Genomic DNA, 279,117 nt, shown 5'->3' on the forward strand with positions numbered 1-279,117 from the left:
ATTTACTACCGTACACCTTTCATGAATATTCAACTGTCTCACAGTCAAGAGAGATTTAATGTTACGTGGAATATAGGGGCTGAGGATAATATGGAAATTTTAGAATTACAATGACCAAGGCTACTGGCAAAAACATGTTTTGTTTCCACTATTAATTGTTTTGTTACATCAATATTTTTTATCTTTACTGCCCAGAGGGTTTATTTTTGGTACAAGATTTAGAATGTGTGTTTTCCACAAAACATTTATATATATATATATATATGTATGTATGTATATATGTATATGCAGGTATGTATGTATGTTTTTGTTTTGGTTTTTTTTGCCAATGAGGGTCTCTAATAAGTCTCAATATTTTTATTGTTTGAGGTCAGAAGTGTAAGTTTATTGAAGTTTACTGTTCTCTTTCTTATCAAATCCTGCATTTTTGGTATTGTGGAATATGCCAACTACACAGATGTTATCAGCCATTGCATCGATAAACAGCCATTAGCAGGGCGCTCATTTTATGGACGGGAAACAGCAAATGACATTATAAAGGTAGTGCTGTTGTATATTATCACTGCCGGGCTTGATTCCCAAGATACTAAAGTTTAATAAGTCACTAACCTCCAACCAAGGTGAACCTTTAAATCCTGCCTCTTCCACTATCTCGGCCTCAGGGCCCATCACTAACAAGGATGAGCCTCCTGTGCCAAATGTTCAAACTACCAAGAATCCTTCCGTTTCCAGAAAAGCTGATAATGGGTTTGAGCTCCAACAAATAGGAACGCGAGAAGATGAGCGAAGAAGTTTGCTCATGGACACTTAAGGATAGACTCGGGCATTATCACCTCCGCTGTTATTTGGAAAATGAGCCCTCCTTCCTTAGGAGGTTGAAGACTGGACCTAAGATAACTACAGAAATAAAGCTCAGGATAGACTGAGCTTCAACCATATGTACACATATTACAACAAAAGCAGCTTCGGCCGACTGCCAACAAACCTAGCTTAGGTTTACTACACTGCTACTGGGAGTAATTTGAAAGTTATAAATTAGTCACAATGAAGATTTGTGATTGCTAAAAACAAGTCAGCTATTCAGAAAATGTAATTGGTGTAACTTGAGCCAACTGCAAGCTACTTACGCCAAGAACTTGGTAGGCTATATAAGTAACAATAAAGTTGTAAGTTATACACTGAATAAGTAACGGCATTTTTTACAGCGAAAGCCAACGGAACAAAAAGTCACCCCCAGAACTTTACTTTATCCTCTATATTACTTTTTATTATGAAGGTCGGATACAACACGCGCTATCATTGGTTAAAAGAGCGTGTTTTATTAGAGTACGAAACACGGAGCTGAGTTAAAGCTGTCACGCCATCTGCCAAATTGTACTATGTCCGACCATTTTCCAAACTTCTCTCTAGCTTTTTTTCATTAATTGAAAATGACATTTTCGGAACAAGCGAGCCAGGAAGTAGCAACAGAAAAACCAAACCAGGTTTTCTAAACATGCCAAACGCCGTAATTTACGTTACTATAACGTGAACAGAGACGAGAATCCTAAAAGAGAAAACGAAATGGACTGTCCGAGTTTAGAAGGTTTTCACGCTCTGTTAGATTGGAAATTTAGGAACGGTTACAAAATTAAACACAGCTAACCACCGTATGGCATATAAAGTTTCGCGTTCAAAATAATAATAGGAATGATGAAACTGTAACCAAACTAGCATAAATGTTAAAATTCACACTTAAAAATTCATACATAATTGAAATTTGTTTTGAAAGTGGTAAGTAATGCGTGGGGAGTTTGACGGATTATTTATTATAGAACAAGTGAAAAAGCCTTGACTGTTCTCTGTTCTGTTGTAAAATCCGCAGGAAGCGGTTAGAGCACTCAAGGAGAAGGGGGAAAAACTTTCGACTACGTCTCGTGTGTTCCCATACACTTTTTTCGTGCTCTAGCTTCTTCCTCCATGCGTTGCAACAGAAAAGAGTACAGTCAGGGCCTTATTTGCTTTATTTTTGTAGAGTCAAGTGATAGTGGCATTAAAAAGCTGACCACAAATGCTGCTCCAGGATATACAAAAAAGTCAAAAAAACTTTTTGTCAACGCTCGATACGAAAATGAACGGGAGGGTTATAAAAAAAGTTAAACCCCCTTCTGGCTAGCTGGTATGTCGGTTGATAATATCCTTAGCTTAGAGCATGCCCTAAAATTTTCACATTTGCCCTCAAAGCTTTGCTTCTCGGACATGCATTCACTTCTCGGACAATGTCTCACCGCGGACACCACCTGACATACCAGCCGCCTGAAGGGTTTATTTACTAAATAAGATGAAAAAAGGAAAGGAATGATCAAGAATGCTTATCTTAAAGGTCCAAGAAAGGCAAGGTTGTGCTTGTAGTTAGTTTTTCCTTGCCTATTGTGTTCACAAACTCAGAAAAAGTTTTATTGAATACGATCAATTTTCTGTGGCAGGGGGAGAGCTAATTGTTATATTTTGCCTTTAGAGCTTCATGGAGGGGGTCAAGTGCATCCTTGGACCCACCCTCAGCTCTGCTCTCCCAGTTGGTTCTAATGAACCGAACTTTAAGATGTATTAAGTAGCAGTTAATAACTACTCAGTTAGATCTGAGGATACAGAACATGAATGTTCTTCGGAAGGAAAGAAGTCAAATTAACCCTTTGACATAAACATTGAATATCCTTTTAATGCTTGCCATTTGACAGCGAAGTTCTTTGAACAAAACTTTTCCCATTGGTCCTGCTAAATTTACAGAAATGTGCTTCAAAGCTTCTTTTGAGAGAAAAATCCCTTGTGAATCAAACTTCTTCAATTGAAAGAACTTAAGTACAACGAAGGGAAGAAATAGTCATACCTTGGAGTCAAGACAGAATAAATATACAGTTATACTTGCACGACGGTCGCTCTTCAGATAGTTAAACTCATACAGGTTTTTATCGGACGTGTTCATTTTGTGATTCAAGTGGCGTACTTGGTGAGTATGTCCTCGTTTACTTTCCTTTTTTTTTTTAGTTTTTATTTTGGTAAGTCGTAATAAGGCTACACTTTCTAACCGATAACTTCCTGTATTTTGTTCCTTGCATACCGTGCGGCGGAATCACCGCACTTCCTTGACATCATGTGGTTCTGGAAAGTTGACGTTAACTTAAACTTTGGAAGGTTCTTTGTATAACCCTTGTCCATCAATAATCTTCCACCGGAACTCAAACCTGGAAACTGAGACCAGACAGTATACTAGGTTCAGGGTTATCCCTTATTGCTCGAGGCGATCCAGAAAAGCACGTAACCTCTCGTTACCTCTCTACAAGGACGTCATCGAAGAGGAATTTCACATCATACAGGCAGGCCCTCGATACTTGCATCATCTGCTTCCTTCCGATAGCCGATTGAAAATAAATTTACAAAAGGGGGTGATAAGTGTTGACAGCCTTCGGCTGTGTGGATCTAGGCGTACTTGATGGAATCCAGAGTAAGTATATTGCGCTTACCTCCGTAGTTCAAGCGTGCTTTCCATGGTTGATATTTGATGCAGCTCTCTTTCAATAGCTTGGTTCAACTTTGTCAAATCTACACTCATTCAAATGTCTCCGTTTGGTTTGGCAACAACACAAATTGGTGATAACTGTTCAGTTGGTTCCTCAACATGCTCTTTGGCAACAAGGAGTGCCAAACATGTGATCTCCTTCTCTACCATCCCGAGAAAAGGCTAATGAAATTGTCGAGACGATGTGAGGCAAAAATCGTTTCAGCTCTTATGGTGTATGTTCTAGGAAATTAATGAATGAGGCCTAAACTGTGGATGTCAGGAATACCATGGAGTAGTTCAGGGGTCCCTCTGACAACATGCATTTTTCCTTTGACGTGGGTGTGCCTATGACTTGAGGTCTTATCAACACAGCCAACTACGTAAAGTTTTGTATCTCCAGCCCCAAGTAGTTCTGTATCAGGAACTGATAGCTTGTGCGATGTATATATCGTCGAAGACTCTATTGCATCCAACTCTTGCACACCGCGTGTGTGCACTCTGTCTGTATTTGCATAATGTGCCTGCTTACTCAAATATGCGTACACAAGGTATAACTTACAATAGGTGCTAATTATAACCCGCTAATATGTTACATCCCCTTCTCTTAAAATTATGTTAATTAAAACGGAAACAAGCAAAAACAAAAACACATATATTCGAGCCAATGTCTAAGGTATAAATATCTTGTATACATGAGGATTGTTAGGTTATACTTCCTTATACTTCATTGAGGAATGCAACTCGACAAGTTGTTTGCTAGGTTGTTGGAAGTATTGTTTGGTCTAAGATGGATCTTATTTCTTCGTAACTGCGTACCAGTTTCAGTTTCTATAATATATGAGCGGGGCGTATCTCCCTGATCTACGACTCTACCAGGATTCCACGGCTTTCTCTCGGGATCTTGTACATAGATGGCTTGGTTCCCGTGTAGTTCAGGGAGTTCCTTAGTGTACCTGTCGTAATTGTAGCACTAGTTATCTTGTCTCGCTTTGAGCCAATTTCTAACTTCTTGGTTCTGTTTCTTCTTTGAAGTCTTCCATTTTAGCTGGGGTGATTCTAATTAGGTGGTGAATTTTCACATCCATGTCTGGTACTTCAAATTCATCCAACGGTGAAAGGCGTGACAGGGTGTCAGCTGTGACCATTTCTCTTCCTGGAAGATATTTAGTATCGTAGTCATAGGGTTGTAGACGCCACATCATTCTTTGAAGACGTGGAGGTGCTTGCAGAGGGTAAGTGCTTTCGATGCAAAGGCTATTGGCTTTTTGTTTTGGAACAGAGCTGCGCCCAAGCCCTTAATTGATGCGTCAACGTGAAGGGCAACTGGTTCGTTTCTGTCATTGTACGTCAGGATCGTTGTGATACATATCAATGACTTCACTTTCTCTTTGATGGTTGTCATCCCTAAAAAAGTGTGAAGCTCCTTCTTGTCTTTGGGTGGTTCTAGATTTTCTATGGCTCTGACTTTGTCTGGGCTGGGCTTGACACCGACTGGTGTGTAAAGCATATCAAAGAAATTACACTCCTTTGTTTTGATAACGCACTTCTTGTCATTGAGCTTGATGCCAGCTATTCTGGTACGTTCCATGGTATAATGTGGGTGTATGTCGTGCTCTTTGTCATTCTATCCGTAGACTGTAACGTCATCTGCAATGCCAATGGCTCCCTGGCAATCACGATATATCTCGTCAATCTTTAATTGAAAGATATCTTGGCTCATTCGTAAGCCAAACGACATCCTAAGGAAACGGTATCAACCAAATGGTGTATTAAAACTTGTTAGGTATGAAGACTCCTTATCTAATTTGACACTCTAATAGCCATTGCGAGCATCGAGCTTGCTAAAGAGCCTCGCTCCTGCTAATTTGGGTGTAATTTCCTTTAAAGTGGGTATAGGATGATGTTCTCTTTTGATCACCTTATTCAGGTCTTTAAGGTGAGACATAAACAAAGTCGCCCGTTTTTTTTTCTTCTAATAACCAGGGAGTTAACGTTTACATTGATAAGACACGCGATAGTAAGTTTCGCTGCAAGACGAGAGTCACGTTTCGTGCGAAACAAATGTTGTGTAACTGTTTACTTGCACATGTCATGCATTTGCTTATCGTTCTGCATACGTCCTTTTGCTCGCGGAAAATCCGTTCTCTTTCAGTGAGCCCTAATTGCCTTTAAGATTGATGTATTGAGAAACAGCGACGAGAATGGTTATGTTAAAAAACAAATTAACTTCGACAACAAGAAACTACATTAGGAAACCACAATGCTCTCCACCCCAAGCTAAAGTAACTTAGGTGAAATTCACATATCACGGCCAACGCCCCAATTTTCCCCTTCTGTCCCATTAATTTCTCTTGATGCAACTTTGATGGAATGCAGGCAAAATGTTTTCTCCACGGAAAACTTTTTCGCTCTCAGGACCCTTCCATCGCTTGATACGCAAAAGATTTGCAAATATTTGCGAACAAACTTTATAGCTGAAGATCTTGAGAAGGCAAATATTATATATGCTAGAGGCAAAATGAGTAATTTCGAATTTCGTGTCCTGAAACCAAAAGAAATTTAATCACAGTGGGATATCAGAACGGGGGAAAACGACTCCAGGGGGGAGCAACGGAAACTAGCAAAGAGCTCAGTCACAGTAATCAAGTCGGTTTCAGTTCTAAAGGACTAGATTAAAAATAACATAACCAGACATTGACAAATAAAAACAAAAAGGATTTTAATATCTATTTTAACGTAATGTAAAACACTATTAAATGAACATAGCTTTTTCTTTGAGAAAAACAAAAACCCCTAAGCAAAAATAATAAAAATTGTCAATACCTCAAGTATTTGAAATCTATTTTTTCAACCAGTCTTCAAGAATGGTTGCAACATCATCTCTATCCATATCATCCTCTCTAAGAAACTCTATGAGCTTCTCTACAGTTGCCTCACGTTTAACAGACCACTGGTCAAGAAGATCATGGGTAGGATTTGCTGACCGTTTTAAATTTTTTATGACATCTTGATCAATTCCCATTTTCTCTCCAAGTAAGCGATAATCTTTAAAATTATAATTATCTTCTACATTAAGTTTAAGGCAGATTTTACTCTTCACTTTAATTGGAATGTCTGCGACTTTAAAAGATCGCCCAGTGGCAGTCACTTTAGCCTGATCTGCATTTGAATCATTATCGTTGGCACTTTTTAGGTCTGCTGCGGCATTATCCATCTGATTCATTCCACTGCTCTCTTTGTTGATCTTCTTGTTAGCCTCAACGCCTGGCCTCTTATCCTCCACTATGCTACATTCATCTATAAACAGGAAAGAAATGAAGCTTGTCAGAACAGGTTGCCCTCTTTGTTGTTAATGGGGAAAAAAACATTCGTAACCACCACTAATGAACACAACCTTTTTTTTAGACTTGCTTAGGGGGGATATATAAACTTTAATTTAATATATACAGGCTCACACGAATACACACACAGACAACACCCACAAATTGTAATAACAATGAGTTAAACCTACATAGCTAGGGATATATTATTTAAACAATCAAACAATGGCCATTGAAAAGTGATTAGTATTAATTATAAAATTTGCACTTCGCGGAAAAAAAGCAAAATTGACATCGTAATTTACAGACTCGACACCTTACATTAAAAAGTTTAGTCTTCTTGCATCGCCGCTCGAAGACCATGTCTCATGTTACTAGCAGCAGAGGTAAGGAGGACATTACATTGAGCGGCATACTTTGGGCAATACAAGGAACAATGTTTCACTGATTCAGAGTCAACACCGCAGTCGCAAATAGGCGACGCAAAACTATGAATTTTGAGGACATTTTCCCCAAGACTAGAAAACCCAAGTCAAAGGTTGTTTTGATCAACAGATACACGCCTTGAAAAATAACAATCATGTGACCTACTGTAAGTATTTCTCCTGACCAAGTACAATTCTCCCATTTGATGTTGAAAACTAGATATGATACATAAATGTATTCAACTTAAGCATTTAGGATAGTGCTGCATAGGCCATATTGCTCTTGCAGCATTAGGAGAGGTAAACTTTAATTAATCATTCCTTCCTTTTCTCCAAAGTTGACATGATGTTTTTTGACACTTTCAGTAGGGAGGTATCCAAAGTTTTACGATATAAAGTCACGTAAAGAGCAGGTGTTGTTAGACGGTAATTCATTGGTTGACAACCTTGAGCTAATACATCATTAGATAGTGGTGGGTGTATTTTTCAAACATTTTACCTGGTTCACTTTTACTTAATAAAGAATTGCTGCCATTTGGAGGCATATCATCTTCTGATCCTCTTGCGCTTGTGCTTGTGCTGGGGAGACCATCCTGGACAGATCTCCCAGTCTTGTGGGTTGGACCACAAGCTGTCAAAACAGTCACATAAGAAAATGTATTTTTTTTCTCTACATCTAAAAAATTCCTCTTCATATCCTTTAGATTTGCTTTAAAACTAACTCAATCTTGAACCTCTCAAGCTGCTTTTCTATTTGTGGGGGTCGAAAAAGTAAGCAAGGAATTGTCTGATGTGGAAACAAAAACAAGCATAAAGACATCATCAGTGAGGAAGTTAAAATTTTTTTCTGGCTGCTGGGTTGATCAGTTCAAAGTTTAAGCTTATGGTGACAACACTGGGCTTAGCTGCAAAACATGGGCTGAATTTACTAGAAAACAGGGGAAACATGAGATCACATGGGCAGAAAGAAAGGGGAAGGAGTACTGAAAAAGACTTGTCTCATGAATGAAAATAAGCATTAAATTTCAGAGTTATTTTTCATCAGTTTGAGATCAGTTATGTCCATGTTTCTAGCAAATATGTGTTTGAATGTTGAAATCTCTTAAGTTGAATGTCACATTAACAGACTCAAGGTTTTTCCAAATAGTACTTGTGTAATATTTCATAAATAAGCAACAATCTTTTTTCAGGTTTAAAATCACCAGCCATTGGTGAGTGACTTTAGACCTGACTGGAATTTTACTGAAGGTCTTTCCGTTCCTGGAAAAGTGTGTCTAAACAGAACTCAAAACATTGATGATTTTTGAAATCAGCATACAAAAAAATGTTTCAAATTGTAAGGGACTGATATATTATGGTAGGCCTGAAGTTAAAACAAGTGAGATAGATTGTTAAGCTCAAGCCTGTTTTTCTTTTTCTTCTTTTTCACTTCTTTTATAATTTACCTAAGTTAAAAAAAAAAATCCCCACAGTCCCAGGAGTATATTAATCTTTTCAGTCTATTAGCCCTCTGGAAAAAATCAAGGTTTAGCTAAATGCCTGGGAGTAGAAGTCATAATTATAGTCATTATACTGACAGACTAAATACTTTTTCTTTTCCTAGGATAAAATAACACTTTAACTAATGGCCACAGTTTTCCTTCAAATAATATGCAACTTCCCTGATCTGAGACTGCATTACATTTATTTCACTCACACTCTTTACCTGAGTAGTGTGTTTGCGGTGAGTCACTCTTGTCAGGTCCAGTTGTATTACCTTGATACAAACAAATCAATTTCATCAGCACATGTGACCCACTACTCACATTGTTGGTTAAATGTTCAGAAAAGTTAAATAATAAATATACATTCATCAAAGAAGACTGAACACTGAATGAAGCTATAAAATCACTGTGAGACTTTAGGAGAAGGGCACACTTAACTCAAAATTGGACATTCTTCCCTTCCTACAAGGCTCCTAACATGTCACTAAACAAAACTTTTTCTCTGCATATACCCTTTGTCCAATACAATGTCAACATTTCCTGGAAACTAGCTATAAAAACCTCGCATCACCCTCAGTGAGTAATCTCAAGCCCAAAGCCATTTTGGATCTTAGCTAGAGGAGTTGTAACCAAGTTAAGTCTTAATCTTCTACAACACTTGTGAAGAGGAATACAATTTCAGAGCCAATATTAAGCTAAGTTGCCAAGTGGAACATACAAGTCAAAAATTAAAAAAAGTTTACATGTACATCTACATATAATAATATAATTATATACGTTGCAATTTGAAAACATATATGAAATATGTAAAATATATGTATACCTTTTCTTTTTTCATCATAGCATAGATAATGAATCACTGATCTTTAATCATTTCTTGTTAGAAATAACTAGACGAGTGAATGACATGGTGAACAATAAAGTAACTTTCTAGGCTTTGTCACATATTTAAATTAAAATAATGATAAATAGGTTGGTGATTGTTGGTGGATCAGTGGATTTGGTCTTACAAATCTTTTGCTTCAGGGATTTTGGCAAAGATTCTGACAAATTTGAAGTTACACAAAATAACTTGGATCATGCATCATCCTCCTCTAATTTTTGGAAGGCTTGTAAGTCTAGATCAATTGCTGTCCTGGGTAAGCTAGTATGGCATATCAGTTTTATGGTGGCATGGTTCAGTTCCTGTTTTGATCAATCCAGTTTATGGCTTACTTTCCCAAACCCCAGCAAAGAGAGAGGACTTGGTTTAAATCTTAACACTGTAGAGCATAAGAAAAACATGAATATACACTCATAACCAGTAACCTTACACCATGGAAAGTCTAGAAGTAGAGAGGATTTGGATTATATTCGAACAATGACAAAATTGGGTAATTTGACAATTCAGGAAGAGAAGCCGCTCGAGACAACTGACTGGTGTATCACAATTCATTCTACACAAACAGCCAATTAAACAGAACACTGATATCATGACAGAGCTCTTAAGGACTTGTGTCTGTGTTGTTCAAATAAAAATTAAGAGAAAAGTAGCCCCACACGGGATCAATTAGCAAACTAAGAGGAAAATGCAAAGAATTGTTCCCTTGTTGCACAGCTCAACCAAATGTTTGGCATGCAAGTACAATTTTTGGGGGTTAGTCACCTGTATGTTTACCTTACTTGCAGTTATTCACTGATCCGTACTTATCTCAGTGAAAGATTTGAAAATCATGTCTGTCAAATTGGACCAATCCTTAATACTTTAATCAGGACCTTAACACTGGACTTCCACCACATATCGATATCTGACTGAATTCAACTATGTAACCTTGCATTATTTGGTGTTTTCAGTGTCAAATGAGTGTTAGCTACAAATGATGTCTTGCTAAATTCTCTAAAAATTTTATAGTGTGACTTCAGAGGCAGTGTTGAAGTAAGCTGCCAACTGATCTAATGAATGAGATTGTAGAATATCCACTGGCAGTCAAAATGATTTGTTCATAACACTAGTTTATTGCTCAATAGTGATGAAGCATAGACTGTGGGGAATGTTCTAGAGGTAGAATTATGTATGCGATTGGCATAACTTACTTAAGTCCACAGCACTCTCCTCAGCATATAAATGTCTTCTATGACGTTAATTCAATAATAATAATATCACATTTTCGTCAGATTCTCTGGTTTCACATCAACCATATTAAATTCCTTCCTGTTACAAGCGAAGGTATCTGGGTGCCAGCAATCTTTAAAGTGCAAATTAGAATTGTTTTCAGATTTATATGTTTTATTTTGCCTTAAACCACCTTTATTAACCATAAATCTTTCATGAACATTCAAATGTCTGACAGCCAGGAGAGATCTAATGTTACAGGGAAAGGAGGGGCTGCATGGGGAATGGAATATATGAAAATTTTAGAATTACAAATGTAACTATTTAATAATAAGTTAAGACAAGTTTGAGTGAATAGCAAGAATTATCAACATAGTTTTAGAAAATCAAGGGCTAGGCCAGGATCACTGTTGATGACCGAGGCTGATAGTAAAAAACTTATTTTGTTCAATGTTCTTGAGGAATATTTTTATATTGTTGTTATTTATCTTTTAACTTTAAATTTCTTTGTTAAATCAATACTGACTGTACATTGACTATTCAGAGGGTTCGTTTTTGGTACAAGATTTAGCATTTATGGTCTCCACATATATAAATATTTTTTCTACAAATGACCATCTGATAATTCTTGATCAGTTCATTCTTTGAGGAGAGGTGCTACTACAAAGGAAAGCAGTGACGACCAGAGTGGTACAAATGGCCTGTCCATTAAATTTACCCATCTCTTTGTTATTAAAGTCTGCATTTTTTGTTATTGTGGAATGTGCCAACAACACAGAAGTTATCATTGCATATGAGGGTCTGATAACTGACCAAGCTAACTAACACATAGTCCTATTTAAGCAATTCCTTCTGTTATCACTGCAATTTCTAATAAAAATATATAGTCATCAAAAGAGAAGCTTGCAAATTATTCCAATACTTTGACACTTAACCAATCTTTGACATGAACACACTTAGATGGTCTTCTATAACTATGGTTAGTGCACTAAACTCTGTGACTGGTAAATTCATTTGTCAGTATACTTAATGCCAAAAACTGATGTAACATTACAACCAACTGTCTGATTACACGGGGTAATTTAGTATCATCAACTGAGTTGATAACGTAAATTAGCCACCGTAAAGAGTTTAAAAGCTGATGTTTCGAGTGTTAGCCCCTCGCCATTCGCTCTGACTACCTACATCTACCGATTGTAATAACCTCACGTGAAAACGCTGTTCGATTTTGGTAGCATAACGAACTCAAATGAAATTTGCTGAAAGTTATAGATTATCTCAACCGAATTCTAAGTACCATACAAATAGCCTCACCTCCTTTGGGATACGATGGTTGCTTCTTCTTTTTACCCAACTTTCTGAGGCTTTCCATAGGATTGCTCAATATTCTCCCAAAATTACCACAGATTCCTTTTGTTCCGAACTTCCTGAAAAAAGGGTCTCAGTCAAGCAGAGATCGAGCATGTGAATTTTACCGGAAGGTCTTTCCTAAGCGTAATATTTCCAACTGGAGGGAAACACAATGGCGCCAGTTCTAACGAGAATTTACATTGGATTAAATTCTTCCTTTTTGGCCAATAAGATCAATCGTTAATTCTTGCTTCACTTCCTTGTGAATGTTGATTTGAGGCCCATTTCCAACCTTGATGCAACGCGCGTCGTGACCCAATTTCCTATAACACGAAATTCCCAGATCACTGAAAACCTTCAAAAATCATCTTTCTTAAGAGCCGTCCTGGACATATAGTCAACTGTTTTACGGTAAATACATTCGCCGTTCGTCATTTTACAGTTTCCTAACAGTATTTTGAATTTTGTCTGGAAGAATCCGAAGAAAATTTTGTTAAAGTGTCACGCTTGGATCTCTTCGTACTCTGTGAACAGAGTCGGCGAAAAGGACAACGTTCAATTTTTTTCACTTTCTGGAAGCGCTTGAGGATTCTAAATGAATATAAAATATTTCCAATAGAAATTGGTATTTTTCAAAAAAAAATATGGAAAAATATCACACTGCCGGACGTTTAGTTATTCGAAGACCGTGTCGGGTAGTGTCCGGTGAAAATTTTCTTAGTGTCATGCTAGGATCTCTCGCACTCTATGTACAAGGTCAGCGAAACGTTATTGTTAAAACTGTCTTTGTTTTGATGTTACTTTTCGACGTAAGAAAAGTATGTCGGACAAAAATATGTACCAAAAAATATTTTTTGCTAGCTCTAGCAATGACAAGGCATTGAGTTTAGATGATAAAACAAAGGATTATGTTGACAGAAGTTTATTCGTTACATGAGGTCACACAACTCGGGTATCATTTACGATGAAAATTTGCATATTTGAGCGGTCGAACGAAAAAAATCATTTCTCGAAAACTAAAATATATTTTCACAAAAAAACTACACCAAAATTATCAGGACATATTGGGCTACAAAATGTGAAAGTAAGACTGAAATCGAATTTTGGGCGACTTGCTACAAATTTGTGCGATGGATGCTGGCATCCTCTCTCGAGTATCAAGCGTTTGAATGGCTTCGTTCTCTGTATACAGGGTTAGCGAAAAACATCAAGTTCGAAATTTTAGGCTGCCTGGAAGCGCTTGAGGATTGTGAATAAAGGTAGAACATTTCAGTATAAACATTTTTTGGATTTCGAAGAGAAATAAGGAAAAATACCAGACTGCCGGACGTTTAATGATTTTAAGTTTAGTCACTTCATTGCAGGAACGTCAGCGACACTGACAGTTTGCGTTACAATTCTTATTTGCTGCTTTGCATGGACAACAACCTCGACCACTCTTTCGAGCGCAAGCTCCTCTCCACGGGCAGGAAACTTCAACTGACCCTTGGTCCTATTTAACAAGGATGGCAAACTTCAACTAAAAAAAATTGATAAGATAAAAAGATAAGTGCACTTAGCACGTGTTATAAAATGTGTTAAGTACAGAGGGCGTTCGACTGTTTGTGCCAAACATTCGCTGTTGGGTTCAGGTCTTAGTGTTCTACTTTAGTTAACCCTGAAAATCTCTTCAAAAATGGACGCTCTAGACGACTTGCAGGTTTGGAACCTGAGATTATTACGAGATTAAATGTACTTCAGAGGCCCAAACGGGTTCCATCTCTTTTTATTGTGTTTCATTCCAGTAGCACTGTTGTTCCCTTATCAGTTTTTAAACGAGGAAACACAGACTGCCAACCAAATCTGCCAATTCCTTTTCTTTTCAATTCCTTACGATGAGTACATTCATTCTTAAATTACATCAAATGAAGCTTTTGACTATGAAGATCATTGGAGTTCACTTTATTTACTTTTTTCAGTTCATAGGTCCTTATGAAATAGATGTGCTAGTAAAAGATTTCATCAATTTAACTGTAGCGCTTCCGGCGACCAAAAATCTAATCCATAAGATTTCAAGCGGTATCACTCCAAGAAGCGGTTAACGAGGTGTTTGGGGCTATTTACAGATCGAGATTGAAATGTAACAGACCAAAGTTGACCGTTTTACGCGAATCTTTAATCTTGCAAGCAATCCACAAACCACAAATCACGATCAATCTCACAACCAGTCAATCAATCGAACGATCGGTCGATCGTAAACTGAAACAATAATGCAACCAAGTTCTATCAATCTAAAGAAATGTTACGAAATACATAATCAAAATCGCGTGTAAAAGGCCGGGCCTTGACGCCGATAACGAGATTAAAATGATAATAACTAATACAAATAATCCAAAAAACTACGTTAAAGTACAAAAATTACAAGAATTTGGTGGCTGGTTAACAGCCTATCGTTTTCATCTAAATGGTGGGCGTTCACTTGTATCTGAAACAATTTTAGCCTTTAAATCTCGAATCAATTGAGAATACGTCATTACAACAAGATATCTGTTTGTATACTTTTGGCTAAAGCTGGGAAACTAAAATTAGAAAAAACAAAGTTACAAAGGTACTCACATATCGGTCCCGCTTTTGCCAAAGGTTTACAACAAAAAGGCGAAAGTTCATTAGGACTAATCAAAAGCTTGCTTACAAAGGTACTCACATATCGGTCCCACTTTTGCCAAAGGTTTACAACAAAAAGGCGAAAGTTCATTAGGACTAATCAAAAGCTTGCTTACAAAGGTACTCACATATCGGTCCCGCTTTTGCCAAAGGTTTACAACAAAAAGGCGAAAGTTCATTTGGACTAATCAAAAGCTTGCTTACAAAGGTACTCACATATCGGTCCCGCTTTTGCCAAAGGTTTACAACAAAAAGGCGAAAGTTCATTAGGACTAATCAAAAGCTTGCGAAGAACTGATTACAGGGACGCTAAACTCGCTTTTATATGCATGTGGTGACGCTGAAAGGTCCGATTACAAAGCAAATTGAAATATAAACAAACAGATAAACATTGTAACTATGATTGTATCTAGGATAATAGAAATAATTAAACTAATCAATTATCAATTAAATAAAAATGAGCCTTCTGGCTAGTGTCCTTAACATTAATCGACGACATCCTTGACCAGAGTCAAAAGAGAGGCTCTTAGTAGACATAAAAAACTTGAAAATTCTCCTCCAGGTCTACAAATTTCTTGCCATGCTGTACAAAACTTTTACTAATAAAACTAGATCAGCTTGCTCTTCCACAACAAGTACATTCAAATCTGACTAGAGGAGGAGCCGTATTCTACATGTTTACTAACAAGTATCATTTACCCAGTCTTCAAGCACCTTTGCCACATCCATTCTCTCCAGGTCCTCACCTGTCAACAGGTCAATCAAGTTTCCAACAGTAACTTCTCTCTTTGATGACCAGGTCTGCAGAACTGCATCAGCAGGATTTTCACCTTGAGCAATAATTCGTATCTCATCCCCGCTGAATCCAACTTTCTCAGCAAGCACCCTGAAGTCATTAAATTTCAGATCTCGCTCGGTGTTGAGCATTAGGCAAACTTTGCTGTACTCTTTAAGGGGTAGATTACCGACTCCAATGTTTCTACGTGATATGTCTCCACGTTTGTATGTACAAGGGAACTGGCTTGTCTCCGAAATACTCATCTTCTCAGTCTCATACTGATGATACTGACCTCCATCCACATCATCACGATTCAAATCCAGTGACTGCAGATCTCTTGTGGTCTCAGCAACATCAAACTGCCACTCAACAGCTTCCTTTCTGTGTTCTAAGAAATATGAAAAAGGTGATAATTTTACCTATTCATATTTACGCTATAATTATAAAAAGATTTGAATTAAAGAACTTCCGTTTAGCATCACTCAGCAGCTATCATGCAGTGAAGGAGTCTAATGAATGAACAGGAGTCAGCTTTCTAAGGTTGCAATCATTCACTGAATGGTCATTAGTTTCCTTTCTCTCTGCGACTTTACTCTGCTTTGAAAGTCAAGGATAACTATCATTCATTCTAACCAAAAAAAAAAATAAAATAAAATAAAGAGCCAAGTCATCCAACATGTGCCTGAACAGAAGGCCAAACTTCAGCTTACATGCATTTCAAAAATATTTTTCGTGGTAATTCAAATTTTTCTTGAATTCCCTACAAGAAAACCAAATGCAAATGCACCTCAGTGTGCCCTAAGGACATCTAAGGACATTTGCTGTTACCATCACCAGCAACTCTTTGTTCACAATTGTGACACTGCCTTCAGACTAACTCACGGTACTTGTCTTGGGATGTGTTAACCCTAAGCCCCTAAGAGTGATAAGCATCTTATTTCTCCCAACAGTATCACCCCTGAATCAAATATTAAGGTGATAAGAATAAAGGAAATAATTACAAGGTCAAGAAGCTCTTGATTATTAAGCAAATTCTCCTTGTTAGTGCTATAAGAAACATAGAAACAATTTTATAGAGACCTTAAAAACTGATGTTAGGGTGTAAAGAGTGAACGACAGGATACACTCATATTTAAACTTAAACTGTTCCTAATTAAATCAAAATTACAATAAACAAACTCACCAGATTTGTGTGGATTCATTGAAAACATTTTCTTAACAATTTCATCGCATTGCATCTTCCAGTTGAATTGCTGCATGTAATCCTTCCTTAGTTGTTCTGATTCCTCTCTTCGCACTTGCATTGCCTTTGCCCTGACGTTCTTTATTGCATCAGCCCAGGCCTGAGGGTCGTCGGAATTAATTACATGCTGTGCACCAGAGGGTAATTTCATCAACACCATGCCAAGACCACAGTTTCCGCTCACAAGAACAGGGAGGTCTGCTGAAATGGCACGCAAACCACTTATGCCAAAACCCTCTGTTCTTGATGGCTTGATGACCAGATCCACTTCACAAAGCAACCTTTTCCAAAAGTCTATGCTCCTTGAACTTTCCTTAAAGGTCAGTTGATGTTGATTGATTTCTAACCCAAGAAATTTCTTCTTCAGCTCATCTTCATTGTCCTTTGGCTGTCTGACAAATATAAGACGGTAGGATGAATCTTGTAACAGATTGATAGCTTTAGTGGCAATATCACATCCTTTGACCAAGAAATACTTGGATGAGGCACTGAGCAGCACACGGAAAATTTTACCTGAGCCTTTAATTTTACGGCGCTCAACAAGGAATTCTTCAAAAATTCCAGGATTCAAAGTAATCACACTTTCGTCTTTACCACTGAACAGCAGAGCAGATCTGTAAGCTTCTGTAACTTTTGGTCCAATTGCAATAACGAGGTCTGATTTCTCGCACAAGATTGTCTGAAGCTCATGTTCAGTTATTTGATCATTTGCAGCTGGGTCTGCAGATTTCTTGTCTAAAAATTTCTCTAGATCTTCACTGACAGTATGGACAACATTAACCCACTGGCACTTTTTGGTGTCCTTAATGATCTGTGCTTGTCGCCCTAGGTCACGCCCATAGGAGTGTATGATGAGAATGTCAATGTCAAGAGAGTCAGGTGGATAAGCTAGAAGCTCAACTGCTGAATAACCTGTGATATCTTTGGCATCAACCAACTCAATGTTTAATTTCCTGGCATGGTCTTTCTGCTTCGGGGTGTGCTTTGGTACAAACCCAGTGACTCTCACTTGAGGATTCTGAGCAAGTTCAAGAAGAAATTGTTCATTGACAGACTTGTCCCAACCCTCTGCATCTGTTGCAAGTGTAACGTTCAGTTTTGTGGGATCTTGTACTAGCGATCCTGAAAATGCAATTGAAAAGGCGAGTAAGTAAATCACATATGGCCCTGTCATACTTGTAATGGCAGTTATAGTTTCAGTGAAGCGTACACGATGTAAATAAAACGATTTTCTTAAACTTTATGGATTTGCACGTTGATAATTACGACACTCCCAAATCAGGTTTGACTATTTTCGGAGATCCTTGCATGTCAATCCTTCACAACAAAACGATTTTTCTCAAAGAAGAATTCAAAACAAACCTGAAATCAGTGTCAATGTAAGTGTGTAGACTCTCAAATAAGTTTAATTCGGTTCGCTGTACTTCCACAATAGTGGTGAAACGAAGATTCAATCGGATGATGGATCGGAACTTATCAAAGAACATGATTAACACTACGAATTAGGCAGTACTGCAAATTTTCATTTTGTCACTTTCACCATAAGAAAGCTATTCAAAGCAGATGGGTGTAAAAATCCTCAAATACGCTGTGGTAGGCATGTTCCATGTGAATTCACTTTGTAAATATGGAAATCAAGGACGGGTATAGCGGTACCCTCACTTCAGGGCAGTCCTCTTAAAAAATGGTGAGTAAGGATTTTGCTAAATTGCTTAGAATCCGTACCTAATGATGAACTCTAAAATATTGATATATGGCTAAAATGTAAGAAGCTTTCAGTTAATATAAAGAAAACTAACTACATCATTTTCAACCCCAGACAGAAGAAATTTAACTCCAGCATTTGTCTGTCCTTTAGAGGTAAACTCCTGCAACAGTCCAACGTAAATAAATTCCTTGCGGGAATTATTTGACGATCATCTCACCTGGAAACACCACAACAGCTATCTACATAAACAAATTGGAAAATCAATGGTGATTGTATTTCGGTCTTGCTTTTTCCTATCCTCAACAACCAAACTCACTGACTACACTTTAATTTATCATTATATCGTCTGCTGTAACTCCGCCTGGTCGTCCACATATGTATCTAACTAAAACAGAATTTCATTTTTTGCAAAAGCAAGCTGTGCGAACTATCACCAACTCAGATTATCGAGCCCATTCAACTCCTTTATTCCCAAAACTAGAAGTTTTTTAGATATTTTCTGATTCAGTAATTTGAAATCACCAAATTCATGTTTTGTTATAAAAATAAGCTATTGCCCCCATCGCTACTCAGTCTTTTTGTTACAAATAGCCAAATTCACCACTATGGTACAAGAACAGACTGTAATTATCGAACGCATTTGTGTTGTTAGTACAAATCTCAATTTGCAATTTTCTACCAAGGTCCTAAAATCTGGAACTCTCTTCCTGTTTCAGTCACTCGTTCGTCAAATCTTTTTAGCTTTAAGACGAAAATGCAAGAATTTTTTACTTGCTAGCACTTATTCTACGCGGGCCTCTTCGCCTTCTATAAATTATAAAACAAATTTTTGTACTGTTTAAAAGGCAAATACACGATAATGATGGTAATGAGGTAGGGTCACAAAAAAAAAGAAAAAAGAACATAAATTTACCCAAGTTAACAAAAAAACAATCTAATGGAAAAAATGATCAAAAAATCTGAAAATCACTGCCAAACAAAAGCTTTTTTCTTGAATAAACATTACATAAACTGTAGAAAAAATTTCTCTAGTTTTGAACTTAACTTTCCCTAAAGAACAAACCTCGCTAGCAGGAACTAGAGGAACAAAATGATTTAGCACCTTTTCATCTGAAGGCTCAGTTGATGTCCACATGATTACCAGTGGTTCCAACACAGCACAACGATCCCGAGGACGAATATCATTAAAAAACTCGTCAAGCCCTCTGATGCCTTCTGGAAAAATAATCTTTACTGGACGCCGAAAGACAGTTGGCAGCACCTGAAGATGCCAGTCTGATGCCCAGGCGGAATATTTACAAGTGTCACGTACCTCTTCTTCAAACTCCACTTCAAGAACCGATTTGTTCAATTCTCCTGAGCACTTGTCTCTTCCCTCGCGACTTGATTTACGTTGTATATATCGTTCTATAGCACGAATTCTTTCTTCAATATTGGGGACATTTAAATAATGTGATTTGTTACACGCAAGCTCCACTACTGTTCTCACTCGCATTTCTAGATGTTTACTTTCATCTCCAAAGGCTAATATTGATGCTGCTCGATACAAACAATTTCCATCCCCTTTGGTGCGAAGGGCAACATATTTACCATTCAATTTGCCAGTTGGTATAAGTTTCTGAGACTTTTCATCAATATCTGGGACAAAATTCCCTTTTTCCTTCAAAGTCAAAGAAGGAATTTCACGTTTTAACTGGTTTGCCCTGATACATAGGTCATCAAATCCAGCTCGAGATGCTTCCTGGAGATCCTTTAGATAAGCTTCATAATCTAAAAATAAAAGAATTTAAAAAACATACGATGATAACTTTGTTAAAAATTGGGGTAGAGGTGGAGGGAGACAGATCACATGTACTTATATCATTAGTTGGCCAAGTATTGACCAATATTATCCGTTGACATGTCTATTGAGGGTTGGTTGATGCCAAGTCCACATGTCAACCGATAGTTGGCTGACTTCCAGTCGCTATGTTATTCAAGTTGGTAGACTATCAGTCGCCACTATCAGTCGATACTTGATCAATATGTTGGTCAACTCTCGGCTGACACCTCAACCATTACATTGCAATTGACAGTTGGCAGCCTACTGGTGGACTTTCAGTGGTATATATGTATAGATTGTTTTGCTGGAATGGCAGCCATCTCCTGGTTCCTTCACCTTATCCACAGGATAAGGTGAAGGAAGGCAGTTATTCACTGATCCAATACTTATCTGAGTGAAAGATCTGAACATTGTGTCCTTTAAATTGGACTAATCCTTTATGCTTTTACCTGGGCCTTAAACCCTTTACACCCTAAGGTCAGTATGCATATTCTTCGTACTGTTCTCTGAAAAATTTTTCAAGGTGCTGACAAGGAGAATTTGTTTAACAATCAAGAGCTTCCTTGGTTGGTGATCATTTCTTTTATTCTCATAACCTTTGTGTGTGATTCAAGGGTGATATTGTAAGAAGAAATTAGATGATAGTCACTCTTAGGGGTTAAAGGGCTAATTCTGGACTTCCACCATTCCCAAATAACTGATAAAATTAAACTAAAGCATGTAACTTCGTGTCATTTGGTGTTTTCAGCACCAAATGAGTGCTAGCTACAAATGGCATTTTTGTAATCCTCTACGAATTTTATGGATTGACTTCTAAGGCAGTGTTGAGTTAAGCTGCCAACTGATCTAATGAACAAGATTGGGGAATTCCACCAGCAATCAAAATGATATGTTCATAACACTAGTTTATGACTCAGTAGCAATGAAGCATTGAATAACTTGAATTTTCCAGAGGCAGAAGTATGCGATTGTCATGACTAACTTGCGTCTAAAGTACTCCCTTCAGCATATTAATGTAGTTTCAAGTCAACCAAGTTCAATTCCTTCCTGTTGCGAGCAAAGGTGTCTGGGTGCCAGTAATCTTAAAAGTGCAAATTTTTAATTGTTTAATGATTCATATCTTTTATTTTGCCTTAAACCACCTTTATTAACCATTAATCTCTCATGAACGTTCAACTGTCTGACAGTCAGGAGAAATCTAATGTTACAGGGAAAGAAGGGGCTGCATGGGGAATGGAATATACAGAAATTTTAGAAGTACAATGAAATTATTTAATTATTAGTTAAGATAAGTTTGAGCTAGCTGAATAACAAGGATTATTAAGTTAGTTTTAGTTAATCAAGGGCTAGGTCCAAGATAACTGTTGATGACCAAAGCTGATAGCAAAAACTTGTTTTGTTTAATGTTTGTAAGGAATATTTTCATATTTTTACATCTCAATTTCTTTGTTCGATACTTTTTGTACCTTGACTACCAAGAGGGTTTGTTTTTGGGACAAGATTTAGCATTTATGTTCTCAACACTTTGTTTTGCAAATGATTGTCTCTGATAATTTTTGATCAGTTTATTCTTTGAGGAGAAGTGCAACTTCAAAGGAAAGCATTGATGATCAGAGTGGTACAAATGGCATGTCCACTAAGTTTATCATTCTCTTTGTTATTAACTTTTGCATTTTTTGTTATAGCGGAATGTGCCAACAACACAGAAGTTATCAGCCATTGCACTGATAAACAGCCATATTGGGACTTATATATAGCTTGTAGCTTAAGAGGAGAACAGCTTTACGATTTGATCAGCCATACATCCAGTAAAGAGACCTTCGTCCTTGCATGCGTTTGTGCATAGGGACCTACTGGGACACACAGACCTACACCAAATGCAGTCAAATACACTTGGAGTATAAATTACACATTTCTTACCTTATCTACAGTGGACCCTCCCAGACAGAATCTAAATTAAGTGATGCCACCCTTTTGCTCTATTATTTCCAGGAATGAAAGAGAAAAGGAAGCCAATGGAGGAAAGTTTTCTTTCTGTAGTTAATATTTTAGATCTTCAGGTTTCTTAATTCATCCATAGCAAATCAGAGTCTTCCAGTCATCTCATAGACAAATTTGTAAATTAACAAAAAAAAAAAGCTTAGTGTAAAGGAAGACACATGTTCGAACAAAATTTTTACAATGGAGCTTTAGTCAAGCCTTAAAATTGACCTGCATATGTTTTTTCTTCATCCGTCCCATCGCTGAATTTTAATCACTTCAAATCAGTACAAATAGTTGTGATACAACATAGTGGGATGCCCTCGCATTGCTGTAAGAATTTTTTAATTTGAAAGACAATAAAGTTAAATAGAAGAAACTTAATGCTGCTGATCTTAGAAGAGAGAGATGTGCTGATAATCATGTGATTTGTATGATGCAGAGTAAAGCAATAGACAGAGCATGGGAATATTTACAACATTAGACAATTGAAAATTTTGCTTACTGCCTTTTAAGTCAGCTGCTTTATTTTCTCTTTTTGCATAATTGGGAATTTTTGAGAATTCCTAGGAATTCCTAGGAATTCCCAGAAAACTGGGAATTCAGTTTGCAAGGGATATGAAGTGTCAGGTTTGAAACTCTATACAATGTCCAATTTACATTCAACTCAGTTGACAAAACCAAAATTATCTTGTTATATCCCCACATACATTTTGCCTCATTTTGTAGTTGGGTTATTTTTTTATAAAAAGAAATTATTAATCTCAATGCCACTGTACAGAGTGGTTTGTCTGACATTTATCCAAACTGATGCCATTACAAGATGATTACAGGTAGAAGTTTCCAGTTGATTATAAATGAATCATTTTCATTTAAAAAACTATTAGGCATGAATATGGTAAATAATTTGTAGTTTAAATGGCCATTTCAAGATTCCATCAGGTTTTAAAAACTTTACTCACTTATGGGGTTTTAACAGCAAAGAAAGTTAGTGACTTTTACATTCAGTTTTTATGAAGGTAAACTGTGACACACACTTGCACTGGCTTTCTTGTTCATTGTCATAAACTTAGTGTCACTGCTATCATGCAATACTTTCTCAATTATTTATCATCAAAGTTTTGGTGCATTAGCCACCTTTCAGTTCCCCTTCTTGTTTAGCCAAGGTTATATCAATAACCCCAAGAAAATCCAGCAGTGTGACACTTACCAGATTTAAAGTTGGGCTTCATCTAACTGTATTTATTTGAACTGACTTTAGTTGATTAAACTTTTGTTAATAGTCAATTGAGAGTCTGATAGCTGACCAAACTAACTAACATGTAGTCCTGTTTAAGCAGCTCCTTCTGTTACCATTACAATTTCTAAGAAGAGATATGTATTCATCAAAAGAAAAGCTTTTAATTCCAATCCATCTAGACACTAAATCATTTCAATCTTTGACATGAACACACTAAGAAGTTCTAGAAACAACTTCTTACATTTTGGAAAATACCTACCTTGGAATGCTATGCTATTACTACCGGTTATTGCACTAAACTCTGTGATTTGTAAGTTCATTTGAGTATACTCAATGCCAATACTGATGTAATTTTCTAATAACAGATGTCCCATTACAACCTTCTGATTACACGGGGTAATTTAGTATTGTCAACTGAGTTGATAACGTAAATTGGCCACCATAAAGAGTTTTAAAGCTGATGTTTCGAGTGCTAGCCCCTCGCCATTCGCTCTGACTGCCTACATCTACTGATCGTAACAACCTCACGTGAAAACGCTGTTCGATATTGGTACTTACTCAACTCAAATGAAATTTTTACCTCAACCGGATTCTTAGTACCATACTATAACCTCACCTCCTGTAGCATTCGATGGTTGCTTGTTCTTAGTTTTACCTAAATTTCTCAAGCTTCCCAAAGCATTTGCCATTATTCTACCAGAATTACTATGGACTTTCGTTCTGAACTTCCTGTAAAAAGGGTTCCAGTCGAGCAGACATTGGGTATGTTAATTTGATTAACAACTGTGGAGTTCTTAATCTCGAGCCCAGGGTCATTTCTGGGCATAATATTTTCCGTTAGACGGAAACATAACGAGTTCTAACAAGAATTCTTATAGGATGAAATTCTTGCTTTTTGGCCAACAAGATCAATCGTTATTCTTGCTTCACTTCCTTAAGAATTTTGATTAGTTTTAAGAGAATTCGGGTACCAAATTGTAGTTATCACAACTGACTGGAGCTGGCTGGAACCGAGTACCGATTTGTAAGTAATCAACGAAGTAACTAATGACTGGGTGTTAAGTCACGAGAGAAATCGTTGAGAATTTGGACACGTTATAAGGAATAGAATGGGGAACGAAATATGGTCGATTTGCAACGATAAATATTTCGAAATATGAATATTTTACACGTAAAATCAATAGAATTTGCTCACATCTTGTGTTTCCGTTGTGGTTTCCCGCGTTCTCTTCCGTTTTAAGCTTTTAAGCTAGTTTTGCCATCGCTAGTACTGTCATTCCTGTTTGAGTGTTTCCATGTTTTAGTGCTTAGTATAGGTAATCACATGATTTCGAGTGCAATTTGGAATAAATAAGCACGAGTGATTTTTTTCAAAGACTAACAAAATTGCACGAGCCCGTAATTATGTGATTACCTGTTAATAATATACATGGAAAAATACGAGATGGTGTATCATAATTAAACATAAGCAAAGCGCGCGCATCAAGTGCAAAAAATTATTTATTGAAACCGTGTGTTCGGTCAAAACAACTGCGTACGATCAAAACAATAATATGCAATGATATCTTCGCATCTTTAAGGTGCAAAAAAGTTCAAAGTCCGGCTAAACAGTTCAAGGAATTGTTCAGTCTGTGTCCGAATCACTTTTGATGAAATGGAATCGTCGTGCATGTTTGTTTTTAATTTCGGCGTTGGATCGCTCGAGCAAAGCGTTAAGCCGGGTCGGCTCGTAATTTTCGATTTCCTCGGCAATTCCCTTTTCTAAACACCACTTTTTCCAAACCGACAACCAAAAAGCAGTGTCTTTTACAATGTTCTCATTGTTTAAGCTGTTTTTCAGCTGCGGTGGCGAAACAAAACCTACTTAAAACGCCGGCCATTGTTTCGCTCGCAAATTTTCAAATTTTGTTGCGACATCCAAGGCTCACATTTGATTGGCTATCTGTGAGTTTCTTTGATTATTGACCAATCAGAATGTCTGATTTGTTTCTTTCTTTGCACTGAATTAACCCTCTTCTGCACTCAATTAACTCTCTTCTGCACTGAATTACCTGAAAACTGCATTTATCTTGACCAATCAGAAATGAGTAATTTTTCCATGTATATTATTAAGGCACTAAAACATGGAACCACCTACAACCACTTCAAAAATTTCAACAACCACCTACAACTACCTCAAAAACATCTACAGCCACTCGCAAACTATCTAAATCCATCTAAAAAGAGGCATAAATGTCCAAAATAAGGCGAGACGACATGTCACGTACATGAAATACGAGAATCGAACGAAACCTCCACCTCCCCCAGAAATCTTTTAGGTGGTTTTAAGTCGTTCCATGTTTTAGTACTTACGGTTCAAATTCTGAACGGAATCCTCTCTCGTAATTCTCGTATTCCTCTCGTAATAACACGGAGTCACCCAACGCGTGATGCTTTCATGAATTAATTGTTTGCTTTCTTGAGACGTGAGCTTGGGACACTTGTGCTAATATTTTGTCCAGTCGGGTGTTGGACTAACAAATTTTAGACTCAATGATATTAGTTTCCATATATACTACATAAACTCAAGTGTGTATACTCAGTATACAAAAAAAGCCTCCAGGGTTAATTTATTACAGTGCATTGCATTTTCATTTAACTTTGCTGCTTACTTGGCCCAAAATGTTTTTGTTTTTTATACTGACTCAACTTCCGCCCAGTTTGATTAAAATTTTCACTTTATGAAGAGAAATCGGAGAAGAGTTTTTGGATTTATTTCTGATCATTTGTTCTCTCGAACTTCTGACAACTCAAGCTTGAAATTTTATGGACTAGTCAGTATTTATCCCCTGAGGGGGAGGGAGAGGAGGATTTTGGTTGGGTCACGATTAAGTTTACTTCCCCCTATTAGGCTGCGTAGTATTCTGATAATTTATCATCGGCAATAATGCTCTTCATGGTTGATCTGTTTCTACAACTTTCCAAAAAGGTTTTAACCTTATTTCATTTTAACTCCTCTGGTACAGGAAAACTCTGAAATCAATCGTGGGGCGTCAGTGGTCCAGTGGTTAGTGCGCTGGACTCTGGGTCGAAGGGCCCGGGTTCAAGTCCTACCAGGGGCATGTCGCTGTATCCTTAAGCAAGATGCTTTACCCACTTTGCTTCGTCTCTCGGATAAGACGTAAAGCCGGAGGTCCCGTCTCACAACCGTTCTATGTTACAAATAAATTGTGGGACGTAAAAGAACGCACGCACTGTTCGCAAAGAGTAGGGCACGTAGTGCCCGGTGTTGTGGTCTATCTCGATTTGTGCCGTCGTAGGTCTGGGTGGGTGAGGTGTGATCACAATGGACTGAAGCGGCTGCCAGAGGCGCCTTTAATATGCTGACGTCCGATCTCACCTCTCTGGTTCCTCCGCAATTCAGCCCTTGGCTGCAAGGGAGGAAATTGGCACCATCTATCTATCTATCTATCTATCTATCTATCTATCAATAATCAGAGAGAAAATGGCGTGTGTGACACAACGGACGTCCAGAATTGTCTACGTTCTATTTCATTTGATCGGCAGTCTTGTTATTTGCGCCAATGCAGACGTAATAACTAATTGCTCCAACGCCGCTACTTGTATTAGAACCAATACTGACATCTACAATTCCTTAGCATCAGATGAGAACAGTTTTAACATTTCATCCGCCTTGTATCCAGCAAATGAGCCTTCCTCAGTTCTTGTCTTCGTCAATATATCTGTTCAGATTGGACCTGATAAAACAGGCGACAATGGTGTAAGGGAATACACATGGAGTTTGAGAAGCCTTTATGCTGCTTTTCCTGCTGTTTTCCTTGAGATCTCATCCCTTTCCTCAATACTGGTGACCGCACGCACGCGAAACCTAACCATCACAATTCCATACTTTTGCTGCAATGTTTCAGAGGAAGACAGGAATAAAAGGATTAAAGATGTACTGGCTGCCGTAAGTATTTTAGCTATTTCTAGCTATTTTATAAAAGTGCACATTCGCGAATTTAAGATGTTAGCACAATGCGCAACAAGTTTGCTCAAACGTTCCGAAAGGTATCTGATGAGTACTTTAGCCATGACGAAATGCAGCGTATTACCAGCCACGAAGTATTTTTCCACAAGCATTTCACAATATTTTATGGCAGAAATGAAATGTCCGTAATACTAAAGGCAATCATTCAACTAAATTGAAATCTCACTGTACCTTAATCGTCAATCGTTTACATTTTTCTTCTGTACAAAAATATTTCGGAATCTTACTCACTGATACATTTTGAGTGGTTTATGTATCAGTATCCTTTTCTAAGTACTTTGAAAATGAAAAGTTTATACCCTTCTTAACTAACAGGTATCTTTTTACAACCCTAGCTCTACAGGGGCTATTTCTGTAAAAAAGATACTGTCCCATGTGTGGAGAGGTTCAATTATATTAAGTCGCTAAAACGAACATTTTACAGGTTAGGTTAGTTTTTGTGCTTTTCCAGTTGTCTGTGTTCATGAATTGAGTGTTCCAGATATCGGGGCTTGGCGGTCAGAAAACTTGATCTTGTAAACCACTCCTTGTCTTTTGTTAGCTATGCCCTTTTCTTACGCCATTCATTTAGCAATGGTTACAGCGTAGCTATCAGTCCATAGGCTGCCGGCAAGAATAGTTAGGTTATGTTAGGGTTGTAAGATTCTATCATTTTGTTCTAAGAGAGCACAGTAACGAGGCCGGCGACCCGATTGGTTCTTAGGGCTGGCAAAATTTTCCTATCTCTGCCCACAGGTAGTGCTAACGCTTCGTTAAATTGTCTTGCTATATTTTCGTGAATGAATTAGCCAGTAATTGTCATTTGTTTTACTCATTTCACCGCGTCGGATTGCATAAGCGCTCATTTTTAGGCGTCTAAGTTGAAAACACTACAAGAAATTCCATCAAATTTCCATTAAGGAAAACCTTTGCTGACCTTCATGGGTGGAAATGCTTATTTTTCGACTTCTTGAATCAGTTTGTGCGAGTAATATAGTTGGCTAATTATATACAATATCCATGACTTCAAGCCTCAAGTCAACGTATCAGACAAGAAAAGGGCGAGCTTGGATGTACCGTTGGAGCATCAGACCAAGGAACATCCGAGCCCGCAAATAACATATACATAACATTTCTGCTTTCGGAAAATCAAGGAACATGTTACAAAGTCTAATTTACGGTTTGCTAAAGGCCGTTAAATTCGAAAATGATGACATGCTTCCGCTCAGGTTGTCGAAACCGCTGTCAATGATCACTATCTCCGGAACTGCTTGAATAAAATACTTCCGCTATCACCAAAAACGGTTCTTCACTCTCACATGCTCTACTCTTATAGTCACTTCTGCTGTCTAATTCTTTTTCAGCTTCAAGACCTTGCTGTTATTCCTGGCTTGCGAGATCCACGTTTGAATTTTGCAGAATCTGTCATAGAAGGGCACACCCCAGGCATGAACACTACTGGACGTTCTTACTTAAGGGTAGTTTTGTGGTTTTCTTTCCTGTCTCCCATGATTTTGGGTCCATTTTTATATTTTTGGGTGTTACAATATTTAAAAGATGATATTCAAGGTAGCTCACTCTTGGAGGATTGCGATGGAAAACGTTATAAGTGTAAATATATTTGTTGTGGTAAAGAAAAACCACTGATACGTTCAGTAACTATATTTTGTTGCGTCCTGTTGCTGATAGAGGTTATATTTGTTTCTGTAAGTGTGAGTGAATCTACCGAAATTTCAAGAAGAGGAAATTTGTCGAGTGTTTTTTATGCACTCACTGTGCTTATACCAGAGTGGTTAATTATATGCTGTTCTAACTGCCTTTGTTGTGCAGATTTGGATATCAGTTCATTTTTCAGCAGATTACTGCTTATCATGTGCACTAGCTTTGTTAGTTACCATTTTAGCTGGGTTGCAGTGGGTATCATGGTTAATCCAGCTTGGGGCGTGTCTATTTTGCTGATACTTTCCTTTTTTTTCATTACCTTATTTTTTGTAATCAATGAAACAACCCACTCAGATGACTCCTGCCTTTCCACCTTTTTCGCATATACACCTGGCTTCCTTGGTCTTTGCGTTGTTGTTGTTGTTCCTCCATTATTAGTTGGGCAGTCATTTTATGGCAGGGAAACTGCAGATGATATTGTAAAGGTAGTATTATTGCCTGTTATCGGTGCTGTGTCATGGCTGTCCTTCAAATCCCGCAGAACTTCCTCAGATACTTCACAGTTTATTAAGGCTGCAAAGGAAGTAGCAGCAGCAGCGAAGGCTCTGGCCGAAAAAATAACTGTAGCTCAGCCTGATGGGACTGGGGTTGATTCTGTAATTGCGAGAGCTGCTACAGCTACATCCTCTGCAGCTGTTGCAACTGCAGCGGCGGCTGAAGCTGTGGCTGTTGCTTTGGCTGCAACTGAGACTGAAAATTCAAACACTAAAGCCGTGCGACGTAGGGACAAATTAAGCAATGAGAGAGTTCCCCTGAACGAAATGAAGTAAAGTGCCTCTGAACGTTAGAAAACCGAGTCCCCATCTTTGAATCGATGTTGGTCTGCTTCCCCACTTCCCCATCCTCTCTCTTGCCTTTCGTGCACGCTATCTAAAAAATTTAATCCTTATCTTCTTGCCTTAGTTTTAATGGTGGTGACCTAACTGTTTATATAAGAGTACCAAGCGTTCGCTCGTCATGCAAAAAATGCTCCTGCTTCATATTAAGGACAAATAATGATAATACAATAGTTTTAGCTAGAGATAAAATTCAGTCCTAGGGGCTTATGTGGACTACTATGTGTTTGACTTCAGTTTGCTTGCTCCTAGAGAACTTTAGTTCTTATTTCTTAGTTTACAACATGATATCGATTTCCTATGGTGTATTTGGTACACACCTTGTTGATTTAGACTTCATAGGAATAAAAGTATGCAAGCAAAGATATTTTATTATCTTGTTCAATCGTACATTCGAACCTCCACTACGGCGTGACTCTCGTTGAATATGACAATCTCATTCATCCTTACTGAAATAATTTCTCATCTCCCTTTGACGGCCAGCTTTCTTCGACATCCAGCAGTTCCCTCTGCCCTTAAAGTGGCCGTAGTGGAAAAGTTCGACCGTATCTACTATCAGTAGCGTTTGAACACATAAGACGGAAAACGTTTTGTAACTATAGATCATACAGCATATCAGATTGATGCATTTTGAATTCATCTCTTAATGGAATTGTTTAAATAACTATTCCTTTTTTTCTTCTTTGTAATTAGTGCTATGATTCACCAAGACTTGGACGTTTATCATTAATAAAATAATCCGTCAACATTGCAATAGTGCCAGTTTTACTAAGTCACAAACATCAATATCTTCATAGTATGATGATGTTACCATAGTCTAAGTATGAAACTCACTTTCACTCTCATCGATTGTCTTTGTATTTTAATTTTTTTTTATATATTTCCTTTGTACTGCAGTTTTTACTCTCGTGTTAGGCAGGCATTTTGTGAAAGGAAAAGTATCGATTAAACTATGAACATGGCGTTTTTATCGGCATCTTACTGTAATGTTATGGATAGTTTTGTAATCTCGAAGGGATAAAACTTGTCACCCGAAACTCGGTTCCTCTGCTCCTCTAATAGGCGGTGGCTTCGAGCTCCAAAAGTAGGTTAAGGAGGAAAAGGTTTGCTCCCGAACTCTTCACTACAGAATGAGTGTTTAAATACACACACTCATAGCCCTGCTATTGATTCCAACGTAACCATGAACTTTTTAAGGCCTGAGAAGGATTTAAATCAACAGGAAAATTTCCGTACCAAGTTCGAACTAGGTGCTTTCCACCTGAACAAAAACTATGATTTACCCAGTAACAAAGAGAGCATCAACTTCTTTCATGTCCCAGCTCAGCTGGGGAATATAAACGATGCCACGTGGTTTTTTTCTAGCACTGCGACCGGTTTTCTCTACTTTAAAATCATTAACAGCCCTTCAGAGTTAGAAGATCATGAAGTATGAAAAGGTAGAAATTTGTTGCTTTTCAGGAGAAACAGTTTCCAACCACAAATGGAAGCATCGTTTTGCTTTTGGTTCCTATCTTTTAGTTTATCTTTCTTGTAAACTTCGAGCCAAAACCAGTTTATATTTTTTCCTTTTAATACCAACTCTCTCCAGAGTAAAGGGGGTAAGTATCTAAAGAAACTGTGGTGTCCAAAGTAAGTGGACTTCAAAAAAGAATCGCGAATATCATGAATAAGAACTGTGCAGTTATCATTAGAGTCTTTGAGGAAATTTAATTTCTGAGAGTCGATTAGGGGTACTCTGAAGAGATCGGTGGCTCTCAAATGACATGCCAGTAAAACGCGACACAATTTTTACCATTCTTCTGTTTAACGACTTATTGAAAGTGGTTTTGGTGAATGCTCGACTGAATTAAAGGCAAATGAATACAGAGATAGGTTTCCCAAAAAAATGTGGTGCCGCGTCGGTGGGAGAGTATAACAGGGTAATTTTGTATTATCAACTGAGTTGATGACATAAATTGGCCAACGTAAAGAGTTTAAAAGCTTTCCTAAAATGCAGTGGTCGTTTCCTCTTTTCTCGTTCCTTTCTCAGACTCTCTAAAGAGACCCTCGCGAGTTGCCCTCGCGCATGTTCTCCTTGTGCCGGGTTACCAAGCTGTATATGGCGTCGTTGATCAACCGCTGATCAAGGTGGCGATAAAAATCGTAGTACTTCGAATTCGCCATGTTTTAGCCTTGTTGTAGTGATTTGTATTGCGGTTTGGGAAACCCCATTCTATGGAATGATGCAAGCAGGACAAAAGCTGGGGATTGTGTACATCGGGAAGGCTGGTGGCAAGGTCTGTGCGGAAACGTTTCGACTGGTTTCATTTACTTACCTGTATTTGATCTGATCAAGAACTACGAGTTGATTTGTAATCCTGCAATTTAATTTGTTGATGTTCTCATGATCAGTTATTTCAGTCGTCTCGTAAGCAGTTCACTTGTTTGATTTTTCATGTGCAGAATGCAACCTATGTTAAAGAATCTTTATATCTAGTAATAAATTCACTCTTAGGAAATGTAGTGCGAATTAATTGATGTATAGTCTAGAGTGTAAGTAAATTATTCCTGACATGCAGGTGAAAGGGGAACCCTTTTCAGCTGAAAAATTTAAGTCTCATTTGTTGGTGAAGTCTCATGTAAGATTTACAGCGCCCAGAAGGCTTAGAGGAGGGATTTACAGTATTCAGTGACATCCTCTGGGGGGAGTTTTCGCTGAGGAATCTCTTTAATTACTCATTGCTATTATTATTATTACTATCAATTTCATGGTTCTCTATTTCGATCTACATGTGTTGAAAATCAGCCTGATAGGAGGAAATAATGGACTCTAACAAAGTGAATAATATATCAATATATTGTAATGTAACCTTGTAAATGGAATTCCATACTTCTTGAGGTTTCGTTACTGTACACATGATGAAAACTACTGTTGGGCTGCAGAGCTTATTATAAATTTTGATGGCCCAAGGCACCAAGGAGGTAAAGATGCAGCATAAAAAATCCACATAGCAGAATAATTCCCCCAGTTTGCTTCTTTGTAGGTTATCTTTGGTGGTTAGTACAGGTCCAATCTCTGGGGCCACTCTGCTAGAAAAGACCATTTTTTATTGCTTAAATCTTTGTCACTCATTTGATGCATTTTCTGAATGTTTTGTTAATAAGTACTATGACAGGATGTGAATTACCTTGTGTTAACTCGTAACAATTTTTTTGTGCTTTAACATCACTCAAATTTGTTTGTCTTACTCCTTGTTTTTCTTCATACCATCCTTTGTAGCACAAATATTCTCTTCTTGACGAAAAAGATGTTCATCTAGTGAAAAAGTTTCGATTTGAGGTGGGTGATTTCAATTTTCTCTTCCCACACTAACTCAGTGAAACCTTACAGTGTTTATCAATTCTTTTTTTGTGTTACCAATGCAAGGTTCATCCAAAATCAAGGGTCTGCGCATTAAGTTATGGACCTCATTTTTTTAGCTGATATTTATAGCAGTAGGGAAAAGCATTCATACTATAAATCCAAGGGGTAAGAAAACAGGGGTCTGTAACTTACAGTGGTGACCAAGGTAACGAGATTGGTACAAAATTTAATCTATCTCTTGATTCAAATAGACAGGAAGAAATCTAATCAAACAAACTTTTGAATTTAGCTGGCCATACAGTGAAATACTGCCTGCAAAATTGACCTACCATGTTGCAAATTTTAACTGAGAGATATAATCTGCTACATTATTGTTTGTTGTTTTGTAACTGGAATGCAAAACATAGTCATTTTAAGCAAAGATGCTTAATATTCAAAGATGCTCATGTGCCTGTACAGGTGTCTCTGAAAAATGACTTATTAATACTTGATTTGCATTTGAAAATTTTACATAGCATCATGCTATTACACTTGTATGCTGTATGGATTCCTTTTCCCTGTTTTTAGTTTGTGGATTTACGGTAAAAGCTTTGTATTGTTTCATCAGGCAAAAGTTGATGTCAATAAAGATGGTAATGGTGCTAACATCTTTGCATATGCATTTGACTTGTCAAGAGAAGGAACAAGTGGATGCTATTTCCATGAATATATTTGGTAAGGAAGTGTTTTGTTGCCTCTCTGACTAGCCCTTAAGAGAGAATGTTTTCCAATCATTAAATAAACAAGAATGTTGTTAAATAGTAGTGAGTCTTGCCTTTTTTGTTTAATAAAGGTAACTCACCCTTGAATAACTTATGAATTCTAAGGCTTGGCATTTGTCTGGCAAAAATTCTGAGAACAGTAGTCTAATTTACTAAGTACATATATAAAGAAACGATAAATAAATAATTAGTCCAGTTAACTGAAAGGGACCTTAAGGCATTTACAACTACACACTTCCAATAGTGAAACATTACCTTAGATGAACATGTGAAATCTGTTGTCTAAAGCAAAGTAGTGTGATGATACATACCTGTAACTTTATTGCACCATATTATTTGTATGTGCAGAACCATGACTGGTCTTCATAGAGATAATCATGACAATATGATAATGGCTGTATATGTTATTTGAAAGTTCATAATTTTGAAAGTATTTTTCTAACAATCAAAACAATGTAGAATGTAATGGAAAGTCATGGAAGAACTTATGATGGATTTTTTTTATGCATTGTCTGATCTAAACAGGATGTAAAGCTTAGGGTGGAGTTTGCATGACCAGAATCATTTCATTTGTTTATCTTCTGCAAACACTTCATTTTTACATTTAATACCTTTGTTCTTGTTTTACCTTAGGGAGAGACATTGTGGTGGCATAGCTCCTGGCTTTAGAGTTTGTCACAAAAATGGTGTAACAGTTGGTAAGTTATCATTAGAAATTTTAAAAAATCATTTCTGAAACAAAACGTAAGGATAAGGAATTGCCTTTGAGTTTTCAGCATCCTGATAAAGTCATTAATTTAAGAGCACATATTAAGTTTAAAAACCCATTTGAGTCAATTCAGAGAGTGGGTATTATCATTAATTGGATTAAAGATGAATGTTATTTATCTTTAGTTATTGTTTTAATTTTACATACAAACAGTTTTTGTGCCTACTGATGTTAGAGATGTTACGGTGTTGTGTAAGTCCGTAATACTTTCTCAAAAAGTGTTTGCCACTTCCAAAGTGGCAAAGTTTTGTATAAAATACATTTGATGCACATTCAATAAATGTATTTATTCTGTCCCCAGCCTGTCAATTAACCAATGCACAAGTCTGTTCCAGTCAATGCCTCCTTTTATCACAATTTTGGCTTTGACAACAGCTGTTCATTAGCCCCTTTGGATTTTACACCACATTACTCTTTTACTGCATTTATACTCTATAGCTGTACAACAGTAGGCACATGCTGTCATAGACTGACTTTTATTTAATTAGTCTTCAGAAACTTCTCTTGAATGATTGTCTGTTATCATATTTTACTGTTGTGCATTGCAACTATTTGAACAGCTTTCAGGAAAATGATATGAACTTTTTCTACCTTCATCATTTTGTTATTTCACAGACAACAGATTAAATAACTTGTGTGTAGTACCATCCCCTCAAAGCAAAGACTCAAAAGTAAAGTCCAGCAGTGCTGATAGGTACAGCAGATATGTCATCATCATCATCATCATAATTATTAAGTTATCGTTGTTGTTATCATTATTTTGACATTAACTAAGATTTTAATGTTATGAAGCAGAAAATTGTCAATGGGAGATGAATCAAGATGTAGGGGGAGGCTTAAGCAAGCCTAATTGTGATCTCTTGGTCTCTCTCTTTCTGCTGTAAGAGTTTGAAGAGAAAATTTTTTTCGAAAGGCAACTAATACTAATAACTTCTAACACTAGAATATTAGGTTCCAAAAACATGGGAATCTTTTAAATTTGTAGGTAATTTAGTGTTAACAACTGGGTTGAATAGTAAATTAGCCACTGCAAAGGGTAAAAAAGCTGACGTTTCGAGCGTTAGCCCTTTGTCAGAGCCCACGGGGTGATATTTGTATTTCGATTCCTGAGTTACCTCAGATGAGTAGTAAGCAACTGGGAAAGTCTTTCTTGCAATCTATTTTGGAGGAATGTCCTTATTTATCCCTTGGTAGAGCATATTTCTGGGTATCTACTTACCACAGTGTAGAACTTAACAATTGTTTGCATTTTATTTTTACTTACTAGTCATGGCAGTATAAGAGTGATTGAATACTGAATTTTACATTTCAGTGCTGGTTATAGTAATAACTGTGGGAGTGAACCTAGGGAAGACCAAAGATTATACTGGATGGCTGTGTGTAGACTGCCTCCATTTGAGGCAGAGCATGAGGTACAAGAGCAAGTCATCTGCAAACTTTTGCTTACTGTTTTTAACCCTGTACACCATAAGATCAGTTTGCCTATTCTCCATACTGTTTTTTTTATACATTTCTTAAGGTAATAACAAGGATAATTTGTTTAACGAACAAGAGCACCTTTAGTTGGTGATCATTTCCTTTATTCTTTTGACCTTAGTGTGTGATTCAGGGGTGATGTTGTGAGGAGAAATTACATGCTGGTCACTCTGAGAGGTCAAATGGTTTATGGTTTAAATCTATAGATGGTAAAACATCAAGTGAAGACAGTCAGCAAAAGAGCTTATTAGTAACAAATTTTTAATTTATTAGTTGTTTTAAGGGGAAGATTAGAACCAATGAAATGACTCATGATGAGAGTTGTTTGCTACAAAGGGTTCTTCCATTGTTAGTCAGCCTTTTGCTATGGTATTGGCTGGCTAGGGTATATTTTAGATTTATTCATATACACATGTCATGTGAAAGACATTATTAACTTGGTGAGAAGTAAAACAAGGATCATAATTCATTGATGATTGCAATAATCCACTACACCAACAGCAGTTACCCAGCATACAACATAATATTAACTATTAACTGAGTGGGAGGGTCAGGTGGGAAAGTATTTGGCTTAAGTTCATAGTGTATGGGCTGAGTGGAGTGAGGTCTGCATGTCATGACCTAAAGCTTGGTTCCTTATATCTTATTAACTTTGGACATGACTTTTATTCTTTTATATTCACAGCATTTTATGAATTTAAACTACAAGTGTTATAACGCAAATGGGGAACAAGTATTAGAAGAAGGTAAGAAAGTTAAATTTGTTCAATCTACAATTTCCTAATGGTCAGTGATGCAAACTTCACTTTTTTTTCAATTATGTCCGTCTGTCTCAACATCTAAGCAGTGTTCTCCATTGTGAGTGCCATACTTTTTATTGTATTTCAATTCAAATAATTGTGTTTTCAATCAATTTTCCCTGGTTGAGGATCATTCAAACAGCTTGAAATAGTAATTGAAGCAATAATAGTGGCAGAGTGGAAATGCTAGGGAGGTTTGGGTCAGGTTAATAAAGAACTCATTGTGACCTGCCCCAAACTCCCTCATAATTCACACCTCAACAACTGCCACACCAGTAACCATCATAACTATGTTTTACTTACCAAAAACCTGGAACAGGCTAGCCAATATTTGCCTTTTATTGATGTGATGAAGTGTTTATATTGTAGTTGGAATATTACGGGTACTTATTGACTACCTCAAGGAGTGAAATATCTGGATTGTGTATCATATCACATTATGTACCATTAATATTTGAAATTTTCCTGAATTTTCTTATCTTTCTTCCAGACGATACCTTATCTTTTTATGAGTGCCACTACCCCCCTTGCTGTAAAATGGAAACTGAGGTCAGTCCTATCTCTTGATTAGTGGATCATCAAACTTAAAGCCCAGTGTCCAGTTACTGAAAATGTTACAACTGGATGTTTCTTCCCTCCTTACTGGCCTTCCTGAGCTTATGATGATTAGTTGATTTAGTAGACAAGTTTATAATTTTTTTTATTTTTTATTTTTACATTACTTTACTTCCTTTGTTTGAGTTAAGTGTACCTCTGAGGCCTTAAAACCTTGAGCCTGTTTAGGAGCAAAATCTTCTTGTTTTGCCACTTTGTTTGACCCTTTACACCTTAACATCAGTATACATATTCTCCATACTGTTCTCTATACATTTTCTAAGTTGCTGACAAGGAGAGTTTGTATGACAATTAAGAGCCTCCTTTATTGGTGATCAATTCCTTTATTCTTGTGACCTTAATATTTGATTTAGGGATGATGTTGTAAGGAGAAATTGGATGCTAGTCACTCTTAGGGGTTAAAACAGAAGATTTGAAAATTTATTATGACTTGTGGCATCTTTACCTCTTTGAGCCAAATTCATGAATTTTAGACAGAATATTTACAACTAGATTTGAAAACTTATAAACTATAAGTAATGTACACATGTATCACATGTTGCCAATTCACACCCTCTGCTGAAGGCCTCCAGTCCAGATAGAAAAATTTTACACCCTATGTTAAACTCAGGACTTTTGCAAACCATACCCTGTTTGGAAGTACATACCCATTTTCTGAGTGCCAAGTAGTTCAGTACCCACCTCCCCCCCCCCCCCTGAAAAAATGTTCTCCCAGCTTAACCCTTTACACCCTAACAATAGCATTCATATTCTCCTCACTGATCTCTCCACATTTACTGTGGTAATGACAAGGAGAATTTGTTTGACAATCAGGAGCTTCTTAAATTGGGATTCATTTACAATATTCTCATGATCTTTACATTTCATTCAAGGGTGATACTGTAAGGAGAAATTAGAAGCCAGATGCACTTAAGGGTGAACTGCAATTATGCAAGTGTGGAAAATTAATTAAACATTTTAATCAAGTGTGAGAGCTGTAGGCTGAGTTCCAATTTGCTCTTTTATTTTTGAACCTCTGTCCTTACAATGTTTATTGCCTTTATTTTGGTGCTGAGAATGTGATTATTTCATTGAAATTCATGTTTATTCTTTGGTTGTAGCTACGGGAGTTCAGTATTTGTGGACAGTGCCAGCAAGTCAGATACTGTGGACCTCTTTGTCAAGAGGTGGGTCAGTGAACAGAAAATAATTAAACAGTTTCAGTTTAAAATTTTAGAATTATGTTTTGTATAGTCCACTGTTTTACAGAATGGAAGTAAAGTAAATAGTGTCTAATAATAATAATTATTATTAGACACTATTTACTTTACTTCCATTCTGTAAAACAGTGGACTATACAAAACATAATTCTAAAATTTTAAACTGAAACTGTTTAATTATTTTCTGTTCACGAAGCGCAAACCAGCGAAAAAAAAACCAAAACAGTGTATATCGAGTAAAACTAAGTCCACATGCCAAAATTCAACTACTTCTGAACACTTTCAAAAATGGCCGAAAAATCAAGGGGTCGTTCTTGCTCTGAGCCTTTCAATTATAGTAACTAAACAAGTAATGAGAATACTCAAAATTATCAGCTAGAAGTTATTATCTTGATGTAACACCAAATTCTCATAACCAATTTACAAGGAAATGTGTAACAGCCAGAGTGGGAAATTAACTAACAAATCTTGGGAGTTAAAGGGTTAATCTGAAGATGATGCCCAAACCTGATTTAAATGTGAAATGAGGCATCGTGAACTTAACCACTGGATGGTAATCCTTGTGTTTGATTTCTACAGAGAGATTGGCCTTCCCACAAGAAGTACTGCAAAGAAAAGGCTAGACAGAGAATTAATTGTGACATGTTCCCTGAGCGTTAGACTGAAGTTTGATGGCTGTTTCATTAGTTACATCAACATGTATGCTTCACATGTCACATTATTATTACTTTCAACTTTTATGATATTAGAGTATCCTTAGTTTATTTTGTTGCTCAATTCTAAAGCACAAATGATTGAAGCGAACTTTAGAGACTGCACTTGTCATTTATTGTGTACTTAAAAAGGATTAACATGCATTCTCTCTAGTTTGGCTTTAGAATTCAAAAAGAGTTTGTGTTTGTAATAGGCTCAATTGGTTAGAAATAACACTATTTACATGACTGTACATGTCACTGTACTGCTCTCTTTCAAATTAGGTTTATTTATATATGCTTGTTATCTTTGAAGTATAAGGCAACCTTCAATTTGACAAGTTGTAGTGTAAATCCCTTGAATTAGATATTGAAGTGAAGCTGATATATCAGGACTAATACCCTGTTCCAGGTGTTCAGTTGATGAAATGGAGCAAAATGTCAAATGGCACAACAGTAGCAGAGGAGTGAAAAAGCAAGAGAGGTCTGGGTCAGGGTCAGGTAAAGTTCATTACATGACCCAACCTATGTCTTTCTTTCACTCCTCTGCTGCTGTAGCACTGTTTCCTATCATGATACATTTTACTAACTGAACATCTGATACAGGCTGCATGACTAAAATCATTTTCAAGACACCTCTCTTGGTTAAAAGTTATTTATTTCCACACTCTTATCTTGAGATAAACTTTCTTAAGAAATTGCCCCTGATAATTTTCAAAACATTTGTTGTTGCACCTTTAGTGTTAAGACTCTACTTTCTTTTGACCAGACTTAATTAACAGGAAGTTTCTTTTCCTATCTTTGGGCATGGTATCCTGTTAATCTAACACAGCTCACGACAAAATGTTAATTTCAAGAGAGAAGGTGTCTTCTTGTAGCTCATGCACTTAACCCTTTCTCTCCTGGGTATGGCCAAAAAGTAGTTGCTCCTTACAATATCATTATGCGATCATTCAGACAGATGAGAATAGAAATAAATGACAACTACAAGATATTATTAGAGTTAGCACCAAATTCCTAGAACTGAAATTGTAGAAAATGTATAGCAGACAAAGCAGATAATTGATATTTAGAACTTGGGAGTGAAAGAGTTAAGTATTTGTTGCTCTGTTTATTGTTTGATCCATGGTGGAACTGTACAGTTATTGAATAATGAATTAAATCACTATTGACATGTTTACATTATTTGTTCCATGTTTTGTTGTGATTTATCATCTGATTTTGGGGTGGGGAGGGAAATGTGAGCTATGCCTTCTATTATAACATAGCCTGTCCTAGGCAATTGGTGTGTTTATATGTTTGAAAAGAGGGGGCAAGCGAGAGAAAAAACAAGGAAAGTTCACACCTCCTTCAGAGGATGTGCCCTAAAGGAGAGAAAGCTAGAGAAAAAACAAGGCAGGTTGACTCCTCCATTGGAAACCCTGCTGAATTTCTCTTGTCTGGGCATTTTCTCACCCCTTTTTACCAGAAGCATTGCTCTGTCCATCACACCTCTAATCATTTCCATGCTAATGACTGTGGAAAAGTGGCAGATCCAGACCTTAAGCCTTAAGTAAAGTGGGCACACCCTGATTGGCTCCTTAAACTCTTAATATCCTTTGCTATCCACCTTCAAGCAACTTGCACAGGATTGGCACCCAAAATATTGTAAAAACTGCAAGAATAAATAAGCCATTGCTAACAATGGGTATTTACCTCTCTACTTTGAGGTTTGCTAAGTCTTCAACACTAGCCACCTCCATTTCAGAGAATAGTTGTTGATTATTCTTTGCAGCATAACCTTATAACCCACAAAGGTAATCTAATATTGCTCAAGAATTCATAATACCAACTCAACAAGCCTTAGGCACCACAACTTGAGAGGAAGTTGGGGAAAACAACATCAACTATGTTTCTGAAAGTCATTTTTATTAACCATATCTACATCTGAAGCTTCCATAATTATTCAGCCTCAACCAAGGCATTTATCTCTTTAGACAGTTCATTTACTTGCTCAATTATTTTAACTCTGTCTTGTGAATCGAGCCTGTTACCACATCTTTGAAGAAATTTATCAGGATGCCATCTCACTTGCTGTTCTTTCAAAAACTTTCTTTTTTCTTCTATCGTTTTAATTTCTGACCAATTTCCCAAAAGGGCAATCATGTCTTTGGTACCACCCTTTGTGGGCCACGGTATATCAACGAACGTGAGGTTTACTGTCGAATTACTGCAGAATACTGCTGTGCAGTTGGATTCATAATCTGCTAATGATTTTGAAAGTTTCAATTTTTGACGTTCTACGGACATCCGCATTACATAAGCTTCGTGTTCCTTCTCAAGTTGTCTAGTTCGTTCTCTCGCTTTCCGTTCGTTTTCATTTCGTTGCCGGCTTGACTTTCTTGTTTCTCTCTTCTGTTGCTTCTTCGCTTCAGTTTTTTGTCTTCTTTCGTACGTAATTCTATCAGCCCACTCATCATATGTTTCTTTCATGTTATCAATGTAATCATCCTGGCAATATTTACTGTAACTTTCTTGACTTTCTTCAAACTGTAGTTTTCTTTCCCACTCAAGATCTTCCTTCAATCTTGACTTCTCCTCGTGCTCTTTATGCCAACCCTCTTTCCTTTCAGCCTCTAGTTCTTCCCTTCTCTGAGCATATGCCCTTTTTAAATCCGTAAGGTACTCTCTGGGCGTTTTTTCCTCATTGTTTCTTTCGTCAAGAACATGGGGATTGTCACAGTAGTTGAGTAACGGTACAATCAGATCATTGTATGTCGAGAATCGAACTGTTTGAACAGCGAATCTCAATGCTAAGTGAATAGGCGTATTGCCATCACTGTCTGTAGCTCTTACATTGGCTCCGTTCTTCAACAAAAGTCTCATTATTGCATCATCTCCAAGAAGACAACAGGCGTGCAAAGCTGTTCGGCCACTACGATCAACTAAGGCAGTTAAATATGAAGCTTCGTGTTTCTTGAAAAGAGATCGCACACGATGAAGTTTCCCCGTCATTATGTAGTAGAAAAGTTTATCTTCCGTTGACTTACCCATTAGGTCAAGTTAGATGGGAATACAACTTGAAAAATAGGTTTTTTAGAATAACAGAGAAAGCTGTTGACAACGTCGCCATGTTAGAGAGCGAACCCAGGCCCTGCACGAGAGACGTCAACGCAACCTCGTTCCTAGGCTCCAAAAACAGGCTAGTGCCAAAAAAGTTACAGGTTGCGCATTTGGAATTAAATAAATACTTTTTGATTGATAGTCTTAATTTATGAAAAAGAAGTTAATAAATTTACCAATCCATTGTTGCCAAGTCTGTTGCAATAGTTGCATGGAGGATGACAGTTGCGAGCCCGCTGTATATCAGCCAGCGTTTGAAGATAACGCATGCTCAGTTCCACTCAATCTTGTTTTGGTCTATTTCATTTCACGAGGTAACTCGTTGGCTAAATATTTCTCGATTTCTACAGGAACACTCGACAGAGTAGAAATGGCAGAATCCGACTGGGACTCAGTAACTTACTTGCGAAAGAAAACACCTAGAGCGGCAGAACTGAAATCTAAACAGGTATCTGATTCCTTAATATTATTATTATGATAATGCAAGATTCAGCAGAAAAGTGAAAGAATGGAAGATTTTGGTAAAGTAAGCTAGCTTACATCAGAAAAAGCAATCACTGTATTTATCTGAGAACTTGCATAGTCGTTCATTTCATATACTTCGTTACAATGATGTGAAATCCATAGCTTAGACAATGAAAACTGGATTGTAAACCGCTGGGACAAGCATGCAACAACTCTCACCAATCCAGAGTGTAGTGGGGTACTGTCCTAAAATTGCCATATGATTTTGGGTTACCCCACGGATTTTTATCTTGGAACTCCTGATCTAGAACTTGCTGTCATATTTGAGTGATTAAATTATATGGGATGTGTTATACAAACATAGATTAAATAATTGTACATGAAAAAATCCATAACCTGTTTACCATGAATTAATTTCAAACACATGTGAGAACTTTCAACTCTTTATTAATTTCCATCTAAAAAAGAAAGTTGGGCTAAAAAATCCCAAAGCAATTACACTCATGCCAGATCCTCTAGGGAAAAAAATCGTTCTTGTAATAAATCTAATCCTACCTGGCTCGTGAACGCAGCACATCTGATATACGCAACTTGTAAAAGACGATTTCTTAATAATAAACAGATATAATCATATACAGCATAAATAAATGAATATTAAAGTTGACACTTATAAAAGCTCTTGAAAAGTTGGAATCTTTGGAACTCTAAATTCTTAAAATTCTGTTGAGATCTTTTCCATTTTGGCTGCAAATGTGTTCTGAGGAGATCCAAGTTTACAGACCAATTTAGCCCCAACCTACTCAAAAGTCACAATACCTGAGATAGTTTCTAGCCAGATTTACCTGTAATTAAATGGTTATGTTCAAACAATGTTTTTTTTGGTGCCTTTAAGGCTGTTGCACAAGCACAAAGACATGGTGGCCAGGTGGAAACATCACAAAAATGTAAGTTGAACAATTGAAAAGTTTTACTTTTAGATAAAAATGGCAACTTCATTTCTTGAATCAGCCTGGAATTACTCTACTCTTTATCCTCATGAATTTCATTTAAAATTGCTCATTTTAGCTTTCAAAGAATATTGAAAACTAGAATGTGACACCATGTTGTTACAGAAGCTGAACCATGGTCTGACAGTAAACTTGTGCAACTCTGGGTCAAGAAGTCTGGGGTCAATAGTTAACTCAACCCCCAGATTTCATTGTTAATTCTCCTTATTGTATGCTATATAATCCTTATGATGTTAGTTTGGAGATTTTGATATTGGATCAACTAATAATCCCCTAATTGAGATTTTTCTTTATTCTCAATACTTGTCTGCTTGATATTGTATTGATATTATAGGGGGAAATTCTGTTTCTGTCACTCCTGGGAGCTAAAGGGTTAACTCTCTTGAGTACTGGCAAACTGTCAAGCAAGCCTTACTGGATACTGGGGGAAAAGCTTTGATGGACTAATGCTGTATCTGGGGGGAAGGGGGGGGGAAGCAATATTCCAAGGAGACCAGGATGAGTTTGGGAACCATATGCACCACTTTTAATTGTGATATTTTAGAACAATGCTCAGTCACCAAAGAATGGGATGGTTTTGGGAAGTCACAGACAATGTTAGTGCACTTTTTTTCAATGGAACAGCTCAGAGCAGCTCTCCTCTGAAGTTTCCATGAAATTATATTTAATTCTAATCTTTAATAGCTCTTAAATCATTTGCTTTCAAACAGTTGGTGCTGCTTCAAACAAGCAGCATTCAGCAAATAAGGATTCTGCTAAACTGGACAGAGAAACAGAGGAGCTACATCGTAAGTTCTTCTTTGGAAATCACATGTACTAGGTAGTCTGGCAAATAGAGTTACATCAAGTATCAGGGTTCATTTTTTAAAAATGAAATAATTTTGTTACAATAAAGCTCTGCAAGTTTAGCAAGGGTAAGTGAGCCAAACCCTGGATCTTGGAGTTGGCATATAGGCTTTGGTGTAGTGTCTGTGTTACACAGTCCTCACCACCCTTGTCTGAGAGTAGCTTCAGCCAATAGCAGTCAGGGAATTCTACAGCAGCACAATTACGATAATTTTTGTATTGCATCCAGGGCAAGTAGCAACACTTGATGTTTCAGAAAACTCTGGTGATGCAAAACACTCTACAGTTTTCTCTTCTTTCCTGCATAGACATTTGAATCCCTCCAACAGCCTGTTGCTGTTGATGGTACCAGTACCTGCATTTAAGAATCCCTTTATATACCTTTGTGTCTGTTTGTGGATGTTCAAGGGAATTGCAAATGATGAGACGCACATTTGCAGTCATTGCACCACCCTAACTACGACAACAGTTTTGGTTTCCTCAGCTTTTGACATGCCAGCAACAAAATCGTTTTGCAGTTATTGTGTGTTTGAGATTGACATGAGAGTCTGATACCCAGATTGTCTTGCAGATGAGAAAGTTTCCCTTGATGTGGGAAAGCTCATTCAACAGTCAAGAATGGGGAAGAAATTAACACAGAAGGACTTAGCAACAGTAAGAGCTTTATGGAAACTGTAAACAATGTTCTACTGTTTTATGTTCTCCCTTAAAAATTTTTTTTTTTCTGTAATAGAAAATCAACGAGAAGCCTCAAGTCATTATGGACTATGAGTCTGGTAAAGCAATTCCTAATAATCAAGTGATGGGTAAAATTGAACGAGCATTGGGTGAGTGTTTCATATCTAACCTTCATGAGTGTACTTTGTTAAAAAAAATTGTTACTGTGCCATTTAAGCATTACCACCATAAACTAAAAATCAATGGAAAAGTTATGAAAGGAATTATTCAGCAAAAGTTTTTTTGTTTTAACTTGATCTAATTGTAAACTGACTTAGGCACAAAACAGACAATGACTCTGGGCAAATCAATCAAGTATCAAATCTAACCCCACAAATTAAACTTCTGCACAATTTCATTTTGAAGTGGTTGGTATTCAAAACCATGTAGGGCTTTTTTAACATTCCTCTTGTTTACCTGCAATCTTTCTGTCAAGTTAAGTTATCAAAATTTTACTGATATGCATTACATCAGAGACCATTGCAGGAGATCAATTTTGAAAAACAGAAAAGCCCTATATGGGTTTTTTGATTGGTATCTTGTGAGCTTCAACACCAAATTTCAAGTCAATCCATAAAGGTTTCATACCCTATTGATATGCTGAAGAAGACACACTCATGTAGAAACAAAGAGGGTTTTTTTTTGCTTCCAAAGTTTTGCCAACATTTCATGCTCTTGAGTGACCACATGTCAAGTTTTGTCAACTCTCTGAAAAACTGGAAATGCCTATTAGAAACACGGAAGCAGAGTCCTAGGAGACTCTTGGAAAAATATGTTTTGCGAGAGACTCTCCTGCCATTGTGCACAACTGAGCTTCAGTCAATTCAGAATGTTGGTAAGAAGAAGAAATTCAAGGCATAGGAAAGTTTTGGTGGCACCATCAAGGTCAACTCCTACTAACCCCAAGGAGGCAGAACTTGTCAATGGTTGCTGAAGGGTGAGCAGCCAAGAATGCTCATACCACAAGCCCTGGTTTTTTTGTTGAGATTTTTTTCTCCATGCCTTATCAAATTCCTTGATTTTCTAGCTCTTATAGCCAGGCTTCTTTATTGCTTTTTTTTCCTTTTTATCCTTACCTACTATTTCATGAACTACTATGATGAACACGTGTAACTGAAATATGAAGGTACATAATACATATTATATAATAAGCTCAGTTATGCACGTATTCTGATTGGTTCTCACTTATGATCTATTGGAGGACAGATGCATAGATGACGTCATCGTTAAAACTTTTTTTAATTCTTTATTATATTAAACGTCAGTGACACACTCAGCTGTGCCCCGTGTGCCACTTTTTTGTTCTTACCACATTTTGACGTCATCTGTGATCTATTACTGAACAGACGCACGGCAACTTGGAATCTATTTGTTAAACAGACGACATCAAAATGTGTTAGTTACAAAAAGAGTGGCACAGGAGGCACAGCTAAATGTGTCACTGATGTTCTTACCACATTTTGAAGTATTCGTTTTTCATATGATGAAGAGCAAAATGTTGTTAATGATGATGTTATATATGCATCTATCCTTCAATAGATCATTAATAAGAATCAATCAAATTGTGTATGTAATTCAGCTTATCATATAATTACTTACTGTGACTTGTGTGACTTGCAGTTCTATGCACATACATGCTACGTCTGTGGACATATAAGTAAATGTACTAATGTGTACCATCATCTGAAAATTAAGGATGTCAAAAGTAAAACTAGACAACTTGGTTATAACAGCTAAGTTGATAATGTAAATTGGCCTTAGTAATGAGGTCCTAAGCTGACATTAGTCCTTTAACAGAGCACTCTGATGAAGGACTAATGTTCAAAATTTCAGTTTAAGAAACTCTCTTAGGTGGCTAATTTAAATTATCAACTCAGTTTATAAAACCAAATTATTTTGTAATACTAATACCCACCACTGAGGCAGCACAAAAGTTTCTTTAGAAATTAACCTCCTTTATTAAAAGTAAAACTATTTTGATAAATTTAAGTCAAGGAAAAAACTGCACCACAGCAAAGTCTTTCAAGGTGACTGCATAGTGAACAAGTCTGTATCACTTGCAAGTTGTTTGAACTTAAGAATGAGGAGTAAATGAAGAGTTGATAAGGTTCAGTGTCATCTAGTGCTAAGTTTTTTTTTCTTCCTTTTTCTCAGGTGTCAAGCTTCGTGGCAAAGATAAAGGAATGCCGTTAGTTTCTGGTGGCAAGGGGAAGAAATGATATCTAATGAAAAGTCAAATTAACCCTTTATGAACTCCTAAATAGGTTACATTTACATTTGGTTCAAGAAACTATTCTCATGAACCAGAGTAAAAGTTTCCATGTGTAGTTCAGTTAGAGAGTTCACATAAAGGGTTATATTGGTATCATTTCTCTCCTTGCCAGTGTTAAAAAAAAAAGAAAAGAAAAAAAACAGGATGTAATACTCAAAGACCATATGGTTGAAAATTTCTGTCAGCTTAAGATTGCTGTTAAATTTATGTTGGGAAATCTCCCTTCCGCTGCATTTTGTGCCTGAGGGCTCTTTATTAAAAGTGATTCACTAACTGTTTATAATGTTGTTGTTATTCTTATTGTGGTGCTCTGTTGGCCTAGAAGAGAAGCAAACAAACAATGGAAATTAGTTAGGCCTGTTTGGTAATCATTTCAAAAGTATGAAGTGAAGGAGCAAAAAGGGGCTGTAGCCCAGGAAAATTGAGGCCAGGAAGGGTTTGGGGATGGAGGAGGGAAGCGGCAACTTGACACCTTAATGTGGATGAGAACAAGCCCTCTTAAAATCATCTAACTGTGGTGTTTTTTGAGAAGGAACCAGATACAGTAGTCAGAAGTGTAGAGGCAGGATAGAACGGCATGGAAAGTAGTTGTGCCTAAATTGTAATGGCAAGAGGTACAACAGAGGATTGCTAGGGACAAGTTTCTGAGTCAGGCGATTTTCGAAAATTGTCAGCTATTCCAACATGGAAGATTATTCCTGTAAATATAATTAACATAATTTGCAAGTTAGTTACAGTCGGCTGACATTATTGAAAAAGACACAGTTTCATTTATGTCTCATTGTTTTAAGACTGTAAAGGGTAAATCAAAGTTCTCGTCTTGTCCCTCTGGGCAGTAGAATCTTGGAAGGTTTAAAGTGTCTGGTCTTGTCCCTCTGGGATGTAGAAAAGTATTCCATAAATCAAACTCTATGTATACATGACAATTGGCCAATTCACCTCATATAAAAGCTGATCAACCGGCTGACAGAATTGAGGTTTTTTTTCTCCTCCCGCGAAACCTTGTGTAATGCCACATTTATTGTGTGGCCTGATAATCCGGGTGGGCGCCGTCCCGAGATGGACCGGTGTCGGGGTACGTAGTATCTTGCTGACGTCGGTTTTGAAAACTAGCTAGCAGAAGTCGCTTTTCTTTCTACCTTGGTCGTGAAAATGTTTCCTATTTTTCTCTTTTCGTTGTCGTTACAATTGTTAACTTATTATTTGTTTGTTTTTCTCGTTCAGTTTTTGTTGGTGAATGAATCAACCAAGAGTGTTGGCCCGTTTATCTAGACTCATGAACGTTATCGGCCATGTCAGCTCCGAAAAAGCTAACTAAGGTAGATACAGGCTACGGAAAGCCTTTGGTAGAGAGAAACAAACAAAAAAATGCTGAAGGTTTCTGAAAATTAATATACGAAAAATCCCTTGCAAAACTCACTAACAAATTTTTTGTCGTTGATTTCTGAAGAACGATTGGAACAAGAACGCGGTAAGTGGATTTTAAAGATTGCACCTGTTTGTATCCTTCACTTAGCTTTTGTTGGCGAACAGTCTGACGAACGAGTTTTTTATTCTCTCCTTTTAAAAATCCCCTTATCATGTCAAACTAGGCCATTCGCCAACTGCTTTGACAGAAACCTCAAGACCAAAGCCGTCCAAAACTATCACATTTAATGTCAAAGAGTGGACTTAAAAAACAAAAGAAAAAATTTTTTTTTAAATTTTTTTTCACGCTTATTGGTGACAAAGTTAGACAGATTGATTTGTTTTATTTTTCCACCTACAGCCAAATTTTGTACACTCCATTATGAATGCCCAACGTATAATTGTTTGCATACATATTTGTTCGCCTTTTCTTGGAGGGTTCTATATCTAACAGCTAGTAGTGCAAGGTCTTTAATGAATTAAATTCCCAACAGTCAAAATTTTTCACACAAGGTTTCATCAAACTTCTTGATAATGTCCAACGATTCCAAAAATACCTTATTTATCTAAGTTGACACAATGATTGAACTTTCTTAAAGTTCGCTTGTAAGCCTTCTACAATGTTAAGAATGTCTCTCTTACAGTTTCGCTCAACAAAGCAAACTCTCTACCTTCAAACACCTTTGTTAAAGCAGGTGTATTACGCTAGGAAGACTTGACACTTACTGTTCAAATGCCCAGCCCCTCCCAGGAAAAGTTGAAGGACGGGGGGAAGTTAAAGCTTGGAATTGATCGGCGAATTAGTTTTCTGTCATGTATCGGCTAGTTCACTAATTTGAGCCACAATTTTAGCGATAAATGCAATGTGCGTTCATGACGTCCTCTTATTGTATTTATTTTCTTTGAAATCTAGTAAGTGACCACTCATTACTCATCACTTGTGGAAGCAGGGAACGGCGGAGGATTTGTTTTTGCAGGGATCACATTGTTTTTAATGGAAAGTGACGGGGGGGGGGGGGGGGAATCAGTCGTCGCCAAAAGAGTACTAAGGGGGTCTATCGAAAAATTTCTACCGATTACCTGCCAATGAGGGGATCATAAGAATATCACTGTGCCTTATGGGGAGATCAAGTAAATTTAATAGTGGCACAAAAAAAATCCTCCAACCCCCCCCCCCCCTCCCCCTTACTCCCGCTAACCAGGCGACAAAGAATGACCGGTCGCTATGTGCGCACAGACCGTCGTTTACGAGAGGCTACCTTAAGTTGGGCTAACGCTCGGAATAGTAGCTTCAGAAAATCTTAACGGTGGCCAATTTTCATCATCAACTCAGTTGATAAAACCAAATGAGCTTGTAATACCCCCCACCGACACAGCAACACATTTCTTTTAAAAACATATGCCAAGTGGTTCTGTCAAGGCCAATGACGTTTAGGGAGGGGTGTGAAAGTGAGAGGAGTAACAACAAATGTTGATCGCAAAAGCCTGGGTAAGAAGGAGGGGCATTATTAAAAATGGCTTCCACGAAGGTGCTCGAACAGTGGGGAAGAATACCAGTGGTTTGTTTACATCTTTAATTGCGTCGTTAATTGCTCTCAAACTTTGCTCGGCTCTCAACAGGTATGAACAAAGCAGAGTTTGCCGTTTGTCGAATCAAAGAAAAGCTTCCTGGGAACCAGGGACTTGTACTAAAGGGAAGCGGTTGTGTTGTGCATTGTGAAAGACTCGCAACTTCGTGGGGTTGGAAATGCAATTACTTTATTGTTACCCCAAGTGTCGTGCTGAGTCGGGAAGACCTGGCGACGGACAAGATGTTTATCGCCGAATTTTTAAATAAGGATAAACGAGGGCTGGAAACCTTTGAGTTGAAGCAAATGGCCGAAGTTTGCAAAGATCTTCCAGGATGCATCTTTGATAATGATCTTGATCGAGGTCACTCTCTTAGTTTTATCTCTGTTGAACCACTAGATAAGCGCGGGTTTCTTAAGAAAATGGTGAAGAAAGGGAGTCTGCAAACATATCGTCCATTAGAATGCGCTGATTTCTTCAGTAAATCTCGACAAGAACTTGTTCTTGACGAAGGCCTGTACTGTCACGTCGTCCGAGATCTATTTAATGAGTCAACAAACTCTCCATTTTCGACCCAAACTTTTAAACTTGTTTGGGAGCCGCAGACGAGACTCTTCAGCATACAGGACTTTGCTGGATCAGCGATAGGATTTAATGAAGGGGCATTTCCAATTGGGGCCGTAATTTTCACTGGGAAGGGTGAATTTGCTGGTGTTTTAGAATTTGCCGACGGTTTCTTGTCTCCCGTATTTTTGCCGGACTCGTCGATGATAGGTAAGTAGAAAGTTTATCATAACATCAATTATTAAGTTGATGTGACCCCACGTATCAATTTATTTTGACAATCCTATGAAACAATAATGATATAATATATTAAAGTTATATTTAAAGTCCCCTGATGAAGGCACTAGACAGTAGTGTCGAAACATTGGGTCTATGAATTGTAACTTCTTCGGTTACATTCATTAATCTGTAAACCAGAGTAGCATCAAACCATGTCTGAATAATTATATAGCCACACGTGCCACGCTAACCTACAAATTCATGGCTGATATTTCACCCTCCAACAATTTGAACTACTAAGTACAGGTATCTCGTGATGTTTCCGGTGGTTTTGTTCTGATGTTGATACTAGTATTAATTTCAAAAATTTGCGTGTTCATTAAACAATTAAACATGCGCCAAATTAGTTGTATTGCTTCATACGCCTGAGATTTGATATTCGAGAATCTACTACGCAGGTTACGCTTCTATTTAATTTTTCCACCACGTTGATATCGATGCGGTGATTTGGCATTGTTATATTACTAATTCTTTTCTATTTGATGAAAATTTAGAAACGCCTCTCACTTTTAAGACTTGATCCCTTCATTAATATTTCATAAAATGTTTAATTCTACCTACTGATTACTCAAAATCTTTATGATTATCTCTAGAGAATATTCAAAATGGTGATCCTGCTGCACCAAGTGAAGAAAAGAATGCTGCAGATGTGGAATTGGAGCATGAAATTGCTGGAAATGAAGTCTTGGTTGGTGAAATCAGTCAGGACTCAGAAGTTTCATCACATGGTTTATCATATGAATCACATGGTAATAACAATGAATCATTACCTTCATTGGAACCATTCAAACCTGGTACTGAATCATCAATTTCTGTCAAGGTGGATGCCCTTGACTCGAATAAGACAGAGGAAGTATTCCAACAAGATCAAGCATGTGCTTCTGTTAGTAAGAAAGCGGAGGAGCTGGAAACTGGAATTATTTCAAATCCTTCAGATCACTCAAATGACAAGGGAGAAGATGAATCAAAATCTCAAGATACTCTTAGGGAAGGGTCCAGTAAAGTGAAAGATCTAAATGAAAGCAAAAATTTTAGTTCAGCAGAGAAACCATTCTCTGGGACTGAAGAAACCAAAAGAGCTGATATAACTGCAGAGGCTGTGGGGATTGTGAATGTGGTATCTTGCCATGGAAATGAGATTATTACAAGTGACAATGACAATTTAGTGACGGTCATTCAAGGTAATTTTTTTTTTAATATAATTGTCTTTAAGATAGCAAAATTCTTCAGGTCTCAAATATTTACTACTAAGAAGTTGGGTCAATCTCAGAGCACTTATTTATCCTCAGTTTTTATACCATATTCATAATATCTGAAGATATTTTTTGAATTGTTGTAGTAATTATAACTGATGGTCCTCTAGTTGATTTATTGGAACCATTGCCTTAAAATGTGAGGAGATATAATTTAGAAAAATAAAAATTACTGTGAAACATAATTCCTTGGGAACCAACACACCAGTGAGAACTTGATTCCTAATGAATCAAGGCAATAACTTGTGTTATTATATGACAATATGATTTTTGTAGAAATTTATTATCTTAAAAATTTTTTTGAAGGATTCTAGTACATATTTGCTCTTTTTTTTTCTTTAATAAGTGGGTGGTGTCATCCCTGTAGAAAAAGGAACCACTCAACAAGAGGATACTTCTGATAAGATCATCACAGAGAGTGAATATTTCTTACCAGAGACCAGCCCTTCAGAAATGTCACCAGCTGAAAGCAAGGGTTTGTGTAATGGAGAGCTATCTGATATTCAAGAACCTATGACTGATTCTTCAGTAGAAAGCAAGGAAAGCTTTATGATAGACCAGGAACACTTTGAAACTTCAGATCCCAATGAACATGTCCATATAGAAAGTGACCATGTTGCTTTGGAAGGCTCAATACCTCTTGATATGAAGGTTAAAACTGAGTCAATTGAGAGGCAAGACTTGGAAATCAGTGATACAGAGGTGGAAACTCTTGATAATGAGGATTCCACTGTTTCATCTGAGAGTAAGAGTGATACACCTGACAGAAGTGAAATTTCCTCTCAGGTCATTGCACCAGTTGATCTTGTCACAAGTGAAACCAGGGGTAGTGGTCATTTGAGAGAGTATGAAGCTGAGAACATCAATCAAGAAAATTCTTCCACTGAACATTCTCTGGTATCAGAAGTAATGGAAGGAACTGATGTCAAAGACATTAAAATGGTGCAGTTAGACACAGGTAGAGGTGATAAACATTCTGAGAATGCATGTACACCCAGTGATCATCTTGATGCCTCTTTGACTCTTCAAGGAACTGATCCAGAGGATAACACAGTTGTTGTTGGCAGTGATCTTGATGAACAATCTGAAATAGAAATAAAAAAATTTTCTCCAGGCTTGGATGAAAATCAGGTAATTATAACACAGCAAGACTTTTTCAGTGTGACTGGTGAAGCAGTTATTGCAGAGGGAAATGAGTATCATTGTCATCAAAACAATAAGCATGAATTACTCTCAGAAACAATGTCAAAAGAGGAGTCTCCAGGGTACATTAGAGAAACAGAGGTTGATCAGCATTCTCAGGAAGAAACTCTGTCTTCAAATGTGGTTGCCATGGAGAAGAAAGCAGATGGACAGGATGTGCAAGCTGTGCCACAACCATCCATCAATTTTGATCAAAGAGAGGGTGAAGATGAATCTATGGAAAACTCTTTAGGAGAAGTTGCTGTTTTGCAAAGAGTTGATGCAGGTGAGAAGTTCTTTTCTTGTATACACCTTGCTTTTACACTGTCCTACAAATCAAAAACTTCTATCTCACACCAGCTGTCCAATTTCACGTTCAAATGATATGTGGATGTTGAAGGTAAATGACTTGAATTAAAAATGACTTCCAACTATTGATCGATTTCTCTATGTAAGGACTCAGTTAAATGAAATGTCACAAGAACAAAATAAAATATTTCAATATGGTGTTTATCAGAAATTCTTTGTGAGTTACAACAGAGCTCTGTATCCAAGGGTTGTCATTGCCTGTTACAGTTGATATGGATGAGCTTATTTCTGTTACAACGATGACTGTCATGTGACTTGTCAAGGTCATTCCTTTAACTTCAAAGGGTGATTGGCATCTTATTTCTCCTTAAAGTATCACTGCTGAATCAAACAGCAAGGTCTTGAGAATAAAGGGAAATGATCACCAACTAGAGAAGTTCATGATAGGTTAACAAATTCTCCCTGTCAGCACCATAGGAAATGTAAAGAGAACAGTATGGAGAATATGGATACCCATGTAAGGTGCAAAGGGTTAAGCTGTAAATTTGTTTTTTTTTTGATGTTGAGTGGTCAAAGAAGACTGGTGCTGTAAAATCTAATGACTGCCCTGTTGCCAAGAAGGCAATCCCAAGCTGGAAAATGGACCCACTTTGTTCCCTTGCAAGCAAATCAGAATAACCATTTTTTGCATCATATTTCCTGCTTAAAGAGGCAGCCAGACTTGTAATCAGAAAGTACTGACAATGCAAAAATAGGCTTTGTGGGTCAATGTTATAGCTGTCAAATTTAAGTGTCACCAAATTGTTACATTATATTGCAATCAATTTTTTATTTTAGATTCTCTCCTTACTGAGACCATCACAAACAATCCTCTTATTCTTGGAGACCTCGGTAAATGTCTGGATACAGAGTACCAATATGGGAAAGTTCCTTGTTGGAGAGACCTGGCTAAATTATTGGGTGTACCTCCAGAAGCCTACGAACACTGTGGTACCTTCTCAGCTACAAGTCCAACTGAGGACTTGTTTGTGTTCCTAACAGCAACGAAACCTCAACTTACTATTGACGATGTTAAGGAGGCTCTGAAAGAAATTGGCAGATGTGATGTGGCTCATTATTTAGACAGAAAAATTGCAGGTTTTTCAAGCAATTCAGTGAATTTGTTTCTTAGAAATGCAAAGAGCAATAGGTACAGAAAATACCTTGAGGTAGAGGGCCAAAATAGAGTCCTGGTCCTGTCTCTTGCATAAATTTTTAAAAAAATTATGTCACATGTACCTTAGACAGTATTTGAAAGGTCACAAATGTTGAAAGGAAAACTTCAAATCTCATTTCACCTTACCTTTCTGTAAAATTCACTCTAGGCTGAATCAGGCATCATGTATAAATGCTTTGCCAGCCTCTTCCAGTAATTTAACATTATTCTCATTTGTAATAATTTTTTCCTTTACCAAAAATGAATACATGACTGATTCTGTTAATAAACTTATTTAGTATGTTTATTTCTCAATCAGCTGGACTCATCAGTCAGGAAAGTGTAGTTGCCAGTCTTGTTGAAAAAGATGACACAGGAATTCTTGGTCATATGGCTCTGAAACTCGACATGAAAAGCAGAAAGGATTGGAAAGGTCTGGCACTACAACTGAATGTACCCCATCGTGTGTTACGAAACCTTGGATCTCACCAGAAGCATAATTCATCTTTAATGTTGTTAAAGTATATTCCCATATTTGATCCTGAGATGACATTAGCACATCTGAAAAACTGCTTGATATCCATTGGTAGACAGGATGTTGGTCTAATCTTTGACAAGGGTGGAATTCCAGGTAGCATAAGTTTGTTCATTATTTCAATTTGTGTTATTACATGGCTGGAAACTTATCTTTGGTAATGTTTGCAGTCAGGGCAGATTACATTCAGTTTGTACTTGTTTTCCAAGGTTGTCCAACTTGTCACATGAAGAAAAATCTCAGCCTTGTCTTTTCATGCTGTTTAAATTCTGCCTTTCTAAGGTTTTCTTTGATAACCTCCTTTTCTTTACAGTCAATTAAAAAACATTCAGTTTATTAATAACAGCAGTATCATGACTATGAGTAGTAGGTACCTCATGTAATTATAGTTACTTGAACAAGAGTCATTTTCTATTTATGGAGAGGGATCTTTAGGTGCAATTTGCACATCACAAGAGCTTTGAGAAATAATTTTTCATTTTTGAGATACTTTGTCTGCAACACTGGGTGCTTTTTATTCACTAAATGATACACCTTTGTCTGTTTCAACATTATGTCACAAGGAAATTTAAAAAAAAACTTATTTGGGGACTGGCTGTTTATATTTCAACAAGGAGATTCTTTCTTTGTCTTTCAGGAGATGAGCTAGTTAAAAATATTCTGGATGACTCAGAGCTGCTTGATCAAATAACAGACCTGCTGAATGAAGACCCTCCTCATCCCCATTGGAGACACCTTGCAAAGGAGCTGAAAATTCCTCAGGAAAAATGTAAAATCTTTGAACCCACAGAAGATGTCAACAGCCCAACTAAATTGCTGTTTAAAAGTATTGAGAGATGCGAGCCAGATTTGACATTTGAGGAGCTTGTTCTAGCACTTGTTGCAATGAAAAGACAGGATGTCTTAGATGTCCTCTTAACATATTTTTCAAGTGAGTTGATATTTTCCCCTACCAGATAGAATGAAGATAGTCAACCTTATTAAGTTATCTTATAATTTTACTTATATTGTTTGGGCCTGATCAGTAATTGATCATAAATTATGTTGAAATCATGGTAAAGGCGAGGCCAATCAGCTCTGGGGTTAGATGTTTGCAGATTAAGACACCAGTTTGGATCTTGGGAAGCATATTCCAATTATTGTAACAGTCAGTTTTCTTTAACCATGAGTCTTTTTTTTTGTAGGTGATGATGTTGACCAGATACTGGAAGAAAACAATCTTCTTGAACCCCTAGAGGATATCCCAGAAGAAATTGAAAGCTAGATAGAGATATCAACTGTTTGTTAAGGAGGAAACAGTGGAGCAATGAAATTATAAAATATTGACTTGATTCTGTTAGTTTTCTCCTAAATCTTCCATTTCGAAATGAACCAAATGGATAAACATCTAAAGGCCCTACTCAAGGGATTAACAGTTGGGGGGGGGGGCTCTATGGTGAGAGGGTGGGTGTGGAGGGGGGAAGAGAAGTCACAAGGTACTGTGCATTCACAGTCAGTTAAGATGTGTAATGCATGTACATGGTTAAGAGTGGGTTGAATCAGGGTTAACCAGTCATGAGTTATCTTTCCAATTTTTGGGTAATCGGGGACTGCACCGACTTTACTGTGCTATCGTCTGTGACAGGTTCACAGTTAAAATTGGTTTGATAATTGCATTATTCACATGTCATTTGATTGGGTTACTAGATTCCTAAGACATAATGTTAATATAAAGGCTCTGGTTACTTAAGGTATCTTTAGTTATAGATACAAATGTAAAACCATTGTTTATACTTAAGACTGTGTATTTTTGTAGGATATGACATATTTTGATTAATATACTATTTATAAAGTTCTAATGTATACTGGTATCATGTCAGTTATCTTGTACATTAGATGGTAGCTTAGTGAGAATAGTTACTTTAAGTTGACTGTGAGGTAAATCCCAGTTTTGCTGGGTGTATAAATATTCAGGTGTAATATTATTTATGTATCCTAAATGTGCAAAAAATACTTGCTTTAAAGTCATTTATACATTGATGACTTATCCATTTGAAGTGGCAGTAATTCACTCCACATTAATTGCATGTTTAGCTGAAAAGTTTAAGAGCAGATTGGCTTTTCATATATAATATTGGAACAAATATATTGTCATAATACTTTAGAGAAAAAAATGTTTTGACTTTTGTTGGGGGAACATATTGTTCAGTTTAAATGAAAAGTTAATTTGAATTATTTCCACCATCCAACTCCAGAGGATGAAAGCAAAAGAGTAGTTGTTGTTATTTTTGCCAACATGGTATGCAGTGAATGTACTTAATTAATTTTTTTTTTCTTTCAAGAACTATGATGTTTAGAATTGAACATTTTGAAAGCAAAGTTTCATTGGATCAAATACATGTGATTACAAGGGTAGCATTGGATGGATGCACCGTGTAATTTGAATGAATTTTCTCTAACTATTCAGTATCTTCTGCTTCTACTGTAAAAGTGCGAATGCTTTTCCTTACAAGGGATCCAGAAATGGTTATGAAAACTTTGTTTCCCTTATAACCAAAGGTCTAGAATATTTTTAGAAACTAGCTTTTCTGCCTCTTACAACAAATACATTTTTTGTGGCGAGCTGTTCATGAGTGTAAATGATTAGTCTTTAATTTTTCTGCTTATAGAAAAGTATATAATTCTTTAAAAATATTTTGTGAGGTAGCAATGTATCTTAGCATATACCGTATATACAACATGAAAGGATTAGTTTTGATAATTAGTTAACGATCAGTTATTCCTGAATCAATAGCAAGCTTTTGTATAATCAGAACAGTGTACCAAGGCTGAAGCATGTCGTTCTTTTCAAAGAATGATCACTTATTAACATCTGCTAATGCAAATTCAGAAGGTGTAGCGTTATTTCTTATTCCTAACTGAAATTTCGTGTTCAAATTTGAAATAGATATAATCGCGCTATCTCAGTCTACGAGATACTTGGCATGTTCTCCATTTTTCACCTTTTTGACGACTCCAAGTGATTACTGCCATAAAGCAGAATCAATCAAAATTCAGCAGAGTCCAAATCGAAGTCATGTATTTAGTAAAGTTTCTTATTTTCTGCATTCTTTATTTTCCTTCGTAAGAGACAGCCAAAGTCCAGGCTTGAGTTGTTAGCGCGGTAATCTCTGTTTCGCAGAGCAGAAATTGGTTTTACGTAAAACAGGGGTTTCATTTACAGAATTAACTTTTCCTCTTAAACTTCAAGGACTTCAGTGTTGAGTTGACATTTGTCAATTGACTTTTCTGTGACATTTTCCACGAAATAACGGCCGAGTTTTCAAACTTAAACTAACTTTTTCTGTGATCGATATTCTTTATTTGGTAGTTAATACCAAACGAATAGATATATTCCATTTACATGTAATATGTTAAGACGTGAAACTTGCTTACTATGCACGTAAATCTCGCTTTCGTGGCTAATGTTACTGTAAAGAACACTTACAATATGTTCCGTAAGGAATACGTACTTGTGTTTGGAAGCATAGTGGAAAACAAAAAATCAAGTTAGCCAGGAGATTTTTCCTTTCAAATAAGTATGATAGTCAAATCTTTTTTCCTTAATAAAATTTTTCCAATTCATTAGTGGATTTCCCCCCCCCCCCCCCCCTTTCCCTCAATAGGGAGCTTAAGCATCAACGTCTTAGAGAGGCGGACAGCGGCTGGAAGTTTAAAGTTCTTAATTCTGGTCCTAATACGCCTTTTTGGTCGGAACAGTTTGGTTTAAAATGTGATAACGAAGACCTCGTGATCGATATATTAGTGTTAAGGTGCATCAGAGTTGGTTTTATTCTTCTCCCGGTTACCGTCCGCGCTTTAAAGCGTCTCTTCATAAGTTCCCTTTTGCCTCACTGTAAGACCGAGATGTTTCATCCTGTGGTCTGATCGTCCGGGTGGGAGCAGTCCGAAAAAAGCATTCTTGTCGACAACGTTTATTAGCCGAAGTGATAATCAGGGTCTGTGCTGTGACCATGACGTGCCTAAGAGTTGTCGAAGCGTCAATCACCATTACCGACCAGGGTGCTTTTTAGGAGTACAATCATCTCGCTGCTGCCTTTAGTTATTCTTTACAGCTTTCGACCCTCGCCCCCTTTCCTCTCTGCCTCCTCCTACAACGATGGGTACTGATTCACCTTTGATCTTGACTGAAATCGTGCTCCACTGGAACCAGCAGATTTAGGTTGAGTATTAATTTCGTTTATTCAGCTCGAAAGAATAACCTTACTACAAATATTTACCACTACAAATATCATCCTCTCTTGATCAGATTCAACAGTTAGCTTGAATTCTGTAATCCTCACCAAAACAAATCGTCGCTTTCTGTTTTTAGAAATTTTTCTTAACGAGACCAACAGTCTCGAAATTGCCTCCTAGGTAGTCATTTTTGCGGTACTGATTGCTCCTAATCAGTTAAGAGTAGGCGAGAGGGACTGCCCTCCCTGGGAATTTTAATTGTGGAACAGAAAGAAAGAGGTGCCAAAAGGAAACGCTCAAACTCTTGTTGCAGACGCCAAGTGGTACAATGAAGACAAACTATGCTTGTCGTTAGTCCAAATGCTTTCCTCCAAATAAATACATATTTCCTTTGCTTGTTGAGATATTTTTGTGTTAGTTGCTAGGTTATTGTTTTGTGTGGTTAGCATCTAAGTTTTGAACTCTTAACAAATCACCAAAGCCGACCTTTTCTAAATACTTTCGAGTTGGTCGTCGCTGGTATCTTCCTGGTAGAGAAGAGGTCTCCATTCAGTCTCAATAAGAAGGTTGTCGAAAGGTAAATTTCATTCAGTTTACCTTTTGTCAGATGGCAGATTTTTCAGGATTCGGCTGGTTCAGTTTGTAATCGTGGTTCAGTTTAAGACCGTTTTTACGTTTCTCCCACTTTAAAATTAGAAAGCGGTGCACAACTAGTTTAACCAACACAACCAGTTTGACGTATTCGTCGTAAAAAGGAAAAACGGGGTTATATTCGATTTATTTGATTTTACTTAATCCGACCATTTCTTCCCACGGCATAAATAAACCGTTAGGGTAATGTCCAAAATCACTCATTCATGAAAGTTCTTTCACATACTGAAGAATAAAACTATACGAGGAACTGGGCAGGAGCCCATCTCTTTTATGATTGGCTATTATATAAACACCCGCGAAAAACCTCGTGGGAGGTGCTTCTAAAAGTCAAAAGATACGGGACAGGGTTGACTCAGAGGGTAAGTATCAAAGATGGAAGCTCTGGATAATGGGCTCCTCTCATGGGTTGAAATCCCGTACAGGCCTGACTCTTTTTCAGGCCTTATTTTCACTACTGCTTAAGAAATGTTCAATACTGCGAAGTTCGCTTTCATGTTCATACAGCACTTTATATGGTGCTCATTACAGGTGAGGGATAGCTCAGAGAAAAATGAAAACTCACAAATTGGCTTGTTGTGCAAGATGATTGGCGTGGAAGAGAATCAGGATTACACGCGAGCGAGGATACACGCGAGATTCACACGCTTCTCGTTGGGGTCTGGGTTCTAAAACAACAGTGGGTAGTCAAGCAGGCAGTCAAGTGTGTGAAGTTTTCCCGTTTCCTCTAAGTTTGATTAATTTTTCCAGAGAGATGGATGAAGCTGACCGCAGGAAAGAAGCTCACTTGGCAAGAAAAATTGAACTTGAAAGACAGCGTGAAGAAATTCTTCGTGAAAGGGAGAGACTTCTTTCTCTGAAGAGTGAAATTGGTGCAAGAGATACGAACTCTTCAAGAAATAGCTCAACGCGTTCGTCTACATTGAGTGTACAGATTAAGAAAACGAAAAACAAAATTCCAGAGTTTGAAAGAAAAGTTCAAACGCTTAGAAAGGAAAACCAAGCTAGAACTGATTTATTGAGAAAACCTTACGATGGAGAAATGGGAATCGGTACGTACGAACCCTGGCAGTTGGAGGATTTCTATTTCGTTCGTGAGTTTGTACGATCATGGGTCGACGAGGTTTTGGATTTTATCGTTCCAGAACGCCCACGTGTAAAACCTGACTATGATACAGCAGGTATTGCTGAAGGGTTTTTCGAAGAACTTGATGTTGAAAGAAAACACGATGAAATTCTTCAGGTGAGCCTCGACATTGAACAGGGCATTTTGACAGATGTCATTTACCAGATTGCCAAGGAAACAGCTGCTGAATTGGTGGCTTTTGAGGTTCAAACTAGGACCATGCTAGATAGAATTATACTGGATTCTTTTGATCCTCGCTCTCAATCAGCTGATCAGAGAAAGATTTCCCTACTGAACAATGCTTTGTCTCAGTTCAAAAAGGAAGCCCTGAAGAAAAGAGAGGTTTGGTCTCACAGTCAATCATTTCACAGAGATGAGAATGTAAATGATACTTCTGTGATAGTTGATGAAGAAGAAGATACTTTTGATGGAACTGTGCTACATTTTCATGACATCACACCTTTCAGTGATGTACCTGATGCTAATCTCCCTCCAGAGCAAGTTGACTTTCAAAATAAAGAATCAGAGTTTTGGATGGGGAACACTGTTGACCTGTGCACACTGCCTTTACCAAGACGTTATAGAGGTGTCTCTTGTACTGCATTGTCTCCTGATAACAGCCTTATTGCTCTGGGAACAGTTCAAGGAGACATTGTGATCTGGGATTTAGCTACCTTTCCACCACGCATATTGAGAAGCAGCCGTGGTAATAACTCTGCTGTTGTTCAACTTCACTGGAGTTTTGACTCTTCACAAGTGGTTAGTCTAAATGATTATGGTGCCATCACACTATGGTCGCTTGGCAACACGATATCCATACCTTACGAAGTGAAATCATTTGAGCCTTTGGAGGTTAATATTGGTTTTAAACCTTCTGCTCTAATTCCATTGTTGACTCTAGAGCGAAGAGACTTTCTGTTCACAAAAGGACCATTTTCAGATTCCAGAGATTTATCAAGTGAAGTAACAGCAGTAGCTTTTCATCCTTCAGCAACACTTCTGGGAAGGCAAGCATTTTTGATGGTGGGGTTCAGTAATGGGAACATTTTGAAGCTTAGATTCAACAAAATGGTGTCAATCATGTCCTTTCCGCAGGTTCAACCAGCCAATGGTATAACACATAAGATTGGTAAAGATGTTGATGCTGAACTATTTAAAGAACATTGTCACAAGATTGTGCTTATAACATTTGTGAACAACATTTCACCTATGGTAACTGTTGATGAAAAAGGATTTATCAACATATGGGAATACTCCAGTGAATGCTTAACTGGATTTGGCTGGTTTGTTCCCAGCACTAAGTACAGGCTGAACATGGTGGAGATGACATACGAGCCTGTTCTTGGAACACAGGAGAAAGTAGAATTCACAGATGAAGTGAAAGGTCCAAAGCATAAACACTATCATTTGAGGTAAAAGTGTTTCCTGTCTCAGGTTGAAGTTCTTACTTTAAGCCTGTTTGTTCAAAGGATGGATAACACTATCCAATGGATGAATTGCTATCCAGCAGATAAATATTAACAAATGATACTGTGCTATCCAACCAGATAGAGAATTACTGGTATCCAGTGGATAGTGTTATTGACCCTCTCTTGATATAGACACATGTCTGGCATGTGTGTGCACCAAAAATGAAAGGTGATTTGTTTGATATACCACTGAATACTTCTATAAAATGTTGTATGTTATCTACAATATAGCAATTGCCTGTAATACAGTCACTATTGGTGATGTGGGCTGAGTGAAAATGAAAAAGTACACCATGTTTTACTGAAAAATGAAGAAATGTTCATTTACTTAGCATGAATTTATTAGGACATTTTGGTTATTATCATTCAAATTTTTGAGCATGCCAAGTTTAAATAATTTTAAAATTTTTTTAGGCAGAAAATGGTTCAAAATCGTATAAAGACACAGAGTTACATCAATTCTCTTCGTCTGGAAAAACCATGGCAGACTCAAGAGAAGGACAACAAGGTTACCAAAATATTTGCACCAAAAAATGTTCCTGAATCAGGATCAACTTTCCACCATGTGACTTACTATCGGAGGTCAGGCCAGTTGGCATCTTATGTCACCAAGGTTTACAAGCCATTGCAAATTCCGTGTTCAAAGTTCATCTTATCCAAACAAAACTTTGCAGGCACCAGACTTGTGTTCATGCTTCTGTTTCCAGTGGCAGAACCAAAGGAAGCCCATGTTTCCCTGGTTATCATCAATCTTGAACCAACAGTGTCTGTTAGTAAGAATTACATGCACATTGCTCTGGACAAAGATGATTATGAAAGATGTCTTTCTGGAAGTACCTGCTCTTTTGGAATCTCTCATGCTATAGATGCCACAGGAAGTGAGTACATTGTGGCAAATGTGAATGGAAATTTATCTGCAGTTTCCATGACAACAGGAAATGAAGTTATGGCAGAAACTCAGGAGGGATGGGTGGGTTGCCATCTCAGTCTCAAGAAAGGTCAAGTACCTCCAACTTCCAAGGTAGAAGTTGCTAGCACATCCAAAGGTCTCCAAGTGTTGTTGTATACCCACACACTAAATTCTGCAGTTTTACTGCAGGTGAGAGATGAGAACACCCAAGAGCAACGTAAACAAACATGGATTGCTTTCCAGCAGTGGATACATGTTGGCACTAAGAATACTGAATGTGTTCCAGTCACTTTGCACACAATGAGGAAACATGATTGGACCTTTGAGGGACACTCAGATGTGCACATTCAGTGTTTCATGGAGTCTTTGGTTCTTGACTTGATTGATGACGCAGTCCAAATAGCTGAGGGTTCATTTACCAGTGAACAACAACAAAGGCTTCATGCTGAAAACTTTCAGATTCCATTCTTGAGAAAGAGTTTTCAGGAAACACCACAAGATGCTGACCAAGGGAACATGTCTTCCTGGCATGACAGGCAGTCAGTGGTGTCAACACTGTGGGAATAGACTCAGTTTTAATAGCTGAAATTTAGATGTAGGAAGTAGTTTTGTAATATTCTTGCCATAATTCGCATATGTATAAATCTTGATTTCCTAAGTTTTGATCTGCATGTACAAGCTGAAGCAATTTGGTTGCATCCAACTTGTCAGAGTGACTCATTTTACGATTTACATGTACATGAAAAATGTATATGAATCTCATTTACTACAAAGACTGCTGTGTGAATGAGTCCAGCAAATAAAACCATACCTGTTTTTTCATAAATGTTTGTCATTTGTCTGTTGATGGCACCAAACAAATTGATGAAGATGACTGTAGATCTAGATTTTTTTAATGAATATTTGGAGAATAAAATTGACTAAGCAATGTGCAAAATTTCAAAAACCTTTTTCGGGACAACACAAACAGGATTCCTGTAAGCGTTCACTTTTAACCAGTTTTAAGTGAACGCTTACAGGACTCCTGTTTGTGTTGTCCTGAAAAAGGTTTTTGAAACTTTGCACATTGCTGAGTCAATTTTATTCTCCAAATATTCAAAGTAAATGGTGGGAAACTTTACAGTTAGGTTATTGGGTCAACAAAGAAACACTCAATACACACTTAAGCAAAATGAAAATGAATTAAAGTGATTAGATCAGTGTACAAATGTTGCTATTACTTGCTGAGATCTTCTGGAACCCAGCCCCCCACCCCCTCCTCCTCAAAAACTTTTCGGTCTTTCCTTCATTCCTTTTTATCTGTCTCTTACTTTATGTTGTCAGTTAGTTTAATCAGATTTTCTTGAAGGAGAAGTGGTGTAACGGAAGGGAGGGGAGGTGAGAATAGAGTGTTCTGCCGTAGGCCGAGGCAAACTCTGGAGAGCCTGGAACCAAAGGTTTCCCCAGTCTTTAAGAATTAGCACAGCTAACATGGCGGAGAGCGGCTCGTTAGGATTATCAAGTGTTCCTGATGTAGAGATTGATGCCAATGGACTTTTTAAATACGTTCTTATCAAAGTTATAGATCCTTCTAATGAGGATACTTACAAGTGCATAGTCAGAGGATTTGATTGGGCAAATTACCATGGTAAGCATGTCGACAGATCTTCACGTGTTTCATATCTTCCCATTCTTTATGAAAGCCGCTTCATGACAGTCGATGAAAGGAAAACTGGTCAAATCGCCCGAAAGTCATCACGTCCGAAGTCGTGTCGCCCGGAACCTGAGTCTTGTCGCCCGAAATTCTAGTCATGTCGCCTGAAATAAAAAGTCAGGTCGCTCGAAGAAACAAATATCAGACTATAAATAGGTTATAAAGTTGAAGGTAAAATTTCCGCACAGCCCCGTCCTACATTATGCATTCAGTTATTGGATAGAAAAAATCAATGACAAAAACAATACATTGCCATTGGGAAAACAGATTTGTTTTACAATAGTATAGGGCTGTGCGGAAATTTTACCCACCATTTGAGTGACTACACAGAAATCGATCTTATGGTCAGAACTGAAATATGTTTGAGCAAATATGTTTGAGCTTGAGGAAATTTATCACTAAAGCAGTGTTGGTTTCATGGTGCATTATGAAGACTTAAACTACACAGAAAATGCAGTTGATCATATGGTCTGAATTGATATATGTTTAACTCAGGATTTTGGACATGAAGTGATGTTTATTTTGCTATTTATTTATTATTTTGTCCCTTTTCCTCCTAATTGTTGTTAGTGATGTGACTGACTGGTGTATAAAAGCCTGTGTTACATCATTGAATATTTTTAATAATTTTGTTCCACATCTTTCTTTCAGCTGATATTTATGATAAAATAGAGGAGGAAATTGGAGAAATGAGAATGAAAACTGAATGTTTAGGTGGAGGCAGGATACAACATGACAGACTTGAAAAAAAAATCCTTGTGTATGGTTATTCAGTGGTAGGTTTCGTCTTCAGGATTAATTAAGATGCTCAGCTATTTTCGAGCTATTATTAGGTCATATTGCAGTGTGAGACCAAACTTGAGGAAAAAATCTAAACTATAAAAATATCTACACAGCAGTGATAAATTAGAAAAATATATTTACAGTAGCTCTGGGACAGCTTCATAATCAGTTTGGAATAACCCACAATTTAATCTGAGGATGTTGTGTAGACTGTTTTAGAGGATAGTTTCATCCAGTACAGTAGCCTGGAGAGCCTCTTTGTTTTGCATATGCATTTATACCTGGGGAAAATTTGATCTCAGATGCCCAAGTGGCAAAACTAAAGCTTAACACATGGGCCTTATTAGTTCTGGACCAGCCATGCATTTTATTATTAGTCGTTTAGTCAATCTCTGTATCTGAAAGATATACTGAAACACATAATTTATTTACTAAGTTAAATGCAGGGGCCTTGAAATTGCCATTCAGCCATGCTGCTAGTGTTCTTATTGTACTTTTTATGTTATAGAGAAAGGTGGATTGGGTCCATGGGGCCCACATAGCTAGAGTTTTTGGTTGTTTAACCCTTTGACCCTCTAAGAGTGACTAACATCTAATTTCTCCAAACAGTATCACCCCTGAATCACACACTAAGGTCATGAGAATAAAGGAAATGATCGAAAACTAAAAAAGCCCTGGATTGTTAGGGAAATTCTTCTTGTCAGCACCTTAGGAAACATATAGCTAACAGTATGGAGAAAATGCATACCAATGTTGTGTGGAAAGAGTTAAGGCATGAAGTTTGTCAGAACCTATTCTTGACATGTAATTTAGTGTTAACAACTGGGTTGAAAACGTAAATTAGCCATCATAAAGGGTAAAAAAGCTCACATTTCGAGCGTTAGCCCTTCGTCAGAGTGATTAGAGGAATTGTGGGTTGTGTGTGGATTTATATGCAGAAAGTGGAGCTACGCCATTGGTGGGAATATAGTGACCAGAAAACAGGAATAAATTAGTTGAATGAAAAGCGCTCGTTGATTCCGTGGGGATTAAGGGTGCAGATTTGAAATATAAATTTTTGTTCTAGTGTTTTACGGCTTTCCGAACTGCCTAGATGTAAGGAAAGGCTGCAAACTGGCATATGCTGTTTAGAATGATTAGGAAGATTAAAGTGTCTAGCCACTGGTTTGGATGCGTCCTTGTCATTTCTTTCCACATCGCGAAGGTGTTCTCGGAATTGGTCACCCAGTCGTCTTCCTGTTTCACCTATGTATAACTTATTGCAATAAGTGCAAGTTATGCAGTAAATAACATTGGCGGAGGTACACGTAAAGTGATCAATGATCTTAATGGATCTTTTGGGTCCCGATATTTTCTCGATGTTATGAATGAAAAAAAAAACTTGTCCTTAATTTACGTTTTCAACCCAGTTGTTAACACTAAATTACCTGCTATATTCTCCCACTGATGCAGCACCACAGTTTCTTTAGAAACTTACCCCTCGATTCTTGACATGTTGTTCCTGGGTGGAGAGAGGACTTGTGAGAGTGAAACAATCTGCTAAGGAACACTATACTATGGCTTGGGCAGGAATTTAACCCAGACCCCTCAATACACTGACCTTTAGGCAAGCATATGTCAGTCTGTTGGTAATAAGTAATTATTAGTGACACATGGTTTTCTCTGTTATGACTGACTTTCTGAAATATTTATGTTTTATTTTCCAGGGGTTTGGTAGAGCTGATCACTCCGTCACAGTCAAGAAACTTAAAAAAGCTTACCCAGATTATGAAAGTATTACCTTCTCCAATGAGGGTTATTAGAAACATGTTGAAAAGTCTGAATGTATTTATAAAGTCAAATTTTGTAGTAATATCATACTGCTACAAGATTAATTATTTGATACATTGTATAGGATAGGGTTCTCAAAAGTGATACAACTTGAGGTCTTTGTATTTGGCAGTGCTTTCAGTAAGACTTGGTGTATGTGAGAGCTCTTGCAAGATCAGTTGTGTAGCAAAATACCTGAAAAAGTCTTAACAGCTTTAATTTGCTAGAGAAAAAATAAAATTGACACAATACTTAAAAGGAGATGTTTTATAAACTGATGGACCCCCCCTAGTATTACCCACTTGTCTTCATTTAGGATCAGGATGTTGAGGCAGAGTTCATCTGTGTTCCGTTGCAGACCAACAGATATGACAAACTTTTTCCATTTTTAAACCAGAATAATTTTAGCTTCTTAAAGGTGCCATGTAGGGACAGCCACCTATGTAACCTCAAATCTGAATGAAAGCACTGTTTACAAGTTGGCCAATTATCCTCTATGCATACATATTACTAACTGTTTTTAATGTAGACTTAAAAAGTTTTCCAAGTAATGAATTTATATAAAATGCATCTAGAACTACAGTGCTACATTGTAGATGTAAATAAATCCAAACTTGTGTATGAGAATAAAAAAATTATAGACTTCGAAAAGCACAAATATTATATACTTTGGTGGTAAACATTTTGCTAGTTAGGGCTTCATCAGTACAAAGTTATGTTAATAGGCTGCTAAGGTTTGTTATTCAAACCTGTTTTAGCACAAGATAATAACTGAGATTATAATTTTAATAAACAGTACTTTACTTCTTCAAATAGTTAGGTGTATAATGATTAGGATCTTACTTAATTATATCATTGCCATGAACTGTTAAACAGCTTGTAAAATTTGTGACTAAGGAATAACTTCACCTTATAATATCATTACATTATCCAGCACTTAGGAAAAAAGGGAAAGATAACTTTAGCCGCAAGACCAGCTGCTATTTTGATACAATACCAAATACTCTTCACTAATTTACCAGAAAATGAGCAATTAATGAAGGGTTAATTATTACTCAGATGCTTAGGGTGAGTCCAGAAAATATTTTTCTATTGGTTTACATTAATACATTACACATTAATATCCAAGTTTACAGTGAAATGATTGGAGCATCTTAAGACACAAGTGTTTGCATTTATGTTACACTTGTTCAGCTGCCTGATGACCCCTTTCACGATCAGCAGATCTAAGCCACCCCTTCCAATAGAGCCATGAGAAGGAGATAGAGATTAAATACATCACTGCTTCTTTCAAAGCTTCATCAGCAGTTTGTCTTCCATTGTATGACTGCCCAGCTAGAACTACAACAGCAATAAGACCACAGACAGCTAGGAACCCAGCAACACTTGAGGACAATAACTGACATTTTGTGTTGCAGCGGTCGTTTTCAGGAGTAATTGAAGACTTGTAGGTATAAAATGCAAAGGATGAGACACCAATAGCAAGGCAAAGTAGGAGCAGAACAACGAGACCCCAGATAGGATTCAGCATTATACCGACTAAGAGCCAACAAAAATGGTAGGTTGCTAAATTAGCACAAATTATGAAAAGGAATGACTTCTTCTCTACAATTTCCTCCCTTTGTCCTTCTTGTTGTCGTTCTTGTTGTCGTTCTTGTTGTCGTTCTTGTTGTCGTTCTTGTTGTCCTTCTTGTTGTCCTTCTTGTTGTCCTTCTTGTTGTCCTACTTGTTTTCCTTTTTGTTGTCCTTCTTGTTGTCCTTCTTGTTGTCCTTCTTGTTGTCCTTCTTGTTGTCCTTCTTGTTGTCCTACTTGTTGTCCTTCTTGTTGTCCTTCTTGTTGTCCTTCTTGTTGTCCTTCTTGTTTTCCCCCATAGAGATAAAATGTCACCCCAAAGACAATAATCCCAACAACCATAATGACTGGTTGTATCGCGTTAACAATACAATTCATGTAATAAGGAACAATTTTCTCATCGCTGCTGCTTGTATGGACTGTTACCATTTTTGCTATGTATAGGCCAACAAGTACTAACAACAAACCCTTACAAAGGAAATCTATCGTATTTTTCTCCTCTTCTTCGAGCTCGCCCCGTTTTTTCGTTGTTGTAAAGGCCAACAATGGCCCAAACACTATTGAACAGAGAAAAGAGAGGACTAAAATGAATATTATTCGCCGACTATGTTCTGTAACAGAAGAAATATTTGGTTGATGTCCCTCTGTGATACATTCAGCAGAATTCAGTTGGGGGTCCCTTATTGCTGGACTGACAGCCAGATCTTGAAGCTATGAAACATAAGACAGAACTAAGTTAAATCAACCAAAAAGATGATTCTAAACGAGTAAGCGAAAAAGAAGTGAAGTTGAGCTATGGGGCATTGGAATGTTTTGAAAAATATTTAAAATAGAACAATGAATCCCTTTTGGTATGACTAGTACCAAGTCATGGATCCTTGGTCATAATAGCAGTGTACATGCCCAGCATACATGCCAACTCTTCTCCCGAATAAGCCGTAGGTGTCTGGGAAAAGACAAGAATCTCCCTGACTCTGGCACAGTTTGCAAAATAACTCGAATGAAGGAAATATGAATCACACGCTCCGCAAAGATGGAAAGGCAAGAAAATTTTATCTTCACTTTAGAGAATCGTTGCGTTTCTGTTCATGGACTTCAAGGACAATTCTTTTTGCCGTTTTTCAATTTTTGATATTTGCGTTCATTTGAGTGACTTCCAGTTTGTAAAAGAGATTGGAACAAAGATGTTAATTAACAAATTTAGATGAGGGCAGTGGAGAGGGGTGGGAATGTGGTCCAAAAGCGTACATTTCCAGATTTTCATTTTCCAAAGGGTACTAACATTTTCGGTTCCACGGATGAAGTTATGGTGACTGAAGTAACAACTCTACTTTCAATTCTTTCCGGAGCAGATGTTTACAAGGTTTAGAGTGCAATGTTTTTTCCTGATTGGTTTTTAATGTTCAATTAGAATATTTTTGCTATTTCGGTACATAATCTAAATTGGTCAGAGTACTTACAGCAGCTAGAGCGTCTTCGATCTGTTTTTTTAGTTTCCCTTTCGTCACATCACAGTAGGAAAGTGAAATTGTTATGTTAAGCTCCTGTGTTCGACTGGTCACCATGATTGACCATAAAGACCAAAATTCAAGAACTTTGGCAGGAAGAGCAGCGTACAGGCAAGAAATACTCCACGTGTACTTAGCAGCAGGAGTTGAATTTTCCGTTTTGTAGGGGCCATAGACATTTACAAATACACGCACTGAGGAAGGTCTCTTGGGTGGATAAAGAGCCGACTCGATGTTGAAACTGTTTTCTGATTTCGCCAAGATGTTGTAAACTTGTTCGTAGGTGATTTTGTTACAGGCGTCAATTGGATTGACAGCACTTGTACAGTTATTGGTGACTGTTGCTTGGGACATGTGTTTTGGAAATAAGTGTATTATCATAACTTGGATGAGGACGAGAATTGTAAGATCGAATTGCAAAAATGCCATCCTTGACAAACAGTGGAGATTCTAATAGCTAATAGAATCCCTAGGCTAGTTGAAAAATTTCCTGCAAGAGAAGCGGTATGAATACAAATCAGCTTTATTTGATCCACGTATACTTTTTGAGGCTGGTTATTCCATGTAAGCTGTCAAAACACAATATTTTACAAGCGAAACTCGCTTAGATTACCGTTAGAGTTTATCACAGTTTCCATATAGCATAAAGTGTCGAGTTAGTATATTGCTACTCCCTGTGGACAGGACTCAAGTCCATCTCAGAAAATCACCCTGCACATAAATAAAGCTAGTCCCTGAGAGTGTTATGGTACCCATTTATATTCCTGGGTGAAACAGGGCTTTAAAACGAATACTGAATGCTTTTCTTTCAAAAGTGAATATATTCAAGAAGAATCTGTAGAGGCTCGCGAATTTATGTAGAGAAACTATAGCTACAATGTGGCTTAAAAGATCGTTTGCGAAAAGGTTGTTGGCAACAGTTTATCTGCAGTAATTTGTGGTAAAAGTCCCTACATTTTGGCTCGGCTAAATACTTAGTATATCGGCTGGATGTAAATAAAAGGACACGTTCACGATACTTCCGGTTTCCGGGAAATAACAATATCTAACTCCAGTAATTCGTGTCTAAGCTTCTATCGTTTGCCATTCTAAATAAAGCCTCTACTAATAAAAATTTCAAATCAATTTCTTTTGATGTAGACATTGAAGGAAAACAATCAGCGACGGAAACAGCTTAACTTCTTACCTAAACCCTCCTGATGTAACGACTAATGGCTTATTGTAAGCTCGACTGTCTTAATTTTATCTCTCGTGGTTATCACAGATGACCACGGAATCACTAATTCTATTAACTAAGACTAAATTTTAGACATCGAAATCTCATATTGCGTCTAATAAATTTGAAATGCAAGGCTCTTTCATGGCTAAACTTGTGTCAGCAAACCTTTCAGGTAATAAACAAACTCTCTTAACCCTGATCGTCTTTGCTTTTTGGTAGGCGGACTACAAGCTTATCACTAAGGAAAAATGTTATGAAACAGGTGGAGAGTACCTTCCCTGTAGAGAAGACTTCCAAACCAAACGATCAAGTGAAACGACACCAAATTGAGATATCCAAAATTTTAAATTAAGCCTGTGACGGCGAGAGTCCAACGACCACAGATCGCTTACTCGGGCATGAATTTAAATAGGTCACGCTAGATTACTCCGAAAGAAAACGGAAATTGTAAACTGTAAACTCATAAACTTATATTTCTTAATTCTTTAACGGTTTAAATTAGTAATATTCCTGATCTTTTATGGCTATCTACTCGATAATTGAGCTCAAGGCTAATGTAGAAAACTGATATCATGAGAAATTTACCTTACCGATAAATAAGCTGAAAGCCTCTTCATGATTTGACTTACAAGTCAAGCGATATTTTTAGTATTCAGTGTTTACAAGTTGATAAGGGTGTTATGACAAGTGTAGCCACAGGTCAGCTATTGTGAATGATTTTAATTACATTCTCGAGCAAATGCAAGCTGATTCATTCTCACTTCGACTTGAAGACTAATACTCAATTTGCTTTGAGTTTTACAAGCTTATTAGAGAGCAATGTATCCAAACGTTATTTAACTAGATTTGCAATGCAATCAGGGTAATACAAAATTAAATCTATCATAACTGATCACATCAGTACAAAATAATTCCTGTCAGTTTAGCTTTTTCAGTCGCGTATTTAGCCCCAAGAACAGTAATATCTAGGAAAACCTAATATAAAAAACTTCCTCAACGAAGAAAATGACTCCTTCTTAGACCCGCAGCTAGACTCAGTCTATATTTGTAAAACAAAAAGTAGCACAACAGTACAGCCATTTCGCTCGTGTTCCTGAACAGATTCATTTTAAACATGAAAACACGAAATCTTTCAGTCAGTTGTTAAATGTACGAGTTTCCAGACACGACTGGTTACTCAACGTATGTCATAAGAGACCGTAGTCGTGAACTTGAGAAAATTTATCACTTGTGCAGTGTTGGTTTCTGACAACACCACAAAGACTTTAACTACAAAGAAATTTCAATAGATCGTATGATCCGATTTGATTAAGTTTAACTCAGGAGTTTGGGCGTGAAGTGATGTTCATTTTGCTTGTTGTTTATTATTTTGTCCATTTTCCTGTTGATTGTCGTCAGTGATGCGACTGACCAGTGTATAAAAGCCTGTGTTGTATTATTGAATATTTTAAATAATTTCATCCCACGTCTTTCTTTCAGCTGATATTTATGACAAAGTAGAGAAGGAAATTGGAGAGATAAAAATGAAAACTGAATGTTTAGTTGAAAGCAGAATACAACATGACAGACTCAGTGACGAGAAAATCTTTGTGTATGGTTATTCTGTGGTAGGTTTCATCCTCAAGATGAATTAGGATGTTCTGTTATTTTCGAACTGTTACGAGGTCATACCGCAGTCAGTGAGACCAAACTTGAGGAATATATCTAAACTACAAATTAAAATATCTAAACAACAGTGATAAATTAGAAAAATGTGTTTCAACAACCCCGGGACAGCTTCATAATGTTTTGAAGAACCCACAGTTTAATCTGAAGATGTTATGTAAACTGTGTTAGAGGGTAGTTTCATCCAGTGCAGCAGCCTGGAGAGCCTCTTTGTTTTGCATCTACATTTATACCTGATAAAAAGTGAATATTAAACTCTATTAATATGAACCTAGACATCGGTAACTCAAGTTAGTACTTTCCCTTTTCTGTAAGATTGGGCAATTCGTTTAGCATATAACTGAGTCATAAGACTTGGGTAAAGCCAATAGCTATTCACCACACTTACGTGTTTTAATTGCAAAATTACTTTCGTATCACCGCTTAGATATACGTGCACGTGTTATTAGTAATCTTGCAAGCAAGCAAGCAGCAAGTTTATTTCTAGCATTAAGAAAGTTTTAGATTCCCTCCCACCCACACCATCGACAGTTTTGATCGTACCTTAATCTCTTTCGTGTTTGTAATTTATTCTTGATTACTGGACCTTTGGTTTAGTACATTCGTCCAATATCTTTGTTATGTAATAGTCCAGTGTGTTATTTATGTAAGATGGATACATTTAATAGTGTCTGGTCCCAAAACAAGCCTCTGTCTGTTGTGGTGTTTAGTTTTGATCTCAGATGCTCGAGTGGCAAAACCAAAGCTAAATTCATGGGCCATATAAATTCTGGACCTGTCATGTATTTTATTATTAGTAATGCATTTAGTCAATCCTTGTATCTGAAAGATATACTGATACACATATTTACTAAGTTGAATGCAGGGCCTTGAAGTTGCCATTGACAGTCATGCTACTAGTGTTCTTATTGTACTTTTTATGTTATAGAGAAAGGTGGATTGATGGGTTAATTTTGATCCTAGTGTGTTCTATATTCCAAAAACTATCTGGGTCTCATGCTGTGAGGGTAAAACAGGGTAGCAATTGCTCTGTAGCCAACTTTTTGGGGCCCACATAGCTAGAGTTTTTGGTTGTTTAACCCTTTGACCCTCCCAGGTAAAAATATAAGGTGGGATCCCGCCAATCCCACCTGGGATCCCATGTGTGTCCCAGGTGGGATCCCGCCTTTTTCAGGTGGGATCCCGGGTGGGATTATGGAACATCCCGCATGGGATCCCACCTGGGATTATGGAACATCCCGCATGGGATCCCGGGTGGGATTATGGAACATCCCGGGTGGGATTATGGAACATCCCGGGTGGGATTATGGAACATCTCAGGTGGGATTATGGAACATCCCGGGTGGGATTATGGAACATCCCGGGTGGGATTATGGAACATCCCGGGTGGGATTATGGAACATCCCAGGTGGGATTATGGAACATCCCGCATGGGATCCCACCTGGGATTATGGAACATCCCACATGGGATCCCACCTGGGATTATGGAACATCCCGCATGGGATCCCACAGGGATCCAGCCAATTGAAGTTGGGATCCCGCCTTAAATTCCTAATAGCATCCCACCTGGGAAAGCACATCCCGGGCAGGATTAAACCTAGAATCCCACCAATCCGTCTTAGGATCCTGCCTCAAATTTCAGATAGTTTCCCACCTGGGAAATCATATCCCAGGCGGGATTGCATCTGGGATCCTGCCAATCCCAGTTTAGACCCTGCATAAAATTACAGATGGCTTCCCACTTTCAGAAAAATCCTTTGAGGGATCCTGTTTATCACTGGAGACCACAGATTTATGAAATGTACTAGATAGGATATCTTAAAATTAAGAGGATAAAATTTTCTAGGTGAGCTATAGACCCCATCAATCCACTGAGGGTCCAAAACTTTCCAACTAGCTATAGAACATACTGACACCTCCAATGGGATCCCATTGTCTTACCAAGCTATTGATCATAAATGATTCAAACAGTACATGAATACACAGACTATATGTGATAAAGATCTCATAATTTATTTGCAATGAACCAGCATGTGTTTGACTTGTTTCATTAACAAATTTCTTAACCGAACATTCTTAAAGAATAACAGCAAAACTCAGCATATTACTTTTTCTTCATCATTTAAGCAGACCATCTACAGTGTAATAAGGCTCAACGTTTAAAAAAATTGGCTGTTGTGTATCAAAGAATAAAAGAAAGACAAAACCTCAATAATTCATGTTATCAAAATTTTGACAAAGGTACTGATTGAAAGTCTGCTCTCTCTTCAGTCGAATTTTTCAAAGCAAAGCAAGGTCAGAATGTTCCCAAATGTGACTAAAGTAATCTTGAAACCTTACTCATAGATTTATTTCATTGTAAAGTCTAAGCTTAGGAAACTGCAGTATGCAAGCGACCAATTCGATTCTCAGAATTATTTGAGTTTCAGTTGCGCTGAGTGTTAGGTAAGATTAATTCAAGCCGTTATTTCTATTCTTTGATAAGATTTTGATCACGTAACGAATATGGCAATTTGTACTCACCACAAACTTCTAAAAATCCTAGCTTTAAATGGCCACTCGATCGTTGTTTGAACCAGTCGATATGTCAACTGTTAATTGTCCCTTCTTTTAAGTTCACGGCGCCAACGACTTTCTTTTCATTTAAAACACTCACGCTGTTCTCGTTTTCCCATTAAACCACAATAAAACCAATCTTTAGAAGTGTTATATTAAGCAAAACAGTTGGGAAAAGAAACAACTTGAAGCAAGAGCGGTTAACCGATGAAAAGTACATTCAAAGATGAGCGCCAAATGGAGTTTTCTTTGTTTCCGATTACGGGCATGATCACGTGGACCTTTTAGCAAAGAGAATCCGCTGGCTTGACCCATTGCAGTCTCAAGAGAAACGCGCAACATTATTCTGTCTCTTCTGACCGGTTCTCCTCTCCTAGATGGTGGATACCTTGGATTCATGTTTTGATGATGACATAAATAATGATGGGAATTCACTCAATGTAGAAATAATCGACAAGAATCGAACAAGAATGCACGATTTGTGGCCGAAAGTTTTCGAGGAAAGAAAGACTCGAAACCCACTTGAGTTATGTTCACAGCGAAGGTGAGAAACAACACAAGCCAATCACATTAGGAAGTATAAGAGATACCTAGATGATCCCAGTGCACCAGTACCCAAATCAACAAGGCTTGACCATAACAAGCGTTCAGCAACACGTTCCAACACAGCTAGCCATCTCGATTCCTCAGTCGGTCTTTCCAGTGAACTAGCAGTGGTGCCAACAGAGTCAAGTGCGTCTCATAACGGAGAAAACATTTGCACAAGAGACAGAAGCAACTACATGTGATTACAGAGGTGCATTGGAATTCTCGTCTGCAAATGGTTATGCACAGTCCGAAGCGTTACCGAACTTGGAAAGGGGTGGAGAGAACGAAGATACAAGTTTGTCATTTTATACTACAAGTAAAATTTTATACCAGACCTACAAGGTATAGAAAAATTTTGTTGATCGCTGACTCAGAGAAGAACAACAAGTAAACTTTAGAGCTGTTATTATTGAACTGTGACTTGTCTTTTCATTTGTATGTAAAGAAGGAATTGTATTTTGCACCAAAAATATAAAGAAGTAATATTTTTTAGGAGGTCCAGTGATTGGGACATTTAAGAAATTAAGTTATGAAAAGAAACTCGGTTTGTACTTCTCACTACTAACAAGTCTTGTTTTAAAAATATTTTCAGATCAGAGTTTCAAATAAAGCAAATTGAAGAAGTCATTTCAAAGGTGTATTTTCTCAAAGGGAACAGTGACCACCTCTGTCTTGTCTGCATGCCAAATATTTGCGGAGTGTTTGGATGATCCATAAGTATTGGAACTCTCACAAAAACGTTTTGTAAGAATAAAAACAGCAAAACAATATTTTTGTAGGTGGGATAAAGAATCCCAGGTGGGATATGTAAATCCCGACCAGGATCCCGGGTAGAATGCATGAGTCCCACCTAAGATCCCGGGTGGGATGCAGGAATCCCGCATTAAATGCGGGATCCCAGGTGGGATCAAATTTTCATCCCAGGTGGGAAAGGTGGGATCCCACCACCTAAGGCGGGATCCCGCCATTCCCACCTGGGATCCTGGGTGGGATTGCCGGGATCCCGCCTGTATCCCGCCTGACATTTTACCTGGGCTCTAAGAGTGACTAACATCTAATTTCTCCCAACAGTATCACCCCTGAATCACACATTAAGGTCATGGGAATAATGGAAATGATCGAAAACTAAAAAAGCCCTGGATTGTTTGGGAAATTCTTCTTGACAGCACCTTAGGAAACATATAGCTAACAGTATGGAGAAAATGCATACCAATGTTGGTGTGTAAAGAGTTAAGGAGTGAAGTTTGTCAGAACCTATTCTTGACATCTTGTTCCTGGGTAGAGAGAGTACGGATCATGTGTACTATAGGTGGCCTCGGTCGACATATCGACCGATACATCGGCCGACTGTCAACCGATAGTCGGTCGATTGCCGACCGATAGTCGACCGATAGTCGACCGATATATCGGTCGATTGTCGGCCTATATGTCGACCGAGGCCACCAATAGTACACATGATCCGAGAGGACTTGTGAGAGTGAAACAATCTGCTAAGGAACACTATACTATGGCTCGGGCAGGAATTTAACCCAGACCCCTCAATATACTGACCTTTAGGCAATCATATGTCAGTCTGTTGGTAATAAATAATTATTGGTGATACATGATTTTCTCCATTTTTATGACTGACTTTCTGAAACAATTATGTTTAATTTTCAGGGGTTTGGAAGAGCAGATCACTCCATCACAGACGAGAAACTTAAAACAGCTTACCCAAATTATGAAAGTATTACCTTCTCCAATGAGGGTTATTAGAAAGTCTAAATGTATTTATTAAGTCATATTTTGTAGTAATCATACTACTAAAAGATTAATTATTTGATACATTGTATAGGATAGGGCACTTAAAAAAAGATACAACTTGAGGTCTTTGTATTTGGCAGTGCTTTCAGTAAGACTTGGTGCCTGTGTCAGAGCTCTTCAAGATCAGTTGTGTAGCAAAATACCTGAAAAAATCTTGACAGCTTTAATTTGGTAAAGAAAAAATAAAATTGATACGATACTTAAAAGGAGATGTGCTATACACTGATAGACCCCCCCCCCCTAGTAATATTCATTTGTCCCCAAACAGGCTGATGGGGTAGAGTTTGTGTTTGTGTTCTGTTCCAGACCACCAGATTTGACAAACATTTTCCATTTTTAAACCAGAACAATTTTAGTTTCTTAAGAATGCCATGTAGGGAAAGTCCTATGTAACCTCAAATCTGAATAAAAGCACTGTTTACAAGTTGGCTAATTATCCTCTATGCATGTACATTACTAACAGTTTTTTACGTGGATTCTAAAGAATCTTTCCAAGTAATGAATTTACATAAATTGCATCTAAAACTACTGTGCTACATTGGAGATGTAAACAAATCCAAACCTGTGTATGAGAAAGAAAAATTATACACTTCAAAAGGTACAAATATTATATACTTTGGTGGTAAAAATTTTTCCCAGTTAGCTAAGGCTTCATTGGTACAAAGTTATGCAAACTAAAGCTAGTTAAATTTATACAATAGGTTTCTAAGGTTCGTTATCCAAAGCTGTTTTAGCACGAGATAAAAACTGAGATTATAATTTTTATAAACAGTGGTGTACTTCTTCAAATAGTTAGGTGTATAATGATTAGGATCTTACCTAATTATACCATTACCTTGAACTGTTAGACAACATGTAAAATTTGTGATTAAGGAATAACTTCACCTTACAATATCATAACATTATCCAGCACTTAGGGAAAAAGGAAAAGATAAGTTTAGCCACAAGACTTGTTGCTATTTTGATACAATACCAACTACTCTTCACTAATTTACCAGAAAATAAACAGTTGACGAAGGGACAATTATTACTCAGATGTTTAGAGTGGAGGAAACATTTTTCCATTTGTTTACATAATTATAAAATGATATCCAAGTTTACACTGTAATGTTTCAAACATCTTGCTGCATAAGTGTTTCCATTTCTGTTCCACTGTGCTCTGGAGCATGACCATTTTCTTGTGATGAGTTAGGAGCCGAAACAGGACCACTTTTGCAATCTGCAGATTTCTTACTTTTATTTCATTTGAAGACATGTAGGTATAAAATGCAAAGGTTGAGATACCAATAAAAAGGCAAAGTACGAGCAGAACAACAAGACCCCAGATAGGATTCAGCATTATACCGACTAAGAGCCAACAAAAATGGTAGGTTGCTAAATTTGCACAAATTATGAAAAGAAGTGACTTCACTTTTACACTATAGTTATTCTGCTCGCTACCCCCACATTTCACCCATGTCACCAAAAAGACGATTACCCCAGCAAGCACAATGACCGGTTGTATCAGTTCAATAATAAGGAACATATAATAAGGAACCATTTTCTTATCGCTGCTACTTGTATGGACTGTTACATATCTTGGTATAATTAAAACAGTGATTATTACAAACAAAAACACACACAGGAAATCTACCGTATTTTTTCTATTGTTGTCCTTTTTTCCGAGCTCGTCCTGTTTTCTCGTTGTTGTAAAGGCCAACAATGGCCCAAACACTATTGAAAAGAGAGAGGAGAGGATTAAAATTAATCTTATTCGCCAACTGTGTTCTGTAACAGAGGAAATATTTGGTTGATGTCCCTCTGTGATACACTCAGCAGAATTCAGTTGGGGGTCTCTCATTGCTGGCCTAACAGCCAGATCTTGGAGCTATGAAACATAAGAAAGAACTAAGTCAAATCAAACAAAAAGATGATTCTAAAAGAGTAAGCGAAAAAGAAGTGAAGATGAGCTATGGGATACTGGAAAGTTCGGAAAAATATTTAAAAACACAGAACAATGAATTCCTGTTGGTATGTCCAGCACCAAGTCATGGGTTCTTGGTCATAATAACAGTGTACATGCCCAGCATACATGCCAACTCTCTCGAATAAGCCTTAAGTCTTAGGGAAAAGACACGAATCTTCCTGACTCTGGCATAGTTTGCCAAACAACTCGAATAAAGGAAATATGAACCACTATCTCCGCAAAGATGGAGAGGCAAGAAAATTTTTTCTCCAGTTTAGAGAATCGTTGCGTTTCTGTTCATGGACTTTAAAGACAATTCTTTTTAACGGATTTGAATTTGATATTTGCTTTCATTTAAGTGACTTCCAGTTTGTAGGAGATATCGGAACAAAGATGCTAATTAACAAATTTAGATGAGGAGAGGGGAGAGGGGTGGGGACGTGTTCCAAAATCGTTCCTATCCGAATTTCTCATTTTCCAAGGGGTACTAACATTTTCAGTTCCATAGATGAAGTTATAATAACTGAAGTAACAACTCTACTTTCAATTCTTTTCGGAGCAGATGTTAACAAGGTTTAAGGTGCAATGTTTTTTCCTGATTGGTTTTTTAATGTTCAATTAGAATATTTTTGCTATTTCGGTACATAATCTAAATTGGTCAAAGTACTTACAGCAGCTAGAGCGTCTTCGATGTGTTTTTTTAGTTTCCCTTTCGTCACATCACAGTAGGAAAGTGAAATTGTTATGTTAAGCTCCTGTGTTCGACTGGTCACCATGATTGACCATAAAGACCAAAATTCAAGAACTTTAGCAGGAAGAGCAGCGTACAGGCAAGATATACTCCACGTGTATTTGGCAGCAGGAGTTGAATTTTTCGTTTTGTTGGGGCCATAGACATTTACAAATACCCGCACTGAGGAAGGCCTCTTGGGTGGATAAAGAGCCGACTCGATGTTGAAACTGTTTTCTGATTTCGCCAAGATGTTGTAAACTTGTTCGTAAGTGATTTTGTTACAGGCATCAGTTCGACTGACTGCACTTGTACAGTTATTGGTAGCTGTTGCTTGGGACATGTGTTTTGGAAATAGGTGCATTATCACAACTTGAATTAAGACGAGAAATTTGAGATCGATTCGCAAAAATGCCATCCTTGAAAAACAGTGGAGATTATAATAGCTTTGAATCCCTTGACCAGTTCCAAAATTTCCTGCAAGAGAAGCGGAATGAATACAAATCAGCTTTGTTTGATGCACATTTACTTTTTGAGGCTGGTTATTTCCTGTTAGCTGTCAAAACACAATATTTTACGAGCGAAAATCGCTTAGATTACGGCTAGAGGTTATCACAGTTTCCATATAGCATGAAGTGTTGAGTTAGTATACTGCTACTCCCTGTGGACAAGAGGCAAGTCCATCGCAGAAAATCACCCAGCACATAAAAACGTTAGTCCTTGAGAGTGTTATGGTACCCATTTATATTCTTAGGTGAAACGAGGCTTTGAAACGAATACTGAGTGCTTTTCTGTCAACTGTGAATATATTCAAGAAGAATCGGTAGAGGATTTCTCGCGAGTTCACGTGGAGAAACTAGCTACAGTGTGGCTTAGATGATCGAAACGCTTGCAGAAAGGTTGTTGGCCACAGTTTATCTGCAGTAATTTGTGGTACAAGTCCCTACATTTTGGCTCGGCCAAATACTTAGTATATTGGCTGGATGTAAATAAAAGAACACTTTCACAATACTTCCGGTTTCCATGAAATAGCGATGTCTAACTCCAATAATCCGTGTCTGTAAGCTTCTATCGTTTGCCATTCTGAATAAAGCCTCTTCTCATCAAAGTTCGAAATCAATTCCTTTTGATATAGACATTTAAGGAAAAAAATTAGCGCCGGAAACAGCTTAACTTCTTACCTAAACCCTCCTAACGACTAATAGCTTATCGTAGGCTCAATCGTCGTAATTTCATCTCTCGTGGTTATCATAGATGACCACGGAATCACTAATTCTAGTCACTAAGACCTCGCAAAAACATTGAGTTTTAGACATCGAAATCTCATATTGTGTCTAATAAATTTGAAAAGTAGGGCTTTTTCATAACTAAACTTGTGTCAGCAAACCTTTCAAGTAATAAACAAACTCTCTTAACCCTGATCGTCTTTGATTTTTTGGTAGGCGGACGACAAGCTTACAACTAAAAGAAAAATGTTATGAAACAGGTGGAGAGTACCTTCCCTGTAAAGAAGACTTCCAAACCAAACGATCAAGTGAAACGACACCAAATTGAGATATTCAAATTTTCATTTAAGCCTGTGACGACGAGAGTCCAATGACCACAGATCGCGTGAATTTAAATAGGTCACGCTAGATTACTCTAAAAGAAAACGGAAGTTGTAAACTGCAAACTCATATACCTATATTTCTTAATTCTTTAACGGTTTAAATTAGTAATAAACCTGATCTTTTATGTCCGTCTACTCGATAATTGAGCTCAAGGCTAATGGAGAAGGCTGATATCATGAGAAATTTACCTTACCGATAAATAGGCTGAATGCCTCCACATGATTTGACTTACAAGTCAAGCGATATTTTTAGTATCTAGTGTTTACAAGTTGATAAGGGTGTTGTGACTACAGGAGCCACAAGTCAGCTATTGTGAATGATTTTAAATACATTTTCCAGCAAATGCAAGCTCATTTATTTTCACGTCGACTTACTCAATTTGTTTTGAGTTTCACAAGTTTATTAGAAAGCAATATACCCAAACGTTATTTGATTAGATTTGCAATGTAATCAGGGTGATACAAAATTAAATCTATAATAACTGATCACATCAGTACGAAATAATTCCTGTCAGTCTAGTTTAGCTAAGTCACCTATCAATAGTAGAGAACTTGTAGCCCCAAGAACAGTAACATCTGGGAAAAACCTCATATGAAATTACTCCTTCTTAGACCCGCAGTTAGGCTCAGTCTATATTTGTACAACAAAAGGTAGCACAACAATACAGCCATTTCGCTCGTGTTCCTGAACAGAGTTTTTTTAAACATGAAAAATCTTGCCTTTTCCCTAGTTGCTAAACACACTCAGGATATGATCTTGTTCATTTTGCTTCTTGTGTATTATTTTGTTCATTTTGCTTCTTGTGTATTATTTTGTCCATTTTCCTGCTGATTGTTGTTAGTGATGCGACTGACCAGTGTATAGAGGCCTGTGTTGTATTATTGGATATTTTTAATAATTTTGTCCCACGTCTTTCTTTCAGTTGATATTTATGACAAAGTAGAGAAGGAAATTAGAGAGATGAGACTGAAAACTGAATGTTTAGGTGAAGACAGAATACAACATTACAGACTCAGTGACAAGAAAATCCTTGTGTATGGTTATTCTGTGATAGGTTTCAGCCTCAGGATTAATTAAGATGTTCTATTATTTTCGATTTGTTACGAGGTCATACCGCAGTGTGAGACAAAACTTGTTTTTTTGAAGAACCTACAGTTTAATCTGAAGATGTTGTGTAAACTGTGTTAGAGGGTAGTTTCATCCAGTGCAGTAGCCTGGAGAACCTCAATTATACCTGATAAAAAGTGAATATTTATCTCTATTAATACGAACCTAAACATCGATAACTGAGAGGTCTGGACTGGGTACAGGCAGAGTGAATGTTAATACTTTCCCTTTTCTGTAAGATTGAGCAATTTGTTTCGCATGTAAGTCATAATACTTGAATGGGTAAAGCCAATGGCTATTCACCACGCTAATGCGTTTTTATTACAAAATTACTTTAGTATTACTGCTTAGATGTATGTGCACGTGTTTTTAGTAATCTTGCAAGTAAGCAAGCAACAAGTTTATTTCTAGCATTAAGAAAGTTTTAGTTTCCCTCCCACCCACACCATCGACAGTTATGATTGTACCTTAATCTTATTCGTGTTTGTAGTTTATTCTTGATTGCTGGACCGTTGGTTTAGTGTATTCGTCCAATATCTTTGTTATGTAATAGTCTAGTGTGTTATTTACGTAAGATATATACATTTAATAGAGTGTTTGGTCCCAAAACAAGCCTCTGTCTGTTGTGGTGTTTATTTTTGATCTCAGATGCTCAAGTGGCAGAACCAAGGCTAAATTCATGGGCCATATAAATTCTGGACCTGTCGTGTATTTTATTATTAGTCATTCAGTCAATCCTTGTATCTGAAAGATATACTGGTACACATATTTACTAAGTTGAGTGCAGAGCCTTAAAATTGTCATTCAGCCATGCTGCTTAAGTGTTCTCATTGTACTTTTTATGTAGAGAAAGGTGGATTGATGGGTTAATTTTGATCCTTTAATTTGTGTGTGTACATGTTTAATTCCCTGTGTTCTTTATTCTGAAAACCATCTGGGTCTCATGCTGTGAGGGTAAAACAGGGTAGCAATTGCTCTGTAGCCAACATTTTGGGGCCCACATAACTAGACTTTTTGGTTGGTTAACCCTTTGACCCTCTAAGAGTGACTAACATCTAATTTCTCCCAACAGTATCACCCCTGAATCACACACTAAGGTCATGAGAATAATGGAAATGATCAAAAACTACAAAAGCCCTGGATTGTTTGGGAAGTTCTTCTTGTCAGCACCTTAGGAAACATATAGCTAACAGAATGGAGAAAATGCATGCTAATGTTGGTGTGTAAAGGGTTCAGGCCCGAATGAAGTGACTATGAGTAGCACCACTTGCCTCCCCTGCATGTGATGTAAGTCTATTGCAGGTTACCACCCAGCATCTTGTTGGGTTTCTCCAGCAGTTTGTCAGAACCTATTCTTGACATCTTGTTCCTGGGTGGAGACAGGACTTGTGAGAGTGAAACAATCTGTTAAGGAACACTTACTATGGCTTGGGCAGGAATTTAACCCAGACCCCTCAATACACTGATCTTTAGGTAAGCATATGTCAGTCTGTTGGTAATAAATAATTATTGGTGATACATGATTTTCTCCACTGTTATGACTGACTTTCTGAAACATTTCTTTTTAATTTCTAGGGGTTTGGTAGAGCTGATTACTCCATCACAGTCAAGAGACTTAAAAAAGCTTACCCAGATTATGAAAGTATTACCATTGTTGCAATATGTACGTGATTACATGCGCCATCAATGTCTAACTAGACTGAGATCGAGTTACATCTATATAGTCTTACAACGCTGTATGCTACTGAATGGTTGATTAAAACGGGTCTTGAAACAACCATCTCCAATGAGGGTTATTAAAAACATATTGAGAAGTCTGAAGGTATTTATTAAGTCATATTTTGTTAATAGTCGTCATCCTACTAAAAGATTAATTATTTGATACATTGGATAGGATAGGGCACTTAAAAATGGTACAACTTGAGGTCTTTGTATTTGGCAGTGCTTTCAGTAAGACTTGGTGAGAGCCTTGTGAGAGACTTGTGAGAGCCTTGCAAGGTCAGTTGTGTAGCAAAATACCTGAAAAAATCTTGACAGCTTTAATTCACTAAAGAAAAAATAAAATTGACACAATACGTAAAAGGAGATGTTTTATAAACTGATGGACCCCCTCCCCACTCAGTGTTCTGTTGCAGACCACCAGATATGACGAACTTTTTCCATTTTTAAACCAGAACAATTTCAGTTTCTTAAAGGTGCCATGTAGGGACAGCCACCTATGTAACCTCAAATCTTAATGAAAGCACTGTTTACCATTGGCTAGTTATCCTCTATGCATACATATTACTAACAGTTTTTTATATAGATTTAGAAATTTTTCCACGTTATGAATTTTTATAAAATGCATCCAGAACTACAATGCTACATTGGAGATGTAAACAAATCCAAACCTGTATATGAGAACAAAAAAATTATAGACTTCGAAAGGCACAAATATTATTTACCTTGGTGGTAAACATTTCACCAGTTAGCTAGTTTGGGCTTCATTGGTACCAAGTTATGCAAACTAAGGCTAGTTAAATTTATACAATTAAGGCTACTAAGGTTTGCTATCCAAACCTGTTTAAGCACGAGATAGTAACTGAGATTATAATTTTAATAAACAGTGCTGTACTTCTTCAAATAGTTAGGTGTGTAATGATTAGGATCTTACTTAATTATATCATTTGCATGAACTGTTATACAGCTTGTAAAATTTGTGACTAAGGAATAACTTCACCTTACAATATCATAACATTATCAAGCACTTAGGGAAAAAGGAAAAGATAAGTTTAGCCATAAGACCAGCTACTATTTTGAAACAATACTAAATACTCTTCATTAATTTACCAGAAAATGAGCAATTAATGAAGGGTTAGTTATTACTCAGATGATTAGGGTGAGTCCAGAAAACATTTTTCCATTGGTTTACATGTACAATAATATCCAAATGAAAGGATTGGAGCATCTTAAGACACAAGTGCTTGCATTTCTTTTACGCTAGTTCATTCAGAAGATGACCTCCTTCATGATCAGCAGATCTAAGCCAGTACCCCTTCCAATAGAGCCATGAAAAGAATATAGAGATTAAATACATCACTGCTTCTTTCAAAGCTTCATCAGCAGTTTGTCTTCCATTATATGACTGCCCAGCTAGAATCACAATAACAATAAGAACACAGATGGCTAGGAACCCAGCAAAACATGAGGAAAATAACAGACATTTTTTTTTTAGGTTGTTCCCTTGAGGGACTGAAGACTTGTAGGTATAAAATGCAAAGGTTGAGACACCAATAAAAAGGCAAAGTACAAGCAGAACAACGAGACCCCAGATAGGATTCAGCATTATTCCAACTAAGAGCCAACAAAAATGGTAGATTGCTAAATTTGCACAAATTATGAAAAAGAATGACTTCTTCTTTACAATGTCCTCCATTGGATGTCCTTGTTGTTGTTGTCTTTCCTCATCTTCCCCACAGCAATATAATGTCATACAAGAGACTATAATCCCAACAAACACAATAATTGGTTGTATTGCTACAAAAACAGCATACATGTTAATTGGAACAATTTTCTCACCGCTGCTATATCCATAAACTATTACCACTTTTGCTATATATATAGCAACAAATATTACTAACAAAAATCCACAAAGGAAATCTATCGAATTTTTCTTATCTTTTGACTCCCTATCCCCCTCATTTTTGAGCTCATCCCGTTTTTTCGTTGTTATAAAGGCCAACAATGGCCCAGACACTATCGAAAAGAGGAAAGAGAGGACTAAAATTACTATTATTCGCCAACTGTGTTCTGTAACAGAAGAAATATTTGGTTGATGTTCCTCTGTGATACACTCAGCATAATTCAGTTGGGGGTCTCTCATTGCAGGCCTAACAGCCAGATCTTGGAGCTATGAAACATAAGACAGAACTAAGTCAAATCAAAGAAAAGGATGATTCTAAAAGAGTAAGCGAAAAAGAAGTGCTAAGCTATGGGGTATTGGAAGGTTTTAAAAAATATTTAAAACACAGAACAATGAATTCCTTTTGGTATGACTAGTACCAAGTCATGGGTTCATGGTCATAATAACAGTGTACATGCCCAACTTACACGCCAACTCTGCCGAATAAGCCATAAGTTTCTGGGAACATACACGAATCTCCCTGACTCTGGCACAATTTGCCAAACAACTCGAATAAAGGAAATATGAATCACTCTCTCCGCAAAGATGGAAATTTTATCTCCACTTTAGAGAATCGTTGCGTTTCTGTTCATGGACTTCAAAGACAATTCTTTTGAACTGTTTTAGCTTTTTGCGTTCATTTAAGTGACCTACAGTTTGTGGGAGAGACTAGAACGAAGATGTTAATTAACAAATTTAGACGAGGAGAGGGGAGAGGGGTGGGGACGTAGTCCAAAATCGTACCTATCCGAATTTCTCATTTTCCAAGGGGTACTAACATTTTCAGTTCCATAGATGAAGTTATAATAACTGAAGTAACAACTCTACTTTCAATTCTTTTCGGAGAAGATGTTTACAAGGTTAAGAGTGCAATGTTTTTTCCTGATCGGTTTTTAATGTTCAATAAGAATTCTTTTGCTACTTTGGCACATAATCTAAATTGGTCAAAGTACTTACAGCAGCTAGAGCGTCTTCGATCTGTTTTTTTAGTTTCCCTTTCGTCACATCACAGCAGGAAAGTGAAATTGTTATGTTAAGCTCCTGTGTTCGACTGGTCACCATGATTGACCATAAGGACCAAAATTCAAGAACTTTAGCAGGAAGAGCAGCGTACAGGCAAGATATACTCCACGTGTATTTGGCAGCAGGAGTTGAACTTTCCGTTTTGTTGGGGCCATAGACATTTACAAACACACGAACTGAGGAAGGCCTCTTGGGTGGATAAAGAGCCGACTCGATGTTGAAACTGTTTTCTGATTTCGCCAAGATGTTGTAAACTTGTTCGTAAGTGATTTTGTTACAGGCATCAGTTGAATTGACCGCAGTTGTACAGTTATTGGTAGCTGTTGCTTGAGACATGTGTTTTGGAAATAAGTGTAATATCATAAGTTGAATTAAGACGAGAAATTTGAGATCCATTCGCAAAAATGCTATCCTTGAAAAACAGTGGAGATTCTAATAGCTTTGAATCCCTTGACCAGTTCCAAAATTTCCTGCAAGAGAAGCGGAATGAATACAAATCAGCTTTGTTTGATCCACTTTTACTTTTTGAGGCTGGTTATTTCATGTTAGCTGTCAAAACAAAATATTTTATGAGCGGAACTCGCTTAGATTATTGCTAGAGGTTATCACAGTTTCCATATAGCATGAAGTGTCGAGTTAGTATATTGCCACTCCATGTGGACAGGACGCAAGTCCATCGCAGAAAATCACCCAGCACATAAAAAAGTTAGTACTTGATAGTGCTATGGTACTCGTTTATATTCTTGGGTGAAACGAGGCTTTGAAACGAATACTGAATGCCTCTCTTTCAACATTGAATATATTCAAGAAGAATCAGTAGAGGATTTCTCGCGAATTAATGTGGAGAAACTAGCTACGATGTGGCTTAAATGATCGTAACGCTTGTGGGAAGGTTGTTGGCAACAGTTTATCTGCAGTAATTTGTGGTACAATTCTTTACATTTTGGCTCGGCCAAATACTTAGTATATCGGCTGGATGTAAATAAAAGAACACGTTCACGATACTTCCGGTTTCCATGAAATAGCAATGTCTAACTCCAATAATCCGTATCTGTAAGCTTCTATCGTTTGCCATTCTGAATAAAGCCTCTACTAATCAAAGTTTGAAATCAATTCCTTTTGATATAAACATTTAAGGAAAAAAATTAGCGCCGGAAACAGCTTAACTTCTTACCTAAACCCTCCTAACGACTAATGGCTTATCGTAGGCTTATGACCACGGAATCACTAATTCTAGTCACTAAGACCTCGCAAAAACATTAAATTTTAGACATCGAAATCTTATATTGCGTCTAATAAATTTGTGGGGCTTTTTCATAACTAAACTTGTGTCAGCAAACCTTTCAGGTAATAAACAAACTCTCTTAACCCTGATCGTCTTTGAATTTTTGGTAGGTGGACGACATGCTTACAACTAAAAGAAAAATTTTATGAAACAGGTGGAGAGTACCTTTCCTGTAAAGAAGACTTACAAACCAAACGATCTGACTTACAAACCAACGACTTGAGGACGAGCACTCAATTTGTTTTTAGTTTTACAAGTTTATTAGGGTGGAGAGAGGACTTGAGAGAGTGAAACAATCTGCTAAGGAACACTAAACTATGGCTCGGGAAGGAATTCAACCCAGACCCCTCAATACACTGACCTTTAGGCAAGCATATGTCAGTCTGTTGGTAATAAGTAATTATTAGTGACACATGGTTTTCTCTGCTATGACTGACTTTCTGAAACATTATTTTTAATTTCCAGGGGTTTGGCTTCTCCAATAAGGGTTATTAGAAACATGTTGAGAAGTCTGAATTTACTTATTAAGTCATATTTTGTAGTAATCATACTGCTACAAGATTAATTAACTGATACATTGTGTAGGATAGGGCACTTAAAAAAAGGTACGATTTGAGGTCTTTGTATTTGGCAGTGCTTTCAGTAAGACTTGGTGCATGTGAAAGCTCTTGCAAGATCAGTTGTGTAGTAAAATACCTGAAAAACCTTGACAGCTTTAATTTGGTAGAGAAAAAATAAAATTGACACAATACTTAAAAGGAGATGTTTTATAGACTGATAGACCCCCCCCCCCTCCTAGTATTACCCACTTGTCTTCAAAGAGGCTGTTGGGGCAAAGTTCATCTGTGTTCGTTCCAGACCACCAGATATGACGAACTTTTTCAATTTTTAAACCAGAACAATTTTAGTTTCTTAAGGGTGCCATGTACTGTAGGAACAGCCACCTATGTAAACTCAAATCTGAACGAAAGCACTATTTAAAAGTTGGCTTGTTATCCTCTTTGCACGCACATTACAGTTTTTTATATAGAGTTGAAAAATCTTTCTAAGTGATGAATTTATATAAAATGCATCCAGAACTACAACGCTACATTGGAGATGTAAATTAAAAAATCCAAACCTGTTTTGGCACAAGATAACTACTGAGATTATAGTTTTTTAATAAACAGTGCTGTACTCAGGTGTATAATGATTAGAATCATACTTAATAATATCGTTAGCTTGAACTGTTATACAGCATGTAAAATTTGTGATTAAGGAATAACTTCACCTTACAACATCATAACATTATCCCGGACTCAGTGAAAAAGGAAAAGATTTGTTTAGCCGCAAGACTGGTTGCTATTTAGATACAATATCAGATACTCTTAACTAATTTACCAGAAAAATGAACAATTGATGAAGGGACAATTATTTCTTAGACATTTAGAGTCGAGGAAACATTTTTCCATTGTTTTACATATATAATAATATCTAATTGAAATTCAGTTCGATTGCGTTCGATTTACTTTACTGGGTCTGTGTTATGTTATCGCTATTTGAACTTTAAGACGAGCTTACTCACTTAAGAAAAATCATGGTATAAATAAATACCTTTTTGTGAGTTACGAAGTAGGATTGATTTTTGACACAGCAATCTGCTCGATGACACTGACAAGAAACGCAGGAACAATATTCCCACTTTGACGGCTGCGACCAGCAGGGTTGAACGGATAGAGTGCATCTGAATAATTAGTCAAGTACTCAGAAACAAAATAGGAGGTTGCCCGCTAACAGGTCTGAACTTGCTCTATTGTTTTTAAAGTGGAATGATGGTCATACGACTGTCTCGTGATTTTTTTCAACCAATCTCAGTTAATGATGTTTGCGGGCGGCCCAAGCTCCAGGTGTTTCTAAGTTTACTACAGGCATTTAGAAATGGATAACTCGCCAAAATGGGTTCTTTTTAATATAGTAAGCGGTCAGATAACAAGCGATGCACTGTGGTATTTTTATTGAGAATTTGACTGTATTTTTTATTCTTAGGAGCGGTCGTAAAAATATTCCCATCCAAACTCTTATAATTTCGCCATGACTCTTATTTAGCAAGATGATCATCACACAGCTGAAGCTTGGGCCGCCTGTGGTATATTTAGAAGGTCATGAATTAATTTTATCTTAAAAATGGCTGGGAGTGAAACTGGTTTAACCGATTTGGTGCATGATTTGGATTTAGAAGATGTGAATGACACTGGCTATAAAAGAGATATCAACGTAAAAATCATCAACGGGTTTTATTACCAAAATGTGGCCTATTTGCTGACTATTGGATGAGGTTGTATTGTTATGACTGCTTTAGGACTGTCGAAAACTATGTTATTCAGAATGCATTCGTATATGAAATGTGCCTCAGTCGAGCCTTTGAAAAGTTTAAAGAGGAAATGAGTATGAAGCGAGTTTCTGGTAGCCTCGAAGATTGGGTTGATTCTAGTGGTAGAGTTAAGAAAACAAGAGCTTGGCAACTTAGAATGTTTTACAAGCTTTTTAGTCCTTATAAAAAGGTGTTAAGATGTAAGTTACCATTTATATGGTTTGTAAGGAATGGTAAAACCGTTGTTGATTATTTTAAAAGTCATCATGAGGCAGCTCTAACATGGACTCATGAACTAGACTGTGCCTGTGAAACTTGCAAGATGTAAGCTGACACAACTGTGGCGTGACGTCACATCGTTCAGTAGAAATATTACATTGAAGCGCTGAATTATTAAGGTGGGCCGGTATAGATGTGCCGTGACGTTGCATCTTCAAATTTGTCCATAAGCGTAAGATGTTATACCATCTTCATAAATGTATCGCTTATCATCAAAGCAGCTGAGTGACACTTTATTTAGTTCATAGCCTCCGAGTTGATACATTTAGTGCGGATGGTTCTTATTTTATGATATATGTGTTGCTTGTTGAATGGTACGTTTTTGTACTCTTCATGTTTGATGTTCTGTTTTATGATATTCTTTTAATGCCTTTTCTGTTTTGCCACCTTCAAGTGAAACGAAACCAAAATGAGATATCCATATTTAAGCCTGTGACTATAGGAGTTGAACGACCACAGATCACTTACTTGGGTGTCAATGGAAATAAGTCACACTAGATTGCTCCGAAAGAAAACGGAAGTTGTAAACTTATAAACTCTTACACTTATATTTCTTAATTCTTTAACGGTTCAAATAAATAATATGCCTGATCTTTTATGGCTATCCGGTCCGGTCGATAATTGAGCTCGAGGCTTATGGGGAAGGCTGATATCGTGAGAAATTTACCTTACCGATTAATAGGCTGAACGTTTCCACATGATTTGACTTACAAGTCGAGCGATGTTTTTAGTATCCATTGTTTACAAGTTGATAATGATGTCGTGACAACTGCAGCCACGGGTCAGCTATTGTTAATGATGTCTAAATATAATTTTGAGAAAATGCAAGCTGATTCATTTGCACGTTGACTTGAGGACGAACACTCAATTTGTTTTTAGTTTTACAAGTTTTTTAGAGAGCAATAGATCCTAACGTTATTTAACTAGATTTCCAATGTAATCAAGGTAATACAAGATTGAATTTATCATAACTGATCACATCAGTAAAAAATAATTCCTGTCAGTTAAATGTAGCTGAGTCACCTATCAACAGTAGAGAACTCGTGTGTTCCATGGTATTTGGCCTCGAGAATATCTTGGAAAAAGCTCTTATGAAAAACTTCCTCAATGAAGAAAATGACTCCTTCTCAGATCCACAGCTAGACTCTATCTATATTTGTACAACAAAAAGTACTAAAACAGTACAGCCATTTCGCTCGTGCTCCTGAGCAGAGTTATCTTAAACATGAAAAAATCTTGCCTCTTCTCTTGTTATTAAAAAACTCCTCGACAGATTGTTCTTCCAGTAACAACCCCACTGTTGGAAAAATATCTAGTTCATACATTTCCTTAATAATGGCATATTCCCAACACACAACCGCCATTGCCACTTATGGCACTGTGCTTAGTTCCTCGTGATGCAATTGATTTCATTGAAGTCGCGAAATCTTTCTACCTTTTGTTAAATGTATGAGTTTCCAGACGAGTGGTTACTCAACGTATGTTATAAGAGAAGTAGGAAATAGTTTTTCCCGCCATTTCATTACTATTTTGACATTTCAAAATCTGCAAACCGATTCAAATACCTTATTTGACCCTACAAATCGTAATTTAAGAAGTCGATTGCAAATAAAAGTGGTATTCCACATGGAGACCGAGTTTTAAGCCGACGAATTCAGATTTTGCTACACTTTGCTCTCTATGTCATTCCTTTGTTTCTCGTTAAATTCGATATTTTCACCACTTCGCACCATTCTGGCACATGCTTGGCTTTTTTCTATAAATGAACCATCGTTTGACTGGCTTTCCGCCGTATCGTGATCGTTTACTGGTGGATGACATAGGCAAGGACATGTATGATATAAAGAATTCTGACTTGAGGTGTAATAAGTTGATGAATCGCTGAATGAAAATTGCCTTGAGTCAGTATCCGTAACGACGTCGGAAGGCGTCCGCCTTGGGTCACTGGATGGGAGTTAGGTTTGTTTCTCTTCTGACTTTTGGCTTTTGTCCAGAAGCCTCTTCCAAGACAACCACGAAATGAAGGAACCAAGAGCAGTCATAAGTATGGTCTTCAATGTTTCATCCGCAGTTTCTCTTCCATTAAATGACTGGCTGGCGAACACAATTACTGGAATTAAGACAAAAACAGCAAGGAAACCCAACAGACCAGGTAATAGAGCATGCAGTTTATCGGGTTTCACTCCATCTTGTTTACAGCTAACTAAAGTCAGATATTCGTAGACAGCATAAGTGAAGGAGGCAAAAGTAAAGCATATTATAAGCGTAACAGTCAAACCCCAAGTCGGGTTAAGCATTATGCCAATTAGCATCCAACAGGAACAGAAACTAGTGGTGGCTGCACATGTATAGGCGACCGGTTTAGAAAAACAGCTCATACCTTCTCCCCTGTCAGCCGAGTCTGTCTTCAGCCATGGAAAATAATTTTCTAATTTCTTACGGATATGTGGTATTAGGCCAATCACTGTATTGAATGCCATTGCAAACCAGATACAGACTAAAATAGGTACAATGTCCTTGTAAAGGAGAACTTCTTCCAGGTAAAAATTTACAAAAAGTAAAAGGAGCACCAATTGTTGACTTAAACCAAGAACTGGCAACAAAACACCTAGATAGAAGATAGCCTTAGCAGTATTTTTTATCCTGATCTTTTGCCTGTCTCGGCCGGTTGTATTCGTGTGTTCCCTCCCCGAGTTTTTCTCTGACCAACCTTCTTTTCTACAATGTTCAATAAATGAAGTTAACAAATAGAAAACTGCCAAAGTGAAAAGAAATGAACACCAATGGATTACTTTGATGTACACACTGCGTCCTGTAGCCTCTATGTCTATTCCGTGGCCTTCGATAACACATTCCGCTGTGTTCATCCTTAGATCCCGTATCCCTGGTGATACGGCAAGATCTTGAAGCTGAAATGTAACAGCAATCCTATATCAAAACTGTATAAACTTCAAAGGATGGTCAATAACTGAGAGACGGTTGTTAGTGAGTTAAGCAATACCTTTTTCCACCGGGGAATATTGATGAGTACAACCCCGAAAATTTTCAGGGAAACTTGACAAGGTGCTAGTTATAAATACATGCGATTAACTCGCAACCAGTCTTCAATATGTGGAAAGTGTGGGTTGCTTGGCTCAAAAGACTTAGCCTTTTTAGCAGTAGACTTCAGCTAAGATAATTACTAACGTTGCATACTCGAAACACCTTTAGAATAATTCAGGACCAAAATCTGTTTAAATTTACAATTCTCGTTTAGGGGAACGTCCGTGTACCTTATTGCCAATCAAATGATAGCGTTTATTTTCTTTTCATTTCTGCATACTTGCTAACTAACGGAGGAATAATAGTACTGAAGGCAGCTCTTTTAATCAGTTTCCTGTTGTTTCCAAATTAAGGGAGAAAACAATACACTTACCGATGCAAGAGCTCTTTTAATCCTTTCTTAAATGATTATCCTTCTTTCATCCTCCTTCTTTGACACATTGCAGCAGAAATATGGAATAGTTATATTCAGTGTTTGAGTCCGAGGCGTCACAAGGATGGATCCGAGGGACAAAACTTCCAACATGAGTGGTGGTACAGCAACATACAAACAGGAAAGGCTCCAAGTGTATGGCACCATGAGGTTTTCTGCCTCGTTAGGACCATGTAAATTTACAAGCACACGGACAGAAGAAGGCCTCCTCGATGGATATATAGCTGACTCAATGTTAAAATTGTTTTCTGACTTTGCTAAGCTGTTATAAAGCTCTTCATACGTGTGGATGCATGAGAGGGAATTAGGTGAGTTGTCGCAGTTATCGCTGAAATCTGCTCCAACTTTATGTCGACCAAAAACCAGCACCAGTTTGATAAGAGTAACCACAGCAAACCTGAACCACTGAGGAGACATGCTTGAATATCTTGATACTTCTTCTTTTCAGTCTGATCAGTTTGTAAAAGCATATGACAATATTTAGCCGATAAATAGAATAACGAGATTATTTCACGTTTCATGCATCATTAAATCTGCGTTCTATCATTGAATTACGCCAGTTTAGCCATTTTTCGCGGAAAATGATCAGCTTTGCTCGATATGACATTTTTTGTTGAATTTTGATACCTTGTTTAAACTTCTTTCTTTCGTAACGGGGAAAACTTCAGTAACACGATAGAAATTTCGATGGTTTATCGACACAAAGTTCACAGTTATCAGTGATGCAAAGGGTGCAATCCACAATAAAGGGGGTAAGTTTCTAAAGAAACTGTGGTGCTGTGTCGGTGGGAGAGTATAGCAGGTAATTTAGTGTTAACAACTGAGTTGAAAACGTAAATTAGCCTCCGTAAAGGGTAAAAAAGCTGACGTTACGAGCGCTAGCCCTTCGTCAGTGTGAATGACAGGCTTTCCCTCTGACGAAGGGCTAACGCTCGAAAAGTCAGCTTACAAACTCTTTACGGTGGCCAATTTCCATTATCAACTCAGTTGATAAAAAAAATGATCTTGTTATATCAAATTTTATTTGGTATTTCCCCTTCCCTCTCACGAAGGCTTGACTTTCGAAATGTCAGCTTTAGAAACTCTTTACGCTGGTCAATTTGCATTATTATTTCAGTTGATAAAATCAAATTTTTTCTTTATGCATGTTTTTAAAGCGTTGTTGTGTTCGTCTTATAAGGCTGCGTGCAGTGGACCTAAGTTAAAACAGTGTTTTAATACCTACATATTCTCGCGGATTATTGAAATGAGATGCCATAGCTGATAATGATTTGTCCTTGAAATTTCTCAAATGCGCACAAAGTGTGCAAAGAACTTTTTCTGTTGATTACTAAAAGAAAATTAAAAGAGCTTATGGCTTCCGATCTTCCCTTTAAGGTTATTACGCAAATTAAAAGAACTTTGATTGTTATTACATCATCATTTTTATCAAGAAAGTTGCTGTCATTCATTAATCGCTTCATTCATTTCTTCTTCCCTCTCGATTTAATTCCCGAGGACTACCCCGTTAATTGGCCACGCTACTTGATTTCAATTGAATACTTTGGGTTATGTACGCATTTAAAAAAAATGCCTACGCAAGCTATTCTTGATCAAAGTGGGTAATGAACTTTCCCTTTCAAAAATAGCTTAAAATAAACTATTTAGAAAAAGAATAACACATAGTTACACTTGCCTGCGCCCTCCTTTACCTAATGAAGCTGCATGAATTGTAAACGGTAATGCCTGATTTGCGCGTCCTTCAGTTTGTGCTTGTCTTAATCGTGACAGACGTTCGCTGTTACGCACTTTGCTGCCCCTGTCATTTAATGAATTTTGACCCCAAGAAATGGCAGAAATCGTTATCTCTATCTAATTTAACATTTCTTATGTTTAGCAATTACTGATTTTAAATCAAACTCGCGCATATATGATTAACAGTGGAAATTCTAATAGAATCCCTAGGCTAGTTGAAAAATTTCCTGCAAGAGAAGTTGTATGAATACAAATCAGCTTTGTTTGATCCACGTATACTTTTTGAGGCTGGTTATTCCATGTTAGCTGTCAAAAGACAATATTTTACGAGTGAAACTCGCTTAGATTACCGCTAGAGTTTATCACAGTTTCCATAGAGCATTAAGTGTCGAGTTAGTATATTGCTACTCCCTGTGGACAGGACGCAAGTCCATCGCAGAAAATCACCCTGCACATAAAAAAGCTAGTCCCTGAGAGTGTTATGGTACCCATTTATATTCCTGGGTGAAACGGGGCTTTAAAACGAATACTGAATGCTTTTCTTTCAACAGTGAATATATTCAAGAAGAATCTGTAGAGGATTTCTCGCGAATTTATGTAGAGAGACTATAGCTACAATGTGGCTTAAAAGATCGTTTGCGAAAAGGTTGTTGGCAACAGTTTATCTGCAGTAATTTGTGGTACAAGTCCCTACATTTTGGCTCGGCTAAATACTTAGTATATCGGCTGGATGTAAATAAAAGGACACGTTCACGATACTTCCGGTTTCCGGGAAATAACAATATCTAACTCCAGTAATTCGTGTCTAAGCTTCTATCGTTTGCCATTCTAAATAAAGCCTCTACTTATAAAAATTTCAAATCCATTCCTTTTGATATAGACATTTAAGGAAAACAATCAGCGCCGGAAACAGCTTAACTTCTTACCTAAACCTTCCTGATGTAACGACTAATGGCTTATTGTAAGTTCGACTGTCTTAATTTTATGTCTCGTGGTTATCACAGATGACCACGGAATCACTAATTCTAGTAACTAAGACCAAATTTTAGACATCAAAATCTCATATTGCGTCTAATAAATTTTAAATGCAAGGCTCTTTCATGGCTAAACTTGTATCAGCAAACCTTTCAGGTAATAAACAAACTCTCTTAACCCTGATCGTCTTTGCTTTTTGGTAGGCGGAAGAAAAGCTTATCACCAATGAAAAATGGTATGAAACAGGTGGAGAGTACCTTCCCTGTAGAGAAGACTTCCAAACCAAACGATCAAGTGAAACGACACCAAATTGAGATATCCAAAATTTTAATTTAAGCCTGTGACGACGGGAGTCCAACGACTACAGATCGCTTACTCGGGCATGAATTTAAATAGGTCACGCTAGATTACTCCGAAAGAAAACGGAAATTGTAAACTGTAAACTCATAAACTTATATTTCTGAATTCTTTAACGGTTTAAATTAGTAATATTCCTGATCTTTTATAGCTATCTACTCGATAATTGAGCTCAAGGCTAATGGAGAAAGCTGATATCATGAGAAATTTACCTCACCGATAAATAGGCTGAATGCCTCCACATGATTTGACTTACAAGTCTAGCGATATTTTTAGTATCCAGTGTTTACAAGTTAATAAGGGTGTTATGACAAGTGTAGTCACAGGTCAGCTATTGTGAATGATTTTAAATACATTTTCGAGCAAATGCAAGCTGATTCATTCTCGCGTCGACTTGAAGACGAATACTCAATTTGTTTTGAGTTTTACAAGCTTATTAGAGAGCAATGTATCCAAACGTTATTTAACTAGATTTGCAATATAATCAGGGTAATACAAAATTAAATCTATCATAACTGATCACATCAGTACAAAATAATTCCTGTCAGTTTAGTTTAGTTTAGTCGCGTATTTAGCCCCAAGAACAGTAATATCTAGGAAAACCTAACATAAAAAACTTCCTCAACGAAGAAAATGACTCCTTCTTAGACCCGCAGCTAGACTCAGTCTATATTTGTAAAACAAAAAGTAGCACAACAGTACAGCCATTTTGCTCGTGTTCCTGAACAGAGTCATTTTAAACATGAAAAAATCTTGCCTTTTCCCTAGTTGGTAAACCAAGATTGAGCAATTTGTTCAGCATGTAAGTCATAATACTTGGGTGAAGCCAATGGCTATTCACCACGCTTAAACGCGTTTTAACTGCAAAATTACTTTCGTATCACCGCTTAGATATATGTGCACGTGTTATTAGTAATCTTGCAAGCAAGCAAGCAGCAAGTTTATTTCTAGCATTAAGAAAGTTTTAGATTCCCTCCCACCCACACCATCGACAGTTTTGATCGTACCTTAATCTCTTTCGTGTTTGTAATTTATTCTTGATTACTGGACCTTTGGTTTAGTACATTCGTCCAATATCTTTGTTATGTAACAGTCCAGTGTGTTATTTATGTAAGATGGATACATTTAATAGTGTCTGGTCCCAAAACAAGCCTCTGTCTGTTGTGGTGTTTAGTTTTGATCTCAGATGCTCGAGTGGCAAAACCAAAGCTAAATTCATGGGCCATATAAATTCTGGACCTGTCATGTATTTTATTATTAGTAATGCATTTAGTCAATCCTTGTATCTGAAAGATATACTGATACACATATTTACTAAGTTGAATGCAGGGCCTTGAAGTTGCCATTCAGCCATGCTACTAGTGTTCTTATTGTACTTTTTATGTTATAGAGAAAGGTGGATTGATGGGTTAATTTTGATCCTAGTGTGTTCTATATTCCAAAAACTATCTGGGTCTCATGCTGTGAGGGTAAAACAGGGTAGCAACTGCTCTGTAGTCAACTTTTTGGGGCCCACATAGCTAGAGTTTTTGGTTGTTTAACCCTTTGACCCTCTAAGAGTGACTAACATCTAATTTCTCCCAACAGTATCACCCCTGAATCACACATTAAGGTCATGAGAATAATGGAAATGATCGAAAACTAAAAAAGCCCTGGATTGTTTGGGAAATTCTTCTTGTCAGCACCTTAGGAAACATATAGCTAACAGTATGGAGAAAATGCATACCAATGTTGTTGTGTAAAGAGTTAAGGCGTGAATGGAGTTTGTCATAACCTATTCTTGACATCTTGTTCCTGGGTGGAGAGAGTACGGATCATGTGTACTATAGGTGGCCTCGGTCGACATATCGACCGATACATCGGCCGACTGTCAACCGATAGTCGGTCGATTGCCGACCGATAGTCCACCGACAATCGACCGATATATCGGTCGATTGTCGGCCTATATGTCGACCGAGGCCACCTATAGTACAAATGATCCGAGAGGACTTGTGAGAGTGAAACAATCTGCTAAGGAACACTATACTATGGCTTGGGCAGGAATTTAACCCAGACCCCTCAATACACGGGCCTTTAGGCAATCATATGTCAGTCTGTTGGTAATAAATAATTATTGGTGATACATGGTTTTCTCCATTTTTATGACTGACTTTCTGAAACAATTATGTTTAATTTTCAGGGGTTTGGAAGAGCAGATCACTCCATCACAGACGAGAAACTTAAAACAGCTTACCCAGATTATGAAAGTATGACCTTCTCCAATGAGGGTTATTAGAAACATGTTGAGAAGTCTAAATGTATTTATTAAGTCATATTTTGTAGTAATCATACTTCTAAAAGATTAATTATTTGATACATTGTATAGGATAGGGCACTTAAAAAAAGGTACAACTTGAGGTCTTTGTATTTGGTAGTGCTTTCAGTAAGACTTGGTGCCTGTGTCAGAGCTCTTCAAGATCAGTTGTGTAGCAAAATACCTGAAAAAATCTTGACAGCTTTAATTTGGTAAAGAAAAAATAAAATCGATACAATACTTAAAAGGAGATGTGTTATAAACTGATAGACCCCCCCTCCCCCAGTAATATTCATTTGTCCCCAAACAGGCTGATGGGGTAGAGTTTGTGTTTGTGTTTTGTTCCAGACCACCAGATTTGACAAACATTTTCCATTTTTAAACCAGAACAATTTTAGTTTCTTAAGAATGCCATGTAGGGAAAGTCCTATGCAACCTCAAATCTGAATAAAATCACTGTTTACAAGTTGGCTAATTATCCTCTATGCATGTACATTACTAACAGTTTTTTACGTGGATTCTAAAGAATCTTTCCAAGTAATGAATTTACATAAATTGCATCTAGAACTACTGTGCTACATTGGAGATGTAAACAAATCCAAACCTGTGAATGATTAGGATCTTACCTAATTATACCATTACCTTGAACTGTTAGACAACATGTAAAATTTGTGATTAAGGAATAACTTCACCTTACAATATCATAACATTATCCAGCACTTAGGGAAAAAGGAAAAGATAAGTTTAGCTGCAAGACTGGTTGCTATTTTGATACAATACCAAATGCTCTTCACTAATTTACCAGAAAATAAACAGTTGACGAAGGGACAATTATTACTCAGATGTTTAGAGTGGAGGAAACATTTTTCCATTTGTTTACATAATTATAAAATGATATCCAAGTTTACACTGTGTAATATATTGCTAGTGAACACGAGGTCAAACCAGTTGGCCACTTCAACACAACTTTTATTACAGCAATGCATTCTGGTACATACTCAGTAACCCTAGAGGGTACTTAATATATTACACTGCTTTCCCCTTACAAATAAGATATCCTTACAAGTAACACAATAGTAGCTATAACATTTACTACAGGTTCAGTCGGTCAACAGGTTTCCTAATTCTCTCTGATCGCCTCAGAACAACCGGCGATGGTATGTTTACAGTCTCTTCACTAATACTAGAATTAGGCTCATTATCTTTATCTGAAAAATTGACTGGTGGCTGCGGCACCCCGGATGAAACTTGGCTAGTATCTACACTTAGAGTAGGTTGCTCACACAGTTCTGGGACAGGTATGTCCAACTCTCTAGTTTCATGTGGCACCTGATCATGTGCTTTAATCAAATGATCAACATGAACATATCTGGTCTTATAGCCAGTCTTAACTAAATATGTTCTGGGTCCACAGACCTTAACTACCCTTCCCAGAATCCACCTCTCAGTATTGCTACGGGCTTGAGTATTTCTCACTCGAACTATGTCATTCTCTGCAAACAGCCTATCTTGATGACCCTTTAAATCCTTATATTCCTTCTGCTTATTTTGTTTACTCTCTACGGTTTTGGCTAGATCAGGTTTCACTAGAGTTAAACGAGTACGCAGTCTACGTCTCATCAACAGTTCTGCTGGCGTAGCACCTGTGGTGCTGTGTGGGGTGGTACGGTATCTCAAGAGGAAGTCTGCTAGTCTATGTTTGATAGACCTTCCCTTGTTTCCCTCTAGAACTTGTTTGACAAGCGCCTCCTTTACCACCCTGACTGATCTCTCAGCAGCACCATTTGATTGTGGGTGATAAGGAGGAGTTAGGGTATGTTTAATGCCATTTTTATACATAAACTCAGCAAACTCACTTGAAACAAATTGTGGCCCATTATCTGATACTAACTCCTCGGGCAAACCATGTTGGGCAAATATAAGACGCAACTCATTCATGGTTTTCTCTGTGGTGATTGAGGTCATGTGCTTAACCTCTATCCATTTTGAAAAACTATCAACCACCACAAAAAAAAAATCAATCCCTTTCTGACAAAAATCAACATGAATACGCTGAAAGGGTCGCGTGGCCCATTTCCAGGGTATCAATGGGGCACAAGGTGGAGAGGTCCGCACATCCTGACACACTGAGCATAGTTTAATCTTTTGTTCAATTTCCTCATCCATCTTGGGCCACCAAACACAGGTGCGTGCTATTGCTTTCATTGCACAAATGCCTGGGTGCTCCCAATGCAACTCCTCCAACATCTTTTCCCTAAATACTGGGGGAATGATCACCCTGGAACCCCAGAGAACGCAATTTTGTTCGCAAGAAAGTTCATGTCGACGGGTGTAATAGGGTTTTAAATCTTCATCATAAACCTCTGGCCACCCCACCATGACCCAATCAAGTACCTTGCTTAACCCTGGATCCATCAATGTAGCTTTCCCAATCTCTTTTGCAGTTATGGGGAAATCTTTGTTAATGGCACTTACATTGTAAATCTCACTCTCACTGCCAATCTTAGACTCTTCATGGGGTAATCTAGAAAGGGCGTCACAGTTGCTGTGCTTCTCGGAGCTCCTGTACTCAATGTTATAGTCATATGCTGAAAGGACAAGTGCCCAGCGCTGCATACGGGCAGCTGCAAGTGTGGGTATAGCAGCTTTTGGGCCCAAAATAGCCAACAATGGCTGGTGGTCAGTTACTAAAGTGAACTTTCGTCCATATAGAAACTGATTAAATTTTTTTACCCCGAAAATAATAGACAAAGCCTCCCGTTCAATTTGAGCATAATTTTCTCACTTGAGCTGAGGGTACGTGACGCATATGCTATTGGCCTTTCTTGACCATCTTCCATTACATGACTAAGCACTGCCCCCAAACCATAACTCGATGCGTCACAAGCTAACTTAAGCTCACGATTTAGATCATAGTGGACCAACAGCGACTCACTGGTGAGGCCCTCCTTGCATGCCTCAAAAGCTTTCTGGCAGTCATCTGTCCATTCCCATTGAATATTTTTCTGCAAAAGCCTATGCAGAGGTGCTAAGGTTGTAGCCAGCCCTGGCAAAAAGGAATGATAATACTGAACCATGCCCAGGAAGGACCTTAATTCACTCACATTCTTTGGGGCTGGGGCTCTTTTCACTGCACTGATCTTCTCCTCCACCGGTTGCAGGCCTTCGGCACTTATTCTCAGACCTAGATAAACCACTTCAGGTTTCAAAAACTCACATTTTACCAGTTTTAAATGCAAATTGTATTGGTGTAGCCTGTCCAACACATCAGCAAGTATCTTGAGATTCTCTTGCCAGTCATTGCCCCCTATCAAGATGTCATCTTGTTTACAAACACATTTTTCAATTCCCTGAAGAATTTGATCCATTTTTGCTTGAAAGATTTTTGGGGATGACTTGACCCCATAGGGCAATTTCTGGTAGGAATAAAGACCTTTATGAGTGGTAATTGTCAAGTACTCTTGACTTTCTTTGTCAACATTCAGCTGGGCATAGGCATGTGATAGATCGAGCTTACTAAATACCTTAGAGCCAACCAGAGCAGCATACAAATCCTGAGTGGTAGGTAAAACATATTGCTCATCTTCAACTGACTGATTGATAGTGGATTTGTAGTCTCCACATATTCTGACAGTGTTATCAGCCTTTGGCACTACCACAATTGGGCTAGCCCAAAGTGACCTGTCAACTTTCCTAATAACACCATGCTTTTCTAGTTTGTCTAACTCTTTTTCGACTTGCTCTTTCAAAGCGTATGGAACCCTACGCGCTTTCACGAATACAGGTTTTGCATCGCCTCTCATAGTAATATGGGCCTCAAGGCCCGTCATCCCTTTGTAACTCTCAGTAAACAATTCGCTATGTTTAGATAGCAACTCATTCAGTTGACTATCAGCACTCCTAGGGTCTCCCTTGGGAACACAAAATATCTCACCCCATTCAAACTTAATGTGCCGCAGCCAGTTTTTACCAAGTAAAGTAGGTTTTGCATCATAATTGGCTACAAGAATGGGTAGAGAGTATGGTTTACCCTTATACACTATGTCACACTGCATTTCCCCTGACACATCTAGTAATTCACCCGTGTATGTCTTAAGTGTTACTTTAGAAGGAGACAGAGGCTTGTCTGCAAACCTCTCTAGATATTCACTTCTACTCATTATTGAGAAATCTGCAGCTGTGTCTAACTCCATCATACACAGTTTACCATTGATTTCCATTTCTACAGTGTACCTATTGCAATTAGGCTTGTTTTGGTCAAGCGAATTTAGAGAATAAATTCCTAATTCCTCATCCTCACACTCATCATTGCCTGATTCTGAAGCCTGTACACTATGAATTTTACCCTTTTTCTTTTCATCCTTACTGCGACAAACAGAAGCTAAATGCCCAATCTTGGAGCACTTGTAGCATTTTGCTGACTTAAATTTACAAGACTGACCTGAATGATTACCCCCACACCTAGGACATGACAATTGTTCAGTGTTCTTCCTTTCAGTGTTTTTACTTCCTTGTTCTGTCAACTTGTTTACTTGAACAGTTTCACTGCGTGAAGGGTGAAATTCTTGGGTGTTCCTGTCTGCCATCTCCATGGTCTTGGCAATACTGCAAGCCTTTTCGAATGTGAGGTCATCTGTGTTCAGTAGTTTGTTTTGTATCTTCGGATTGTTCAGTCCGCATACGAATCGGTCACGTAACGCCCGATTGAGGAATTCACCATAATTACAGTGGACCGCCAATCTCTTCAAAGCCAGCACATAATCGCTATCTGATTCTTCGGATTTTTGATTTCGCGTGCCAAAGTGAAAACTTTGTGCGATTTCCAGGGGCTTCGGGTTGTAGTGTTTCTCCAAGACTTCCACAATGTTAGTGAATGATACGTCCTTCGGTTTAGTGGGCGCCAATAAGTTGCTGAGGGTTGTGTATACCTCCGGCCCCACTTCTGTCAGGAAAATGGCACGTTTCCTGTTCGCTACCACAAGGTTGGTGGCGGCGCTTCCCTCTCCTGTTGTCGTTACAATGTTGTTGGCTGTAAAGAACATTTCCATCCTCTCGACGTAGGCACTAAACGTTTCACGTGCGACGTTGAACTCGCCAACACGTCCAAATAATCCACTCGCACTAGTGCTGGCCATCTTCTATGCCACAACACACACAGCGTTGTCCAAAGACCTTGCACTTTTGAATGAAGTGGGAAAACATCCCATCCTCGTCGCCAAAATGTAATATATTGCTAGTGAACACGAGGTCAAACCAGTTGGCCACTTCAACACAACTTTTATTACAGCAATGCATTCTGGTACATACTCAGTAACCCTAGAGGGTACTTAATATATTACACACTGTAATGTTTCAAACATCTTGATTCAAAAGTGGTTCCATTTCTATTTCACTGTCCTCTGAAGCATGACCATTTTCAGCAGATTTCTTACTTTTATTAACCCACCTCTTCCAATAGAGCCATGAAAAGAATATAGAGATTAAATACATTACTGCTTCTTTCAAAGCCTCATCAGCAGTTTGTCTTCCATTATATGACTGCCCAGCTAGAATTACAATAACAATAAGACCACAGACAGCTAGGAACCCAGCAAAACATGAAGAAAATGACTGACATTTTGAGGCGTCATTTGAAGACATGTAGGTATAAAATGCAAAGGTTGAGATACCAATAAAAAGGCAAAGTACGAGTAGAACAACAAGACCCCAGATAGGATTCAGCATTATACCGACTAAGAGCCAACAAAAATGGTAGGTTGCTAAATTTGCACAAATTATGAAAAGAAGTGACTTCACTTTTACACTATAGTTATTCTGCTCGCTACCCCCACATTTCACCCATGTCACCAAAAAGACTATTACCCCAGCAAGCACAATGACCGGTTGTATCAGTTCAATAATAAGGAACATATAATAAGGAACCATTTTCTTATCGCTGCTACTTGTATGGACTGTTACATATCTTGGTATAATTAAAACAGTGATTATTACAAACAAAAACACACACAGGAAATCTACCGTATTTTTTCTATTGTTGTCCTTTTTTCCGAGCTCGTCCTGTTTTCTCGTTGTTGTAAAGGCCAACAATGGCCCAAACACTATTGAAAAGAGAGAGGAGAGGATTAAAATTAATCTTATTCGCCAACTGTGTTCTGTAACAGAGGAAATACTTGGTTGATGTCCCTCTGTGATACACTCAGCAGAATTCAGTTGGGGGTCTCTCATTGCTGGCCTAACAGCCAGATCTTGGAGCTATGAAACATAAGAAAGAACTAAGTCAAATCAAACAAAAAGATGATTCTAAAAGAGTAAGCGAAAAAGAAGTGAAGATGAGCTATGGGATAATGGAAGGTTTGGAAAAATATTTAAAAACACAGAACAATGAATCCCTGTTGGTATGTCTAGCACCAAGTCATGGGTTCTTGGTCATAATAACAGTGTACATGCCCAGCATACATGCCAACTCTCTCGAATAAGCCGTAAGTCTTAGGGAAAAGACACAAATATCCCTGACTCTGGCATAGTTTGCCAAACAACTCGAATAAAGGAAATATGAACCACTATCTCCGCAAAGATGGAGAGGCAAGAAAATTTTTTCTCCACTTAAGAGAATCGTCGCGTTTCTGTTCATGGACTTTAAAGACAATTCTTTTTAACGGATTTGAATTTGATATTTGCTTTCATTTAAGTGACTTCCAGTTTGTAGGAGATATTGGAACAAAGATGCTAATTAACAAATTTAGACGAGGAGAGGGGAGAGAGGTGGGGACGTGGTCCAAAATCGTACCTATCCGAATTTCTCATTTTCCAAGGGGTACTAACATTTTCAGTTCCATGGATGAAGTTATAATAACTGAAGTAACAACTCTACAATTCTTTTCGGAGAAGATGTTAACAAGGTTTAAGGTGCAATGCTTTTTCCTGATTGGTTTTTTAATGTTCAATTAGAATATTTTTGCTATTTCGGTACATAATCTAAATTGGTCAAAGTACTTACAGCAGCTAGAGCGTCTTCGATCTGTTTTTTTAGTTTCCCTTTCGTCACATCACAGCAGGAAAGTGAAATTGTTATGTTAAGCTCCTGTGTTCGACTGGTCACCATGATTGACCCTAAAGACCAAAATTCAAGAACTTTAGCAGGAAGAGCAGCGTACAAGCAAGAAATACTCCACGTGTATTTGGCAGCAGGAGTTGAACTTTCCGTTTTGTTGGGGCCATAGACATTTACAAATACCCGCACTGAGGAAGGCCTCTTGGGTGGATAAAGAGCCGACTCGATGTTGAAACTGTTTTCTGATTTCGCCAAGATGTTGTAAACTTGTTCGTAAGTGATTTTGTTACAGGCATCAGTTCGACTGACTGCACTTGTACAGTTATTGGTAGCTGTTGCTTGGGACATGTGTTTTGGAAATAGGTGCATTATCACAACTTGAATTAAGACGAGAAATTTGAGATCGATTCGCAAAAATGCCATCCTTGAAAAACAGTGGAGATTCTAATAGCTTTGAATCCCTTAGCCAGTTCCAAAATTTCCTGCAAGAGAAGCGGAATGAATACAAATCAGCTTTTTTTGATGCACATTTACTTTTTGAGGCTGGTTATTTCCTGTTAGCTGTCAAAACACAATATTTTACGAGCGAAAATCGCTTAGATTACTGCTAGAGGTTATCACAGTTTCCATATAGCATGAAGTGTTGAGTTAGTATACTGCTACTCCCTGTGGACAAGAGGCAAGTCCATCGCAGAAAATCACCCAGCACATAAAAACGTTAGTCCTTGAGAGTGTTATGGTACCCATTTATATTCTTAGGTGAAACGAGGCTTTGAAACGAATACTGAATGCTTTTTTGTCAACAGTGAATACATTCAAGAAGAATCGGTAGAGGATTTCTCGCGAGTTCAGTGTGAAACTAGCTACAGTGTGGCTTAAATGATCGAAACGCTTGCAGAAAGGTTGTTGGCCACAGTTTATCTGCATTAATTTGTGGTACAAGTCCCTACATTTTGGCTCGGCCAAATACTTAGTATATTGGCTGGATGTAAATAAAAGAACACGTTCACAATACTTCCGGTTTCCATGAAATAGCAATGTCTAACTCTAATAATCCGTGTCTGTAAGCTTCTATCGTTTGCCGTTCTGAATAAAGCCTCTACTCATCAAAGTTTGAAATCAATTCCTTTTGATATAGACATTTAAGGAAAAAAATCAGCGCCGGAAACAGCTTAACTTCTTACCTAAATCCTCCTAACGACTAATGGCTTATCGTAGGCTCAACCGTCCTAATTTCATCTCTCGTGGTTATCAGAGATGACCACGGAATCACTAATTCTAGTCACTAAGACCTCGCAAAAACATTGAATTTTAGACATCGAAATCTCATATTGCGTCTAATAAATTTGAAAAGTAGGGCATTTTCATAACTAAACTTGTGTCAGCAAACCTTTCAGGTAATAAACAAACTCTCTTGACCCTGATCGTCGTTGATTTTTTGGTAGGCGGACGACAAGCTTACAACTAAAAGAAAAATGTTATGAAACAGGTGGAGAGTACCTTCCCTGTAAAGAAGACTTCCAAACCAAACGATCAAGTGAATCGACACCAAATTGAGATATTCAAATTTTCATTTAAGCCTGTGACGACGAGAGTCCAATGACCACAGATCGCGTGAATTTAAATAGGTCACGCTATACTACTCGAAAGAAAACGGAAGTTGTAAACTACAAACTGATATACTTATATTTCTTAACTCTTTAACGGTTTAAATTAGTAATAAACCTGATCTTTTATGTCCATCTACTCGATAATTGAGCTCAAGGCTAATGGAGAAAGCTGATATCATGAGAAATTTACCTTACCGATAAATAGGCTGAATGCCTCCACATGATTTGACTTACATGTCAAGCGATATTTTTAGTACCTAGTGTTTAGAAGTTGATAAGGGTGTTGTGACTACTGGTGCCACAAGTCAGCTATTGTGAATGATTTTAAATACATTTTTCCAGCAAATGCAAGCTGATTTATTTTCACGTCGACTTACTCAATTTGTTTTGAGTTTCACAAGTTTATTAGAAAGCAATATACCCAAACGTTATTTGATTAGATTTGCAATGTAATCAGGGTGATACAAAATTAAATCTATCATAACTGATCACATCAGTACGAAAAATAATTCCTGTCAGTGTAGTTTAGCTAAGTCACCTATCAATAGTAGAGAACTTGTGTGTTCTTGCGTATTTAGCCCCAAGAACAGTAACATCTGGGAAAAACCTCATATGAAGTGACTCCTTCTTAGACCCGCAGTTAGACTCAGTATATATTTGTACGACAAAAAGTAGCACAACAGTACAGCCATTTCGCTCGTGTTCCTGAACAGAGTTTTTTTAAACATGAACAAATCTTGCCTTTTCCCTCGTTGCTAAACCCCCGGTTTAAGGTCATGAGAATAATGAAAATGATCGAAAACTAAAAAAGCCCTGGATTGTTTGGGAAATTCTTCTTGTCAGCACCTTAGGAGACATATAGCTAACAGTATGGAGAAAATGCATACCAATGTTGGTGTGTAAAGAGTTAAGGCCTGAATGAAGTTTGTCAGAACCTATTCTTGACATGTTGTTCCTGGGTGGAGAGAGGACTTGTGAGAGTGAAACAATCTGCTAAGGAACACTATACTATGGCTTGGGAAGGAATTTAACCCAGACCCATCAATACACTGACCTTTAGGCAAGCATATGTCAGTCTGTTGGTAATAAATAATCATTAGCGATAAAAGGTTCTCTCCACTGTTATGACTGACTTTCTGAAACATTTATGTTTAATTTTCAGGGGTTTGTTAGAGCTGATCACTCCATCACAGTCAAGAAACTTAAAAAACTTAATACCCAGATTATGAAAGAATTACCTTCTCCAATGAGCGTTATTAGAAACATGTTGAGTGAATGTATTTATTGAGTCATACTTTGTAGTAATCATACTGCTAAAAGATTAATTATTTGATACATTGTATAGGATAGGGCTCTTAAAAAAGGTACAACTTGAGGTCTTTGTATTTGGCAGTGCTTTCAGTAACACTTGATGCTTATAAGAGCTCTTCAAGATCAGTTGTGTAGCATAATACCTGAATAAATCTTGACAGCTTTAATTTGGTAACGAAAAATTAAAATTGACACAAAACTTAAAAGAAGATGTTTTAAAAAGAGGCTGTTGGGGAAGAGTTCATCTGTGTTCCATTCCAAAACACCAGATATTATGAACTTTTTCATTTTTAAACAAGAAAAATTTTAGCTTCTTAAGGGTGCCATGTAGGGAAAGCCACCTATGTAACCTCAAATCTGAATGAAAGCACTGTTTACAAGTTGGCTAGTTATCCTCTATGCATGCACATTTACTGACAGTAAAATGTATCTAGAACTATGGTGCTACATTGGAGATGTAAACAAATCTAAACCTGTATATGAGAAAAAAAAATTATAGAGTTCAAAAGGGACAAATATTATATACTTTGGTGGTAAACATTTTGCTGGTTAGGGCTTCATCAGTACAAAGTTATGCAAACTAAGGCTAGTTAAATTTCTATAATAGGCTGCTAAGGTTTGTTATCCAAACCTGTTTTAGCATGAAATTATAACTAAGATTATAATTGTAATAAACAGTGCTGTACTTCTTCTAGTAGTCAGGTGTATAATGATTAAGATCATAACAACATCATTAGCTTGATCAGTTACACTGCATGTAAAATATGTAATTAAGGAATCAACTTCACCTTACAATATCATGACATTATCCAGCACTTAGGGAAAAAGGAAAAGATAAGTTTAGCTGCAAGACTGGTTGCTATTTTGATATAATACCAAATACTCTTCACTAATTTACCAGAAAATGAACAATTGATGAAGGGACAATTATTACTCAGATGTTTAGAGTGGAGGAAACATTTTTCCATTTGTTTACATAATTATAAAATGATATCCAAGTTTACACTGTAATGTTTCAAACATCTTGATTCAAAAGTGGTTCCATTTCTATTTCACTGTCCTCTGAAGCATGACCATTTTCAGCAGATTTCTTACTTTTATTAACCCACCTCTTCCAATAGAGCCATGAAAAGAATATAGAGATTAAATACATTACTGCTTCTTTCAAAGCTTCATCAGCAGTTTGTCTCCCATGATATGACTGCCCAGCTAGAATTACAACAATAATAAGACCACAGATAGCTAGGGACCCAGCAAAACATGAGGAAAATGACTGACATTTTGTGTTGTTGTCATAAGTAATTGAATACATGCAGGTATAAAATGCAAAGGTTAAGACACCGATAACAAGACAAAGTAGGAGCAGAACAACAAGACCCCCGATAGGATTTAGCATTATACCAACTAAGAGCCAACAAAAATGGTAGGTTGCTAAATTTGCACAAATTATGAAAAAGAATGACTTCCACTTTACAGCGTGCTCCCTTTGATGTCCTTGTTGATGTCCTTGTTGATGTCCTTGTTGATGTCCTTGTTGATGTCCTTGTTGATGTCCTTGTTGTTGTCTTCTCTGGCCGCAACTCCCACAGACTATACACGTCACCACGAAGACCATAACCCCAACACCCATAATGAACGGTTGTATCGCTTCAACGTGCCAAGGAACAACTTCTTTATCATTTCTCTTATTTCTATCAATTTCTTTATCGCTGCTAATTTTATGGACTGTTACCTCTTTTGCTATATATAAACCAACGAGTATTACTAATAAAATCAAACAAAGGAAATCTATCGTATTTTTCTTAATTTTTGACTTCCTTCCTTTTTTGTTTTTGAGCTCGTCCCGTTTTATCGTTGTTTTAAAGGCCAACAATGGCCCAAACAGTGTTGAAAAGAGAACAGAGAGGACTAACATTGCTATTATACGCCAACTGTGTTCTGTAACAGAAGAAATATTTGGTTGATGTCCCTCTGTGATACACTCAGCAGAATTCAGTTGGGGGTCTCTTATTGCTGGACTAACAGCCAGATCTTGAAGCTATGAAACATAAGTCAACTGAGTTAAATCAAACAAAAAGATGATTTTAAACGAGTATGCAGAAAAGAAGTGAGCTATGGTGTCTTGGAAGGTTTTGAAAAATATTTAAAAACACAGAACAAACCTGTTAGTATGACCAGTACCAAGTCACGCGTTCTCGGTCATAATAACAGTGTACATGCCCAGCAAACATGCCAACTCTCCCGAATAGGCCACAAGTCTCAAGGAAAAGACATGAATCTCCCTGACTCTGGCACAATTTGCCAAATAACTCTATGAAGGAAATATGAACTACTCCCCCCGCAGAGATGGAAAGGCAGGAACATTTCATCTCCACTATGGAGAATCGTCACGTTTCTGTTCATGGACTTCAAGGACAATTCTTTTAACTGTTTTTCGATTTTTGATATTTGCGTTCATTTAAGTGACTTCCAGTTTGTGGGAGAGATTGGAGCAAAGATGTCAATTAAGCAAATTTAGACGAGGGCGGGGGTGGGGACTTGGGTTAAAATCGTATATTTCCAGATTTCTCATTTTGCAGAGGATACTAACATTTTCAGTTTCTTATTGATTGATCCATGGATGAAGTTACAGTAACCGAAGTAAAAACTCTACTTTCAATTCTTTTCAGTCTAAAAAAAAGTGTTCATGATAACCAGATGTTTTCTATTTTTAAAGTGCAATGTTTTTTCCTGATTGGTTTTTAATGTTCAATTATACCTTTTTTTTTTTCTATGTTGATACATGATCTAAGTTGGTCAAAGTACTTACAGCAGCTAGAGCGTCTTCGATGTGTTTTTTTAGTTTCCCTTTTGTCACATCACAGCAGGAAAGTGAAATTGTTATGTTAAGCTCCTGTGTTCGACTGGTCACCATGATTGACCCTAAAGACCAAAATTCAAGAACTTTAGCAGGAAGAGCAGCGTACAGGCAAGAAATACTCCACGTGTATTTGGCAGCAGGAGTTGAATTTTTAACTTTGCTGTGGCCGTAGACATTAACAAACACACGAACTGAGGAAGGCCTCTTGGGTGGATAAAGAGCCGACTCGATGTTGAAACTGTTTTCTGATTTTGCCAAGATGTTGTAAACTTCTTCGTAGGTGATTTTGTCACAGGCATCAATAGGATTGACAGCACTTGTACAGTTATTGGTAGCTGTTGTTTGAGACATGTGTTTTGGGAATAAGTGTATTATAACTTGGATGAGGACGAGAAATTTAAGCTCGAATCGGAAAAATGCCATCCTTGACAAACAGTGGAGATTCTAATAGCTAATAGAATCCCTAGGTCAGTTGAAAAATTTCCTGCAAGAGAAGCGGAATGAATACAAATCAGCTTTGTTTGATCCACGTATACTTTTTGAGGCTGATTATTCCGTGTTAGCTACCAAAACACAATATTTTACGCGCGAAACTCGCTTTGATTATTGCTAGAGTTCATCACAGTTTCCATATAGCATGAAGTGTCGAGTTAGTGTATTGCTACTCGCAAAATCATCCAGCACATAAAAAGCCTGTCCCTGAGAGTTATATGGTACCCATTTATATTCCTAGGTGAATAGAGGCTTTAAAACGAATACTGAATGCTTTTTTTCCAAAATATATGTGAATATATTCAAGAAGAATCGGTAGAAGATTTATCGCCAATTAATGTGGAGAAACTAGCTATAATGTGGCTTAAGTGATCGTTACGTTTGCGAAAAGGTAGTTAGCAACAGTTTATCTGTAGTAATTTGTGGTACAAGTCCCTAAATTTTGGCTTGGCGGAGAAATACTTAGTAAATCGGCTGGATGTAAATAATAGGACACGTTCATACTTCCGGTTTCCATGAAATAACAATGTCTAACTCCAATAATTCGTGTCTGTAAGCTTCTATCGTTTCCCATTCTGAATAAAGCCTTTGCTCATCAAAATTTGAAATAAATTCATTTTGATATAAATATTTAAGGGAAAAAATCAGCGCCGAAAACAGCTTAACTTCTTACCTAAACCCTCCTAATTAAACGACTTATGGCTTATCGTAAGCTTGACTGTCCTAATTTAATCTCTCGTGGTTATCACCGATGACAATGGAATTACTAGTTCTAGTAACTAAGACCTAGCAAAAACATTAAATTTTAGACATCAAAATCTCATATTGCGTCTGATAAATTTAAAATGTAAGGCTTTTTCATGGCTAAACTTGTGTCAGCAAACTTTTCAGGTAATAAACAAACTCTCTTAACCCTGATCGTCGTTGATTTTTTGGTAGGCGGACGACAAGCTTACAACTAAAAGAAAAATGTTATGAAACAGGTGGAGAGAACCTTCCCTGTGAAGTAGACTTCCAAACCAAACGAACAAGAGACACCAAAATAAGATATCCAAAATTTGAATTTAAGCCTGTGACGACAGAAGTCGAACGACTACAGATCACTTACTAGGGTGTGAATTTTAATAAGTCACGCTAGATAACTCGGAAAAAAAACGGACGTTGTAAACCATAAACTCATATACTTATATTTATTTATAAGGTCTAAATAAGTAATATGCCTGATCTTTTATGGCTATCCAGTCGATAATTGATCTCAAGTTCAACGGAGAAGGCTGATATCATGAGAAATTTACCTTACCGATAAATAGGCTGAATGCCTCCATATGATTTGACTTATTAGTCAAGAGATATTTTTAGAATTCAGTGTTTACAAGTTGATGATGGTGTTATGACAACTGTAGCCACAGATCAGCTATTGTGAATAACTTGAAGTAAATTTTCGAGCAAATGCAAGCTGACTGATTTTCACTTCGAATTAAAGAAGAATACTTAATTTGTTTTGAGTTTTACAAGTTTATTAGAGGGAAATATATCCAAACGTTATTTAATTAGATTTCCAAAGTAACCAATATATCAGATATAAAATTAAATCTACCATAACTGATCAAATCAGAACAAATTAATTCCTGTCAGTGTAGTTTAGCTAAGTCACCTATCAATAGTAGAGAGCTTCTGTGTTCTAGCCTATTTAGCCCAAAGAATAGTAACATCCTGGAAAAAGTTCATATGAAAAACTTCCTCAACAAAGAAAATGACTCCTTAGATCCGCCGCTAGACTCAGTCTATATTTGAACAACAAAAAGTAGCACAACATTACAGCCATCTCGCTCGTGTTCCTGAACAGAGTTATCTTAAACATGAAAAAATCTTGCCTCTTCTCTTGTTACTAAAAATCTCCCCGACAGATTGTTCTTCCAGTAACAACCCCACTGTTGGAAAAATATCTACGTCATACATTTCCTTAATGATGGCATATTTCCTACACACAACCGCCATTGCCACTAATGTCACTGTGCTTAGTTTCACGTGATGCAACTGATTTCACTGAAGTCTCGCGGAAATCTTTCTACCTTTTGTTAAATGTATGAGTTTCCAGACAAGTGGTTACTCAACGTATGTCATAAGAGAGGCAGTAGGAAATAGTTTTTTCTGCCATTTCACAACTATTTTGACATTTCAAACTCTGCAAACCGATTCAAATCTCTTCTTTGAGCCTACAAATCCTAACTTAAGAGGACTATTGCAAATAAAAGTGGTATTCCATATGGAGACCGAGTTTTAAGCCAACAAATTCAGATTTTGCATCTCTGTGTCATTCCTTGGGGTTTGTGTCTCTTCTGACTTTTGTCTTTTTTCCAGAAGCCTCTTCCAAGACAACCACGAAATGAAGGAACCAAGAGCAGTCACAAGTATGGTCTTCAATGTTTCATCCGCAGTTTCTCTTCCATTAAATGACTGGCCGGCGAACACAATTACTGGAATTAAGACAATAACAGCAAGGAAACCCAACACACCAGGTAATAGAGCATCCAGTTTTTTCACGCCACCTTGTATACAGTTAACTAAAGTAAGATATTCGTGGACAGCATAAGCGAATGAGGCAAAAGTAAAGCATATTATAAGCGTAACAGTCAAACCCCAAGTCGGGTTAAGCATTATGCCAATTAGCATCCAACAGGAACAGAAACAAATGTTGGTTGCACATGCTAAGGTGACCGGTTTAGAAAAAAAGCTCATACCTCCTCCCTCGTCAGCCGACCATGGAAAATAATTCCTTAATTTATCACGGATAGGTGGTAGGCCAATCACTATATTGAATACCACTGTAAACCAGAGAGTAAGTATACTAGGTGCAATGTCCGTGTAAAGGAAAACGTCCTTGTGAAAATTTGCAAAAAGGAAAAGGAGTACCAATTGTTGACTTAAACCAAGTATCGACAACAAAAGACCAAGATAGAAGATAGCCTTAGCAGTATTTTCTATCCTGATCTTTTGCCTGTCTTGCCTGTCTTGCTTGTCTTGCCCGCCTGGCCAACCTACTTTTCTACAATGTTGAAGAAATGAAGTTAACATATAGGAAACTACAACAGCGAAAAGAAATGAACACCAATGGATTGTTTTGATATACACACTGCGTCCTGTAGCCCTTGAGTCTATTCCGTGGCCTTCGATAACACATTCCGCTGTGTTCATCCTTGGATCCCGTTTCTCTGGTGATACGGCAAGATCTTGAAGCTGAAATGTACCAGCAATCGTATATCAAAATTGTTTCAAAAACTCATTAATAATTCATAAGCCCATTAACCTATCAAATGGTAGATAATACATCACGTGCAGTGACTTTATATCGATAAACCTCATCCTTATTAGTATGCGGTGTTTTATCAGATATAAAGACACTGCACGTGACTTATGAATATTAATTAATTATCAACACAGAAACTGACACAACAAATGGTGGGAACATATTTAATGTTCTTTCAACAAATTTCACACAGTAAATTGACTTTTGGACCAAATTAATTAATAGTACAGTTGTGAAATACACATCTAGAAAAATTCTCTATTCCATTAGTACAGTAATCTGGTAAACACGTGTGAGATTTGATTTTCTTGCATACTAATTTAATCCCTAATGTTTTTCTCGTATGCTAATTTCTAACGTTCACAAAAGCATAATTGTTATGAACTCTCTTGACACACGCTTTTCCAAGAATGTTTTTGAAGCCGTTCAAAAAACTCGCAGCACGTGTTTTATCGGGTCAAAAACCCGATAAAACACTCCTGCTCGTTTTTTAAACATTACATAAACTTCAAAGGATGGTCAATAGCTGAGAGACGGTTGTTAGTGAGTTAAGCAATGCCTTTTTCCACCAAGGAATATTGAAGAGTACCGGCCCGTAAAAAATTAAAGGGAAACTTGACAAGGTGTTAGTTATAAATACATGCGATTAACTCGCAACCATCCGTCAATATATGGAAAGTGTGGGTTGCTTGGCTCAAAAGACTTAGCCTTTTTAGCATTAGACTTCAGCTAAGATAATTATTAACGTTGCGTACTCGAAACACCTTTAGAATAATTCAGGACCAAAATCTGTTCAAATTTGCAATTCTCGTCTAGGGGAACGTCCGTGTACCTTATTGCCAATCAAATAATAGCGTTTATTACTGGGATACCTGTGGTAGCCCAGTCATAAAATGCCTTTGTTTTTTTGTCGTCTTTTTTTTTTTACTGGGATACCTGTGGTAGCCCAGTCATAAAATGCCTTTGTTACTGGGATACCTGTGGTAGCCCAGTCATAAAATGCCTTTGTTTTTTTGTCGTCTTTTTTTTTTTTTTTTTTACTGGGATACCTGTGGTAGCCCAGTCTTAAAATGCCTTTGTTTTTTTGTCGTTTTTACTGGGATACCTGTGGTAGCCCAGTCATAAAATGCCTTTGTTTTTTTGTCGTCTTTTTACTGGGATACCTGTGGTAGCCCAGTCATAAAATGCCTTTGAATAAAGGGGTAAGTTTCTAAAGAAACTGTGGTGCTGCGTCGGTGGGAGAGTATAGCAGGTAATTTAGTGTTAACAACTGGGTTGAAAACGTAAATTAGCCACCGTAAAGGGTAAAAAAGCTGACGTTTCGAGCGTTAGCCCTTCGTCAGAGCGATTAGAGGAATTGTGGGTTGTGTGTGGATTTATATGTAGGAAGTGGAGCTACGCCATTGGTGGGAATGTGGTGACGAGAAAACAGGAATAAATTAGTTGAATGAAAAGCGCTCGTTGATTCCGTGGGGATTGAGGGTGCCGATTTGGAATATAAATTTTTGTTCTAGTGTTTTACGGCTTTCCGAACTGCCTAGATGTAAGGAAAGGCCGCAAACTGCCATATGCTGCTTAGAATGATAAGGAAGATTAAAGTGTCTAGCGACTGGTTTGGATGCGTCCTTGTCATTTCTTTCCACATCGCGAAGGTGTTCTCGGAATCGGTCACCCAATCGTCTTCCTGTTTCGCCGATGTATGACTTATTGCAATAAGTGCAAGTTATGCAGTAAATAACATTGGCGGAGGTACACGTAAAGTGATCAATGATCTTAATAGATCTTTTGGGTCCCGATATTTTCTCTACGTTATGAATGAAAGGACAAGTTTTGCATCGTGAGCGAGCGCATTTAAAAGTTCCAGATTGGTCACAGGTTTGAAATGAACTCCTGACTAAAAAGTTGCCTATGTTTTTGTCGCGTTTGAATGAAATAAGTGGGGGTTGCGAAAAGATAGTGCCAGTCTCTGAATCGTTTTGGAGTAATTTAAAATTTTTAAGAATGATAGATTTAACTGCGTGGTTGTGAGGGTGAAATGTAAGAGTAAATGGAATGCGGTCAGTGTTCTCCTTCTCAGCCGTTTGTAGTGCTGCCTGTCGATCGATTAGTTGGGCACGGTGGTAGCCCGCTTGAACGACAGAAACAGGATAGCCGCGTTTATCGAAAAACTGGCTCATTGCCTCTGAATTTTCGGAAAAATCAGAGTCGTCACTACATAAACGGCGAAGTCTGAGAAACTGTGAAAAAGGTATGGAGTTCTTGACGTGTGATGGATGTGAGGATGAATACAACAAGTAACTATGTGAATCTGTAGGTTTGTAGTAAACACTAGTACATAAGCCGTTGCCTTCAATTGAAATTTTGATGTCTAGAAAAGCTAAAGAAGTGTCGGAAATTTGCCAGGTATATTTAAGAGCCGGATGAAAAGAATTGACGGCGGTTATAAATTGAGTGAGCTCCTCCTTGGTAGAGGAGGTAGTGCCTTTGTTTTTTTGTCGTCTTTTTTTTTTTTTTTTTTTTTTTTTTTCCTCCGCCACAAAATGGAAAAATTGCGCAATAGTACCCAGAGGTCATTGGGTCCTCAACACCATGACAACTAACTGTGATCCAATGAGGGTGAAGATGTTCACATGCTGATCACGTGTTATCTTGATGATGATTGACGTTGTCATGCACGGACAGGTCCGGGTCACATGACGAGCACGAGATTTTCTTTTGTCGGTCGTTTTGTATTTCAACGTGTTTGGATTACGATCACCTGAAGCGTCATAGCGCAAACGCTCGAAATACTTACAGACGCATACACAAGTCGTATTGTTCGCGGCCAGTCCACACTAAAAGATGTTATTGAGCAGTAATTTTGGACCGGATTGAGTCGCGAACTGTGTATCCGTTGTAGTTTCTGGTGATTTCTGCCGTTTTAAGCTTGCTTTACCATCACTGTTATTCACATCATCTACTTTTATTGCGTTGGTAAAATCACACAAACCAACTCGCGCACAAAATAAGAAGAGTATATTGAAGGCTTGAAATTATATTACGATCGATTTTCATCAAGAAATGGGCCAGGAATTTTCCACAATAGTGCAAATAATCGTGAAGGCTGATCGAGGAAAAGCGATTGCGTGACGCTCGGTAAGCTGTAAGATGACATGTTATTATTTACCAGACGTAAAAACTCTTCAGATTCTCAGTCTGCATTTTGTACCCACTCTGCAGTCTCCAGTCTATATTTTGTATCCGGTCTGCTGTCTGCATTTTGCACTAACAGGTATCTGTGGCACCAATACAGTTTATTTTTGGTTACATTTATTCGCACAACACACATAATCTACCACAAAATACCTGTATAGCGACGCTTGATCGCCGCTAGCTGGACCGTACGAATCTCACTGATCGACACAACAAATATCGCCCCAATTTCTTTCATGGAACGCCTCCTTTATTAAATGTCGTATTTGACCGTGAAGCTAAAAATAATTGATTCACAAAATTAGGGACAAGAAATTAGCTATAGAAACACTCGAGGTAAATTAAACTTACATTGTTGCCGGATCTGGCGAGAGTTGACACAAAAAGGACCTTTCCTTCCTTCGATAAAAACGACAGACAATTTCTTTCTATTAAACCACGAGTGCTTGCGAAATCGATCGAATTATTGAATTGCACAATAGATCCGTTCTGTTTGGAAATGCGATACCACTTACGGAACGCGTGACGAGGCACCTAGTGTGACTTTTACAGATTATTAATTAAACGATTACTAAATCAAAACAAGGGATAAACCCGTGCCTTAGGGGCACTTACAACCTGTGTGTGAGGTAATTCGACATTTTCGTTCTTTTCCACGTTAATACTCTTCTTTCCTTTTGTAAGAATGTAGACCACAAGTAATCCACCCACCCTACAAAAAATAACTCTTGCATGCATAGCATGCCTATGTTTTGAAATAGGTGTATGCACTTAGCCAGACTTGAGCTCACTATTTCAGTATACTAATCCGACACCCGTAGTATCACTACACTTGATTCCAAGGATCCAGTACCATCCAGGTATCCCAGTTACCCTGCTCACAGGGTCTAGTTTTTTTGTTTTTTTGTTTTTTTCCTCCGCCACAAAATGGAAAAATTGCGCAATAGTACCCAGAGGTCATTGGGCCCTCAACACCATGACAACTAACTGTGATCCAATGAGGTGTTCACATGCTGATCACGCGTGCTATCTTGATGATGATTGACGTTGTCATGCACGGACAGGGCCGGGTCACATGACGAACACGAGATTTTTGCCCATAAAACTATTTTGTCAGTCGTTTTGTATTTCAACGTAATTGGATTACGATCATCTGGAGCATTATGGGGCAAACGCTCAAAATACTTATAGACGCATACGCAAGTCGTATTGTTCGCGGCCAATCCACACAAAAAGATGTTATTGAGCGGTAATTTTGGATCGGACAGAATCGCGAACGCTTGAAAGCCATAAAAGCATTGAATGCCTTGTATGTCTTGTATGCCAAGTATGCCAATGTCTCTAGTTTCTGGCGATTTCTGCCGTTTTAATCTTGCTTTACCATCACTGTTATTCACGTCATTTACTTTTATTACATTGGTAAAATCTGTACAGACATCACACCAACCAACTCGCACGCAAAGTGAGAAGACTATGTTGAAGGCTTGAAATTATATTACGATCGATTTTCATCAAGAAATGGGCCAGGAATTTTCCACAATAGTGCAAATAATCGTGAAGGCGGATCGCAGAAAAGCGATTGCGTGACGCTCGGTAAGCTGTAAGATGACATGTTATTATATACCAGACGTATAAAAACTCTTCAGATTCGTAGTCTGCATTTTGTACCCACTCTGCAGTCTATATTTTGTATCCGGTCTGCAGTCTGCTGTCTGCATTTTGTACTAACAGGTATCCGTGGCACCAATACAGTTTATTTTTGGTTACATTTATTCGTAAAACACACATAATCTACCACAAAATACCTGTGAGTGAGGTAATTCGACATTTTTGTTCTTTCCCACATTAATATTCTTCTCTCCTTTTGTAAGAATGTAGACATCACTCACAATGTTTCAAGTAATCCACCCACCCTACAAAAAAGTAACTCTTGCATGCATAGCATGCTTATGTTTTGAAATAGGTGTATGTCCCTGGCCAGACTTGAGCGCACTATTTCAGTAAACTAGTGTGACACCCGTAGTATCACTACACTTGATTCCAAGGATCCGATACCATCCAGGTATCCCAGTTACCCTGCTCACAGGGTCTAGTTTTTTTTTTTTCCTCCGCCACAAAATGGAAAAATTGCGCAATAGTACCCAGAGGTCATTGGGCCCTCAACACCATGACAACTAACTGTGATCCAATGAGGTGTTCACATGCTGATCACGCGTGCTATCTTGATGATGATTGACGTTGTAATGCACGGACAGGGCCGGGTCACATGACGAACACGAGATTTTTGCCCATAAAACTATTTTGTCAGTCGTTTTGTATTTCAATGTAATTGGATTACGATCATCTGGAGCATTATGGGGCAAACGCTCAAAATACTTATAGATGCATACACAAGTCGTATTGTTCGCGGCCAATCCACACAAAAAGATGTTATTGAGCGGTAACCGTGAGACTGAAGAACAAAATTCAAATGGATGCAAACTGCTTGTGAAGAAAGACGCCATGTTGGATTCACTTGATGCCAGGGAACGTAGCTACGATAACAGTGCGAATGGTATTAATTTCACGATCAGAAAGGTGAATCTTATGTTTGTTTTCATTGTAGTTGTATGGATATTCTTTTTTAATAAATACATGATCCAAAATCCCGTGTTTTTTGTGTATAATGTTATTATGTCAAGTATTGTTTACGCAATTGTCTTGTCACAGGCGACCCAAGGTCACGTTTCGAGAAAGAGCCAACGATTAATTCACGAACGCGTCACGCGTTGTGTGACTCAGAGTAAGTTATTCTAGGAACCGTTGAAAATTTGAACACGTTATCAGGAATAGTATAGGGAACGAAATATGGTCGATTTACAACGATAAGCATTTCGAAATATGAAGATTTTTCTCGTAAAATCAATAAAACTTACTCATACCCTGTGTATCCGTTGTAGTTTCTGGCGATTGTTGCCGTTTTAAGCTTGCTTTACCATCACTATTATTCACGTCATCTACTTTTATTACACTGGTAAAATCTGTACAGACATCACACCAACCAACTCGCGCGCAAAGTAAGAAGACTATGTTGAAGGCTTGAAATAATATTACGATCGATTTTCATCAAGAAATGGGCCAGGAATTTTCCACAATTGTGCAAATTATCGTGAAGGCTGATCGCGGAAAAGCGATTGCGTGACGCTCGGTAAGCTGTAAGATGACATGTCATTATATACCAGACGTAAAAACTCTTCAGATTCTCAGTCTACATATTTTACCCACTCTGCAGTCTATATTTTGTATCCGGTCTGCAGTCTGCTGTCTACATTTTGTACTAACAGGTATCCGTGGCACAAATACAGTTTATTTTTGGTTACATTTATTCGTACAACACACATAATCTACCACAAAATACCTGTGTGTGAGGTAATTCGACATTTTCATTCTTTCCCGCGTTAATAATCTTCTTTCCTTTTGTAAGAACGTAGACCACTTACAATGTTTCAAGTAATCCAGCCACCCTAGAAAAAATAACTCTTGCATGCATAGCATGCCTATGTTTTGAGACAGGTGTATGCCCTTGGCCAGACTTGAGCTCACTATTTCAGTATACTAGTCCGACACGCGTAGTATCACTACACTTGATTCCACGGATCCAGTACCATCCAGGTATCCCAGTTACCCTGCTCACAGGGTCTAGTTTTTTTTTCCTCCGCCACAAAATGGAAAAATTGCGCAATAGTACTCAGAGGTCATTGGGCCCTTAACACCATGACAACTAACTGTGATCCAATGGGGTGTTCACATACTGATCACGCGTGTTATCCCTCAACACCATGACAACTAACTGTGATCCAATGATGTGTTCACATGCTGATCACGCGTGTTATCTTGATGATGATTGACGTTGTCATGCACAGATAGGGCCGGGTCACATGACGAACACGAGATTTTGCTTATAAAACTCTTTGGTCAGTTATTTAGTATTTCAACGTATTTGGATTGCGATCTCCTGGAGCATTATAGCGCAAACGCGCAAAATACTTACAGACGCATATACAAGTCGTATTAATCGCGGCTACTCCACACTGAAAGATGTTATTGAGCGGTAATTTTGGAACGGATTAAGTCGCGAACGCTTGAAAGCCATGAAAGCCTTGAATGCTTTGTATACTAAGTATGCCAATGTCTTAGTTGAAAAACGTTCACTTGTTGTAAAAAGCAAAATCTGAAATCTGAAACCAAACTGCATTTACTCTATGCAATCTATTGAACAACGCTACTACCGTGAGACTGAAGAACATAACTATATGGGATGCAAACTGCTTGTGAAGAAAGACGACATGTTGGATTCACTTGATGGCAAGGAACGTAGCTACGATAACAGTACGAATGGTATTAATTTCACGATCAGAAAGGTGAATCTTATGTTTGTTTTCATTGTAGTTGTATGGATATTCTTTTTTAATAAATACGTGATCCAAAACTCTGTGTTTTTTTGTATATAATGTTGTTATGTTAAATATTGTTTACGCAATTGTCTTGTCACAAGCGGCCCAAGCTCACGTCTCGAGAAAAAACAACGATTAATTCATGAACGCGTCACGCGTTGTGTGACTCGGTGTTAAGTTACGAGAGGAACTGCACGTTATAAGGAATAGTACAGGGAACGAAGTACGGTCGATTTACAACGATACATATTTCGATATATGAACATTTTTCTCGTAAAATCAATAAAACGTACTCATACCCTGTGTATACGTTGTATTTTCTGGCGATTTCTGCCGTTTTAAGCTTGCTTTACCATCACTGTTGTTCACATCATCTACTTTTATTACGTTGATAAAATCTGTACAGACATCACACCAACCAACTCGCGCGCAAAGTAAGAAGACTATATTGAAGGCTTGAAGTAATATTGCGATCGATTTTCATCAAGAAATGGGCCAGGAATATTCCACAATAGTGCAAATAATCGTGAAGGCGGATTGCAGAAAAGCGATTGCGTGACGCTCGGTAAGCTGTAAGATGACATGTTATTATATACTAGCAGGTAATTTAGTGTTAACAACTGAGTTGAAAACGTAAATTAGCCACCGTAAAGGGTAAAAAAGCTGACGTTTCGAGCGTCAGCCCTTCGTCAGAGCGATCTTATCTTCGTCAATCGCTCTGACGAAGGGCTAACGCTCGAAACGTCAGCTTTTTTACCCTTTACGGTGGCTAATTTACGTTTTCAACCCAGTTGTTAACACTAAATTACCTGCTATACTCTCCCACCGACGCAGCACCACAGCTTCTTTAGAAACTTACCCCTTTATTATATACTAGACGTTAAAACTCTTCAGATTCTTAGTCTGCATTTTGTACCCACTCTGCAGTCTGCAGTCTATATTTTGTATCCGGTGTGCAGTCTGGCACCAATACAGTTTATTTTTGGTTACATTTATTCGCAAAACACAGTCTACCACAAAATACCTGTGAGTGAGGTAATTCGATATTTTCGTTCTTTCCCACATTAATATTCTTCTCTCCTTTTGTAAGAATGTAGACATCACTCACAATGTTTCAAGTAATCCACCCACCCTACAAAAAAGGAACTCTTGCACGCATAGCATGCCTATGTTTTGAAATGGGTGTATGCCCTTGGCCAGACTTGAGCGCACTATTTCAGTATACTAGTCCGACACCCGTAGTATCACTACACTTGATTCCAAGGATCCAGTACCATCCAGGTATCCCAGTTACCCTGCTCAAAGGGTCTAGTTTATTTGTCGTCTTTTTTTTTTTTTTTCCTCCGCCACAAAATGGAAAAATTGCGCAATAGTACCCAGAGGTCATTGGCCCTCAACACCATGACAACTAACTGTGATCTAATGTGAAGTTTATATATGAAATAATCCATATTTATTGTTTTTTTAGAGGGCACGGTAACGAATCTTGCAATCTGATTGGTTCTTTACCCGGTCAGTATTTTCCTATCTCTGCCCACGGGCCACGGTAACGCTTTCGTGAGTCGCCGAGTACATCCCAACTTTCGTTGTCATTTTTCATAAATATACCTCGTTTTCCGGCTGGGCAGTATTTTTAAGCAAACACGTCGGTCACTACCTCAAGCCGATAAATAACTTGTGAATCCTCTCTTTTCTCTCTATCAAATCACTTTAGTTGACAGAAAAATATTGGTTTCAGGATGAATTTGTATAAACAATAGTGTCATTACGTTGGTTGACAAGCGGCCTAAAAACCGTCTGCAATTAATTTTAATCGTTCACAAAAAGTACCTAGAAAGTTGAAACGTGAGGTATTTGGTTACAGTTCAACTGAACGATGGAACTTTCATTCATTTAATATCTGAATTTTCTCGAGCAATTTGTTCATAGTGAAAGAGCGAGCGAAGTTTTAATTTAAGTTCTACAACAATTATACGCTCCTGGTGAGTCTTTCCAATTCCGTTCAATTTAGACATTTGTACCGTAAATTGCATAACAGAAATTGAAGGAATTTTTTGAGAAAAGGCTGCATTACATTCCCTTGTGTCTCATTGGAGTGTGCCGTTCGAATTTAGTTTTTGTGAAGGAAAGATCAGAGTTAAACACGCCATTACAGCAAACAAACGGGCAAACTCTCACAACTTCAAAATAAAAAAAATTGAATTTACTCACAATTACTTTCCTCGCCGTTTACTTAATGAACAGAGGTAAATCTTCATACATAAATGAATGGTCGATGAGAGTGAATAATACTTTCCGTTAGATCATTGACTGATTTTGAAGAAAACATTGTCTTGACAGCCCTTGCCAAACTAGTTCTGTTGTTTTTCAAATTTTCCTACGCTTTTTTTTTTTTTTCTTGCGCGCTCTCTAATTGATAGGTGTCAGATTGTGACAGATACTTGTAAAAATAATGTTTCAAAGTTTGTTTGGAAGCCTTTTAAATCACCTTTATCGTTACGGAAATGAAAATGTTTCGCTGAGGCATCTCTCTTTAATTTGCATCACCTCTATTTTAACTACCATTTACTCACTCAAAAATTGTTCAGTTTATGGAAGATCTTGCCGTATTTACGGCCCTAAATCATTCGGGTTCTTTCGGAAAGAATTTCGTCAAGTTTAAAAACAATAAATATGTTATTTACCGGCTAAGGGTCGGTCCGTATGGTGAAAAACTGTGACCTCGGTCTTGAAAATGCTGCCCTCGGCCTACGGCCTCGGGCAGAATTTTCAAGACCGAGGTCACAGTTTTTCACCATACGGACCTCCCAGCCGGCAAATAACATATATTTGTACTGCGGTTGTAGATGAAAGTGAAATGTGATCATCGCAGTAAATTTTCCAATTTAAGCAATTGGAAAGAAGAAGCCTGAAAAAAATCAGGAGTTCAACGGGATTCGAACCCGTGACCTCCGCGATACCGGTGCGATGCTCTACCAACTGAGCTATGAAGCCACACATTGGGAGCGAGGTCAATTTATTGAGTTCATATCTTCCCGTGCAGTGAAATGATGTGAAGTTTATATATGAAATAATTCATATTTGTACTGCGGTTGTAGATGAAAGTGAAATGTGATCATCGCAGTAAATTTTCCAATTTAAGCAATTGGAAAACATCATTTCACTGCACGGGAAGATATGAACTCAATAAATTGACCTCGCTCCCAATGTGTGGCTTCATAGCTCAGTTGGTAGAGCATCGCACCGGTATCGCGGAGGTCACGGGTTCGAATCCCGTTGAACTCCTGATTTTTTTCAGGCTTCTTCTTTCCAATTGCTTAAATTGGAAAATTTACTGCGATGATCACATTTCACTTTCTTTTAACTGTGATCTAATGAGGTGTTCACATGCTGATCACGCGTGTCATCCCTCAACACCATGACAACTAACTGTGATCCAATGAAGGTGTTCACATGCTGATCACGCGTGTTATCCCTCAACACCATGACAACTAACTGTGATCCAATGAAGGTGTTCACATGCTGATCACGCGTGCTATCTTGATGATGATTGACGTTGTCATACACGGACAGGGCCGGGTCACATGACAAATACGAGATTTTTGCCCATAAAACTCTTTTGTCAGTCGTTTTGTATTTCAATGTGTTTGGATTACGATCATCTGGAGCATTATGGCGCAAACGCTCAAAATACTTATAGACGCATACACAAGTCGTATTGTTCGCGGTCAATCCACACATAAAGATGTTATTGAGCTGTAATTTTGGAACGGACTGAATCGCGAACGCTTGAAAGCCATGAAAGCATTGAATGCCTTGTATGTCTTGTATGCTAAGTATGCCAATGTCTTAGTTGAAAACGTTAACTCGTTGTAAAAGGCAGAATCTGAAATCTGAAACCAAACTGCATATACTCTATGCAATCTATTGAACAACACTGCTACCGTGAGACTGAAGAACAAAATTCAAATGAATGCAAACTGCTTGTGAAGAAAGAGGCCATGTTGGATTCACTTGATGCCAGGGAACATAGCTACGATAACAGTGCGAATGGTATTAATTTCACGATCAGAAAGGTGAATCTTATGTTTGTTTTCATTGTAGTTGTATGGATATTCTTTTTTAATAAATACATGATCCAAAATCCTGTGTTTTTTGTGTATAATGTTATTATGTTAAGTATTGTTTACGCAATCGTCTTGTCACAGGCGACCCAAGGTCACATCTCGAGAAAGAGCCAACGATTAATTCACGAACGCGTCACGCGTTGTGTGACTCAGAGTAAGTTATGCTAGGAACCATTGAAAATTTGAACACGTTATTAGGAATAGTATAGGGAACGAAATATGGTCGATTTACAACGATAAATATTTCGAAATATGAAGATTTTTCTCTTAAAATCAATAAAACTTACTCATACCCTGTGAATCCGTCGTAGTTTCTGGCGATTGTTGCCGTTTTAAGCTTGCTTTACCATCACTATTATTCACGTCATCTACTTTTATTACATTGGTAAAATCTGTACAGACATCACACCAACCAACTATGTTGAAGGCTTGAAACTATATTACAATCGATTTTCATCAAGAAATGGGCCAGGAATTTTCCACAATAGTGCAAATAATCGTGAAGGCTGATCGCAGGAAAAGCGATTGCGTGACGCTCGGTAAGCTGTAAGATGACATGTTATTATATACCAGACGTAAAAACTCTTCAGATTCTCAGTCTGCATTTTGTACCCACTCTGCAGTCTATATTTTGTATCCGGTCTGCAGTCTGCTGTCTACATTTTGTACCAACAGGTATCCGTGGCACCAATACAGTTTATTTTTGGTTACATTTATTCGCACAACACACATAATCTACCACAAAATACCTGTTTGTGAGGTAATTCGACATTTTCATTCTTTCCCGCGTTAATAATCTTCTTTCCTTTTGTAAGAATGTAGACCACTTACAATGTTTCAAGTAATCCACCCACCCTACAAAAAAATAACTCTTGCATGCATAGCATGCCTATGTTTTGAGACAGGTGTATGCCCTTGGCCAGACTTGAGCTCACTATTTCAGTATACTAGTCCGACACGCGTAGTACCACTACACTTGATTCCACGGATCCAGTACCATCCAGGTATCCCAGTTACCCTGCTCACAGGGTCTAGTTTTATTTTCATTTCTCCATACTTGCTAACTAGCGGAGGAACAAGAGTGCTGAAGGCAGCTCTTTTAATCAGTTTCCTGATGTTTCCAAATTAAGGGAGAAAACAATACACTTACCGATGCAAGAGCTCTTTTAATCCTTTCTTTAATTATTGTCCTTCTTTCATCCTCCTTCTTTGACACATTACAGCAGAAATATGGAATAGTTATATTCAGTGTTTGAGTCCGAGGCGTCACAAGGATGGATCCGAGGGACAAAACTTCCAGCATGAGTGGTGGGACAGCAACATACAAACAGAAAAGGCTCCAAGTGTATGGCACGATGAGGTTTTCTGTCTCGTTAGGACCATGTAAATTTACAAACACACGGACAGAAGAAGGCCTCCTCGATGGATATATAGCTGACTCAATATTAAAACTGTTTTCTGACTTTGCCAAGCTGTTATAAAGCTCTTCATACGTGTGGATGCATGAGTGGGAATTAGGTGAGTTGTCGCAGTTATCGCTGAAATCTGCTCCAACTTTATGTCGACCAAAAACCAGCACCAGTTTGATAAGAGTAACCACAGCAAACCTGAACCACTGAGGAGACATGCTTGAATATCTTGATGCTTCTTCTTTTCTGTCTGATCAGTTTGTGAAAGCATATGACAATATTCCGTTAATTGGCCACGCTACTTGATTTCATTTGAATACTTTGGGTTATGTACGCATTTAAAAAAAATGCCTACGCAAGCTATTCTTGCTCAAAGTGGGTAATGAACTTTCCCTTTCAAAAATAGCTTTAAATAAATTATTGTTTATATTTAAAGAATAACACATAGTTACAGTTGCCTGCGCCCTCCTTGAAGCTGCATGAATTGTAAACGGTAATGCCTGATTTGCGCGTCCTTATTTGTGCTTGTCTTAATCGTGACAGACGTTCGCTATTACGGACTTTGCTGCCCCTGATATCAATTCCATTCTTGAGAGAATTTTGACCCCAAGAAATGGCAGAAATCGTTATCTCTATTTATTTTCACATTTCTTATTGTGACGCTTGCGACTAAAGACGAAACTTGGAGGGGTGTTGCTAGGCATGTTTTCTAAGTGTCGCTGATGTGGGGACTATTTTACCGGTCGTAGTGAAACCACGAAAACCAAGATGACTATTAACGGTGTTTATTTAGAACACGATCACGATCGTAAACTGAAATTACAATAATATTATAACGAATGCATGAATCTACTTGAATTGGTGCGAAAGGCATGAAAGAAACGCTTTACGCGCCTATGTCGATAACGCGATTAAAATAACAACAATTAACGTGAATTAACATAAACAAATCATAAAAGGCTAAATTAAAACTACTCGAGATTCAAAGATCGGCTACACGATGACCATTTGCGGCTGATTAACAGCCCAAAGACTAAAATGTGGGCGTTGCTGTGCGAGCGTCTAGTTATTTCAAATACTCCTTTGATTTCAAGATAATTAGTTGTACTATTGAACAACACAGTACATATGTGCGTTATCGCCCAAGGTGAAAAACTGAACTTAAACATATTGAAATAAAACTAACAAAATCACTTACATATCGGTCCCGCTTGTGCCAAAGGTTTGGAACGAAAGAAAGACGGTACTGCTGTTCAAGGCGAAATCTTGCGAAACTCTGGCTTAAAGGGACGCTAACTTAGCTTTTATATGCGCTTGGTGACGCTAAAAGATCCGATTACAAACCAATAGGAAACAGATAAACATTGTAACTACGATCGTAACTAGGCACACAAAGTAATTGATAATTGATCTAATCAAAAAACTGTTTTTTTGTTCGATATCCTTAACACTTATGTTTAGCAGTTACTGATTTTAAATCAAACTCGCGTATACATGATATCCTGCATCGCTGCGCAAACAAAGAGGTTGCCAATCGTCTATGTTATGTTATGTTATCGTTATTTGAGCTCCAAGGCAAGCATACTTACTTAACAAAAATCATGATATAAGGAGGAAAATACCTTTGTGTGAATTACGCAGTAGGTTTGATTTACGACTCAGCGATGTGCTCGATAAAACTGACAAGAAACGCAGAATACAATATTCCCACTTTGACGGCTGCGACCATCGGAGTTGAACAGATGGAGTGCATTTGAATAATTAGTCACCGTAGATTTCTAGAAAGCGGAAGTCATAGAGTGAACTCCCTGCTTTGGCGTGTGTAAATATGATTAGATTTAAGAGTAACAAAGAGGAGTATAGCTACTCTACTCTCACCATTCCGGAGCTTTGCAGCTTGGGTCTCTTAACTGTACCCGGTAAACTCGTATAAACACTGATTATAGTTCATACTGCCGCCACGGAAGTGCCTTGAGAAGCAACTGAGTTTTATTCCTGCATATCTGTTCTGAACTGCAGCGGAAAAAGTTTAAAAATAAATATTCTCTTCTCTTTGTTTTGTACCTACTTTTTTCCGCCCATGCATTCTTATCCTGAGATCACAATATTTCTAACAGAATTTAAGATGCTTAGATAATCCTCGATTAAATGTGTGTCAGCGCTCATTGCAAACTTTGCCAATGAGTCCAGAGTTTATACGTAACGGAGATAAAATTTTTCTCAAATTTTGAAGATTGATTTCTAATAACCCATTTCTCGAGACCGTGGTGTATTTGGTCAAGATGGCACAAACCTTTCCCATCTCCTAGCCGCAGCCAACAATCGATGGATCCTCGCTGACAATATGAAGTTTTCTTTAAACAATTTCAGGAATTAAATTTGATGATTTAAGCGGCAATATGTCGGTAGCAACCCGATCAGAAGTCGAGGCCTCAATTACATCAGCAAATTTGTGTCGATGTTTATATGACGCCAAAGTTAAAGTTAGAACGGTGTCTGGCGACTGATCCAGAAAATACTGTATGTTCTTTCAACCTCACCCCAACTATAAATTTTGGTTTTAAAAAGGTGAAATAGGCATGTTGAGCTTTCGAGTCTGAGGCGTTGCAAGGATAGAAGGACAAGTCTTCCAGTATGAATGGTGGAAGAGCGACAGGAATAGCACTTAGCGGTGCAATGTATGGGGTTTTATGTTTTTCGGGGCCATGTTAACACACATACGCGGACAGAAGAAGGCTTCGTGCGTGAATAACTGATAATGGGACAGTTTCCACGAAATAAAAATGAAGATATATTACTCGATACTAAACTCTAGGGTCCTCTGGCGTATCGGAATTATTGAATTAAAGCCGGAATAACCAGTTTTCTGGTTTTCTATTTCGCAGGCTATTCGGCTTTGTGAGCTTAGCAACGTCACATGGCACAAGAAACTAAGTTAATTTCTGGTTTTGTGACAAGCAGTGAGCAACCGAAGGCCAATTGTTGCCAGTTCAGTGTATCATCGATACTTGCCCACTGAAAACCTGCACCAAACTGTAAGTATGAAGACTAATTCAGTAAGACTAATTTGCGCTCAAAAATGCTATTGTGAGCTCCGACTTCTCCTTATGCACTTGATGAGAAACAATAAGAGTGGTTTTCAAACATTAAGGCAAATTTATTCGTTAACATATCCAACTGACATTTTATAAGAAAGTAGGAATGCCAAGAGCTATTTATCTAACTAACTAATGAGCTTCTATTAATTTGAGTAATTTCGATTCATTTATTGCAAATTAATCTTTAAAAGTCTTCCGATATATGAAGTTTATTTAATTCCAGGAACATGTCTTTTCTCCACGTGTCAACACTAGTTAACTAACTACATACTAGAAGGTGGGTAGACTCCACGCAAATATCATGCAAAACGAGAAAAATATCTTGCGATACTGAAAGGTTATCGGCTGTAATTTACAACCGATTCAAATGCTGAGGGAGGAGGGGGGGGGGGGTGACAGCCGTTTAGATAGCAAATATTCCATTTGGTATTCTGTCCAGTGTTAAACGAGCGACAAACATCTATTGTTATCTCGGTATCTCTGTCCCTTTTTATCCAGTTTAACGGCGTAAATACTACAAAAAATATCATCGACGGATGCGTTGTCCTTGGTTCCGCACGTATACAATCGACGTTTATGCATGCAGTTATCATTTCAGTTCTTCTAAGCATAAGTTCATTCCTGTCCCTCTTCATCTACTATTTCAAGATCAAAGTACTAAAATTCTTTGTTAGTCGTCGAGAGGGGGTTCAGGTATAGACAAGGGCGACGTTTGACGACCGATTGTAAATTACGCGAGATGGATGATTTCTTCTGCGAGAGATGTTCCGAAGTATGTCCACGATAGCGTGTCGAATGTGTCTCATCTTCCAGCAGTAAATGACAGGGTTCAAAGATGAATTAAGATACATGAGAGTCAGAGAGAATGGATAAAAATCTGTAAAAAGGAAACTCATGTCACTGGTTCTAAAACCAGCAATGCCGATGGTAAAGGGCAAATAACAAACTAAAAACACCAGATATACATAAAATACACCAACTGTGGATTTAACGAGGGCAGCAAAATTTGTCATTTCCCCAGTTTGAGCAACTTCTTTTACTTGCTCGGACTGAATCTGATTCTTGTGCCGTCGAACAATTAAATATATTTTGACGTACACCACAAATGTGAGAATAAAGCCAATAGCTGAAAAAACTACAGTAATGAGCTTCCTCATAAAAAACGATCCCCACAATATTATTAACGAAAAAAATACACTGGACACCCATTGGGAGGCCACAACAATTACAACACGCTTGTGAGTCACAAGCTCCTGGTATCTGAGATGAAGATGAACAGCTAAGAACCTGTCTACACTTACAGCCACAACACCAAGGAACGAAGCAGATGAAAACAAAAGACATGAAATAATCCAAGCTCGGTAAGCGTTGCAGCTTGGATTGTCCAGTTGAAGCCACTTGCTCAGAGAGAAAGTGTAAAATGGTTGAACAAATAAACCGACTCCAACATCAGAAACTGCAAGACTTAGCAGCAAAGTTCAATGTTGAACATAATAGTGGTAAAATTTGAAAAATTATTGAAGACACAGTTAACAATGAAAGTCGTGCGAAGCTCTCTCAAGTCAGAATGAGCGAGGCGAGACTGCAGAAGGCCGGCACAAAACGATTCATTCATCATGATTAACCCATGAAAGATGCCTCACGATCGTTTATCGGCAATTTCCATTTCACTTTTTTTCGTCAGTTCGATGGTTCATTTGTCTCTCTTCTTACTTCACAAAAGTTATACTGTTAATCATATAAACTGGCCTTTCCATATGTTTATGGAGTTGTTTTATGAAGCTTTAAGATATTCTTGTCTCACTGTCCAGCTGTGTCCATCTTGCAAGATGCGGACCCAGCGATCAGGGTTTTGAGATAGTTTTGTTTATTTTCAATCTCCAAGAAAAGATTGCACGATATATCTCAGATAATTAACAGAAGAGGGGTTTTTTCCAAAAGAAAAATAATTAAGAAATTAATTTTAACTGAATACTGGCAGTACTGGCATCGTCTTTCTTTCTTTCTTTTTGTCAAGAGAATAAATGACAAATTGACTATTTTTAGTTGCCTTCTGATGCAGAAACCCTCAGTTATAAGGATTCTAATTTACCAGCAGTGATAAAGAAAATAATATTCTTCCTCACCTGACTGGCAAGAAATTGAAAATTGAAAACCAGAGCGTTTGCGTCATCAGTCATCAATCTGTCTTCTCTAAGTGAAACGAAGATGTATTTATTTCAGTTTATAAATGCTTCTGAAGAAGTGATTAAGAAAAATATTTAACTGTAAAAAATTGCGATGAAACTTTTCTTAAAAACATTGTAAGATTGCTAAAAAATTACGACGTTTCGAAGTTGGCTAAACGTCATTATTAAGTCAAAAAAAATATTTGTAAGTTGCAGTCTATATATACCAAAATAACAACGGGTGATGAAAAGCTATGCCGTAAGAAAAGAACAATAGTTATTTAAAAAAAAAGTTTGGCACGTATGGAGTCCGTCTGGATATCTAAATTAGGCTTGAGATTCTTGATAAACAGCATTTCAAAGACTAAACAATCAAATTTTCTCTGGCACTTTCTTAAAACTCTAAATTGGTTTTCTTTCAAGAGGTGGTTGCTACCGTGAGCTTCCACGAAATTTCGACCGATTGCCGAATATTTGTGCTCAGCAATGCGTTGATGAAGATGTCGGGCTGTGTACCCGACATAATCTGCATCGCACAGATCACAAGAGAAACGATAAACAACACATTGTCGATTCACAATTGACAGCTTGATTTCTTTGGGTTTAAGATCTTTCCCCAATTTCTTGCTCACAAAAACAGGCTGCAATATAGGGAGAATCTTATAACCGAGATCGAGCATCTGCTTCCCAACCGCATTAGGGGCTACTTTGAATGGAAGACTAATTCTTACTGTACTTCTATCATCGGTGTTCCTTTCCGCTGTGCCTGCCGGAGCATTTCTGAAACGAAAATTATTGATAGCGGAATCAATAAGGCCCATGGGGTTGTAGAGACGACTGAAAATAGAGCGCAATTTGACACTTTCTGCATTAAAAGCCTCTGTGGTAGACGGTAGGGCATAGGTCGGTGCATCATTGTCTCTAATAAAGAGTCTCTAGAGCGTTTATCGGTGTGACTGTAGAAGTGTAAGAGCAAACCAGTGTTTGCTTGTTTTCGGTAAACTTGAGTTTCAAGGACTCCATACGTGCCAAAATTTTTTTCAAAATTACTATTGTTCTTTTCTTACGGCATAGCTTTTTATCACCCATTGTTATTTTGGTATAGCCCACTTTGGAAAAGAGCGGTAGCCTGGAACCGAAGTCGCCGTGCAAGCGCTTATGGGACTGTTTGGGGGGACGTAAGTAAAACAAAAACATGGCGGAATTTAGCGCGGAATGTAGTAGTGACAGCAAGGTTTTAACAGAGCAAAATAGCGATAAGGTCGAAGTTATCGAAAGAAACAAATCTGACAGCGTAAAGCTAAGAGAGGAAGATGTACCAGGAGCAATTTTACCTCGGGAAATACCAGAAGAATGCACCGTGAAACAGCTGCAGCGATGGCTTCTTTGCCGTGGAGCTAAAACAACTGGAAAGAAAATGCAACTTGTTCAAAGGTAAGAAAGCTTTGAAATTATTCGAGAACTCTTATTATTGCCCCCTGTGCTTTACATTACGATGCTAGTCGACAATTTTCTGAGAACATCGTTAATACGTTCGTGTTTTGTCTATTGTGTTTCAGGGTAAAAGACTATATTGCTGGTGGCCTAAGCTCGAAGATAAAGGACCCTGATGGTGGAATCCATTTGGCTAAAGCTAAGGCAGACCTGGGACTCATTGAAGAAATTAACGCTAAAAAACTCAAAGAAAACTTTCCAGTGGACGGATTTACAGAGGATTTGAATATTTTACCTGCTATATCATTTGGTACAATATGGAGGTACATGATTGAAGAGAGTGATGCTAAGAAGCAATTATCCACAGCAAAACCTCTTGTCAAGGGATACAATTTTTTTAAATCTGGCCATGTCCTTAGCATTAAATGCAGGGAATCTGACGGAAAGTTTTATGTTAAAAGTCAAGTTCTTCCATCAATGAAAAAGACAGTGTTGTATAATTGCTTGATTGTTTTCAACAAAGATGGCAGTGTAGTAACAGCTTATGATGGTTGCCCAGCTGGAGTTGTAATTTACTTTGTGTGTATGGCTTTTTTTAACAGAAGGAGCTCAAATACACAGATTATAATACATAATAATCAAAGTCTGAGTGAACAATCTTGCATATTATTGAAGATGAGGCAAATCAAGAAAGGTTATTAAATAAGATTCCACTATCTGCTTGGAGAAAAACATTGCTTTATGTACAAGTAGAAAGTGAAAAATTGTTGTATGGTTCCAGAAAGTCCATACTCACCCAATGAAAGGGCTTCAAAAATCTGAGGGGAGGGGGACCCAACAGCCAAAGTTTATTAGGGAAAATATGAAGGCAAACTAGAAATTCCGGGGGGGGGGGCGGCGGGGGTTGGAAGGGTTTAAATGAAAAAACCCTCCTATGGGGAAGTATGGACATTTCTGGAATCATGCATTACACTTTAATCAATGAGAGGTGGTAAAAAGTTTGTAAGTGCCCCTATGATTATAAACATGTCACTAGCAATAGGAGCCAATGTTAAAGGAATTCTGCTGTCAAAAATATGCCAGTTTTTCATCCTTTCAATACATCTCTCAACATGTATTCTCAGGCTAGCAATTTTTTTGTTGTGTGTCATTTCTTCTCTGTGGAACTGAGTTTTTCCTTTAAGAAAAGAAGGTATGTTTACAGTAACCCCTTTTGCAGCAAAGTCATCTTGTATGTCAAAGCCTTTGTCTGCCATGACATCGTCCCCAGGATGCAAGTAGTCAATCACATGAGACATTTTGGTAAGCTCCTTGTCACTTATGCTACCAGTGTAAAGCTCGCTTAAAAATCCCAGGGCTCCAGTGGGCGAAAGACCAACTAGTCCTTTCATAGTTGTTGTTCCTTTATACGAGGAATAACACACTGACTGCATGTCAAGTGATGAGGGGCTCTCTGCTCGAATTTCAACAGCATCAATAATTAGAACTGTCCTTGGATAAAGTTCCTTGAAAATGTTTGGCATGAACTGATGTAGAAGCTCTCTCCTGGGGAGGCAAATTAAAGGCTCCAGTTCAATCCTCATAAACCGAATCCAAGTGTTAAACACAACAGAAACAGTAGTTTAAATTAAATCTGTGTGCAAGATCCTTTTGAAACAAGCCAAGCCTAAGTCTCATTAAAGTCAAAACAAACTCTTCAAATAAAGTCAATGCTCTGGGCCTTCCAAGCTTTTGCTCTGAACCACTGTCTTTCTTTTCGTAACTGCCATAGTTCAGGTTCTGAGCCTTCTGACTAACCAGGTCATAAAGGAGCATAAGTGCATCCCAGTGGGGAAGGCCTGTGTAAAATTCGACATCTTCAGGGCTGTCCTTAAATTTTACAATGTCAAATTTCTGATTTTTCGTTACATGCTGAAGTCTCTTTAACTCCCTTGATAACTCGTCTCTCTCCCTTGCCAACCTTTCCTTTTCCTCTCTCATCTCTTTAAGTTCGGCTTCCATTCGATCCAGCATTTCTACAGTCATTTCAGTTTGTGTCGCTGCATCGCAAAAAGAGGCCGGAATGGACTCCTCGTGATCAATTTCAATAAGAGTCCCTTCGTCAATTTCGGTAGAAGATCCCACGTCCACTTTTCTTTTCTTGCTTGCTGTATTTGCAGTCGCTTCCGTTCTGGACAAAATCCGTCGCTCCTTTTCCTTCTTGCTCCAAGGAAATATCGATGGAAGGTGAGTTCTGCTGAGCTTACTACCTCCAGTCCAATGCGCAGAGCAAACGCGTGTACTGTCGGACTCTATCTTCAAATTATCATTTCTTAGTAAACGGACATATTCTCTGCGAATACTTTCATCTTTTGGAATTCGATAAAACGTCAATCCGAAGGAGTTTCTGAAATTATTGGTGCACAAAGGCACACAACAACTTACGTGCTTGGGCATAATTCAAGATGGCCGACTTGAGCGTCCCCCCAAACAATCCCATAAGCGCTTGCGTGGCGACTTCGGTTCCAGGCTACCGCTCTTTTCCAAAGTGGGCTATATATAGACTACATATGAATGTTGTGCCGCGTAGCACTGGGAACACAAATGGTGAAACAGAGAATTAACTCTGAAGTGTAAATTAAAGTGCTATTTAAACCCATGAATAACCCATTGGGCGTTAGCCCTAATAAAGGGAAACAGGGAACCACACGAGGCAAAGAAAAAATCTTTTGACCTCGGTGGGAATCGAACCCACGACCTCCGGATTAGATCTACCGTTACTCTGCCGACTGAGCTACGAGGTCGCACAGAGAAAGTCGGGGACGATTTAGGATGGTGCGATCTGTGCGACCTCGTAGCTCAGTCGGCAGAGTAACGGTAGATCTAATCCGGAGGTCGTGGGTTCGATTCCCACCGAGGTCAAAAGATTTTTTCTTTGCCTCGTGTGGTTCCCTGTTTCCCTTTATTAGGGCTAACGCCCAATGGGTTATTCATGGGTTTAAATAGCACTTTAATTTACACTTCAGAGTTAATTCTCTGTTTCACCATTTGTGTTCCCAGTGCTACGCGGCACAACATTCATATGTACCCTTACTTTCTCTTCGCCGCGATTCACCATCCTAAATCGTCCCCGACTTTCTCTGTGCGACCTCGTAGCTCAGTCGGCAGAGTAACGGTAGATCTAATCCGGAGGTCGTGGGTTCGATTCCCACCGAGGTCAAAAGATTTTTTCTTTGCCTCGTGTGGTTCCCTGTTTCCCTTTATTAGGGCTAACGCCCAATGGGTTATTCATGGGTTTAAATAGCACTTTAATTTACACTTCAGAGTTAATTCTCTGTTTCACCATTTATATATAGACTACAACTTACAAATATTTTTTGGACTCGATAATGGCGTTTAGCCAACGTCGAAATGTCGTCGTTTTTTAGCAATCTTAAAATGTTTTTAAGTAATGTTTTATCGCAATTTTTTATAGTTAAATATAAATAGTTTATAACCCTTTCCGTGTCGATAAGTGTCAGAGCATGCGTAAGCTGCGAACTAATCTGCAACAATTTGCCGGGAGGGGGAAGTCATAAATGTGTTCATCAATTAACTTCTGTACTCCACAGCCACGCACCCAGACTCTCAACTCTGAAAGAAGGAAGAAGCTTAAAAGGAGCGAGAAAAGGTAATTAAACTCGTTTATTTCTCTTTCCTGGCGTATTTAACCAACTTTATTGTGACGATTAATAATGAATATATTTCCATTTTCTTTAACGCGCCTTGGAAACAGACAAACAATCAAGCTTAAAATTTTTATTATTCGTCCGCGCTTACCCACTGCCGGTGAATTTTTGTCAATTATCAGTCCAACATAATTTCTCTTTGGTTACAAGGCTTATAGCTGACAGCTGAATTTCAGTGGGACTTTTTGATGTTCCTTTCGTCTGAAGAATTATCTCGCTCTTGCCGGTGGATGGGGGTGGAGTCAACCGAATCGTCGAATTATATCGATTTCAAAGGGGGTAATTTTTGATGGCGCAAGACCTACCTGATGGTGCATGACGCATGGCCATGTGTGCACAACATGACGTTTGCAGCACATTATCATTTCATCTGCAAAGTTCCTGACGAGTCTAGCCGCGTGGTTTCAAACTCTTCATGATTGTTTTTCCGGTACGTCCCGATTGAAATGAACCTTTTGCAACTCAAACGAAACAGTAAATATGCTAAAATTAAACTCGAATCAAAAGACAATGAACATGTAGCTCTGTCAAGCGACGCCGGAAACTGATTAGCTTTGGAGCACACGATACTTGTGATACAATCTTGAGTTGCTCTCTGCTGCGCCTTGAGAAACTCTTACGCTTCTCTCGTGCTCTCAAAAATTCCCACTGGCACCCATAACCCATGCTAAACATAAACCAAATCTCAGATAACGGGAAGAGAAATAGACTTCAATAATCGCTCAGAGTGTGTTTTAGAGAAAGAACTGAAATCGTAAATCGATAACGATGTATTACTACTAGGATATTGACTCTGCGTTTTTGTTTTCGGCAAAGCTATGTTTGAATATCGCTAGTGAACACAAATTTCTTTTCTTTTCCCTTTTTAATCACAGACGGTAGAGTTAAATTACCAGTTAACAGTCAAGTTAATTTTCCATAGACATCTGTTAGGTCTCTTTATATTCTAAGGAGGTGTTCCTGTCATCTGTCGTACTTTTAGCTTTCCTCTTTCCCTGCAAATTGGTTCAAAGATGTATTTTTTTAAAAATTTTTTTTTCTATGCAATTTCATAATTCACTTTGTGAAATTACAAGTGAAACTATTGATGAACACACTTTGGAAAAAGATTAAACATAGTTCCTTTACCACCGAACACGTACTTGTCTGTGAAAGACTTTTACTCTTCCTGACAATGCAAGTCTTCGTTTTGTTTCCCTCCGTTTGAGAATCCTCAAAGCCTGCCGAGGGTTGGCGTACACTGGTGTTGAGCATCCGCCCTGTAGTTCTGCTGGGGGCAGCAGAATTTTGCCCCTCGAATCAACAACAGGAAACTGATATAAAAAAAAGCATCTTTACAAAAATAATTGACATTTAGATTCCCATCTTTAAGTGTTTTTTTTTTCTAGGAGGATCCCTCTACGAATGCTCGTTAATAAAGGAGCGCAAATTAGTCCATACAGTGAGCAGAAAAGTGAAACATTAGCCGAACTTAAATAACACCGATTTGAAATATCCCATATGTGGAAGACGTAGACACTTTCGACTCTGAATCACTGAGCAAGCTGGGCTTATTTACGCAGACTCCCATGGAACGTTAATAAGCTTTACTTGTACAGAAAATTGCCGCCATCTTTATGGTGCAAAGTTGGTCAAATATGAGGTACTAAAATTATAACCTACGGTTTTTTAAATGCAATATTTTTAATTTATTAACATTTACCATCGTTGAAATGAAACCGTTTCCCTAAAACAGCACGAGGGTTGAAATTCCCGATATATGGATGGTGACAAATCTCTCTCTTTCTAAAAGGGGTAAGTTTCTAAAGAAACTGTGGTGCTGCGTCGGTGGGAGAGTATAACAGGTAATTCAGTGTTAACAACTAAGTTGAGGACGTAAATTGACCACCTTAAAGAGTTTAAAGGCTGACGTTTCGGGCGTTAGCTCTTCCTCAAAGCGATTCTTTCTAACCTGACTGTGCTCTACTGGTTAACTCTACCTTTGTTTCCAAAGTTTGCACTTGGCTTTCAGTTTTCATCGAATTTGCTCTCGTGACATTAGACTCTGAAAAATACACAAACCGAATTTTATTTTCGGTTCGCATCAACGAATTTCAGATATTTCAAAGCTTTACAAAGGGCAGCTTGAGGTACAGTGCAAATAATACTCTTATGAAAAGAACAATGGTCCGGAGGAAATAACAAATGATTTCACGCATCAGACAAACCTTTGTTTTCCATGCTGATAAGGTGATTAATATATTATACAATCATTGTGTCATAGAGGGTGAGCGCGCGCAAAGTTGAAATCTCAAGCCCCGCGGCTGAAAAAATTGAAAACACAATTTTATTTCCACGGTTTGCCCACCGTTCTCTCTGATCCGGATAAATTGTTTACTTTACCGGAAAACGCTGGTTTGGTGTTTTTGTGCGAACGGAGATACTGAGAACGGAGCTATTTCAAAGCTGGAGTGAAATAAGCGGTAAGATAAGAACTCTTACGCTCTTTGAACAACTTGATATTTCTTTGTAACAGCTCTATAATTTCATAAATGAAGTTCTGCATCGATTTTTGGAATGGCTAGTTTTACCGCGGAATCCACCTCAAACCCTAACAAACATTTCTTAACATAAAAAGACACATCATGTTATTTTCTCGGTAAGCATATTTTATCGTGACTGGTAAATGCTATACGAAAATCTACACGATGGCAACACATGAGAAAGACTTGGAAATCGCCTTTGCACATAGATTGCAGACGTTAAAATTGTCAATCTTCCTGGTTATTACTTTGACAACAACGCAAGAAACACTAATATTCGCAACAAAAGTTAGGAAAAAATCTACCCTCAATCTATCCTTGGGCGGTTTCCCATAAAATCAAACAAAGCCTCTTTCAGTATTACTCAGTTTTATCAATTTGCTCATACATCATCCATTACCATCTGATGCTTAACGTTGCACCAATATATTCCATTTTGCCATGCGTATGTTCAGTTAAAGGTTATGGATGACGGCAAAATGCGACAAGAACATAGTTCGGCTCCTGCACTAATGATGTTCTAACCACTTTAGAGTCTTCCATGTTCTTTTTCTACTACAGTGTATGGGCCACACTCATAGATTAGATAATAATATTCCACTACACAAGTTCCCTTATAAACCTGAACACTTTATAATATTAAACATGTCTTAACAGTTTTTTAAAAAAATAAGTGCATTATTAAGGGCTGCTTGTGGGAGGCACCACTGACACAGGGACAGGAGAATGATGAAGACAATAGTCACTAACACTTCCTAACAGTGTCCGCCGCACGGTGCCCAATCCTCGACTTCCCATCACTATGTGGCTTGCATTTTCTTTATTGGCAGTGTGACAAATAACCTCTCCAGCTTTGCCAATTTCTGAAATCAGCTTGAAGTTATACTACAAACAGAGAGCAAACTATGATTAGGAAACAAACAAATAAAGCTAGGGCATAAGTATAAAAGTATAAATATTTCTTAAAGTATGAGAAAAAGAGTCTATGACTTTAGTTGAAGGATTTGATGAGGAGTTGATCACAGACACATTTAACTGAATGAAAGCCAGGGATACTTCACTGCCCAAAGAGACTTACTCTACCCCCCTCCCTTAAAAGAATCAAATGACATTTAAAAAAAACAATAGTCCTACTCCTTGCCCCATCACTGAGAGTTTCTTTCTAGGACTAAGGGTGTTAATTTTTGCAGCATTTTCAGTTAAATATGAGATTTCTTTCCACAGCAACGTATTTCTGAATATTAAGAACAATCCAGTATATCAGCAAGAATTAGAACCTGTCAAATTTTAAAGCTAAATGAAAAATTCTGTTAATGAAACATTCAGGTTCTGTTGTTACTGCTTGCTTGTAAATCCTTTCTGTACCCTTTTTAAAGGGTAGAGTTTCTTTCTATACCAACAATGAAAAAAAAAATAAATAAATAAAAGGAAAGACATATGAAAATTGAAAACAGCAACTTACAAGTTATTTGGAAACTCAACTATCAAGAAGTACTTGCTGTAGTCAATTTGTAAGGAATTGATGGCAGGCTTATGGATAGCTCTCTCAAAGCTTCTGTAACTGTTATTTGAATACATGTGGAGCAATATCAGCAATCTGAAGTGTTTGTAAAGATTGTTTCATATCACCTTCCTGTTTCTGCATGTATTGGCAAATGATTCCAAAATCTCTGTTGTCTCATTTTGACTTTTCCCAAGCCATGACATGTAATTGTTTTGAAATACCATCCCATCTGCAGTTAAAGGGTGTATATAGTAATCATGAATCACATAAAAAGATATATCTAGGAGACTATGAATATAGAATACATTAGTTTTTTCTATTTGTGCTAAAGTCATCAAGACATTGCCTCACATGTAAAAGAGATGGATTTTAAACTTACGAGGATGCATAACAACAGGTCTTTTCTCCATTTCAATAGCATGTGTAAAAACAAGTTTGTCACCAGGCTTGTGCAAATTGTCACAGTACCCTAAAACAAATTGGGTTGAATTTAGGATTAAATTAATAAATCAATGATAAAATTGTTAAAAAAAGCTATTTTAGTGAGATCACAAAATTCTTAATTAAATCAACTTCATATACATGGTTACATACGTGCTGAAAAAAAATAATAAAAAACATATTTCATGCCACTTTAAGTGCAAAAAAAATGTAGACTTAAGTATTTAAGAGAAAAAAACTAGAAGAGCCTCAACCTTAAATATGTCATCCATATTCTTGTTTGAAGACTACTCTCCTTAAAGAACCCTATTGAGGACCATTTTCTCCACCATATCTTTTGGAATGGAGATTTTTGCCCTTAGGTAAGGAAAACACAGTAATCAAATCCTCTCCACGAAAAAACCAACATATTCTCATCAGAGTGGCCATTGAAAGATCTTCCAAATGCTAAACTTCTCTATTCAACATTAACTGAGAGGGTTAAAACTGTCTCACCTTTTGTTGACATTCATAAACATTTAACGATACCCTCATTTTTTCCGACTCCTACATTTTTTCTGGCGTTTTTCAGAAAGTTATGATGGGAAACATCGTCCCACTAACTAACGAAAGGTCTTCTAAAACTTGTCAAAAAGGCGCGGGCCCAGTATCCCGTGGCCAAGTTGGCCATCTTCAACCTTTGACCACAAAAATTGAAATTCGCGGTAAATTTATAACAAACAAGTACAAATAATTTCTTTTCAACTCACAATCGAAAGCTTTTTTGCAGTGCTCACTTCCGTCCACCGCAATAACTACCGTGTTCTGTTCAGCCTCTGACATGTTTACAAGTAATGCAAAGATGGCGGCAGTCCGGTGAATTAACCGGGTAGTACTGGAACAAAGTTTAGTTCCCAGGTCTCGACTAAATTCGGCTAGTCCGCTTAACATAGGGAGCGCCCAGTACACTTTCAAAGGTTTAAAAAACGTTTATTTCCCGCTAAAAATGCTTGTTCACCTGACTGGGGAGGAAATCCGACCCACACATAAGACCATTTCGAAAACCAGAATCACTTAGGCAGTATTGGGTGCTACGACACCATGCATGCAAGATGAAATGCGACTTATCCTGAAACGTTACCCAGCATGCAGGGGACGGGCTTTAAATGATGCATTTATTTCTGAAAAAGTAAAAAATGCTTATTGTACCATGGTAATGTTTTTGCAAACTTTTCTTCGCTTGGTTTTCCTTTAAAAACCATTCGAACGTTAGATGCTTGAAATTTTTTTATTCGTGATCTTCTTATCATTCACAAGTATATAATTTAGTTTACATATTTACACACCACCAGAAAAATAATTTCCCTAACGTTTTTATACCGTCTTTAAATTGAGAGCCACATAGAAACCTACAGTCCAAGGTCTTTAAATATGACAACAATATCTTTACACCTTATTTGAGATTATTTTCCGTCTACGGACAGCAATTCCTGTGGATTTTGAAACGTGAAGACAACAAGTAGAGAGAAGTGACTGCATTTTGAGCTACCTAAAAGTGAATCCTGAGCGTTTATTGCCCCAAAGATACAAATCGCATCGCGGAATGGAAAAAAATGGAAAATGACGAGGTTAAAAAGTTGACAGCTCGGCAAAAAATCATAAAGAACAAGAAATGAAAAGTAAACTCGAAAGCCGGTGCTTTTTCTAAACGCTTCCCTTGAAGTAACAAAATTTTCATCTCAAGTGAGTGAGGATTCCTTAAACGGGCGGAAATTTACTTCACGCCACCGATTATCAATACGCTTTACAATGAAGTTTACTGAGCAAACCAATCACGGTTTGAGACCAAACAGAAAGAAATATAAAGAACACAAGAGAAATACACTGGGTAATTTCTTTCACCCTGGAAGAGGAAATCTTCACAAAAACTAGAACAGTAAACGATAAAAAAGAGTCAACTTAATTGACTGCATTGGTTAAAAACACCTCCTTAACTTGAAATTACATCGAAATTATTTTATATTTTCTATCATTCATCAATTTTTTCAGATTTATTAAAACTATCCGTTATCCTCTCAATCCCCATTGAGACACTTTTCTTTGGGCCCAGCTCATGGCAATCATAGATGTTCCGTTGGACATAAAACTCCTTATGGAGCCAGGCACGATACCACGATACAGCCCGAAGAATCCACCCTTTTCTTTTATCACCAGTCTCATACGTGCCACAACTGGAAGGTCCCTTCAAATAAAACACACATAGTGAACCTATTACAACTGCAAACAGAAGAAACACCCTATAAAATTCAAATTTATTTGAAAGAAATGAATTGCCCCGAGATAGCGAGCTGGTTTTCGCTGGAGATTCGGTGATACATCACATGACTTAGCGTGCCTTCCGAGTTTTCCATTCATTGTTTTAGTTTGTACTTTACTCTGAGTGATCTCCTTTTTTTTCTTCTTCTTTTTCTTCTCTTTTTTCTTCCAGACCTCCCTAAGTTTTAAATGTCACATCGTTTGTGATTGTGACTGGGCTTTAGAGAGTTTCGGTGACCTTTTTACCTATTATTGTTCGTGAGTTACGTCGACATTGTTAATACCGGCCAAACAAGCAAACAAGAAGTTATGGGAATTAATATCTCCTATTGATCATGGGCACAGAATTAGAAACTTGTCGATTAAACGAAAAAATTCCTTTGTACATACTTGCCGTAGTTTCCTTGTACTTGAGACTTCATGTTCTCCAATGGCCACACAACCCACCAAGCAAAACCACCAAACGTCAAGGTGAAATGAACGGTTGGAACAAAAAACACCCCACGCCCTTTTTCAACATGACTAACTCACTTACAAGCGTTCTCAGAATTGTTTTTTAATTCTTATGAAAAATCAATGTCTACATGTAAAAGCTTTGAAGAAAACATCCCAGTGTAAGAAGTTTTAGTTTCAGTTAACTGTTTTTGTCTTCCATTCATACGGACACAAAAATCACTGAAACTGAAACCTATATGGCAAAGCAACATGGATGCTATAGGAAGATCAACAAAGGATACGTTGCAGCTAAACCTGATGATAGAAATGGTCCTAGGATTGGTCTTTTAAAAAGTTCAGGAAAGTGTCGTCTTCCAGAATCCAAAAGTATAAAGTAAGTACACATCAGTCCCATTGTACGACACCATGTTACACCAAATCCCTAAGGCAAAGATAATTGAATTTAGAGATCCTAAGATCTTAAAGCTAATTCTCCAAACTATAAATGATATATTTCCTGAGAATGTAAAGTTTGTCCCAGCAACATTGTAGGCTTAATCACTTTCTCAATTCTCACTACTATTAGAATCAGCCAAAATTGGAAGGAGATTAACCAATTGATCAAGTGGTTAATATAACAAGGGAGTTAAGTATTATTAACTGAGTTGATAACGTAAATTAGCCACCGTGAAGAGTTTTAAATCTCTAAACTTAAAAAGTTTTCATTAACTTTAAACTCTAATTTTAACTCTAAATTTTAGAAGTTTTAAAACTCATTATGGTGGCCAATTTATGTCATTCACTCAATTGATAATACTTAATCAACCAATTAATTGATCAAACGGAGAGTGAACAAGTCAACCCTTTAAACCCCAAGAGTGACCAGCATCTGATTTCTCCCAACAATATCACCGTGAATCACATGTTAAGGTCATGAGAATAAAGGAAATGATCACGAATGAAAGAAGCTTTTGATTGGTAAACAAATTCTCCTTGATATACAGAAACTTTGGCTTTTGATGGTAGATTTCAGTCCATCATCAAACTTGTTGTCTACTTCATGTTAACATCTACAAGTATAAAAAAAACTAAACCATTCAACCTTACCCTGTAGAGTCCTCTGAACTGCCATGTCTGACCAGTTTGTCTCCGCACCTAAAGTGTTAATTAACATGAATTGTAACTTATTATTCTTGACTGTGAATACTTAAAAAAAATAATGTAACCAAAGAATAACTAATTATTGAATGTTGTAGCTCTGTTGTGGACCGCTCATTACCTTTGCCAGTTCCAGGGGAGTCTCAATTATGGCTCTCGTTGTTGAGGCTGCTGCTCCTGCAATCAACACTCTTCTGCAATATTCAAAGCCAAAAATTTTCTTCTTTTTGTAGTCAGAGTTTATCCCAGTTTCTGTAGCCTTAAGCATTATTTGAAACTCTTCCAGGAAATGATGCTGGTTGACCTCTAGTACTTTCCCAGCAATTTATCAAGTTTCCAAAACAGTCATTTGGCTGGGACTACCCCTATTTAATGTTGTCCTGAGTGTAGAGTGGCAAGTCTAACATAGATCTCCACCACAGCTAGTACTAAAAAATTATCCAACTAAGCTAAAAACCTGGACCACCCAATTTGGAGTGCACCATCCCATCCATTAAATGTAGTTTTAAAGCATGCACATCTCCTAGAAACTAGCAGCCCGTAGCTTACCAAAAAATTGACTCTACTCACATTTGTAATCCACCAGTAAAGGGGATTTCTCTTCTTCCAAATCCATTGAAATATGTGTAGCTTTGAGGAAAAGTGAAAAAGTAACAATTAACTTAGAAGTGAAACCCTAACCCTAACCCTAACCTTAACCCTAAGCATATGAAATGAAAGTTGAAAATAAAGTAACTCAACCTTCAAAAATCATTTAATATGCCATGTTGTACTCACAGGGCTTCAAAAACAGCAAACTGGCTTGATCTATAAATTCCAGATCCCCAAAGAGGTGGAATACATCCTCTGAAAGTTTTTAAAACAACCAGTGGGTTATTACCAGTTTCTCTCTTCAACACATGCTGGACCAATAAGTTAGCAGTTTGAAAAAACTGCTACTTCAAACAACAGAGATTATGCTGGATGTGATACAGGGAAAAAGGACAAGCCAACTATTAGCAACTATTAGAGTAGCACACCATGAATGTAAACTGCATCTCCATCACTGGATACTCAAATAACATACCAATCCCTTTTGAACAAATGACCATTTAATGATTAATAGCTTTAAACTAAATTCTCAAAATAATTGCTGATGGGGTATAGTTTTTGTATCCTGCACAAGAAAAATGGCCATGAATATGGAAGCAATCTTTGTAGTTAATTGGACACTAATTAAGCAGTGGTGAAAATAATGCCTGAAAAAGATTCAGGGATTCCATGCACGCCTGAATTTTTCAGGCATTATTTTCAGTACTGCTTGAGTAGTGTCCACAACTGCAAAGATTGCTTCTATATTCATTTATTTATCTGCAGTTCACATATATGATTTCCAAATATTTACAGTCAAGACATTTTAGCCATGTAGGGGCAACTTTCTTGCTTACAAACCAGGACACTGACATGAGCTATGCTTTTATTGAAGGGAGCTAACTATTTCTGCTTTTGTTTATCTATAACTGGCCATCAAATGATCCATAGTACTCTTTCAATTGATCAATAACAACACAAGAAAGGATTTGTACATAATATACCTATAGAGCCCTCTGATTCCCTGTGTCTTGACTGTCTTTGCAAATGATCTGAACATTCCTTCTGTTTCGAATCCACGTTGTGCTTGCATCTTTGTCTTGATTGTATCAAATGGATGCCCCACTGCCACACTTGTAGTTCCATAGAGGACGCCAACTAATTAAAAAAAATTTTTTTTTCAATACATTTTCCAAAATAATGTACCAATGTCATAATCATCACAGGCAACTTATAAATGTTTAACCATTTTTTTTACATCTATCCATCAAAATGATTGTTTAAACTAAAACTATATAGGTTAATTAGCTGATCAGGACAGCACAATAGTCCTTTTTACAGTTCCCGGCGCCATATTAGATTAGTAGCCGCGCAAACACGATAGCAAGGCTGCCGGTGACCCGCGTATTACAAAAACAGTAAATACAGCTGATCGGAGAAGTCTTTCGTGGTTCAATCGCTTCTAAAATGGTGCTAGTTTGCAAGGATATGCAGATTACAACGCTAGAAGATATCCAGAAGTTAAAAGTGAAGGATTTAAGGGAAATTTTGCGTTCTAATTCGGAAGCGACGGGCGGAATAAAAGCAGATTTGATTTTAAAAGTCTACGCGATACTCATGCGACACGTGCTACGACCGGGTGAGTATCAGCGGCAAAGTAGCGATAATACTGCTCAGGATCACCAGAATACAACGGAAAATAGTGGTGACTTCAAGTACGATGAAACTTTAAGACAAATCTCTGCTCTCGGATGGTCCACTGATTTACGTCAGCTTCCCGAACTAAATTTTATTCAGCTTTACGATTACCTGGTTGTGTCAACGCGCAAGTACCGCCACATTGTGCTCAAGGGAACAAATTACTAGCATGCACTGTGTAAAAATACATGTACAATTTCATTTTTAAATGAAATAAAGTGGGAATTTTTGGTTCCATGATAACTTACTATATGGAATCCCAATAGTTATTAATATGCATTGACATGCAAGTGGTATTATTTGGAATACAAAATTAATGGAACCCAAGGGGCTGATTACAGGAAGCAGGCTTAGACTGATAGCTGGGCTTCTGCCACAATTTTAAAATGCAAAAAAAGTAAACATTTCTACCTAATAATAAATAGACAGCAAAAACTAGAATCAAAGATTGGCCGGTGGTAGTAAAGGGGGTAAAAAGTTTGTCAGAAGGCCACAGACAGTTGAAATTTGTGTTGCATAGGGGCTCAATGTATTAGGTAAGGTACCATCTAAAATGTGGTAGGTCTTAATGCGGCCAATTGCACGCTCCACGTGAATGCGCACTGAAGCAATGCTCATAGTCTCTTCAGTTTCAGCTGCTGTCATTTGATCACGGCCAGCCAAAAATGGTGGCATGTTTACTGTAACGCCAGCAGGTACAATTGCAGAAATGTCAAATCCGCGATCAACCATGACATTATCACCCACTTGCAACAAATCTAATACACCACTCTCTCTTGTTATTTGCTTGTCAGACACACGCCCACCCCAGAGATCTGACAAAAAAGTGACCTGTCCATTTGGGGTTACCCCAACTAGCAACTTCCAAGTATTATGGTGTTTATAATCTGACCATGTCTCTGACTGAGCCAGCATAGCAGATGGTCGCTGAATGAATAGCTCAGTACAGTCTAAAATTATCCTGGTTGTGGCATACTGGGCAAACTCCTTAGGCATGTTTTTGCGAACAAGCTCCTGTGTGGGAAATGGAAACAGGTCCTTGAGCTCATGATAGAGCAAATTTATCCAGGTGATGCAGATCCTGGAAACCAGGCTGGCACTGATGCCAAATCTGTCGGCAAGGTCCTGTACAAATAGACCAGCTTTCAGTCTCATGAGCACCAGTAGGAACTCATCCAGAAAAGTAAGCTTCCTTGATGGTCCAGGTTTACTCTTGTTATCATCAAGTTGATAAGGCTGGCTTTCCTTTACTAGATTTTCACCCTTCCAGTACTGCATTTTGGAAAGCTTTGGCTCAATGTATTTGTAGAAGCTTATTAATGCCTCATAACTTGGGAATCCGGTGTAAAATAAAACAGCAGCATTGTCATCTTTAATTTTGTCAATGGAAAATTGACGTTCCAATAACACAGCATTTTCCTTTTCTGCTTCACTGAGTTTTTCCTGGCAGTCAGCTAGCTGAGTTTCAAGTAATTCAATTCTCCTTTGCAGTTCAAGGACACAATCAGGCTCTGTTTGAGGGGACTCACACTCCACTTCAGCTGCATTTTCATCACACTCTGAAAATGAATGAGCAGCATCAGTTGACGCATCAATAGAAGGAAATACTGAGCAGGATCCAAACTGCAATGCTGATGCTGCTACTCCAACAGTTGACTCATCCATCTTTCTTTCCTTTGGTGCCTTTCTTTGGTTTGATTGCTTTGTCCAGCTAAATATACATGGCTCTGCACCTTGTAAATAAATAAATAAATAAAACTTATTAAATGTGACAGTAATCATTTCAGATTTATTTATTGTGAGTTAATCTGCAATTAAATTGATTGCTTTTGTGAAGTCCAGCAATATTAATAAGCATACATTAAATATTCTATCATTCAGTAACAAAAATCACAAGACATGAAACACTTTAAATCATAAAGTTTACAATAAAACAACAATCGTCGAATAAAACAACCAAAATCTTTGATTTGGGAAAAATTAAACGAATCCTTGTTTCTAAAGACCAAAATATCTTTGAATTTTGAGTTTTTCATAGCTCAAATCATAAACGCACACAACAAAAGCTCGACAATATCACAAACCTGTCTTCAAATTCCAGCGACCAGAAAGTTTTTTCGAGATATCTTCTGCCCGAAAATGCTCATGACAGAGGACAGTGGCGGTGGAAACAACAAAGCCGTCCTGTCCGTGTCGTCGCTTGATAAGTGAACACCACCGATTCCTTCGCTGAGCGTCCTTGGGAAACTCGAAGAAATGATAACTTGTACGAGTACCGTTTACATTATAGGCGCTATTATTGCAGTCAAAGGCTGCACAATACTTTCCTCTTCTCTTTCGAGGGGCGGAGGATGTTTCCCCGACGCTTAAGCTTTCATTCATCCCACCAAAGACTCGACAAACCAACGAAACGCTTGAAAACACCAACAAACTCTTATGCGACGCCCGAATCGGGTCACCGGCAGCCTCGCTATCGTGTTTGCGCGGTTACTAATCCAATATGGCGCCAGGAACTGTAAAAAGGACTATTGTTTTGATCTGGAAAGTCTCTGGTTACTTTATGTATGCTAACATAAGAAGTCGACTTGCAGCAAGTGGGAGCTAAGGCCAAGTACACACGGTATAAGAGGCAACGTAATTTCTCGTGTAATTTAATTATTTGCAGTTAACAAGCCGGAGAAAATTTTCAAAGACAACAAAATGGCACGAGCCCATAAATTGGGCAAGTGCAATTTGTAGCCTTTGAAAAATTTACAAATCCTCATTAACACCAAATTGCAGGAGAAATCATGTTGTTACTTGCACATTTACGTGAAAAACGCATCACTGAAAGTCAAGACGGACGAAATTTTGGCAGCGCGTGCTATTTGTAATTTGCACATGAGCTACAACTTTGGACCCGTATTACATGAATATGCACTCGTTTACGGCCAATCACGCGAGCGTAATTTTTTTTCATGTATACCGTTAAATTCCGGTTATAAGCCCTCCCACTTATAAGCCCCCCTGGTTATAGGCTCATCTACCGGTACTTGGAAACAAAAATATTCATCCGGTTATGGGCCCCCCCCCCCGGATATTAGCCCCCTCTACTTTTCCTTGTTTTCTTAATATAAAGTAGTACTTTTGCAGAACCCTGTACTACTTCGAACACAAAATTTGCACTTGTATACTGAAGGCAAACTGACTGCATCAGACAGGGGAGTTCTTCTGACCAAGTGGGTGGGTAAAGTGTGGCAGGAAGTGACTTAGAACAAAGATGTCAACGTAAGAAGCTTCAAGAAATGCGGAATTTCTTTGGATCTTAATTGATAGGAAAATAATGAAATTAACATCGAAGGGATTTCCGACTACAAGATGCAAGATGCCTTCACTTGATGAAGTCCTTGAAGATGATGTAGAGTTTCATCTCGAGAGTAATGACTCAGACAATGACGTTTATGATGATGATGGCGCCGAGTTCGAAGCATAAAGCCAGATCACTCTCGGTAAACTAAGATGACGTCAAATTAACTGAGAGAATTAAAGGCAGGAAGCCTCGCCGCCGTGAACTGGACATTAGAATTTTTAACTTCCGGTTTGTTGCGTTCCGGTTACGTTCACGTTCTTAAGTTTTGATTTTGTTTCAAAAATTTAAATGCCTTCGATATACCATGAGGCTTGTAAGTTTAGTTAAAAATTAGTATATTAAAAAGGTATTTTCATCAACACTGCCGTGGCTCATTTCGAAACGTTTTTTTTTAATATATAATATATACATACTTAGAGATTTTACGCCGTTAGTTAACGGCCGTGACATTGTAGGGAGAAATAAGATGCTAGTCACTTTTAAGGGTTTAAGGGTTAAGGCCTCATACTTTCGCGCAGGCGAAGAAATGCTTATGTTCTTTGTCCGCAAAGGCAGAAGGAATTCGAAATCCTAAAGTCAGCGTTATATCATGGCGCAAAAGATCTCTTACATCCATTTCAGTGGTACGTCCTGGTATAAAATTAACCGTTTTAGTGGCAGGGGAAGAACAAAGGTTAATTACCTTCGATTTCATTTGAATGTCAGGTAGAACACATTCTTGGATGTGTCGGAGTCTTTGGTACCATGCGTCGACGTGTTTCAGTGTGTAACCTTTGAAAGGGTTTTGCGCAAAGATTTCCGAGTAAATTTTGCGGGCAAATTCATTTTTTTTCTCCTTTAAGCGGTTCTTAGACTCTCCTTATCTAATGCCGTTTAATCCTGCTGAACTCAATATCAAAATTCTACTGCTCGATCTTTTTGAGACTAGAAATCCAAAGTGTTCAGAGATGTGACTCAACTGAGTCTCCAGCAAGTTCATTAATCCTTTCAAAATCCATCACTGGTAAGCACTGTCCATGAGGAAGTTGCACATTAATCATCATGTTGAATGGAACACCGGACTCAAGGCACAATCGATTTAAATCTGTTCCCTTTGCATTTAACTGCGCTAGTGTCTCTGATTGATTAAAAAGTGAAATTTGTCCTGTTGTACTTTTGGTTAATTCTTCCATGACTCTCTTTTTGAAAGATGGATAAAGATCATCATGTGGAAATACAACCTGAAATGGTAAAATAATCCGTTTGAAAGTGATCAAATTTATTTTTATCTAGTTAAATTACTGTGCATCACCAGCGAGAAAGTAAAATTTGGTTCCAGACAGGAATGATGCTCAAAATGTCAGTTTTTTAATCAAACTTATCACCTTAAGTAGTTGATGAACAACGGAAAAGGTAATTCAAATGAACTTTGACTTAGACTGGGGTTTTAGACAATCAACGAACTTTGAAATTTTGGTACAAGTGGGTTGCTTGAAGTTTTTCAGCATTAGCTTCGTGATACTGTTCCCAAAAAACAAACCTGGGATAGTATGCATGAACAAAGTGATGCAGATCCACCTGAACAAACTTTGTTTTGAAACGATGCACATTTTTTTACACATATTCCCAAACGAATCCAACTATACATTTGAGTAGATAGACACATTTAAAAAGTGCAATGCGCAAATCTTCAGGCCATTAAACCTCATACTTGGAGCTGGTTTAATGTAGGTACCACCTGGCACTCAAAAATATGATTTTCTTTAGTTTAATTAAAAAGGAAAACAGATTTCCCTCACCAGAGTGCCGTCAACACACTGCGTCATGATAGGAAGCCATTGTTCACATCCATCTGAAGCACGGTTTTGCTGAAAAGATTGAAAGTCCTCCCACTTTGGAAATCTGCATAAAGTCATTTTGTGTTTGGTTTGAGTTATTTGCTGATGGTCATGAAGTTGATGATGGGGTCAATTTAAAAGGCCACTGAAAGATCAATATTTTTCTGACAAACTATGCTTACCGACAAAACCTTAACAGCTCATAAACTTGAGGGAATCCAATCTTAATCTTGCGTGCCCTAAACTTTGCAGCAGCTTCAGCTGGAATCGTCCACTGTTAAAAAAATATATAATGTTTGCTAAAAACATTAAGAAAAATAACAACATCATGTCAACATTTTATCTTGAGCTTTCAATGGTAATGTAAAGAGATAAGGCACCTTAAACACCACATTTTCAGTGCATCATCTCTGAGCATTTATTTTGCTTGCAGATTTTGACCAACAAACATCCTAGTGGGTGTATCCTATGCAAGACTTAATCATATCATCATCATTGCCTCTTAATTATTATCAGTCTTTTATCTTCATTCAATTTTTTTCTTTGTTCTGCTTTTTTGATCACCCTGAGTCAGAGTAGTTTTGTGGTTTCACAGTTGTATGTGAAGACAACACACTATGATCCTTTTACAAGGTCAAGAGTTCTTATAAAAACAGAAAATTTCAAGACGTTTAAGTAAGGAGACAATTCAATCATATCAATTTGTGTGTGGAAAGGTTGGCAGAAAGGTCTCATGTGTAAATCACCTTTGAGTGAGTCATCTCCTTGTCATCATGGAGTGCTAATGGTTCCTCATCAAGAAAGGCAATATAGAACATTGTGTCATATCGTCGAGGTAAATGAGCAGGTGTCAGCCAGTTTGACCACTCACTCAGGGCCCACACATCAGGAACACATTTAAATTTCCTGATGGGATTAATAGATAAAAGAGTGATAATTTAGGAAAAAAGAGAACCTAAACATTTTAAGGAGAAGAGAGATAGAGATAAGAGAATTTAAAGAAATTAAGCAGAGAGAGAGACAAATGGGAAAATCTTGGAAGGGGAAAAACTTCCAACAGTGGTCCTAAGCATGAAACCAGTTCAAACTTGGAGGAATTTACCCATTTAAATCTCGCCAGAAATTTACAAGAAATTTTAACTTGAAACATTTATGCAGTTTCATTTCTTCACAACCCTCACCTGCACATAGTGAAAAACATGGAGGCATCTGCATGCACTTCTTTCCTCCAATTCCGAACGTTATCTATTTCAAGATTTTCGTATTGTTTATCAGAAGAGAAGCTCTTTAATAAAAGAACGCCAGACTCTTCAAATGTCTCTCGGATGGCACAAATTCTTAACGCGATATCACTTGGTAAACCTTTAGGTCCAGATGTCTTCACCACAGGTGGGCGTGGTCCTTGAATATCAACAAGGGATGTGAAGTTTGTGCCAAACTTAGTGAAGGACTCTTTAAATAGTTCCATCCAGTCATTAGAAAAGTCAGCTTTGTCGATTATACCACCAGGGAAAACATACATACTTGGCTTTAGATGAAGGAGAAGAAAAAATGAGTTTAGAGAAGCATAAATTCAGCTTATAGTAGATACAACTGAGACAAAAATTAGCACGAGTTACAGGGGCTACAGGGGTTATACCCTGTACAAGCTTACCATAAATGCACTTTTAGCGGCTCTTTCCAGTAACAAGACCCTCCAGTCAAAGGCGCTCTTAAGTTGTCTGTTTCTAGCAGCTAAAATTAATGTGGCCGAATTTCGTATTAAAGGTCTAGCTGCACTCATTTTGTTTGTACGTTCCTCTAATCGTCACCCGTTATTACGACCTCTTCGGCGGACATATTGAATTTGTTGACCAGGCTACTAAGCTCTCGATCCAGGTTCGCTCTTCCAAAAACATGGCGGCCTTCTAGAATGAGTATGGCACCCTCGATCGCTCGTTGCAGGAGAATATTTTTACGAGATTTGCCTCTGAATTTTAAATCAATATGAGTGTGAAATACGTAAGAAAAATGGCTCTATTGAGAGCTAGGATTTTTGGTGAATTGACTCGTCAAGTAACTCCAAAGTAAGTTAAGTTTGTCCCAACATACTTTTGCATCGTTTGCATTTGAAAGAGGCTGAAATACAACCGTTGCTTTTTTCTGTTTAGATCCTACAAAATTGTGGAACATTTTGCCCAGAAGCCCTTGGCAGATAGCCTTACTACTTATTATCCCCCTATAAAGAAGTTCCAAAGTCTCCTTTTTAGACTCAGACATTATGGATTTTATAGCGATCAATATCTGGTAAGTTTAAAATCAAGATCTACCCTTCCTTGTGAAGATTATTTACAGCATCATGAATAGTGAACTTCAATGGAAAATGTTCTAAATATTTGTCATTATTGAGGCCGATGGAGGGAGATAGTTGAGGTGGTGCTAAAATCCTACAAGAGAAATTCGCTTTTGTCTGATCAAAAAGCCAGCTAGATTTGAAGATCGTGTTTATTGATATTTTGCTAGAATTTCCAAGAAGAAATGGCAGCAAAACGAAAAGCAAGAGGGAAAGGTCCTCCTAAAAAGGGTGAGTAGTACTTCTAGTGGATTCAAAAAATAAATGCATCAAGTTTCTCTTGACACCTCTCACTTTGTATTTATGTTTGGTGGAATTTTTAAGTAATGACCATTAACTGAAATGCGTTTTGGCTTCAGCTCAATTTTATACATGTTATCATAACCGGCATTTTTTTTTTGTCATTGCTTTTGATGTTTGCAGGTGAAGGCAAAAGGGCAAAAAAGAAGAGATAACGAAACCCCTCAAGTTCTTTTACAAGTGCTGTATGCTAATCTATCAGTGCTTACGACTAAGTGAGATTTGATCTGCCTGGAATGCCATCCATTGTCTGGAAATATCCCTGAAGTCATGATATTTAGTCATCAAACATGATCAGCGCGAAGGATGTTTAACTAAAGTGGTTTTTTCTTTTCTCTTTTAAAAAGCTGTATTGTAATAGGAGAATAAAAACTTGTTACTTTAGAGTGAAATGTCTTATGTTTTATGAGTGTGCTTTCAGTTGCTGTTGTCGGTTTTTTGTTTGTTTATGTGAATGTTGGTTTATGGCAAGCTTGCTACTGTATTTATTAAAAGTGAACATTGACAAGCCTTGAGAAAAAAAAAATAAACCACTGTTTTCCATTCCCTGTTGGGATGATGTATATCAGAAAGGTCCTGAAAAAAAAACTATTCAAAATTTGATCTCTATCGTCCTTTGTTTGATTATTATTAATTATAATTATTTTAATTTCAACTTCGGATGGCGACTTATCTCCCTTCCCCTCCCTAGACAGGATTGTCTCAGTCTACCGCTGCCCATCGACGCTTGTTAGCGATCCCTTAGAGACAAATTGGTCATTTTGAAGGGTAAAATGGATTGATAAGCTGTATTCTGGCATAAAACAGTACTGGATCGTGAAGATCAAGAAATTTGTATTGTAATGATATTTGAAAAACCCGCGCAGCGCATTGGATAGTTGATGCTCACTTGACACTCCGCGGATGAATATTTCATTTTGTTGACAACTACTTGGCGTTGTTTCGCCGCGATCTTCAGCTGTTTAGCTAGAAGATTTTGAAAACAACTTCTCTCTCACACAAGTACATGGCAGCAAATCGATGACTTCTGTGTCGAAAAGAGATAACCAACCGCTTGATTCTTGACAGCCCCTTGGCAACGTGCTCTGTTTCGGCGTCGCTTTCCATGAAAACTCTGGAAAGTATGGATTCTACTCCAAAGTCATCTAAAGGTCTCAAGCTACCATCTCCTAATGGACAAAACCCAAAAATGACCGTGAATAGTGGAAGAAGTTACACCAGGCATGACAAACAAGAGGAAGCGGTGGGTGAGATGGACGTGGTTAGTGCATATGTACCAGGTGAGGGGCTCTTTTATGCACCATGTAGTAAAAGATTTGTATTTACTTTACATCTCAACTTGTGTGTTTTTACTTATTATCCACCCGTTTATAAGTAATCACGAGAAGTGTTCACTATCATACTGTGTATTATTTTGCTATGAAGTCTTCGGCTGCGCATGGAATAAGCACAGCGGCGAACACTATTTTCCTGTGATATAATTGTCCTACATTTGTACTTTGAGTTAAGTTATTATTTAAGTGAAGCTAAGGGATTTTTCTTAGTGAGAATGTCGTAGAAGATAAATCATCAAGAGTCGATCAAACGTGGTTAAGTGGTCGCCTAGATATTGAAAATTCCTTTTTAAAACTACCAGTCCGTTTTTTCTCAGCTTACTAATTACTGCTGTTGATTTTTATAGTGGCTTCTGAGAAAAAATGACACTTAATTACATTGTTACCATGCTCCTCTGGGCATGTATTGAAAGTATAAAAAAATAAATGGCAAAAAATTAGAAAAGTACGTGGGAAATGGGAATGGAAAGAAATAAAACCCACACAAACACAAACAGTGCTTAATACTTTTAAGCAGACATTTCAATAAATGCCGGTTGCTGGCAGTTTATTGTCACTTATGAGACCTCTAATCACTGTTTGTTTTGGCTGTGTTAGGGTTTTTCCCTGCACAGCTGCCCACCATTTCACCAATGGCAGCCCTGTATGAAAAAGTTATTGAAACCCCTGGCTTAAGCAGTATCTCCAGGAGATCCAATCTTTAAGAGGTGTTGTCAAATTTATGCCCCTTCTGAAGAAATAATTGAGCATCTAAAAATCCAATTAGACTTAACTTTTTGAAGCCAGTTGACTTTCCCTACAGATTGTGTAATTAATTTCTTGTATAGGTTTTGGTTGGCTGGTTTAATTGACTGATTGATCATGTGTTTTGCAAACTGATTTTCTAGTTTATATTTTTGTTTATTGTTGGACAGGATAAGGGCAAACAACTGCACTTATCCTTATTTTTAGTGGGTCAGTATGAAGGAAGAAAAATGTATTTTTATCACTTCTATTTCAGATCCTGAGGAGCCTCCAACCAGGGATGTGACAAGCCAATCCAAATCTGGTGTGGCTTATTTAACAGAGAACCTGATCAAGAGATTAACAAAAGAAGAGAATATTTCCCAAGTAACATCTTTACATGTAACATTAGGAAAGGACCTCAACAAGAAAATTAAGGTACATATCTGAAAAAATCATATGTAAAAAAATCAGCATACTAGAGCACTTTCAATCTTCTTTAAAATCCTTTCTTCCTTTTGATATGTTTTAATCCTTTACACCCTAACATCAGTATCTATATTCTCCATACTGTTCTCTATACATTTTCTAAGGTGCTGACAGGGAGAATTTGTCAAGCAATCAAGAGCTTCTTTTGCTGCATGGCGTTAATTTCCTTTGTTTCCATGACCGTAATGTGCATTTTGTAAAGAAAAACTAGATGCCAGTCACCCTTAGAGGTTGAAGGGTTTAGTTATTCTGAGTGTCTCAGTGTACGTGTATGTGTTAACATGTGCTTGTGGTAGTACAGTGTCTCTTGAATTTAAGATCTTCTAAATTAGGTCCTAGCTGATAGAATATTACAAAGATCCCAAAAGACACATGAGTGTTTATGCAGTTTTTTTCCTAGAGGTAACCTAATGCAGAACTTTAATTGAAATAGTGACTTGACAGAATACAACAAAACTAATAAAAAGTATGAAATAATTAGCTGTATACCTTTTTGTTTCTATTCAGTACATTGAAAACTTGGAAAGTCTTAGGAAACTTATTTATTTGAACCTGAACAACCACATGATTGAAAAGATAGAAAAGCTGGATTATTTAACACCACTCAGAGAACTTCACTTGGCCAACAACTGTATTTCAAAGATAGAAGGTGTTGACTGTCTGGTACATCTGACCATTTTGAATCTAAATGGGAACTTGATTGAAACTTTACCAGCTCCTGTTTTCAAGAAGCTTAGAGAACTACAGGCTTTTCATATCGCAAATAACAGACTTGCAAGTGTAAGTAGTATTGGACCCTTTATTAACTTGATGTTGAGACTACATGTATTTCTCCTTATTATTGTCTGCAATTTCCCACAGAATATGATTCTACTAATTGGAAACCAGGCTTCATAAGAAATATTGAAAACTCTGCTCACAGTGGGTGACTAGTCTGCCTGATAACCCAGACCAGGACTGGGGAACCACTAGTGTCTCAATCATTATGCAATGCTGTACCTCAAAATGTGTTTAGTTTATCAAGTTTAGTCACAGGCAGTAACTGTTCACTTCCAAAATAAATGTAGTGTGAGTAAAACTACATTATGACCCTCTCAGGTTATCTCTCCAGTTCTCCATTTCCATCTTAGATAATGTCCAGATATCACCAATTGTCCTAACATAAGACAAAGAGAGTATTCAGGAAAATTTCTTATGAACCTCCATGAAGTAAGAGGATAGCACAAGTCTAGGGTTTGACCAACACCAATATCTCTCTTCCCCCCCCCCCCCCCTTCCCACATAAATTTCTACTGAAAGTAACTGTAGGTATTCACAGTCACTAGGATTTACTTCTAGAGTGCTTGATCCAGAGATACAGTAGGTAGTGCTTACACCCAGCAATTACCCTATTATTTCAACTGACTTTTTTCCCTGTTTTATCCTACTGTATAGCATGTTGAGGTTACCAAACTGAGGCCTCTTCAAGATCTGAACAATTTTTCCATGGAAGGCAATCCAATGGCAGACATGGAACACAGTCATTTGTTTGTGATTTTTCAGCTGAGGTCTCTGAATTATTTAGATGGAAAGAAGGTTTCTGATGAAGACAGACAAATGGCTGACAAACGATATGCTCAAGGTAATTCTGTTTACTTATAAATTGTTTACTTGATTGCAATAAGCAATAAGTGCCCATCTTGGAAAGACATATGAGTTAGAGGATTAAATTGATTTCAAGGGTTCAAAGTGCTGGGACTGACACAAAGTTTCTGTTTGTGGGAGGTTTTGTTTGATTATGGCTAGTCAACTTTTATCATATAATCCTGTACAGTGTATAATTTCATGTGGTGAGTGATGGTCTGACTTCAAGGGTTTGTTTTTAGAACACAACCTGCAAATGTATTCTAAAAAGTTTTATTTTACACATGAAACTAACTTGTCTTGTGCCATGCAACTGAAATAATTGCTCCCCTTTTTAATGGAATATTACTTGTACAGTGTATGAATTTTTTCCATCTTATGCTCAAGTTATGTTTTTTGGGTTCATGTTTATACTCCAGGTGGTGTGAGGCACTGTGTATTGTCTTGTTCAAGGAACTGTACCTTTCTGTTTTGAGTCCAGTCCAATGGTGACTAGGCATCCTCTCTGGCAATACTGTTGATACGTACTTGCCTATACTTTGTATTTGTAAGAGTTTTTCTTTTGTCTTTTTTTATAAATGGATTCTTTGTTTTTTTCGGTACTTTCCTAGAGGAGGTCAGAAGACTGGAGGGTGAAATAAACAGGCACAAAAAAGAATATGAAGTACTCTTGGAAGAAAATTGCCAAGCCCTTGAGGAGTTACAACAGCTGAAGAAGTTGAACTCTGAACAGAAAATTCACAACTTGGATCAATCACAGAAAATTAAAGAGTATCAGAGACAGCTTGAAGCCAAGGAAGAATTGGTTTGTAATTGTCCATTTGTCACTGAGAGACACAATTCAAATAAATCTCACATTCTGAAAGAGTTTACACCAAATATCTAGCATACATAATTTTGATTTAAGGTTTTATTTGGAGAGAACAAGCTTCTTTGGTTTTCTTACCTGTTTTGTCTGTCCTCTTTTGTTTTTAGTTAGCCAGCAAGACCTCTGAACTTTCAAAAGCTTGTGAAAAGCAGTTCAAGTTGGAACAGGAACTTGCATTTTATAAGTTGGATGCCAAGTTTGAACACCTTGGGATGCTGCCACTCCCAGAGGGAGTTGAGGTATGGCAGGCCAGAAAGGTCTTGTGGCCCAAGCACTGTCTTTGTTTACAAAGTTATTCCAAGGTGACAGTTTCTGATTCATTTCTCAATTTTTCCCCTTAAGTTTGGAGATGGTGAAGAAGATGAAAGCCCATACATTGGGAAAGCTCGGTTTAAACCAAACAAATTTGCCAGGAAAACCGATATTATGAGTGGTGAACAGCATGCCCAGATGACAACGCTACACTCAAGACCAAGTGATAAGTATGATGACCAGAATAAGCAGGTTCAGCAAGAAATACATGATGCTTTGGTGCAAGATTTGGAAGACAAAGAGAGAGCAATAAAACAAGGTTTATATTTTAAACCTGACAGACATGTTGACAGTTCAATTAATGCAAACCCAGGGAACTGGATTTGTACTAGATTTATATCCTGAAATTATTATCATATACAGCCACAGTCAGCCCCACCTTCTAGAAACACCTCTATTTGTACTTAAGATGCTGTGGTACTTAAGGGACAGGTGCAAGATATCTCAGTGTAGAAGAATTTTAAGGAAACAAGTATTTCTTGCTAACACAGACACACTCGTACAAAATTTCAGATGCATAGTTTATGTGCCCCCAGAGAAGTACCTGTTGCCTATGAACCAAGTCTATTGGTTGGTTAATGTCGATGAGTTGGTCGCGACATTAGGATTAGGCTCGAATCCCCAGGGCGCACTTCTCTGGCAAATGAGTAAACTCGTCTTGTGATAGTCTTATAAAACTTACTGTATCTACAACAGCTCTTTGAATATCACACCTTTTCACGGATAACAGCTTTATTCACTTTACCAAAAATTGGAACTTATATCAAGAAATGCAAAGAGCAAGGAAATGACACGTGAAATTGGGTGATATTGATTACGCCCCATTAGTTCATCAAATGTTGATTACTTTGACAGCCGAGGATGTTCTTGCGCAGTTGACTGATCAGCTAAACAGGAGAAAAGCTCAGCTAAGGGATGCAGGAGATAAGCTTACAATGCTTCAACAGGCCATCAATGATCAGGTTTGACTCTTAGTAGATAGCTGCTGCTAAGCAGTACAAAGAAAATCAACCAAAAAAGTAAAGTGGACTTTCTATCTCCTCTCTGATCTCTCCAGGCACATTTGTTAGGAGATGAAGAAAGAAAACTTATCGATGCTATTGCAGATAAGAAAAACTATGTAAGTGAACAATTGTTTACTTCAGGCCTTTCTTTGAACTTCTTTACTACGAGAACGTCCTTTGCGAGGTATTCTTACTTTTACAGATACGACAACTTCAAGAAGTCGCGAAAGAGTTGGAGGAGCGCTTGAAAAACATATCAGATGAATTGAAACAGAGAGAGGCTGAGACCGAGAAGCTGAGACAGACCATCAGAAATACGCCCCCCAGTGACCCTGCATACGTACGTACATATGCTTATATGAAAACACTTGTTTGATTTGCCTTACTAGTGTGCATTGGATACGACATGAAGAGCAACATCAAAATGTTTTTATTAAGAGCAGTAAAAAGGCCCGAGGGAGGGACGGGAGGACGTTGGTGAACAATTCACGAGTGACTTTTCACTTGTATCTGATTGGTCAAGAGTATGGTACAAGGTTCTTAGACAAATCGCAGAGCACAGTCTTGCAAAAGTGAACCGGTGAAGTCCATTGAATTGTTCAAGATTTTGTTTTAAAAGATATATAAAGTTCTAAATACACCCGTTTTCTTTTTCTCTCTCTAGTCTCACCTTCAGGCTCGTTTGGCAGCAAAAGAGAAGCAGTTACTTGAGTTGAAAGATGAATACAGCAAACTGAAACAAGACAATGACAGAGCGAGGGAAAGATTACAGGAAGAGATAGCTGCTGTCAAACAGCTAGAAGCACAGTTGGCTGCACTGAGTAAGAGCGTTGTATAGATATGTATTATGTTCATATCCAAGACGTGTTATGATGAGATTTTAAATCATTACAGAAATTGTGGACCATGTTCACGCGTTTGGCAAACAAGAATAATTGATCTTTCCAGCTATTTACCTTACAGATGCTTTATAGATGAAACAAAGCCAGATGAATCAATCGATGTTAGGAAAAATTTATCCATTTTTTTTTTTTTTGCGGAATGTTTGACGCGCGTGGAGATACTGCAGTACGCGTGGGTAGTAGACGTACAGTAGTTCCCAATTATTTCAGCGTGTTAGTTTGTTGGGAAATTCTTCAAAGACACTTGTTCACGGGCAAGTGAAGCTTACATCATTAAACGGAGAAGAAACTCGAAAATGCCTTTCAGGCTCAGTCAGTCGTTTTGATTCCTTGAAAGTGGTGTTGCGTCGGTGGGAGAGTATAGCAGGTAATTTAGTGGTAACAACCGAGTTGAAAACGTAAACTAGCCACCTTAAAGAGTAAAAAAGCTGACGTTTCGAGCGTTAGCCCTTTGATCAATCGCTCTGACGAAGGGCTAACGCTCGAAACGTCAGCTTTTTTACTCTTTAAGGTGGCTAGTTTACGTTTTCAACTCAGTTGTCAACACTAAATTACCTGTTTGACATTGTAACTGGCATTCATATCGTTTCCGTCACATGCTCTCTTTGTTATCACAGGAAGAGAGAATGATGACCAAGATAAGCTAAAAGAAGAACTGAAGAACATCATCGATGATTTGAATGACAACTTAAACTCTATGAAGCAGCAAGTCGCTCAGCAAGCGAAACAGATCAGCCAACTTCAACGTGAGAAGGATGCACTGGGACAGCGATTGAGGGACATGCAAGGACAAGCGGCTAACAACAAACAACTGAAAGATAACCTGGCTAAACTACAGCAACAACTGAAATGTGAGCGTTGAAGCACCGTAAACTCTTTGATCTACGTACTTGTTTCCTTGAGCAATTTTCAACTGGGCATTGAACGTACTTCAGGATTCATTCTGTTTTTGTCTACACGTTCTCTGTTGGCCTACACAGGAAGTTCGCGCCATTCTTTCAGCCAATCAGATGCAAAACTAAAACCTATCGGGACTTGGTCTCTGCAACTTTTCTCCTTTGAATAGTTAATGTTGTCTTAAGTTGAGCCTTACTGACTTCCTGTGTTACAGTTCTGCCTTGTTTGAATTGACTGAAGAGGAATCTCAATTGTAGTGTTGATAAACCTTGAAGGCGGAGCCTGTAAGAAAACGTATTAGAGTTTCTGATTTTCTGAACATTCTCGATATTGGGATACTACTGAAACATTGACATAGTCCGCATATTTCTTGGTAATACATCATACACAGATATCACCATTGTGTTCTTTTCTTTTCTCCCTCAAGTGACTGAGGATGCATTGGAACGAGAGAGAAAGAACTGTGAGGCTTTGCGCCGGCGATTATCCAGTGCTGAATCACAGGCAGCCCAAGGATCTACTCTGGAGCCACTGTTCACTGAAACAAAAAACAGACTGCAGCAAGCAGAAGCGGAAGTCGCCCGGCTACAGAATGCACTAAATAAGCTAAAACAACAACTACAGGTGCAAAAAAATTGCTCATTTTTATTTGAATATCACTTTGTCTTAGCTATCTACTAAATTCAATTGCGTTAGCTCATTTTCATGAAATATGAAGCAGTCGTTTAATGTTTTAATCTTACTATTTTTGCCGAACAAAATTTTTACCGGGTAATCCATTTCTATACCACTGAAATAACATTTTTTAATTTTAAAGTGAACAGAAATGAGCTATGTCACTTTTTTTTGTTTTGCCCCGTGCCAATTAGGGATCGAATAACTTAATGACGCTTATAACACTCATAACACAGGATTGATTGCTTTTGTTGTTCGGTTATTTTGAAGGATGATCGCAGAGCTGCAGACGACAGGTTAAAGAAAGAACAAGAGAAGGTTGACAGAGCTTTACAAGCTGCGAGGAATGCCGGAGATAAGGACAGACAAGTGAAAGATTTGGCTGCACAAATTGAAAATCTATCGGTGTGTATGTGGGAACGATTTTATACTGCGTTAAGTTTTTCCTTGCAATGTATAACACAAGTGCAGCAGATGTGACTTGTCACTTAGACAGCCCGAATTGTGTCAAATTGTCGATCGTGTGCCTGCCTGTGTGCGCGACATGCTTTTAGGGCAAATGATCCTAATTTCTTGTAAGTGGCAGGCGCATGTGTATGACTGTCGAATTCTAGAAAGTCTCAAAATGCAACGGAAGCCACGGAACGGAAACTAAAGCAAATGGAGTAAACCAAAACCTTCGTAAATACTCGTTTTACTTTCGTCAGTGAATTGAAAATTGCTCCATTATATTTATCCAAAGGTTTGTTTCACGGTCGGTGTATATTATTCTTACCAGGCGGACAATGCATCTCTTGCCCAGCGCTTGAGAGACGCAGAAGATGAACTGAGCGGTCTTGACAACTTACTTGACAAAGAAGAAGTATTGGAGAGGCTCGGTGAACTAAGAAATGATATCAACAGGGGACGAAGTGCTGTCCGTGAACCGTTCAGTGATCAGGATGACCTGGGGCGAGCTCTAGCAGAACTCCATCGTAAATACCTGGACCTTAAGAGGGATCTGGAGCGAGAGCGACGAAAACAGGTTTGTACCTGTTAGCATTATCCTAAAATAAAGGGATCAGATAAGGTATATTAGATAAATTCGTGCGTATCTCCCGCACATCACGTTGGAAACCCAATGAGAAATCCACAAGATGCACGGGCGTGCGCGTCTGTATAACCTTTTGTAGAGACGGAAGTCACTTCCTGCTAGAATTTTTCCGTTAAGTGGGAGGAAACTTTGTAGGGAAAGACAAACACTAAAGCCAAAAGGAACAATGATTGTCATAGATAAAGGAGATTAACAATTGCAAACGGAGTCCTTTTAAAAGTCGGGCTGCAATTTTAAAGGTTTACTAACTGTGACCGTGACTCTGATTTGTCCTGATCATGACTGAATTGTTTCTTTCGGTAGCCTGATGGAGAGGTTGAAGGTTTACAGGCTAGACTACAAGATGCCGAAAGAGCTCTGAAGCAAGCAAGGGACAAAGCTTCACAGGTAAACATGAATATGTGCGCTTACTGTTGAGTGATTCTCAACAGTTTGCAGTTCGTTTTTACAATGACGAGAAGTACATGACCACAAACAAGTGATGGAGAATGGCCACAGTTGTTTGAACGTAGCTCAATAGAGTGCGTTGTTCGTTCGGTTTGTACCAGCAGTATCGCTTGTCATGTCGTCACCAATTTTTAAAATACACGGACTGTTTGTAGTCAAAATTGGATCTAGACTATGTTGGGTCTCTCATGTTACGCACTCCTATGGATGAAATGAGGAACAAAACATTTGTTTTGATTGCTCAGCTTGCAGGAGACAAAGAAGATAGAGACAACAAGTTAAGAAGAATGTCAGACGAACTAAAGAAACTGAAAGACAAACTTGCAAGACAAGAGAGAATGGAGGATGAGGTTTGTTTCAATATTCCTAAGACAGGATTATGAATGGAAAATGTGATTAGCATGCCTTTGGCCAGAATTTACTGAATTGTTACAGTAAAAGAGGATCGAACTGAGACATTCAATGTTCTTCCCAGAAAAATTTTCTCGAGGTTTTATTTTTACATGGAGAGCACTCCCACTTTCTGAGTTCTCGAGAGGATCGTAAAACAACCAGTTTCAATACGAAGTTCGCTCACGGAGAGAAATAATTGGTGAGAGGTAATTGAAGAGAGATAATTCAACCAAGCCGCACGCGTTTTGCGTGTAAAATTATTCCCTGAGATCCGATGCTGGAGTCTACAAAGAACTTGACGAGGAGGATTACTTTTGAATCAGGCCCTTAATTCTCCAGGTTGATTTTCTCTTGACCACACTCAAATATTGTTGAGCTGCATGAACAAGACCAGTTTAAACACATGCGCGTCAACTTATGTTGAAAATCACTTTGATTCTGGAAATAAAAATTGAGCAACAACAAATGCTGTACTTTAGTATAGCGAGGCTTCCAATCTTGAATGCTGATGAACATTTGCAAACGATAACCCGTCCTTACCAGAAAGTGGTTTTGTTGGTAGAGGTGCGAAGCTCATATCTTCAAGTCACAGGTTCAGCCCCATTTATTTTTAAGATTTTGCAACTGATTTGGTTACATCTATCTTTTTTTCGGTGCGGAATAATTCTTCGTGCGACCAACATTTAAAGCTACTCAAACCTGATTTAATTAAGAACATTTTTGTATTTATTATCAAGTTGAGAAAGGGTAAAATGTTCTGTAATGCTTATCCAGGTTCTTTTCTTGTACAGATTGAAAGAGAGAAAGCAAAACATGCTAAAGAGATGTCTGGACTGGAGAAACAAATAGCTCAGTTAAAGGATCAGCTTGACAAAGCTAGACACGGCTTGCAGGATCATGTAATCTTCTATTTTCTCTTGGTGCATGAGTTTATGAGGGATCTTCCTATGTTTAAAGCCATTTTTAATTCACGCCAACATTGTTTTGATAATCCTTTATTTCTTTTGATTGCATTGTGGTCAACTCTTCTTCTAAGTGATATCTTAACACGTGAATCTTATCTTCAGTTGGCCAGCGCCAGAGCTCCACTTCAAGCCAAGATAGCAGACATGGAAGACGACATGGAACATCTACAGGACAAATTTAACAAAGTGAAAGCAGAAAATGAGCGGGTATGATGCTTGTCTGATTCAGAGGTTATCAGAGTACCTTTAGTCTCCTGTAAGTCAGTTTTACGGAAATGAAAGAATACGTTTAGGAATGTGTAAAAATTTGCTGTGGATTTTATACCTCTAGCTGAAAGGAGCCATCGCAGAAGCTGAACAAGGTAGAATAGAGCTAGAGGACAGACTGGCAGATATGATGAACAAACTGAGGGAGGCCCGGGCACAAGCTGAGGCAACGGTGAGTGTTCACGTGACTGCTTATGCATAATTCTGTGAATTGCAAGTATGTGATCATTTAGAAGTTAAAGAGTAGTAACTTTCATCAATTGTAAACTATATTATTCAGAGGCACGCATACACAGAGGAGATTTTTAATTAATAGCCAAACTGTTTGTCATTATTTTTGCTGTTTGTTGTTTTGTTTCGGTTTTACACTAAATAAAAGTAAGCGATAATTTACCTCCACTTATGCGAGGTTTTTGATAAAATTAAGTAATACGCTATTTCTCCACAGAATGAGAGATGCGAGCGGCAAAAACAAGCTTTAGAAGCTAAAGTGAAAGCTCTTGAGAACGAACTCGAAAGAGCCCGGAGTCGGTTGAATTCACTGCGAGCTCAAGCGGATGAAAAGGTTGGCGTTTTAATTTTTTCTAAATTCTTCTATTTGGGTAGGTTTGGTCAAAAAAACCCGAGTAACGCGACCAATAAGGCTGAATTATTTCGTTTACCTTTGTTCTGATTTATCGTTGTCGATGATTTGGTTCTTTTGTGACGACACTTGTATGCAAAGAGCTGTAATCCTTGACTTCAAAATTTTGTTAAGGGAACCACGATCATGAGTGATTCATACATTAGCATGATATCATGGCATTAATTCTCATATTTTTATTCTTTTCGTTTATACTACAGCTGCAAGCAGAAAAAAAGAAAGCGGCTGCAAAGATCGGCGGTTTGGAGGACGAAATTGACGATTTAAAGGAGCGACTTAAAAATCTGAAGCACAAGGCTGGACGTGAGGTAATGCTTCTATGGAATTTATTCCAAAGAAAAATCAAGCCATCCATTTTTTAAGTTCGTTATGAAAGTTATGGATGATGAGGAAACAGAAAATAATATTTAATTGTTGACAATTAGACTCAAAAGAGCAGGGTAAGGGTACGTTCTTATCAGGGGATCGATTCATTTCATCTCGCAAACTACATGGAGAAACTATAGTGCCATCATTTTTGCCGGCAGTTGGACGAAATAAGAGATGCTGGAGAAAGAAAGATTCACCATCTGGAAAAAAAGATGGCTGATTTGCGACATCAGCTAGAAGACGATCGGGCTCGAGCTGACGAACAGGTAATGAAGTCTTCAAGTGAAATTTATTGTTTAATTTGATGATCGTACCACTATAACTTTGTAGAAATCCAAGCTGGGACTATTCTGCTCGTCGGGGCAAAAAGAGAAGAGGTTGGCGATCTAGTTTACAGAGAAAGTCGCTTATGAGGCGACTTTTGTCGACCTCACAGATAACGCATAATAAAGAGCGCGCCTGATACAGGCAGATGCTTGTTACCACCTATGTCGCTAATTTCAGATATGAAAGCAGCTTTTTAAAGATAGAATTTGTGTTCTTGGAACCTTGACCATGAATAACATAAATAAAATCGAAAAAAACCTCTGTATTTTATTACCCGCCTTTATTAATTGCGCATGTGAATGCCAGACTAGAGGTAAGTAATGGAGTTGATTACTGTGAAGGAATTTGAGTTCTCGCGAACTTGAACATAAATCACTTTGATTCTGGAAATAAAAATTGAGCAACAACAAATACTGTAACTTAGAATACCGAGGCTTCCGATCTTGAATGCTGATGAACATTTGCAAAATCTTACATGTTCCCTCGTGAAACGCCGGTTTAGAGTGTATTTCAGTAGAAGTAAAGAGTGTGGTGGAAACAGTGAAAAACAAGAATTTTGTGCATGTGTTCATTGCAAAGCACAAATAAGACTGTACTTAGTCGGCTAAATTATAATGGCGTTTCGATTTCTGAAAGCGATATAACACGTGTAGGATGCCGAAAATACTGAGTCTTATCCTTGCATTTTTATTTCGTCTTGAAATTAAGTATTGATTTAAGTATCCTCTATAATGTTTAAAGTAGTTAATGTTTTTGTGCTTTGGTTTTTTAGCTTAGAAGAGCTGAAAGTAAAGAAGCAGGGCTACAAAGCCTGTTGGGAGAAACTGAAGCTAAGTTGAAGGTATTTGGCTGACTAATACAGGGCACCCTAATACGATGTAGCTATGTTTAGTTTAACTCGCAGGCTTGCTGTATTATGATGATAAAAATACGAGAGATCATTTATACTGTTCTATATTGAGAATTTGATCGATCAGCACTGAATTAAATTATGACCCGATGGTGGCCTGTAAGTGGCGGCAAACTGCGGCTCCTTTTCCCCGTGGTCAAATGTAAACACGATAAATTATAATCATCATACTATCATATGATCCATGGCTATGACAGCACCAACCATCACTGGTATAAAATCCCTTAAGTTATAAGTCTGCCTAAATGCCCTTTTCTGGCGTGATCCTCAACTGTTGTTTATTTTTTCGTTGTTTGTTTCTAGAGATCCAATGACCAAAGTCAGGAACAACAAGCCAGGCTTTGGGACTTGGAGAACCAGATTGAGGGTCTGAGAAACACTCTGAAAGATGCCGAAACAAAGGCATTAAAGGTAACAAACGATTGAAACAAAAATCATTATTTTTTACGTCAAAAATTCTGCATTTGTCAAATTTTGACGAAATATTTATATCAACTGGTAAAGGCTCGAAATTAAGCTTTTGCTCCAATTACCAGATAGAACAATTTGGTCGCTAATTCTTAGAACTATTAAACACCTGCCCGTGAAGAAAAAACACAAAGTCTGAAAGATGGTTCTCCGTTAAAAACGCACTCCGGCTCAAGAACGAGCGCTGGTTTACATGGAGATACAGCCGGTGATTAGCGTTAAAATTCTAGTTGGCAACAGTCTACCAACTGTGACGTTGACGACCAGTTCGCAATTTGGGACTCGTCAGAATGCACGTCCATTGTGCAACACGGCTGCGCAGACAGATTGTTATGGCGCTCAGTCAAAGTTTGTTATTCGTAGTTTCAATTCTCTCCTTTTCCCCTCACTAGATTTGTTTTGCTCTGATTTATTTCTCTGCCTCATCTCTGTAATAAATTGTTATTAGCAATTTTATTTATTGGCCCCTCGATGTACATATAACGAAACAAACATGCCTATCTGTATTTTTCTGGTCATTTTTTTTCAGGATAAGTTAGACAAGGAACTTGAAGCTGTTAAAGCGGAGCGAATGAGAGCTGTGATACAAGCAGCGGCTGATAAACAGCTGGCTGATGCACAACAACAGGTTTGCCCGCCAATCAACTTGTTTGTACTTATATTCAAATCATTAAAGTCAAGAAATTGCTGATGTTACTCAGAGAAATTTTCATGCAACGTTTATTTTTCGTGTAGCGACGTTAATGTAAGTTACGCTGATGATTAATAAGTTTGACTTTGTCTCGCAATTTCGAAGACAGCTTAATGGCCGCAAAGACACAAATCGTCTCGTTTGACATCAGTTGCGTCTGAGATGACTTTGTTTTTAGAAGCGATGAAACTTTTGGTTTTATTTTGTCGTGCAATTTTTCACAAATTAAAAAAAAAAAACGTTTAAAAAAAATGAATATTGATAAAAAAACATGGTGGAAATATTGATTATATTTTACTGATATGTCTCTCATAAGCGATTTGGTCTTCCTTCGTCGTTAGTTTTGTCGCAATCTTTGTTTAGAACACAGCATTTCAAGAACAAAGAGAAGATTTCTTCTTGGTTTTTGTAGGTTGCTTCACTTCAATCTATGCTCGATTCGAAAGACAGGCAACTTCAAGAGGAACTGAAACGTGGGACGCAAAATTCAGCCGACATAGGTGAGCATTCGTAGATTCATCTATTTTCTAGAGAGAACACTTAAAGGATGCTAAAATAATGTAAAACCAATCGATACAACTCAGTCGCATTTTGACGCGCTTGAGTCAGATTACTTGCCTTAACTTCGACTTCTGTACGTAGAAGAGACATGTGAAAGTCGTTTCTTAAGCCTCTTTTTTCACTTTTTACTGTGGAACTGTGGAACAAAGTTTCGAACAAAGTAAATTTTTCCTTGTGTAGGGGGTGAAAATTCTTTCTAAATGTTGAACTCTGTTTATTTGTTTTATCATGCTAACAGCTGCTCAGCGAGCAGCGATTAAAAACTTGGCATCAGCTTTGGCCGAACAGAACCAGGAACTAGAACGACTGAAGGATGATTTGCTGGAGATGTCACGTGCCCCAGTCCAACTGCAATACTATCCTCATCCGGGTTAGTTTTTCTCAGAAAATATTCACTTTCCTTCTTTCAAATGAATTCTATGATAGGTGCCATTTAAATTTGTGAACTCGCAAGTGACCGCAAGTCGTGGGGTTTTAAATCGTTTCCAGGCTCGTGTTGTTTCTCAGTGTTGCGTTATTTATTTGAGTCTTCAAACTTTTCTCGACTGATTTTACCAGTTTGCTTCCTATATATTCAGACCTCAGCCTTTCCGCCTTAGCAAACGAAGTCGAGGCTCTGCGAGCAGCTTTGTTACAAAGAGAGCAACAAGTACAGAGCCTCACTCGACCAATACCACTTCCGGCGAGTCCACCCTTCACCACTTCCGGCTTGGTTACCACGCCTGGGCACATGAATCCACCGTTTACCACTTCCGGCTTGATAACCACGTCTGGGTTAGCAACAACGCAGACGTACTTACCAGTGAGCGGGGTGGTCCCAGCTGTTGTTGAGGAACCATCAAATGTAGTAACTATCTCTCGATCAGCACCCGTCATGACTCCCATGGTTACAACCACTAGTGGCCTGGGTACAAACAGCTATGTGACCTATCCCGGACAAGTTCATCACCATCATTATTTTTCACAGTCAACTGGTCGAGGTACAAATGCATTCTGCACTATAAGTGCCCAGTCGGAATATTACATAAAAAAAGCTTCTTTGTCTGGCCTGACATCTTGTCTGTTTTTTTATTGGGGTTTTCTATTACTATAAAATAATTCTAATGAACCTGTTGGGTACAGTTTATTGTAGCTTCCTTTAGTTTGGCAGTATTTTTTTTCGTGTAATTAAGCAATTGTTCACATTGTATCTAGCTGTATCAATCAATGTTGTAATTTCCACTGCTTTAATATGCATCTCTACATTATTCAGCAGGTAGGGTAAAACCATTGACAGTGACAACTTCCTCACACCTCTCCCCTGAGGTGGTAACAGCTAGCGCAGTAGCAGACCCTGTCACATCACCTGTCCACCATCATCATTACAATGACGTCACTGGGGGAAATGGTGACGCGAGGAAGAAAAAGAAAAGGAAAACCAAAAAACCACAAGATGAAGTATTATTTTGTAATTTTCCAAATCACGAAGGCCTGGTGAGTTGTTCACTATTGCACCTACTCCACTAACATAAGTCTGTTTTCACGTACTTAAACACAAACACAACCTGCTATCTTCTCCTTTGCACTTATATTTCTTTTTTTTTTACATTTTATTGGTCGCCATTTTCTTAGCAGAAGTTTCGTTAAATGTGTAGCCAGCGTCAATGTGTAGCACGTTTCTGTATGTTTTTTTAGAACTCACATCACTGTTTTCGTGAAATTATTCGTTCGGTTAGATTTAGAAAAAAAACGAAAAAACGCGAGAGAGGAAATGAAAAAAGTAAGAACGGACATGAGGGGTGAAGATTAACACAAATTGCAAAGGAAGACTTTCAAAATTCTCGCTAAATTGATGAAGATGTGGAAACATTGACATTGCCCCTTCGAGTTAGAATCCCGTTATTAAGAGGAAATGGAAGCTTATACAAGTTGTATTTTTCACTGCGTTTTGCTTACGTGATGTTTTCGGCTTTTCATGCACGAGAATCCTTGTGATCAAATTTAAAAAAAGGATTGTTATTGTACGGAAATCTATACTTACAGTGAGTTACTAGTTGCGTTCGATTGAAGGACTTAAAACTACAACTTTTATATATGTTTTTTTTTGCTTCAGTTGTATACAGAACTTGCTTTTTATTCGTTTGTCATGGTTTTGATCGCTCTTTCATTTTCCCTGTAGGAGTACGAATGTGGGAGATTGGAAGGTCTTTTGACTTCGTCGCAGCAGGCGCAGAAACTTCAGGTATAGTAGTTTGAATTAAGCTCGTTTTTCTCAAATTTTTCGTCTCTTTTTGAGCTTCCATATACGGCGTGTATTACGTTTTGTATTAAGTATTGATTCCTCCCTGTTGAGGGATGGAATTTTTCTACCTTAAATTTCCTCTACAAATATCCCTCATCAATTTCTCGTTTGCTAGCATCCTTTGTAGAGACAATCTACGAATTTAACGTCTTTGTTCTGGCATAAAATATGTGGACAACAGTCATTTTGTGGAGACGATTCAGTATTCTGTTCCCACCTTGTAACAAAGAAAAGACGAAATCTCACCTTCATACTTCAGCCTTGTGCCAAAGAAGAGCTGTAATTATCCTTTCTATTATTAATTCTTGTGGCCAATAGTTTTTCATGTTTTAGAACCTCAAGAACCGTTTAAAGTGTAAGAATCAAGGACCGAAAACAATTAAAATCATATCTATTCTTAATTACCCATTCCCTACAGAAGATTTAACGGCCTATGCGTTTTCATCATTTAAGTGACAAAGGCCCCCAGCTTTCAGTGATAGCTTGGAGAGAATTAGAACAAATATTGATTTAACCCACGTGCTGTGATTGGAACAGAATGATTAATTATATGCAGTGTAAATCAACTCAAATTACCTTTTTTTTTAGCAGTAACTGTCACTTCATTTGTTTCGGTAGTGAGTCCGTGAACTGCTTCCACCATTTATTAGCGATTTAGTGCTGTAGAGTCCAAATCGTTCGCCTTTGGAAAAATGTCGTGACTTTCAGTGAAACCTTTCGTTAGATTTCAATATTTCAAACGTTAGCGGCTTTATAAATGAAGGTATTTCAACCGTAAAAGTTGTTTCAATAGAATGTCAAAGGCAGCTTATGGCGCAGACAATCAATTGAACGTCCGATTTCCAGTGAGAAAAAGAAAGGTATTTTCGCTAGGGAACTGTATTTGTTTAGGGCTTACTTTTGTATAATTAAAGAGAGAGTAATTACAGTATAAATGATTTCTTTTTCAATTCAGGATCAACGGGACTCGCTTCGAATGGATTTGAAAGAATTGGAACACGAGGTGGGTTGATGGTTTCATTGTTTTATTGAACTGCAATTGAACAACGCGGCAATTTGTCCCATAGGATGAAAAATGTGTGTTTAATATGAATCGCGTGTAAATCCTTGCTGCTTCAAACGAAGCCTTAAGTTCTACATTTAACAAACGACCTCCCTGTTCATTGTTTTACTACGTTAAAAAATTCGAAACGACTCTTCAACACGAGAACCCGTAACCGCCATTTGCAGACTTCCACAGATGATTCAAGTTGGACTCACTCGCAGAAATCCACAAAGGTGCTCAAGTCGTCAGTTTTGGTCATTACATCCAACTCTAAAAACACATTTGTTTTCTTGTTGAAAGGTGGAAGATTCCTTAAAACGACGAGCGACTGCTAGACAATCACAACGACATTCATTAGATGCGAACCTAGCGGTAAGTCGATTTTTGTCATAATTTACAATATAAGTGGAATATTTTCTTCAATTATCCTCGAAATTAGTCGCTCAATTTTTGCCACTCTTTAAGAGGACAATTATCGCAGAGTCCTTTATCTTTCTGTTTTATTTAGGAGAAATTTTTTAGGCGGGAAGTGTTCGATGAAAATTCCTGTGTTGTTACCTGTTTTAAATTTGATTCTTTTAAATTTAGGGTTCAATTTCTCTTTGTATTATGTAACCGCTGGCAAGAATTAATGATAATTTTGCTACTTGAACTTAACACCATGATACGGACCATATCTTAATTTTTTACATGATCTGTCCTTGAATATTTTCCAAAGCTTTGCATTTATAAAATAAAAAAATGTGTATCGTAAAGGCCATGGCAGCCATAATTTTCTTGATTACGGTAAAATAGTTCGGTTCTTAATTGAGTTATGTTAAAAATACACTAACTGTTTGTCATTGTGGACGTCTGTGTTTCTCATTTTAGAGACTCCAGGATCATCTTTTGACTGTTGTTGATCACAGATCTCGTTTATCTTCGTCATCTAATGTAAACTAATTTTAAGGACAGTTATCTGTTAAGAAGTACGTCCAGCCGATTTAACAGATTTAATTTTTTTGTTGAAAATTTTTGTTTTATAAATTTCTTTCAATGTCCTGCTCACAATGAAAAAGAGAGTTTTTAAAATTTGCCCAATGATATCAAAAGTTCGTCGATTTTCAAACTGGTAAAATTTCAAAACTACCTCTGTTTACTTTGGGTGACATTGACACATTTCTTAATTATACAAAAGCAAACACGATATGTTTGAAAAGGGATTTTTAGGATGTTCATTGGCGGCCGGGAGCCAAGGCGGCAGTTTAGTTTTCGGAATGTTTATTTAAACTTGTTGCCGTTTGTTGAAACTCAAAGAAAGCATCAAACAACTCAACAGGAGGTATCGTGTTTGCGGTTATCAACACAAGCACAACCTTTAGCGTTATTTATACTTGCTTAATATAATTTTTAGACGCTTTCAAGTCTTTTGCGAGTGTGAAAGTAGATTCCAACGACCCAAAATTTTATGTTCAGACAAAAAAGGCGAAACAAATAGATCCTATGCTATAAATGCTAGTTGTAAACAGTTCTAATGCAAGAAAAGGTTGGCTCTGACATTCATCAATGACACACAGAAATTAGTTGAATAACTTTCCACTAAAGTTTTTTTCATGGCGTGACCACTCGATGTTCTGTCTTTTTTATTCAATTTGTTCTTTTGCAGCTTTTTTCCACGTGACCTTGATAATCTTCGAGGCATATTGAATCATGTTCTTTTTTTGGCATGGATTCTCACTTATCAGTTTGCACATGATAGCAGTTTATTTACGCTTCATTGCAGGGTTGATGACAATGCAGTGTATTGCAAGAAACAAAATCAGAAAGCCAGCCTTTTCTTAGTTGCTTGAACAATTATATTTTGTTTGTATTCAAGTAATTTTGCTTGCGTGTTCTCCTGTGTTGAAAGCAACACAGTAATATTTATATTGTTGTACATATCAGTCGAAAATGTAATTTTTCTAGGATATCCAAATAAATTGCCTTTCGTATGAAAATGTTGTGTCTGACCTTATTTTGGTTTTGACAACAAGCTTCTAAGCTAGGGCTGGCCCTCTGGTATATCTCATAAAGGAGCTTTTTCCTAAATTAGGTCAGGATTTTTACATTAAAAGTTTTGTGTCCTAACAATCAAACCGGTCAGCAATCATAGGGTAGTAAGAGGATATCTGACCCTCGACCATGTCCCCGTGAATCTATCTTTGTGAGTGGGGTATTTCGTCATTTTTTATCCTCATAAAGAGATCACACCTTTCCCAAATGCAAGATGCAACCATAACCACAATGAACTCCTTCCACTGTCAGTGACCGAATGTGACCAAGAAATAGCCTGCGATTTCCACGTTGCTCCCAAAGTGCCATTATTTATGACAAAACACTTCCCAAAATTAAATTGAATGAGGACACTTGCTTTCCCTTGATGCAACTAAAAAAGTATATTCAAGTCAAATATTGCAAAATACACTGACATATAGACAATTAGTTCATAAACTTTACCTTATAAACCGCTGGATGGACAGAATTAAATTGTTTATTGCACTTTGATTTGGGTTCCTTTACATTTCCCGTGATAAATGTCAATGGTAAGCTTCAAATGCGAAAAAGTATACTCTTGCAAATTTAATTTGGATTCCTTTAACTTTCCAGTGATTAATGTCAATTATAAGCTTCAAATACGAAAGTTAAATGTAGCTTTAGAATGAATGAAGAGGGTTTTTCCATGTTCCTAATAATTTATTTCATAAGACTTAAACACTTCTCCCAGGCAGGAACTAGGAGAGTTTACATTATGAGAACTGTGGACGAAGAAGATGAAGAAAACTTCCCACTAAAATATCTTCAGCAAAGGCAAGTGTTATTTAGAGAAAGACGTTTTTTCGTCCTGTCATCTCTCCTATTTCTATCCACAAGTGATTTATTAATTTCGAAGTTGCTGGAAATAAAAGATTGATGGGAGCTTTCTAAAATACACAACATGTCTATGCAGCTCCAGCATCTGTGTCTCTGGTTCAGAAACACGAAATTATTACATTGTCCTCAAGGTAACGCCAGGATTGGAGATGCGTTTTGGCGTAGGGATCCAGAGTAGAGAGTTCAATAGTACGTTGCCTAAAAGTTTCTCCTGATTAATCTCTAACATGGAGGTTCGATTGCCTGTCGTGCAATCGAGAACGCACCTTGTCATGAAATCTGCTTTTCAAGAGTGGAAAATAAACTTGTGACGTTCCCAACTTTCCATGTTATTCTTATCAACCTGATTTGTCAAATATTCGTAATTCAGCTCTGGTGTTGAAATGGAGCCTGTTCAGTTGTCGTCCGTTAATCAAATGGATGATAACACCCAAGAGGCATCCTGGGAAAAGCGGCTGAGTGACCTGGCTCGATTTGAAGGTCTGCTGCAGAAAAGGAAAACAGAACTACAACAGATGGACGCTGTACTGATGGAGCGAAGGCGCGAACTGGACGACGTTGTGCAAAAAGTGTGTCAGTTGTTTTGTATTGCTTTTGCCGTCGTTGTTTGTTTGCCTTTTTTATTGTCTTTGCAAAGTTCGCCAGCCGACCGTCTTCATTTCTCCGTTAGCGTAAGATGGCCGAGGGACGCCTGAGGCGGGCAGAAGAGGATGCTGGTATTATTGAGCAACGCGCAGCGGAGACCTCGGTCGAGTTAATCCGCGCAGGAAATCAGCTGATTAACTTGGAGATTAAAGAAAAGGCTCTGAATGAACATCAAAAACAAATAAACAAAGTGAGATACAGCCACGAATATTTCGTTCAACTTTATCAATGATATACATTATTCTAAGTTTATGCATTCAAGATAAATTCGTTTTAATAGAAGGTTTTATTTCTGTAATCACCATACAAAAGTGGACGATATATAAAGATTTCATTCTTGACGGTCTTTTAGAGTTGTAATACCTCACCGTAACGCGGTCATTTTAACACTGCTATATAAATTTCTATGAGTTGCTGTACGGTACTGTCCAATTAATGATGTTATGTGTATACCATCTTAAAGTTGATTACTAATGTTTCATCTTCTTTTCGAAGGCTATCGAAGCCAAAGAACGAGAGTTAAAGGAAACTGAGAACTCGTGCGCTATCGTTCGACACAATATTGATAAACTGAACAAGGAACTAGCAAGTAAAATGGAAGATCTTGAAAAGAAAGAGAGTGTGTTGAAAGACGTGGAAACAAGAACTCAACTTTCACTCAGGTTTGATCTTAACCTGTCGATAAAACAAATCGCTTGATGAAACATCAGCAGTGTTGAGCGCATGGCTCATTTCACAACCAGCGCGTGCCTTTTTTGAGCCCTTACGTAACTTGATTTTCATTTGGAGTTACAAATTTGAGCGCTTTTCGATTGAGTTTCGTAGAGCTAGAACCAAAGTGAACACAACGGCTATGCAATCGGATGAAAGGAAAATACCTTTAAGAGCCAATGATGACTTAAAGTAAAACCGACCAAACTGCCTAAGGCGCGGGAAAAAGCGAAAGACCAAGTCGTGATTGGTTTTAGTATCTGATTGGTTGAAAGAGTAGTGTGATCGAAGTAATTACAAAAACAAAGCAGTCTCACATTACTATCGACTGTCTATTAAAAATTGCTCTAACAGACAACTAAAATGTTTGAGTAGCTAAAAATTTCGTTACTGAATTTTGATATTCTTCTGAATAATGGAACAAATGTGAATACTACAAAAGTAAGGAATTAATCATCTTTTGTATGTGAATTTATGTTTGATCCCTCTACAGGATGGAGGAACTACAGAAGCTGATAGCGCAAACAGAAACAGAAGAGAGACATCAGTCAGATAAGTACGTCAGAGCGTTAAAGGAGGGTGAAAAAGCTTTGGAAGAAAAAACCACGCAGCTTGCCAGAACAAGGAATGAACTTCAAACTCAAATGATACAATTCCATGAACTGAACAGTAAGATAAACAAACTCAGGACAGAACTAAAAGAAATTGAAGAAAACATCAAGAAAGGAAAACTTGAAGCTGAGAGGCTTTCACAGAGAAAAGAAGAAGAGAGAAGAATCCAGGATCTTAATGTTCAGGTCAGAGCTTGAGTTTGTGCATTCGTGATAAAAAATTACTAATTCCATTTAATGTTTAAAAGATACTAAAATACATTTCAAAAGAATTCCTTTTAAGATTTTCTCTTAAACTTCTCATAAATGCTGTTCTTTTTACTTTTTCACAAATACTGGTAACGTGGAAAGCATTCATATGGTATTCTAAGGTATAGTCGACGACTATTGAAATCAAACCCGCCTTAATTCTGTTACTGTGGTTGGATAAGAATAGATTTATTGTGTTGAGACAAACTTTATTTGCAATAACTGTTTAGGAGAAGTTTCTCTTGAAGACATAATGATGTAAGGGGAGAGTTGCCGGAATGAAGTAACGCTTTAGAAAGATTCGTATGCGTTTTGTTTTAACAGGAAGCCGAGGAAAAACTTGTAGAAGTTAACAACGCAAGAAATGAATCGATGGAAGCTCTTAAAAGCCATCGGGAGGAGTTTGGTCTGTTGAGAAACAAAATTCACCAGAGTATGAGCAAGATCAAAGAATACGAAGAATTGAAGAAACAGAAAGAAGCTGAGTATAAAAAGATTTCATCGACGATCAGTAAAGACAAAGTAAAACTAGAAAATGAGCTAGCTAAGTTGAAAAGGTGATTAGAACTACATGATATTTAACACTTTTACTAACTGATTCATAGTGATCTCCATGTTCCGTGTGCGTTGTAACTTGGTCAGCGGCATTGTATAGCAAACCCATGCGTGATTGTTCAGATAAGGAATTCTACCTATCAGATACTCCGAGATCTCATCGTCTCTGTGTTTGTTTCGTTCGCTGTGATTGGTTGCTGTAATCATTATATTCAAAACTTTTTAAACTACTCTAAACGAATCCCACCTCTTCCAATTTTTAGGCCTCACGACTTGTTTTCATCTGCGCATGCTATTGGGAAAGCGTTAATGGGTCTATCAAGTCTGCCCTGTAAGACGTATCTAATACAAAGTAAAATCCTTTGAATTTTACTTCATCTTTCAGTGAGACGCAAGAAACAGAGGAATGTTTAAGTCATACAAATGCTGCTTTAAAGCAAGTCACGGTTGAACTCCAGTCTGCCAGACAAGAACTGGAGGAGGTGATGAACACGAAAAACTCGGTTATGAAGGAGTTGAGTGAACTCCAGCTCACACTCGCAGGTAAACTAAAATAAGTATATTCCTGAAATAAGGGACAAAACCTTTTTAAGCAATTTTTTTTTCAAAAGAAATGATGCCCGACATCGAAAAACACCCCTTTGTCCCCCTCTATCCCTTAGCTTCGTCACGAAAACATGTTTTTTTAAGAGCTGGATTTGAATTCACTGTAAATTTTAATTTGGCTTATATGACGGAGCGGTTTTGCCAGCGATTTTAGTGTAGGACTTACCTCGAGAACGAGTCTTCTATAACTTCGGAAGTCACTGAAGATTCTGACCGCAAATTTGAATTTGGCTGGGAATCTTATTCTTACGAGGTGTGGGTTGGGGGAAGGGTAAAGATTTGTTTTGTTCCACCCTAATGACAAATGCGTAGCATGTTTCCTTACTATCACATAACTTGCAAGTTTTTCTTCTCGGTCGCTTTCAAAGTGTAGAAATTAAACAGTTATATTATGTAGAGAAACAAAACGTAGACCCACGAGATAAATTATTTGAGGATGTCTGTATCTTTTCGTAAACAGAGAAAGGGAATGAAATTATGAAATTCAATCAGGAAATTCAAGATGGTAGCAAAGAACTGGAAAAAGTTAAAGAGGTAAATATCAAAAGTTTCAGGTCGGTTAATAAGGGTGTAATCTATAACAAAATAGTTGACATATTGTTATTCATTTCAGAGATATTCTTAAACCGCATGCCGATTTTAGCATTCATCAAATGCCTTTCTTTTATCCCCAACTCCTTCCAATCAATGAAGTGCTTTATTTTCTGTAAATGTACAATATATATACTGAATGTGGAATGGTATTTTTATAATATTTAGTAGATTTTAAACTCCAATAAGGCCTTGAAAGTGGTTACATCTGCATGCACTAAATCTTGTTTTATTTTGTCACAGATTACAATCTGAAACACTTATTTACACTGAGGCCAAAACTTTTCCCATTATTGGTCCAAAGCCAAGGTGCTTCCATCAGATATTTGAAATAAACTTTATACGAAGAAAAGGCAAATTTCCAAGAAATTTGAAGAAATCATGATGGCGGGGTAAATTAATTAGCATGAAGTGGACTATCCTTACATACTAAGGTCCCTTGTAAAAACTTGGAAAACATTCGCTATATGTCCCTATTTTACAAAACCCCATAGTCAAAATTTTAAGAATGATATTTTGCTTTGGAGTGCAAAAGGGAACGCTGGATACAGTCATCAATTACTGACTATCTTGAAAACATGGCCGCTTTCTACATTACAGACGATCGCAGATTTCCGAAAAAGGCAGACAGAGTTGATTGAAAACTTAGAGAAAGAAACTGTGAGACGTGACAGTGCTCGAAAGGGCAGTTTGCCTCAGGGGTGTTCAACGCCTAAAGACAACGAGAAAGAAAATGGTAATTTATATTCACGTTTAAACTATTTTTCTCCAGGACGCTCTCGACATTACTGATTTTATCTGTATACACAACGCTTTTCAGGTTCATGACAACTTAGATGTTTCCCATCAATGAGCGCCCTGCAGCTCAGTTTTTAGAGCATACAACCACAACATCGATCGGAATTTGGTGGTGCTCGAATTCTTTCGCTTCTATTAATCTTGAAATTGCTTCACGGACGAGAAATTTTTCTATTCTATTCAAGACCATTCCTTGTGAAAACTGATTCACTTTCCACAGAGCTCCTTGTTACCAGACTGCGCCAAACTATCAACAACCTCTCGGATGAAAACAAGAAGCAACATAGAGCTCTTCAAGAAGAGCGAGGTGAAGTTAAAGAGTTACAAGAACTTCTGAAATCAGTGAGTAATTAAGACCACTATAACTTCTAAGAAGAGTGTGACTATAGGAGTTCGAAGTTTCCCTTTGTGAAACACTGTGCGCGAACCTGCTTCATTTTGGCGGTAAAACGCAGCAGCCTTCAATACAAAAAGACGAATTTTTTTGTTTTGTTTTTAACTTTTATAGTTATCATTATTTTTAATGGCGTTGTGGAAAAAGGCATGTTAGGGGCCCATTAAAATTATTTTTTCTCATAAAGACAGCAATAGAGCTCCATGAAGAGTGTATTTTTTAACTCTTCCTATAATCAACAAATTTAATCAATTCGTTCGTGAAAAAGAAACCTTGTTATCTTAAATGAGTTGGATTAATGTAGCTAAAACTATTCCTTTAATAAATGTTTTAAAACTATATGCAACGGGTCTTCAGGCGAGCAAACCAAAAGCTGGGTAGACTTTGACAATCCTGCATTATAACCCGTGAAGGCCCAAGACTCCACAAAAATACCGTTGTGATAACAAACAAGTGATATACGTGTACAAACATGCGTTCAGACCAGAAGAAGCTAGTTAGTTAAGGCGAAAACTGCTGTCTTTCTCTTAGAGGACTCTTTCCAGCTTCACGATAACAGATATGGGTTTCATTTGTCGAGGTTAAAGTGACCTTTCTTGAGGAGAAGTAATTTTCATTCCTTGTTATGCTGTAATGATCAATTTATGACGCTCAATTTTACAGTCTCCGATTGGCTTGAAAATTGCAACTGACGCCTCAACTTTGAAATGGGTTCAAAGTTTTCTTGCTCATAAATGTTCTAGTAGTTCTTTAGGAATCAATGATCGCCCTTTCCATTTGCATTGTTTCAAATATGTTACTGATTTTTTTTAACCATCCATCTATTTGGATCTTTTCAGGCTATTTAAAAGAAACTTTTTTATTGCAAATTCTTAGTTGCACGCTACGTTTCGAAACGATTACAGCGAATTAAACTTTAACTCGGTGTGCTTCTCAATTCACTGCAGAAAAGAAAAAGATGGAAAGAAAGAAAAAAATGCACTGTGTTGTAGAATGTGAGTCGATTCTCAAACTTAATTTATGTTCGGACGACAAAAACTTCCGTGCCGTGCCAGAAGCGAAATAAACTTTAACTCGGTGTGCTTCCTAATTCACTTGTTAATTTTACCCATGTCTTACTTTACAGAGGAAACTGTTACAATTTTGTCATCATGCTTTAGAAAATAAAAAGATGGAAAGAAAGAAAAAAATACACTGTGTTGTAGAATGTGAGTCGATTCTCAGACTCAATTTAAGTTCGGATGACAACAACTTCCGTGCCGTGCCAGAAGCCGTGCTTTGCATATTTAATTTATGTCTCTTAAAAACTTTAAGCTTTTATCTTTCCTAATTCTTTTTTCTTGATTCATAACAAACGTTCATTAAGAAATTGATACGTCTTTAATTTAAATCTATCAAATTAATAAGCGAACCCTTTTGACAAAAGTGGTTACAAGAAATTTGTTTTTCATTAAAGAAACTATGGAGTTGTGAAATAGCATAAGAAGCAATTTTAAAAAAATACACGGTGTAAATTAACCCTCAGAATGTTTTTATGTAAACATGAATTTTGTTTCCTTGGACGGCACTCAATCGCACTGTTAAAACTACTTTTTCTTCCGTAAAGATTTTTATTAACGCGGGTCACATTAATTCTGGATTTTTCCTCCGCTTGTCACTTTGCAACACAAATGTAGATCGCTGCGAAGCAGATTATGTGCTAATGTTAGAGGCTCAGCCATGTTGAGCAATTTCGTTCTTTCTTCTACAGAAATTCAAAACACGCAAGAATTCTGCTCTGAACGCTCTATTCATAACACCATATATAACAGGGTTAATGGTACAACTTCCAAAGCCAAGATATATGTATAAAATGAAAACCTGTCGTGGAATAGCAAGTTTATGTGCAGAGAAGGAATCAACCATGTCAATAATAGCTATAGGTCCCCAACAGAGAATAAAACCCAGCACAGCTGCGAATAGTGCCTTTGTTACTTTCACTTCCTCCACATTCAATCGAAGATTCGCCTCTTTTCTAGTAATGTTCATCTCCTGATTGTGTTGTTTGATGGTTATAAAAATCTTGTAATACGCGAAGGTGATGATTCCAATAGGAACAGAAATGTAGATAACATCCAAATACGCCATGTAAGCCATGTCCAGGTGCGGTGTCTCAAATTCCATAAAACAAATAACTTTACCGTAATGCACGGTAAATGTGGCCCATTGAGTCATCGATGAAAGTCCTGCACCAAGAGCTGCGAAAAGTGTCAAGGCAACCACAGAAATAAACGTTGATTTTACTTTAAAACGCTGACGATAAAGGGTGGGTTTCACCACGCGAAAATATCGGTTCACCGCCGTTGCAGTCATAAGCAACAAAGAGTTCAGCGCGCAGAAGAAACAAAAGAATCCTTGGAAATGACAAACAGCACTGTTAAATGGCCACTGTCCTGTTGTGAGAAGAACCACAGACATAGGCATGCAGAGGGCTGCCATCAGAGCATCTGATATGGCCAGAGTCACGACGTAGATGTTCGGTATGATGCGAAGTCTTTGATTACGATACACAGCCAAGCAGACCAGCATGTTACCAGTAAAGGCCAGTATGTTAATGAGTATCATAAGAGCACTTTCCAAGACTACCAAACCAACTGCACGTTGCTGCAGCTCTTGGGAAAGATTTGTAAGTCCTTCTATCACCATTTTAAGAGGAATAATAGGAAAACTTTAGAAGCCGTATGAATACATAAAACTTCAGGCTATTGGTAATTTTCTTCGTGACATCTTTTCAATGGGACACCTGTTCTATTTGAATTATGAGGGGGGTGTTAGAGCTGTCCAGATAAAACCGTTCTCACCCAAATGCAACACCAAAGCGACCACTGTTTGGCACTTCTTGGATAAAATATTTGATGCTGTTAATCTTTGGTGCAGCAGGTGTGATTTTGTTCCTTTTGAGTGGTTAATGGATAAAATGAAATGATATGCAAACTTTCATTGTTTATTCAGTAAAGTCTTGTTGAAATTAGGTCTTTTAAAGTCTTGAATTATCATATTAGCCTCAAGTTTGGCGGACAGTGTGTGATTGACACTTCCCAATACGGTCATGCTACGTGCTTCAATGATCGCTTCGTGAATGTGAGTGGATCGGTAGAAGGAAACCCGAAAATAAACCTTTACAAAACCTTACGGATAGTGGTTTACTATTCAATTTAAGACGCGCTACCCTGGAATCAACGGCTTACATGTACTTCATTTGGTTTATTATTTTTGCTTTTCAATTCCCTATTTAATGTCAACCCGAGAGAAAATACAATGACATCGCAGTCTAAATTTACGCCAAAAGTAGGTACAGAGTTATTCTAGAAAGTTTTGTTGTTTATCGTGGTTTTATATAGATAAATGAACGTTTGTCTTACGATGTAAGAGCCAGGACAATCAATTGTGTAATGATGGAGACGTTTCGACCTCTCTACTGCTGGTCTTCGTCAGGCGACCAGGTGGAAAGTTGACTTATAGCACCTTTGTTTAGGAGGAGGAAGTTTTATGTGGATGGCTTCTTTGGACCATACGTGTGTTCCAGTCAGTCGTGATCAATAAACCTCATCTGGTCCCAAACAGGAACGTGCCCCGTTTCATTTGCGTGTTCTGAGATCGCCGACTATTGAGTGCGAGTCGTATACCTCTTTCACGTCTCTTAATTCTCTCTTCTATCGCACTCCCTGTTTCACCGATGGTACTTTGCCACATTCACACGTGATCTTGTAAACAACGCCGTCCCGTTAGGCTAACTCGGTGGGAAGTTGCAGTTGCTGGAAATTAAGTGATAGTAACCTCTTCTTTTCATGTTCAGTTTGGACATAGGAAAGCAGATCTCTTTTTCCCGTACTGTTTTTGTGGTTAAATAAAAAGAAAAAGGGCCTGTAATGGATATTGTTGTTTAAATTTTTGGAAATTTACTTTACTTTGTTCATTTACCTCCTATTTTTAGGAGAAAGATAACTTCCAGAAGCATCTGATGCAAGTTGAGTCCAAATCTGAGGCTTATCAAATACACCTTGAACGGCTTCACGTAGTGAGTTATTCATGAATTCTGCGATTCGCTTACACCCACATTACAGACGTAATCGGCAGAGAAGTCATTGGCTGCGATGTCACACAGTCCTTTCCCTCCCTCAAACCCTCAAACCACCCTCCCCAATCAAATTTCCATTGCCTTTTAAATTTCTTGGGATACAAAGAAACCCTTTAAAATCGATGATGTCAATCATTTCGTTTTAAAACCTAAGGATAACAACTTTTAACTTTCTACTCGAATACGCTTACGTGTTGTCGTTCAATAAACCCCTTTATTTTGTTATCTTCTATCTTATAAAGATATAACTCTACTCTCGTTTTTCGCCGACTTTTTCTTTTCACGTTTTGTTTTGGTTCGATTTTCAGGAGTTCGACGCTGAGAAACAAAAATATTCCAGAGAAAAAGACTTGCTGTTGAATAAAGCAGAAGAACATCGCGTAAAAGCTAAGAAGTTTGCCGAAGAACTGAGCAATCTAAAACAGAACCATATGCAAACAAAACAAGAAGTGGGTGAAGTTTGTGCAGAGATGAGAAGGAGTCGATTTTGTATTCAGGATCACGTTTTTAGATTTATTCATTCATATATCTATTCATTTATTTATTTGATTTTAGCTAAATTTGCTCAGAGAAACTCTCGTAACAGATATTAAAGAGTTAAAGGAACACATCGAAGGAATGACGACTGAGATGAAATCAGTAAGTGAATTATTTTCCCGGGAGATGCTGAGTCGGAAATATGTGAATCCTTAGATCGACTCAGTACGGAGTATCAATTTAGATTATCTCCTTTGGTGTTTTCGGGCCTTTTTTGTGATACAACTGCCTCTCTCTCTTAACTTCTTTACTTAAATGTATTGGATCCAGATTTCTATAAGATATGAGGAATAATTCTGAAAAGACATAAGTTTAGGTTGTTTGCAAAGGAGTAGGTGGCTGACAGACGTTCCTGATATTGCTTTGTTCAAAGTCCTTTTTTAGACGAATTTTTTGGCTTTCTTCGTTTCACATTGGGGAAAGCTTGAGTTTTCTTTCTCGGAACACTACAGAATTAAGCGGATGACAAACACATTTCATTTGCAGGAATTGACTAGAAGCTTGAAGCAGGTTGAAAATTCAAAAGAAGAAGCAACTGATGAATTTGAACGGCTCCGAGACAAAAAAGAAGACATGGAAGCTCAGTTTGCCGCATTACAAAAATTGATCAACTCAGTGAGGACTTTTTAGATTCAGAATGAAAGTTTGATAGCATATGAATATACTCTTAATAAATAGATAATAATGCTTGGGCGCGCGTAGATATGGAATTTCCCCTCGAGTGTTTAACTCGATAGCTCACGAGTGAGCGCGAGTTGAACACGTACTATATCAACAGACGTGAAAAAATACGAAATTTTTTCACGTGTGTTGTTACGGCTTTTTTTCAGGGCCGGAAATCCTTGTATAACAGCGCAGTTTATGTGATAAGATTTAGTTATTACAACCGATGGATCCAGACTTCAGATTTTGCTAGCGGAGGAATTTTTAATGAACTGAAAAATGGGAATCACTTTTTGCGTAGGCTAGTCTAAACTTAAAAATTTTAAATTTTCATATTTCACGAAGATTTATAGGGTTTTTCATACAGGCCACATACATAGAATTTGTGTAAGCGTATCTGATAGTCATGTCATGAGTGATATCACTCTAAAATATTTATTTTGTTTCAGGCCAGGAAATTGGTATTGAAGGAGGAGAAACAAAAATCTGAAAATTCCAAAAGAGAGGTAAGGTGTATAACTGTAGTATTTGAATTGTGTCTACAGTAATCTTTGTCTCTTGTTTCTGTGGTAAGAAATATCAAGTGATGAATATTAACTGACCCGTGCATACGAGACTTATCCAAACAAGGCAAATTCCCCCGCGCTACAACAAACTTGACCTGAGTATAGTAAAAAATATGAATGTGGATTTTAGAAGCTGATGCCGTAATTAGTGTGTTACAGAAGAGACTGGGATTCTTGTAGTTTTCGTATATCCACGTCAATAACTCTTTTTTTGTGTTTTTCAGAAAGAAGACGCACTAATCAAAGAGAAGAGAGCAGTACTTAAGCAGCAACAGAGTTTTCTACGAGTAAGTTTTGATTGATTGTCACATTTTGTAGACCCTTCTAAGTTACAGGACCGAGAAATAAATGGATTGAGAAGTTATTGACTTTCATTCTCAGGCTCAAATTAGAAAACAGATGTCAACTAGGGCGGACATTCTTGACGAGGAAAGAAAAAGGGCAGAAGCTTCCCTTGAAGGACTAAAAAGCAAGTTAAAGAATCTGGAAGAGGTATATTGAATGATACTAGTGAAATCATGGGAAGTATCTCTCTTAGCTAGACTACTCTTTTTTTACCCAGTCTAGTTTTAATCTTTAATCACAGACCGTTAGTTTATGGGATTACTACCACTTTGAGCTCGAGTTGTCCCAAACGTGTAGTAGAGGGCGCGTGCGACCTGCATTATCCGTGCAGGAAAAACTGAAAAACCGCCAACATCACAAGATGAGTTTATTTCTATTGATTTAGGTATTAACATATCAGTAGTTTTATCAATTTTCGTTCAGTGAGATTCATTTATGTTCGATAAAAACAATGGTTCAAACTTTGCTGCTCACAAAGAGTTCAATAAAGCTTTACGAGGCACATGTTTTGTTAGCATTTCGTATAAAACCTGAATGGTAGTTCAACTTGTTCTGAAATTTAAGATCTCTATTGCATTTCTTTCACTCTCTCTGGCAGAGGCATGTATTGAGAGTAACTTTTTACTTTGAGTTGATGGAGAGCATGCCTTTATGTTTTATTTTAATTCTTCAGGTTATATCAAGGAAAGATGTCTGTGTCCAGGACTTCCGTTATAAAGTAAGAACATACCGATATATGAACCTTTCCGTAACTTTCACCGAGTTTCACTGTTTGAAACACTTCTAAAGTGTTTCAAACATAAAACATTTCATGTATATACTCAATAACTGTTGCCACTTCCTCTTTATTTTATGTAGCTCTTGAGAGATAGAGTTGAAGCAGAGAAAGTTGCAGACTCTAACAAACAAATTGACGAACTAAGAAGACGATTACGTCAACTGGAAGACGAAAAGGATTTAATCACAAGTCAAAGGAATCATTTGGTTACGTTGAATGAAGGCGCTAATGTACAAAGTTCTCCACTTAACTTAAAAGAATATGTGACTGAAAGAAATACGAAATTGATTTCTGTCAGACCCAGACGCTCCCTTGACTCTCTCACCGATGATAAATTGTATGCAAGATCTGTGAAACATGACGAGGAAGTTCCATGCCGTGATGTGGTGGGTCAAAACACAAGTTTGCCTCTTCATTTTCATGGCAAAACCTCACTTGATAAACTCGAACCCAACTCTGTGTCACATGACGTAGAGGTTAAAAAAGAAGTTGGCTTGGACTACGGGATGAGAAACACAAGGATCGTGACCAAGCGAAACCTGGGTTTGGAGCCGAACGAAAATCCTCCAGATCATTCATACGAACAAATTGCGATAAACTCGTCCTTACCAATGTTGAGAGAAGATCTTTCAGAAGATTTTGTTGAAAAAGATTTACCTCTCTCTGCAATTTCCAAAGAAAGCGAAACGAATAAGCTTTATCCGACTACCGTTAGTCCAACATCTGACCGTCGGAGACTGGTACAAGGGATGAAGGAACAGCAGTGGAAACCTGACAGGAATGCAGTTTGTTCAAGAAGAGGTGAGGATTAATCTTAGAGACTCTTTGTGCCAAGTACACGAGGTATACGTGTGCTTTAAGAAGAGTTCTTTATTTCACCACAGTCGTCAATTTTAAGATAACGTTTTCTCTTGTTGAATCTTTTAGATATATCTTCATCTACTTTCGCTGATGACAAAAAAAGCGAGGTAAGAAAAAGAGAGAGAATTAATGTCACTCCTTACATAAATGAGTATTTTTGTTTTTGCCATGTTAATTTTCAGTCAAGCGGTGAAGGTGAATCCTATAATGGACCACTTTGATGATATAGGGCTTTAAAACATTTTGTGAAACGCAGCAATCGATGTCGCTGATTGGTAGATAAGATCGAATTTAGCAAATGTGACACTGTAATATCATGAGGGCCCGTCCCTGAAGTGACAAACTTTTGAAAAGCTGGGAATACCAGGAGGTAAAAAGCTATCATACTTTCATAAGTTTGCAACGGATTCCGCCAAAAATTTCCGAATTTTCAAACTTGGCTTGATGAATTGATAATGACTTTTGCATTTCTCAAATGAAAAATTTTTGTTGAAGTCTTCAGTGGTAAGTTATCTTTCTTCGATTGTGACAAGGAAAATAGTGACTTTGAACAGTTTACAGCCACCTATTCTAATACGACACTCACCTTCTTGTATCCTTTAGTTTCTGTCTTCAGTTCATCGTATAAAGAATGAAAAGGTCAAAGAGCTTGAACTCAGTTTGCGGAGGCTCTTCTTTACGTGACTTCAGGAAAGCTTCAAAGACTTAACTTGAAAGGAGTCTTAACGTTTCTACGATGATGAAGAAAACCACTCCTTACAACATCTTCAAGGGACGAAAGGTTTTCATCTTTCATGGTCTTTCAAGTGGCGATGTGTCCTAATAACAGAAGTAAAGGAAAACCAAAGATGCATTTTTTCAGCCTAGAAGGAGGACCAGGAAATGAAGGGGAAAAGTATTATTCACTTCGAAAAAACTGTGGCTCGATTAATGGGACAGTTTACGTGTATATAAATAACAGACTACGAAGCTGAAAGAACGAAATAACAGACTGCGAAGCTGAATGATTTCTTGTAATACTTTGGCTTGGAGTTATTTTTTAGCACAATGACAAATTTAAAGTTGTTTCAAAAGAAATTTAAGAAAAGTGGAATATTTTCAGAGCAGATATATGGTGTTCTTTTGACTTATATTTTTATGTCTTAATTTGCATTTTTCAAAAACTTAATGCAAAATAGCGAGTTAACTTCTGTCTTTTGTAACTGATCGAGTCGTTTAAGGACAAAACCAATGCAGACTACCCCAACCTTTTTTCAAAAATGTGTTTTGAATTTCTCAGCGCTTTCCCCCCTAACTTCAAAAAATCTTTTATCAACAATCACTTGGCATAAACAGTTTATTCTTATTGTGGAATTTTCTGTCAGCAATGAAATGGAACATCCATGATATGTTACTAAGGATTTTTTTAATTTGCCACAAATAATTCAAATAATACTCTTTAAAACGCCTTAGTATAAAAGGTTACCATCGTTGTTGAACTTCTAGATCACTGATAGATCTCAACTGAAAACGCGATAGTAATTTGAACCTTTTCAACGCGTTCATATAATGACCATTACATGAAGTCATTTGTCTCTTTCGTCCTTCGCCTTCACTAACTGTTATCCCTAGCCTACAACCCCTGCCATTTTCCCCGTCTGAGTTTGTGACTGAGTGAAACAAATTCTACTCTACTTCCCGGCGTCAGGCGGGACTATCCAGTTTGATCAAATGATCCGGCGATTAACAAGTTTGTGATCAGTGTCGACAATATTCGGGCACCCAAGGATGTAAGGGATAGCATCAGCTGATTCCGTTAAAGAGGAGAATGATAACCAGAAAAAAAAGCTTTCTTATTTTGCGTTCCTCAGTCGAGCAGAGGCAAACCTGTGGGGTGAGACACACGCTAAAGGTGGAGGGCGAAAAAAAAACACGTTCGCCTCGAGTTAGCCTACGCTCACCAAAATAAGCCTGTTTGCCATGGTAGTCAAATTCAAAATCTGTGCCCCAATAATAAAGTTCAAATTAACCGACGCGTCTTTCTGAGGAAGAAGATAGGTGTTTTCTTCTTCTGAAAGGAGAAGAGGCCGCGGTCATCTGGTTATTTAAGGAACCAGTGTGGCGTTGAGTATGACGGGTAAACGGCACTCAACTCTAACGCACAACGAACAAAAAAAAATTTACGAATCACGAGGCATCTTGAGGGACATAGATTACACGTGTCATTTGATAACAAATTATTCTCCGTTTAGAACAAAAAAAGGAATTCTTACATCAATAGACAAGCACGACTCTATTTTCATTTATAATGACGTAAAACTAACGTATGAATGAATAAAATTAACCGGGACTATTAACTTTTCCAATTCATCTCTTTTTTATTCATTCGTAATATTTTTTTTTGTGAGACCAAAAAGATGGGCGCGCGTGTGGGTGTGTGCACGTGTGTTCATTGACGTCAAAATTCCATATTTCGTCTGATTATCAGCTTTCTGTTGGCAACACATGCTCACAAATAGTAAACAAAAGAAAGGTGTGATCGCCCCCCACGAAGTTCCTTAAGAGTGCCGATACTGCACCGCATGATTTTGAAAAAACTTTATGCCCACCTTGACTTGTAACAAAACCTTGAGGCACTTTTTGGCTTTAGTTACCGCGGCAATAGACATTGGAGAAAGAAAGGACAAACTCCGATCAACATACTTTTCAAACAAAGACGATACAGTGCTGTTGACGGGAGAAAAATCATTTAGCCAATATTTCTATAGCGAACATGAAGCTCTCTTATCGTAGAAATGTCTAAAGAACCAAAGCAAAGAACAAGATTGTTTTAACGAATTGCAATGGGTAAATTTGAATTCAAGACGTGCAGGCGTGCGGCGGTCATTTTAGTATTGTTAGGCAGATTAGATCTAAAAGCAGCTGGAGGTGTTTTTAATCGGACGGGAAGATGCTGGGATTCTTTGGTTCCTAAAATTGCCTTAAGATTCTCCTTAAGATAAAGCTTAGAAGGAACGTGATTAAAGCTTTTAAATCGTTATCTTTCCCACTTAAATCGAACATTATTTGGTAAGCGCATTTAGCAAGTTATGCAGTGTTAACATTTTTGTTAAACAAAGTAGTACAGCCATTCTTTCATCAGACATAGGGAAGTGTTTGTTTCCAACGAAGACCACGAGGATTTTTACATGGAATATTTGCACATAAGCAATTCATTTCTATTTCGTATTGCAGGTACTCGCTTGCGCGAGCTAGACGCTTCCGAAATCAAACAGAGTCAGCAGCTGTGTAAACACGGGTTTTTAATTTGTATATGTGAGAGGTTAAACCTCGTGTTTGTATCAACAGTATCAATCTTTGTTTAACATGAATTACAGGAGGTTGCGAATAATATGATCGACCCACTTGCCCTTGCCTGAATTCCATCAAATCTTTTTGTTATCATGATGTGCTCCTCGTCATTGCACCTGTGATATTCACAATCGAACTGCGCATCAAATGTTTATCTTCACAAACACATGTCATCAATGAAGGAAGACGATCTCAAACTAGCACTAGCCGTGTGGGTGTAATAAGATATAAGAGAGCAGATCTTCATGTCAGTTTACAAGCCTCTCTGTACAAAACATTTGCCTAATTGATTTGTGGTTTGAGCGTTTGAAAGTACGTGGTTGTTCCTATTCTAATTTCTATCAATGGAATAAATCGGCCTTGTTGACGAAAAAGATGCATGGAGCATATATACAGACCGGTTTGACGGTTATTTAAAATATCAATTTTAAATATTTTTTGGTAGTTTCGTGTGGCTTTTAATAAAAAAAAAAAAGGAGTACTCAACAAACGCAGTATACTTGACGCCTTTATTTCCTTTAGCACAAACTTATCTAAAAAGTAATGATGATAACTAACTAGTGCTAAGAATTCTTTTTGTTCATCTCTTGAATGTTAACAGAGAGTAAGCCAAGGATACATTTTTTTGAGAGCTAAAGAAAAGGAAAACAATCCAAGTCTTAAACCAGGAAGAACTTTCAGATTCACTGTCGCATGTCGTGATACCGAGTCACAGAAAATTGGTTGTCGACATACATTTCACATAACCACGTATCTGGCTACGAGTTCTCCGTAGCTTGATGAAAGAGCATCTTACAGCAAAATTATAAGGCCTGTGGTGGAAATCTTTTAGGACTCATATTTTGTCTCTAGATGCAAAGTTCGAGTTCTATTTTCGTTAGAAGATATCCTCAGTCGCACTCAGTCCTCTTTTAATTTCACTCTTCTTTGTGATATGTCAGAAAAGCGGGAATTTGAGGGGCTCGTACTACAAATAATTTTTAATATTTCTCATGTTTCCAAAAAACGAATGAACCACATCTGTAATAAATCACAGATCGTCATTAACTTGGCTTATTATTTGTCATGAAAGACATTAGAAAACAATCCAGCTTTTCTTAAAATAATTAATTGTATGTGATTGAAGGGTTGATTGCGGGCGTTAGGAGAAAGATCTAAATCCGATACTTTAGTCGCTTCAATAATGAGCATAATTACAATTTTCGCAAGGGAAAACAGCTGTACTGACCCTCTGGGTTCGCCCGTGAGACAAATTTTGAGAATAATGATATCCGGTCAGTTCACGACTAAAAACCCATTTCAAAGCACATGGATACCGAGACACCGCCTCTTATTTTTTGAAAAAAATAAGTGCTGATTTATTCTCTTATAAATACGATGGGAAAATATTTGTGGAGGACTGATTTTTGAATCTGGATGTTTCAAGGCAGAACTATTGGGAAGTCGTGTTTGCATGGGGTCACCCACATATTTATGAGGCGTTCAAAATATTGACACTAGAAGGGAAGCATTGTTTGCAAGCAATTATTAGTTTGCTGTTAGCAAGCTGGAATCCTGTTCAAAGAGAACCATCACTTCTGTTTCATTAAATGACATTCAAAACAATATGTTAGACAAAACTCCCTCGTATTCAAAATCAACATGTGACGACGCTGTTAGTGTTCAGTAGCTGCTATATCAGAAGTAGGAAAGGCAAAATAGATCGTGTTGGCTCGATGCAAACGAACACAAATAAATACAATTTAGACTCATTAAGAGATTTTAAGTCCCTTTTTGCAACTTCGTAAGAGTCATTTCATATTGTCTTTTTATTGTCTTCTGTTCAACGTCCAGTACACGACATTGTACCAGCAGGTTACGGTTTTTGAAACGCATTTTATGGTTCTGGCTGTGCAATTGATTTCACTGAATTGCGGCTTGATCTTATACTGAATACACCGTCGGGAAAAGTTTTAAGAATTCACAACGCCTCTTCTCATTTTAAGGCTATTATGAGGTAATAGCCAGAGGGATTTCTTATCAAAACGGCTGTCTTTCTCTCTATTGTTTGAAGGTAAGATTCCAACATTTGTGATCACGAAACTGGGATGTCTTCCTCGCGAAATAATAGCAGGTGGTAGCCCATGTAAATTGCATTCCGCTGGGACGTGTTCTTGTCACTAGGAAACGAGTGTTTTTCAAGGAGTTGTTCTGTTGCAGAATATCACCGTCAGCGGGTACCAGAAGTTTTTTTAGATTTAAGCGAAGTTTTCGGTGAGGATCTCAGTCTTTTGATGATAGTCTAGGTGTTTCTCCTTTATTTGTATTTCAATGTCGCCGCATCTTTATGGGTTGTTTTGTTTAATACATTTGCAAAATAGGGTGTTTAATTTACAAGATTTTTATCTAAACCTAATGCTAACCCTGGCTTCACAGAGTAAGATATATCCTTCTTCTAGAACAGGTATCACGCTATTTTTGGTCTCAAATACTTGTCGCAAGTCAGTAAGAAAAAAAAAAAAAAAAAAACCGAACAAAACAAAACAAAATAATAACCAAAGAACAAAGAAATTCTCAATATAATGTACATGTGACTTGAATACTTTGAATAAACGTCGGCGTACAGCTTTAATTTGTTGACTTTTTTAATAATGCCGTTCTTGGTGGTAAGAAAACCAACGCTATGATGTCTCAGGGTGATAAATATCATGACGGGAAATATAACAAATAAGAATCTGCATTACCGCATTTTTCTATTGGCCTGGGTTAACTCGATTTTACGAACATTTTGCTTCTTTTTAGAAAATTCAAAGCAAGGCATGATTATTCAAAGAGATAAAAACACGTTTGAAAGGGAATTTAATATTAACGCAGGTCGCGTGAAGTGTTTTCAAGTGCCTTTGGTATCGTAGGAACCGCTCTTATTTCTTTACTTTTCAGTCAGTTTAGGAAACAAATATTTCTGCGTGATGAGGGATTTTTGTGTACAGGATCGGCAGGGGACTGTCATCCAAAATTTCTCTCACATTTTGGTATGAAGAACTGATTCACTTTCTCTCTTGTGACAACTTCAAAAATAATTGATACGTAATTGGCATTTTCTAGCCACGATGAATACAATAAATCAATAGATATCTCCATTTTCTAAAAAGGGATTGAAAAGAGCATGGATTTTCTTTGTTTAATCATATTATTCAGGTTATACAGCCGAACATATTCAAGAGAGACAGAACCATGTGAAAAGAAAGGGTACCTGTATCCCAGCTTACAGCATACTGTAAACGATAATTTTGGAATCAAGTTATTTTCGATGTTATGATAGCAAGTTCGAATTTTGCTTTATGTCGAGCGATAGAAGCAACCTCAATTTACCTGGCACTCCAACCCACCTGTTATGTGAACGATACTATCATTTGTCATTATGTTTGTTTACAGAATAGTACTCATCTTCTCTCTGCGGACAAACAACCCTTTTGTAGAATTTTACTGCACGCTACATTTCCTTGAAAAAACTGCCTAGTTACTGCCCGCTTCAAACAAAAGATAATATCTTTTCAAGCCATTATAAAATGTTGTCGTCGGCGGTTTTGTTCAGAAAATATCAATAACTGATCTTAATGCTTATTTCTGGCAAAATTTACATTTAGTCAACGTGTTACCTGCTAGTTATGCTCAAAAGAATAGTTTCAATTCAAATTAATTGTTACTACTGCTTAGAAAAAAAACCAAGGCATAATAAATTTTTATGGTATATTATTTTGCTTTGACCTCACCATTACGTACGATCAAGACTCTTTAGGCGCAGTTAGAGGCTTGGAAGTTCTCCCTAAAGTTCCTGTTTACTCATTGTAAGATAAATAGAAATAAAAAGGGACTGAAATATTTCGTTTCGTGTCGCTTATAAAGATGGATGACAGCGACGCTAGGTACTGTGTGGAAAACGAAACACCCGTCTGGGAGAAGTTGAATACAGTATACCCAAATAAGTTTGATTATTTTTAATTGTTCTTAGTTTCTTGCTAAAACTATTGAGGCTTCTTAAAAATAAGGTTCGGAATAAGTGTTCTATTTTCTATAAAGGTGATAAGTTTCTCAAGGGTTTTTTTTCTCTTTACAATACAATACGAAGATGGTCTAAAATACATATTTAGAAGAGCATATTTGAAATCAAGTTTGATTTTATGGCTTTTCGTTCGTAAAGTTTGTGGCTAGCAAATTGTTTATATGCAGACAATCCCTAGTTTCTAAACAACTCGATGTATTTTCTAGGAGTTTCCTATGGCTTCTTGAAGGAGTTCACTTAGTGTTTCCGTCTTCCAAACTTGATCTATACTCGTGCCTCATAGTGTGCCGACGAACATCAACTTTCCTGTAGAACCTTCTGCCGCAAATTTTACAGGGGAAGGGTTTAATTCCGGTATGCCGCCTCATGTGAGTAAGCATGTTAGAGGATTGACTGAAAACCTTGCCGCACTGCTTACACTGAAATGGTTTCACCCCAGTGTGCATCAACGTGTGCTTTTTCATGTCGGATTTGCGGAGGAAGTTTTTTCCACAGTAACTGCACGAATAAGGCTTGTGATCGGAATGAATAAGTTTGTGTGTTGAGAGACTTGACGGCCTCTTAAATTCTTTCCCACATTCTTGGCATTTATATACCTTTGTTTTCAAGGAGGTTGGCTCTCCTGAGGTGAGATCCTCGCTGTCCACACTTTCTTGACGCCCAAAAAATTCGCCTAAATTCGAAATAGGATCGCGGCACTCTGTTACTCTTGCCGGAGCAAAGAAGGACTCTTGACCAGTGAAGCCTCTTTGAAGGAAGGGCGACTGTTGAGCGAAATGACGATAAGCAAACGGGTCTGGGCTGACGGTGAGACTTGGGCAGCTGTAAGGAAATGATAGTCCACCATAGCGCGGCACAGGCCTCAAAACCAAAGGCGACGGTGGAGCGGGAGGAAACGGAAGCGCTCTTGGAAGAGCAAACGGGAACTTTGAATCAAAGTATTCTACACCATGTCGCCGGGGAAGTGTCGGCAAAGGGATGCGTGGGGTATAAGTTTCCTGAGCGAGGTTTAAAGATGAATTTTTAGCAGAAGAAGTGACACTGGATCCTGTTTCGAATGCTTTGTCTTCAACGGAAGGTCCCTTCTCCGTTTTAACTTCTGTAAGAGAAAGTGATTTGATATGATTATTTTAATAAAAGCTGTGAGCTTTTTGAATAGATGGGTATTTTTCATTAAAGAAGAATTTTGTAAAGTGGTATCAATTCTCATGAAAGCAACACCAAACTCTTCGCACATAGCTGTTGGGGTAATGGGCTACCAAGTAACCGCAGATATGGCGCATTTGAAAGACACCTTTATATTGCATCAAATGTTCTCACGTACGCCCAAGAGTTTTTTTTTCCAGATCAAAGGTACACTGATGAAAAATGTGTTTTTGGCTTTCAAGCGTCGGAGTAAATTCATATTTCCGAAAAAAAAAAAAAAAAAAAAGAATACGAGAATGATAAAGAGGTTCGCTCACGGATTGAGCCTCGAATTAGCCAAAGTTGGCTTTATTAAGGAAATCTCTCCACAGATCGCTAAATCTTGTATTATTTGCACTTTTCCGAATTTCTCGCACTAATGTTCCATACGCTAAGATTCAAACAGGTTTACATTGCCATCATTAATCTTTCAGTCCTTGCTGCAAAATCTTTTACCTCGACCGGTTTTAACCCTGCGGGTTTGGCGGTCAAGGTCGTCAAAATCGGTTGAAAATTAGTCACTTATAGACAACATGTAAAAGATTCGTGAAAAGATTCCCTCCTCACAATCTGTTCAGAACCTACAAAAACTACCTTGGTGACTAAAAATGCGCAGAGCTCTTTGCAATAACGAGTAGTCCTTCATAAGGCGTGTTTATTTTCGTAGATTTTGAAAGTTATTTCACTGGATAGGCGAATTAAATGGATGGGCGAACAGATTAGCGCGCTAAGAAAATAATGGCTGTATTTAACTCACATTAATGGTCTCATTTTTACCAATATTCAAAGAGTAAGCAAACATTATCTCTTCCAAAAAAAGCGCGTTACAGTTTTTATTTGATTGCGTAAGTCTCTTTTCGAAACTCGTGGGTAATAAGATTTGCGGATTAAAGATATCTTAAACAACTTTTCGTGACTTGGAAACATCGACCCTCGCTAAAGGCGTAAACCAGCAAGTAAGACTGTTAAAAGAACTCGAACACTGCAATGCTTAGTACAGTTCTATTTAAAACAGTTGGCGGTTAGAGCTCTCCAACGAGAGATCGTTTTTTGTAAGGATCCTAATCTCGCTTGGAAGAGTAATCCTAGGAGTTGAGAGTTCTTCCTACGTGATTTGCAACTCCTCTTTCCTAGTGGTGAAAGTTTATGCAACTCGGTTCATCCCGCTCAATTTAATATCTCGAGGCTGGTCTTTAAACATCGCAGCCTCTTGCGAACAATCAATCATGTTTAAGTCATATTTTCTCTTCTCTTTGATCATTTCAGGATTAAAAAAAAGCCAAATTGGACAAAAAAGGGCCAATTTTATGCTGGCCGCGTGAAAAACTCGACTCGCTCACCTGGAAGTTTTTGCTGATTTGAATCTGGACATTTCTCCAAGGAAGGAGAGTTAGTTTGCCTTGCTCTGACTAGGAATGACCGCGGCATGCTGCCCCTCTGATCCTGAACACCGACTTGGAAATGACAGACAATTACAGGGGCCGCTTTTAAAAGTCCTCTGCAAATATGTAAATTGGAGTTTAATTAGTTTCTTTTCATTTGGATACCTTTTTATGACGGGTTGCTCTGGATGTCTCGAAGTATTCTGCATTAATTTGTTACGAACCCATTCAGTGGCATATCGAATATTCATTGCCAAAAAATTACTCTTTCTCAAACTTTCTTGCGACATATTTGTTTCTGAGATGGGAAAAAACTTGTTCTTACGTCGCGGAGAATATGCATACATATCCATTTTCTTGCAAATTTTGAAATTAGCCATTTGTTTTGTTTAAGCGATTATCATAACTATCCTGAGACAAACCAGTGGTAAACAGATGGAGAAAGCGAACAATGGCTATTTAAACACAATTTCGTAGGACCATTCTCACCTTGATTCCATAAGCGTTCGATTTTCTCGCAGAAGACTCTACAACAATGTTATTTTGATGCTTAAAAGCTTTCTTTCTCAGTCGAAAATTAGAGACTTGTGAGAAGGTAGTGAGCTGTTGAGATTTTCGCATCTTTTTTACTACTATTATTAGATTCAGATTAGATAAAGCCTTATCGGCATGTAGTTTGTTTCTGTACTTTTAGCACGAGGAATAATTTCTTCCTCTTCATTTTGAAAATGAACATTTTCGTCGCCAATAACTTGAAATAATTTGTTCTTTTGTGTGTGTAAAAAAACTGCGTATCCCATACAGTTTGGTCACATGCATCTTGCTCTGTGATTTGGCAGGTGGAATTGTTTTCGAGTCTGGAAAAAGTAGACCACTTTAAAAGCCTTATCGAGATCATAATAATCTATCTGACCAGAATTTCAGTTTCTTTCTCACATAAATTAAACAACAGCAGCGTTTAATTGCAAAGGCATATTCGCAGGAAGTGAAATCGATCTATTGTTAGCACTGAGCATTTCTGCTTGTAACAAACCAGTGGCAAAGTATTCAATCCATTTTGTCCAAGATCACTTAGTTACCGCATTCTTTTGGTTCCTGCTTGCTGTACAAGTTTTCTCGATCGGTTCTCTTGCTTCTGTGGTGGTCAAAACATATGTTTAGAAGTTTGTTCATGGAATTTTTTTTTCTGAAAAGGCTTAGTGCTTCTTTTAGTGCTAATTTAGAAGCGGCGGTGAGCTTTGCTTTGAAGCTTTCAGCAAGTATACCAGTCTTTGTGTTTTAGCATCGCTAAGTAACCAACAAATGCCCGTGAATCACTCTCTGTAATCAGACACACTTTCAAAGAGTACAGTGTATAGATAAATAACTCTCTAAGTTGCGTGTGTGGGAAATGCAACTTCCCTTTTGTTCAGACAGACTGCTTGTGGCTCATTGTGCCTTCTATCACAAACTCAAGTGTCGCCGAAGAAACTCTGACTCTCCTAAATATTGTCATATAAACAGGCGAATTTTGGAGCCCGGAGTGATGTTCAAAGGTGTTTTTCTATTGCGATCTATGTTTAATGATTCTTATCATCTGGAAATCGGTGGAATTGCGATGCATACTGTGTGCCGCTGATCTTCGCCATAAACAGTGAATCGTGCTTTAGCTCTAAGGGCGGTTTTGGTTTTTTATCTCCATTTTCGTGCTAAAGCTCATTGGAAAAGAGTCCTCTCCAAATTTTTTTCATTTTTTATTGCAAAGTCAAAATGCATGTCTCACTTTCCACCCCGTGCGTGGGTGTACAATTCGTTTCAAGCACAAAAACCATCGCTTGCTGTAATTAAGAAGCTGTTTAACTCAAAGGTTAAATCGCAAATACTAGTTTGTTTTTTTTTTGAAAGGGCGGAATCTGGTACAAAACAAAATTAGCTGATAAATTTTGTCGAAGATAAAGAAAAGCACCGCGGGGAACCATTGTGGTCTAGAAAAATAAAATCATGTCTTGTTATTTTTTTGTTCAAGCTTTAACCACTTCTCACAGACGGTGAAGTTTCCAGTAAGACAATTTGACTAAAAGGAATACAGGTAGCTCTCTAATGAACACAAGGTACAGCCGCCTTAAAAGCACACAACACAGCACTGCGCGTTCTTATTACAGTAAGGAGTATTTCACAATCAGCCTATATAGTTTGCGTCAATTGATGTCTGTATAACGTAACCTCTAACGAATTGTACGTCAGTTTGTAATTCTACACAGTTTTTTTTAAACTTACAAAACAAATATCATAGCGATATATTTTTTTGTTTTGTTTTGTGAGTAGGCATTGAAAGATGTCATTTCAATTAAAGGATGTTTTTACGACTGAATGGGTTTTTTTTCAGCAGTTCAACTCTTGATTAAACAAAGCCATGTTCTCCACGTGTGTTTCTTCTGTGGTCCTCTAATTTAAATGAGAATACGTCGTGAAAATTTGAATGGAATCTCCTTCTCCCCTTTTTTCGAGTGATCTTGCTTCTCACTCAGTAAAAAAACCTGTAAAAAAAACAGTACTGTGACAATGATTAATCGCTTCGGAAAAAAAAGTTTTTCTGAACGAGAAGTGAAATACTACCTGTCCTCCTATAAACGTGAAGGTGGCCTTATAATCAATTGGGTGTTAAATGCTCTATCTGTAGGCTGTGCGAGACAGCCAGAAGTGTTAACATATTGTATATTATATAAGTGAATATGGCCGTCGCATAGAATAAATGCTTAAATTTCGGTGCATTTATTTTCTTTTGAATTTTGATTCTTCCGGAGGTAAGAAATTTTTAAGGAGGTTTTTGTCAGTTCAATAACAACTTCAAGAAAATTTTTACAAGCAATTTTAAGCAAATTTCATTTATAGATTCTTTGACAGAGAATTAGTTTTTTTCAATAATGTTTTTTTATTATTTAACATTTGAGTACTTTGTATTGGAATTAGGAATTTACACATGAAATGGGAACACTTTTGCTCTAACCGCTGGAAAACAAATAATAGATGTGCAGAAAATGGCCTGTTTTTCCTAGCGACAGTACCAGCTTCACCCGAGATTAAGAGACTGTCAATGTTTTAATTAGAACTAATTTTACAAAACGTTTTTAACACACTATTCAGTTTAGTCAATCTCTTGACCCTAAGGATAGATAATTGTTTGAACATAATTTAGATGTACTCTACTTTCCCTTTTTGCGACATGAACTCTTGACAAACATTTCATCTAGTTGCTCTTGTATCTTGCATATCATCTCAGAAGCTTTCCTCAAAAAAAAAAGTGGTTTCTGGGTTTCGTTTCATCGATAAGACTGAAATAAGGCTGGTAAAAAAAATATATATATATATAGATGATAAATGTTAAGTTCCCTTTCATTAGAAAATTTGTGCGAAAAGGGTGTCGGCAGTTGTTCTTAAAACTTGGCCGCACAAATCATTTGTATAATTTTCTATATCCCACCAGTATCGTTTTCTCTTTAAAAAAATAGTTAATATTATTGGTAACGTACGGAAAAAACAGAATGGTTTTCTTTGTTTTACGGTAGTCGATACAGTTGTTATTATCAGATCAAATCATTCAGAAGAACTTTACTCAGCTCTGAATCTCGCTTCGGATCTTCTCGGAAGATATCAAATTCTTTATTGCTTATGTTCAGAAATTGTACAAACAAAATTCACAGATTTTTATCATTTTCAATTCAATAGCAAGTACTCTTTTAGAATTTGAAAGATCTCTCTATTTACATTGAAATGGTACATGAGTTGGGAGAACCTTTCGCTCATGTGTGCAGCGGGTGCAGCGGGTGCAGCGGGTGCAGCGGGTGTAACGGATTCAGCGGGTGGTCTATTCAATTTTCAAATATTCATATATTTACCGGGCACTTTCAGTCAGCACTGATCAGCCCATACGGATGAAAAAAAAATTACGCTTGATGTGTAATTACAAACGATTTTCATTTGGGCTGATTTGCTACAGAAAATTTGTTTCCATAGAGTTGACAAAATCGGAAGTCGGTATGTTCACTAAAGAGTGTTTTGATGACTTCGCTGTAATTGCGTAGCTCCGCTGAGGAAATCCACCACGTTTTAATTCACCATAGAAACGATACCAAAAAGGTGGTTCACCAGATGAAATGAGGTCCGCCCCTAAAACCACTTAAATTATTAGACCTTTTGTTGAACGCTGGAGGTGCGATACAAAAAAAAAAAAAAGATATGGGGAGATAAGCAACGCTTTTGTAGGTATCTGAAGCACGTTTGGTCAATATGTTTTTATGATTGCCGATGTTTTTTTCATCACTCGCGTATGTTTTAGTTCCATATGTATTAGTGTGAGCAGCCATCACTGTTAGCGACACGTGTTATGATATCAAAAGAACGCCCACATTGCAGCCTATCACATTTCATTGTACAGTTCAGTTGCTACAGAATTTCAAACGACTCGCCCACTCAACTCACGCGTCTTTTTATTGGCAGGTATACTGTAGAAAGCATCACTCTTCGAATAACGTTTTAATGGTTTTCTATTGGCAAGTTAATTGTATGGCGAGACTCCATTATATCCACAAAACGAAAAGACCTCTATGTTGGGGATGCTAATGTAACATAATTTGTCGCTTTAATTACCACATGTGCATCAAAAATAACTGTTGTCTTAATTCCAAGAACTATACTTTTCCAGCACCTTTTTTCTTTAATAGTCTAACTTTATTGCTGTCCCAATGAATAAATAGCTTAATGTTTTAATCCAGATTCCTAGCCATGGTAACATATTGAAAGAGCTAGCGGCTTACATGTTTCATTGCCACACTGAGGAGAATGATGGGGAACTGCATATAAACAATTAACAGATAACATATTTCGCTATCAAATGTTAATTAAGTCAACAGCAAATTGTCTGCTCCGGGAAGGAGGGGCTGAATGTGGCTGAACCAACAAAGAAATATAAGTGCCTCGTGTGCGTACTGCTTCATTGTTCTTCCTCTTTTGAGAAATGAGAAACACTCACATACGTGGGTGGTATCGCCAGCGGTCAAACATTGCAAGTTGCTGGTGGAAGCCATTCCATTTGTGTTTGCGTGTAATGTTAGATGAGCCTATGAATACGTTTCTGGTAGAGACTTAAGGCGTATACCCACCATGCGCGATATTTGAGGGATCTGATCGCATTTAATCAAAGGAAGCTTCTGTAAGATTTCATCCAAATATTGCAATCCACGCACTTCAGTACGCCGGTGAGATTTGGGATTTTCGTATACGCACGTAGTTTGAATACTTAAAAGAATGCATAGTGAAAGTTTAACTTATCAAAATATGCAAGAGTAATAGACAAGAAACATTATAACTAATAGTTTTTTAGTTTATTTAGACCCAAGCTTACAGACTGAACTCAAAGAGAACCTCACAGCACCTAACTGGTCTACACCTATGAGAAACGTAAACAACCTCTCGAATGAAGATTGTTCCTTGCAAAGAGTCTTAAGTTAATATTTACAGTGGTCATCCCTTGGAAAATTAATTTCATTAATAAGAGGTTACATCGCGCGTTTCTTTCTTTCAATAGTACTTAACAAGGGTGTTTGAGCATTAAAGTAGCTCGTTTTCAGCGATCAAAAAGATATCCCTGAATAAATCACCGGGAAGCCCTGAATAAATCACCGGGAAGCCCTGAATAAATCACCGGGAAGCCCTAAATAACAGTAGAAATACCACAAGGAAAGTTAGGCTTAAAAAGAAAAATCTTAATTGAGACAAAAAGTTTAACTCTGTTACCGTGTTTTCTTCTCAGTTGTAACGAAAGTTTAAGACAAACTATTGTAAATACACTACTTACATGTAGTTTTAAACTAATCCACTCCTCTTGACGACTAGTGGTTTTAAAAGAAGTCTCAAAACAGGAAAGCAATATATCATTAATTTAAAATTTACGACTTAGAGAAGGGGGAAAAAAACAGTTTAAACGACGATTAACCAAAGTCCGTCTCGTTAACTTTATCTGATAATTGTGGCGGTTATCGGAGAAAGAAAATCCTTTCTATAGAGCATTCATCTTAGCCTTTTCAATGAGTTCTCTTCCAATGATCAATCTTTGAATCTGCGCTGTACCTTCATAAATCTGAAAGAGAAGAGAAGATCTTTTGGGCAAGAGCGACCTTACGGCATCTTCGACATCAAAATTTGAATTCGTCCCAATCAGGCTCAAGTGCGACCTTACGGCATCTTTGACATCTAAATTTTGAATTCGTCCCAATCAGGCTCAAGTGCGACCTTACGGCATCTTTGACATCTAAATTTGAATTCGTCCCAATCAGGCTTGGCGATCTTTGAGATTGTAAAATTTCAGCGCAGTTCTGCCAACCTTGGCTGCAAAGTGCTTGTTTTTTTTTACCACTGTTTAATTAGAGAACTCGTTACTGTAAAGATCGCTTTCATATTCATTTCTTAATCCGCAGTTCACATACACTTGTATATGATTTCCATATATTCACAGTCATCGAAAAGTGCTTTATCCTAAAGGGATCTCTAAAGGGATCTTAGAAACAAGGTGGTCGCAGTTCAGTCAGTTATTTCGTTATTTTTTGTACCCACTTTCAATTCCAGTAGCTTTAGCCGAAACGGACGAGGAATGGAAGATGTTATAAATTAACTGATGTAAAAATTTCAACACCAAAAGCAAAAGGGGAAAAAGCGAAAGAAAAAAACTTACTTGAAAGATTTTAGCATCTCTCATCAGCTTTTCAACAGGGTACTCGGTGTTGAATCCAGCGCCACCAAAAATCTGCGACAAAGAAAATTAAATATGCTGCTTCATTACTGGATGACAGCAAGCTGGGCCATTACGGAAAAAACTAAAACAACTACTCTGATGTTGATGTGAGAAGTTTACGAAACGGGTTTCTTTGGCTCAGTCCGATACCATGTGATAATTCGATTCAAGTATACGTTGATGGCGTTTTCTGTCATAAGATGTTGCGATGTCATTCTTGCGCTTAAATGCGCGCTACAACCTCGGTGTATTCACCCAAAACTATATGACTGAACTTTTTTAATTCGGAAGACAAGCATGGATATGTCGAAAAAGTTTGTATTACTCGCAGTAAAGATCGATATAAACATATTTTTATTAGAAATGTTTCAAATTGTCTTTGTTGTAACGGAAATGGGCAACTTAAAGCGATTTTAGAAGTTAGGTCTTTGACTTTTACCACAAACCCTTCAAACCGTTGAAATTTAGCAAAAAGAACAATTTCACCGAAAATTAACTTTGATTTTGAAATCAAATATTTTGTCATTCCGGAATATTAAAAAATAGGAATTGTCACTTAGTTTATGTGGGTTTCCTGTGCCATAACCTGCACTAAAAAGTAACCTTAGGAAATAATTGCCCTCAATATTACCTGAACGGCATCTGCAGCACATTTGTTGGCAACATCTCCTGCTAAACACTTAGCGACGGAGGCGTAGTAAGTGTTACGGCGGCCCTGACAGACATGAAGGATACATAGTTTTGATGCACAATCACCCATGTGAATCAAACCTTTCTTAAGACACAAACAGGTGATAAAAAGCAAACGTATTCACGAGATGGATTACCTTGATAGAACAACAGATTACCTAACTGTTGTGCAATGCATAAAGAGGGAAAAGCTTCTAATATAAATGTGGTGCTGTGTCGGTGGAGTGTGTTGCAAGATAAGTTGATTTTGTCAACCGAATTAACAATTAACAATTGATGCGTAAGAGTTGCTCGAGGCTACGCCTCGAGTAACTCTTACGCATCTTTCGTGCTCTCCAAACTTCCCGCGTGCTTCATATCTCGATGAACGCACAGCTGACGTATGAACCAATTGTTTTATAACATTTTCAACCCGATGGAAAATCTTTTTCTCGAAGGATTTGTTTGATGACGTCATGAGTGTGCACAATAGGAATATGAAACACGCTCGCGCAATTGAATTTACTAGCCATGTTATTATGTGAATTGGCCACTGCAGAGAGTTTCTACAGCTGATGGTTTAAGCGTTAACCCCATGTCCGAGACTCGCTCTGACGAAGGGCGAAATGCTCGAAACTTCAGCTTAAGAAACTCTACGGTAGCTAATTTACATTTCCAACTCGGTCGATAACATCAAATTTCCTTATTAGTCAATAAAATGTATGTTAGCTTAAATCATCTTTAGGAGATAGGGATTTAAATAAAATGTCAATAACCACATCTCATCAAAATTTAAAACAGAAAAAGTAAAATATTTCTTCATCCTACAAACTTTTGTTAGCGACTTCTTGTTTACTGAGTAGACTCAAATAAGCCGATTTAAAAAAACAAAAAGGTCCAAAGCAGAACACAACATAGGCAGCAAACTTCATAAAGGTTAGGTTTTATCTCTCTTTCCTCCAAAAATACAGCGGATGTTTCAGGGCTCTCTTAAAACTAGCTATGGTAAATGTGATGTCCCTGTTTAAATATTATTTAAATAAATAAATAAATAGACTTTCGTCGAGTATACAGACCGCTGTCCATCAAATACTCCTAACAGAATGAATCTGGTTTAGTAATGCACTGACAGTGAACAAACCTGGTCTACTTCCCAAGCTGCGCGCCGCGTTGCCAGTCGGGCTGTTTCGATACCAATGGCCATGTCAGCTAACATGAAACTTACAGCTTGATGCTAAAGATCAAAATAAAAGAGAACAGTTAAAAAAACTAGGCACTAATTAATCGTTCATAAAGGTAACAAGTAATTGTTTGAGATAAATTTGACTTATTTTCTTTATCTCTTGAAAGGTTTTCATGTTTTCATTTGCTTAAGAAGGCATCATGGATATCCGATGAAAACAAAAAAGCTTGACCAAATGTTTGGGTATTTGTGTTTCGAATTCTGCATATCATCGTCTTTTCACCCCTGTCTCCTTCACACTCATGATAAAGAGGGATCCTGGGAATCAGCATACCTGAGCGATGGGTCTGCCCATAGTTTTCCGTTCCAGTGAGTATTTTAGAGCCTCTTCCATGGCTCGCTGTGCAAGACCAACAGCGCTAGAAGCGACCTTGAAAACGGAAAACAAGCGTAAGTTAATCGTCCTTTTCTTGAGGAGTTGTTGATTATTATGGTAGAGACTAGAGACTTGAGACTTGCTTTGAAACTGTGGATCCAGCTTAAATACTTAATAACACATAGAGAGCTTACCAATTCTTCCAAATGCAATGCATGTAACTCTCAGATTATTTTCAAAGAACCCAAGGCGACTAATCAAATAAGGAAAACCCTATTTTATTTCAATCAACTGTTACACAAAAACCACGCTAGAATGAAAAAAAAAAATACCTCGACTGGTAAGCCAGGAAAACAATCTTACCGGAGGGCGTGTCTTATCAAATGCTCCCATGGCAATCTTGAAACCAATACCTTCTCCACCAAGAACGTTCTAACAAATTAATAAACAAACAGAAATACATTATAATTCAGTAATCAGTGGAACTTGGTTAAAGCACTAGAAGGAAGCAATGGAGAAATATAACATTCATTCTCCCTTTGTGAGTGGTCTACAAAACATGCAAATCTAGGCAATGCCAAACCAAACCAATCGCGACGTCTCATGCACTCATTTTCCCGCGTGCGGTGACATCTGTTTGAGTCCTCAGCGGCTTCTTTTTTAATAAATTTTTTCGTGTTTTGATTGGCCATTGTGATAATTCAGGATTTTCATTTACTTTTGAAGTAGACGGGCACTGCCTTGTGAGAAGGCAGGTACACTGTATAATTGAGGGCCGAGGGCCTGAACCCTAGGGGAGTCTGGGGGCATGCTCCCCCCGGAAACTTTTAAAACTTAAGTCTCCCAGAAACGCATTTTCCTGCAATCTGGCGAAGAAATCTACCTAGAGTGATGCATACTTAATCTGATTACAGTTAAAATAATGGTAATCTGAGAGAATTTGTTTATTTCTCTACACAGCTCTAGCTACATCAAAACACTGCTGTTGTTATCAGAGCTTCCTTTCTTCTTACCATTACAAGTTAACTTTAACTTATAAACTGATGAAGAGTGAAACTGACGACACTTTTTTTTGTAGTTAATGAAAACTCAAAGTCAGAGCCGTAATCATTTACGTTAATTCCTTCTGTCACCATATATCACCCCAACAGTTAAAAATTTAAAACAGATATTGATGGAACATGGGAGTCTGATACAAAATCAGCTCTTGCTGAAAACAATTTTTACAAAACCTCCGATGGGATTTATCTTGAATAAAAATTAAATTGGAACAAAGTTTCTTTCAATTTCTCGGAATATTTGAGCTTTAAAGCCAACTAAATGTTGGCTTACTAAGAAGCCGTAACGACATTCGTCTCCTGTTGTTTATTTTAAATTCTGAATTGTATTTCAGAAAAATAAAAAGTGTCTTATGAACAGTTTAAATAATGGAAAGCATAGAAAGCGTACGTAATTTTTCGAAAAACCTTTTCACCGGCTGTAATCCAATTAAAACCCGAAAACACAAATTTAATTTTTCAGGTCATCGCACTTGACTTTTCATGTGCAAACGAGTGCTTGCGTGAGTTTTACTTTTGTTTGCCATGATGACTCTGCAGAACGCACTTGCTTTAATGACACGTCACGTTTAAGAGTTATGTAATAGCTAATTAGGCACTTTGGAAAGAGACAGTTCTAAGAACTCTATTAGGGACCTTAAGCAGTCAGGAAGGCAACGCCAAGGAAGACTTCGATTAAAAAACGAATTTCTGCCTATAATTAGAATTTCAACAATGGCTGCATGTGTTTACCGTCTCGTCCGGTGCCACTCCTCGACTTCAGCATAACGTATCAAAGAAACGTTGAGTTCCAGTAGAAATTCAAATAATTTGCCGTCGCGGTTTCGGTTCGCAGACGACGCAAATTGTGGTGATTTCACGTTGTTGTTTTGCATAGGACAGCTCAGAAATGTACAAACGCATGAACTGAGCTATTGTTCTGACTATTATATCTTTTGTTTTTCCATGACCCGGCTCCCAACAAAAACCCTGGATAATTTCGTTTTGAATCCGCATGCGCTCTGTAACGTCAAAAAACAAGGCTCACCTCCTTAGGAACAACAACATCTTCAAATGTGATTCCACGAGTATCAGAGGCTTTCTGACCCATGTTCCATTCCTACAGGAAAGTAATGACAAAAAGAACTGTTACACAGACGCATACTGCAATCATAAGGACTACAAGAGTGGTGTTTATTGGACGTGACCAAGGATCATGACTATCATGACTAACGCTCGAACTGTCAGCCTTTAAACTCTTTACGATGGCCAATTTACGTTTTCAACTCAGTTGTCAGCAATAAATGACCTGTTACACTCCCCCACTGACGCACCACCACACTTTCTTTAAAAACTAACATCCTTCATTCATGATTGAGGAAAGCCAGCCACACCAAAAGGAATGTTTAAGAATTAAGGATGGTTAAATTAAGAAAGCTTACAGGGTGCAACAAAGCTTGCAAAAACAAGTTACATTTACAGTCGGCTCTTTGAAAGCTAAGACTATTATTCATACTATACTAGCATATTTGTTAGAACAGTTAAATGTGTCATTTTCCTTGTGGTTATATTTCATACAGCAATACTGATACAAGCATTTGGGTAAAAGGAAATTGTTTGCCAAAGTTGTGCATCAAATTGCACATCCTTTACCAGTTGTACATGAGCTTAACAATAATGAACTAACAATGAGCTATCTGAGAGGACAGTCCATACTAAATGATCTACACAAGTAATGCTGTGGTTACAGCTTCAGTTTGAAGATTCCACCAGTGATGTGGAGTAAAGCTTTCAATTCACCTTCCTTCCTACAGTTACACCAGGAGTGTCCCTTTCCACAATAAAGCCTGTGAATGCTTTACCAGCTCCAGCATTTGGGTCAGTTCGTGCCAGAACAAAATACCTGAAATAGCATGAAGAGTGTGGTCCACCATATAGTTCCTCCATAGCCAATCAGAATAGATTGAAGTATCTTAAAATATATGTACCAAATGTGTGTAATTTTACTTCTAAGTGTTTGAAGGCGAGTAACTGTGACTCGTGTATAGTAATGGCCCATGCAACAGGAGACCTGAAGAGGATTGTTACTAATGGCATTGACTGACTTGGCAACAACCCCAGCAAAGTTGTGTGAGAGAGTTAAGGAGTTGTTTTCAATTGTCATCTGTTGATTTTCTCACAAATTTTTATTAAGGAAAACAATTGTGACACAATAAAACCCAAGGTTCTTAATGATGCACGATCAAATCATCATCCACCTAAGATGTCAAAGTATTGTTTGTTACATTGTTGTATCTGCTACACCATAATAATCAAGGGTTCTAATGAATTTGATAAAGAAATGTTAAGCTGGTGTAGGGTTGAATTACTCCATAGAGACTGAGTTCTTACCAATTGGCAACACCTCCATTGGTAATCCACATCTTCTGACCATTAATTACATACTAAGGAAAAAAAATTTAAAAAGAAGAAGTTATAACAGAATATGAGAATCATAAATCATATGTATACAATAAGTAACACAGCAACACTGTTTAGGCGGTCCTTTACATTGTATCCTGAATACTGTTGTTGATGTACATGTTGGATGTTCCAGACATTAAATCTAAGATAAAAAAAAACCACATATATTGTAAATGCTAAGAGCAGAAGCATTTATTTACTTCATCTCCTTTCTTAACAGCTTTGGTCCCAATTGCAGCCACGTCAGATCCTGCACCAGGCTCAGACACGCAATATGCCTAAAGAGAAGAGTAAATATATAATCACAAGCACCAATTGTGGTTCAGTTACCTTAATTTGGTGCTTTTTGATGAGTGTGAGGCAACACACATCACCAGTAACTTACATTGCTGGCTAAAATCATTACCATAATCATCAACAATTATTCACCAAAGTGGGGGTGAATATTGATAGATATTTACTGGACCGTGATGAAGAAAGTAAATATCCACCACTTTCATGGGCACTGAGGTGAAAAATTGTTTCCAATATACCACACAGATACCAAACCATATTCTTTCACTATACTAAAAAATGGTTGGAAATATAAATCTTGACACGCAATTTTGTCTAATCAGCTGCTCAAATCTGAGTAGTACTTGCTATTCACTTCCAAACTGACCAAACAGTACTATTTACTTGTGTGGTATATAATAAAACTACATATAATTCCACAGTGAGTTTAATTTACATGTGGACTTAACATATTTAAAAGTTATGAATACATGTAAGTGAAAGTTGATATACATACAGCCATCAGAGGTTCTTCCATCATACGGCCAAGGTATTTTGCTTTTTGTTCTTTATTTCCAGCTAGGATGACAGGCATTTCCTGTGTGAGATGGCAGAGAGTAAGGAAAAATCATCACATTGAAGTGCCTGTGATTACCAATAAAATTGGATAATCCCTGATAACATGATTTTATCTCATGCACTCATTTGAAAAATTTTTCACTCCAAACAAAGCACCAGACACTTTATGTTTCTGAGATAAAAGTTACTTCTCGCCTGTGTTGGGACAAGAATAATTTTTTTCTAATACCGTAACATTCCGAAAATAAGCCCCTCCATGTATAAGCCCCCCCAGCAAAAATACCTCCTATAATAAGCCCCTCTGAATATAAGCCCCCGTGGGCTTGGATTTGGAAATTATCCACAATTATACAAACCAAAGCAAACTACACATAATCACCATTATCAGGAAGCCCTTTTTAGTCATAAAATAATGATTCTATGCACTAAAGCAATGTGGTCAACAAGTGTTGAAGTTTATTGTCTTTTATGCAGTTCGCTCTTCACTTGCGCTTTGAATTCCTTCAGTCTGTAGACAAAGTATTTGCAAGGAAGTTTGATCCCACCAGCCTGAACCAAAACTCCCTCTGGTACTCCTCAAGCAGTATGAGCTTTCATAGTTATCATGAACTTTGAGCCTGAACTATGTTACTGTTTTTACTGAATTTCCATCCTAATAAAGTTTATTGCCATTGTGTTTTAACTTGGCATTTTCAGTGTGATTAAATTGTTACACATTTTTTAGCCAAAACCCTAGTATTACCAGTTGCACATTCAAAAATTTTGACACAAATTTCCCTCCAATTATAAGCCCAGCTGATTGTGAAATGCAAATTTCCCTCCTATAATAAGCCCCTCTGAATAAAAAAAATAAGCCCCTCAAAAAGGTCCTTTGAAAAATGTAAGCCCCTGGGCTTATTTTCAGAATTTTACGGTATATAAAAAATATACATTTAGAAAGAATATGAATAAAAATGCTTTAAATAAAATAATTTAAGTCAGGATTATTTTTTCAGTAAAAAGCCACCACTTACTGCCAAAGAGTTTGCTTCAATAGCAGTTTGAATTCCAGTACATCCATATGAGAGCTCCTCTGTAACTACGCAACCATCAAGAACACCAAGTGCAGGACCCCCTTATAAGAATTAAAACATGCATTGTCAGTGAGTCAACAATTCCTGCACACAATGATATTGCAAAGCTATGATAAGAAGTTAAAAGTACAGCTTAAAAAACACAATAAACTAAATTTTGAATCCAACAGGCACTCACCATACTCCTCTGGAATATGACCATTTATGAGTCCCAAAGCATGAGCTTTCTTGATAATCTCCCAGGGATACTGAGGAATACAAAATGAATGTCACGTACCATCCCTAATAGATGTACAGCAGTCATGAAAGTCATGTTATTTGCAATATCTAATGTGCTCAAGCAACAATTAGCGGGGAATTTCGATCTGATGTGTAATAGATTGTACTATTGATGCACAACAAGTACATGTATTCAGCTTTAGTGTATTTTAGCTTTAGCTTACGTATTCAGCTTAAGTGTATTTCTATATGGAGTGTAATATACCAATGTACTATTGACGTATGACAAGTACATGTATTCAGCTTTCGTGAACATCCTTACAAACTGTACTATCCAGATAGTACATGTACAGTTGTATGTGTTTCAAGGTATCTTACCTCACCAGTCTGATCATGATGGGCAGCAACTGGTACGATTTCCTCACGGGAGAACTTCCTTGCCATTTCTTGAAGTTGCTGTAACTCTTCAGAAAGTTCTAATGGAAAAAGAATGATGGATGTGTTAATGACTTTAAGATGAGTTTGCAAACTTTTTTCATAAAATAGTATGGTAAAATAAGAGGGGAAAAACATTAATATTATGTGTCTCTTCACAGATTAAACTTCACTATTATCATAATTGGAGCAGTTTCAAATCAGGGTGACAATAATCTGTCAATGTACTGTTTTTACCTCTATATGCTCTGTGAGAGTTCAAGAAAACTTTTGCCTCCTTTCTACTCTGCTATATAAATCTCAACAACAATTTGGGTGCAGGGTGGGATGCAATTTTTCAATTTTATAATATTTCATTAATTACTTGTAAATCATTGTGTATTATTTTTCTGATAATTTTTCACTAATTGGCCCTCTACCGACAGACCTAAACTGTGAGCACATCTATATACAGAGTTCAACAACCATATTGAAGACATATATGTATCACAATCATTTTCTGTTAGTACTGTGTTTATCCAGTACAAAATGTTCAAAACAAAACAATAATAACTCACCAAATGAAAGGCCAGAATTGAATGTTGATGCCTCCAACTTGATGGCTGGTGCTTCTGTACTAAGCTTTGCTCTCTTTCAAAAAAAAAAAAAAAAGAAATCAGGACATCATTAAGTAGAAGTCCAACTCCAATAAGCTTTAAGGACCAAGGATTGCAACAAATTTTGGCCCTGGACCTAGTTTAGCACAGCTGTTTTCTAAAGCATCTTTAAATTCCCCAAGGATATCAAAATCAGTCTTACTGTTAAAACTAGAAAAATAGATTCAAATAAATTTACATGAACTTTAAAAAACCCATCAACAGCTGTGTTCATTGTATGTCTAAGATATAGCTTAGGTTAGCCTTATTTTAATCAACTCGCTTCAAGGTTCCAACCCACAGTCATGAAAAGTGATCATGCAGTGGACTGGTTTGTTATCGACTTCAATCCTCTTCACGACATGTCCGCTTCCATCTCAAGCAAGAATATTTGCTCTAAAAAAAAATTTAATGTAAAGTCGAAAGCCAAAATTCTTACCAGAGCAGTGACTCCAGCAGAAATAATTCCCCTCTGAAAGATAAAAAACCATGGAACATTGAAACAAAAATTATGACTTCTATCTCAAATGCATGTCAGCCCTAAACTTAACCAAGAAATATGGTAACCCATCAAGCCAAGAGGACTTGGTTGGCTGTTCATTCCTTGTTTGAAGTAGGCTAAAGCTAGGAAAATTTGTCCACTTAAAAGCCAAATTGATTTTTGGAATCTCTTGACATTTCTAAACAAACATCTGATTTTCTTAGGAAGTTTGAGAGAACCTTTTGGTGGAAGTCATGTGAAAATTTCTGACTGACAGGCATTTAGTCACAGCGTTTTGGGAAAATCAAATCAAATGAAGGTAACTGTTAAATTGTTTCCTCAGAAATTTGGGCTTCTACTCCGACGATCTTACCAAAGTCTTTGAAACTGAACCATTCATAACGACTTTCGTAGTTAACTTACGTAATCGATTGATTTCGTAAAGAGATTTCTCTACTTATCTGACGATCGCGGGTCATTTCATCGATAACTACCCACCCTGAGTTAAGTCTGATTTATTCAGTTTATTTTATGCCACTGGATGTCTTACCTGTAGTCCAAAACCACCATTCCGTCGGAGAAAACTCAGGGAAGCCATGTTCACTTGTATTCAAGAAGACAGCGTACAAAGTTCAGTATAGATCGAGGTCATAAAGGAAAAACGATAGAGAGAAGACTGGTACCTAACAGACGGTAAGACCACCACAGGGGACGAGGGGTGGGTGGGGATACTTCCCAATTATTTATTGCGCGCCTTCCTCCGAAGAAAAAAGTCATCGAATAATTTTTGTAGACTTTCATTAAATGCCTAATGTCTGTTTCGAAAAATGCAATAAAAATATAGATCACCGTACTTGACTGAGAGATACGGGCCAAACTTACCCCGTTTATGCCTGAACTTGCACTAATCACGTGCGTCATTTAATCGGTTCACGGTAATATTTTGCGGTAGCGGGAAGCAAGGGTTATGACAGTAAAAGTTAAAATAACTTGATTGGTAGTAAGTCTCGACGTATAGGATAATTTGATGCATAGTTTGTGGAAAAATCACGCAGTTTTAAACAACATTGACTCAAAACGTTCCTCGAGTCATTGCTTTCAAGGCCATAATTTGTGTCTTCAAGTAATGGCCTTCGTGCACGCTTTTAACCATATCTTTCTCTTGCCTTCGATGATTTTTTAAAAATTTTTCCAATTTAAAGGGGGAAATTTGTATACCAAAATTATGCAATAAAAGAATACCGCGCTTGTTCAAGAGCTTAAGACCATGGTACCTCATTACCTCGTCTATTGATTGAAAAACAATCCCATGTTGTCAGAATGCACAAGCGCCTATTCGCCTTTGACCACTTTGCAAATGTGTGACCATCGTTTCTCGGTCCCAGACCTCGTCGCTTCCCCCCCAAAAACGCCAAACGCTCTCGAGAACGCAAAAATTTTTTTTGGGATCACTTTCTGAAGGAGCTTAGAAACCAGGCTCAACTCAGTAGCCAAGCCTACTGAATTTGTGCCCAGGCCTTTGCTTGCTTGCGTGACCTTTTTTGCCACTAGCTTATGTCGTCACATTGGAGTATACAAGAAACATCGGCTTGTAGTAAACACAAACTCAAATTTTTACAGCAGTATAGTGAAAAACGTTTTGAGACCGAAGGTAAGTAAGTATTTTAGTGTTTTTCAACCTAAATTTAGTGTTTTGCTTTGTAATTTTACAACGTACAGTGAATTGTCAAATTAATAACTCGAAAAACCTTCAGCCAAAATTAAACTCTTTATTAATAACCTTATACTTTCTTGATCTGATATCCCAATTAGCGATAACACCAGAAATTATTTGCTTTTGTGATATGAAATATATATATACCTAACTTGTTAAAGTACGTTGTCATAAAATAATGCACCTAGCAGTAATTAATCTGAATACGCAAAACTGTACTTATTTAACGTTTAAATTGTTCCCTGGACAGCCTGGACATCTGAGGCAACTGATAATGCATTTTGGGAGTGGTGGGGATGTTTGCTTCATACTGGCTATGGCTGTACCTTTCCTTGAATCTGCCCTGTTGTTTGTGATAGTTTTTCCATACATTGTATGTTATTTTTTTCAGAAAATTTAAGTCTGCTAGAAGAAAAATTTTTTACAGAAGAATCATTTTCCTATAACGTGTACAACTGTTGCTGAAATTTGCAGTATTACTGATATTTTTATGATAACAGAATTGTCACAAAAATTATTTGACATTAAGGTGGTGTTGAAAACTGCATTGAGGTCTACTGAATATAGTTAAAGTACTGAATTTCACTCTATGACTTACAACTACAGAACATGGGGCTTTTTTATGATCATGTACCTGAAAAAAAAAAAAGCTCTCTTGGCTCATTTGCATCAAGCCACCATATATAATGCAATCAATGTCTTGTTTTTTATATCCTGAGTCAGTGCAGAGTTAGAATCAATATTTGAATGTTAATTATAATCATATAAATCCAGCTGAATGTATTTCTTTCATTACCTTTCCACTGACTGCCAAACCAGCAAGCCTCGAGGCATTAAACATCGAGGACTTTTTAAAAGGCCCTGTATTGTATACATGTAGCTGCTTTGGGGAAGGGAAGTGGTAAAGTTTGAAACACAATAATAATAATGATAATAGTGATAATAATGATAACAATGATAACAATGATAACAATGATAACAATGATAATGATGATAATAATTATTTATAATAATTAATTTTTCCCATCCTTTGCTGCAAAGAATGTTGAAAAATTTGCAATGATTGCTTCAATAATTTTAGACAGCTGTTAGGAAAAATGGTTGTGTCCAATGGGGTATTGCTAAGTTCTTTCCATTTTTATAGCTCTGTAAAAATGGATTCAGAACTCATTCCAATGATTGCTCTATCTTTTAGGCCCAGCATTTGGTATTAGTTCTTTCTAACATTGTGTGAAAGATTCCTTCTTCTTTTCTGATTGTTGAATTTTTTACGAACTTTCATGTTGGCTTCTCTCTGATAATATATGATCCATGCATTACTGGGCACAGAATCATGTCTGCTGCTGAAATGTTCTCATAAAGCAAGTCATACTTATGCTTCAAGAAAATATTCATTAAGAATTGTGCCATGTTGTTATAAACATCGGAGTTGACAGTAAAAACTCTCTTGTTACTGGCTTGAGACTGACTTTCTATCAGTAGAAAAATATAGTCTATCACAAAATTGGAAAGTTTGCCGTCACTTATCTTGTGTTTAGCTGGAAGGAGCTTTTCAACATCAGTTGGCTCCCATGCTTTAATTCTAGGATTCCCTGAGATTTGGACCCCAGCCATGGCAATTCCCTCTGCTTTGCTAATACCGATGCTACATCCAGTGTAGAATATTTCTAGGGTATACTTCCAGTAGCTGTCTTGAAAATGCCAGGTTTTTCAGCCTTTAATGCATAGTAACCAGGTGGAAGACAAAACTTGACAGGAAACTTCTTCCTTTTTAGAGGCATACTGGGCATCTGTGGTAGACAGTTTTGGACCTTAACAGACATAGAAGAAATATGTGTAACCTCTTGCATGTCTTCAACTTCATCTTTTTCATAGAAGAGGAGATATGCTTCCTGGCTTGTAGCTTCAAGATGTGAAGACTGTCGAACTGTGGTATCACTTGAAAAATACCACCTCTCTTCTCTTTTTAGGTAACACACATAATGACCAGAAGAAATGGTGGTACCCTCATGGACAATAACACTTTCTCTTTGTAATCTATTAAGTTGTGAAGTTTTTTTCCATCATTTTGAAATCTTACCATTTGAATGCAAAATGACAGAGGTGCCTGGCATGTGACTAGCCTCTTCCATGCATCAGTACTCTGGGAGCAACTGATGTAGTAAAAATGAAAGAATGCATAATTTAATATTTGTGCAATTCATTATATATAGACAGGAATCAGCAAGGGGAGGGGGGCAGGGGGCTACTAGTTTTTCAAGTAACTAGACAGCATGGAATGAGGCATTACACATACTGTTGCTTCTTCATCTTCTAGTTACTGGAGGTCACCCAGTCAGTCTCCTATACCACTAACCATGATCCTTGACATCACCATCACCATCATTACCATCATCATCCTTGTTGTCATCATTATCTCTTTATTTGTTAAATGATGTTGTATTGAAGGCAGCAAATAAGCTAATGTGGACTTATTGCATTTTGTATTTGTATGAATTTTTATTTCATTATTTGCCTTTTCTCAATTGATTACAGGAATGAATTGTATTCTTCACAACACACAGACACAGAGACCAGACCACAGCAACAGGGACTGCATCTCCTACTCTTTTCAATCCATGCATAAGAACTTGAATTTGTACAATTGTAGTAGCTTTGACATTCCTAATTTCTTGCACTGGAAGAAAATAGTCTGCTTTGTGCATTGTAGTTTATAGTGTTAAGCACTGTAGCAGTTATCAAAAAAATAGTTGTATTTGTGTGTCCTTTTGGTGTTAGGTTTAATGCTATTAAAATTTGTTACCTGCTACAGTAATAAGATGATTCCAGCTCCACTGGGTTAGAATGGTCCTTCAGGAAGCTCTGTATAGTACAACCCTTAAGAATGAATAGACAAACACCACTAATGGAACAGGATAAATGTTTGAATAATACTGACTAATAAAGTGTGTGATTGGGTATAAGAAATACTATGGTAGCTTGTCTTTGTGATGAGTATTTGACTTTTCTTGTAGTTATTGGCTAAACTAAAAATGTAAATGTTGAGTGCAAATAGAACTGTTGTCATTGTTGTCAATGTCAATGTTTATTCTCCCACATGCAAAAGAAAAATGTAAGGGTGGAGGTGATTATTATAGAGATCATTTTGACCACAAAATTCACTTTTTGTAAGAAAGAATGTGTAGTAAAGGTGTAGTTCTAGAAAGAATTGAAAGATCAACACACTCCCACCCCAAGTAGGATCATTGAAAATTCCAGGGGAGAGGGGGTCCAAAAGTGCCAAAATTTTTTAAGGAAATGCTTGACATGAAATGAATTTTGCAAAGGGGAGGGGGGGTTGAACTCTACTCCCCCTCAGAAAAAAAAGAAACCAAAAACAAAAATTTCCATGTGGCAGGGACACCATTCCTGGATTTAATTTTGCTGTCTACAGGTTTGTGATTGTAATTAATTTAATCCACAGGAAATTGGCATAGTCAATTTAGGAGTTACCAAGATTATCAAGTCAATATGGTTCAGAAACTACTCATTTGTCCAGAGGGTGGGGCTGGGGGAGGGGGATGGGGAGGGGTCGAAACTGTTAGGTTTGCGTACCGTTTTCACTCTTTGCACTCCTAGTACTCGTACACGCACATTTTAGATGAACGCGCAACACAACAGTGTCAAAAAATAATCGAGCAAAGAACTACGACTTGCAAAGCTTCCAGGACTAATATAAATTTACCGCCATAAACAGTGAAAAGGCCTTAAACATTTTACTCGTAGCTCCGTACAAGGTACAACTTCCTGTGACGTTCTAACAAGATTATCCAGTTGTCAAATACGTATTTTAATATACGTATTTTAATTGTTTCATAAAGTCGAAATAAGCTTAATGTCAAGAATAACTAAGCGGATTACCACACTGATGACGAATTTTGTGGTTCATCAAAAAAGTACTTGGTTCAATTACACAGTTCACCGATGGGTTGATGTTGTTTGCCTGCTGGGATTTTATGTCTTCCACTCCAATATCAATGTTATTTTGACGTGCTAAAATAATATTGAATACATTTTCAAGACCTGTTTTAGATGAGGTGCACTTCTTGTGATTGTGCTGCAATCCAGTGAGCCCTTCGGAAAAACATGTCACTGAGAGCAGAGCTTGCAAGACACCATTCAGAAAGCAAGTATTTCCAAGGTTTGAAATTCCCTTTGGATCCATTTGACCGTGAGTAATATTTAGAATTAACGAAGAAAGTGTATTATAACCAAAGGCAGAAGATTCGTATATGTACGGAGCGGAGCGAGATAAGGTAATATTATATATTTCCCGCGAAAATTACACAAAAAAAGGTAATAGATAACTTCTCATTTGTTTTTTCTGGAAAATTACAACAACAAAAAAAAGGTAATAGATAACTTCTCATTTGTTTTTTTCCCGCGCAAGTAACAAAAATGTTTCCTTCCCTGTCCCCCTCCAACTACACTTCAACCAGTCGGGGGTGGTGAGTGAAAAATTGTTTACGTCATCAAAAGGCTTGGTTCCCTAGTTGAGCCTGGTGTCTAAGCTCCTTCAGAAAGTGATCCCAAAAAAAATTTTTGCCTCGAGAACTGAGCTTGGGATGTCTGTGCAGACACTGTGTCGCTTAAACAAAGATGGCGGAGAAAGTGGCCGATACGAAGGAAACGAAATCAGCCGTAGGATCAGGTGAAGGCCATCAAGACGCTTTCAGGGAGGGCATTCTGCAAATGTTTCGACCGGCAGTTGAAGAACTGGACAGTAAAGCTCTAAGTGTGAGGTACTAATGGCATTGAGAGGGGTTCAACATCTTTCCTTTCCTTTATCTTTGCAAGCCATACTTACATTTAAAAAAAGGAAAACAGACCCAAAAGCGAAGATAGACTCAGAAAGAGAGAGAGAGGGAGGGGGGGGGGGGGAGATCGATCCTACTATGATTAAAGAATTTTATCTTTTAAATGTTACAGACAATCTGTTCGTACTAAATTATGGTACAATGGCCAAATTAAATAATAGGATTTCTGTAACGTCAAGATTTTAACGTTTCTCGGAAAGAAATACCACACAGTCAAAAATCGTTAAATGTGCTACTCTGAGTGCCTTAACACGAAACTCCGCGTTAGTAATAGGTGAAGGGGCAGAGTTAACAAATAGATTCCAGGTTTTGGTGCATCTGTTCAGTAATACAACACAGATGACATCAAAATGCAGTAAGAAAAAAAAGTGGCACACAAGTTACAGCTTTATTTAGCCCAGGATAGCCATCCAAATGATCAATTTTTGTTTTCAGAAAAAGTCAAGTTGAGTTACGGGAACAAATTGACAAGTTAGCACAAGGTTAGTGTAAGTTTTAAATGTTGTTGAATGAATTATTTTGATCAGATGGTGTAATTGCACCTCATCTTTCATTATTTAAGTTGTGTCTGTTAATCTTTTGTCTAGATCTGCATAGATTGTCTGAGCTTCAAGAGTTCCCAATCGACCTTGAACCATATGTAAAGAAACTGATGAATTCAAGAAGAAGAGTTATGTTGGTAAACAACATACTACAAAATGCTCAGGTACTGGAATCTACACACTCTTGCATGACTTTACACATAAACACAGACTTTGAATTAATTTAGCAAAAGATTGTCTTATGCTTGTGAAATGTAGTTCGTGGCCATTATGACACTGTATCTGATGCCTCATGCAAACTTGTGGCAAGTGGCTCCTTGGTGAATGCAGTAATCAAATTTTAGCAGAGCCACTGAGCTATTGATAACATACTATACTTATTTGACTATAAGCCAAGACCCCAAACTTTGTACATGTAGACTCTGCATAATGAGAACCAAAATTAAATCGAAAACACCTGGCTATAAACCGAGACCCATTCATTATCATTGAAAAAAATCACATTAATTGTCATAAATGAGGCTTAAACAATGGTGATTTAATATGTAAAGGACAAAAAAGCTAACTATTCAATTGAAAAGCAATGAATCAAAACTCAGATGAATTAATGTGATCCAAAATATCAATTTAAAACTAACTGTGTTGAGACACGGATGCGGTTTGAACTACCATCCAGTCGCACTCTTGAATTGGAATTAAAAGTTAATAACCAATGATTGCATATTGTGTTTCTTTAGCTTGGCTTATAAGTAAATACATCCCAATTTAGTAGAGTTTCCATGCACTGGAAAAATTTTTTTCAAAAACTTTCGGCTATAAGCTGAGACCCCCTCTAGAGCCTAAATTTTAATTCACTTCAGTTTTAATCTGTGTAAAAATTGCTTGGCTTATAGTTGAATAATTACAGTACTAAAAAAAGTTGCAAGGTTCATAGTTAACTTGGAGTAACTTCTTTTGTGTAATTATTGCCCATTCTTATTGAAGAGAGAAGATTAAGGTCACAAGAGCTCACTTAAATCTGTTTAAGAATTACATCCTTAGTACTAGTATCCATTTTTATGAATGGAAAGGACTTGGTTGGCTCAATTTCATTTTTGCCTTCAAGTCTAGTCTTCATTCCTCCTTGACAAGAGACATTTTGGCAAGGCTGTCAATAACTTTGAAATTAGAAGGCATAGAAGAAATAGTAGGTGGCTAGGTTGTCATGGAGGCCATATTGTTTTGTCAGTCAACATGCAAGCCTGAGAACTGTTCACACAAAATGTCCTAGGCATTCAGTAAATTTTGTGCATACATTCTAAGAAATCGTGAAGGTGGAATTGATTGAGACAATAATCTTAGCCTGTTATCAGTACATCGTGCATGCTGTTTCACTCAAAACTGGGAAATGGTTACTGTCAGTACAAATATCTTTGTTTTACATATGCTAATGTGAAGTTTACGTAGCTAACACTTGTCACACTTGACCATCACTGATCCTTTCTGATAAAAAGTCACCTATGTGGTGTTTTTATACCATTATGATAGGAAATTATTATTTCAAGATTTAACAGAGAGAGTTATGGGGTTTAGTGGATTTCTTTGGTGCCTCACACTTCAATTGATAACAATTTGAATTTTAACATTTTATTTAGGAAAGACTTGGAAGGCTTCATCAAAGTGTCACAAGAGAGACTGCAAGGAGGAAAGCTCTGCTGGAACCATCTGAGTTTTCATGATAGTGTCAACTAAAATATACAGTACAAGGGTATTAATGGACAAATATTGGATGGTATACTTTTATGAATAGTTGTAGATATGATTATTAAAATTTCTTTAAAAAAAAATAATCATGAATGCACAACACATATTAAAGCGAATTTGAATCATGCTTAATTGCATTATTTGTGAATTTTTTTTTTTTATGTCAGTAGGACCCTGCTAACATGAACTTGCAGAAGATCCAATTTTCCTCTACCCCAATTTTTAAGTCATTTACTCTCAGCCAGGCCAAAACCCCTATGAACTTGAACTTTACTTGTTTCCCTTGGAAGTTCAGGCAGGATTCTACCCCTGAGAATAGAAGAAGTTAAAATATGAAGGGTTTTCAGTTGGACAGTCTCTATATCATGGCCACTTTTAAGATGCATGGTTGAATTAAAGGTACATGTGAATTTTTTCTGTGGCTCTCATTGTGCGAAGCAGTTTGGATATACGTCACAACATGTTTCAGTGTGTACGAATTTTGTAATTGATCGTAAGTTTGTGAATAAGACATAACAGTGAATAAGACATAACAGTGAATATGAAAGCAGTCTTGGTAATGATACTTAATACTTAATTGCAACTTTGTTTACTGATGAAAATTTTTTCTAATGCTCCACATGCATCATGTACACTACCTTTGGACTGTCAGATTTCAAATTTTTGGAAACTTGTAGTACTGTTACCAGTAGAACAGAGATCAGACACATATTAGATAAACATGCCCACACAAAGTATGAAGAAATCCCATTTTGTGGAGTCTGTCACATTCATCCTTTGACCCTTTTTGAAAGTGACTAGCATCTAAAATCTCCTCACAATATCACACATTTAGGTTACAAGAATAAAGGAAATGATTACTAACTAAAGAACCTCTTGATTTACACACAACTTCTCTTGACAGCACTGTAGGAAATTTATATAAAACAGTATGGAAAATATGTACACTGATGTTGAGGGGTTGTGTTGTCCGTTGTAGATTTTCTTTAGTGGCACAATTCACTTGGCAGCTTAAACCATGCTTTGTTTTTGTGAAGTTTAGAACTCTCGGCAGAAAGACGTAACATTATATAATGCGTTTCACTCCATTTATAACTAGGCCTGGTGCTACATGATATAATCAGGAAAGAAGAAAAGTGTTAACCAATAAAACAAGTTGAAGGTAAAGAATACAAACGAAAACAGCTTGAGAGAAAACTCATCGACGCCAACGATAAAAGCTTCGCGATAAATATATTCCTGAACACCGTTCCAACATTTCCCACAATTACTTGGCGTCTCGGTTTGTGGAACATGCATCCCCAGGTTCTCGTCCGAGCAGCATTTTAAACACTTTCCATTTGTGAGGCTAGCAGATTTTGCTCGTCCGTTCCTGAATGCATGGATCACGTTTTCTTCGAGTGTCACCGCTGGCTGCTTGCGTCTTCTACTACCATTACCTTGTCTCGCACTTTCAGCGCACTGCAGAAAAAAGAGCACACCCGTAAGAATTGCATATAACTATGATATATGGTTGAATTGGACTAAGGAAACAGGTTAAAGTACATCAATCGGGAAATAGAAACTGAAATTTCAAGTAATAATGAAAGAGAGAGAGTTAACGTTTTGAAGTGCGTATCTGTTTGATGTATATATGAAGAGAGTTTTACAATTTAAAGTTTTTGTCTCTCGTTTGTGAAATCGTAGGATAGTTGTAGAACATTTGGAGAGGTATTTTTTATGCGCATCCTGTAACCTACGATTGACATTTTTGCTTTAAAGTACTTCTGTCACTTAAAAAAGCGATCGGTTCCACTTCAAAACGGTTTGACCGACAGGAAATTCACGAGACCATACTAACATTCATTTTTCCGACGTATTTTAGAACCAATGTGTGAATTAAGCCTTGTTAGAAACCATTTCTTAAGTTTTCCCAAACTTTCAGGATTCTTTGTTATGTTTCGACTGTGCAATGTTGTTACTCTGATTTGGCCGGTCACGTGACGCGTTTGATTCGTCTGAGTTATGTTCTTTCCTAGGTTTTACCTTGTCTGTGAAGTTCCCGACTTCCTTCTTTCTTAGCTCAAACTTTCGTTTTCCTCGATCAAGAAGAAGCACAATGGCATATTCCACCAGGGAACAGAACACGAACAGGAATGATACAATCAAGTACTTGTCAATAGCTTTCACATAATTTACCTCAGAGGTAACATAAAATGGCTTTGTTAGTAAAGCTGAAAACAATTTGAGCTTCAAATTACTTCCGCTACAATTTCCTCAAATGAGATTGGTGTATTTAGCTGCTTTATTTTTGACTACTTATTCTGTAGAGTTGTAATCGTACACTGGAGTCGATCACACAGTTGGCCGTAAGTGGACACCTGCAATCAGACAGTCAATGCAGCCAATCATACTAAGTTCACTAAGCTAAATCCACCAATCATAGAACTGATTACAATAGCCACAGTAACAACCACTTGCTCACAAAACTGGGGAATTTCCAAAATATAGGAATTTTTCACCTCATATAATAAATATTGAAAGCCCTCTCTAATAAATGTAAGGTATTTGTTATTTTTTTTTCGGAAATTGTAATGGTTATAATTAATTGGAACAGGAATTCGTGCCATTCAATTTAGTCGCTTACTAGCGAAAATGAACAGTTGATATTCTCTTGGTCTGTAATTATACTCGTGATTAACAAATCAGACTTCCGCTTCGCGGTCGTTCGATTTTGTAAACACTCGTATGACTTATACAGACCGAATTAAATTCCACTCGGACCTGTTACCATTACATAACGCTAAAACTGAGATTTAGTGAATTTTGCGGGAATTTTCAGCCAGTTTTCGATAGAGCTGAACAAGCTGTGACAAGGCTTTATAGTTGCATCTATGGGTGTCCACATGGATTTTATTCTATTCTTGTCATCACTTACTGGTCAACCTTCTCAGAAAACCCTCCCCCAATCCTTCACTTCTTTAGCTGCTACACTATTGCTGTTTTTGTTGTTGTTGTTGTTTTTGTTATATTTCAAAGCCATACCTTGGGCATGGCGTTGTTTGACATTGTAAGAATGGTTACTATAGTGAGCACTGACGTCACTCCCAGGGTGACTCGGGCAGGAGACTGGTTCCGAGGCAGTAAAAAGGTAAGCCAAGAGAGTGTGACAATAAGGGCACTGGGTCCGTACAGGTGAATCACTTGGTAACTGTACAGACGCTGTAAGGTGAATGAAGCTTTCACTCCCGACCAGTTACCTTGAAAAAATATCAACAGCTCAAGCTTTGTAGTGGCAAATATTAGGGAGAAAATATGTCCAGAGGGGTTCAGGGTAATTTAGAGACAAGTGTCTACCGTAAACCTACCCACACCGACAAATACCTCGCTTTCGATTCTCACCACCCTATTTGCCATAAAAAGTCTGTAGCCAAAACTTTACTTAGGAGGGCTGAATGTCTACCATCTTCACTCGATTCGAAGGCTGAGGAGAGGAAATATGTTTCCAATGTCCTAAAGGCAAACGGCTATACAAAAACTTTTCTCCGTAACTGCCAAAAACCAGTTACAAATAGTAACGCTCTCGATGAAAGGGAACCAGCGACTGTTTTTGCTGTTATTCCTTACATACAGGGTGTTACGGAACCCATCAAGAGAATTTTGAATAGCCACAACGTTAAAGTTGCTCAAAAACCTTTTCAGACTTTGGGGCATATTTTCGCCAAACCTAAGGATCCTGTCACGAAAGGACAATGAACCGACGCCATTTATTCTATTCCTTGTAATGACTGTGACAACGAATACATCGGACAGACCAAACGTCAGATTGGTACACGGTTAAAAGAGCACCAAAAAGCGGTTTTTCTTTGCAAAAAGGAAAATTCAGCTTTATCGGAGCGTACATGCCTAACTAACCATACAATTGGGTGGGATAATTCTAAAATTGTCACCACTAATCGGTGTTACCACCAGCGCCTTTGTTTGGAGGCTTGGTATATTAACTCCGCCCACACTCCTTTAAATCGTGACGATGGCGGTTTGCTTCCTGACGCCTATTTACACCTCGTCAGAAAAAAAGGCCGCTAATTAGTAATCATATAAAAGGACCTCTTGTTGCAGCGTTTAGATCACCCCTGATGAAGGCACTAGACAGGAGTGTCGAAACGTTGGGTCTATGAATTGTAACTTCTTCAGTTACATTCATTAAATCTGCAAACCAGAGTAGCATCAAACTATGTCTGAGAAAAAGTTTGCTAACTTAAGGTGGGTTGAAATGATATTTCTTGGCGGTGTAGCACTGGTTGTGAAAACTTTTTAAACATTATTAGCAACATCATGAAAAAGAACAGTTAGCATTAGCAGTTGCACAACGAGAAATACTTCATTTATTATTGAAACGTTACAGCTGATGATATCATAAATACTCACCAATAACATAGGTGGTGTATAATGAGGACAACTGCAACTTGGTGAGTTTGAACTGAGGTAACATCTTCATGTCACTCGGTACAAAAGACATGCCATCCTCGCTGTCGATTTCCCACTTGTAAGCAATATTGTTCATATCATAACCATCTTCCGAGATAAAACACAGGGAAATGGTATCTTTTGCTTTAATTAGTAAGTGACCAGTGTAAAACGGTATGTTCAACCTTTGAAATATTTATCAGGGCACTCACTGTTTAAAATTTGATTTTCAAAAGAGGAGAAGGGTAACTCAGGGGGTGAGTTTCTAAAGAAACTGTGGTGCTGCGTCGGTGGGAGAGTATAGCGGGTAATTTAGTGTTAACAACTGAGTTGAAAACGTAAATTGGCCACCGTAAAGGGCAAAAAAGCTGACGTTTCAGGCGTTAGCCCTTCGTCAGAGCGTCAGAATTACCAAGCAATTCACTTATCAAAGGGTAACTCAGCTTGTTATAAACTTCTTCCTCTGTGCCGTGTTTTAATTAACTCAGTTGCATAAAGTTTGCTCAAGTCATAGTCGCCTGAACAGTACTCGCGAAGGACACTTGGTAAAAATTAATATCGGTCAACCTTTTGGAAAAATTGACGACTTTCGTAGTTGGAACTTTAAGTGGAACAGCGTCCCATCAGGACTCAAATGTTCTCAGATACTAATAAATGATATTCTAAATAGCAACAGATTATTAGCGTAGGAGATAAACAAATACAAAGAATTAATCTTACAGCTTTCGATTATCAGAGGACAGTGCTGAACATCCATGGGGTAAAGTCTGAGATCCATTGGACAAGAAGCTTTTAAGGTCACTCTGAAAGAATGTAATGATAACAAGCAAAAGAAATGCTTTCCTTCTTCTCTTTGTCCTTTAATTCCGGATGATTTGTTCAGTTTCTCTCGTACAGTTCCCTAAAGAGGCCACTACTAACTATTAATTTCCTTCATTACTTTAGTAAAGTGATGCACAATAGCGGATCCTACGTCACTTGAAAGGAATCGCTCAAAAATGCCATTTTTAAAATTGTAAGGATGTGAAACCGTTTTAACAAAATATTCCCACATCCTGACGATTTTGATGTGCTTTCATTCAGAAGCGCTTCTCTCCAGCTCTGGCTCTTTTGTAATTTTACAAGGCTAAGCTTATTTGAAGGGAATGAAATCTTATCGGATTTAACAGCTATCTTCATCTTAGAGCGAAGAGATATCAAGTTCGTAGCCACGGACACTGGTCACTCATTACCTGGCGTTATAATCCACCAACCCACCCGGGCCAATGGTGATCATCATGTTTTGAGTGGTGACGTCATGAAAGCTTGCATCCTTAGCATTTTTAAAGTAGCTATCAGGCAGCCATATGTGGGAGATAACAGTGTTGCTAAGAGACAATGTATCACGGAGACCATGGTCAAGCCTCGGATCTGTCCACCTTTGACGGAGAAAAATGTCTAAACCAAAATCCTGAGGAAATTCAAGAAAAGAACAATTGGATCATTGTGGTCAATCATGCATCCCGAGTTGATTGATGTAATCTTTTTAAAGAAATCTTAGAATTTAGTTCACACGCAGTATTCCCTCTACCAGAATGTTACTGATTACAGTTGTTCTTCAGGCCATCCAACTGTTCTGGCTACAAACAAGGCAAATAAAAATGGCAAGTTGCCCTACTTACCATGTCCATTACGTTAATTGCGTCAATTGCTACTACCCAGAATCCCACTTTAACAGTCACTGGCTTTTCTACAAACAAGATATTTATCAATAATTATCAGTTAAAGCTGAGTAATAAAAAGTTCCAAGTGCATTAAGCCTCTGCACAATGGCCCACTCTCACTTACCTACCACCTCCCCCTCCACCTCCCCTCTCCGTCCGCCTCTTAATCCTCAGTGTAATAGTGAATGAGAGTCCTTAACCATCGTAAAAACTTGGTAACACCGTGTGCTTATTAAAACATATACCAAAACACAATTAATCAGCATTTATTATGCATTTTGGGAGTAAACCGTCTGTCTCGCAAAGTCCTTGGTGTGAAACACAGGTTGTGTAAACATAGTGTTGCAAAATGAAACAAATAAAAAAATAAGCAAACAAATACAGTCGAACCTCCCTTTGCGACCACCTCTCGTTAGAGACCACTTTTTCAGAATACTTAAAGTTTCCGAGTCAAATCATTAGAAGTAGAACCCAAAGTGAACGACCACCTCTCGTAAGCGGCCACCTCTCATAAGCGACCAATTGAGATGGTTGTCACTGTTTTCAATTGTTTTAAACCTCATTCGATCATTTGGCTGACCATCGCCTTTATCTCTCACGAGCGGAAACTGAAAATTGTTTCGACAGATGTCGTAAAAAAGGAGCCATCGGAAGTGTTCCTGAAATAGCTTTACGTCGTGAATTTCTGCATGTACTCCGTTCCCGGAAAAATTTGGACAACAACAACACCGGCCACTTAGATTAACAAACGATCCAAGTTTCTTTCAGGTGAATTGTCCCAAACGCTGTGGTCAATAATTTCCGAGAAAAAAAAAATCACCATGAGTCCTAAGATTTGGTTTTCACTGAATAAGCCGCTAAAAGTTATTACAGAAGGTTTTGATAAGCGCTAACGAAGGGGTCCGATCACCATATGCAATTTACCCGAAATATAGACCCCCGCTGGCCCAGACATGATAGGCGAGCACCACCTAGCGACCATATTTCGAACGGTCAATTAAGGGAGGTTTGACTGTATTAAGATGTCATTACAAAAACTTACCGTTGAAGTAGGGACGGAGTCTGGGATCATAACGAGGACGTTTGAATAGTGAATCCAGCCTCTGTGTCATAGTGAGGTTTGATAGCTGATATTTGCTGTATATTGTTTAGAATAAAGGAACATAATGAAATGATATGTAAGTTTAAAGCAGTGTAATTGAGGGGACGGGCGCGTAAATTATTCCACGATAGAAATATTGATTAAGTATTTGGAAAGAAAGGTAAGTTGATTTGTTAATGAAGTTTTGTTTACTAGTTTACGAAAGAACTGCAAGTTTCTATAAATTCGCCACATCGGGTCCCAGAAGAAAGTTACCGTCCAATTTCGTTCTATTTAAAGGCAATTGTACCGTCTATCATTAAAAACACAAAAATGCCCATGCAATTAACCATGAGTTGATTTGTTTCATTCATGACGTTCATGTAGGTTTAAAACTTTTATTTAAATCTATAGTGAAATCTAACTATTTACAATAAGTTTTCAAGTACGCCGTTTTTCTTTCGTTCTCAAAAATTTGGATCGTAAAACTTACTTGTTCACTAATCGTATGATTTTAATTTATTTTGTCATGCTTATTTCAGGTCGCCTCAGCGCTAAAAGGCAGTATAGATAATTTTGAAATGAGTTCAAATCCGATTTATTAATATTTCAAACATGTGGATCAGGTCGTATGAAATTGGTTATATATCATTTCAACTAAGAGAATGAATTTTCGTAATACAAATTCACACAGATGAAACCAACTATTATTGGCATTGCACCCCTTAGAGCAAACACAACATTAATTTCTGCTACAAACCTCAACCATTTAAAAAAAAATCGTGAAGTTACCTTTCCATCGCATCCGAAAACATCATCAGTAAAAATAGTAGACAAAATGTTACGTGGATACCCATGGCGCAACCTTCCAATTCACCTGCTTGATTCTTAATGAAGAGAAACTATCACTTCTGTTTTAAATGACCTATTTAATGTTCCGCTAAAATCAAGAGTGATAAATAATTCATTGTCGTAGCTTCTCTGCCAAGACAATTGATCACCGTGATAATATCAGCACCTGAAAAGGACTCTTAATCAAGCAATGTACATGTAGTGTGATGATCATCGGAAAGCAATGGGGAACATATTTAAATGAAAGGAGTTTTGAAGAATTTCTGTGTTCACTAGCCAATTAGCGTGTTTTCACATGGATAAACTCGTCGGGAATTTTCTCAAAGTCTTTTTCATTGGAAAGATATAGAGAACGCTTTTGGAAAAAATTAATGAGCTTCATTGTAAGGCGAGGTTAGATCTTTTGGTTTGTTTTCATTCCAGTAGGGAAGTTCTAACAATCATGGGGCGATTTAGATTGTAACTTGATTCGATATTTTTTTTCTTTTAATTTTTAAAGGGGAGGGGTCAGGGAGTGAATAAAAGAAAAAGAAAAAGAAAACCAAGAAGAAACTATAACTTGAGGATGTTACCATTTTTCGCCTGTGAAACCTTCGAAGCCTTTGGGGAAGTTGAAACAAACGATAGGAGATCAAAAGACGTTTCTTGGCAACTTTGAGTAAGGGACCGGTCATTATTTATCGCCTGGGGGGGGGGGGGTCGGAGTATTTAGGGGGGGATCACATGGTTTTTTGAAGACCTTTAGGGGGGATCAGCCGTAATTGACAAGCATAATGGGGGGGATCAGACCAAAAAAAAAGGAATTTTAGGTCGCGCCGGGACCCCGGGTGATTGCATTTGGACAAACTCGGCAATTTCTGATGCTCTTGTGGATGGCGCAACTCTAGAATGGGAAAAATATAGGAGATTTGAGGATCTTTCAGAAGAGGAAATCAAACAACTGTCTCTCCAGTCATACGAAGAGTACGAAAAGAAACGGATGGAGAAAAATGCCTGGTATGTCTGTAGTCAGGCAGCCGAGAGAATTGATGATGCCCCTGTCCTTAAAGATTACATCAAGAGCAAAGTAAGCGAGTCCCCTGATGAATTATTCTTTTTCAATTCTGTTTACCTCGACAACTATCGGGGTGCATCAGAACGAAACAAAGAGCAAGCGCCCGGTGCAGCATACTTCCGAAAGATCGAATCGTTTATGGAAGACCACTATATTCGTGGAGAACTTTTTATGGAATTCTGTCGTGATGCCTGTAAAGAGTCAAGAGAAGAAAGTTCCAATCTCTGTTCCTGGTGTTCTAACAATAGATGGGTCGGTCCAGAAACGGAAAGAATTCCGCAACCTGTACCAGATTCAAACAATCCTGGACATTTCATGGATATCTATCAGACGGAATCGACGGGCAGGACACCAGATGATTACCTTCCAAGAAAATGTATTAAAGATCTGTACGAGGAACATTCTGACAGTATCAGAAATGATCAGGATACCATGAAGAGCTTCTGCTCAAAATATAATGTGGAGGAGAAGCACGTCATTGCATATGTTAATCATTTGAAGGATATTGAGATCCGAAAGGACATCAGAACAAGAGCAGCTCAGGAGCGAAGAAGGCAAGAGGCCGAACGAACGTACAAGGACTTTCAATGGGATAACCTCATCGAGGGTGGCAAAGTTGAAAAGTTGCGGGTAAGAGAACTAGACCTGTATCTCAACAAGCATGGTTTGACGACTGTGGGTCGGAAACTTGACAAAGTGAAGGCCATTCGATGTCACTATTACCGACAGAATAAAGAGACTGTGATAACAGAAGAACTGTCGAGTGATGAAGATGACGTGGAATCCGAGGATGAAGAATCCGAAAGTGGAGAGGCAGAGAGCGACGATGACTATGTTTTCGTGGATTTGGATGAACAGCCTGAGATTGGCACTTCCTCGACAATTCAGTTCGTATCTGACGAGCAAATATTTACCGTTGTGGTTCAAAGTCCATGAGACGTAAGTACCACTATTAAAATATCACTTGCATATTCAAAAAGTTATTTGGGGGTGGCTGGGAGAAAAGGGGTGGGGGATCATGAAACTTTCCACTACCGATAAGGGGGGATCTCTAAAAAACTAGATACTCTACGGGGGGTCAGGTAAATGTTCCGATGTGACAACAAAAATACTCCGACCCCCCCCAGGCGATAAATAATGACCGGTCCCTAAATACCTCTTGTATTTCAGCAGCGCTTCTGAAAGTATTTGCCTCGCGGTGAATAAACGCTGGTTGCCTTGTTCTTAAAAAAAAGGCTTAACCTTAAGGGTAGAATGAAAGGTGTCGCTAATATCCTTGGTCAAGTAGTTCGATAGAATCCCTAGTCATATGGTGACCGAGTTCTTGTAACGTTATTTATTAGCTTCTCAATCCACCCACACTCTTAGTCTCCCTGGATTTTTCTTGACTTTAATTCTAGTGCTATGCTGCAGCTTGTTTTCCAACAGCCGCTTGTCTCGCTGTACCCTTTCTTAAAAACCAATTCAACAGTTAGTTCCGCCGAGTAATTTGGCGGCTCCAGCGACAAATACCTAATAAGGAGCTAAGATTAATTGATTATCGGGTATCATGAAAACATCTAGTTGCTAACCAAATTAATATAAATTCATCCTTAGATTAATCTTATGTAAATCTTCGTACTCGAAAGAATAACAAAACTAAAGCATTGTGTCTTAAAATAAAAACATCTCTTTAAAACTAAATACTGTACTGTAAGAAATAAATGCCAAATCTTTAATTTATGTAACTTTCTTTAAAAAATCCTACACTAAGTGAAAGATTATTTTTTGATTAATTCACTCAGCAGCTATGATAGGCTTAAAGAGAAAAGTCCGTGACAAAATAAAAGAAATGTAAACAACTGAGTACTACTCCTAAGTGAAAATACTGGACTTTTGCAAGTATTTATGTGCAGACACTTATGTTCTGTAGGTACAAGGCATTTCGATAAAAAACGATTCAGAACCTGAAACTTACATTGGTCGATAATAGCAAATATTAAAGAGGGATCAGTTGAAAGCTTTAAATATTCAGTAACCTCCTACAGTATTCTTAAGTTAAAAGTAACCTCGCGCCCTACGCGAAGTGAGCGATAATTACAGGAGGACTGATTTACGCCAAACCCTCTGAAAGCTTACATTTAATTGTGGTTTCAATGACAAAGATAATTTAAGCAATTATCATTTTTCTTTTTTTTTTTTAATTACGCGCGTAAGAAGCAAAAAGTAGGTAAGAGCCGACGTATAAATAAATCCTGTAATCACTAACAATGAGTGCATGAATTGCTAAATACGCCGAGCAGAACGAATCATTCACAATTCTCCATGGGGAATGGGGAATGGAGAATGAGGAATGGGGAGTGGAGAATGAAGAAATGAGAATGAGGAATGGAGAATAAAGAGATGAGAATGAGAAATGGAGAATGAGGAATGGAGGATGAGGAATGGAGAATAAAGAAATGAGAATGAGGAATGGAGAATTAGGAATGGAAATGTTGAATGGGAACGGGGTATGGGAAAATGAAATGGGAAATTGAAAATGGGAAATTAAAAATGGGAAATTAATCTTTTTCTTGAAATTTTATGTTTATTACGCAGAATAGAAATTTGTCCAAATGGCGATCATCGATATATACGCTTTCTTTCAAAATCATTAAGAGGCAAAATTTAAAGAACGGAATAAATTGATGATAACGAAGGAAATGATACACGACACCTAAAGAATGTTGTAAAAGCAAATTTTACTCGTTTCATGAACAAGTGATAGGTTAAATCAATTTTTCTTAGATTAGTTAAAGAGCTATTTGAGTTTATTTGAACTTTATTATATTTATTATCTATTTGAACTTTAATATAGCTATTTGAGTGTTCGACGCAGAAAGTAAAAATAACTTGCTGATCCTTTCAACCTTCGTCAAAAGAGCAATAACAAGGCCAAAACAAGAGTAGCAATAAAAGATGATTGGTGCAAATGTTTTGCGCAATTTTTTCCTCCGTCGGCAAAACTAGCCATTCTGAAATAAACGCTCTGGTGGTAAATTCGTGATAGGCCTTTAGCTAGCGGTGTGTGCGTTGTAAGTGAAGGAGCGGTACACAAAACATGTTTTAACTTCTAAATGGTAGAAAAATTCCCTGACGACCTCTCTAGCCTCGACAGACGATAGCGACGAAGTCCTCACGGAGGACATGAACCAATAAACTTGCTAGACGAGCTCACAACACTTTGTTTGGGCGGTGCGTCAATGGCGGGTTGATTCCATCGCAACATATTGCGATACCCTAGTTTTATGACATGATTAGCACAAAATAATCAAGTTAACTTTTTTCTTTTTTAATGCACGACATAAATAGCGCAACCAAACTGCCCAAAGCGCTGGAAAAAACGAGCGAGCCAGGTTGCGATTTTTAAATTTCGCGCCATTCCATCCAATTAAAATAAGATGGAGTGACGCAAGTTTTCTTATACAATTAAATAGAGTTTAGTCTATTTTGAAGCCGTTTTCAGTCAATATGTTATTTCGAATGCTTGTATCTTCAGCTAGACAAGTATCACGAAAATATCTCGACTTCTCTTCTTTGTTTAAATAAAAGTGTTAAGCTAAAAGTTCATACTACCGTAATCATTAAACGCATTTATCTCGTGCCTCTGAAACACGACGGTTGCTAATTCATCCGATTCTCATTCCCCATATTATCATAGGGTTTTTCCTCCATGTTCAGTGGATGTCTCAGGCAGTAATGGCTTGATCACTTCCTCTTCCTCCTTAGCTCGTCTCATATCGCGTTTCAACGAGGACAAAGTCAAGAGAAAGAACACAGAGCTGAGAAGGTATAGACCAGGATAGAGAATGTACAGAGCGGTCCGCAGACTGGTGACTTCCTTCAGAGGTGGGACGAGAAGTGGCACATTACCACCAATGATGCTGATGATGAACAAATAACCTGCTACTGCCGGTGAACGGATGGTGTTTGGTACAAGTTCAACTACAACAGTGAGTGTTACCCCCACCCACATCTCACCAATGATATTTGAGGGAATGAGACTAATGAAGGCCCAGGGAGGCTTTAAGAATAAGGCTCCTGCAGCAAATGGGGCAGCGATTATCTGAAAGAAAAAGATGAAAAAAGTCAAACATTGAAAAGGAGTGAGGAAATATATCACACTTTCACACTTTATTTTTATTTTTCTTACAAAATAATTTAGATTATGTTGACCCGCAGATAGCAAATTTGCTATTCGAGGCGGGTCAATCATCAACAAACATTATTTACAATATATAAAGAAAATTAAAAACTAAATAGTTAGATATTGCTAAATTATAAAAAGAAGCATAACTGGCAAATACATCAATAGTTGTTCAATAAAGTATAGAAGCAAATAAATTAGTACTGAAAGCAATCGGATCAATTTGTTTTAATTATGCAGTCCTTAAGTTTAGAGGAGATCTTTTCAACATCAAGATAAGAATCTTCATTATCTAGTATCTGAAATAAAGACGTTTTAATTTGTTTATTAAAGGAATGTTTTGATAACGTTTTGAATTCTTTCGGTATCTTATTCCAAATTTTGACACCAACACGCGAGAAAGCCTTTTTTTGTAGGTTAAGTCTAGAGTACTTTGTACTAAAGAGCTGCGATTTGGATGATCGAGTATTGTAGGTATGAATATGAGATGTTTTAGTAAATAGTTTCAAAATATTAATGGGAGCCCTCTGGTTGTGCACGTCAAACATAAGTTTACTTACGGCTTCATAATATAGGAACGTAACAGGCAGAATTTTTGCTTTGGCAAATAAAGGGATGGCATGCTCTCTTCGATCGGTGAAATAGATTAAGCGCAAAACTCGCTTTTGAAGAACTAAAATCTTGTTTAAATAAGCATTTGACGCATTGCCCCAGGCAAGGAGTCCATAAGTTATATAAGGTAGAATTAATGAATTGTAAATATTTACAAGGATAGTAGAGGGAACGAAGTACCTCAGCTTTGCAATCATCCCTGTTGTTTTACTTATTTTTACGATAACAGAGTCAACATGGTTTTTCCATGACAAATTTTGATCAATTAAAACGCCTAGATATTTGATATAACTTTTTTGCTCTAAACTAACTCTTCGGTTTGTCTCACAATCTAAAATACCTATTTGTGGAGAAAAATGCATTTTTTTCTGACGAGGACGAAAAATTAAGAAATTTGATTTTTTTGACATGACATCTCTGAGAGGATGGGGGAGGGGGGGGGGGGTTTCAAGGCTATTGAACGATGGTAGCAGATTGACCCCTGCCCTTAGCTTGTTCACCTTCCCTTTGAATGTTGGAGAAACGGGAGGTTTCATTGTTAGCACAATGTACTCTAGATGTGGGGCCTGGCAGGGTCAATGTGAAGCATTCTTGAATAGGACATTTCACTGTTACCATGACTCTCTCCCTCTCCATTAGGACAAACAAATGGGTACCAGCTAACGGTTGTTGAAATTCAAGAGGGAGCTGGGAGGCTACCATGATGGTCTTTCATCCAATTCTTATTGGCTGAATCCTTCAACTCCCACAAGTGATTAACATGTAACTTCTCCCTCTAATATCCATACATTATCCAGCAAACAGTCCATGAGAATACTCAAACTTACTAGGTAGGAGTTCTTTCCTTGATCAAACACCAAATTCTCATAACCAATTTACAATGAAATGTGTAGCAGTTAAAGAGGAGAATGTTCTATTGGATCTTGAGAGTTAAAGGGTCAGTAATACCACAGAACCAGGGATAAGGTCTGGTAACCACTAGCTATAAGTTTGCATTCAGATTAAACTCTGTCTCCCCTGTCTTGTTCCTTCATAATCTGTATCCTTCCCACTCACCTGGCTGAATAACAGGACCCAAACTCTGGCATAAAAGCCTCGGTTTTTAATCACACGATCAGAGATGAATCCACCCAGGACTACTCCAAAGCTTCCTCCTACAAGAGGGATCCAGCTCATATATTCTCCCACATTAGTGTTAGGGTAATACTTGTTGAAGTAAGGTTGTGTGTTGTATGCCCAAACATAGCCTCCAGCATTCCTTATAGAGCCAGCAACAAACAAGATGAGTAGGGAGGGACGCATAAATGTTCTGCATAATTGAAGGAACTTCTCTCTGAATAACTCTCGCTGTGGGTGAGTGACAATTGCCTGGAAAGAGTCAAATAAATACCAGTCCAACGCATCTCTCAAATAAGCAATTATGCGATATACTTTCTCTATCTATTCCCATGTACACTTTGCACTTGATGTCTGCTGCTCAGTTAAGTTCAGTTTTCATTCCTCCAAATAGTGGTGTATGATTATCAAGTCTGCCTTATGTGCCAACGTCATGTACCAATAAATTTCATACAGTAAATGGTTTGAACCCAGGGGTAACATGTAATATTGTAGTTTGATTGTCCGGGTGAGTGTAGTCCTGAGAAGGACTGTTGTCGGTATGATGGATGAGGTGGATGAGTCCACGACATTAACATTAACATAACAAATGAACTGAACAGAATGACCTAACTTCACTAATGGATCCAAACCGACCAATCACGACTGACCTACGCCACTGGAGTCTTACAGCCAATAACATCACAGCAAAATTGACCAATCAGTGTACACAAACTGGACTGAGTACATTTGACTAACAACAACCTTTCACTTGACTCTGATGATGACTTCTGCTCAGGTTGTCGAAATGTCAGTCACCACTACTGACAACAGTCCTTCTCAGGACTACACTCACCTGGACGATCACACTACACTATTAAATAAATTTCATCTTTCACTTTAACATTACGATACCTGTGTGTTTGACGTCTCACTTCTTTTAGGCTCCTTCATTGTTAGCAGCATGAGAAATCCAAGCACAAACCCAGGTGCAGCTGCAATCCAGAATACCCACCTCCACCCTTTGCCATCAATATTAGCTTGTGTAATGAAGTTACCAAAGGCATATGCCATGCTGTAACCAATGTAGATTCCCCAGTTATATACACCAAAAGCAGATCCTCGTAATGTCTAAAATATCAATACAGGACATATTAATTCATGTTTGCTTAATTGATTTGATAAAAAATTCAAACTTTTCTAAAGGTCTGTGTCCAAGTGACTTAGAAAACTGGCAAAACAAACAAAAACTTCTTACAAAATATGGCGATAAAGGGAAAGAAATAATGGCACCATGAATTGTGTTGCTTATTCCTAAAGAGTAGTGGTACCCCTCACCATGGGACCTTAGATGTGGGCAGGAAGAATACAGGCTGTCAGACTTGTATACATACTTAACAGAAAAATACACTAAGTTTTTACATCATAATAAATGTTTTGATAAGCTATATGGGACTCATGAGGCACAGCTGAGTAGGGCCACAACATTTTGACCACTGTGATGATGAACATTGTTGTTGATAAAGTACGGACCACACCAAACCACTATCTGTTTGTGAAATATACCAACCTCAGGAAAATAATCAGCAATCAAACTAGTGGCAAATGGAGTGCATCCAGCCTCACTGTAAAATACAAAAAATTAAAAAACTTGTGGTGTGCATTAGAACAAAAATAAAGGGAAAGTTAGAAGGAGACTATTCAAGACTTTAAATTCAACAAAGTGAACAAGAGCCATTTTTATAGCCATGCAGTATCTAAAAAGGATTGCTCATATGTGTAGAGAAAAAATATAACACCCATGAAAAGGGTCTTATTCACATTGCCTCACAGAAAAATTATGCTGAGACATTTGGGCAAGGATCAGTAACCTGTTGGGGATCATGACCCTGTAGGCAAAGAGGAAGAGATACAGTCTACTTTTTCTGTTATTCTACTCACCCAATGCCAAGAATAAATCTTAGCACAACTAAGTGCCAATATTTGGTGGCAAAACCTGTCAGTAATGTCATGGTGCTCCACAGTAAAAGACAGAAAACAATGAGGTTTCTTCTGTGAAAAACTCCGGCACAAAATCCAAGTGGAACCCCACTGATTGTGTACACCAGGATAAAAACTGGACCTGCAAGGATCTGATAGTCACTTCCTGTTCCATCATAATCCCAAGTGCACACATGTTGGGTGGAATTGTGAGGGGTTTTTGATTCACATCTGAAAAACAAATGGCAAATGAAAGTATTTCAGAAAAATTGTGAATGCACCAGAATAGTGTTCCACTGCAGAAAACTTTTACTTGAGTAAACTTATCATTTATTTGATTTCAAGGGATTTACTTTGTTCTGTTTTCTTATTTGCCAAGAAATTCTTGCAGCACCCTACAAACCAATCAAGTACAAAACTGTAATCAATAACATGTCCATTTGAGTTGGGTCTGCCATTGTGATTACTTTGACCTTGGCCTTGAGAGACTGAATTAAAAAGCGCTCAAATGGAAAGAAAGGTGTTAGCCTTCTGCTCAACAGACTAAAATTGGAATACCATTTAATAAATATTTTTTTCCATTTCTTAAGGATAGCGTAGACCTTTGCCTGAAACAAAATTAATGTGCTATTTGAAGCATAATCATTGTCAACTATATATATTTATATAAAAAGCTCAGTTATGCACGCATTCTGATTGGTTCTCACTTATGATCTATTGGAGGACAGATATATAGATGATGTCATCATTAAAACTTTTTTTTAATTCTTTATTATATAAAACAAATAGATTCCAAGTTGCCTTGTGTCTGTTCAGTAATAGATCACAGAGAATGTCAAAATGTGGTAAGAACATCAGTGACATTCTTACCACATTTGACGTCATCTGTGATCTATTACTGAACAGACGCACGGCAACTTAGAGTCTATTTGTTAAATATAAATGAGAAGATTATGAAATGCTCCATTCGGCAAAAATTATATCGTTTTAGCTTCATATAAACGTAATGGACGATGTTTCTGTGAGCGAATCAATCGCATATCAAATCTGACCGCACAAATAAGACTTTGCGCCCTACACTCTTGCCTATGTGCATTTTCAAACTAAAATGGGACATGACAGCTCTACTATTCTGAATTACGAAACACATACATTAAGATTACGTAACTTTATCGGGTGATATTTAAAATGAGAAAAAGAACCATTCTCTGGGTCTCTAGGTCGAGCACTGCTTGTTTCCATCATAGTAGGACTTACCACATAGTCGCTCATACTCAAAAATTTTCATTAACCTAAAGCTTCTCTGACAGTCTAAGAATGATTCATTCTGAGGAGACTTGCTAACCTATTTCAGATATGGCACGACTCCAACCAAATATTTGAATTAGGAAGATAACTTACGTCGTTTGGTTTCTCTCTGGTTCACCGCTGCCCTTTTCACTTTTCACACAGAAGTCTTTGTATTCCGAGGAAAATGTGGAGTTGTAAGGCAAGCATCCTTTATCACCGAAGTGTATGTCTTGCGCCATAGGTTGTGAAGACACTGCAAGAGTGTATCGATCCAGTTGGTTCAGCAAATAGGTACCGAGGAGAAGAAATAAAACATAAACAGCATAACCATCAGCCTTGAAAACCGATAAGCAACTTCCCGAGGCCATTCTTTCAAGTTGGTTTGAGGTTAGCCGCCGTTGGAGCGAGACAAACCTTCGACAAGCGTGGAAACGGAAATGACTAATATAGAATGTTGGCATGAGACATGTCGTGAGAGTCACGAGGCTACAAACAGGTCAGCGGTCAGGAAAGAAGTCATGCCATTTGTTTTCACGTGACGTATATTTTGTAAGTTTTGACAATCAAAAAGCGAAGGATCTCATGAAATATCACTACTTTCGCAAGTTTTTTGCACGATCGGGCTTTCCCTGTCGAAGACTGATCCACTTGCTCGACCTCTGATTTCTTTATGTCACGCGACAGAAGTTGGCAGCTGAGAAAAATCCATGATCGAAAAACTATCGAAGAATCAAAGTATCACTGTGTCGGCCGATGGACGGTGAGTAGCTGATCTTTTTTTTGCATGGTAGAAAGAGATACTAGATGTCTAAGTTACTCCCAGGTGTCATTATGCTTTTTGGAAAGATACACATGCTACGGTTGACGCGATACTTTAGCTTATAACTTATCAGCTCATCAATTCACAGACTTCAAGACTTTGGCAGGTCGTCAACTTTAACATTGTCACAAATATTACGAATGCAGGTCGACTTTTTAGCAGGGTATTTTTTCACGATACGTGATAAAATTTGTTGTAAAAATTAGCATTATAGCAACTAGCATTATTCCTAGTAACATTGAGGACCTGTCAAATCGAATCCCCCGTGAAGCAGGGGAATGACCACTTACAAATATCGAAGGTTCGACATATCCCTGGGTAAGATATGTTTGTACAGTCACATGTTTTAACCCGGAAATACAACATGAATGTTAAACTGAGCGACACTCAACTGAAAATCAATGATGATTCCAACTGTGAGCTTAGACTAGGGGTTATTGAAATAGTAATCACAAAGCACACAAAGTAGATCACGACTATTTTTATTAAAAAAAAAAATATTGCAAAAGTTACCCTTGATTCATCTTTCATTCAAATCAATATAAAGTCTAAAATAGGTAATTAATTAAACTCAACTTCGCGTCACGCATATATATATACACAGTTGATTGCTTTAAATAAAATTCTGATATACAACTACCAGTGTTCTTGGTAAACTTATTTCATACAACACCCCATGATAAGCTACCAGAGTAAGCTACCTAATGTTTCATTGTTTAAAATAAGGCTAATTCCTACATACAGACAAACTATAAATTATATTCTGACCATATATGAGAGACTGACAAAACATCAAGGAGATACGAAAACAAATGCGTAAGGGAAATAAAATTGACGATGGTTAGGTAAATACCTTTTGGCAGTTCCTCGCCATTAAAAAAAACTATAAATGTTTATAGAATTAATTCTAGCTGCCCGAAGAAAGAGCTGGTTAACATTTTTCTACGTGAACTACAAAGGTTTTCTAAGATATTCTCGTTACTGCTGCACATCCCCGAACAATGTTAAGGGCAAACGTGATATACTCAGAATAAAGCGCCGTTCAAAACCTAAGGAATTCGAACAAAGAGAAAAATAGCAAAAAAACCCCACACAATTAAATGGTAAATTTCACCGAAAGTTCGAAAAATGAGGAAACCTTACAAAGGAAAGCGTCGCCGTCTGCAAAACTTCGATAGCAATTTCACGTATGGTGCGCAAAATAAAATATACTTCTACTCTTAGCATATTCTGCAAAACGCCTAAAAAAATTACCTTTGTCCTCTTACATTTTGATCCCAATGTGTAGTTTTGGATAGTTGGTTGAAGGTTGTTGGGTAACACAACCACTGAAGGAATTGTTTCCCAAGTGTGGTCGTTATCAACACAAGGAAGGTGGTCAACTGAACCAATTCTTCTTTGAAGCAGAGACCGGAGGGAGCAGAGTGGTCTTCAGCAGATGAACTCAGGGTTGATTACTCTTAACTTATCATCTTGGAGCGACACAAAATTTCATATGAGTCTTTCCGGAGGAGGCGGTTTCAACATGGAATCCAGTTCAACACGCCCAGCCTCTAATTCTTCCTTACTAGGATTATATGTGCCATTTGAAGTTCTCTTCTTCAGAACAATTACCAATAAAACGAACAACAACATGGCGATAATACAAGCCGCTATACTTCCACCGATTAGTATAGCTTGACTGCCGCCGGACCTTTCGGAGGGATCGGTTGGTTCTTGCGAAATTTCACACCTTGTACCTGTGAAATAATCCCGACAAAGACACGAAAAATTCCCAGCCTGATCAGTGGATTTGCAAGTTGCACCGTTCTGGCACGGACTACTGTTACACGGATGTACATACTGACATGTTTCACCCACCCAACCAGACTCACACTCGCAGCGAAATGAGCCGTCAGTAGAGGTACACGTGCCACCGTTGAGACAAGGATTCGAATCACATTTGTTAATGAGCTCAATGCAATTTTTTCCTGTATAACCTGGGTTACACTCGCACTGAAAAGTGTCCATTAGAGGAGTACAATTTCCATTAATGCATGGGTCGGGATCGCAAAATGTTAACAAGCCACTACAGTTTATATTACCAAATCCTTCAGTACAGTTGCAGAAATACTTTCCTTCTCTGTTCAAATTCACGCAAGTCGCGTTATTTCTACATGGGTCTGGTGAACAGTAATCTATGACTTTTTCGCAGTTTCGTCCGTAGAACCCGAATGGGCATGAGCAGGAATAATTATTTGGGTTGTAGGATTCGTTACAAGTAGCTCCATTCTGGCATGGTCTGCTGTAACAGGCTCTGAAAATAGAGCAGTTTTCTCCCTTATACTCAGGTGTGCAGTTACACTGATACTTGTTATAAGCCAACCTTTCACACGTGGCATTGTTCTTGCAAGGTTCAGATTCACATAGGTCTATTTTCTTTTCACATCGCTGTCCTTCAAAATCATTAGTGCAGTTGCACTTGTAGCCTGGGAACATACGACTTGTGGAGTTCACATGGCTATCAATGCATGTTCCGTTGTTCATACATGGCTCGTCTTCACATTCGTGAATATCATTCTGACAAAATGTCCCATTATACCCCTCAGGACAAGAGCAGCTAACAGCTGTTGCGTTATCTGAACAATTACCACCATTTTGGCAAGGGTTATCCAATTCGCATTTCATGCTAAAGTCATACTGACACAGCTCCCCGAAGAATCCTTGTTTACAGACACACTTGTATCCGCCCACCAAGTTAGAGCAGTTATGTGTTCCTGATACGTTACAAGGACCGAGCGGCATCGTAACTTCACATTCATTAATATCTTGCTCACAGAAGGTTCCATTAAAACCAGTCACGCAAGAACAACTATACAAGCCGATTCCGTCGACACAAGTAGAATTGTTAGTGCAGTTATTATTCACACATTCGTCGATGTTCGTTGAACAGTTTTTTCCAGCGTAACCTCTGGGACAAGTACAGTTATAGTCAAGATGAAGATCAGTGCAGTTTGCGCCATTTTCACATGGATCAGGGACGCATTCGTTCGTGGCATTTTCACAAAGCTTTCCTTCAAATCCTTGAGTACACTTGCACTCAAACATATCAAATCCTACGTCACTTACTTGTTTCTGATTGGTTGCCTTGCCAACGTAAGTCAGATTAGAACACGTGCCATTGACGCATGGGGAATGTGCGCATGTCATGTTGGCAGTTAGTGTACAGATACGCCCTGCCCATCCTTCTGGACATGCGCAATTGAACAGGTTCCATTCGTCACTGCACGTGCCCCGCACACAAGGTGCCGGACCACAAACGTCATCACTGTGGCAACCGAACTTCAGTTCTGTCTTGTTAACTTGGAAGTGAGGCTCCAGAGGAGTCACGTGACTAACATTCAAGGTGCTGTTGTAATAATCAACAAACGGCAGCAGCAGATCACCGATACGCACGTTATCTATGCATCCTTTGAATGCTGACCCACCCACCACAACTGAAGTGTTGTTTAATAAGCTTGTTATTTCATTGATTGAATATTTCGAGGAATCAATTGTGGTGGAGCCATCTACGGTCAAATAACTCTGATTATCAGTCATCTTGAACATGATTTTGTGCCAATGGCCTTCATTTACTTGATTATCTAAAAAGAAGGATACAAAGTTTGATAAATAACCGGAAAGTGGAAAATATAACGGAGGTAAATGCCACTTGTGACCATTTTACAAAAACGACATAAAATTAACTCCTCAAAATTCAATGAAATACCGCATATGAAAATTGTCAGACGACAAAACGACTGTCGAACTATTTTACACGAACTAGACTTGTCGTGTCTTGAACAACGAAAAACACATTTCTACGGAAAGTGCACCTTCAGCTTTTCATTATTTTCACTTTGGGTTTTACCTGGCTACTTCTTGTGAGTCCTTGTGCTGAGCTTATCATTTATATAAACGATGGACATTTCATACAAAGAAAACTGTTCTTTTGTTTCCCGATATTGATATTGACCATCTTGCCGGTATGCAATTAACATATTTATTGAATTCAGTAGAGCCTTATCCTACCTAAGGATATTCCTCCTTTGTCTCCATTCAGAGCAAAACTGATATTAATCTGTCCATCGTCAAGTGCCATCTTGAAAAATCTGTCGTAGCCTTGACGAATGTGAATCAGCACAGCTGAGGACTCCCTTGTTCTTACTCGTAAAGACACATCCATGCTGACATTAACGCTGGAGACTAAAGTGAATTCTGCACGACTTGCACTGCCATTGAAAGTAAAGGGATGTACACCTAACACAGAGATAAATAACTTAGCAAAACATGTGAAGTAAACTAAAAAATTCACGTGTACAATTCCATTCCACGATCGCGTTTACTAACAGTAAAAAAAGTCATCGTTTCAGCCACAAGAAATCTTCACAGAGCAAAACAATTTGACTCTCGCGGACAGCCCTGTGGTCACACATACATGGACCGCGATGGTGACGTCAAGAACAGGCGATCCAACTTAAAGTGGGCATACAAGCGACCTACATGGGAAATCATTGAAAGCTGATTAAAAAGACAGCTGTTATAAAATGTAACGTTTACTACGGGACATTTCAGCACAACATGTTCATACGAAAACTTTACCTCGTGAATATAGTTTATTATTTCATAAGCGCTTACATTCATAATTTTCTCCGATATCCAAGCAGGTGGTGTTGTGAGGGCACAGGTTAACCAAGGAGCAACCGTACAGTGCACAGTCCGGGCCACCGTAGCGAGGTTTACACTCACAATGATATTTGTTCCACAAGTCTTTACAATAGCCTCCATCACCACAAGGTAATGATCGACACACATTCATTCCCTTACAGCCTACACCCAGACCATCTGAAGCAAGTAACGTGTAACGATCCGTGGATATTAACGACGCATCATTAAACCCGAAGTCAAACAGTTTTTTGTTCAGTTGAATGTCCTGCAAACAGCCTCGAAATGGAGTTCGAATGATGTCAGCTTCTGGGTAAAGAGAGAAGTCATCAAGTCCTCCAAGGTAGGTCGAAGTCAATATGATATCTTTGTTAACAATGGGTCCCATGACCATAGTGAGGTTGTCAAAGCGTGACATGTTGTTTCGGATTTCAACAAAGTGCCAATGTCCATCACTAACCCTTCCATTTATGGTATTATTGGAGGTGTGTCCATTTGAAGTGGTTTGTACAAACAACATTCCTTGGTCAATCACAACACTAATGTGATGATCCTGATTGTCTGTCATCAGTATTATTAATCCTCTCAGTTCTCGAGTTCGGATGAAGAATGACAACTCTGCAGCTGAGTCAAAACGGGTGCCATCAGTGAGGAATTTAGCAAAGGAAACGTTGTGCATACTGTCAGCATTACGTCGGCGTCTGCTGCTACCTGTGTTCAACGGCTCTGTTGCACCAAACGTTCCCGGTGTTACCGCTAAAAAGAGAGGAAAAGGTTTTAACAAATTGCAAAAACTTTTCCGATGATCGATCTAAAAAACCCGTTGTCTCCATCTTTCTGGAGAGCAAAGAAAATTATTCGTGATAATCGGTGTATAAGAGTTATACAGCGTAAAATCGCAGTTCACACTCGGAGGGAAGCGAAATAAAGTTAGAAAGGTCAGAAAGTTATCCTTGATGTTAGATAACGGCTTTCTGTCCAACTTGGTTTTACTTTGTGGAATGTTAAAATACGAGAATCGCTTCCACTTCAAAGTAAAATACATGTAATAAAATTTTCCAAGAAATAAGTGCCTCCCACAAAATTCCGGTAAAAACCAATTGGTGTGTTTACCATGTGACTTTAGTTTGAGCAACATTAATATATCTTAAAGGCGCCAACTTCAATTTTCGGCTGCCAGCTGTGTTAATATTTTCAATCTTAACTACATTGGTTGTGAATATATGAAAGTCATACATTTGAACTGCGGATAAAGACATGAATATGAAAGCGATCTTCGCAGTCATGAACACTACTTAAGTAGTAGTGAAAAGAAGGCCTGAAAAAATTCAGGCCTGTACGGGATTTGAACCTATGACCTTTGCGATACCAGTGCAGTGCTCTACCACCTGAGCTAACAAGCCAACTGGGAGCTGGTCATTGTTTTGGTTCCAAATAAACCCGTGAAGTGGTGAATAAACGGTTGTGAACATATGGAAGTCATGTATTTGAACTGCGGTATCGCAGTGGTCATGGGTTCAAATCCCGTACAGGCCTGAATTTTTTCAGGCCTTCTTTTCATTACTATTTAAGTAGTGTTCATTACTGCGAAGATCGCTTTCATATTCACGTCTTAACTACATTCGTAACTTTTAGACTAATTCCTCCCATTTATTTCGTGTCTCAGTAAAATTTCATTAATCTTTTGTGGTACTCATCGAGACCTAGTTAGCTAAAAAAATCATAGTTAAACTCACTAGTATTGCAGCGCGAGCCGATCCAAGGTCGTGTGCAATCACAGCTGAATTTGATCCATTCGTCAATACATTGGCCATTTGCACAGGGGTTGGATAAACACACCTCTTCTCGTGGACACCCAGTAACAGCGTTATGTAATTCCACTACTGCACTTGTGGGGATCACTGTCTCCATATCAATCGTTACATCTTGAATACAACCAGTGAAATTATACAGCGTGTTGTGAAGATAGTTAACAGGAGATGAAGATCCACCTATGTAGAGTTTTGAAACGTCAGCCTGTGCTTGTAGAGGTGAAGACGTCTGGCAAAGCTCGCCACAAGATGAGTTATCCACAGTGAGAATTATGGAGTCTGCAGATATGTTGATAAAAACAGTGTGCCAGAGTCCATTGCTGAGAGAAGCCTTTTTGCCAGCTGAGAGTTTCTTCATGTTATTGTACAATACGTGTACTTCATTTTTATCAAGAAAAACAAGAAAATTGCTCCCTGAATCAGTGCCTAATAAGCCGTGATTCAGAGTTGTTCTAAACTGAAAAGAGAGTTCAAACATTTGTTTTCCGACGTGGAAATCCATGAACGAGGACCCATTTAATCCAACTGTGGTTATATTTTCACAATGTACACCTCCGAAGCCAGCTGCGCAAGTACAAGTGAAGTTGTTGTTTTGTAAATCACAGGTGCCATTATTCTTGCACGGATTAGGAATGCAAGAAGATAGCTCAAGCTCACAGTACTTCCCCGTGAAGTTGGCTGTGCAAGTGCAGTTGACATCAGCTATGGCGTCGATACATGTTGCATTGTTCCGGCATGGATTAGACTCGCATTCATCAATGTTGTTGGAGCAATTTTCACCTGTGTGCCAAGAGATCAAAGATTTCAGAAAAGAATGTAGTCTTTCTGCGAATCGGCTGCCATCAATGCTTAAGTGAGCTGCTAACCAGGGCCCAGTTTTATAAAGTACGGATACTGCTATCCAATGGATAAATCGTTATCCAGCGGGTAAGTAATGGCAAATCGTATAGCGTTGTCCACTGGATAGAGATTTATCCTGTGGATAGTGTTGTCCGACCTTGGAACAACCGGGGCCAGGTGTACAAGACTCAGCGGGCGGTAAATTTTCAAAAGGAAAAAAAAAAGAAATGATCGGCGATTTAGGACATGGCGAGAATACAGAATACACATCGGCTAAGTGGTATTTAGGCCGAAAGAAATACTCCGTTCTTGGCTTACACGTGTGGTTTGGGTAAGATGATAAAGGCTGTCAGTCCTTGGAACACTTTTATGTTAATGTGCCATTTGATGCCACAAAAACATACACATTATACGAAACGAATTTTCCAGGAAACCTTTTCTTCTAAGGTTAAGAAAACACCAATCGAACGAACTTTATAACAATTTCATTAACAGTAGCCGTGTTGGTACTTTTTGCTATATACTTCGTCTCGGTCCATAAAACGCAAAAAAAAGAGAGCAAGAAAGTTAAAAATATATATTTACTCTAACAAAACAAACAAGTTTGTCGAAAAAAGACGCAAATCAAGAGAAAATGAAGAACAGAGAGGAACAATTGGGAATAGACGTGTTGATTTCATTGATCAATCAAAGAACGTCTCAGGAAACTAACTTCCGTTTGGGAGGACTATCTATAAATAACTAGTGAAATTGACATATCTAAAGAGCTACACGGGGAACTTCACTCTCTGTCCCTTCATAATCTCTTGCGTATTCATGTATATTACCGTCATATCCTGGCTGACATGCACAGGTGAAGCCATTTATTAGATCTGTACAGTTTCCACCATTTTCACATGGGTCTGGTAGGCAGTCATTAATATTTGTGGAACAGTTGTGGTCTGTGAAGCCAGGTAAGCATGCACATGCGTAGTTACCTAAAGTATTATTACATGTTGCATTATTCTGACAGTATCCAAGCTGACACTCATCAATGTCCACATCGCAGTTTCGTCCAGTCCAGCCGGATGCACAGGTACAACTGTACTCGTTAACTTCCTTTCCATCGGTGCAATTTGCCTGATTTTGACAAGGTGCATATTGCAGGCAGTAATCCACATTATCCTGGCAGTTTGCACCTCGAATAACAACAACAAAGATATTCTTCAAACTAAATTAAGCAATGACGTAATCAAGGGGAGGGGGGGTGTATGCTTACCGTAGTGATACGACTTAGCGCATTCCTTCCAATAAGCGCCCCCTCTCTAAAAAGCGCTCCCATTCTCGAATTTGTTTTTGTGATAAGCGCCCTTATTGAGTAAGCACCCTCATTCCAATGAGCGTTCCATACCAATAAGCGTCCTTATTCCAATAAACACCAATACTCTGTTTCAAACATACTTACAATAAGCTCTGATACAACAACTCCTTGGAGAGGGGGTTCCATCAGATGTGCAGAACATTACTTCCAGAAATAATAACCTTAGTTCCTTTCCACAGCAACAGACGCATTTTACACGTCCTCTGGTATCTTTTTACTGTACTTTTGGGCGTGGAATTTTAGTGCTTACAGTATATTTCCAAATTGCTCTTTACATTAAAAAAATCTTCCCTAAAAGGCTTTTGATCAAAGAAATAAAGAGACCTGGATTAAAATTTAACCCTAGGTTAGTGCTAATCGGCCTTCGAACAACTGAGCCCTGATCTAAAGAATCTAAAGCATACTACAATACCTGTAAAACCTGGGGTACAGTAGCATTCAGCTCCTTTCTTGCGGTTATCACAAGTTTCTTTGGTGATGTTGATGTTTTGACAAATACCTTGACGTTTATCCACACTGCACTGACTTTTATTAGCACATTCATCGATGTCAGTCTCACAGTACCGGCCTGTAGTCCATGGATCACAGTCACAACGGAATGCTCCAAGAAGATCAGTGCAACTCCCACAGTTACATGAAACACCTGACAAAATATGTCACAATCAGATATTGTACACAGCAGATACAGGTGTATGAACTATTACGAAATACCAAGACACCAAGTATGATGTATGAAATTTCAGCTCAAAATGCAGCAAGAGATGCAGTCGCCTTGCTTTTTTCCCCTAGTTAGATTTGATTATAATATTCATGTCCATCGTGGCCATGGTCATTTAATCTATATGTTCTCAGAATTGAAACTTACCTTCACACTCATTGATTTCATTCTCACAGTAGGTACCATTGAATCCAGGAAAGCACTCACATCGGAAACTGCTGTTACCACTTTTACAAGTTCCATTGTTACAGTTAACGGACCAGCAGTGGTCGTTAAGATCGTTCTCACATTGACTTCCATTAAATCCTGCATGGAAATGAAATAGAAGATTTATTGTGATCAGATGAATTAAGTGAGTTTTAGATTGCGTAAAATTTTTTAAATTCATTGAAAGTATGGATATTGGTCCACAAAGAGAAGAACACATCAAATATTGAGTTGATTCCTCTAAGCAATGTAATGTCAATAATATGCAAGAGGTGTTACCTAGTACTTAAATCACCTTTCAATAAAAACAATTAGCCCTATCATGTGAAGTTTTGAGCAGCCAGTTTAACACAACATCCTTCTCTCTTAATTGCTATTGTGTAATGGTTGAAGAGGGTCATGCTAATGTAAGCTATTGTGCAATATAAATTTTGCATGCATACAGTAATTCTATCGTCCAAAAAACTGCCTGGTTGAGCTGATTACAGCCTTTACCTGTGTGTTTCTAGTGGTGAGATTCTTGAATGTGTTATTTTGATTTCTGCTTTTCATTTGTACTGCTGTGTACAAATTTAAAATTATAACTTGCATCTGCACCTGGCTTAAAAACAACTTGTAAAATGTTATATGTGACCAACCCTTTACTAACTGTGCACAGACTCACCAGGTTTACAAACACAATTGTAATTATTGACACCATCATCACATATTGAGTTGTTGTTACAGTTGTGATTCAAACAGTCATCAATGTTAATCTCACACAGGGTTCCAGTAAATCCATCCATACATTTGCATCTGTAGCTGTTTACTTCATCAATACAAGTTCCTTTAATGAAAATAAAAACTTGACAAGGTTAGTGAGAGGACATATTGCCAGACAATAGGCCATTTTACAGCTGTGCTAAGTTGCCAAGCCTTTGATTTGGAGTGAGGCTGAAGGTGACCATGTTGTGATAAAGACCAACATCTAGTTAGCATGATAACAAAATAATTTGCATTTGAAAAGCAGCAACATTTGTATCATTAAAAGGTCATCTTTAGCCTCACTTCCATTCAAAGGCTTGGCAACCAAGCAGGCAACTGTAAAATGGACTATTAAGGGATTTTAGTGCTACAGATGTTGGCAAAATATGGAACATGTAAAGCAACATCAGTCTGAGTACATGGCAACTAATTCAAAACTTATTATCATCAGAATTACATACTAAAGAATAAGTCTTAAAGTCAAACCAAAAATGAGGTACTATCACTCTGTGTATCACAATGGAATCACTTCCAAAGTGCAAGACTAACTCATGGGCCCAATGATTATACTTCAGTAATAAATCTGTTGACCATGATAAATGACCATTTACCCTTTTTACGATGAAATGATTATTTTTCTTAAATGGTGACTACAATAACAGATTTTTATCAAAGACATTAGTTTCAATTTGAAGTACTAAACAAATACAGTAAATTGCAGTTTTTTAGAACACTCATAACACCACAACAGACATTACATAATATAATTTGACAATAACACTCTAAAATTATACTGACAACTACATGTAGCACTGAATATGAGAGTCACCTACCTCCATTTTGGCAGGGATCACTACGACAGTCATTTAAATCTTCATAACAATTCTTGCCATTAAATCCTTGCTTACAAACACATTGATAAAATCCATCATGATTAATGCACTGGGCAGTATTAATAGGATGACAGGGTTTGTTCGTAGAATTACATTCATTAATGTCTTCCTGACATGATGGCCCAGTGAAGCCAGACCCAGTGCAGTTACAAGTGTAGTTGTTGATTCCATCAATACATGTACCAGCATGACCACAAGGGAATGCTGCACAATCATTTATATTTTCCTGACACTGCTTTCCTTTAAAACCTTTATGAAAAAATAATGTATAATCATTCAAGAGGCCAAGCATTAAATATAATTATTGTTGTTTACTGTTTGGGAGATTAGTTTAAGAAAAAAGAGTGCTTGAGGTCATAATTGCAGATCACAGCCAAAGCCAAAGGCAAAGGGCTGTACTCAAGGTCATGGCAAAGGCACAGTTTTTATCCCCCCCAGACTAACCTAGACTAATAAATAATGTGTTTGTTTCTTTCTGTTGGTTTGTCATTTTCCACCTCGCCATGAATGGTACAGAAAACATACTGGAGCCTGACTGTATGGTAAAATACTAGACAGGTTACTAGTGCAGAATTAGCCAATTGGATTCAAAGATTTAAGAACTCGGCCAACTGAGATGCTTCAGAATAATCACTGTGTATATTGTTCAATAAATGCTTCGATCCCAGAAGTTACATTGGATCATATGATCTGATCATCTGAGTGATAGCAGTCTTGAAAAAGACTGAACAGTCACTGCTACCATTTAATGATCCTTTTCTCTGTGACTATGCTAACCCAGAAGATTAGACCACATGATCAATTGTGTAAATTCTATTTCAAAACTAGACCCTGTGAGCAGGGTAACTGGGATACCTGGATGGTACTGGATCCTTGGAATCAAGTGTAGTGATACTACGGGTGTCGGATTAGTATACTGAAATAGTGAGCTCAAGTCTGGCTAAGGGCATACACCTATTTTAAAACATAGGCATGATATGCATGCAAGAGTTATTTTTTGTAGGGTGGGTGGATTACTTGTGGTCTACATTCTTACAAAAGGAAAGAAGAGTATTAACGTGGAAAAGAATGAAAATGTCGAATTACCTCACACACAGGTATTTTGTGGTAGATTATGTGTGTTGTGCGAATAAATGTAACCAAAAGTAAACTGTATTGGTGCCACAGATACCTGTTAGTACAAAATGCAGACAGCAGACCGGATACAAAATATAGACTGGAGACTGCAGAGTGGGTACAAAATGCAGACTGAGAATCTGAAGAGTTTTTACGTCTGGTAAATAATAACATGTCATCTTACAGCTTACCGAGCGTCATGCAATCGCTTTTCTTCGATCAGCCTTCACGATTATTTGCCCTATTGTGGAAAATTCCTGGCCCATTTCTTGATGAAAATCGATCGTAATATAATTTCAAGCCTTCAATATACTCTTCTTATTTTGTGCGCGAGTTGGTTTGTGTGATGTCTGTACAGATTTTACCAACGTAATAAAAGTAGATGATGTGAATAACAGTGATGGTAAAGCAAGCTTAAAACGGCAGAAATCACCAGAAACTACAACGGATACACAGTTCGCGACTCAATCTGGTCCAAAATTACCGCTCAATAACATCTTTTAGTGTGGACTGGCCGCGCACAATACGACTTGTGTATGCGTCTGTAAGTATTTCGAGCGTTTGCGCTATAACGCTTCAGGTGATCGTAATCCAAACACGTTGAAATACGAAATGACCGACAAAAGAAAATCTCGCGCTCGTCATGTGACCCGGATCTGTCCATGCATGACAACGTCAATCATCATAAAGATAACACGTGATCAGCATGTGAACATCTTCACCCTCATTGGATCACAGTTAGTTGTCATGGTGTTGAGGGCCCAATGAACTCTGGGTACTATTGCGCAATTTTTCCATTTTGTGGCGGAGGAAAAAAAAAAAAAAAAAAAGACAAAAAAACAAAGGCATTTTATGACTGGGCTACCACAGGTATCCCAGTAATAAAAAAATAATTTAATGAACTTACCTGATGGACAATCACATTTGAAGTCATCTGCACTAAGCTTGGAGCATGTCCCTCCTTGCTTGCATGGATAACTTTTACAAGGATCAAATTCATTCTCACAGTTGCGTCCAGTGTAGCCAGGCTTACATGTGCATGTGTAGTTGTTTTTGTCTGAAGTATCGCGACAAACACCTCCATTCTTACACACATCAGTGTTGTTGTTGTTAGTCTTATTACACAGGGATCCCAGGAAGATGTCACATAATTGGCCTGTCCACCTTGGTCCACAACTACAGCTGAAGTTATTGACAAGGTCAACACATGTGCTGTAGTGATGACACTTGGCACTTGCACAGTCATCAATGTTTAGTTCACAATAGTATCCAGTAAAACCAGCTGGACAAACTAAAAGTCAAAATAAACATATAAACAATTAATTCCTTTCTTTGATTTATCACCATAGGATTGAAAATGTCTAAACACAAGCACAATGGGCTCATCTTGCCACAACTTGTATTGGTTTCTGTTGCAGTAAGTGACCGGGAATATTGCTGCTCCCACTGAATGACCTGCCACCTGGCCCATGGGAAATTACTCCAACTGCATTTGGTCAGGTTTTCCCCAGCTTGGACTCAGACCTTTTCCCCCCTTGAGACATAATCACTTAGTATTTAACAAGTACACGAAATGATAAAAAAGAGAAAACTGACATGCCAGCTAACTGTTATATAAACTCCACATACTTCTATGTACACTCCAGTGCTCACAATGTTAAAATCTAGACTTCACTTCACTTCACATGCAAATTTCCTACTCAGGGTGTATTAAAGCCACATAAAAACCATTAGGAAATTATTTGAACAATTTTATCCCTTTCACAGCATCTTTTCACAATTCTTTTTAATTTAGTTCTTTCAGCCTATGCACATAAAAAACTTGCACTGACTCATACTTGCAGTTGAGAATCTGGATAGTGATTTGTGACTGAAAAGGCCCTGAAATTTAAAATCAGGCCTGCTGTAGATGCCCTGAGTGAATACCAATTTCATAATAATAAGATTAGGTGGATGGGTAAAATCCATAATATGAAATCAAACCAACCTTTGGCTGGACATCCAGATTGGCCCAGTGGGCAGTTTGCATTGACATTCACAGAGATACTATCTGGCAGTGGAATATTTTGTCCACTTGTTATACATCCAACGAAACCTTCACCTCCAGATATATGGCTCCCAGCATAAAGGGGACCTGAACTTACAAATTCTAAAATAGTGTTTGGCATTTGGACAAACTGGGTCGTTAAACCACTCAGGGTGAGAGTTGAATTTACTTGTCCACTGCCAGGAGTGAACTGTACTTGATGAAGAATATTTTTATCCAGGTCTTTCCCTATGGTAACAGACTCTTCAGTACCATTAACTTTCCATGTCATTCTAAGGTGGCTTGGAATAAATAAAACAGGTGTCCTAGTGTAATTCACTGTGGTGCGCACCACTTCAATACGCACAAAACCATTACTTGACCCCTTTTGATCAAGTAACACTCCACCACTGCAAGTTCTAAAACTGAAATCAAAGCCATTTTTGAGTGGAATACTTGCTGATGACACTTGCATTGATGAGGTGGCATTGAAAAAGAATGTGCTACTTCTTGTGCAAGGTGATAAGTGAAGAAGTAGAACTCCTGCAAAATAAAGAAAAAAAGGATTTCTGTAGAACTGCCACTACACAACTGAAATTTAAGGGGATTATATTGTTGCTATCAAATAGAGACATTCACTTGTTATGTGTACTTTACTTTTGAATCAATTACATTAGTTGGAATACTACATTTGTGATCTAGTCATTCTTTTTTTAATGCACTATGTTCTTAATTAGTTGTTAACTTATGCATAATTTGTGTGTCTTTTGAATCCCAAGCACCACAACTGTACGTGTTTCTTATAAAATATTCCTTCAAACTTTCTGTATATGAATTGATGCAAGCTTGGGGCTCAAATAGACACTTACAAGAGTCTCTGAACATAGGATTTGGTTGAGCCTCTGCCAATCAAACTATTTGCCAGATATGGGATGGAAAACATGTCAAAAGCCCTTATAGTAGACTGTCTCTTAATCCATTTATACTAATGTCTCCGTAACAAACCACAAAACTGAGTTCAAGTTGATAGCAAAGTTCCTAATTTATAAGTTCTTTCCTTGGCAATTGCCCTCCCTATCACAAAACTGGAGGTCAGTACTTTGGCATGAGGACTTTCTTTAGGAAAACTTGTAACATTTTTTCACCAACACCGCAGAGGGTTGATTTTCATGGAAATCTTACATGATTAACGGAAGCTTTGTTTACTATCAGTTTTTCTTACAGTTACGTCTACTCAACACAATTCAATTCCTTCTCTAATTCAAATCCCAAACAATGTCTGGATTTCAAAAAACTCGAGGGCAAAATTTCCGCACAGCCCCATACATCGTTATCCATCCATATATGGGGCTTTATTATTCAGTGTATCACCAGGAAGATGTACATGCATAATTAAGTATTGGGCTGTGCGGAAATTTTTCCAACTCGAGACACAAAACTTAAAATATGTTCAGTCCTCAAAAGGAAAAAACTTAAGCAATTTTTGTTGTGCACTCGCGTTTTGACAGATCTGTAGTCTAAATAATAACATGCACGGTTTCCTTTGTAGCCTACGAAGTGTCGACAGCTCACGAGATATTGCTGTATGACAAGCTTCGAATGTAAAAGCAATACCGAAATCTGCGCGTTATATTCAAATAAGAGCTTTCTGATGGACGTATTTTTCCATCCACTTACAGACAAAATTTAAAACGAAGAATTTATGCGCCGTCACTCATTTCAAATGAAGATCCAAGCGTGAAATTATGTGAACGATCGCCGACATACTGCAACATTCGTGCAGCTACTTCTCTTTTTTTCAGTTACGGCGATTTCAAACCAAAAAAATACTGCCAAAAAAAAGACGAAATATCCGCGACAAAGAATTCGTGATTGATTATTTAGATTTGCACTTGACGACAAAAGTGGTATTTTATAGTAGCATCTCGCACGAGTATTGAAACGGACTCTCGTTTTGTTTAATAATTTTCAAGAAGCGTATTTTAATTCATCGAATTTAATGAATAGGGCGGGAAATATTTATGAGAGCAAAGCAGTTCATTACTTAAAAATACTACTTCGAGCGAACAGAGAAGAAAGAAAATCAGCTTGTATGAAAACTTCACGCAAGTTTCCGTAAAGTGGCGGGCACCCACAGAGGAAACCATGTAAATGTCGTAAACTAAACAAAAACGATCGCTCACCTTGTATAAAGAGGCGAAATAAAATCTTTGTTGTCATTACTGCTCAGTGTGCACTGTTAAAATAGATGTTCCAGATGCTGAATAGTGCATACACCGGTTGCTGTAATCACTTTTCGTCGCCATGTTGAATCGTTTCGCTATAGTTAGGCTTGATATGTTCGTAAGCTATCCAGCGAACGCCAGACACTTGAAATCTGACTGAGAGAATATGGCATTTGATCATAGGCACTGGTGCTCATCTTTTTATCATTCAAGTTCTCGCATTTCCCTCTGCTATCTTGTTTACAACCTGTTAAGGAGAATTATTTTCTCTTAATGGTCTGTTGATGTGATATAAGAAATCCTTGTGTGGCAAAATTTTGTAGAGCACGTTTTCCTTTGGAACTTAAAGTGATTAAAATATCAATTCTTATCTCAATATAGGAATGGTAAATATTCGGTCTGATATGGTCTACCCATTTGAAGAACAAACAGGACATTTGAAGAACAAACAGGACAGTCAAAACTGACAGAAACTAGTTTAAAAGATGAATTTTGTCAAAGACGGAGAATTAGGGATGTTAGAATTCTGTGAAACTTTTAATAAGGATAATTCTAAGAAAAGTTAAAACATTTGGATTCCCCATTTAAATGTCGTTGTCAGGAAGTGAAGAAATCATCATTTCCCGAAAAGAGAGAGAGGAATTTTTCAAGCAAAGAATTTATTTTACAAGTCAGAATAATTGCGGTAACACCCACTTAGTGAAAGTTGTCGATTTCCGGTCACGCACTCAATCCAGCAGTCCTGTCCAAGTTCATCATTTTTACAAAGCTAACGTGACTACTAGTTCTGCTGTCCAGTGTACATAGCGTATAGGGGTTTATAGAAGCACATCGGCACCGAAATAGACTGAAAATTGCGAATCAAAGGCGAGCGGTTCATAAGCCTTTTTGGAGAGGTCTATCGAAACCCTAAGTACAGTTACGTAACTTGCTGAACCGATCACGGAAAAGCTTTTAAGTGTTCATTTGTTAGTTTTTAACTCGTGAATTGCGCGCATGCGCAAGAGCGAGTTGTAGATACGATGTGGGGAATGGCACTCGCTCGCTCGATTGATCGATTCCTGTAAACTTTTTTTCGATTTTAGGCGTTTGGGTGCATTTGATAGTTTTTGGCGAGCAATAAAAAACGAAATAGCGACCTTTGTTGCTAAGAATAGTGGTGGGGTGACAAAGAAGCCAATGATAATCTTAAAATAATTTTTTTTTTCGTTTTAGTTTCAACAAGCGGCGCAAGGATTCACACTGAAATAACAGAACAACCTTCGTTTTTCATAAAATTGTAATTTACAATCCTTGAACTTGAAAACAATCCGAAGATTCATTGAAAATATCACGAAGCGCTCGGAGTTTACAGATGTTCAAAAGTTTTTTCTGTTACGGCGTGAGATTGAGGACAAAATCGATCATTACGTTTCGTATCGTGTGTTTTTCCTGTGAGAAACAACAGAAGATGCCGGCGACTAACGAAATTACAAGTTAACACAAATCAAATAACATCTAAACAAACAATTTTAGCTACCGATTTCAGTGAATTTTTAAAGAATAATTTTCTTTTAAGTTTCAAGACAATTTGAAGATTCGAAATACATATTACGTACTAAAATGCGAAAGTTATACACCACAAAATTGATAAATAGGCCTGAAATGAAATTCTATCTTGTTTTATATAATAAGTTCAGTTATGCACGCATTCTGATTGGTTCTCACTTATGATCTATTGGAGGACAGACGTATAGATGACGTCATCATTAAAACTTTTTTTTCCGTATATTTTAATTCTTTATTATATAAAACAAATAGATTCCAAGTTGCCGTGCGTCTGTTCAGTAATAGATCACAGAGGACGTCAAAATGTGGTAAGAGCAAAAAAGTGGCACACGAGGCGTAGCTGAGAGTCACTGAAGAACATCAGTGACACACTCGGCTGCGCCTCGTGTGCCACTTTTTTGCTCTTACCACATTTTGACGTCCTCTGTGATCTATTACTGAACAGACGCACGGCAACTTGGAATCTATTTGAAATTGAGTATACGTTGCCTAGCACGTGACTAAAATCTACCCAGGCGGAGATAAAAAATGACGGTGGCAGTCTTGTTTTGGTTATATCACTCAAAACTCTTTCCCGTTTGTCTCATTTGATAAAGAAGGAATCGTTAATGTTTTCATTAAGAAAGTATTGCCTTGATTTTCTAATATTTCCAATGATAGACAGTAAATTTCACTTTTCACGCACATTTACTTCCAACCTTTTCTTTTGAACCAGAAACAGAAATGATATACGTTTAAAACACATGACATCATCCACCCTTGTCAAATGCAATAGCATGATCATTTCAATTGTAATGCCTTCTTATCCCGACGTTACTTTGTTTCTTTGCTACATTAGCGAAAACTGAACTACTGCTCGTACTCTAGATATGACAATCAACCACAAAATTCCCTAAACCTGATAAAATTAAACATAATCCAAAATATCATGTGTCAATTCACGAGTTTGCTCACAGAGCACTTTGATTGTTTTCTGTGCCTCTTTAGGATAACCAATTTCCGACCAATCAGAGCACTACTGTGCAAGCAGGCCCTCGTGTTAATGAGGCGCGGCGAGTCAGACTCTTATTAATGCCAGACGCGGACAAACCTACCCTCGACTGTCTCAAATCAATGGCTACAATTGAAGCCAGCGCTGTAAATGACGGATTTGGAAATTAAATTTATTTTTCTCTGACGAAGACGAAATTATTTTGCTTGTTTGTTTTCTCTCATATCGGCTGTTCTCAACTTCTCAATTATGAAAAAAATTGAGTGAAGTTTTTGCGCTTGCAAAAATTTTCTTTTGCAATATTATTCATCCCTGCTGTCTCCGAAAAACAAATGTTTTGGTGAAATTCAAAATGGAATCATGGAAATTTTTGGGTTACGTGGTGGATTAGGAGAGAGCGAGGGCCCAAACAATAAGCCATAATTAAGGCTCTAACGTATTCATTGTTAAAATGGAAGAATGCTTTTGATTCTGGGATGATTATCATCAAAGCCTTTTCTATTTTCTTTCTCACGCCTTTACAGAGCATGGCTGCATGATATATCAAATCTCCGGGGAACCATACAGTATAACAAAACAAGCAACAACTGCAAGCCAGGGCAGCACGAAACAGTGAAATATTGCGCTACTAGTAGCAAGTGAAATACCGAGATGTCGAGATTAAAACTGAACTCTACCAGCGAAGATTCCTCGTAGATTCCTTTGACAAGCGAATACCCATTAGCTGTGAGAAGTTTTGAAGAAGTGATCTTTGAAATTATCATTGGTTGTGTTTTATGTCTGCTTGGCGTAACAGAACGGCTTAGTTTGTTATGTCATACACCGGAGCCGCTACACAAAATCTTCGATGTATTTCTTCATGGCACAGCTTGCTGTTGCAGACATCCTTGTCTCATCGATTCAATACCTCTGACTTTGGTCTCTACGTATCCGAGACCGCTTCTTCTGCTTCAAGGCGATATTCCCTGCAAAATGGTCCGTTTCCTGCAGTACCTTCTTCCGCCTGCATCTGTAAACATCCTAACTGCCACTGCAGTCGATAGATTCCTCCTTATTTGTTACCCGCTTAAGTTTTTGTACCGAACGAAAGTCAAATTCCTCGCAATTTTCTGCTGGGTGTCCGCTGTAATTACTGCAATGCCAGTGCTGTATCTGGTAAATTCTCGTCCCGTTACGCTGAACAATAAGGGACCGGTCATTATTTATCGCCTGGGGGGGGTCGGAGTATTTAGGGGGGGGATCACATGGTTTTTTGAAGACCTTTAGGGGGGATCAGCCGTAATTGACAAGCATAATGGGGGGGATCAGACCAAAAAAAGACGATTCTGGGGTGCCAGAAATTCCAGCGCGAGAAAGTTTTGTTTCATGAGAAGCACCGATGACAAGGCTTACCTTAGACCAGGTACATCTGAAGGTTTTGACAAAGCCAGAAATCTTAGGATCTTAACATTATCAGATCACACTAAAGCAAGGAAGTTGCCAAAGTACGACTGGCCTGAGAAAATGGTATATGTGACCCCGGGTTCTCACCGTGTTTTCACGAAGTCAAGTGTAATGAATGAAACTGAAGAGAAGCTGATAACTGAGGACGATCGCCACTATGTATTTGTCCGGCCCAAAGCAATAGTGGGATCGTCAGGCACTGTATGGGCCAGCGAAACGGTTCGTTTGCGACATGAGGATCCATCAGCTTTTGAGGTTGACGAACCGACACCTGGCAGTCCACAGTACTCACTGGGATTTCGTAAATGCTGCGCGCGACTACACGATGACCTCTTTCTTTATTATGATATGACAGAGTCAGATGACCTAGACAAATTATCCGGAGAAACAGAAAGTAACTGTAAATTCTTCACTTACGAAAAAGAGAGAGCAGAACACTTGAAATTAAGGATTGACAATTTGTTGCAGTTTTGCGAAGACACAGAAATGTCAGAGCACAATAGGGCTCTGTTTGCCAGTCAGATAATACCAGTCACGAAACGCATTTTAGATGCCATTGATGATCTGTTTAAAGAGGAAGTCGATTCCATGGAAAAAGATGCGAGAAAGGACAGGATTTTAAGGGTAACCAGTTCATGTAAACATGGTCTTGAAGTTCTCGGAGATCTCTGCCTTCCACCTGTAAAGCCACGATGGGCTGACCTTACAGATGCTGGTCCGGGCGTGGGAGTTTCCAACTACGAAGTTAGATTTCGAGACGCCGAGTTAGCAAGGGTTCACAATTCCGATTATAGAGTGCGATGTCATCGTTCGAGGGGCGACAGCGGGCAAGGTGAAGCCGAAAGGACAAACTCGGCAATTTCTGATGCTCTTGTGGATGGCGCAACTCTAGAGTGGGAAAAATATAGGAGATTTGAGGATCTTTCAGAAGAGGAAATCAAACAACTGTCTCTCCAGTCATACGAAGAGTACGAAAAGAAACGGATGGAGAAAAATGCCTGGTATGTCTGTAGTCAGGTAGCTGAGAGAATTGATGATGCCCCTGTCCTTAAAGATTACATCAAGAGCAAAGTAAGCGAGTCCCCTGATGAATTATTCTTTTTCAATTCTGTTTACCTCGACAACTATCGGGGTGCATCAGAACGAAACAAAGAGCAAGCGCCCGGTGCAGCATACTTCCGAAAGATCGAATCGTTTATGGAAGACCACTATATTCGTGGAGAACTTTTTATGGAATTCTGTCGTGATGCCTGTAAAGAGTCAAGAGAAGAAAGTTCCAATCTCTGTTCCTGGTGTTCTAACAATAGATGGGTCGGTCCAGAAACGGAAAGAATTCCGCAACCTGTACCAGATTCAAGCAATCCTGGACATTTCATGGATATCTATCAGACGAAATCGACGGGCAGGACACCAGATGATTACCTTCCAAGAAAATGTATTAAAGATCTGTACGAGGAACATTCTGACAGTATCAGAAACGATCAGGATACCATGAAGAGCTTCTGCTCAAAATATAATGTGGAAGAGAAGCACGTCATTGCATATGTTAATCATTTGAAGGATATCGAGATCCGAAAGGACATCAGAACGAGAGCAGCTCAGGAGCGAAGAAGGCAAGAGGCCGAACGAACGTACAAGGATTTTCAATGGGGTAACCTCATCGAGGGTGGCAAAGTTGAAAAGTTGCGGGTAAGAGAACTAGACCTGTATCTCAACAAGCATGGTTTGACGACTGTGGGTCGGAAACTTGACAAAGTGAAGGCCATTCGATGTCATTATTACCGACAGAATAAAGAGACTGTGATAACAGAAGAACTGTCGAGTGATGAAGATGACGTGGAATCCGAGGATGAAGAATCCGAAAGTGGAGAGGCAGAGAGCGACGATGACTATGTTTTCGTGGATTTGGATGAACAGCCTGAGATTGGCACTTCCTCGACAATTTAGTTCGTATCTGACGAGCAAATATTTACCGTTGTGGTTCAAGGTCCATGAGACGTAAGTACCACTATTAAAATATCACTTGCATATTCAAAAAGTTATTTGGCGGTGGCTGGGAGAAAAGGGGGGGGGGGGGGATCATGAAACTTTCCACTACCGATAAGGGGGGATCTCTAAAAAACTAGATACTCTACGGGGGGATCAGGTAAATGCTCCGATGTGACAACAAAAATACTCCGACCCCCCCCAGGCGATAAATAATGACCGGTCCCTAAGGTTTAAAAGTTCTGTGCCATAAAGGAAACATCCTCATTTCCCAAACTTGGTTCAACTTATTTAACAGTTCGAGGAATTTTAGCATTTCTTTTTCCTCTTTTGATAATCGTACTACTTTACTACAACATTTTAAAAACAGTATGGAGGAAAAACACCATCAAGAGCCGAAAGCGACGAAATGTGATCAAGAGTTTGGGTTTGGTTGTTTGCGCGTTCTTTGTGAGTTGGGCTCCATTTTCAGTCATATCAAAATATTCGATCCTCGTAGAAAAGCGATACGACACAATTTCCAGAGCTGAATCAATAACATTTTGGATTGGTCTGTCAGCATCTGCGTACAACCCTGTTATCTACGCATTTTACAACAAAAATTTTCGAGACGCTTTTCGCGACGTTTTTCTTCGTAGAAAAGAGAGGAGGAGAACTCCAGTTACCTTTAACCCTAATGTAAAAGCTATGAAAGAAGTTGTGGAAGGTACTATTCCTGACTTGAAATCTGGTGCACCTATATTGCTTAAACACGCAAAGGTTGCTTAATAATTTCAAAAAAATTCGAAACCAATGAAAAGCTTAAGTTTATTTCCTTTCTGAGAAGTACAACTCACGTTTGAAAAGTTGAGATTTTTAGGGTTTACAGCTAGGGACACAGGAAAGTTTAAATAAAAGTCGGTGAAAATTTGCCATGCTTCTAACGTTGTTAAAGCCGGGTATCTCTTCAATCACCTCAGTCGTCATCGTGTTTTAATCCGCCAAACACCTGCAACAAAAAAAAGCCTGCTAATGCATAGGGCCCTCAAACAACACACATAACAACAGAACGCGTCGCTCTGCAAAACACAGAGATTCTATATTAGGGCTTTTCATTGTAAATCAAAAGACACGACTCCAAGAACAGACAAAAGACAACGTCGCGCGTGATACTGAAAAAAATGAACGAATTCAGTGGATTGAAGCAGAGGATTTAATGGATGAATTGGTGGTCAACCCTGTTGACTATTGGTCACGGTCATTGTGGCTGACAAAGGTGGTTAATGATGTCGAAATTATACGTCAAAACTTTATTTCATTAGACCACTTAAAGTTTGGCGGTGATCAACGGTAATCAACGCTTATCACCTCCTCCTACGATCAATACGTGACCCGGTGGCAAACAATTAAGAGGAAAGACTAACTGGTCAACTTAAGGTGTTATAAGATTTCGATATAAAACAAAGCTCCCTTGGAAATATGTCGCCCTTTTGAAGGAGATGATAGCCACACAGATTGAAAGAATTTGAAACTAGGAGTTCACAGAATAAACCCTCGTGAGCACCAACCTTGCTCGGTACCAACTGCTGTTCGACTTGAACTTCTGCAAAGGCAACAGTTATCACGAGGTGATAAGTTTCAACGATTAAGACTTATGACAAGACTTTCTAGTAATTCTTCGTTATTACTTCGCTAAATTTCTTCAATTTTTTTCGTATCCTTCTGACAGCCTCGCCGCACTTTTTTGCGGATCCACAGCAAAGCGCCAGATGGCGCCCACAAAAAAGGCTGCTAAGCGTGTAAAACCATGGCCTGCAGACCGAGATCTCGGCAATCTGGCATCCATTATATAAGTTCTTCAAAAAACGACGACGAAATCTTTTTCCTTTAAAACTATTCAGCTAGCGCTCCCAAAAGAAGTATTTTAAAACGTTGAGCCTGTATGCCTCTTTTAAGCATTCAGGATACCAAATTTGTATGGCGTGAGGTGAACTTGAACGTTACAGCCTGATCAATGTTCGCGATTGAAAACTGATTTACAAAATTGCAACGAGACTCTAAACGAGTCACAGCTCTTGTCTCGCCAATCAGCTCGCACAGTATTACGAGTGTGATAAACAGTGGATCCTCCATGATGTGGGCAACCTCAGGAGTTAAAAAGTCTTCCCTGTATAAACAGGTCCCTTCGATGAGGGCCGAACTTAAAAAGGTGATATAGGAGCATTTTTAAAGTTCGTGTCTTTCGTAGGAAGACGTCCTCTTGTTAGAGGTGCCTCATAAAGAGCCCCCCCCCCACGTGATTAAATTATAGAAACATCATTACCCTCTTCATCTCTGTTCTCATCTTCGTCGTCGTCGTCATCATCGTCATCAATGTCGATCTCTTCGGGGTTGGCAACTGGTTCATTGTTTTCATTATCGCCTTGACTTGTTTCAGCCCTGAAAGATACCAAAAAAGAACTACAGTGAGTCGACTTTATGGAACTCAAATCTTTGTCATTTGAATTCTAAATTAAGCATGGCATCATGATTATCAAACTCAATTTCACCCTCACCTAACAAACAAGACTTTCTCCTTCAACTTGGCAGCTACGTCTGTCTTAGCCTTAGCTGCTGCCACAGCCTGAGCCTGCTGTTCTAGTAGCCGCATGTCATCGGACACAGCCTCTTCTGTTCCTACTTAATCAGATGGAAAATAAATCGAATTTAGGGCAGAAAATGTGAGATCACCGAGAAAAACTATCAGAACAAGGACAAGAATTAACACTTGGAATCCAAGAGGAGTCGTTGATACAATTGAATATTTAGCATCAAACTTGGACGCCTCACTTAAACAACATACCTGCTCCTGCAGATTTGCTAGCAGCCGCTGCCAACATTTGCGCAGACATGAAATTGACCTGCAAAAATAATTATAAGCAGTTGTTATCTGAGCAGTCATCCGAAGGACTTAAGTACACAAATATCTCATTTCGTAACTGGTTTTCATGTGACTGTGTTCCGTGCGAGTGATTCACTGAAATGACAATAATAATGACGTCGTTTAAGGGCCTATTTACACGGTACGACTTTGTCGCATGCGACAAGCTTACGACAGGCTTACGACACGAATTGTTTCGTGTAAATCAAACCTGCAACTCGCTTACGACTCTTAAGTCATGTCGTAGGCCTGTCGTAAGCTTGTCGCATGCGACAAAGTCGTGCCGTGTAAATAGGCCTTAAAGAACCCACTGACCTGAGTATTAAACTGAGCCTGCACGCTCCTCTTAATACGTAACATTTCCCGGAAGGTATCTTCGTTTCCATGGCGAACCTCGAAGTCATGCCACACTTTCCAGAAAGTTGGAGTGGTCTGGAAACAAACGAAAATCATACTTTTAGTCTCAACTTTTATAAGTAAAAAACACACTACAACAATATAAGAACAAACCCTTGGATCAGCCATTTGTGAAGAGTGCATGTAAATAGCTCTGGCTCGGTCAATTTCTCCCAGTTTGCGCTCAAGGTCGGCAAATCTGATGCACATCTCCCTGAAAAATTAAGAAAACCAGATTAGCGGGCTTCTTAATCACTCGCTTCAGCGGGAATACGCTTGACTCCGCACAACTCCAGTGTATCTGAGCACACACTAGGTAATCCAATAGGTTTCTTAACAAAACCTTGCAGTTAACTAGACCAGGCAATCAAAAGAAAAACTAGAATAAACCAAAAAATCTCAACCTGAAAACAAAATATATAAAAAAACTAACAATGTTCTTGCAATACCACAAAAACTTTAATAAAATGACAGATGAAGACAATAAACATTTTCTGATGTCAGCCATGGCTTTCGTTGGACATCTGACTCAGAAAAGGTGACTTGATATCTAATTTTAGCCGTTCAAGGAAAACATCATGCTGGGTTTAAATCTGTTTAAAAGAAATTTACCTGGCTTGTTCGTCTGGTAGCACTTCAATCGCTTTTTCATAGATTTCACGCGTGTGGGTGACACCGAAAATCTCCGCAGCTTGCTTGATATACAAGTTGAACATCTACGATGACACAACAACGAAAAATTAAAAGATTGCCTGTATCCGAAAAGTAGGTTCAAGAGACCATCCAATCCCCAAAATGGCGGCTAGGAGTAAAAATTCACCATGAAGAAAAAAGCAATCTTAGTGGTAAGAATGGATTGGTCTCAGCTGTAAGTATTTTTAGCAGGTGCAACCTTAGTAAGCTTGAAATAACATGACCTGGGGATCAATTATATCAGTCATGAGAGGCTGTATTGTTTTCATATTCAAATTACTTTTTATGTGCTGACCCAATACCTTATCACCTTTCCAACTATTTTCCAGATGTCACATCATGCTTTTCGTTATGATTACATGTCCCAAATACTGGTTGCTGAGAGTTTCTTCGGTGCCTAGTTTTTAAAACTAAATGTGCTCAAACTCGAAAGTGTAATGAAAATTTCAACTTTGATTACAGAAAATAGCAATCTTCTTAATTCATACCTCAAACTGCTCCTCTGGCAACACAGCTTTGGTAGATCTCTCGTAGATTGACATAGCGTGACGGGCAAGACCATGATTCTCTTCGAGTTTAGCGTACAATAAATAGAAAGCTGGAAAGGAAAATGTTCAAAACGTACAGAGGTTTGAGGGTAACGTTATAAGGGAATAAAAAAGTAATGGAATAAGACCGGAATAAATTCAATCTTACATTTAGCGAATTTGGCAGGACAGCCCTCAAGGACTTGTTCAAAGAGGTCTCGTGCACGCTCGAGTTTTGCGCCTCCCTTGGAAAAATGAAAAAAAAAATTAATAAATGAGCAAAAGTTACCAAGTAACCAACAAACCAATACACAGAACTGGGGGATAAAATACGGGAGAGCAATTCAAGGAAATAATTGAGCCAAACCTTACCAATAATCTACTAATCAAAACAAACGATTGAACATTCAATCAAGTTAATAAATATTCCTGGTCTTTAAAATAGCTTAGCAACTAAAAGTGACCAAACAGGAGAGTAACATAAAAATTATTAACCCACTGAAGATACCAAACTTACATATCTTTGAATAAACTTTGTGAGGTAGGTATTCCAGATATCAAACACATTCGGCCACTTGAACATCGACACTCCCCGCTCATATATCTAGCAACACAAAAAAAACACAAGTATTATTTTGTCGTATAATTTGCAAGATACTTGTACGTCGTTTATAAGACGTGTGCCTGGACTGTTTCACTAAAATACTCAACTAAAGCTTAATAAGGCCGAGAACCTTGAAGGATTACGAACGCGCCTATAGGAATTAGCGTATGAACTTACCCATTGAGAAAACTTCCCAAAGCTATTCAAAGTTCCTATCTTAAAAGTTTGGGAAAATACCTTGCCGTGCAGGGAGTTAGAATTTATTGTAAACACAGATTTAAAAAAGACTACTGCATGACGTATTCGCTGACCAGCCTTCCTTTTAATTCTCATGACAGTTGTTTGTTCGATTCAAATTCTTTTTACCTCTTCGCACGAAACGGCAAAGAAATGTGACCAGCCCGTCGAGTTTTACTGACCTTGAAAGCTTCCTCAAAGTAGCGATGTTCCTCAAGAAACGTACCAAAGTTGATAATAATCTGAGGAGTTGCTATCCGCAGATCTAGAATGCGATTATACACAGCTTTGGTGGACTGAAAACAAGTACAAATAATAAAAAAA

The 279,117-nt window shown here is 37.8% G+C and overlaps 30 protein-coding genes, 3 long non-coding RNA genes and 3 pseudogenes across 64 annotated transcripts in view; 15 read left to right on the forward strand and 21 right to left on the reverse strand.

The window, feature by feature from the left end:
• Nucleotides 1-6,232: 6,232 nt before the first annotated feature.
• On the reverse strand, nt 6,233-24,394 carry LOC113683155 (uncharacterized). The gene is made up of 10 exons (XM_089204292.1): nt 24,240-24,394; nt 19,519-20,351; nt 18,799-18,820; nt 16,814-18,115; nt 15,539-16,018; nt 13,866-13,917; nt 12,174-12,286; nt 8,989-9,039; nt 7,783-7,914; nt 6,233-6,835 (listed from the first exon to the last, which is right to left on the reverse strand). The coding sequence occupies exons 1-10, from the start codon at nt 24,310-24,312 to the stop codon at nt 6,378-6,380; spliced, it is 3,516 nt and encodes a 1,171-aa protein (XP_089060418.1). The 5' UTR covers nt 24,313-24,394; the 3' UTR covers nt 6,233-6,377.
• Nucleotides 24,395-27,094: 2,700 nt separating this feature from the next.
• On the forward strand, nt 27,095-31,153 carry LOC113666601 (uncharacterized). The gene is made up of 2 exons (XM_089204036.1): nt 27,095-27,572; nt 28,997-31,153. The coding sequence occupies exons 1-2, from the start codon at nt 27,108-27,110 to the stop codon at nt 30,122-30,124; spliced, it is 1,593 nt and encodes a 530-aa protein (XP_089060162.1). The 5' UTR covers nt 27,095-27,107; the 3' UTR covers nt 30,125-31,153.
• A 1,119-nt stretch (nt 31,154-32,272) lies between these two features.
• Nucleotides 32,273-41,033, forward strand: LOC113682271 (zinc finger MYND domain-containing protein 19). The gene is made up of 10 exons (XM_089204046.1): nt 32,273-32,469; nt 33,453-33,512; nt 34,144-34,250; nt 34,931-34,995; nt 35,682-35,760; nt 36,379-36,478; nt 37,228-37,288; nt 37,833-37,891; nt 39,058-39,123; nt 39,736-41,033. The coding sequence occupies exons 1-10, from the start codon at nt 32,413-32,415 to the stop codon at nt 39,814-39,816; spliced, it is 735 nt and encodes a 244-aa protein (XP_089060172.1). The 5' UTR covers nt 32,273-32,412; the 3' UTR covers nt 39,817-41,033.
• A 706-nt stretch (nt 41,034-41,739) lies between these two features.
• On the reverse strand, nt 41,740-42,997 carry LOC113682273 (NF-kappa-B inhibitor-like protein 1). Its single transcript, XM_027199427.2, has one exon. It carries the CDS (start codon nt 42,879-42,881, stop codon nt 41,790-41,792), a length of 1,092 nt encoding a protein of 363 aa, XP_027055228.2. The 5' UTR covers nt 42,882-42,997; the 3' UTR covers nt 41,740-41,789.
• Nucleotides 42,998-43,137: 140 nt separating this feature from the next.
• Nucleotides 43,138-48,535, forward strand: LOC113682276 (endothelial differentiation-related factor 1 homolog). The gene is made up of 6 exons (XM_089204048.1): nt 43,138-43,398; nt 44,308-44,359; nt 45,133-45,210; nt 45,840-45,922; nt 46,002-46,095; nt 48,140-48,535. The coding sequence occupies exons 1-6, from the start codon at nt 43,162-43,164 to the stop codon at nt 48,202-48,204; spliced, it is 609 nt and encodes a 202-aa protein (XP_089060174.1). The 5' UTR covers nt 43,138-43,161; the 3' UTR covers nt 48,205-48,535.
• A 2,618-nt stretch (nt 48,536-51,153) lies between these two features.
• LOC113682274 (uncharacterized) lies at nt 51,154-59,415 on the forward strand. The gene is made up of 7 exons (XM_089204029.1): nt 51,154-52,007; nt 52,670-53,257; nt 53,676-54,797; nt 55,658-55,957; nt 56,335-56,646; nt 57,188-57,481; nt 57,735-59,415. The coding sequence occupies exons 1-7, from the start codon at nt 51,287-51,289 to the stop codon at nt 57,812-57,814; spliced, it is 3,417 nt and encodes a 1,138-aa protein (XP_089060155.1). The 5' UTR covers nt 51,154-51,286; the 3' UTR covers nt 57,815-59,415.
• A 2,673-nt stretch (nt 59,416-62,088) lies between these two features.
• LOC113682275 (uncharacterized) lies at nt 62,089-65,747 on the forward strand. The gene is made up of 2 exons (XM_027199429.2): nt 62,089-63,954; nt 64,426-65,747. The coding sequence occupies exons 1-2, from the start codon at nt 62,171-62,173 to the stop codon at nt 65,486-65,488; spliced, it is 2,847 nt and encodes a 948-aa protein (XP_027055230.2). The 5' UTR covers nt 62,089-62,170; the 3' UTR covers nt 65,489-65,747.
• Nucleotides 65,748-66,370: 623 nt separating this feature from the next.
• Nucleotides 66,371-103,129, forward strand: LOC113682272 (14 kDa phosphohistidine phosphatase). Of its 3 annotated transcripts, none has more exons than XM_089204054.1 (3): nt 66,371-66,548; nt 67,266-67,390; nt 102,829-103,129. In XM_089204054.1, the coding sequence occupies exons 1-3, from the start codon at nt 66,392-66,394 to the stop codon at nt 102,922-102,924; spliced, it is 378 nt and encodes a 125-aa protein (XP_089060180.1). In that variant the 5' UTR covers nt 66,371-66,391; the 3' UTR covers nt 102,925-103,129. The 3 variants fall into 3 exon arrangements, with proteins under 3 accessions (XP_089060180.1, XP_089060179.1, XP_089060178.1); XM_089204053.1 differs by lacking the exon at nt 102,829-103,129 and adding an exon at nt 79,975-81,240; XM_089204052.1 differs by lacking the exon at nt 102,829-103,129 and adding an exon at nt 69,104-70,334.
• Nucleotides 69,209-84,396, reverse strand: LOC149047641 (uncharacterized). Of its 4 annotated transcripts, none has more exons than XM_089204031.1 (4): nt 84,291-84,369; nt 83,806-83,916; nt 82,735-83,270; nt 69,209-71,490 (listed from the first exon to the last, which is right to left on the reverse strand). In XM_089204031.1, the coding sequence occupies exons 2-4, from the start codon at nt 83,873-83,875 to the stop codon at nt 70,387-70,389; spliced, it is 1,710 nt and encodes a 569-aa protein (XP_089060157.1). In that variant the 5' UTR covers nt 83,876-83,916; nt 84,291-84,369; the 3' UTR covers nt 69,209-70,386. The 4 variants fall into 4 exon arrangements, with proteins under 4 accessions (XP_089060157.1, XP_089060159.1, XP_089060158.1 ...); XM_089204035.1 differs by lacking the exon at nt 69,209-71,490 and adding an exon at nt 80,072-81,985; XM_089204033.1 differs by lacking the exon at nt 83,806-83,916 and having other exon boundaries at nt 84,291-84,396.
• Nucleotides 87,529-93,208, reverse strand: LOC149047642 (uncharacterized). The gene is made up of 3 exons (XM_089204045.1): nt 93,073-93,208; nt 90,129-90,664; nt 87,529-89,399 (listed from the first exon to the last, which is right to left on the reverse strand). Exons 2-3 carry the CDS (start codon nt 90,588-90,590, stop codon nt 88,485-88,487), a joined length of 1,377 nt encoding a protein of 458 aa, XP_089060171.1. The 5' UTR covers nt 90,591-90,664; nt 93,073-93,208; the 3' UTR covers nt 87,529-88,484.
• On the reverse strand, nt 95,918-98,346 carry LOC149047643 (uncharacterized; annotated as a pseudogene). Its single transcript, XR_016185897.1, has 2 exons — nt 97,524-98,346; nt 95,918-97,017 (listed from the first exon to the last, which is right to left on the reverse strand). The product of XR_016185897.1 is annotated as an uncharacterized LOC149047643 (transcript).
• A 5,077-nt stretch (nt 103,130-108,206) lies between the features above and the next one.
• LOC149047644 (uncharacterized) lies at nt 108,207-111,609 on the reverse strand. Its single transcript, XM_089204044.1, has 3 exons — nt 111,494-111,609; nt 109,940-110,475; nt 108,207-109,194 (listed from the first exon to the last, which is right to left on the reverse strand). Exons 2-3 carry the CDS (start codon nt 110,414-110,416, stop codon nt 108,295-108,297), a joined length of 1,377 nt encoding a protein of 458 aa, XP_089060170.1. The 5' UTR covers nt 110,417-110,475; nt 111,494-111,609; the 3' UTR covers nt 108,207-108,294.
• Nucleotides 111,610-112,870: 1,261 nt separating this feature from the next.
• On the reverse strand, nt 112,871-117,366 carry LOC149047645 (uncharacterized). Of its 2 annotated transcripts, XM_089204039.1 has the most exons (3): nt 117,261-117,366; nt 115,724-116,258; nt 112,871-114,952 (listed from the first exon to the last, which is right to left on the reverse strand). In XM_089204039.1, exons 2-3 carry the CDS (start codon nt 116,195-116,197, stop codon nt 113,930-113,932), a joined length of 1,497 nt encoding a protein of 498 aa, XP_089060165.1. In that variant the 5' UTR covers nt 116,198-116,258; nt 117,261-117,366; the 3' UTR covers nt 112,871-113,929. The 2 variants fall into 2 exon arrangements, with proteins under 2 accessions (XP_089060165.1, XP_089060164.1); XM_089204038.1 differs by lacking the exon at nt 117,261-117,366 and having other exon boundaries at nt 113,804-114,952; nt 115,724-116,310.
• Nucleotides 117,367-117,761: 395 nt separating this feature from the next.
• Nucleotides 117,762-134,475, reverse strand: LOC149047646 (uncharacterized). Of its 4 annotated transcripts, none has more exons than XM_089204040.1 (3): nt 134,357-134,475; nt 132,476-132,984; nt 117,762-119,503 (listed from the first exon to the last, which is right to left on the reverse strand). In XM_089204040.1, the coding sequence occupies exons 2-3, from the start codon at nt 132,950-132,952 to the stop codon at nt 118,547-118,549; spliced, it is 1,434 nt and encodes a 477-aa protein (XP_089060166.1). In that variant the 5' UTR covers nt 132,953-132,984; nt 134,357-134,475; the 3' UTR covers nt 117,762-118,546. The 4 variants fall into 4 exon arrangements, 2 of the variants coding, with proteins under 2 accessions (XP_089060166.1, XP_089060167.1); XM_089204041.1 differs by lacking the exon at nt 134,357-134,475 and adding an exon at nt 133,933-134,106; XR_016185895.1 differs by lacking the exons at nt 132,476-132,984; nt 134,357-134,475 and adding exons at nt 122,919-123,043; nt 123,117-123,258 and having other exon boundaries at nt 119,365-119,503.
• Nucleotides 134,476-135,676: 1,201 nt separating this feature from the next.
• Nucleotides 135,677-144,276, forward strand: LOC149047647 (uncharacterized). The gene is made up of 3 exons (XR_016185902.1): nt 135,677-135,769; nt 143,025-143,083; nt 143,292-144,276. It is a non-coding gene; the product is annotated as an uncharacterized LOC149047647 (long non-coding RNA).
• LOC149047648 (histamine H2 receptor-like) lies at nt 136,221-137,528 on the reverse strand (annotated as a pseudogene). Its single transcript, XR_016185898.1, has one exon. The product of XR_016185898.1 is annotated as a histamine H2 receptor-like (transcript).
• Nucleotides 139,147-140,551, forward strand: LOC149047649 (uncharacterized). The gene is made up of 2 exons (XM_089202670.1): nt 139,147-139,434; nt 139,560-140,551. The coding sequence occupies exons 1-2, from the start codon at nt 139,196-139,198 to the stop codon at nt 140,134-140,136; spliced, it is 816 nt and encodes a 271-aa protein (XP_089058796.1). The 5' UTR covers nt 139,147-139,195; the 3' UTR covers nt 140,137-140,551.
• Nucleotides 140,359-141,870, reverse strand: LOC149047650 (uncharacterized; annotated as a pseudogene). Its single transcript, XR_016185519.1, has one exon. The product of XR_016185519.1 is annotated as an uncharacterized LOC149047650 (transcript).
• On the reverse strand, nt 143,988-148,626 carry LOC149047651 (uncharacterized). Of its 4 annotated transcripts, XR_016185899.1 has the most exons (7): nt 148,358-148,493; nt 147,547-147,636; nt 147,293-147,396; nt 146,414-146,548; nt 145,121-145,185; nt 144,284-144,454; nt 143,988-144,136 (listed from the first exon to the last, which is right to left on the reverse strand). XR_016185899.1 is itself a non-coding variant. In XM_089204050.1 (5 exons), the coding sequence occupies exons 1-5, from the start codon at nt 148,428-148,430 to the stop codon at nt 145,156-145,158; spliced, it is 432 nt and encodes a 143-aa protein (XP_089060176.1). In that variant the 5' UTR covers nt 148,431-148,493; the 3' UTR covers nt 144,974-145,155. The 4 variants fall into 4 exon arrangements, 3 of the variants coding, with proteins under 3 accessions (XP_089060176.1, XP_089060177.1, XP_089060175.1); XM_089204050.1 differs by lacking the exons at nt 143,988-144,136; nt 144,284-144,454 and having other exon boundaries at nt 144,974-145,185; XM_089204051.1 differs by lacking the exons at nt 143,988-144,136; nt 144,284-144,454; nt 145,121-145,185; nt 147,293-147,396 and adding an exon at nt 147,126-147,224 and having other exon boundaries at nt 145,772-146,548; nt 148,358-148,626.
• A 235-nt stretch (nt 148,627-148,861) lies between these two features.
• LOC113664211 (mitochondrial substrate carrier family protein S-like) lies at nt 148,862-153,259 on the reverse strand. The gene is made up of 8 exons (XM_089204047.1): nt 153,071-153,259; nt 152,274-152,342; nt 152,067-152,126; nt 151,618-151,690; nt 151,446-151,493; nt 150,641-150,780; nt 150,294-150,359; nt 148,862-149,829 (listed from the first exon to the last, which is right to left on the reverse strand). The coding sequence occupies exons 1-8, from the start codon at nt 153,157-153,159 to the stop codon at nt 149,655-149,657; spliced, it is 720 nt and encodes a 239-aa protein (XP_089060173.1). The 5' UTR covers nt 153,160-153,259; the 3' UTR covers nt 148,862-149,654.
• Nucleotides 153,260-153,808: 549 nt separating this feature from the next.
• On the reverse strand, nt 153,809-156,296 carry LOC149047652 (uncharacterized). Its single transcript, XM_089204037.1, has 2 exons — nt 155,849-156,296; nt 153,809-155,497 (listed from the first exon to the last, which is right to left on the reverse strand). The coding sequence occupies exons 1-2, from the start codon at nt 156,144-156,146 to the stop codon at nt 154,206-154,208; spliced, it is 1,590 nt and encodes a 529-aa protein (XP_089060163.1). The 5' UTR covers nt 156,147-156,296; the 3' UTR covers nt 153,809-154,205.
• Nucleotides 156,297-157,744: 1,448 nt separating this feature from the next.
• LOC113664207 (acyl-coenzyme A diphosphatase NUDT19) lies at nt 157,745-160,793 on the reverse strand. Its single transcript, XM_027179799.2, has 6 exons — nt 160,585-160,793; nt 160,112-160,458; nt 159,677-159,836; nt 159,113-159,204; nt 158,892-158,994; nt 157,745-158,333 (listed from the first exon to the last, which is right to left on the reverse strand). Exons 1-6 carry the CDS (start codon nt 160,711-160,713, stop codon nt 158,055-158,057), a joined length of 1,110 nt encoding a protein of 369 aa, XP_027035600.2. The 5' UTR covers nt 160,714-160,793; the 3' UTR covers nt 157,745-158,054.
• An 8-nt stretch (nt 160,794-160,801) lies between these two features.
• On the forward strand, nt 160,802-161,946 carry LOC113664210 (small ribosomal subunit protein mS33). The gene is made up of 4 exons (XM_027179801.2): nt 160,802-160,996; nt 161,081-161,216; nt 161,433-161,493; nt 161,686-161,946. Exons 1-4 carry the CDS (start codon nt 160,917-160,919, stop codon nt 161,715-161,717), a joined length of 309 nt encoding a protein of 102 aa, XP_027035602.1. The 5' UTR covers nt 160,802-160,916; the 3' UTR covers nt 161,718-161,946.
• A 368-nt stretch (nt 161,947-162,314) lies between these two features.
• LOC113664208 (uncharacterized) lies at nt 162,315-197,955 on the forward strand. Of its 2 annotated transcripts, none has more exons than XM_089204027.1 (54): nt 162,315-162,842; nt 163,897-164,057; nt 164,616-164,888; nt 165,543-165,729; nt 166,343-166,536; nt 166,707-166,838; nt 166,942-167,170; nt 167,767-167,873; nt 167,969-168,031; nt 168,118-168,255; nt 168,580-168,736; nt 169,435-169,668; nt 170,142-170,338; nt 170,660-170,794; nt 171,168-171,413; nt 171,786-171,869; nt 172,175-172,279; nt 173,114-173,221; nt 173,390-173,494; nt 173,619-173,726; nt 174,003-174,119; nt 174,398-174,505; nt 174,725-174,832; nt 175,666-175,734; nt 176,107-176,214; nt 176,801-176,899; nt 177,375-177,462; nt 177,762-177,893; nt 178,102-178,503; nt 178,776-178,996; nt 179,682-179,744; nt 180,760-180,807; nt 181,150-181,221; nt 183,593-183,675; nt 184,109-184,307; nt 184,409-184,573; nt 184,879-185,045; nt 185,588-185,891; nt 186,279-186,511; nt 186,895-187,052; nt 187,576-187,649; nt 188,307-188,442; nt 188,725-188,846; nt 192,872-192,955; nt 193,324-193,464; nt 193,571-193,654; nt 194,039-194,167; nt 194,665-194,721; nt 195,006-195,068; nt 195,163-195,273; nt 195,800-195,844; nt 195,985-196,705; nt 196,832-196,872; nt 197,369-197,955. In XM_089204027.1, exons 1-54 carry the CDS (start codon nt 162,668-162,670, stop codon nt 197,447-197,449), a joined length of 7,971 nt encoding a protein of 2,656 aa, XP_089060153.1. In that variant the 5' UTR covers nt 162,315-162,667; the 3' UTR covers nt 197,450-197,955. The 2 variants fall into 2 exon arrangements, with proteins under 2 accessions (XP_089060153.1, XP_089060154.1); XM_089204028.1 differs by having other exon boundaries at nt 178,779-178,996.
• Nucleotides 190,048-191,801, reverse strand: LOC113676969 (melatonin receptor type 1B-B). The gene has a single exon (XM_027193714.2). The coding sequence runs from the start codon at nt 191,581-191,583 to the stop codon at nt 190,612-190,614; it is 972 nt and encodes a 323-aa protein (XP_027049515.2). The 5' UTR covers nt 191,584-191,801; the 3' UTR covers nt 190,048-190,611.
• Nucleotides 197,956-204,057: 6,102 nt separating the features above from the next.
• On the reverse strand, nt 204,058-206,818 carry LOC113677015 (uncharacterized). Its single transcript, XM_027193763.2, has 2 exons — nt 206,663-206,818; nt 204,058-205,236 (listed from the first exon to the last, which is right to left on the reverse strand). Exons 1-2 carry the CDS (start codon nt 206,748-206,750, stop codon nt 204,371-204,373), a joined length of 954 nt encoding a protein of 317 aa, XP_027049564.1. The 5' UTR covers nt 206,751-206,818; the 3' UTR covers nt 204,058-204,370.
• A 5,224-nt stretch (nt 206,819-212,042) lies between these two features.
• On the reverse strand, nt 212,043-223,565 carry LOC113676993 (medium-chain specific acyl-CoA dehydrogenase, mitochondrial). 2 transcript variants are annotated; one of them, XM_027193743.2, is made up of 17 exons: nt 223,444-223,565; nt 222,852-222,884; nt 222,335-222,407; nt 221,721-221,818; nt 221,302-221,371; nt 221,064-221,164; nt 219,989-220,069; nt 219,399-219,476; nt 219,127-219,179; nt 218,536-218,638; nt 217,784-217,855; nt 216,062-216,130; nt 215,657-215,752; nt 215,281-215,373; nt 214,102-214,185; nt 213,411-213,482; nt 212,043-212,819 (listed from the first exon to the last, which is right to left on the reverse strand). In XM_027193743.2, the coding sequence occupies exons 1-17, from the start codon at nt 223,489-223,491 to the stop codon at nt 212,739-212,741; spliced, it is 1,305 nt and encodes a 434-aa protein (XP_027049544.1). In that variant the 5' UTR covers nt 223,492-223,565; the 3' UTR covers nt 212,043-212,738. The 2 variants fall into 2 exon arrangements, 1 of the variants encoding a protein (XP_027049544.1); XR_016185903.1 differs by having other exon boundaries at nt 212,425-212,913; nt 212,972-213,482; nt 223,444-223,563.
• Nucleotides 223,566-224,333: 768 nt separating this feature from the next.
• LOC149047653 (uncharacterized) lies at nt 224,334-227,678 on the forward strand. 12 transcript variants are annotated; one of them, XR_016185456.1, is made up of 4 exons: nt 224,405-224,544; nt 225,752-225,814; nt 226,383-226,577; nt 227,143-227,678. It is a non-coding gene; the product is annotated as an uncharacterized LOC149047653 (long non-coding RNA). The 12 variants fall into 12 exon arrangements; XR_016185459.1 differs by having other exon boundaries at nt 226,483-226,577; XR_016185457.1 differs by having other exon boundaries at nt 224,420-224,544; nt 225,803-225,814.
• A 1,527-nt stretch (nt 227,679-229,205) lies between these two features.
• Nucleotides 229,206-231,875, forward strand: LOC113677013 (SNARE-associated protein Snapin). Its single transcript, XM_027193757.2, has 4 exons — nt 229,206-229,388; nt 229,899-229,945; nt 230,051-230,169; nt 231,640-231,875. Exons 1-4 carry the CDS (start codon nt 229,246-229,248, stop codon nt 231,721-231,723), a joined length of 393 nt encoding a protein of 130 aa, XP_027049558.1. The 5' UTR covers nt 229,206-229,245; the 3' UTR covers nt 231,724-231,875.
• A 980-nt stretch (nt 231,876-232,855) lies between these two features.
• On the reverse strand, nt 232,856-239,899 carry LOC113677005 (glycine receptor subunit alphaZ1). The gene is made up of 9 exons (XM_089204677.1): nt 239,771-239,899; nt 238,940-239,034; nt 237,856-237,923; nt 237,427-237,644; nt 236,915-236,997; nt 236,156-236,302; nt 234,773-234,987; nt 233,774-233,926; nt 232,856-233,209 (listed from the first exon to the last, which is right to left on the reverse strand). The coding sequence occupies exons 1-9, from the start codon at nt 239,833-239,835 to the stop codon at nt 232,856-232,858; spliced, it is 1,398 nt and encodes a 465-aa protein (XP_089060803.1). The 5' UTR covers nt 239,836-239,899.
• Nucleotides 239,900-243,587: 3,688 nt separating this feature from the next.
• Nucleotides 243,588-250,511, reverse strand: LOC113676997 (uncharacterized). The gene is made up of 6 exons (XM_027193747.2): nt 250,138-250,511; nt 248,698-248,967; nt 248,327-248,381; nt 247,672-247,887; nt 246,718-247,029; nt 243,588-244,968 (listed from the first exon to the last, which is right to left on the reverse strand). The coding sequence occupies exons 1-6, from the start codon at nt 250,485-250,487 to the stop codon at nt 244,558-244,560; spliced, it is 1,614 nt and encodes a 537-aa protein (XP_027049548.2). The 5' UTR covers nt 250,488-250,511; the 3' UTR covers nt 243,588-244,557.
• An 801-nt stretch (nt 250,512-251,312) lies between these two features.
• On the reverse strand, nt 251,313-267,623 carry LOC113676986 (uncharacterized). Its single transcript, XM_089204679.1, has 12 exons — nt 267,428-267,623; nt 265,206-265,787; nt 264,126-264,509; nt 262,043-262,351; nt 261,130-261,291; nt 260,406-260,564; nt 259,953-260,183; nt 259,008-259,358; nt 257,266-258,120; nt 255,503-256,285; nt 254,897-255,124; nt 251,313-254,469 (listed from the first exon to the last, which is right to left on the reverse strand). Exons 1-12 carry the CDS (start codon nt 267,462-267,464, stop codon nt 252,338-252,340), a joined length of 6,213 nt encoding a protein of 2,070 aa, XP_089060805.1. The 5' UTR covers nt 267,465-267,623; the 3' UTR covers nt 251,313-252,337.
• On the forward strand, nt 260,469-265,579 carry LOC113676987 (uncharacterized). Its single transcript, XR_003446761.2, has 3 exons — nt 260,469-260,610; nt 261,230-261,318; nt 264,568-265,579. It is a non-coding gene; the product is annotated as an uncharacterized LOC113676987 (long non-coding RNA).
• A 2,908-nt stretch (nt 267,624-270,531) lies between the features above and the next one.
• On the forward strand, nt 270,532-274,344 carry LOC113676989 (putative G protein-coupled receptor 19). Its single transcript, XM_089204686.1, is given in 4 exon segments — nt 270,532-270,802; nt 270,804-270,904; nt 270,907-271,202; nt 273,669-274,344. Coding segments are annotated over 4 exon segments (1,077 nt in total). The 5' UTR covers nt 270,532-270,659; the 3' UTR covers nt 274,206-274,344.
• LOC149047654 (uncharacterized) lies at nt 271,251-273,503 on the forward strand. The gene has a single exon (XM_089204684.1). The coding sequence runs from the start codon at nt 271,374-271,376 to the stop codon at nt 273,396-273,398; it is 2,025 nt and encodes a 674-aa protein (XP_089060810.1). The 5' UTR covers nt 271,251-271,373; the 3' UTR covers nt 273,399-273,503.
• The window catches only part of LOC113676990 (pre-mRNA-splicing factor SYF1), an 11,192-nt gene continuing 6,294 nt past the window's right edge, over nt 274,220-279,117 (reverse strand). For 2 of the 4 annotated variants that reach the window (XM_089204683.1, XM_089204681.1), the window contains 12 exons: nt 278,976-279,089; nt 278,470-278,556; nt 278,122-278,197; nt 277,914-278,023; nt 277,345-277,448; nt 276,847-276,946; nt 276,652-276,768; nt 276,259-276,316; nt 275,972-276,092; nt 275,740-275,855; nt 274,985-275,019; nt 274,220-274,425 (listed from right to left, as the gene is read on the reverse strand). In XM_089204683.1, coding sequence (XP_089060809.1) covers nt 274,393-274,425; nt 274,985-275,019; nt 275,740-275,855; nt 275,972-276,092; nt 276,259-276,316; nt 276,652-276,768; nt 276,847-276,946; nt 277,345-277,448; nt 277,914-278,023; nt 278,122-278,197; nt 278,470-278,556; nt 278,976-279,089 — 1,071 coding nt within the window. In that variant the 3' untranslated portion in view covers nt 274,220-274,392. Of the gene's footprint in view, nt 274,426-274,984; nt 275,020-275,739; nt 275,856-275,971; nt 276,096-276,258; nt 276,317-276,651; nt 276,769-276,846; nt 276,947-277,344; nt 277,449-277,913; nt 278,024-278,121; nt 278,198-278,469; nt 278,557-278,975; nt 279,090-279,117 lie in introns of all 4 variants that reach the window. The other 2 variants (XM_089204682.1, XM_089204680.1) reach the window with 1 other exon arrangement.

This window comes from Pocillopora damicornis, chromosome 4 (genome assembly GCF_964200805.1).
Source record: "Pocillopora damicornis chromosome 4, jaPocDami1.2, whole genome shotgun sequence".
NCBI classification, from domain to species: Eukaryota; Metazoa; Cnidaria; class Anthozoa; order Scleractinia; family Pocilloporidae; genus Pocillopora; species Pocillopora damicornis.

What these genes read in the sequence shown, in the direction of transcription:
- LOC113677005 (XM_089204677.1), bottom strand. Translation starts at nt 239,835, where the DNA reads ATGGGTATCCACGTAACATTTTGTCTACTATTTTTACTGATGATGTTT. An exon ending in CAATTAACGTAATGGACATG is followed by an intron (nt 237,645 to 237,855) that starts GTAAGTAGGGCA and finishes GAATTTCCTCAG; the next exon opens with GATTTTGGTTTAGACATTTT. An exon ending in CAAACAACGCCATGCCCAAG is followed by an intron (nt 233,927 to 234,772) that starts GTATGGCTTTGA and finishes GTTACCTCTGAG; the next exon opens with GTAAATTATGTGAAAGCTAT.
- LOC113676997 (XM_027193747.2), bottom strand. Translation starts at nt 250,487, where the DNA reads ATGCCAACATTCTATATTAGTCATTTCCGTTTCCACGCTTGTCGAAGG. An exon ending in AGATTTATTCTTGGCATTGG is followed by an intron (nt 248,382 to 248,697) that starts GTGAGTAGAATA and finishes TGTATTTTACAG; the next exon opens with TGAGGCTGGATGCACTCCAT. An exon ending in TTGCTGATTATTTTCCTGAG is followed by an intron (nt 247,888 to 248,326) that starts GTTGGTATATTT and finishes TTGATATTTTAG; the next exon opens with ACATTACGAGGATCTGCTTT.
- LOC149047645 (XM_089204039.1), bottom strand. Translation starts at nt 116,197, where the DNA reads ATGGCATTTTTCCGATTCGAGCTTAAATTTCTCGTCCTCATCCAAGTT. An exon ending in TCGAAGACGCTCTAGCTGCT is followed by an intron (nt 114,953 to 115,723) that starts GTAAGTACTTTG and finishes TATGTTTCATAG; the next exon opens with CTTCAAGATCTGGCTGTTAG.
- LOC149047646 (XM_089204040.1), bottom strand. Translation starts at nt 132,952, where the DNA reads ATGTCTCCTCAGTGGTTCAGGTTTGCTGTGGTTACTCTTATCAAACTG. An exon ending in TTAAAAGAGCTCTTGCATCG is followed by an intron (nt 119,504 to 132,475) that starts GTAAGTGTATTG and finishes GGTACATTTCAG; the next exon opens with CTTCAAGATCTTGCCGTATC.
- LOC149047651 (XM_089204049.1), bottom strand. Translation starts at nt 148,430, where the DNA reads ATGTCAGAGGCTGAACAGAACACGGTAGTTATTGCGGTGGACGGAAGT. An exon ending in CTGCAAAAAAGCTTTCGATT is followed by an intron (nt 147,637 to 148,357) that starts GTGAGTTGAAAA and finishes AATTTGTTTTAG; the next exon opens with GGTACTGTGACAATTTGCAC. An exon ending in ACCTGTTGTTATGCATCCTC is followed by an intron (nt 147,397 to 147,546) that starts GTAAGTTTAAAA and finishes CTTTAACTGCAG; the next exon opens with ATGGGATGGTATTTCAAAAC.
- LOC113683155 (XM_089204292.1), bottom strand. Translation starts at nt 24,312, where the DNA reads ATGGCAAATGCTTTGGGAAGCTTGAGAAATTTAGGTAAAACTAAGAAC. An exon ending in TTTTTGATCATTTTTTCCAT is followed by an intron (nt 18,821 to 19,518) that starts TAGATTGTTTTT and finishes TTGTTTATGTAG; the next exon opens with ATAGCTGTTGTGGTGTTTCC. An exon ending in AATGAATCCACACAAATCTG is followed by an intron (nt 16,019 to 16,813) that starts GTGAGTTTGTTT and finishes CATATTTCTTAG; the next exon opens with AACACAGAAAGGAAGCTGTT.
- LOC149047641 (XM_089204031.1), bottom strand. Translation starts at nt 83,875, where the DNA reads ATGGCAAACGATAGAAGCTTACAGACACGGATTATTGGAGTTAGACAT. An exon ending in CTATTTCATGGAAACCGGAA is followed by an intron (nt 83,271 to 83,805) that starts GTATTGTGAAAG and finishes CTTCTCTTGCAG; the next exon opens with GAAATTTTGGAACTGGTCAA. An exon ending in TCGAAGACGCTCTAGCTGCT is followed by an intron (nt 71,491 to 82,734) that starts GTAAGTACTTTG and finishes TATGTTTCATAG; the next exon opens with CTTCAAGATCTGGCTGTCAG.
- LOC113666601 (XM_089204036.1), top strand. Translation starts at nt 27,108, where the DNA reads ATGGCGTGTGTGACACAACGGACGTCCAGAATTGTCTACGTTCTATTT. An exon ending in TTAAAGATGTACTGGCTGCC is followed by an intron (nt 27,573 to 28,996) that starts GTAAGTATTTTA and finishes ATTCTTTTTCAG; the next exon opens with CTTCAAGACCTTGCTGTTAT.
- LOC113676986 (XM_089204679.1), bottom strand. Translation starts at nt 267,464, where the DNA reads ATGACAACAAAGATTTTATTTCGCCTCTTTATACAAG. An exon ending in ATCTGGATGTCCAGCCAAAG is followed by an intron (nt 264,510 to 265,205) that starts GTTGGTTTGATT and finishes TTTGACTTTTAG; the next exon opens with TTTGTCCAGCTGGTTTTACT. An exon ending in TGATCCCTGCCAAAATGGAG is followed by an intron (nt 261,292 to 262,042) that starts GTAGGTGACTCT and finishes TTTTCATTAAAG; the next exon opens with GAACTTGTATTGATGAAGTA.
- LOC149047649 (XM_089202670.1), top strand. Translation starts at nt 139,196, where the DNA reads ATGGCGGAATTTAGCGCGGAATGTAGTAGTGACAGCAAGGTTTTAACA. An exon ending in AAAATGCAACTTGTTCAAAG is followed by an intron (nt 139,435 to 139,559) that starts GTAAGAAAGCTT and finishes ATTGTGTTTCAG; the next exon opens with GGTAAAAGACTATATTGCTG.
- LOC113677013 (XM_027193757.2), top strand. Translation starts at nt 229,246, where the DNA reads ATGGCGGAGAAAGTGGCCGATACGAAGGAAACGAAATCAGCCGTAGGA. An exon ending in AGTAAAGCTCTAAGTGTGAG is followed by an intron (nt 229,389 to 229,898) that starts GTACTAATGGCA and finishes TTTTGTTTTCAG; the next exon opens with AAAAAGTCAAGTTGAGTTAC. An exon ending in AATTGACAAGTTAGCACAAG is followed by an intron (nt 229,946 to 230,050) that starts GTTAGTGTAAGT and finishes TCTTTTGTCTAG; the next exon opens with ATCTGCATAGATTGTCTGAG.
- LOC113676969 (XM_027193714.2), bottom strand. Translation starts at nt 191,583, where the DNA reads ATGGTGATAGAAGGACTTACAAATCTTTCCCAAGAGCTGCAGCAACGT.
- LOC113676993 (XM_027193743.2), bottom strand. Translation starts at nt 223,491, where the DNA reads ATGGCTTCCCTGAGTTTTCTCCGACGGAATGGTGGTTTTGGACTACAG. An exon ending in CAGCTTGGGAAGTAGACCAG is followed by an intron (nt 214,186 to 215,280) that starts GTTTGTTCACTG and finishes CATGTCTGTCAG; the next exon opens with GGCCGCCGTAACACTTACTA. An exon ending in GTGCTGCAGATGCCGTTCAG is followed by an intron (nt 213,483 to 214,101) that starts GTAATATTGAGG and finishes TCTTTGTCGCAG; the next exon opens with ATTTTTGGTGGCGCTGGATT.
- LOC113682271 (XM_089204046.1), top strand. Translation starts at nt 32,413, where the DNA reads ATGATGCAAGCAGGACAAAAGCTGGGGATTGTGTACATCGGGAAGGCT. An exon ending in TCGGGAAGGCTGGTGGCAAG is followed by an intron (nt 32,470 to 33,452) that starts GTCTGTGCGGAA and finishes CATCCTTTGTAG; the next exon opens with CACAAATATTCTCTTCTTGA. An exon ending in CATTTGAGGCAGAGCATGAG is followed by an intron (nt 36,479 to 37,227) that starts GTACAAGAGCAA and finishes TTATATTCACAG; the next exon opens with CATTTTATGAATTTAAACTA.
- LOC149047652 (XM_089204037.1), bottom strand. Translation starts at nt 156,146, where the DNA reads ATGAATGAAAGCTTAAGCGTCGGGGAAACATCCTCCGCCCCTCGAAAG. An exon ending in TCGCTGGAATTTGAAGACAG is followed by an intron (nt 155,498 to 155,848) that starts GTTTGTGATATT and finishes TTTATTTACAAG; the next exon opens with GTGCAGAGCCATGTATATTT.
- LOC113664211 (XM_089204047.1), bottom strand. Translation starts at nt 153,159, where the DNA reads ATGCAAGCACAACGTGGATTCGAAACAGAAGGAATGTTCAGATCATTT. An exon ending in TCATCAGGTTTAGCTGCAAC is followed by an intron (nt 150,360 to 150,640) that starts GTATCCTTTGTT and finishes GACGTTTGGTGG; the next exon opens with TTTTGCTTGGTGGGTTGTGT. An exon ending in GTACAAGGAAACTACGGCAA is followed by an intron (nt 149,830 to 150,293) that starts GTATGTACAAAG and finishes TTTTATTTGAAG; the next exon opens with GGACCTTCCAGTTGTGGCAC.
- LOC113682274 (XM_089204029.1), top strand. Translation starts at nt 51,287, where the DNA reads ATGAACAAAGCAGAGTTTGCCGTTTGTCGAATCAAAGAAAAGCTTCCT. An exon ending in TGACAAGGGTGGAATTCCAG is followed by an intron (nt 56,647 to 57,187) that starts GTAGCATAAGTT and finishes TTTGTCTTTCAG; the next exon opens with GAGATGAGCTAGTTAAAAAT. An exon ending in CCTCTTAACATATTTTTCAA is followed by an intron (nt 57,482 to 57,734) that starts GTGAGTTGATAT and finishes TTTTTTTTGTAG; the next exon opens with GTGATGATGTTGACCAGATA.
- LOC113682273 (XM_027199427.2), bottom strand. Translation starts at nt 42,881, where the DNA reads ATGGGTAAGTCAACGGAAGATAAACTTTTCTACTACATAATGACGGGG.
- LOC113682276 (XM_089204048.1), top strand. Translation starts at nt 43,162, where the DNA reads ATGGAGGATGACAGTTGCGAGCCCGCTGTATATCAGCCAGCGTTTGAA. An exon ending in CAGAACTGAAATCTAAACAG is followed by an intron (nt 43,399 to 44,307) that starts GTATCTGATTCC and finishes GGTGCCTTTAAG; the next exon opens with GCTGTTGCACAAGCACAAAG. An exon ending in CACAGAAGGACTTAGCAACA is followed by an intron (nt 45,923 to 46,001) that starts GTAAGAGCTTTA and finishes TTTCTGTAATAG; the next exon opens with AAAATCAACGAGAAGCCTCA.
- LOC113664210 (XM_027179801.2), top strand. Translation starts at nt 160,917, where the DNA reads ATGAGTGTGAAATACGTAAGAAAAATGGCTCTATTGAGAGCTAGGATT. An exon ending in ACTCGTCAAGTAACTCCAAA is followed by an intron (nt 160,997 to 161,080) that starts GTAAGTTAAGTT and finishes TTTTCTGTTTAG; the next exon opens with ATCCTACAAAATTGTGGAAC. An exon ending in GAAAGGTCCTCCTAAAAAGG is followed by an intron (nt 161,494 to 161,685) that starts GTGAGTAGTACT and finishes TGATGTTTGCAG; the next exon opens with GTGAAGGCAAAAGGGCAAAA.
- LOC113677015 (XM_027193763.2), bottom strand. Translation starts at nt 206,750, where the DNA reads ATGCCGCGGTCATTCCTAGTCAGAGCAAGGCAAACTAACTCTCCTTCC. An exon ending in AAATCAGCAAAAACTTCCAG is followed by an intron (nt 205,237 to 206,662) that starts GTGAGCGAGTCG and finishes TTTCTCTTACAG; the next exon opens with AAGTTAAAACGGAGAAGGGA.
- LOC113664207 (XM_027179799.2), bottom strand. Translation starts at nt 160,713, where the DNA reads ATGAGTGCAGCTAGACCTTTAATACGAAATTCGGCCACATTAATTTTA. An exon ending in ATGTTTTTCACTATGTGCAG is followed by an intron (nt 159,837 to 160,111) that starts GTGAGGGTTGTG and finishes TAATCCCATCAG; the next exon opens with GAAATTTAAATGTGTTCCTG. An exon ending in AGTGTGTTGACGGCACTCTG is followed by an intron (nt 158,334 to 158,891) that starts GTGAGGGAAATC and finishes TTACCATTTCAG; the next exon opens with GTTGTATTTCCACATGATGA.
- LOC149047654 (XM_089204684.1), top strand. Translation starts at nt 271,374, where the DNA reads ATGAGAAGCACCGATGACAAGGCTTACCTTAGACCAGGTACATCTGAA.
- LOC113682275 (XM_027199429.2), top strand. Translation starts at nt 62,171, where the DNA reads ATGGATGAAGCTGACCGCAGGAAAGAAGCTCACTTGGCAAGAAAAATT. An exon ending in CATAAACACTATCATTTGAG is followed by an intron (nt 63,955 to 64,425) that starts GTAAAAGTGTTT and finishes AAATTTTTTTAG; the next exon opens with GCAGAAAATGGTTCAAAATC.
- LOC149047644 (XM_089204044.1), bottom strand. Translation starts at nt 110,416, where the DNA reads ATGGCATTTTTGCGAATCGATCTCAAATTTCTCGTCTTAATTCAAGTT. An exon ending in TCGAAGACGCTCTAGCTGCT is followed by an intron (nt 109,195 to 109,939) that starts GTAAGTACTTTG and finishes TATGTTTCATAG; the next exon opens with CTCCAAGATCTGGCTGTTAG.
- LOC113664208 (XM_089204027.1), top strand. Translation starts at nt 162,668, where the DNA reads ATGAAAACTCTGGAAAGTATGGATTCTACTCCAAAGTCATCTAAAGGT. An exon ending in GGTTAGTGCATATGTACCAG is followed by an intron (nt 162,843 to 163,896) that starts GTGAGGGGCTCT and finishes CTTCTATTTCAG; the next exon opens with ATCCTGAGGAGCCTCCAACC. An exon ending in ACTCCAGCTCACACTCGCAG is followed by an intron (nt 187,053 to 187,575) that starts GTAAACTAAAAT and finishes TTTCGTAAACAG; the next exon opens with AGAAAGGGAATGAAATTATG.
- LOC149047642 (XM_089204045.1), bottom strand. Translation starts at nt 90,590, where the DNA reads ATGGATCTCAAATTTCTCGTCTTAATTCAACTTATGATATTACACTTA. An exon ending in TCGAAGACGCTCTAGCTGCT is followed by an intron (nt 89,400 to 90,128) that starts GTAAGTACTTTG and finishes TATGTTTCATAG; the next exon opens with CTCCAAGATCTGGCTGTTAG.
- LOC113682272 (XM_089204054.1), top strand. Translation starts at nt 66,392, where the DNA reads ATGGCGGAGAGCGGCTCGTTAGGATTATCAAGTGTTCCTGATGTAGAG. An exon ending in TGATTGGGCAAATTACCATG is followed by an intron (nt 66,549 to 67,265) that starts GTAAGCATGTCG and finishes TCTTTCTTTCAG; the next exon opens with CTGATATTTATGATAAAATA. An exon ending in TTGTGTATGGTTATTCAGTG is followed by an intron (nt 67,391 to 102,828) that starts GTAGGTTTCGTC and finishes TTTAATTTTCAG; the next exon opens with GGGTTTGGAAGAGCAGATCA.